This window comes from Ptychodera flava, chromosome 11 (assembly GCF_041260155.1).
Source record: "Ptychodera flava strain L36383 chromosome 11, AS_Pfla_20210202, whole genome shotgun sequence".
Taxonomy (NCBI): Eukaryota; Metazoa; Hemichordata; class Enteropneusta; family Ptychoderidae; genus Ptychodera; species Ptychodera flava.
The window spans coordinates 3,907,680-4,163,115 of record NC_091938.1 but is presented as its reverse complement, the minus strand read 5'-3'; the positions used below and the strand labels follow the sequence as shown (position 1 = coordinate 4,163,115).

The 255,436-nt window shown below is 36.2% G+C and overlaps 13 protein-coding genes across 16 annotated transcripts; 7 read left to right on the top strand and 6 right to left on the bottom strand.

The window, feature by feature from the left end:
* Window positions 1-4,802: 4,802 nt before the first annotated feature.
* Window positions 4,803-10,541, top strand: LOC139143305 (phosphatidylinositol-glycan biosynthesis class F protein-like). The gene is made up of 5 exons (XM_070713532.1): window positions 4,803-5,110; window positions 5,205-5,338; window positions 8,882-8,998; window positions 9,641-9,749; window positions 10,305-10,541. The coding sequence occupies exons 1-5, from the start codon at window positions 4,853-4,855 to the stop codon at window positions 10,428-10,430; spliced, it is 744 nt and encodes a 247-aa protein (XP_070569633.1). The 5' UTR covers window positions 4,803-4,852; the 3' UTR covers window positions 10,431-10,541.
* Window positions 10,542-15,066: 4,525 nt separating this feature from the next.
* LOC139143304 (acyl-CoA 6-desaturase-like) lies at window positions 15,067-38,292 on the bottom strand. 2 transcript variants are annotated; one of them, XR_011554570.1, is made up of 12 exons: window positions 37,712-38,094; window positions 28,664-28,816; window positions 27,587-27,733; window positions 26,995-27,096; window positions 25,700-25,759; window positions 25,180-25,306; window positions 22,537-22,619; window positions 21,405-21,502; window positions 20,428-20,604; window positions 19,872-19,997; window positions 18,123-18,385; window positions 15,067-17,979 (listed from the first exon to the last, which is right to left on the bottom strand). XR_011554570.1 is itself a non-coding variant. In XM_070713531.1 (12 exons), the coding sequence occupies exons 2-12, from the start codon at window positions 37,901-37,903 to the stop codon at window positions 18,319-18,321; spliced, it is 1,332 nt and encodes a 443-aa protein (XP_070569632.1). In that variant the 5' UTR covers window position 37,904; window positions 38,165-38,292; the 3' UTR covers window positions 15,067-18,318. The 2 variants fall into 2 exon arrangements, 1 of the variants encoding a protein (XP_070569632.1); XM_070713531.1 differs by adding an exon at window positions 38,165-38,292 and having other exon boundaries at window positions 15,067-18,385; window positions 37,712-37,904.
* Window positions 38,293-47,048: 8,756 nt separating this feature from the next.
* Window positions 47,049-55,750, bottom strand: LOC139143302 (zinc finger protein Pegasus-like). Its single transcript, XM_070713528.1, has 2 exons — window positions 55,615-55,750; window positions 47,049-52,141 (listed from the first exon to the last, which is right to left on the bottom strand). The coding sequence occupies exon 2, from the start codon at window positions 52,072-52,074 to the stop codon at window positions 50,341-50,343; it is 1,734 nt and encodes a 577-aa protein (XP_070569629.1). The 5' UTR covers window positions 52,075-52,141; window positions 55,615-55,750; the 3' UTR covers window positions 47,049-50,340.
* A 2,682-nt stretch (window positions 55,751-58,432) lies between these two features.
* On the top strand, window positions 58,433-64,635 carry LOC139143301 (acyl-coenzyme A diphosphatase NUDT19-like). Its single transcript, XM_070713527.1, has 3 exons — window positions 58,433-59,255; window positions 61,222-61,432; window positions 62,626-64,635. Exons 1-3 carry the CDS (start codon window positions 58,548-58,550, stop codon window positions 62,844-62,846), a joined length of 1,140 nt encoding a protein of 379 aa, XP_070569628.1. The 5' UTR covers window positions 58,433-58,547; the 3' UTR covers window positions 62,847-64,635.
* Window positions 64,636-65,200: 565 nt separating this feature from the next.
* Window positions 65,201-71,008, top strand: LOC139143297 (acyl-coenzyme A diphosphatase NUDT19-like). Of its 2 annotated transcripts, none has more exons than XM_070713523.1 (3): window positions 65,201-66,054; window positions 67,903-68,110; window positions 69,640-71,008. In XM_070713523.1, exons 1-3 carry the CDS (start codon window positions 65,347-65,349, stop codon window positions 69,858-69,860), a joined length of 1,137 nt encoding a protein of 378 aa, XP_070569624.1. In that variant the 5' UTR covers window positions 65,201-65,346; the 3' UTR covers window positions 69,861-71,008. The 2 variants fall into 2 exon arrangements, with proteins under 2 accessions (XP_070569624.1, XP_070569625.1); XM_070713524.1 differs by lacking the exon at window positions 65,201-66,054 and adding an exon at window positions 67,603-67,737.
* Window positions 71,009-71,120: 112 nt separating this feature from the next.
* On the bottom strand, window positions 71,121-112,107 carry LOC139143295 (DNA ligase 4-like). The gene is made up of 26 exons (XM_070713521.1): window positions 111,685-112,107; window positions 110,960-111,037; window positions 110,722-110,820; window positions 110,194-110,258; window positions 109,295-109,445; window positions 108,614-108,706; window positions 105,708-105,812; window positions 105,046-105,152; window positions 104,653-104,733; window positions 104,133-104,198; window positions 103,936-103,982; window positions 102,768-102,864; window positions 102,264-102,323; window positions 101,425-101,525; window positions 100,813-100,904; window positions 99,820-99,915; window positions 99,177-99,296; window positions 98,472-98,551; window positions 97,903-98,008; window positions 97,190-97,339; window positions 91,557-91,735; window positions 90,799-90,847; window positions 90,079-90,240; window positions 75,814-75,951; window positions 73,419-73,528; window positions 71,121-72,464 (listed from the first exon to the last, which is right to left on the bottom strand). The coding sequence occupies exons 1-26, from the start codon at window positions 111,889-111,891 to the stop codon at window positions 72,320-72,322; spliced, it is 2,784 nt and encodes a 927-aa protein (XP_070569622.1). The 5' UTR covers window positions 111,892-112,107; the 3' UTR covers window positions 71,121-72,319.
* Window positions 112,108-112,324: 217 nt separating this feature from the next.
* On the top strand, window positions 112,325-116,596 carry LOC139143300 (uncharacterized). Its single transcript, XM_070713526.1, has 4 exons — window positions 112,325-112,920; window positions 113,823-114,004; window positions 114,693-114,774; window positions 114,930-116,596. Exons 1-4 carry the CDS (start codon window positions 112,467-112,469, stop codon window positions 115,106-115,108), a joined length of 897 nt encoding a protein of 298 aa, XP_070569627.1. The 5' UTR covers window positions 112,325-112,466; the 3' UTR covers window positions 115,109-116,596.
* Window positions 116,597-117,642: 1,046 nt separating this feature from the next.
* On the bottom strand, window positions 117,643-127,136 carry LOC139143296 (zinc finger CCCH domain-containing protein 15-like). Its single transcript, XM_070713522.1, has 10 exons — window positions 126,767-127,136; window positions 124,892-124,996; window positions 124,141-124,246; window positions 123,425-123,577; window positions 122,990-123,081; window positions 122,002-122,190; window positions 120,766-120,912; window positions 120,257-120,358; window positions 119,448-119,661; window positions 117,643-119,097 (listed from the first exon to the last, which is right to left on the bottom strand). The coding sequence occupies exons 1-10, from the start codon at window positions 126,836-126,838 to the stop codon at window positions 118,886-118,888; spliced, it is 1,392 nt and encodes a 463-aa protein (XP_070569623.1). The 5' UTR covers window positions 126,839-127,136; the 3' UTR covers window positions 117,643-118,885.
* A 512-nt stretch (window positions 127,137-127,648) lies between these two features.
* LOC139143298 (tubulinyl-Tyr carboxypeptidase 1-like) lies at window positions 127,649-135,235 on the top strand. Its single transcript, XM_070713525.1, has 9 exons — window positions 127,649-128,005; window positions 129,459-129,547; window positions 130,170-130,226; window positions 131,102-131,176; window positions 132,117-132,288; window positions 133,218-133,263; window positions 133,496-133,575; window positions 134,073-134,156; window positions 134,326-135,235. Exons 1-9 carry the CDS (start codon window positions 127,793-127,795, stop codon window positions 134,560-134,562), a joined length of 1,053 nt encoding a protein of 350 aa, XP_070569626.1. The 5' UTR covers window positions 127,649-127,792; the 3' UTR covers window positions 134,563-135,235.
* A 6,160-nt stretch (window positions 135,236-141,395) lies between these two features.
* LOC139143294 (zinc finger protein 318-like) lies at window positions 141,396-155,694 on the bottom strand. Its single transcript, XM_070713520.1, has 8 exons — window positions 154,693-155,694; window positions 153,578-153,786; window positions 150,406-153,175; window positions 149,983-150,201; window positions 148,532-148,622; window positions 147,569-147,687; window positions 145,125-146,223; window positions 141,396-142,714 (listed from the first exon to the last, which is right to left on the bottom strand). The coding sequence occupies exons 1-8, from the start codon at window positions 155,581-155,583 to the stop codon at window positions 142,638-142,640; spliced, it is 5,475 nt and encodes a 1,824-aa protein (XP_070569621.1). The 5' UTR covers window positions 155,584-155,694; the 3' UTR covers window positions 141,396-142,637.
* Window positions 155,695-158,102: 2,408 nt separating this feature from the next.
* LOC139143293 (ATP-binding cassette sub-family C member 10-like) lies at window positions 158,103-184,599 on the top strand. Its single transcript, XM_070713519.1, has 18 exons — window positions 158,103-158,240; window positions 161,788-163,419; window positions 165,631-165,858; window positions 166,698-166,854; window positions 167,145-167,434; window positions 167,899-168,150; window positions 168,884-168,982; window positions 169,259-169,448; window positions 169,855-170,136; window positions 172,555-172,735; window positions 178,080-178,248; window positions 178,885-179,100; window positions 179,378-179,505; window positions 180,135-180,304; window positions 180,910-181,070; window positions 181,693-181,946; window positions 182,283-182,526; window positions 183,906-184,599. The coding sequence occupies exons 2-18, from the start codon at window positions 161,851-161,853 to the stop codon at window positions 184,152-184,154; spliced, it is 4,839 nt and encodes a 1,612-aa protein (XP_070569620.1). The 5' UTR covers window positions 158,103-158,240; window positions 161,788-161,850; the 3' UTR covers window positions 184,155-184,599.
* A 4,484-nt stretch (window positions 184,600-189,083) lies between these two features.
* Window positions 189,084-209,417, bottom strand: LOC139143324 (sodium-coupled monocarboxylate transporter 1-like). The gene is made up of 16 exons (XM_070713558.1): window positions 209,133-209,417; window positions 206,187-206,406; window positions 205,460-205,577; window positions 204,349-204,416; window positions 203,108-203,262; window positions 202,599-202,736; window positions 202,119-202,204; window positions 200,844-200,906; window positions 198,863-198,937; window positions 196,846-196,916; window positions 196,117-196,205; window positions 195,041-195,183; window positions 193,873-194,026; window positions 193,118-193,211; window positions 191,830-191,969; window positions 189,084-190,983 (listed from the first exon to the last, which is right to left on the bottom strand). Exons 1-16 carry the CDS (start codon window positions 209,261-209,263, stop codon window positions 190,809-190,811), a joined length of 1,920 nt encoding a protein of 639 aa, XP_070569659.1. The 5' UTR covers window positions 209,264-209,417; the 3' UTR covers window positions 189,084-190,808.
* A 15,521-nt stretch (window positions 209,418-224,938) lies between these two features.
* LOC139143323 (ectoine dioxygenase-like) lies at window positions 224,939-254,399 on the top strand. Of its 2 annotated transcripts, XM_070713557.1 has the most exons (3): window positions 224,976-225,125; window positions 228,934-229,015; window positions 252,130-254,399. In XM_070713557.1, the coding sequence occupies exon 3, from the start codon at window positions 252,154-252,156 to the stop codon at window positions 253,267-253,269; it is 1,116 nt and encodes a 371-aa protein (XP_070569658.1). In that variant the 5' UTR covers window positions 224,976-225,125; window positions 228,934-229,015; window positions 252,130-252,153; the 3' UTR covers window positions 253,270-254,399. The 2 variants fall into 2 exon arrangements, with proteins under 2 accessions (XP_070569657.1, XP_070569658.1); XM_070713556.1 differs by lacking the exon at window positions 228,934-229,015 and having other exon boundaries at window positions 224,939-225,125.
* Window positions 254,400-255,436: the final 1,037 nt, after the last annotated feature.

Here is a 255,436-nt window from a genome sequence, read left to right as displayed (position 1 = left end):
TCCATTTGCACAGTTAGGCTGATGCAGTTTTTTTAAACGCGTTGCCTTCATTCGGATCATCCTTGACTGTACTTCTAACATTATGTAAGCTTAATCGTGTTCCTTGAAAAAAGTGTCATTATTTCATGAAGTAAGAAAATAGCGCTATCTTTGACGGGGGGGGGGGGGGGAGGGTTCTCACCTTTTAGTATTCAGTACATCGGATGGTACTATTGCTACATTTACGGTAATGAGAAAGGCTGCCATTTTATTTTAGCAAATTATTCTGTACATCTATCATATATACAGGTCTCTAGTGGGCAGTCCTTTCGTCCAACAAAAAACTCTGTTTCGATTTTTCCATGAGTGGAAGAGGACGTGCATCAAAGCAAAGTGACACTCCCAACTGGGTTGGAGAAACTGACCATGCCTTTACAAACCATGTCTCAGGTGCAGGAATTCAAAGACATTACCTTAGATATTCTCCTGTAATTGATTATGATAGTATGCTAATACTACAAGGGCCATATGCCCTCTGTTCAATCGAGCACAAAGAGATAACGTTTGAAAATATGACACAAACACTTAGATAACCCCTAAAATCTCAACATCTATAAAGTTTATGCACTTTTGATATTTTATTAGGTGCGCATGTCATGTTCCGTGATGTGCCAGTGACAACCCAATGTCCTGAGTGCCGTTCTAATATTACTACAAGGATAGAGTACAGTGTTGGCATGAGCACGTGGGCAATCGCTGGGATTATTTGCTTGGTTGGGTAAGCCAGAATTGTACCACTCAGTTTTAAAATTTCCAATTTAAGTTTGTTAAACAAATTACGCATGCGCATTAAACAGCTTCATTTTGCAAGCGTCTCTGTGTTGATGATTTGTTAACGATATTATGCGCCTCGAAAGTGAAAGACTTAAACTTTAGTTCAAGCTTTCCTTAAGGAATCTTTCAACCATTCTCTTTCACAATCAAGAATAAAATCGGGGGTCACCGTGCAAATTTTGGTACTAGAGAAACAAATAACCCAATTAATATTTACCGATATTTAAAATTCAAAATGACTGCCATCCCTGTGTTCACTCTATGGAGAAAAATAAGATTTTCGAATTTCGAAAAAGTGAGCCCGAGGCGCGATCTACCTTAACGCTCTTTATTATTATCTTCAACATAGGGGCTGGTTGGGATGTTGTCTCATTCCGTTCTGTGTCAACTCTTGCAAAGACGCCGTGCATCATTGTCCCAATTGTAATGCTGTTCTTGGCAAGCACAATAGAATGTAAGGGAACCAACACCCTATCGGAGGTCACCGCCAGCCATGACTGCACCTGCCATATATCTTCACCTGTCTTCATGACGACAAAAATATTCTGTTCAACTTGTGTAACAGTTTGATGTCAAAGGCCTCAGTCATTTGCATTGGTGCATTTACGAAGAATCATATTATAGGCATGTCTTAGGAGCCAGGTCACAGCGGTTATATATATTTAGGTAACTTTATAGCAGTTGTCGTTATTTTCAAGTTGTTACAAAGCTTCAGCTTTCTTAAAGTTATACGGATCGACCGTCATATCTAGGACGGGTCTCCAAAAAAAAAAAAAATAAACAAAAAGATAACAAAACATTCAGACCTACTACTTTCGGAAAATATTCACAAGACAGGAAGGTGTAAATGATTTGGAGTAACAAAGACAATTTGCATACATACCTAAAATAAAAAATTGCATAGCTTCATACTTACCACCCCTCTCCTAGCATTTAACGGTCCATTCCTTCGAAATGTGAATCATCAGAATATTACTGTCCCCTTGTTCATACCTATTCCCATGAACCAATCAATTAAAGGTATACAGTCACCTGTAATCTAAATATGCCCATATATAGTCAAAGGGGCGTTCTTTGGTATTCAAAATGCCCATGTGAGGGCGCTGTTTTTAAAAAGCGGCCACCCGCTTAAAATCTGTGATTGGTTAGATTTCTCTTTCCATGGTAACTGTGGCAAAATTGGAACAGGTGACAGTATACCTTTAAATGACGAGGTGTTACTGATCAGGTAAAAGTCACGTGCAAGCCGTAAGAATAAATGTAAATGGTGATAAGTGATATGTTAAAGAGTCGTCACAAGAAAAACACTAAAAATGGACTTACACTCATGTTACGTTTAAAATGATCGGACGGTTAAAATAAACATATATTCAGAATATCATATTAATACGTGTGCTGTTCTATCATGTCATTTGACATGATAGAAGACTTTACGAATTTTTCTGGCTGTATTGAACTTGTAGAAATAGTAGAAATAAAGTTGTAGATATGACATCGGACATAGACGTGTTTGCAAATTTAGTTTTCTGATAACTTTATTTCTGATATTTGATGACTTTACGAAAAGGACTCAAATGTTCACAATCTCGGTGCTGTTCAACAAAGATTTAATGATTCATGTCACTTGACGATCTTGTCGATTATCAACACCGGGGGACAATGCATAAATCGCAAAATATATGATAATTTCTCTAAGATAACAAGTACGCAACACAATCATATTTCACGCTTTGTGATATCTTTGAAATTTATTCATACATCTACGAATCTGCAGCTGTACTTACGATCATCATGAAGACGTTGATTGTCTTCGTTATACTCTTCATCGTGCCTTTACTTTGATTAGACTACTACACGCCGCGTGGTGGCGTCGTCAACACGATCAAATGAGTCGTCAGCAAGTATGTCTGTAGGCCTGTCTGTCAATCCCTCTACGGTAGAAGACACAATTTAAGCTGAGTCCCCTTTAACAGATGTTATGAACACAAATTTGAGAAAATACTGCATACTCTCTGAAAAACGTTCTCATCAGCCTGCTGAAAGAACAACATTACCCCCAATTGCACTCACACTTAGAAAGTGACAGGAAAGTCTCTGCCACAACTTGTTTGATTTCGTCTAGTCCGACGTCTTAGTAAGATCTAGTTTCAGTTATTAGTCAGTATACGTTGCACGATTGAAGATTAAAGTGGAACAAACCTCAGAGAGGTACTGGAAAGGTTTCCGGTACTCTACTTATGTACGTATTCAATCGTTAAACTTCAACCTAATACGCCTCTCTGGGTTGCGAGTGATAAATCAGAAACACTACCAGTATCCGATAATCTTCACTATTGCTGTCTTCGTGCCTTTGCTTTGTGATCGAGTTTTTATTGTACTCCAAATAAGCTTATGACTTTATTTTCGTCATTGACGAGGAAGGAAGTGTCGTTCCAGGTAAATAAATGTTGTTGTTTTTTTTCATATTTTCCATTTATGTGAACAACAGATTTATTATCGTATCATCGTGTTGGAAGACCATGCATTTTCAAGCCTTTATCCAAAAGACTCTCATGAAAATGTTGTGCAAACCATTAGTTCTATCATGATTTATCTGTTATACCTACGGACCTTCTCGCCACAGAATCTACTATCCGCCTCAGACAAGCACCACAGTTTTGTCTAAGTATCCAAAAAATATCCCGAGAGGAGTTTAAATACATAACGTGGAAAATAGCAATCCTAGACGTTGCTGACAGCAATTATAAGTGACGATGGAGATCGCTTTGAAATGGTACACTTCTCTGTCTGTAGTCTGGAAATTAATGGCGCCCTCCGCTCATTATTTGTTTTTTGCTGCCTTATTACGCTTTAAAATTGTAAATAGTCGGAAACTGGTTAAATCATGTGAGAAGTTGTACGGGAAGAATGTTTACTCCTGACATTTTCATACGGGGGTGTGCCGTCTAAATTGCAAACATCTAGAGAACCTATTTATATTCCGAAAAAATAACCCGTTGTCAGGAATTTTCTTAATACTTTTGGGGAATTTTATTCATTATTGCATGTTTTCCCTTCGCATTGGGACATTTTCAATGTTATCAACCCTTGTTTAGGTTTTTCCGGATGAAAAGTCGGCTATGCATACATAGGGAAAAGTGAGCCATCGGGCGTATATTTGCGGTGGCGGGGTGCATATTTCAATTTTTTGCAAATGATATAACAAGTGTCACATTTGCTCGTAGAAAAAACAAAAATAAAAACGCAAAAATAATCTGGAAAAAATTGGAATTAATTTCCCTCACCTGTCGGAAACGTAAACGTGATGAATGCAAAACCTACATCGAGCATGGTATAAGCTTATAACTGCAGGGTTATCTAAAATAAGGTGTGTAGGCGACAAAGGGAGACAAAAGGGCCGTCAGCTTGCTGCTGATGGGGAGGGTGGTAGAGGGGAACTTCTCCCTGAGTGAGAATATTTTCGAAAATTCAACATTTTTTAGCAACTTAATGAATTGCTATAAGCTTACCTTGGAAACTGGGTAAGACAACTTTGTTTGCGTAATAGGATGAGCATGGGCGTAGATATACAGGCAATGATGATAAACTTAATAATCTAGATATGAGGTTGTCGAAAAGGGCTGAAGGGATAGAATATAACAGAGAGTTAAATTAAAAAAAAAATCATATGTACGTAAGTCTGACTGTAGTTTGGGGGTTTGCACAACCTGGAAACACCCGCTACATTTTGGATAAGATGTTACGGCGAAATTTACAGCAATGGGAAACGTCCCTTGAAAAATATTTCCCGGCCTCCTAACCCCTCCTCCAACGGACACAAATGTTTGCTTTGCACGCAGAATAACCAGTTGTCAACCATATTTCAACCGATGACACGCTATATGTTAGTAAAATAAAAAATATGACCGCAACTAATGGCCCCAGTTCTACATAATTTGGAGACATCAAAATATAAGACCAATGCCGATCTATACTGAAAGTTCTGTCATGTCATTCTACCTACTTACAATTTTGCATATGTCAAAGGTCATACAGCAACATGGCCGCCTCCGTTGGCATTCTGGCTCACGACGTGCAGCGAGACGATATTCCACCAAAATTACTTATTCTTAACAATATAGGCCAATGCTTGTTCATTCTCTTGTTTCACTTTTTGCCATACTTTGTCACTGACACGTTTATTGTCATTTCTTCGCCAATACGAACCGTAAAATTATTTTGTTTATCATTCGGAATAATTGGTGGTTTGACAAGGTGGTTTGCAAACGGAAGGTTACAACGTACAAAAGTGTTCAAGGTAGGTAGGTTAAATGATTTGATTTACACTGATGCATCGGATACGCCAACTTCTAATCACCATTTACATTTAATTCATCTTCCTTTTATTTCAGACAACAAGTAAGAGAAGCAAATGGCATCATCTGTGTTCTAGGTTTACCCATATCTTCAAATGTGGTTGTGCATTCGGCCTGTCCGTACTTCTCTATCATCTGATCGCAGTACTCTATGGTGCCGCCTTTGTAGAGTAAGTCACATCGTACCACAGGTGTGCTGTGGGCTGGGTAGTTTTAATTGTATAGAGTTTATGCTACGTTCCGACGTTCTCACACGTTGACGCATGAGAACATCTGAACATAGCATAAACTCACAGCTATCAGCCCACAACACGCCTGTCATCGTACCTTCATGAATGAGAAACGAGACCGCCCTCAGTGGTTCACACAGTGACAATGGAGGCAGTACTCCGTTGTCTTATTAGACGTATATCATTCAGGACATAAATTTGTGTCCTAAACCCCAGCGTCGCTCACGTTGATTGGTAGGTCTTATGTCCCTGTGTCCCATCTGCGTTCATTCATTGGCTACCTATATGTCCTCAAGTCTCATTAATATTTACTGTTCCGAATCCAGTTCATTCATTGGCTGGCTTATGCTCTTGTCCCTGTCTCACTTTCGAGTGTTACTTGTCTCGCTCTGCCATGTGCTCATTACTGTAACCTGTAACGCATCTGCGAGCCTAGGCAATCATTACCAGACAGGTAGAGCGTATTCGCAATGTTTGTGAAGACAAATTTGTCTTCACAAACCTTGCGACTACGCTCTAGCTGTCTGGTAATGATTGCCTAGGCTCGCAGATGCCTTACAGTAATGAGCACATGGCAGAAGAGACAAGGAACACCCGAAAGTGAGGCAAGGACAAGAACATATGGCGGCCAATGAATGAGTTGCATTCGGAACAGTAAATATTAATGAGACTTGAGGACATAAAGGCAGCCAATGAATGAACGCAGATGGGACATAGGGACATAAGACCTACCAATCAACCTGAGCGACGCTGGGGTTTAGGACACAAATTTATGTCCTAAATGATATACGTCTATTAGTCCTGTTTCATAAGTCAGGTCCATGACATATGTACCAACATCAGTGATTGGTTCATCTGGTAATTTAAGGTCCATTTGCGTTACGCTGATTGGTGGGACCTCATGTGTTAGGTCTCATTACTATGTATTATTCACTTTACAGCTCCCTGATTGGTTAATGTGTAGGCACAGTCCCTCCATCTATAGAGGGACTGTGGTGTAGGCCAGGTCCTCCAGTGTTCACTGCCTCATTATGCAATGTCCCACGTACTTCCTGGCTTCTGCTGAAGTAATACGTTATTCGTGATGTTCACGGCTCGACCTTATAGACTTGGTTCAAGTCCGTGATTTGTTAATGTTTGAGTGGAGTGAACGCATTGATATGTATTTTGCTTTCATGTGAAACGCACGCGTGAGTGGAGTGGACGCGATGAGTCGGGTGAACTCTATATAGGGGAGTTTCACCCGGAATCCGGCAGAAACTAACTCCTATACTGCGCAGACTCAAAGGTAACGCATTCAATTGCCCTGACAAATACCTCGTTAGCAGCTCATAAGGTAGTAGACGGCTACTACCTTATGGACCTTAGAGAAGCGGATTAACCAATCAGAGCATGCAGGACGTGTAATGTAGGTCATTTTGAAACAGGACCATTTAACCGTGGCAGATAGATCTTTAGGTGCTTGGCTAGCCCTACGAGTATGGCGAGAGTGTTGGACTTTGGCTACAGTATACGCTGCCTCAGAGTCTGTGTAACCAAAGCCGGACACTCGCCATACTCGTAGGGTCAGTGCTTGGCATATTAATGGTTTAAGGTAGTATGCGCCCTGAAAGTGAAACACTTAAACTTAATTTGCTCAAACTTTCCTCAAAGAATATTTCAATCATTCTCTTTCAAAATCAAGAATAAAACTGGGGGGTCATTGTGCAAATTTTGGTAATAAAGTAAGAAACTACTCGGTAACATTTACCAATATTGAAATTCAAAATGGTTGCCATCCATGTTTTAACTCTAGGGGGAAAAAAATAAAATTTTGAAAAACTAAGCCGATGAAAAGTTTTCTTACACCAACTAAGAGCTTTAAAGGGAACCCCCATGAGTGGTATAGCAGAAAAAAATTGTAAAAGTTTTAGAGGCTGAATATCTGTCCCCGAGGCGCATTCTACCACATGAAGGATGTCTGTGACTGCGTGAAGTGCTGCCTCATGTGTCTGGTAGATGAGATTGCTATTGCCATGCTAAGACTTGGTGGGGATGGGGGTTTTGATAGGATGCATGTTTTCATAAATTATCCTTTATGAAAGCATTTCATCTGTGTCCTTGTGTGTAACTCACTTTATGCTTGAAAGGGTGGGATATCATTCGCAAAAACTACCTGACTGAGGTGTAAATAACAGTCATGTATGCATCCCTTCTCCAAAAAGTTTATTTTCCCAACATATGGAATTATACACGGAGTATTCCTATAACAGTGCCCTGCCCCCTGTCAACTGACTGTCCAGGAGAAGCCATACTCCAGAAAGTGTATGCTTAGGATTTTGCAACATTCAGTACGATGAGTGCACCTTTATCTCTGTGCATATAGTGAGTCCTTTCAACAAGCTTTAGTGCCGCTGCGTGTATCGCTCTGCCAGACCTTTTAGTACCTTGCAAAGATTGCCAATGACCTTGTGTCATTATTATGCTCTGAAAATGGTGACATGCCCTGTCATAACTGTAAGTTTAAACCAACTTTCTGAACCTTGGCTGAATGACTTTGTAAATTTGTTTTCTTGTATGATAAAGTATAAACTTATTAGTCGCCTTTTATGTTGAATAAAATCATCCTATGGATATTTTGAATTTTTGCATGCATGGAAATAGCGTAATTGTTTGATACTACTCCTGTGTCTTATAATTTACCATACATGTAGCAATAGGCAAGATTGCTATTGCCACGTGCATTGTAGTTTTATGATGAGTTGGCGAAGGACACAGTGGCTTTTATACCAAGTTTCCAGGCTCCTATGGTTCATGATGTACATCTGTCATGGATTGTAATCTTGAGGAAAATGTTTCTTTCAAAGATTTTTAATTATACGCATGACTGATTAATACTTCAAAGATGTTGATCCTTATTTGTGTTTGGCATACACAGTGGATGTCCCATCAATATCTAGAGTTTTTGTTTTCATTCCTTTTTATGTTTACTCATCACAGAATATAAAAATTGCACAATTACAATGATGGATCAAACAGGAAAACAAAGTCAGTCAGTGAATAAAATTAACTTATTAAACTGCAAAGATCAATGTTTGAAGTTTCAACAATTGAACAAGTGATTGCAATTGCAAAGCAAAAGGGCAATTTAATCAAAATCAGATGTACAGATAAAACGTAGCTATACTCTTGATCATGCCGTGTTGGTGTTGCCTGTCTATGGAGGTGACTAATAGCCTGAAGTACATGTAAGCATTGGTCAAAATATCACTATTTCTAGATCTGATTGTTATCAGATTTGTGAATAAGATGATTTTCTTGTTTCTTCACTTGTAAAATTTACTCATGTCATTTATGCATTATATTTAATGGATTATACCACCTCCTTGCAATATTGATGTTTTGGATTTGCAAAACTGAATTCTGGAATAGTTGAGAAAGTGTCAATGAAACTTTCTATTGCATGTATCATTTATCATCATTTCTTTGTCTCTCTGTCGACAGATTAGTTGAAGAAACATTCATGTTTTCAGTTTTATTGGCAACCCTGTCAACACTGCCGTGTCTCTTAGTTCTTGGTTTGAATGGAGATGCATGGTCTCGTCTTTTCACAAATAATAAGTATGTACTTCATCTTCCTTCATCTTGAGATTATTTGCTCATGTGGTCATTGATTGGTGGTTGTCTGTAAGACTATTAGCTAAAAGGACCAGTAGCTCCAATGTTTGATGATTTTTTTCGCCATTTTTTGTTTCAATGGTGACTAACGGTCTTTGTTAATCTCTCCATGGCCCAAAGATGCAATGTTCATCCTGACAACCACAGTTTATTGTTCTACTCCCCAAAGGATTTTAAGACACACAGTGTTGAGCTTGTCAGCTCAGACTATGCATGTGTAGAGTGCAGTGTAATTGTTGACAAGTGAATTCTGGTCCAGACTAGAATTCAAATGTAGACAGTGACAGTGCATTTTACAGGTATCACAGTCCCTAAGAGGGACTGTGCAGGTATAAACACTGTGTTGGCAAAGCTGAATGTAGATGTTTCAACATGTTTTGGGGAGTAAAACAAGAACTTGCAAAATTCACTTACAAAAACAAACACTGCAAAGGTCTTTGATCAAAGACTGTCTGTATACATTCTGTAGAATCGGTCTTCAAATGTCTCATGGCTGTATAACTCAGAAGCACATTGCAACCTAATGTATGTTGTGATACTGTTGATAATGTACAATATTTTGCATTTCTTCCCTCTGCAAATCAGGCCAATACTTGGACTTGAGAGTTGTTTGCAGCAGACAACAGTAATCACACTGATTGGAGCATGGCTTGGAGCATTTGTTGTTCCGTTGGATTGGGACAGACCCTGGCAGGTATGTTACAATTGCAATAAAGCATGTATCATAGAAATTGCCCAAGTTTTCTCCATTATATTGGTACTACCATGTTTCAGATTTTAATAGAAATGATAATTTTGTGTGAGAAAATGAAAATGTTGCTTTATTCTTCTCCAGCTACATAAATGTGAAAGTGATTGTGTAAAAATGTGTATGTGAGTGAGTGATTGTGTGGAAGTGTGTGTGAGTTAGTGATTGTATGAAAGTGTGTGGGTATGTGTGTGTGTTTGTGAGTGATTATATGGAAGTGTGTGCATGTGAGTGAGTGACTTGCTGTCTATGAACATAATAATTTTAAAGCATTTTATGTGTAAAGCACAATCAAATGTGATTTAAATGGTCGAATATGAGTTTTCTCTCATAATACAATTCCTAAAGAAATACTTTACCTTCTGTAAGTAGTTGACATAAAAAATGTCCACACTTCAAAGGAAGATGAGGCTGTGTTTTGTTAAATATTACTGTGACTGTATACAGAATTCTAGAAAATTGAAATGAATGAAAGATGATTTTGTTTGTTTTTTCTGACAGGAATGGCCAATTTCTTGTTTAATCGGAGCGTCAGCCGGACATTGTTTTGGCCTTGTGATATCATCACTGTATCTCTTCTACAAAACAAAGGATAAAAGAAAAGGAAACAAGTCAAAGAAAGTTTGAATTTATGGTTTCACATTTCTTTCCAACATTTTTGTATATGTAAATATTTTTTATGTCTCTGTGAACAGTGTTTATTTATTATTTTGAAATAAAAATGTTGGAGAAATTAAAGAGTGTCATCAAGTGCAAAGAATGTACTATGTTTTAATGCCCCGTTGCCAACATAAACAACTATTTCCTAACTTGCTCGCTAGCTTTAGCTAGGTTGATTCTATTTGTTGCAAGTAATAAGGAGCAAACATATATTGTGATGGAACCAGGCTGCAGGGAACACTTAATGTAAATAAGTACAATACAAAAATTATACTTTACAATTGTAGAAATTTTTCAAATATATATCAAGTACTGTCTTTACACGTGATAAAAACCTTGCCATATTCCTACGGATGTGTAAAGTGAGGTGAAGAGTTTCTTCAGAAAATGTCCCTCAACAAGAAAGAGGTGAGTACTCGGCCGTGTGAGGGCGCTTTGGGTACTCAAAGAAAAAAGCTCCGCCAGAGCAGACAAAAGTTGTCAAAACAGCCAAATTTTTCTCTCCAAATTTAAAGAACTAATCTTGCCCTGAGATTTAGCCTTCATAGCAGCATATAAATGACCTTTTTTTTGACACTCTGTGACCTAGCAGGTCGACTTTTGAATGAAAAGCCTCAATAGGTAGGTAAGATTTAGTGCAGATTGATACATTCTATCCAGAAGACATTTAGCTGCAAAACGGTCGTGCATCTTCCCAAAATTAATCGCGACAGAAAACAGCAAAGTCTTGCATATCTAAACTCTTTTACTCCAGTGACTTGTAAGGTCAATGACCCTGAGTGACCCCACGTCAATCCAAAGTGCAGAAAAGTGTTTGATTTGTATAATTATGCCCTATCCGAAATTTTTCCAATATCCATGGATCCTTTGTGGATCCTAAATTAGTTTACTGTCATGTGGAGTGCTTTGGTGACCCGTGAAGATAGTCTGTCAAGAAAGTGGCACCTGATTTTGAATTTTCTAACCTGAGCAATCATTGCCTATCTTGAGTTTCAGATTGGAAAGGTTCATGAGAAATCAGTGTTAGCTCCCAATATGTTATTCAACGTCAGTGGAAACTTTGTGGAGATTAGAGAGTTCACTGTCATTCGATGTATTTTGGTTATGCATAGTCGGCAGGGAAAGTACTACCTCAGTTTTAGTTTTCGGACATGCATAAATTCTTGTTGAACTTGAGATTTAGATGTGCAGAGTTTAATAAGCTCTGAATAATCAAGTCTTTGAGGATACTAGCCAGCTTCTGATAGGCTGTGATGTCAGAGGGCTCTGAGATAAAGGACTCTTGAAGTGACCTCTACCCTACCAATAGAGTTATTTCAACTATGTCTGCTTCTGTGTACAAAATATTAACTTGTTAATCATAGCTCCATAAACAGAAGCTGCGAGACTGAGCTTTTAGGAATGGAATCTGGATTTTGATAATTGTAAGACAAAAGGTATCGAAATATGTGTTTTATTAGAAAATTGGAATTAGCGAGTAACGTTTCACCATATCAAACAGCAGCCAGAGGATGCAACAAGTGAGATCGGTGTCTCCAACTGGTGGCAGTGAATCACTCCTGTGACCGATTTTTTGAATAAAATTGCTGTTTCTAAATTTGGGACAACACTAATTTTGTTGAAATCTCTGTTATTGAAAATGTCTAAAATGTAGCTTCATTTCACAATGAATTGGACATTTACTCGACACATGTCTCAGCAACTTACGTGCCATATACTAAATGCAGTATCGTGCAAGTTAATAAAACATAATTATATGCAAAAGAATGTAAATTTATGCAAATTGTCAAGTTTTTCCTAACTGGAGTTGGCCCCAACTGAAGTCTCCGTTCATTATAGACCCTAGGGTCTATCATACAACTGTCTTCCGACCCTTTGATTTGCACTTTGTTTTTTTCCTCCAAATCTCATTTTTCTGATCCATGACACATTCTGAGTATACTATCCGTATTGAAGAGAATAAATGTCACACGTAACATGAAGGGGGCTGACACAATATACAATATTCACAATATTCTTTGTTTTGTCAGAATTCGACAGAAGGTAAACTTTTTCAGAAGACATGACGCTATGGGTAGCTTCCAGAATACAGAAGATGTACAGACAGTTCCGTCATTTGAAAGAACATTCTGTGCTCCCGTTAATTTGTGACATGGGAAGTAGGTTTATTTTCCAGACAATATTCATTTGTGACACCTATGCAGAGCGTAACGCCCTCTACAGGTGAAGGCTAATTAAATGATGAAGATATATCTGAGATTAGTTGTTGTCAACCAGTCTGGAGTGACCATGACTCAATAAGAATTTTCAGAGATATTTTGACAAATGTTTGAAAAATTGGGTAAAAAATATTATAAAATGCACAATTTAACAAGAATAAATGAGGCTGTCCATAACAGAGCATATGAACAAAATTTGAAATCCATTGGACTTGTAGTTAGATTTTTAACACCCTCCCCTCTTAACAGTGTACCTATAAAGCGAGATATGCCTGTTATCTATGCTTAAGTAAAATTGGGGCAAAACGTAGTAGCCCTATGAGGGCGTATCATTAAAGCTGTCTGACCAGCGGTTTTGAAAAAGCAAGCGACCCAACAGTTGACAGAGCTCTGCTGTGTTATGTAGAGAATAACTTTTTGTGACACATGTATTGATGAAGAAGGTGGATATCTTTGATAGCTCATTTCAGGATGGCCTGACCAAGAATGGCAAAATTAGCTGCAAAAATACAAAATTGATGATTTCATCATAATTTCAATATATTACATTAAGATAAAGCCTAGGAACCTGTATACCAAATATCAAAGCTATCAGATGAGTAACTTTTGAGAAACAAATATGTTGACCAAAAATGGCAAAAATTGACCCAAAAATAAAAAAATTGAAGATGCCATCAAATTTCAATATATCACACTAAGACAACCCCTAGGAACCTGTATACCAAATATCAAAGGCATCAGACGAGTAATTTTTGAGAAACACATTTTTTGACCAAAAATGGCAAACATTGCACCAAAAATACAAAATTGCAGATTTCGTCATATATTCAATATATCATATTTAGTTCATCTGTAGGAACCTGTATACCAAATATCAAAGCTGTCAGACGAGCGGTTTTGATGAAATAAAGTTTTGACCAAAAATGACAAAAAAATTCCTTAAAAATACAGATTTGCATATTTCATCACAATTTGAACAAATCTAAGTTGGGTTATCCCTAGGGACCTGTATACCAAATAACAAAGCTGTCTGACAAGCGGATTTGAAGAAGAAGTTTTTACCAAAAACACCTTTTTTGGCGCTAATTTTCAACAATATCAAAAAATTAAAAAAACTAGTTTCTCATAATCTTATTTTTCATCTACACAACAAATATTAAATCAGTAAGTACTGCGGTTCTCAAGATATTTGAGTGGATGGACGCCTCACAAACGGACATACATACATACATACATACATACATACATACAGACATACATACAGACATGACGCCGGACAGATACCATCCCAATAGCTTCTATAGACTATAGTCTATAGTAGCGAACGATTCATGTACTTAGGTAATATTTTGTTATGAACAGAGCAGTAGTGGCAATAATATATTGTCAGTGAAACACATAGGATATGACAGAAATACTCTGATATTCCATGTATATACGTGTTGGATGGCTGTATGTGAAGAAACACCCTACCTGTTGAGGTCAACCTCAATCTGATTAAAATCAGATGTAGAATACGGCGACGTCTACTTATGCTTACGTGGTATTCTCTTGCTGTCGTCTCTCGACAGCAAGAGAATACCGCATATTCATAAGTAGACGTCGCTGTACTCTACATCTGCTTTTAATCAGATCTGCACTTTTCTGTTTCAGAGCATTATGAAAGTGCAAGCCCAAGTCATACCAATAAAAATACCGCAATTATACAGTGTCGCTCAAATTTGATCAGAAATGCTATATAACCAGTATGGGTTACCAGTGATCAACAATAAATGTTGTTTCTATCTGTTCAGTGGAGGAAAATTCTACGTTGATGTTATGACAACAATTTCTGCACAGTACAACCAGAAAAACAACAAGAAATATTTAAATCAGAAAAACAAGAATGACAAAAGTAATTAAGGTCTGAAACTTTAGGTACTGTAGGTCAACTTTAGCAACATGCATAGCAGAAACAAGCCCCTCTTAGTTTGAGTATAAACGGTCTTCCCCCCTCTACTGTCTATGGTTTCAGCAGGTCTGTTAATATGTAACAGTTCATAAACAATGACAGGAAATGACTCAAGATCAGTGGAGTTGGCCTGTTTCTTACTGGCATGCCATCACTCCTGCACATTTGCAGGATTTCACTTTTTCTTACCTCATTTGCATATTTCTGACACTGATGTGTTCATTTGAACAAATTCTCATCTCAACCCCTGCATCTACCTGTAAACAAAATACTGAGATGGTAGCTCTGGCGGTATGGGAGCCTTTGTGTGTGACGGACATACATCCGCACATACATACCCACAAATATACAGACATACAGACGGCACCGACTCATCATATAAGCTCTTTTGGTATTTATATACAAAACCAAATTTGAGCTAAAAACAACAGCATTCATTATCTTCATGTTTATTGTGCCAATAAATTATGGATTACAGTGATCACGGTGCAAAGCAGAGATGGACAATGAATAAATGAGTGACCTACCAATTCACCTTTACAAATGTTATCGAAGAACACTTCAAAACAGATAACATTTCTTTGCAATCCAATATAAAAAGGTGTTTGATCAAATCTCCAAATTTTGCCATGAATTAACAGAGAATATTTCTGAATGATGTTTTCAAAAATGTTATCAAAATATTGCGCCCAACAATGTTTGTGGGTCTTCCATAAACGACACTGATAAGACAAATCCTTACTCTCTCATTATCCTGTCATTTTTTTTATAATTGGAAGTAAAATCCATCAATTGCCATATAAAAGACTGCAACAGCCAAAAAGATGGATACACAAACCAATCTATTTTCTTTTCCAACTTTACTAGACATACATCATCAAATCTTTCAAGGAGATTGAAGTTCCAAAAATTAATGTATCCTGTGTACAGAACTGTTTTCATATTAAAATAGTCAATACTCACATATTACTGGTTATATCCAAATACGCAAACTACATCTTTTGGGAACTTTATTACATTTAGGCATAAAATTTACTTTTTTTCTATACCTTAACACCTGAAATTTGACACTTTTAGTGATACTTACCATATTGAAAAATACATTTCTATCAATGTGAATAAAATTAATTTTGACATTATAAAAGTCACCAAAAATATAGTGGAAATATTATTTAAAAGGCAAATAATTCAAGCAGTTAAATACTCATTACAATTGCCATACACCATGACAGCACCTTGCATTTCAAGCATATTCTATGTGTATAGTAAATTTTGTGATTGGAATGTTCTTAATTTGTATAAACTGGACTGATGTCCTGTTTTAAAACCACCTTATTGAATTCCGTATTTTATCAACCATTGGCATTTTATACACAAAAACGTCATGGAAGATCTTGCAAAGAAATTGGGAAGAACCTGGAAAATATTGGTAGCAACGTTTACATATTTTTATTGTTGTTTTCAAATCAAGCATTCATCCTATGAACCAAAAGGAAAAAAAATAATGAACAGAGAGAAAAGATACAGTGGTCTGTGAAAGTTCTGTAAATGTAGCAATTTTCTACAGCTAATCTTTACTGTAATGTCTTGTAATTTGTTATCAAGCTAAGCTGAACACTACCGGAATAAAATTCATCTGTCATTGTCAAAAGTATAACAAACTTTCAAAAGCAAGAACACTGTAAACCTTAATGACTGGGGTTTTTGCTAAATTTACGAGTGAATGCAGTGAAAGTTGACATTATGAATTACAAAAATTGTCTTTATCTTCAGATTTCCTGCCCATCACATCACTGTTCTATTAATGAAATTCCGTGATTTTGAATTTTTGAATGAATTTATACAGTGATTGTTCATTAGATTTATTTCATCAGTATTAAAAAAACAATTAAATTAAATGAGTTTCTTTTAATTACACCAGGCAATTCCCTTGAAAAATGTGTGAAAATATGGAAATTTGATGAAAGAACAGAAACAGAAATGTCACATTTCCATGGAAACATCTAGGCAAATTCATGCACGTATACATTGGATTGAATTATACCGTGACAATTCACTTTCAGGAGTAGGCAGACAACATTTTGAGTTGCAAGTTTTTTGAAGACGAACAAAACCCAATTTATCAGATGAAATGTATCTTTCGTCATAAAGTTTCATCATTTTGCCACTTGAAAGTAGAAATACAGGGAAATCATTCAAGATGTTTTGCCTTGCTTACTCTCACAGTATAAACAAAAATAACTACTAAGCCGTTCACTAGGTAGTGGACTCATTCAGTAGTTTGTCATCAGAGTTTAAACAATATCACTATCATGGTTTGGCCCGCACCCAAACCTATTGTTATCGATTATGATTGTGGATACGTTAATGAGTTGGAGTGAACAGGCTAGATTGCCAATCATTTTTGAAAATTGTTTCGTACAATAATTTGCAAAGAAATAACGTTGAGTGCAATGTGCACAATATTCAGTGTGATTTTGTGTCAAAGTTTCCAGATTACTTATGTTACTCAAACAACATGAAATATGCTGCATTATACTAGAAGATCAACGTAAGATTTGATGTTGGCAAAACAAATATTTAAAGGGAGGCAGTCCTCGGAACTGTGCGTGCCACTTTATGTTTACAAACAATGTATTTCATGCATGATATCTAGCTGAAAAATTTAAATTTTACGATATTCATTGATAACAAAGATGTTTTAACTTTCGTCAATCACCAACGTACCTTAGATACAATCTTTACATTGGTCATAGGGGTCCCTGGCAAACTTTAAGCAGAGTTCCAATGACAGCCTCCCTTTAAAACATTTGTACATATATTTTTGAGAAAAACAAGTCACTTCCATACATTTGGAAGACTTTACGAGATAACAAGAAATATGCATGCCAGATACTGTTCAAATTAAGTACAACATTCTGTACATCTAATCGTCCATGTCAAGCACTGAATTTGTCAATTGTTTCAAGGAATATGGCTTTTTTTATTACATTAAGGATCTATTTCAGACATGTATCGCAATTTTAATGTACCAGTCTACATTGAATAGTATCACCATTATTTCAGAGTATTCACTTTTCAATTTTTGTTTTCCCACTATAAGTGAAAGTGTAATAAATGGCAGAGCAAGTCATACGACATGTTTAATTTGGCAGGATATTTTGGATGGCTGTAAGATTTAATTTTGATGAAATACTCAAAAAACTCTTCTTACATCATTGTGTTAGAATATGATAATGCACAATGTTTTCATTGAAAATCTGTTCAAGGTATTTGTTATATCTATGCCACTACTTTAATGTGCTTTAATTTTGAATTTTCGCAGATGTTCATCACGAGACCTACCCTAGAGTATATTGGCATAATCATGAATCTATGTAACCCATTCTGAATGAAATAGCTATGTGTAACTGTGCCTATAGTGTATATTACAAAGAAACGCATATGTGCGATATCCTTGCCAGTCTTCCAGGGTAGGCCTGTTGGAACATAAAGTACAACTCCCTATCCAGAAAGTTCCCATTGGCAGCCCCCTCTACCATACTCATTGGTAGTTCTTTCCTTTTTATATTGGCATACATTGTTGAATTTGATCTTTGAAGTCTATAAGTTTCACGCCAGATGTCCGCTCATGTCAATAAAAAGGAAAATGTAAATCAGTTTTGGTAGGATCTTTGGTCGGTGTCTAGTCATACTTCTCTCTGAAGTTGTAGTAGGCATCAAACCACATCTCTCCAGACTTCTCTAAAGACCTGAAACATGATGAATGCAACAGAAAAACCATATCAAACACTGAAAGGTAAAAATTGACTAAAAGTCATCAGCTGAAAGAGGCAATTCTCCCAAGGAAATACACATAGCAGCAGGTACTAATGATCTAAGTTTCTTCTCATATGAGTATTTCTACCAATGTGAACACAACTTTCTAGATTGAAGGTTTTAAAAATTTTCATAGACATGTTCAAATCTAGCTCTTTATGATTACCAAGTTTTTGTGAAGGTCATACAACATAGCTGTACTGTATAATGTTTGGGAAGCTACAAAACATTTTGCTTTTTCAATTTGTTATGAGTAACTTAATGATTGGGGAACACTGGTAAGACACATACAGTATTAGCTTCCAGATGCCCTACACAGGAATAGTGGACAGGTGGGATACTCTTAATTTAAGCGAGAAAGTGTCCTCCATAGAAAGAATCATGTTATTATATTATTATTATTACCTTTATTTCAGGCCATCGGCCCATACCAAGAAAAACATTAAAATGTAGGCGTTACAGCGAAAAATAAATTTTATAAAAGAATAAAAAAACTACTGAAAATACTAATACAATACATTCCTACAATGCTGCCAGAAAGTTGAATTAAAGTAAAAATCAGAATTAACACAACTGTATGTTACATAATTCTTGCTTTCTGTTAATCTTTTGCAAAAGTTCAATAGTAACTTTCGTTGCAATGAAGCAAAATTCAAAATATTTCTTGATACAAAGATTTCGGGAAAACTTTATTTGACCTAAAAGCATGCTCCAGCCAAAGTAGAACTTAATGATCCTAGGGTGCTCTACATTTCAAGGAATATCTATAACTTGTGTAGAAATTCAACCAGACATATGTTGTTTATGAATATGTTCACTTTGTACACCAGTACAGAAGAGTGCAGAAAGAGTGCTGTATTTTCAAAACATGTAAGACAGACATCTCAAAGTCTAAAATTTTGGTCAATGCCAAATGAAAGCACTACAACAACACTATCAAACAAATAAACACATCTTGCTGATAATTCTCCAAGGCAAAAATGTATTGTATGGCAATGGATTTTTGTTGTAAAATAATGGCCTTTAAAAATACTCTGCTGAAAATGTACATATGTCCATACATGGTAAAATAGGTGTGCATGCCATATTTACTTATCAATGTAAGTAGCACATATGGAAAAGGATCAACCAATAGAAATCATTGCTTATTACTATTAACCCTTTGAGTGCTGTAATTTTGCCGCCAAAATTTTAGCGTGACATTTTACCAATTTTTATAATTTTTTTTGTAATGTTTTTATATAATTTTGGACCAAATGGACATCACATTTCATTTGCTACAGATTTTATCAAAATTTGACTGGGGTTTATTTTATAAAGGTCACAGAAATTGACTTTGGCGCTCAAAGGGTCAATAGGGGTAGTAGGTCTGCCATGTTTTGGATTTGGACAATCCCAGACACTGGTGTGTGAACTCACCGTAGGATATCTTTGAAGGCTTCATAAAGAGACACTTCAATGTATGGTATGTTATGCTTCTTGCACAGCTCTTGGACGAAGGGCTTTATCTTGTACAGATTATGACGAGGCATAGTTGGGAACAGGCTGAGAAAACACAAGATATCGAAGACTTGTAACAATTCCTTTGATTGTTTGAATGTGGTCACATGATGTAGTGTTTCTGATCAGCTCAAAGCAGAATAACTACGTAGAATGTCGATAACAGGTACACTGTTGTTTGTGATCTTTTTTCCACTGGTGACTTCAATAAGTTGGAATTTTATCTGGGCCACATCACTGCAAATCATCAACTTTGCATCACAAATATTCATGTGTCTCATTAAGACTGTTGAAAGAACATTGAAGTGGAAATGTTATCCTTAATTGCAACAAATTGAGTACACAATATTTAAGCTTGTTTTAACCCTTTCAACATCATGGTTTAGTCCAAAACCATTGTTATCAATGGTGAGTGTGGACCTGTTTAAAGGGAAATGGGGTGAACAGGTTGAACAGACTTAGGATGAAAACTTACTGGTGTTCAATCTGGAAGTTCAGATGCCCAGTGAACCAATCATTGAAAAAAGATTTCTCAACATTCCTGGTTGCGTGCATTTGGAGTGGGACCCATGGTCTCTCCTGGTCCTCATCTATTTCCATTGGAATATGGTTGGACTGTGATACCCATGTAAACCATGTGCTCTCCACAACCCTGATGGTGATAAAATATAATAATATAGAAGAAATGTTGGTGAAAAAATACTTGGAAGGACTTCCACAGAGATTGTTGGCTATGGCAGACCATATGTAAAACAAACAAAGCTTTTAAGGTTAGTAGCAACTAAGGTTCAAGGTCAATTTTGGTCATTTTATTTTTATTTCAAATTTTGTACCTCTAGGATGTGATTTTTCTTTTGGCAAAAAGTGTTGGCAAACTACCAGCTACACCACGTTTCATTATTTTTACAAATTGACTCATCTATGCAGACATACTCTTGTAGCTAAATACTTTGTACTGCACCGGAGAATAATTTCTGTATGCAGAGCTTCAGCTGCCTCGAATCTGGAATAGGTAACATTTTAAGATCACACATGCACAATGGTGCTAATCAATACCGTCGATAAAGACGGCTAGATACATGTAGTTGTCGAAAGCTCTGGATAGAGAATTCGCCAGTGCATTACAAAGTATTTAGCTACAAGAATGAAGAGATTATGACTCCCTACATAAAGCACATGTGATCATGATACTGGAGCAATAGGCATAAAAGTACAAGTAACGCTTGTAGTATGAATTCATCTCAGGCTGTAAATCTTTTCTCTTTCATACTGCGGTGGCAAGAATGATTAAATATGTTCCTTCTGTCACTAGAAATGTGGCAGAAAAGTTCGAAAAATTTGACAATGACATTAGTTTCATGGTTATACCCTGTGATTGTAAGTGAAAATGCTAAAGACAACTGGCCATCCTGTGTCTCCATGTGGCAAGTGACATATCAAAGTATTGCTCACCTGGTCACTTCATACATGAAGAGTGTACCAAAGACACCGATCATTGGAACATACATGTAGGCAAACCTGATGTAGTAAGACATGAACAGAGCAAATTCCTGAAAGAAAATCAAAGGAAAGTTGATGAACCAACCTACAATGTACTCATACATCCATTAAGAGTTATTTTGGGTTTTCAAAATGACTCCGTCTTCATTATAAGGCTTTATGTACAATCACGGTCCCTCCATCTGTGTACGAACCTTTCTGTATTGTAATTGCCTTACTTATTTCAAAATAAAAGTAGATGCATCGATCAGTTGAACAGAAATTTGACCTAAACCAACAGCCAATAACAGATTTATGATACTTTTCCAACACTTGGAATAAAGGCAACTAACTGACACAGGCTCTTTCCATATCAACACAACCTTACTTCTTGGAATTATACATTTCTTTTCAAACAAAACCTGTCCTAAAATATTCAGCATTTCTGTTCGGTGTTTCAAAACTGAGCCTGTATTTGTCAGTGTCACTGACACAGAAATATGAAGAAAGGGAGTTTGATGGTTTCCTTTGAAAAAAAATGACATTATGGCAAGTTCTCCTTACAGTCAACTAGTCTGAATAATTTTGATGTGTGGACATCGACTCCAGCTCTCCATCTTTAGAAATCCACACAGTGACTGCTTTCAAATTGTCATACTTTTGTTTGAGATTTTGTTGGTTGAAGAGAGAAGACACACAATATTTTCATTCAGTTTTGGAGAGAATTTGAATGGGCACTGGTTTGTTTTCAATTTTCCAATCAATTTTATAAGCCTGTAAATGTGCCAAAAGACACCTGTTTTACAGCTGTATTCTGTCCAATAGGACAAGTCAGAAAGTAATTTTTATCCATACAGGTAAGTTCCAATTCATCATAATTCATATTGGACAGGCATACTCCTATTAAGTCCTACTATGTTCATGGGACTGTCTGAATTTACATTCTCACCAATTTTTTGGAAGGGTCTATTTTCAAACTCAAAATCAGACACTGTCACTAATCGTGTCGGGCTTACATTCCTATACTTGGTATGAGTGTAATTCAAATATGTTCAATGAAAGTCTAGCCTGAAAACGTATAGGAACTATCTATATTGGTTCTTACCCAGAGATGAGTCTTTCTTCTTTGCCAAAAGAAGCGGGCCAGCATAAACTGGAAATAGATGGGGAAAAGTAGGGGTGGTCCAACTGAAAAGTGAAAAACAATGAAATTGAGATTTGGGAAAAAATTTAGCAATTACATTGAAGACAAGAAATTATAAGAAATTGGTTTTTGTTCTCCTCACTGAGAGTAAAACACACAAGTAAAAATTCCTTGCCAAGGGCAGTATCTCTAGAGATTGGGATTTTGATAAAGGATTATGGACAAGTAGGTCACTATGTTAAGTGAACTGTGTAGCTTCCCTTCTGCGGAATAACCTGCTCAGACAGTTATGTGGTATCCAACATTCGATATGTAAAACTGTATGACACCATGTCATTTCCATGTACATCACACTAGGCCATTTAAAGAAAATTCTTTGTGGCCGTCCTTGGATTTCCGGAAACCTACCAGCCAGCAAGGTAAAAAAAAACACGAGACAAAGAGCACAAGTGTATTGACATAAGCTCATTTTTTATTTGGTTTCTTTTGGAAAAATAATATTTTTGTTTGTAATAGTGTTCAAATTGTGTTTGTTTTCTTAATTATCTCTGAAAACCTACTAGCATGTGCACGGCAAACAAAGAATTTTATTCAAAGTGCCCTAGCTATATAACACACTTTAACAAAATGGATATTTTATTACATCATATGATCAAAATAAGCTTCTTGTACTCAATTTGTGTGAGTCTCTGTTGTGTAATTTTAAAGTTGAAACTGTTTTTTCACCACCATGGTTTGGCCCAAACTCATTGTTATCAATGGCGATCGTGGACCTGTTTGCAGGAAACTGGGGCGAACAAAGCTGAAATTATCTATCTACATGAGTCCTTCTCAATGAAGCAGCCAATCACTTACACACTAGCAGTGCCATAGATAACATAAAATTAGATAAGTTTTGTAAGTACTCCGTGTGAAACTTTTCATGCAGTTGATTAGTTTAGTGATACTCTGCCTATCATTTGGGTGAGTCTTGATAACAGCATCTTTCCAGAGACAGTTGTAATGTAGAATTAAACAAACACTGACCATGGTAACATTTTTTAACAGTTTAACAGTTTTTGTGATAAGCAAATAGCAATTAAAATTTCATATCATTTATTGCTAATGATCATATCTGTCTTGTCTACAGTTCTGGTTTACTGTGGGTGTTTGTACATCACTTCAGTTGGAAGATATTTTAGAAAGAGTTAGAATATGCCTGATGTGTATCTTCAAAAATTTAAAACACTGCATGTTTTGACATGTTTTATTAGTCCAATATATTTTATATCAACCTGAATGTACAATGTTGTGTCTCACAGATTTTGAATATTTTAAACCGTATTCAGAAAATTAATGCAATGAAAAGTTAATGAGTATATATTCATTTACGTGTCAGGGACTTTGATTCTGTTCTCCCTTGTAAGATTTATCAACTATTGTTTGAAAATATTTAGATCAGAGTTTTATTGCATGCATGTCAACTGACAGAAAAGAATTTCAAGCAAACAGTTTGTAATACTGACTACAAAATAGAACTTTGATCTGGAAACAATCTGGAACAATTTTGTCTGACACCAACAGAGTGCAAAGCCACAGAAGGGTTATTAACCTCGTGCCAGGATGTGACCTTAGGACTTATGAAATGTTTAATGACCCTCATGAGATCACCTATTCCTTATCTGTGCTCTTTGCTTCCTCCAAGGAGGTTTCCTAACAATACCTTTTATGCAAATCAGCCAGTCCTAACCACAGGCCAAATATCACAGAATACTGTCAGCGTACAACTCCCTCGGCGCAATCCTTACAAAATTATATTACTATAGAGTGATCCTTTTATTGACATAACTATTTCACAGAATTCATGATATTCAAGTTTATTGAACAGAGAAGCTGCACATTCAACATTGGAATCAAAGTAGAAATTTATCTAGAGTATTGAATTACCGATACATGTTAAGCAGACTACTGGCAAAGAACAAATGAAGATGACAATTTCTCTGCAATATTATAGACTAGAATGCTATTTTGTCAGCACCCACCAAAGGCATTCTATGCTATTCACTATAAGTGCAGAATATACATGAAGCAATTTCAGTAACAAGATACTGAGTTCTGGTTTGAGGGTTGTGGGCAGTTTTGCAGTGGTTGACAAGGTGCAACTGTGTTGGGCAATGTTGGGTTATATATGGCAAGGATACATATTGTTAAAATGTAAGTCATCTCCAATTTTTGCAAAATGTTCTGTAGTAGTGATGTGTTGGTAACCATTTTTACATACTGGTAAGTTGCTTTTTTAAACCATCTTATCAGAAAATAATGCAAAAAGATAGACTTAATGGTGCTTTCGGACAATGATACAAAATGTCAGACAATGTTTGGCAATGATAGATATTGACAGGGCAATGACGGACAATGTCCAGCAACTTTTGGTTATGGTAGGAATTGCTGGGTCTTTTGATGAACATGTCATGTGCAAACTTGGACAACGATGGTTAATATCTATCAATGTACAATAATATTGGCGAATTTTCAGCGATTCTAGGCTATCTATAACTGTCTGACGACTGACTTTTATCGCTCATATTGATATCGTGTCATCTGATAGAAGATTCTGTCACTTACTGATTGGGAAATACTTGTGCTGCCAATTGTATGGTAACCAGTAACTTCCTTTCTCTGCCATCTTCAGTGGCATTTTGTTTCCAACGACAAACAGTTTCTCAACCCTGACGTCTGGATCTTTATCCATCTGGTTAGAAAATCAATGACATTTTAATATAAATTTCACTACATGGTCTGTATCTGTGTGCACAGTTGCGTACAGACAGATATAGGAACATTGACAAAGGACTTACATGCATTCTTCATCATGCAATTTCATAAACTAATGCTCATACATCAAAACAGCACACGAGAGGCAAAATGGCAAATGAGAGGCAAAAAATATACCACGGTAGTCAAAGCAACACTTTTAGTCAACTAAACATCTGATATTGGGGAATAGTAAACCCTGAGGCCAAAGCAAAACTTTCAGTTGCTCTACACAACTGACCAGTGGGTTTCACAATGTCCGTGTATTAAACAGGGCAATGTTATCAAAGAATAAAAAATATAAGATGAAGGAAAAGTATTTTGTACTTACACAGTTAGGCTTGGCATGGTGTTGATAATGCATATGCTTCCACCAGGTTGAAGATGCACCCTACGCAAAATAAGACAAAAAATACAAACATCATAAGTTAGTGAAAGACAAAAACACACAAACCACAAAACATGCAAGGCTAATCTGTTTCAAATTTTCTTGCTTTGCAATGGAATTTATCACAAATGTAGGTTTGCTACTAGCTATGTCTGGAAGAGAACAGATAGCAGCTGGTGGAAGAATTATTGATAATTTTGTCTTTTCATCTGTATTTCTCATTGTAGGTCATGATTTGGCATTAGCTAAATGTGATTTTTATATGGTTTTCATCATAACATGGATGCATGGTACCACAGAAACAGCGTTTAGTCTATAAATCTATAAAACATTTGAGACAAACATTTATTTTTGCAGAACTGTAGACTTGCGATATCCTGTTTTCAATCAGCCCTACATTCCTCCTGTGAGCTACTATGATCAAGTCTTGTGAAATGATAGAAGAAAAGGACCTATGCACATATGGAGTGGGTTGGTATGATTTTATCATCATGTTTTGCTGTTATGAATTATACTGTCCTTCAGACGTTATTAATTAGCATATAATAAGGTATATTCAACATGGAATTTAATGCAAAACAAAGATGTGTGAAAATTGAAGCCTTTATGACTATTGTTTAAATATTGTTTGCACGCATTCTGCTGCTTGTTTTGTAGGTGCCAGGATAATTAAACCTTCGGGAGACTACGTTGTCTGAATTTAAATAAGTTACACACAAATCCTGCATGACAGTTATCTTGCCCTCTGACACTGATATTCTGTAACATGCATGATCTTGTTTATATTGTTATACTCACAGAAACACTGCTACTAATTATATCATACCAGTATATCAATGGTGCAATGCAGTGATCTGATTGGTCGAGACGTGAAAAGAACCGTGGTATATTCGCGATATACCATGGTTGGCACACGCATGAAAAATCCTTCTTTGATGTTCCATCCAGAAACTCCAATATACTTTATAATAGCAATAAAGCACACCCAGCGATGGTATAACACTTGATTTTCACCAGTCCACTTCATACCATATGCAATCGCTATTGCTTGTGCATATATGTCGTGAACTGGTCAAAATCTTGTGGTATACCCTCGTTGGGTGTGCTCTATTGCTTAAATAGTCACCATGTTGAAATGACGCTGAATGGAAACTACCTTTGCATGCATATTATACAAAAAACTAGAAATTTTTTGTTAAAGTTTTTTTTGTTCTGTACATTTTATTGAAGATTCTTACCTTGAGGGGACCCATTAGGATCTGATGAACCAGGTTGTTGAGTTTGTTTGATTTGTAAACTGAGAGATGACCAAAGTCATGTTGCAACCAGCCACTCTGTGCCTGTCAATCAAACAGCAAAATGAGTCACATCTCTTGCTATCAAAGACAGAAAACAGTGCAGGAGGCAACTACTTTGCTTTACTATGTCAAGCATACCAACTGGGCAACCCATGACATGTTGCAACCAAGGTAGACTTGGTAACTTTGTTGCCAATAAAAAATATTTACTTTCATAAATTTTGCTTTTATTGGAATTTTCACAGACTTTTTTCAGCAGGTTTTCAAAATTTCATTCTGCAAAGGGGAGGGAGTGGAAACATACAAGTTTTTAAACATTCTGTCTAATGTACAGGCAGTGGGATTCACTCACAATACGTGAATCACTGTTGAGGTAAAGTTTTGTACAAGGAAAGATTGGGAGACAAATACATTTGGATACAAAATGCCAGCATAGGCATCCTGAAATAATACTCGATTGGCATGTAACTACACGAATGTATACAGACTTGAAAATCTGATCTACATTTGGTAGTTAAAAAACAATACTTACCATTCCAGAACCCAGTATGACACCACTCATGAGAATAGTGAACCAATTGACACCAAAATAGAGTAAGTTGAAGTAGCCAGCAAGGTCAAACAAGACGGCAATTACGAGATGGAGATGGAAAAAGAAAAGACTTGGTGTAAAAAGGTCCTGTGATAAAAGACAAGAAAAAATTTATGTTAAGTCTTGTGAGTCTTCCAATATAACTTTCAGGGACTACATTTATGAAATGGACATGGTTAGTCAGTTGAGGCTTTGGTGGAGAAATAAATTTTATAGTAGGCTCAATTACTCATTTTTGTGAAAATCTTGGCATCATTAGCAGGAAATAAAGGACTATGGCATTACAAAACTGAGTATTGGGATTTATTGAGAAACAGTTACTGTAACTTAGGCCATGACTGGAAGACTACGGGCATGTGGATCCTTTTAGTGCCACATCTACCACAGTAACGCTGCAAGACATCCCCACGGTAAATAAGCAGTTACAACACTGATCTGTGTCACAGATTCAACTTCAATGATAAAAAACACCAACAGAGCATCATGAGAATCAGATTACGTCTACATGGTCCAAGTTATACATTTCATTGATTGCTTTTTCCCCCCAACTCAATGTTGCTTTCCTGAAATGATGTGGCATATTTCTCCACTGAGCTATGGCTGGGAGATGGGTGCAACCATAGATGATTGACCAAAGTTCTTCATCTTTATAGGGGTAAATTGGTTTATTGGTTTGCAGATTGAGGCAGCTAATCAATGGTTACTGGTGTAGGATCAAGCAGATGTGGGTTAACTCAGCATTTTCTGTTTTTCAACTTTTGAAAATGAATGATTGATACAGATTGGTGTCACAGTACACTACAAATTTTCAACATGTGCCTGGAAATGGAATGTACCCAACTAGAACAATTAGTCATTCACTGTACCGGGATCTCTGAGTATTCACAGCTACCTATAGGAACAAGATATGACAGTTCATCAGTACCGGTATACTTCCATGTTCAGGCCAAAAAGCACCCCTTCAAAGAACAGGGTTGGACTAAATGTTAAAAGGTTGCATATGAGGGCATGACTCACCATTTTTTCTGCAACTTTTTGAAGATCTCTGAAATCTTTATCGATTTCTTTTTGTTTAACTTCACCTGGTGCCATCCTTCCAATCCTTATCGGCTTCATGTATTTCTTGACCATGTCTCGTGTGTGTTCACGATGAAACGCTGTAAATGCATCCTTCAAATATCAAAACACAAATAAAATACATGTAAGGTTCAGGTTCAACTTGTAGCAGTTCTCTTTGCTACAATTTTGAATACATTTTCCTTCAGTTTTGTTCATGTCCGTAAAATATGGTTTCTTGTTTTACTTCTAAGTGAAGAAACGCCTGGTGATCACTTGGTCGACATTGCATGTATGTGTGATTACATATTGCAGATAATGCATCATGTTTGTAAACATCTAATACTCTGTATATTGGCATACTCTAAGGAGGAAAAGATGTTGTTGTGTCAAATTAAAGTTCTACATCCTTTGGTCATGAATTTTGAACACCACTGCTTTCGATCGAGGACTTTGTAAAATTAAGAACTTCTGAAATGAGGGGGAAAAAGACATTATGAGAGAATTCCTTATCAAGTATTTGTTGATGCTGATGTATTTAAACAGGTTGCATTTCAATACCTGATATAAGCATATATGCCTGACTTTAAACCTTTACCTGCCAGACAGTATCACTTCCCCGTAAGCCAACTCCGTGAAAAGGGGTATTGAGCCAAATCCATAAATATTTCCAGCCATTTGGCTTCATCTGTTCCAAAAGTTTTAGTCTATAAAAATCATGTTACAGTATTTATGATTTCAGGGGCCTTCAAATGTTCAACTTTTTGTTAAAATGCACCAAATGGGACATATTGTGCTTCACTAGTTTTAATGAACTTGACCTGATGGTGAAATATGAACTTGGCAGGAAAAGGGTTAAATTATACTTGTTGGTCTTGCTCTCTCTTCTGAAATTCAATTTCATGTGGTCTGATACAAAAGAAGTAAAATCATCATGTAAAGACCATGACATTTTTGAAATTATTAATCATTATTACTATCAATTCTTTTTGCATTATTAAACAGCATGTCCTGCATGACACCACCTATTAAATTATTAAATAAAGGCACTAGCTTTCATCCTCCTTAAATATACAGAAAATTATAATCTAGTATGTTCCTCGAAAGTGAAAGACTTGAATAAACTTTCGCTCAAACTTTCCTCAAGGAATGTTTCAACCATTCTCTTTCAAAATCAAGAATAACAATCGGGGTAACCATGCAAATTTTGGTACTTAGAGAAACACATTACCTAAGATTTTCTGATGTTTGAAATTCAAAATGGCCACAATCCCTGTGTCAACTCTCTATGGAGAAAAGTAAAATTTTCGATTTTCGAAAAACTAAGACAGTCAAATGTTTTGTGCACCAAGAGCATTAAAGTAAGCCCTCTACAAGAGGTAGATCAGAAAAGAATTGAAAAAATTTTAGAGTCTAAATACCTGTCCCCGAGGCTCATTCTACCATCACATTTAAAAATTAATTGTATACAAATTGGTCAGACCAACATATTCTGATGTTCTTGCATTATTTAATTTCACATCTGCTGAATTTCTGACACAAGAAAAGCTTTGATTCTCCTTCCTTCAAGACAATGATATTTTGAATTTATTTACAATGAGATAAGGAGACTCTACTAGTAAAGTATGTAGTTAGAGGGCCTTGGCAAGAATGACAGGTACTTTTGATATTTGCTGAGTATCAAGTTCCCATTTCTAGGGTTTTGATCTGATATAATCACATTACAAAACACACCATTGTTACGATTCTATATTTCAAACTGAAATTTTTGCATTTTACTATATCTTAAACTGTACTCTTCCAGAAACGGTATAAACTATTAAATGTACAGATTTAAGATAAGTCTGTACAGTCAATCCAGTTATTTTCATAATGTGATAGCATGATGTAAACTATACGACACTTAGTTTTAACCTATCACTCCACAGCTTTCTTTGCTAGAAGATGTAGGGTTATACAAAGAAATTGACTCTGCTTCAGGAAAACGCCGTTGTATATATAATACTTAATTACAAGCAGAACAGATATGTTCTCCTGGTTGGTGTTTTCATTATGGGTGTACTTCATAACTGTCATACTGTGACTAACGGACTTTGCATGTTGGTATATTCTAAACTTTAAGAGATCACTGAAATTGCTCTACTCTATCAAAGGTCAAAAACGTACGGTGAATCTTCATATAAAAGTCAAATAACTAGGCTATCCATGATTGCTTTCTCCTATCACTCTCTTTGTTCCATACACAATGTTGTTTATATTTTATTTTAAAGGGCCGAAAATATTACTTTTTCAGTGACGTACCGTGTGCAACATCAACCAGTTAGTATAAAATAGCGTGGTCTTTTTCCAATATGTAGGTCAAACCTGATCAGTAAAAGATTGTTGTCTATTCATCAATCTTTGTCATGAGAGCTACCTTTGCATATTTGTATTATGCAATCTTTGTGTTATTATCCATCTGTGTATATTAATAGCTGGTATATTACAGACAACGTAAAAACCTGACAATAGTACACAGCAATTTGACAAAATAGCTGCTTGTTGTCAGGATTAATATTAAAATTGTTCCTCATATGAATATTCCTGAAAATGGTGGTCAAAAGTAGATCATCGTACAAGGGCAAGGTTAGAATTACTGAAGCCGTTTGTTTTTGGTGTATCAACTGAAGGAGAATACTTGATACAAATTTTGCCGAGCAATTATGGAATTTAGATCGTACGACATAGACTTTGCCATTTAGTAACAATACTGTAAGTTACAGCTGAGTTTCAATGGGGTCAAAGGTTACAATATGCATGCTGGTATCCGCACGTACATTGGTAGGTTGCATACACTTGCACGTCCATCACATGGTTGTGTGTGCCATCATTTCACATCTGCCGTGTCTGATCATTACTGATTGACAAGCACAACCACTAACTATTTGTTCATTCAAGGTTTCAGCCAACATTATGAAACTTTATTTTACAATCAGAACATGATCAAATAATACATGGATTGAATTCCATGGAAGATTAAGAAGCTGAGAATCAATGAACAATAAGTATTAAAGATATGTCTCCTATTTGTACAGCTTGACGAACTGTCATGAATCATGTCTAACTAGCCAGGCAATTCCTTGGTTTATGTAATTTTTAAATGCCAGAAATATTCACATTTCTCTGTAGACCCTAGAAGTGGGGTGAGTTGTTGCGCATGAGTTGAACAGAGAACTGCACATGCTCAGAAATGTGGCATGATCATGCTACGGACTCTCATCAGATAAACTACTGGTGACTGATATGTATTTCAAAAGCAAGACACACAAAAAGGTAAATCCCCTTGGCATTAAAATTATATCATCTAAAGCTCTGACTGTAAACATGCCTTGAGAATCTGTTCCTTGAAGACCAATCCCTTGTGATTGAGGAAAACTTATTTCAAAAGTCAAATGCTTCAGTTTCTGCATGCATGATGGTTTGTCTGACTTTTACCACACCCCAGCCATGACTAATGCTATATCCTTTTGAGTGCAGAAATTTTTCCTACCGAAATTTCAGTGCAACTTTTTTACTGATTTTACAATTTTTCTGTAATTGTTTTTATGGTATTTGATCAAATTGACAGAATTTTTATACACTCAAGTTTTTAGTGACAATTTTAGGAAAAATCTGAAAAAAATGTTTTGCCCTGTATAACCTGTCTGGATTATATTCTATAAAGACGACAAAAATTGACTATGGCACTCTAAAGGGTTAACATCCCCATTTAATGAACATCAAAACTGTCAAAAATATTTTTACATGTAAAATGATGAGACATAAGCTGTGATCGGACCTAGACATACTGATTACTGATATTGACATAATGACAGAATTTCAAACATTTTATGAACCAATGACAGGCATGAAGAATTATAATTGATTATTAATCTCTATTATGTATCATCAATATCTGGGAAACTATGTTTACAGTAAATAAATATAAACATTTCGTGCAAACATACCAACAAAGTAGGAATCTGTTTAAGTTGCATTCAAGCTTCAAAGTACTACACAAACTGTAACATATTAAAGGCACCATTATGTTACTGTAATTGTAAGATCGTATATATGAGTATATGAGTTCGAAAATTGTAACTTAAAGATTGTATCTATGGGTAAGAAAATTGTAGCGTAAGGATTGTACATATGAGAGTATGAAAATTGTAACTTAAAGATTGTATATATGTATGAGTATGAAAATTGTAACTTAAAAATTATGATACGAGTATGAAAATCTAAACTTAAAAATTCTATAAATGAGTATGAAAATTGTTAGTGTTCTACTGGTGATAGAAAGGGATAAAAGAGATATCATGTAACTTTAATATTTTGATTTTTAATATTTTGATATTAATACAGATGTAATGCTGGTTTCAATGTCAAGTGATGAAAATCGTTTTCCATTTGGATCATAGAATTTCAATTGCACTGAATGGAGAACAAACCATGGCAATTTGCATATTTACAAGCTATTTGAGATATTTCAATTTGTACTGCTTTTCAAATGGAACCATATTTGTATTTGGAAATTTACAAAAAGTACAATAATATATTCTCAGAGTTTCACTCCCAATCCCATGCTTTTATAAAAACACTTTTATCTCTCAGGGTAGCATTTATACTGTAAAATACAATTTTAAAGCACAAATTGTGATCCATACTCTTCAGTTTATGCAACGAAAGGTTATGATGTAACTGTAACCTTGGATGAGTATGATGAAGACTATGATGATATTATTATTATTTTTTTTACTATTATTACAATTATTATTACTGTTGTTGTTGGTGGTGTTATTATTAGACTTGATCTTATTTAAAGAGGGTATTCTGAGTTACAAATGATGTAATTTCTGTCAGAGCCCTGGATGGCGTTGTTGAACGGAAATCCACCTATGTGTTCATGTGAGATGGCCAGATTTGTTAAATAAGCATCGTCTCTTGAATAAATTATAAGAATGCTGATCATGTGACAGTACTACATAACTTGCAGAGTGGGCATCCCCATTTTTTTTTATTTGCTGAAAGAAGTTGCATAAGTTGTAATACAACCCAGATTTGGCCTTGCTTGATACTAAAACAGTCCACACATACCAGCCTTACTACATACTGTTCAAGAGTTAAAATAAATTGTCTGCATCTGCCTCTATGTAGTGTTGCTCAAGACAGTACAAGAGTTGTAATAGTTTGCACTTGATTTTCTTAAGTATTGCATAAGTGTTTTATTACAAAGACCCACTTCTAGCTTTGCACAAAACTGTACAAAAGTTTCAAGATATTAGATTGCACCATAGCGTTCATCAATATTGCAGTTGTGATGGTACCCCACTTGATGTGGTCATACTTGTTGCAGTTCAACAGAGAAGGGAATGCTTCGAATACAGTATATCTATAAATGCTTGACTAAACGGCACAATTCACGTCCATGCATGTCTTTGTGTTTTCCCCATACATCAACTTGTGTTGAAATTTTCACCTATCTGCTTCATTGAACAGTATCAAACCATGTAAAGTAGAAGAGGGTGTGAAATGACAGGTCCTGGGTGCTTTGTTGGGTATCTTTGGACTCATCTACTGGGAAATAGGGGTGGTAAGGTTACATGAATGGTGTACTACACTATCAATTTCAGTTGCACTAGTTTTGTGCTTTTGATTTTTTACCCTCTCACGTTAATTGACTGGCTCTGTAAAAGTTCATTATTTGCACCTGATGGTGTCTTTTGCTGTATTTGCTTTTTCTGTTTGTGTGATAGTTTCTCTTGCTACTCTCAAAATCATATGACAAAATGCCCAGGGATCATCTCATAAATGCAGCCTTTAGGTGTATTCTGTCAAGGTGATTTCATCAACAACTGAATTTTAGTCAAGGCGTGGTTATATCGTGGCCCAGGCTTGACTTCATTTATCAGCACTAACATTGCACACTATACATGATGGTATTGATGCTTGGTTTAAATTTGCTAGGATACTAGTCTGTTTTTCAGCATACTTTAGCAAGGAGGAGAAAACACATTTGTTTTGTTGAACAATAATGATAAAAATATGATCAAAAGTTACAGCTATCGTCTCTTTAACCATAACTAAGAATAACTCGGGTGATTTTTTATGATCAGTCTGATTGGTGTGTACTGGCTGGTATTATAGCCCAAAGAAGTGACTACGTGCCAGAGGGTAGATCGTCCGCTGTTTGGGCTATAATGTATTTATTATTATATGCCTCTCTGATATAGTTTTCAATTCTAATGTTTGAATTCATTTGCAAATGACAATCATAAGTATCCTAGGTGAAAATTGGTCAAAAAAATAGAACAATTTTCATCTTTGAAAGGCACATTGATCTATTTAAATCAACAATATGCAATTTATTGATTTTCCATATGAGGCATAATTTTCTAAAAACGTGATTTCCTTTTATGTAACTTGGTATTTCAATATAATTAAATCCAAAGATTGTTCTGGTTCACTTTCTTTCAAATAATGACTATGTTGCCCATGACGTCATCGACGAGTTACCATTGAATCCTTACGAGAGAGCGATGCTCAATATATGAGGCATATAATAGATGGATACTCTAGCATGTCTATATACATGCCTTTTTTGCTCTTCTAACAGTGCACTGGTCAAGTCCAACAAGGATAAAAAAATCAAAAAAAAAACAAACCTCCCCCCTAAAAATCTAAATGATCCCACTTTTGTCTAAAAATCACTCAATTTGAATCCCAAACTGTCTATGTTAATCATATCTGTAATTTTAAAAATTTTGAACCATCACTTTGTCAATCCCACTCTTTCTTTAGCATAAATTACATTGTAACAATGCACTCCAACAAATACATTTTATTTGTAAAAAGTGCCGTATCCTGTGCAAATACAAAGCAAAGGAGGCACTAAAAAATAAACTTGTGAAACTTCAACTGAAACAAAACTGAAAATACTCATCAACAGAATTATGTGAATGGATTGAAATTTTCACCAAAGAATTATTTGATCAGACATTACAAATTTTGAATGCCATGACAGGGCTCGAAATTAGCGGTAGTCCCGCGTCCACAGACTACCAACTTTTCCCTGGGGCTACCAAAGTCCATGAAATGGTAGCCCACACGGACTACCAAAGCCTGGGACAGGAAATTACTTAGTGGGCGACATGATGTTGATCGCTGACGCCACTACACATGCTATATATACCGACGATCATACAGTCAACCCAGCTGGACACAGAAAGGACATGTCGAATTTGTTGCGACAAACTTTCAATAAAATATCATTTATATCTGAACTGATGTACTTGGATAACAGGCTCGAGAAATGATGGCCAATGAAAATTCATTTTCATATTTATTTAGTCACAATTTATCAATGACAATTGGACACAAAATTATTCAAACTGCAAAGAAAAAGCTGTCAGGCCATCCACACATTTAGCTTTCCGGGGGAAATATAGTCAAAATTGCCACGAAAGTATTAGGAACATGACTGTACCAAGTTGTCATCCTGAAATTCATAGCCAATCTATTTTTAGCCATGTTATGTTTACACGTGTGAGTGAAAAGTCGTTGTCATTGCGAACATCAAAGCTCTGCGTATGTGTGAATAGGTCGTCAAACTTTGAGGCGTCACCGTCGTCCACTACACATGCTATACCGTTCTCCTAAGGCCATGATCAGCAGGTATTGATGTCAAATGACTAGAAAATTCACTCACTGGATAGAATCATGAAAAATAAATCGTTCATTGTCTAGATATAAATAAAATATTCTTTACAAAAAAAACCTCTTCATTCATGCATGGGCTACCAGACCTTGTCGCTGGGCTACCAACTTCAGAAAATGGTAGCCCACTGGGACTACCAGGGTAAAAAGTTAATTTCGAGCCCTGCATGGGTGAATGCCATATTTCTTGGATTGGATGGCTTTTAAATATGTTTGTGTTGCTTTAAAAAATCATGTATCACATATGAGCATGTAACATTACCATAGTTAATCAAAGCAGTAGAAGTTGAAACCATCGATATCGGCACCCCTTGCACGCTGTTGGGTAGCTGCAATACTGTATGTAGCTTGAGATTTTGCCTGGTTATCGGGTTGGAAGGCAAAACCAGCCCAGACAAAACTTCGAGCAACAGTACTGCAGCTATAGCTGTTGGGTACAACACATTCTCTCCACACACAAGGGAGTCTGTGGTTACCATTTACAAATTCCAGCTATGTCTTGTACAATGTCCAAAATTTTTTGATAGCAAGGCTTTTGAAAGACAAATATCGACATGATATTTCAGCGATCTTTTCAGACCGGCCAGTGCGCTATTTTTTATGGAGGATTTATCTTACATTGTAAAGTCTTCAGAGCGAACGACCGTCTGCATGTGATTTTGTGTGCTTACATCACAGCTATCACGATGGAAGGTCATCCTCGATACTAGGCCAACTGATACAAGACAATGAACGGTGCTGTGCGCCGATTTTCTGTAACTTCTAACTCCTTGCGCAACACATTTTCCATCCCCTTGTCCGAACACTAATTTCCTTATAATTTTTATCATCATCTCTAATCTCATTATTACGTCTACTTAACAGTGATGGTTATTAGTTTACTTTAATATAAATATTAGTATTGTCATGAAAAGTCAGTTCTGCTGAAATGCAGAAATATTGAGTAACAGCAATGAAGGATAGACTTACAGTGTATGGAGGTACCTCCATGCTTACACAGCGGGAAAACAACCAAACAATATTTTTTGTCTTTGATTCATGTACATTTTTCAAACTAAAAGCTGAATAAAAGCTATTTCAATTTTTTGCTAAATCAAATAATGACACTGATTTTATTATAAATCTTTATCAGATTATCTTCTTGTGCGAATCTGATTGCGAGTTATTTAATGTAAGTTGACCGGGAAACTGTACTGTTACACGACAACGGATTTTAATATATGTATTTGGGGTTTTTGAGAGAGAATGGGAAAGAATGGTTTATAGGGTACCTACCGTAGCATCTTGCCCAGCATAGTGACTGATTACTTTACTTCCACCGGGGTGTTTTCGGCTCCACCGCGTTATGTCGAACACTTCGTCGTTGATGACCAACCATTTGTCTTCCCTATCGGTGTGTTTCTTAACTTCATCCCAGGTGTAGATTTTGTCCACGCCGTTTGCGACCTTGTTGCCACCTTTTCCCATCCTGGAAGTCAGAAAGGAGTTTCCAAATGTAAGACTAGATCGATTTTCAACGCTGTCTACTGGTTCACAAGGTTACAATGCGCGAGCTTGTTGTCGAGGAGGCGTGACAATATTACAAGTGGGAAAAGTATTCGAAGCTGCTTCGGCAAGGGACAAGACACCAGGGGTGGCGGCGAACGTTGGAGCTGTATGTACCGGCTACGACGTGCTTACTTCAGACTCCTTTTCAGTAAAATTTTAACAAAAACCTTTGATAGTTACCTTTTCCGCGGTGCATGAACTTTGTACCTCCCGGTTCCCAGCCTAGCTACAGGCAGTTCATGCACTCGTCGGCTGCTTGACTGGGGAAAGGGGCCCGGGAAAGTGGATAACGTGTCCACCGAGGCTGAATACAGCCATGTCTAGCGCTCAAAAGATAACTATCCAGATTTCTTATTCATTTCCGCTCATGTTTATTAATCATGAATCGTACCACTCTGTGGTCCAATGGCTCTCGTGTGATCTTGAAAAAGTAATTTATTATAGCCGGCATGTGTGTGTATCAACACATTACATTGCATTCGCATTCCCATCAACTTGTGTCAGCTGAGACGCGTAGACGGGGAACTTTGTTTCACGAAAGTCTAATGAAATAATGCCACTGTGTCGATGCAACCTGTCAGCAGTTATCTCGTTGAGTTGTTTTCAGTGTCTAATGTCGCCAGACGACGTGATTGATACATGTAACAATGTTGCTATGACATTTGCATATAACGGTTGTGAGTTAAGGTTATATTACGTCACTCCGTGTCTGTGATTACGTAAAGATAGAAACCCTATATATTTCAGCGAGCATGCTCTTCGCCCATGCGGCATGCGGGCCGGCAAGGCCATAAATAAGCTTTTATAAATCAGAGAGCATGTACATGAATGTTGCGCTGAATCTGGCCATCGACTTATAATTTCAAGCAAATTTATGCTTTGGTCGTCAAGCAACTTGAACGCACTACACCACAATACTTTTCTATGGCATGCCGCCACCGCCGTTAGCGCTTGATTATTATGTCATAAACATGACCGTAGTTATTCACTATGATTAGGGGTACATCATTTGATATTCGGGGGGGGGGGCTTGGAAGATTTCGGAAAATAAAATTCGAGAGGTGGCCTTTGAAAAAAAACCCAGTCAAGGATATCGATAGCAGAAAAAATAAAAAAAGATATTGTCAGCAGATATGAAGTAAAAAATAATGCACAGACAGTTATTTTAAGTCTTTACATTACATTCTTGGCGAGGCCCCATTTTATAACATTGTTAATTTTCGGCGTGCCCTTCGATATTTTATTATCTTTTAATGTCGGCGCGCTCTTTGACACCATATTTTCGTAATATTTTTCATTTTCCGCGCACCCGTTGTGCCACATATTTTCATAACATCTGAATCCATTACATTGCAGTCAATTAGGCCTAATGCCCTAATTCCTTGATTATTAATAATACCTTAACTCACATTTTTGCCGCTGTTTTACATGTACCCAGTGTTTAAATTTGAAACTTAAGTGGTACTATTCATTTGTGAAATTGTTGTGCTTGTTCTACAGTTTCTCATCCTGACACCTGAAAATGTCTATTGTTGTTCTTTAAAACGAAGTGCCAGACTTATCATAACATGTCAACAAAGTATTTGTTGTACATAAAGAGCTTCCGTCAGTAATCCCAATATTGGATGTTCCTAGAACTATCCCATTTTTTAAATTTCTAGTAACTTTAAGCACAACATTTGCCATGCAATGTGACTAGGGTTTTACAAGAGTGCAAGAATTTGCTGTCAAATAGACCTACTTATGAATGTCTTTATGATATCCTTAAAGATGATTTGTCTTTCAAAGCATGTCATAGGATACACCTGTTAATATCGAAATAGAAGTTCAATTTCAAAATGAATAGCCATACCCTGAATTTGGACAAATGTATCACACAAACTTTTGAAACATTAGAAACCCGAAGCACTTCTGTAGCATATACATATGCAGAAGCTGCATTTTAATTTCTTTGCATTAATTTGTATTTCTTTACAATATTAAGTAATTAAAAAATATATTTTTCTTCTTGGGATATTCACTTGTCTCTCTTGACAAGGTGATAATGGGAAATCATTTTGTGTTTAATATGTTTTGAGCCTTCATGTAAACTCTGATATAAACACTCAAAATGACCATCAAATAATCCCATTTGACATGAAATTCAGAATTTTCTGAATCAGGAGGGGGACACCCTTCCTAATTAGCCCAAGTAATTGGATTAATTGTCTCATTTCAGTATTCAACTACGTCTAATACATTTGCTGTCTTTTAAATCCCTAGTCGCCTTGTGCCACTTGTTAGCCTACTACCTGCAACAAATGTAAGCTTTATGCTGCTATATATGAGTTTTGTTATGTCACATGAAGAAAGGTATCTAAATATTGGTAATCCGCACGAATATGTGCGCGAAAAATTACTCTGACAGGAGAAGTGGAAAAAAGATGCCAGAATTCATACAGTTGACCAAAAATAATTCCAGGTGAAGCATGGAGAAGAAAATAATGCTCCAGAGTCAATGACACGACAGAAAAACCCGATGCACGGCCTGAGGGCTAACAATTATTTCAGCTATTACCAATAGTGACTGAGTGTAGTAGCAATGAGGCCACTTTTCATCGTGCAAGTAGCAGGAATGGTGATGCTTTTGTGATCTCGCCAATGTCAGGGGTGGCCAACAAAGCCGATGATTCGCATCGCAATCGGTTTCAGTTTGGTACGCTCACGACAGCAACACAGGCGTTTCTGGACCAGGTAGTTTGAAAAAGTGTAGTTTATGCTGTGAGTTTATACTAGGTTCCGACGTACTGATACGTAGCCTTACCACAATAACAGAACAGAACACAACAGAACGTCGGATCGTAGCATAAACTCATAGCATAAACTACACTTTTACAAACTACCCGGTCCACATAACGCGTATGGACAGCAAGTCCTTGTGACCAAGAAGTGAGAAAATTCTGGGTCAGAAAGACCTTCTGCGCCGTGTACCTAACCACAAGCGACTAGGCTTTTTTTGTATTACAAACGGCCGACCGGGCGAGACGTGGAACTTTTTTGTGTAATTATCGTTCCTTTTAACTATTTTCACAGCGGGCAACTTGAAAAACTAACCGTGTACAGACATCATCTGGTGCGGGTATGTCTAAGATTAAAAACATTTCATCAATGTTTTTGTTCAACACGATTGGAACTAATTTGGGATAATTGGATTTTCATATTTTTTAAATTTCTCAAGAGTGTTAGGTGCTCTTTAGCTGATTGTTGCGATATTACAAATTACTCATAAAATCAAGTATCAAGGAAAGCAGGTGAGCTTACACATGCAGATCAAACAGACATTACTCCACCATCCAATTATCCCAAATTAGTTCTAATCGTGTTGTTCGTGAATGTTCCTTACGGGCTTTCATATGAATAAACTGATTCTATGTTAGATTTCTTTTGAATTGCACGTATAACCCTACACGCAATTCCTCTCTCGACCTCGCCTACTGCCATGATTTGTATCTGGGAGGTCAATAGCAAATATATTGAATGTTAAAAAATGGCTGGTTGCCAAAAGTCCCATAACTGGTGCTTATAAAAATGAAGAATTTTCAAAATAAATCTAACACAGAATCAGTACGATGCGGGTACATCTATCCGATCGATGATGTCTCCCACGTTGCCCACTTTCTCGAGGGTCTATACTGTACTCACATTGAACACAATTCAATGAAACTGTACTGACTGCATATTATTATAAGTTTAGTTTAATCAAGTTTGTGAAGTGCTTTTATCTCCATCGTACCAGCATCCGATGATGTCTGCACGTTTGTTTTTCAAGTTGCCCACGTAAAGACAGTTTTTACCCCACCCATTGACATAAAAGAGCTGCCTTCTTCGTTCCCCGTCCACTGAACAACGAAATATACCCTCCCGCCCTCGAACCCCCTTGCATGTGGGTTGGGTTGACTGCCCCTGTGACCTCGAATGACCTTGGCCAGTACTTTCAAGTTTCACAGAGGTAGTGCATAGTGTTCTTGTAAATCAATACGGTAATTATGCATGTATTCACAACGACAAGAGTATTTAGGCCTAAACAACGAACTACAGTAAAAAATTATCAACATGAAAACAACCAAGGCATTTTAACATGCCACATGGGTATTCAACGTGTGACGAAGTACACCCCCTCCCCCACCCCCGAGCTGGTTTGCACATCTTAGTTTATGTCCAGTTGAACTGTTTCTTACTTTACAAGAATCTTTGCAGCAATTACATTCTTGTCTTCAGCCTGTCATAAGTATGTGCATTTTCTTACTTGAATTCCGCACTCGTTATGTTGGGATTAAGCACTGGCATGTTATCATTTCTCTGAGAAAGATTGTTTCATCACTTCAGATAAAATGATGACAAGTATCCATTTCAACCTAGTATACAAAAGCAGTCTTGTCGTCATTTTATCTTTAAAAATTGAAATAATAAAATGATGACAAGACTGCTTTTGTATAGGTTGAAATGCATACTTGTGAAATGCATTTCCAAGCTTTATTGGAGGAAAAGATGAAAATCACACAACTTTCTCAGCAAACATGATGGTAATATAAAGTGAAAAGTCTAGCTGATCAATCAAAAGAGAATTGAAAATATTGTCAACATGTCGTTGTGAAAACATGCACCAATGGATCTGTTTGAATTCTATTCATGAGCTGGCCCTTTTGCACACATTAAAAAAAATGTAAAACCGGGTTTTTCTCCATATGAAAAATCATTAATACAAATCAGTTAGTAACTCCACTGTCAGATGAAAATCAGTATGCACGAGCATGTGCCCATACCAAAATGCAGTCACATGGTGGCGCTTCGCTTATAACACGCTGCCTTTAAATTTCTGTCGCTGCGGCACGCGGCACTGACATGATTCCTCCGCCAGCATGGTATTCGGAACTCTGTTATGATTCCGGATACAACTTTATGAATAATGAACAGAAACTTGGCATAGAAACAATAAATGAACTGATTTATAGATAAATGTACACGCATTCTGAAAGCATCAAACTTTGCAGACATTCATCAGCAGTCCATAACGTTTATCCCTGCAAGAAGACTATAAGCTTAGTAAGGAAGCTTATCGACAGCCGTAATTCGGTTTTTGAATTCAACACTTTCCCGTTTATTCAAGATTATTAAAAGAGGCAGCTATATTACAAACGCGACAGCTTAGAAGAAAGCCTCAGCAGAAAACGATAAAATGGTTTAAAACCCAAATATTTGTAACTTTATACAGTATTTATCATTTCACTTTCACACTACGATTGCCCATGTAGATAAACTTACTGTTTGGTATGTATTTCTGGTGTCCAATCCATGCCAAAAATAACTAGTATTTTACTATTCTGAATTTAAATCATATATCTTGACATTTCTGTCAACCTCCTTTATTCAATTTTACGATTCGATTTTCTCTGCCTCTTTCCACAATATTTTTACGTTCTACCACCCAAACCACTTCACAATTTCACGATTTTACTATTCAACGTTGTATTTCACAGTCCAACATTAACGTTCTTAATTTTATCCTTCAAAATTTCATTTTACAATTTTACAATTTAACATAACAAATTCACGTTTTGTTTACGAAATGCGGGCCATGTTACAGTCGCCATCAAGTTTGAAATAATATTAAATACTGAATTGAAAAAAAAAGTCGAGAGACATGTTGAGTTATAAATCGCAACATGGAGTCCAACTTGGGTATTATCGACCTTGACCCGTTTAATTTTTAGAGAACTCACAGACATGTTTATTTAAAGTAAAAGAAGAGGGGTGATCAGGGTTGGGACTTGTAGGATAAAATGGAAAACTGGATTGCAAGTGATAAGTGACTGGATGTTTCTAATCATACAGATTGTGTCACTGAGTTTAACATCTGGATAAGATCTTCACAATTGCATCAAAGCGAAAAACCATTTGAGAGAGGACATGATATACATTGCCTCATTAGCAACTTTTTCTTCTCTTTTACAGAGACTAGTTGTCATTTGAATGTTATGCTCTGACAGATAAAATCTCTGAAAGGGAAGGATTCGAGCTTGATCAGTATATTGAACGAGAAAAGAAACACTTTTGGATAGTAAGACCACATATTTTGCAAATGCTGCCCTCTGTTATCATAAATTGCATACATAGGTATTTATAATCTACCCTCATGTATATATATATATATATATATATATATATATATATATATATATATATATATATATATATATATATATATATATATATATATATATATATAAATATTCACACACAAAGCATTGAGTTGCTCTAACATTCTAACATAAGCAAAGCGATGCAATCTTTGTATATCAGAAAAGCTGCACATTATAATTGCTGACATTATGACCCTGTTAAACAAACGCCCGGTGTTGGTTTCAAAATGTCGCCACCAAAACATATATTATTTATCAAATTTTAACACCACCTACAAATACAATGGTATGTCGCAAACATATAAATGAGAGGGTAGAGGTAAGAATTCTTTCACTTCCATCTGAAGATTGCATGATGCATGAAACTTAAGTCACAGATTTATGCTATTATTCATAACACTCTGCTTTCAGTATCGAGAGCTGTAATTTCCACGAGGGCACACACACACACACACACCACACACACACACACACACATATATATATATATATATATATATATATATGCATCATGTTGTATGTATAAATGCTTCAGCCTCTTTCATCTTCAGCTGTAAATATTGTAAGAGATTAAACCACACTTTTTGAGTACTATTTCTGTGTCTACATTACATTTCATACATGAAAATAACAAATGCCACTCATCATCTACTTCATTGGAATCATTTATAGCCAAGTTTTGCCATGCAATTCATGTGGATGTTGCAGGGCAAGATTGTTTCTAGGAGTGTCTATGCAGAGATGAGAAGCTGTGTACAAAGGATAGACTGTGAGATCCTTTATCCAGAATCTCACAGTGTGTATTCTGCTCAGTGAATCCAAACACACCAATCTTGAAATTTTGTCAGGTATATTAAATTATGATCCTCATACTGCAATTTCCATGTAAAAGAAGAATCACTGAAATTTTAGGTATAAACACCATGGTAACATGTGAAGAAAAGTCATGAATTCCACATGAAATACCTTTAATATGGAACTCAATATTTATTTATTAACAACCAAAGACTTAGACAATTATAACTTTATGTGTCAACAAAGCATTGCCCTGGGTGTTCTTCTTATGAAATTGCCACTAGAAGTTCAAAATCGGAAATGTGTAGCTGTTGACTGTGCCTCCCAGAGGACAAAGACCCTGCAAACTCATTGGCTGTATTCTTGGTAAGGTCATCAAGTCAAAGGTCACTTGCTGTTGGTGCTGAACTTCTACCCAGCTGTCAACAGATTAATATCTGTTCTGAAAATTTGCAAAACTTGTACCAATATAACCAATGTACTGACATTGCTGATCTCTTAGTCAATTACGGAATCCTTAGAAATTCTTTACCAGTTTATGCAGAGAGTAAAATTTACTTGCGTCAAGTATTATTTTTCACAGTCAGTAACATCCATTTTAGCTTTGAGGACAAACTACAAATAGCCATTGGCATTTAATCTATATTGGTTATAAAAATAACTACCCATACATGTATATTCTAAACATAGCACAGAACACATGATGATCAACACCAAGTTTCTTCTGTACTTGCAGTAACCATAGCAACAGTTATGAAGTCTGAAGTATTCTGATGACATGTGACAGGCTAATAAATAGTCGAATTTGCTGTAATAGGGTTTGTCTCTGAGTGGGAAATTTTACCTTGCCTTTGTCAGATATAGTGACAATATCCCTGGACTGAATCTTCATGTCTGGCATGATCAAATAACATCTTGAGAGAATACATCTTGGTGAAATGAAGATATGCTACTTAACACTTTCAACAAAATGGTTTGACCCTATCCCTCTGTTAGCAATCGTAATTGTGGACCTGTGTACAGATAATTAGGGGTGCACAGGGTATTAAAGTCTGTATGGTAGGAAGTGTGCAGCTTATGAAATGTCTGCTATAAAATTGTACACTACAAAGGGGCAGACATTGACAACTTGTGTACTTCATGTCAGAACACATTCATACATCTGTCTTTGAAAAACTAAAATTAATACAATACGGCAGAGACATGCGCTGGCAGATTTTCTGGGATGATGTATTGTCAATCATCGCCTCAGTACATGGTAATATAATCATAAATAGCTAACACAAAGGACTTTCTACTTGATAGTGAGCATATCATCAAATGCTGACCATCCGGCAATTTTCAACATTTTGTCATAATAATTGCAAACTTCATGCCTTGGACATCATCAACAAACATTTCTGCAATAAAAGCCAGTCAAAAAACCACCTCAGCAATGAGTATACTGCATGAATTTGAACAGTTCACGCCATATATGCATAAGCAATAGCAAGTTCATAGTTCATATATGGCGTGAACTGGTCAAAAACAGAGTGGTATACCCATCGTTAGGATGGTTCATCGCAATTATATCATAATAGTGTATTGAAATTACAGTGTGAGGCATCAAAAAGGAAAGTTCCCTCTGGCTGAGAGCATGTATTCAAACCATGTGATATCACAAATATAAGCACAGCTACTTTCATGTCTCGACCAATCAGATTACTGTATTTGTACCACTAATATACTAGTATGATATAATATTGAATATTGACTCCATGACGCAGAGCTCGCTTTACTGAATATGGCAAAATCTCCCCATATTAAGAATTAGATGGTTGGGAAAAAACTGAAATGTGAAAGCTAAGAGAGTTATTCAGATTCACAGAATACTTGTCCAGAATTGCAAAGGAAAGCAGGACGTTGCAATGATTCCTACAGGGGCTGATGTGCAAGAATCTCACAGCTTGTCTCTGATTGGTCAATGTCCGCGAAACCAGACTTAAACCAGGTGTACACCTTCCAAAGTTCTGCACTGAACTGCAATGGTCTGCTTCTATTACTCAATTGGATCTCACTTCAGATTTGATACAACATCATTCTTTCAAGAATTGATACAACATGGTTCTTTATTGTTATCATTATTACCACATACTAATAAACGGAAGGAGTGTAATAAATTATTACAAAATTACAATGAAGTAAAGAATTTAAGATTATATTTGCATATCAAATCACAATATTGATGAACTTTGCTTTTTTATTGTTTAATCAAACCATGGACACTGTACCAACCTAAACCAAATTACATCAGCAACTAAAATATTAAAATACATGTACTCAAATTTAGAGCAAATGATAACGCCACCAATAAAATCTAAAATTACGTAATGCTCGTTTCTACAAAAGGCAACAAGATTGAATTTCGAAGGAATAACATTGAGTACATCACACAGGTACCATAGCAATATCGGTGAACATGGTCGGTCTCAAACGTAAAGCCTTGCATAGCACCCTTTTTTGCCGTTGACAAGCTGAGCAGTGTTGCATAATTCTCTCATATTCTTTAGCGAGGCATGGAAGGTTGAAAGAAATTACATTAGGACAGGAATTCAAGCCACCCTGGCTTTCACTCCTCTACAGAGGAGTGACATGTCAGGAACATCTATACCCATAATACAGCCATACCTTTTCATGTCAGACCAGTAATCTTGCCGTTCTGCCCAGACCGTGAAAAGCTGTTTCGAGCAACAACATATTTTCACCATGCCCTGTTTCACATAAAATATAGCATACTTGAAGTCAACTTGGCAGTTTTAGACCCGAAAAATCTACCAAAACATGGCATATCACTCCACTTGGCTTGCTATTACATAAATACATTACTAAATTTCAGTAATTTGGCAGGATACTGGCTCCTGAATGGCAGCCTCTGGGAGCCTTGAGTATCAATGCAATTTCTACCAACTTTGCAGGATTTGAGTTGATGGGACGAAGCAACTTTTCATATTTCTGTCAATTTTGCATTACATGAGAAATCACTGTCGCTGGTCACAGCCTTGAATCAAGCATGAAAAGAGCGGTCAACAATTGCTTCAAACCACCTACAAAACTTGTGTAAAGAACACTGACACTGAATTTTTGATGTATACCAGATATGTACTCATGGGCAAACAGCTGTTCTCACACACTGTAAAGCTGTTCAATCAAGTATTACTTGACACTTGTACCTTGTGTACAACACTTGGAGGTTATAAACCGCAAGTGAGGGTATTTGGTAGCAGATATACCGGTACATATAATCTCACTGGGGGTAATTAATATATTTGGTGGGAAACAATCACCAAGTGGAAATGCTGATTTCAAAAGAGGTCTTATAGGTGCTACCGATACCAAAGTGCGCTGTTTATAACCTCTATGCAGTAAAAGTTAGTTGCGTTTTGAAAAGTGCTGCGTTGGATTGATACATCATGGGTGTTCATGGGCCTATGTTCTAGAATATGTCAGCAAGTATCGTATGCACCCGAGCAAACACTCTACTGCTCACCGATGCACTGACCACTCACTAGCAATGTTATTTACTCATTGAAGGACTATGTTCTATTGCTATATCACTACTTACACGAGCTCTTCGTTGGTGTCGCCATCGAACTATTCAAGCGAATACTGATCAAAATTTACCAGAGGCTGTCAGCATTGATCACTCAAAATGTCAAAATCAATGAGTTTACTAACATCAGGCAGAAGACATTTTCTCAGACCATAATTTAAAATTTGCTTATAGGTTTCTAGTTTTAGTTTATTATTCACCATCCAGGCCCCAAGGCTTAAGCCAATTATGACTGGATTCAGAAAAGGTGTATCATAACGTATAGTGTATCGGTTCTTCTGCGCATGCATTTCTCTCATTGGCAAAACACCACAAAACTGTGACTCTGTACTTATGATACAAATTGTAGGGGTGAGGTAGTCTGTGAAATAGAAGCATTACAAGACAGAGAGTCCCACAGTATTTCTCATAAATATAATAATGAGGGCTCAATCACTTGAACTCACAATGTGGTAAAGACAATTTATACCAGCCTCTGGCTACAACTGTGTTGCAAATGACACACTGCAAAAGCCATGAGAGTTGAAGTGTCTTAACTACAATTTACCCATTACAAACTGCAAAACTTGACTATAATACCTACACTTGACCATTTGTGGGAAGATTGTAATAGTGCTTGAAAGATACTAACATTAAATCCATAAAATGCAAAGTTTTTTTCATAAAACTGACAATTCTTTGGAGTTGAAACTCTGGATTGTAAAACATCTTTCCAGGACAGGAATGACAAACTGATTGAATAAATAGAACCCCCTACAATGTACTTTTTTATGCTTAAGTGAGTCTACTACTACCAAGATAGCACTTTGTGAATATGATATCGACACTGTTGGGATTGTGTTTGAAAAACAGAGTATTTTAGGGTGGGCGAATCCAGTGGTCTGAGGTCCAGGCCTATTAATTTTTGTCCAGGACCTCACTTTGCTGATACTGATCTCACAGACAAGTAGACGAAACTTTGATTGAGAAACTGACAGTCGCAGGACCACTTGAATTATTTTGATATCGCTCCTTGGACTAGTGTTCTCCCCAGAGTAATTATAGAGTGGTGGCATCCACTCTTTACGTTTTGGTAAACAACAGAAACTCATTACCATAACAATTACATTTATTGTTATGCAAATTTGCCACCACTCTACCAGAAAATCCTGGGGAGAACAACTGTTGGACCATATGTTTTCAAATGAATTTGACCACCTCTGTAAGCCTTCTAGCAATATAAAGCATTTCATCTGTTCTAGAAATGTTGACAGTGGAGGGACTATGTGAATGACAAGGTTTATTATCACTCAGCTGGGTCCACATGTCAAACAGAGGATTTATGTATTGGGATTTCATTTGAAAGGGATTCTCCAATATAACAATCTCAATCCAATGCTGGCTTGATTAGTCATAACAAATGACATAGATAGAACCGTCTATGGTCCTAAGTGATGCACAATTTTCATTGGGCCAATATTAATTTAAGAAGCAAATGAACTTACTATTCCTGGAAATATCTAAATTTTTGTTTGTTCAAAAAATGTTAACAAAACATCAAGAAAGATTTCAAATAAATAAAACACAAATATTGCTGTTCTACTGAAACAAAACATGCTAAAACTTCATGGTGCAAATGTTAAAATTTTCTTCTGCATGGATCATTCCAAAAGTTCGGCTTCTAAATATTCCAAAGTTTATGGTAATGGCAGAGTTGTTTTACTTGATCTCCTTGCATAGCAAATTTTTGTCATCACCTTGGAACTGATCAGATCTTTTCAGCAGCTCATTCAGTAGAGGTATCATAATGATTTCTAGGGCATACAACTATGAGAGTGAGATGCGAATTCATACCTATCCCCGCAATCATACCCGCATACATTGCACTGGAATGGTTTCTCATAACCATGGAAGCCTCTATGAATTGTGAAGAGGACATTATCAGGGAAAATAATATCACAGTGCTGGCACTGAAAGGCCCTCTTCTTGTTAGCAACTGTGCTCATGTCGTGTAAGACCAGCAGGGTCTGTGTCCCTATTGATGTCCCAGAGGATGAGGATATTGAATCCACGTGCCGATGTTCTGACCGATGGTTGACAACAATGCGTTGGTTGCCTGAATGGAGGGAGACAGGAAACACAGCCTTGCTTGGAGTCTCAGTGGCGTGGTATGCTTGAGTACCACCGTCTTGTTCCTTATTCTTTGGGTATGCAGCTGGCAGTGATTTCCCTGTGTACAGCACTTCTGAGTTGTCTGTTGGACTGGAATCTTCACCTGGTACTTCAACCACGCAGGGGGGATCAGAGCTTGTGTCCTGTCTGGTCTGATTCAGCAAACTATTGAAGTCAGCAAAGTAATCGCTTACCGACGCTGTGGCACTGGCTCCCCTGAAATTGCTTTCATTGTTTGGAGTGCTGGTCATTTGAATGTTCTGGTGGTTGGCACTCATACCTGCCATGGTGTACGTTGCTGGCACGTTTGAAATGGCATATGGACTTCTGCCGATACTGGCCTCTGTTACAGCTGCATCCGCCTGAGTTACATTGGGATCGATGACTGCAGCTGTGTCTGCATGGAAATCTCTCAAATGTTTCATGAAGACCTCTTCTAGAACACACTGAAACGGACACAGAGTACAGTGGTACTTTTCAAAGGCTTGCGAATGCTTCTGTCTCATGTGCGTCTTCAGTGTGGTGGACTGAGTTGCCGCATAGTCACAATATTTGCACATGTATGGCTTCTTGCCGAGGTGGCGCCGCTCATGAATTAGACGGTTTGTGGCAAACTTTGTTGTGTACTCACAGTATCTACATCTATACAGCTTTGGAGGTTTTGGCCCCTTGGACGGGGACTCTCCATCATTGAAATAAATTACTGGTCTCCCTACACCTCGCTCGGGAGAAACATTTTCCATCGGAGCTGTGCTTTTACTGTGAGATTCTTCTTGATTACTTTCCTGGCCAGGCTCATTACCTTGTCCGTCACCGGTTTCACCATCCACTGTCTGAACTGAGTTTTCTTCACCTTGTGGTTCAGCGCTAGTTTCCATTTTTATTTCAGAGACATCTGCATTCTTATCTGGTGCAGGGTAATTTGAGTTGTCCGCCTGAGAAGGCCCACCCTGTGGATTCATGTCAGATTCATACACAGGGTAGTGATGGGCAGTAGTGATTTGACTTAAATTTCTTGTAAACATCTCTGTATGGTGCTTGGTCAGGTGCTTGCTGTATCGTTTCTCATCATCACAAGAAAACTTACACTGTATACATTTGTATGTACACATTTCACTGTGATGGACAGCCACATGTTTGTGTAGCGTTGATGACTGCACAGTTGCGTAGGTGCAGTATTTGCATTTGTAAGGCTTCTTGTTCAAGTGCATTCGCCTCTCATGCACGATACGATTACCGCAGTATTTGGTAGTGTAGTTGCAGAACCGACATTGGAAGAGTTTCTCCCCTCTGTGGCTCTCTAGGTGACTTTCTAAAAATGGCATACTTGTTGCTGTATATTGGCAGAAACTGCATTTCAGTTCAGACTCTGTCATAGTGGTCGACTTGAGTCCACAGTCTTCTCCAATGATGCGCAAGCTACCTTTTCGAACATGACATATTCTGAAAAAGAAAATAAGAGAGAATTTGTTTAAGAACAAATGCAAAAAAGTGACCTTCATTAGATAAAGAAAAGATCTGAAGAGGTAGAGAAGTGAATGACAAAATATCAGTGAATTTGCTAGTTCCACATTTACGTAAAACATACATCCCCACATACATACATACATCCATACATACACACAGACATACAGACGCCACCGACTCGCCATATAAGCTCTTTTTTGTATTTATATACATACCAAATATGAGCTAAATATTGCTAAATTGTCATGATGCAGCTCAGTTGAGCAAACTTAGCGTTTATTATACCATCTTCATTGTTGATGATGAGGTTGTCAAACAAAGGGAACTTTGCATGAAAAGATTAACATCACTATTCTGTTGAAAATTTGCCATTACTTTGCTGTGTAGATGGGACTGTAAGCTATAGATATGCTGACAGACTGAATGACTAGTAACAGTATGATGCATGTTAGAAGCTGCAAGAATGACGATTAGAATCTTGTTAGATGATGAAAAGAGTGAAAGGCTACAGAATGTTTGGGGTATTATATCAACACAGGAAAATTGTGACTAAGATACTATTTTTATATGAATAAGACTTTTTGTTCTATATGGTGTCCAATCCATGCCAAAATTACTACTTTATATCTTACTATTCTGAATTAATTTATTATACAATTCAACATATCTCTCTACTTTCGGTATTACTACTCTGCACTGTGTATATTCAATTCTACAACTCTACATTCTATTTTACATTCTACTACTCAACCTGGTACTTCATCATTTCACAGTTTCACAATTCAACATTTTATATCACAGTTCAACATTATTACTCTCACTTTTTTCTTCTAAATTCAATTTTAAAATTTAACATAACAAATTCATATTTTGCTTTCCTAAAAAACCATGGTACACTTGCCCTGAAGGTTGAACCTGACTGGAGTTGATTACATTGTAGAAAGAGAAAGAGAAAATACAGTTGTAAAATTGAATATACAATAGAAATACAGATAGTTGATAGACATGTTGAGTTGTAAAATTGAATTCAGAATACAAAGTAGAAAGAAACCTAGAAAGTGGAGTTGTAAAATTGAATATAGAATAGATAAGAAAGTCAAAATGTTGAGTTGTAAATTAAATTCAGAATGCAATGTGGAAAGGGACAACACAGAAGTCGAGTTGTAAAATTGAATATAGAATACAGAAAGCTGAGAGAAATATTGAGTTGTAAAATGAATTCTGAATAGTAGAATTGAAAGCAGTAATTTTGACACAGATTGGACACCATATAATCATTTTACAGGCTGATCAACTCTAAACTTTGGTTACTCATTTTGAAACAAAATTAATTCTTATTCACCAAGTCAAATTTTGTTGAAATTCTCTTCTGAGAAGATAACATCTTTCAAAATATGAGAAATTAAATTCCAAAGCTTTCACTAAAAGTACAAATAATTTTGATATTTCAAAAATAAATGGCCGCACTAAGAGTATTAATTGGTATTCAACAGATGACATATAAAAAGCAATATTGAATTTGTTGAATATAATTTGATTTGCAGGTTCATTGATAATTGGGTATACTTTCAACTAAATTTGGTCTGGTCACAGTGAATTGTAACCTTACTCTAGGAAAAAATTGGTTAACTGTTCTGAGCAGTAAGACCAAACAACTCTACATAAAATATGGTATACCAAACAACCCTTCATAAAATAGACTCTGTATCAGTTTATGGGCTTTAACTATTACGTCCATTCTGTTCCTGTTTGTAATTGTTTGCCCTGAGAATATTTTGGCTCATGTTGCTTTAGTCTAGAAGTTTAAGTTAAAAAGTGCTGGCTCTGGGATCCAAAATAGGTCAAACTAACATTCCATCTGCCAGTTGGTCATCCATCCTTTTCTAAAAACGACCAATGTTGATGATAAATCTGTCATACTGAAGAGACAAATCAACCACAAAGAATTTGATGTGACAATTATACAGTGAACTACACAAACTCTGATGTGATAATCAGTAAAATATATAGTTTGAACTACTGGTAATGCATAAATGCAAATCAGATGTACAGACCTAGGGAGTGAGGAACACAATTTCCTGATGTGCCTTTGATAAATTAAAATCATAGACAGTAGATTCTAAAATAGATTCTGGTTTCACAATGTCCAAAAAGGGAATTGGCCGCAATCCTTCTAAGTATCAAAAATGCCGCACAATATTATATCATAGCAATTTACGTAACTCCTATCAAAAGTTGCAACTTCCGACCAAATAGTTCATGGCTAGAAGGAAAATAAAAATAAATTATCACCATTAATTAAATACATGTATAGTTGTGAAGTCTCATGTTTCAAAATACCACAGCAGGTTATATTTTAGTAAAATTTAATGACAGTGCTTCAACATTAAGTTGTAAAAACACCAGAGTGCTAAAATTTTTCTAATAGAGGCACATACTGTCATTAATAGGAGGCTATGGTAGTTGAGCCATTCACAGATACTGTACCACTCATGATGTGAAAATAATTTTTGTGGAAAATGGGAAGCAAAAATTTATTAATATGCTGGTAAATTTTCCATTCTGCTGCTTAAATAAAAATAATGAAATACACTCACAAACTCTAATATTGACTTTTATTTATAGGTATGCACTTTAAATGTTTTAGGTAGAAAAACAGCCGGGTACCACGGTATCAATACTATATAATGTACAATGTCCGTCCTGCTGCATGAAATCATGGAGTTAGGAAGATGAAGTCTAGTACATTTAACTGTCTTCACATGATTTCGCTCAACCAGAACACCACTCCACTTTTCGTGTCTCGAAGTCCTATTCTTCTTCTTAATTTCTGGTCAATATTCAAAGACAGTGAGTGAGCCCGAAGCCGTATTTTGTTTTTGTTGGCATGCAATCAAAATGTTTTTACATTGCTGAGAATGAAACAGGGTCATACAAATATAAACCATATTTTGATTGGTCAAACATTATAGGTTTCACGCCTGCGATCATACCCCAACGCATGTTAAACAATAAAGCCTATAAAGACATACACATCAAGGGCCAATCCGTGTCTCCAACGTTCTCATCGGGTATCCTACATTTAGCTTCATACTCCGATTCGTTGTCGGCTGTTATTGCTATTTTTAGACAAAAAAGCCAATTTTTTCCTCCATTGTTTGAATACGAGGTAAATTCATGTGTACATGGCACATACCATGTTAATACTGTTTTTTTCTACCTGTCAATATTTTCTGCGGAGATGACACTCATATGGCCTAGAAAATCGTACACCCTAAGCGAAATATGATCGCAAAGATGAATGAATAGGACGCATGCAAACATCTCTATCGTCTCGCTCCCTCTCCTCGTAGTTACAGCGCATTTATAACTAGTTTTCCGATGGATTGCACTCATTGTGGCGTTCAAAGTTAAACATGATTCGTGCAATTTGAGAAAGTACATCTTACCATTCACTGTCGAGCATCGAATAGAGGAGAGAAGGCAATTGTCGGTTGAATGGATTGGACCGTGAGTAGACAAGTGCACCGTTGGTGCGAGCACGAAGAACAAAAGCCAAAGAAGAGGAGTAATGATGGAGCAAACAATCAATCGCAGGCTCAATGGAAGGCTCTCGATCATGAGCCGCGTGGGGGCTCTTTTTGCCTCAGAGGCTGTTGCAAGTTGGTAGATGTACCGTCTGTGGAGGGACCGTGGTAAATGGTACTGTAGGTTGAGTTACTGAATCGTCGTTATGACATTAACTACGGACTTTAACAGAGGAAAATATTTGCAAAAGTCAGGGAAATATAATAACACAGATGCAAGAAAAAATTAAGACAGAGCATGCAACACTTCTAAATTCTATGCATGGAAACTCATCATTTAGGCCTCGGTCAAGGCCTACGGTATCCTACTAAATCTCGCCTTCAAAAACGATGGTGTCAAAACAAAATCGTTGTACATACGTTATTGAAAAGAAATTATTGAAAAGAAATGGGAATGAAGTGAAAAGTCTGATTCGTCAAAAGTGGACACAAATCCTTACTCTCACTGGCACCTTCTACAAACTTTTCTATTCGATCGCTATAAGCTTACTTGCAACAGAGAAAATGGGCTAATCCTAGACCCTGGAGCGAGAACTGATTTGGAAGATATTCCACTAATGCCTGATCACAGGAAACATTGACTAAACTGTTAATCTACCATTAGAAACGTAACATTTTTGGCAAAGAGGAAACCTTTGCACAGTCTTAAGTTTGAGTACAAATAGGCTTATGAAATGTGGCAAATGTTCATTTCTTTGTTTGAATTAGAAAATTAAACGAAATTTCAACTACAACAGCAACGACACTATAAAATTAGCGCTATAAAACTTATTTCGGGCATTCACGTCCATATAAGCCATATGATGGGAAACTATTTCATCTAGAAGAATGACTACTTTATTCCGTTACCAAAATTTTGTTTATGATTTTGTTGGAGAATCTTAAAGCCTGATGGAACTTTAATGTAGAGGATGCACTTTGCATCCTTAATTATGTTACTATTTTTCATTTTCTTTCTCTCTCACTTTCTACTTTCACATTGTGAATATGTGTATTTTTCCTTTTATTATTATTTACATGAAATTGTACGATTTTTTTCATGTTGGCAGTCCTATCTTCTGGTGCCATGAAAGATCCATTTCACGAATAAACATTCATTAGCTTTTAAATCAAACACTTACCGACTGTTCCCATCTAATCCATTCGATCTGTGGATTCCGACGACTGATTACAAAGAGCTCAAGATTCGACTTTATTAGTGTGTTGTTGCTTTTATCGATATGATCGTTCCCCATGGTTCTATTTCCTCTGATCATTTCACATACTTTGTTCTTCTCTATAATATGCGATTGAGAAAGATCCTTTTCACTATGTTTCTGCGAACATTTTTCTTCTCTATGTATGCTTACCGTAAAGTTTGTGTAGCACATGTGTCTTTTTTCTCCATCGTCGATGAAAATAAAAAAAATCGTTGATCGAGTTCAAATAAGAGAATTATTTCACGTGCCACAAATTTGGTTCTGTCAAAAGTTTGAACGTCTGTTAAGCGTCATATCCGAAACTTCTTCCAAGAGTAGGATATGAAAGACAATAATGATGTATTTTCCTGAGGAAAGCGTTCCACTTTGGCAAAAAAAACCCGTACCATTCTATCATAAGCAGCCAAGAAAGGGTTTTATTTTTTCTAATGTGTTTCTGTCAATTAATATATTTCAGTGAACATTGTTTACTACTTTCTGTTTTGTTGTGGCTGGTATATCCTCTGTTGCAGTGACAGCGCTGTCTGCATTGATGTAAAGTTCTTGACCCTTGTTGACTAATATACATGGTACAAATGAAATTGTCCTCGTCTAAGTTAAATTTCTATCTAAACGAACCCAAATAAAATCTTCCGAACGACTTTTCGTCTATGATACCAACACTATCTAGAGCGAGCCTTTACATGTGCTTTTTGGATCTAACTGAATGAAAATAAAAATTTAATATTGGAATCAATTCTAGTTTTTGTCTCCTCTAAACTTAGACAGTCATATTTTTCCAAAGAAGTTAAAAATTTTCTATCTCTAATTTTCTGTTCTAAGTTAGCATAAATATTCCATGTAGTAAATTTTAGTGTAATTCTCGCAGTAGAACAAACCATCTGAAAAGTTCAAAGGTACCGTCATGTCAGTGTATTGTGACACAAAGATACCATACTCAAGGTCCTCACGTCTTTGAAGTGAACATCTATAAAGTGTCATCAATCGTTGAGAAAGTTCAGTATTTTTTGTCAAAAACCGTTTGATAGGCAACTTTCCTTTGCTCTTGCTAAGTGCTATTGTCACTATGAATAGTCACAGACTTGTCTGTGATAGCGTGAAGCGTACGAAGCGCCCTAGACTTGGTTCAAGTCTGTGATTTGTGAATGTTTGAGTGGAGTGAACACAATGATTTGTATTTTGCTTTCATGTGAAACGCGCGCGTGAGTGGAGTGGACGCGATGAGCCGGGTGAATACTACACAGGGGAGTTTACCAGGTGAATCCGGCAGAAACTAACTCACTATACTGCGCAGACTCAAAGGTAACGCATTCAATCAATTCAATGGGAAAACTTGGCCTACGCTACCAAATTCCGAGTAGGTTTGTACGAAATAGGAGAACACAAGAGAAACTATTATAAATGATTTTATTTTTTAAAAATTCTAGAAGCGCCCCCGCCTGCCACACAATGAACAAATGCTGAACTTTCACATGTAAACAATGCAAAGTTTCCCGAGTGTGTCACTTTGGAGTGTACCTTGGACTGAACGCTGCACACAAGAATACGACATAAGGTCCGTGGCTCATAGATTATGTTTTCATTGCTTGAGCGAGCATGGAAGAATCTGCGGCACCAAAACCTTGGAAAGATGCAGCTACGGTTATCGTGGCCGCCTCAACTGACGACTTAGACCCGTCAGGTTCAGGAGCAAGCCGACGAGAGTCAAACTTTAATTATAACATTCTCATGTTGAAGAGACATTCGAAAAGTAGTGTTTTTCCTGATGCGTATGTGTTTCCTGGTGGTTCTCTCGACGATAGCGATCTGTCTTACAAATGGATGGAACTTTTTACGCGATCGAGGGACGCCGAAGGCATAAAATCTCTTCAAGATATCGAGGGAAAACGACCAATACTATTTCATCCAAGAAAGGAGTCGCAGGTTCCTCGCGAGCTTGCTTTACGAATTTGTGCAATACGAGAGGCGTTCGAGGAGTGTGGACTTCTCATTGTCAAACCTAGTCAGTCATCGTACAATAACAGCATTGCCAGGTGGTCAGACATGAGAAAATGTTCAAAAAAGATTGGCCGGGAACGTATGATCGAGTGGAGAAAACGAGTTCAGGCCGACGCTTCAAAGTTCCTTGACCTCTGTCAATCGCTCGAGTGCATCCCGAATGTGATGGCGCTGTCGGAATGGACCAACTGGTTGACACCAACGCTTGAAAGAAAACGATACAATACTGCATTTTTTATGTGTTGTATGGATGTGATTCCAGGGCCAGATATGACACCAGATTACCAGGAAATCGTAAAATCAGAGGTCAACAAATTCCATCAATCTTTTAAAAAGTCGGGGTTTCCATGGACGGGGTGGCAAATTCTTCTTGCATTATTTCTTTCGAAATCACAGAGCTCCCTCCTCCTCTCTCTCTCTCTCTCTCTCTCTCTCTCTCTCTCTCTCTCTCTCTAAGCTAATTTGCTCAGAGAACCCTGAAATAAATATTATATATTTTGTATAGAAATCTATGCATTGCCAACTAGAATCAAACTAATTGTAAAAAAAAAGAAAAAAAAAACGGAACAGATTTTTCTATCACTATGAGTGTCGAAGAAAAAGTAGAAAACATGAAAAAGATTATGGAACAGAGTTTTCTGAACCTTGCTATATTCATATGGAATTCTGGTGTTTGCTGACCCCTCCAGTAGCTACCTACAGCTAGCTGTTTACAGTCAGAGTTAGGGCCCATATGTGTACTTCAATTCAAGTCAATTTACTTTGATTTTAATATCGGTTTGATGGTGTTCTTTCATCTGAAATGTACCGTACCACACTCTCTGTCAGTGTGTGTTGGGTAATAAAAGATTGATTGTATGTAACCAATATACTGGTCCCTGCACATGTGTGCACATTGTGACTAATATGACAACACATTTTAATAGCGTATAGAGTATACAAGCCTGAGTAACATATTAGTTTCATAATTCCCAATCATTAATTACTTATTATGAGACTGTTGATATTGAAACCTCAAATAAATATATTTTAATACCTGTCATATCTGAAAAGGTCTTCCACCATGAACTAAACAATCAATCAATCTTCATTATATTCAAGTGCTCAACTCACACTATAGCAGAGATCAGTTTTCTTCAAGAATATAGCAAGATCTAGAAAATTATACTCCATAACCCTTTTTTGGGCCTTTTCCTTTTGTGAAACACTGGAACAAGTGCAGTAATCTACTCCACTTTCCTGGAATAATAAAACTTGTTCATGAATTGAAGATAACATTTGTGTTAAAAGTGTCAAATGTTTTGTGCCGTGTCAGGGGTGCCAGGCTCAGCCATGTCAGATTGATGCACACTTCCCAAATTTTTAATAAAAAGGCTATTGATGATAAAACTTCGATTAAGTATAGTGCAATAAATGTATAATATCTGATATACATCTTACTTTGATACAAATCAACCATGGAGTAAAAATAATTTGTGTCAAATATCATGTGTTTTGAGTTATACGGGCCCATATATAGGTGTAAAGTTAAGCCATTTCTCTTATAGGCAAAGACTTCCAACTTTATATTAGAAAGCTGTTGATGTTGAAACTTCAAATAAATATAGTATAATAAATGTATCATCTGAACTTCAATCTTACTTAGAATGCAGATCCACCACGGAGTGAAAGTAATTTGTGTCAAGTGTTGTTTTGCATCATTATGTGATAGCATGCCTCATAGCTTGCACTTATGACTTGCTTACCTTCAGCCAAAGCATGCGGGGAACCTGTCCTTCCTATGTGGCTGGTTAAAGCTGTTGTAAGATAAGTTTATAAGCTTTGCCAAGGCAATAAGTTCATAAAACAGAAAGTACATTTGTATTCAGACCATAGTGTAGAGATTTCAGAGAATGAAAACACACTGTGAATTACTTTCTGGAATATTTTTGTACACTACAACAAGACTTTTTAACAGGATCAACACTTTTGTAAAATCGAGTGAACTCCCCCTCTGTGCTGTGTGAAAAAACATACATCTGAGTCCTTTGCATTTTTGCATTTCATGTACTTCCATGGATTTTTCCAGCCAATCCCCAGCCACAACAACTAAAGACTCCTGAATGGATGCTATTTGTGAAGCACAATGAGGGTTTATCACCGATTTCATGCTTATGCTGTAGATTTTAACCACTATTCTATCAAAACTTACAATGGATATGGATCTTCATGGTATAAATTATTACAACAAGATTAATAGGATCTTACTCATCCCATGTTTTCTCCATTGCAGTGGTTGAGTATACCAAAAATTGTGGAGTTTGGTGTGAGCAGAAAGATTTTACTTGGAGGTCCACAGAAGTATGAACTTGGTCGTATCTTCAATTTCAAGAAATTTTCAGACCTCTCTAACTTTGCTCAAGTGAGAGGAAAGAAGGGCATGGAGTGTTTCTTTCCAGTTACAATGAAAACTAAAGATAATGGCATCATGTCGATACTTCCAGGTTAGTTGTATGCAGAACTGCACACACATTTGTACTTTATATAAAAACATGACACACTTCAAATGTTAGCAGCTAGCAGCTACATTTATCTGAATCAAAGTATTAGACTTTCATGGCCTCCATGCATGTTATATTGCTGTGATGATAAAACAGAGTACACTGGTATCAACAAGTTTTACTTGAACTTCACCTACATGGCACCTAAAATCAAACATGGAAATAACTGAAACAGGTATATCTCTTGACAAAAAATACAAAATATGCAAAGTTTACGCTAATTTGAACAAATATCATAAACTTAATTCACTTGCCAACGACATATAACTTTTGTTCCACCTCCCTCCCTCACAGATTTTCTAAACGAATGATTTGTGGAAACATTACATTTCAATGAAGAGACTAATACTCTTTGATCCTATGAAGGGGACTAGTATATGTAATTTTGATGATTTTTTATACTTCTTTTGCCTTTGAATGTCAATAGCAACTTCTAGTTCTACTCCCCAAAGCACAGTTACTGTTTAGCACTATTTAGCTAGTCAATACAGCATCTACATGTAGTAAAAGAGTGTTATCGTTTACTTTTGAATTCTACTGTTGACCAGAATTCACTTGTCAACAATGACAATATAGCCTATACATGTACAGGCTTAGTTTACAAGCTCAACATTGTGTATCTCAAGATGCTGTTGGGAGTACAACAAGAAACACTTAGTTGACATACAAAACAAAAGTGGTGAAAAAGTCACAAAAATTTTACAGCTACTGGCCGTTGAAAGTAGGATGCTTCTTGGGGACAGATATTACGACTTTCAAATTTTTACAATGCTTTTCTAATCTGCCACTTGTAGGGCCTTATTTCAAAGCTCTTGGAAAAAGAAAAGTTTTCAATGTCGTGGTTTTTTGATTAATCAAGGAAATTTTGAGCAAAAGTTGATCCAGAGCATGCATGGTCAAACTGTTAAATTTCAACTCTTCTTTACACACTGTCACACATGAAAATATATCCATGATATGAAGAATTTCAGTTCTGTGGGGGATTGTCATTTGATTTTATTTCATTGAAATTTATCTGTTCCCATACAATATTCATTGACATTTTTATATGCTTTCTCAAATCATAAATCAATACAAATGCTATACCAATATCCTGCGCTCATGTTATTCCCACCTTTGTCTTTGCTTCTTTATAGGAGACAGCTTGTATCCTGAAAATCCAGACCTTGTCAGTATCGACATGGAAACAGTTGATGCCACCAGTGATGAAAGTACCAGGCAGTGTGCACATCTGAATCGGTTTACCTATAAATCCTCAGAAGTAGGATTCATTTTCAAAATACACTGTAATATCCAACCAAAATATGGGCATGTGGCGCCAATAGACTTGTTTCCCATGATGAGAGGGAAACTGTAATTACTGTGAATATGAATATCGATAATAATATGAATCCTGACTGATCTAAATGGATGTCATACTAGTATCAGCGTCAATGGCTCCAACTGAGCCAATTGACTCATGATTACAAACAATACATTTTCTTTCTTACAGATGACTTGGAATTGGGGTAGAAACATGTGAAGTCTTGCATGTTTGTTTTCCTATGGGCCAAAGCTGAGCACTTCTGAAAGTGCTTCTTTCTTCATGAATTGAATTTCCACAGCTTTTGGATATGATTTGCATATCAGCTGACACAAGTTCATTAAAATTTTGACAGAAAATATTAATTATCAAAATTATCTGATCCTATATGGTGTCACAACACTCTTAGAGAGGAGGGGTTTTACAGTCTACGTGCATTGGACACATTATGCAGAACATATCCAGACATCCCTCGCATAAATATATCCACATTTTTAAAATGACGTACCTGGCAGCTGTACCAATATTATACTCAGTGCATGTGATAATCTGGCTGTTAACAAATAACGTCAGCCTTCCCTCACTTATATAGAAATCAAATATTTGTGTGCAAATTTTGAGAACATTTTTTGAAATTACAGAAGAAGTAAATAATGAAGATCTCGCAACTCTATAGGCAATTTCAAATGTTACAATTAACACTAGAAAAATATATCAATGACTCAGACAACAAGCTGCAACAACAGCCACACATGCTACAATGACAAATTTTGCTTGACCCCCCTAAAATAATGTAACACATGTAAATGTCAACAAGAATGAATGACAGAAGGTAGAGAAAAAATGCAACAACATTGAATAATCTGGGAACAAGATTTGAATGTGAACATTAAACAAGCAGTGTCAGAAAAGTTAATTTGGCCAAATTGAGAACAAATCTAAATTAGGTCATCCTTAACTATAAGCTAAATTTTAGAACTGTTGGACATGTGTTTCAGGGTTGTCGCTTTGACAAGGAGTGCGAAAACTGGCAAGGAACTGCCAATCTACATGCTGTTTTCATTACAATTTGGAGAAACTTTAAAGACATAGCTTCCTGAAAACCGAAATATGAAAACTAGCTACCAGACGAGTAGTTTGAGGGAATTTATTGACCAAACAAAAAGGGATTGCGCAAGGAATTGACATGTGTAAGTTTTACCACCAATTGAAATATTCTAAATTAAGTCTGTCTGAAGGTACCGGTAGCTACAAAGAGTATCATAAAGCTATCAGACAATGCATTATTGAGAACTATTTTGACCAGAAGTGATATGAAAGTGGCCATGAAATTTTACATTGTGGAAATATCATTATTATTTGAACAAATCTGAATGGTGACAGATAGCTTTTTAGAGATTTTTGACCAAAAGTGAGAAGAATTGGCCCTACAAATTCACCTATACAAATTTCATCATCACGTGAAAATATGTTAATGTATTTTCCAAGGACTAGTACTGGTATACCACATAGCAAAGATTTACGATTCAGAGAATTTTAAATTTGGCAGAAAGGTGGAATCATGACAGGGAATCAAAGTTTTGGAGCTCTGTGATACTGATAACATAACACATACAGGTACCATAAGTCTCGCTTAAACAACAGACCTTGGCAAGTTTATATATGAACTGATGCAAGCAGTGAAACAATGCATGAGCTTGCATTTTGCCAATGTTTTCAAACCAGTTGCTTTGTATCTTTGCAATTTTGCTCGTTTGCTCAACACATTCAAAGTTATGTTGATTTTATTTGATTTGTCATTTTTGTTGGAATAAATTTATCTTTAATAGAAGGAAAGAAAAAAGTTTGTTTGTTAAAAATCTACTTTTATGGAAGCTTTATGGTACACAAACAGTGTAAACTTGAAAAAAGTATTTTTATTTCATTATTTACATATGGAAAGCTAACTGTTAAATACACAATGAAATACAGAAAAGGGCCATATACAAACATGTACGTATTACATAACACATGTTATACATACACATAAACAGACTAGACGATAAATCAAGACTGACCCCCATAGTTCCATTCATTTTGTACATATAGGAAATCATAGCTGAAAATTTTATACTGGTAATTTGCAGATTAAAAATTGAATATTTGTCTTGCTGCATGATGCTTGCAGTATAACAAAAGTTCAAAGGTAATATCAGTGTATTGTGACACAAAGATACCATACTCAAGGTCCTAACATGTCTTTGAAGTGAACATCTATAATAATGTGTCATCAATCGTTGATAAAGTTCAGTATTTGTGTCAAAAACTGTTTGATAGGCAACTTTCCTTTACTGTTGCTATTGGCACTGTGAACAGTCACAGGCTTGTCTGTGATAGCGTGAAGCGCCCCCACCTGCCGCACAATGAACAAATGCTGAACTTTTTACATTATGTAAACTGTGCAAAGTTTCCCGAGTGTGTCACTTTGGAGTGTACCGTGAACTGGACGCTGCACACAAGAATACAACATAGGGTCCGTGGCTCATAGATTACGTGTTCATTTGCTTGAGCGAGCATGGAAGAATCTACAGTACCAAAACCTTGGAAAGATGCAGCTACGGTCATCGTGGCCGCTTCAACTGACGACTTTGACCCGTCAGGTTCAGGAGCAAGCCGACGAGAGTCAAACTTCAATTATAACATTCTCATGTTGAAGAGAAATTCGAAAAGTAGTTTTTTTCCTGACGCGTATGTGTTTCCTGGCGGTTCTCTCGACGATAGCGATCTGTCTAACGAATGGATGGAACTTTTTACGCGATCGGGGGACGCCGAAGGCATAAAATCTCTTCAAGATATCGAGGGAAAACGACCAATACTATTTCATCCAAGAAAGGAGTCGCAGGTTCCTCGTGAGCTTGCTTTACGAATTTGTGCAATACGAGAGGCGTTCGAGGAGTGTGGACTTCTCATTGTCAAACCTAGTCAGTCATCGTACAACAACAGCATTGCCAGGTGGTCAGACATGAGAAAATGTTCAAAAAAGATTGGCCGGGAACGTATGATCGAGTGGAGAAAACGAGTTCAGGCCGACGCTTCAAAGTTCCTTGACCTCTGTCAATCGCTCGAGTGCATCCCGAATGTGATGGCGCTGTCGGAATGGACCAACTGGTTGACACCAACGCTTGAAAGAAAACGATACAATACCGCATTTTTTATGTGTTGTATGGATGTGATTCCAGGGCCAGATATGACACCAGATCACCAGGAAATCGTAAAATCTGAGGTCAACAAATTTTATCATTCTTTATATATTCGAAGTTATCATTGACGGGGGATGAGCTGGCAAATTCTTCTTGCATCATTTTTGTCCAAATTACAGAGCTCCCCTCCCCATATATTATATATATAATATATATATATATATAATATATATATATATATATATATATATATATATATATATATATAAAATTTGCTCAGTGAGCCCAAAAATAAATATTATATATTTTGTATAGAATTCAACGCAACTGGACTTAAATTAATTGTAACCAATATACTGGTCACTACCCTGCACATGTGTGCACATGGTATTTACTAATATGACAGTATATTTTAATTACGTATAGAGTATACAAACCCGTGTAACATATTAGTTTCATGGTTCCCAATTACTAATTATTCATTATTAAACTGTTGATATTGAAACCTCAATAAATAAATATATTTTAATACCTGGATGCAGTCATATCTGAAAAGGTCTTCCACCATGAACTAAACAATCAATCAATCAATCTCTAATATACTCAACTGCGCAACTCACACTAGCAGAGATCAGTGTTCTTCAAGAATATAGCAAGATCTAGAAAATAATACTCCATAACCCTTTTCTGGGCCATTTCCTTTTGTGCAACACTGGAACAAAGGTAAAGACATAGACAACAATGTTTTATGCAATGTTTGGTTTTGTTCTTGCTATACCGCACTTTCGGGCTTTCCAAAGTGTGTTGTTATGCAATAAAGTGATTCCGGTAAAGTGATTAAAGTAATCTACTCCACTTTCCTTGAATTAAAAACTTGTTCTTGAAGTAACGATAATATTTGTGTAAAGTTTCAAATGTTTTGTGATGTTCGAGAACATGCCAGACTCAGCCATGTCAGATAGTTGAACACTTCCCAAATTTTTAAAAGAAGAATATTGATGATAAAAGTTCAATTAAGTATATTGCAATAAATGTAAGATCTGATACATATCTAATATCTGATATATATCTTACTTTGATACAAATTAACCATGGAGTAAAAATAATTTGTGTCAAATATCATGTGTTTGAGTTATACGGGCCCATATATAGGTGTAAAGTTAAGCCATTTCTGTCTTATAGGCAAAGACTTCCAACTTTACATTAGAAAGCTGTTGATGTTGAAACTTCAAATAAATATAGTATAATAAATGTATCATCTGAACTTCAATCTTACTTAGAATGCAGATCCACCACGGAGTGAAAGTAATTTGTGTCAAGTGTTGTTTTGCATCATTATGTGATAGCATGCCTCATAGCTTGCACCTATGACTTGCTTACCTTCAGCCAGAGCATGCGGGGAACCTGTCCTTCCTATGCGGCTGGTTAAAGCTGTTGTAAGACAAGCCTATAAACTTCGTCATGGCAATAAATTCATAAAACAGAAAGTACATTTGTATTCAGACCATAGTGTAGAGATTTCAGAGAATGAAAACACACTGTGAATTACATTTTCTAGAGTATTTTTTACACTGAAACAAGATTTTATAACAGGATCAACTCTTTTGTAAAATCAAGTGAACTCCCCCTCTGTGTTGTGTGAAAAAAACATAATCCCTATCCTTTGCATTTTTGCATTTCATGTACTCCCTGGATTTTTCCAGCCAATGCCCAGCCACAATAACTAAAGACTCCTGAAGTGATGCTATTTGTGAAGCACAATGAGGGTATAATATCACCTACTTCTAATATAGCTATACTGTAGACTGACTCTAAACTACTCTTCTAGTAGAAGTTCTTTCTGAAATTACAATGGATTTGAATTTTTGTGCTATAAATTATTACAACAACATTATTAGTATCTTACTCTTCCCATGTTTTCTCCTTTGCAGTGGTTGAGTATGCCAAAAATTATAGAGTTTGGCGTGAGCAGAAAGATTCTACTTGGACCTCCACAGAAGTATGAACTTGGTCGTATCTTCAATTTCAAGAAATTTTCAGACCTTTCTGAATTTGTTCAAGTGAGAGGAAAGAAAGGCATGGAGTGTTTATTTCCAGTTGCAATGAAAACTAAAGATGGCATCATTTCGTTACTTCCAGGTTAGTTGTGTACATCGCTGCACACACATTTGCACTTTATAATAGTACACAACATGACACACTTCAACTATTAGTAGCTAGCTGCTAGATATATGTGAATCAAAGTTACATGAATTCCTGTAGGACTTTCATGGCCTCCATGTTATTTGGCTATGATGATAAAAAAGAATACAATAGTATCAACAAGTTTTCCTTGAACTTCACCTATATAGCACCTAAAATCAAGCATGGAAATAACTGAAACAGGTATATCTCTTGGCAAAAAATACAAATGGATTGACAGACTTATAGACTGACAGAGCTATGGCATTGGCAGTATCCTAGTGTGCCTTCAGCACATTGGGGAAAAAATGATACAGTACTTCAAAGTTATGTACAGCTACTTATTACACCATAATACTGGTACCTGTTGCTGCCATATTGAATAAAGTTTCCATGAACTTAATTTCACTTGTCAACTACATATATCTTTTGCTCCACCTCCCTCCCTCACAGATTTCCTAAACGTATGATTTGTGGAAACATTGCATTTCAATGAAGAGACTAAATACTCAACAGCATATCTTTGATCATATAAAAGGGGCTAGTAACTCTATTTTTTATGATTTTTCTATACTTCATTTGCCTTTGAATGTCAATAGCAACTTCTCGTTCTACTCCCCAAAGCACAATTACTGGTTAGCTCTATTTAGCTAGTCAATACAGAAAAAACTGTTATTGTTTACTTTTGAATTTACTGTTGACAAGAATCCACTAGTCAACAATGACAATATAGCCTATACATGTACAGGCTTAGTTTACAAGCTCAACATTGTGTATCTCAAGATGCTGTTGGGAGTATAACAAGAAACTCTTAGTTGACATACAAACCAAAAGTGGTGAAAAAGTCACAAAAAATTTACAGCTACTGGCCCTTGAAAGTAGGATGCTTCTTGGGGACAGATATTATGACTTTCAAATTTTGACAATGCTTTTCTAATCTACCACTTGTAGGGCCTCATTTCAAAGCTCTTGGAGAAAGAAAAGTTGTCAATGTCATGATTTTTAAAAATAAAAAATGTTATTTTTCCCCCTGGAGTTAACACTGAGGTGGTAGCCATTTTGAATTTAAATACCAGTAAATGTTACGCTAAGGTAATTTGTTTCTCTAGTACCAATATTTGCACAGTGACCCCTGATTTTCATTCTTGATTTGGTAAGAGAATGGTTGAAAGTTTAATTTAGGAAATTCTGAGCAAACGTTAGTCCAGAGCATGCATGGTCAAACTTGTAAATTGCCACTTATCTTTACACGCCGTCACACATGAAAATATATCCATGATATGAAGAATTTCAGTTCTGTAGGGATTGTTATTTGATTTTATTTCATGGAAATTTATCTGTTCCTCTCCCTTAAATCATACAATATTTAATGTATTGAGTTATATTAGTGACATTTTTTATACTCTCTCAAATCATAAATCAATACAAATGCTATACCAATATCCTACACTCATGTTATTCCCACCTTTGTCTTTGCCTATTTATAGGAGACAGCTTGTATCCTGAAAATCCAGACCTTGTCAATATCGACGCGGAAACAGTTGATGCCACAGGTGATGAAAGTACCAGGCAGTGTGCACATCTGAATCGGTTTACCTATATATCCAAAGAAGTAGGATCCATTGTCAAAATACACTGTAATATCCAACCAAACTACGGGCATGTGGCGCCAGTAGACTTGTTTGTTGAGACAGGAGCGAAGCTGTAATTACTGTGAATATGAATATCGATAATAATATGAATCCCGACTGATCTAATTGAATGTCATACTAGTATCAGCAACAATGACTTTTGTCAACTTTTCTAGCAGCAGTGTCCTATGTCATGTGTGTGCAGCTTTATTTAGTAACAAACTTAAGCTGTTCTATGTCAACAAGCCTGAATGACAGAAGGTACAGAAAAAAATGTGCAAGATAACATATAATAATCTGTGAACAAGATTTGAATGTGAACAAGCAAGCAGTGTCAGAAAAGTTAATTTGGCCAAAAATGAGAACAAATCTAAATTAGGTCATCCCCTGGAACCTATACAATACATTTTAAAACTGTTGGACAAGTGTTTGAGGGAAGTCGCTTTGACAAGGCGTGAGAAAACTGGCCAGGAACTGTCAATCTAAATGCTGTTTTCATTACAATTTGGAGAAAATTTGAAGGCACATCTTCCTGAAAACCGAAATTTTAAAACTATAGCTATCAGATTAGTAGTTTGAGGGAATTTATTGACCAAATAAAAAGGGATTGCCCTAGGAATTGACATGTGAAAGTTTTACCATCAATTGAAATATTCTAAATAAAGTCTTTGTGAAGATTAGCTACAAAAAGTGTCATAAAGCTATCAGACAATACATTACTGAGATGTTTTGACGAGAAGTGATATGGAACTGGCCATTAAATTTGCATTATGGAAATATCATTACTATTTGAACAAATCTGAATGGTGACAGATAACTTCAGAGATTTTTGACCAAAAGGAGAATTGGCCGTACAAATTCACCTATACAAATTTCATCATCATGAGGAAAAATCTTAATGTATTTATCAAGGACTGGTACTGGTATACCACATACCAAAGATTTATGATGGGCTGTTTCAGAGAATTTTAAATTTGGCAGACAGGTGAGATGATGACAGGGAATCAACCTCTTGGATATTAAGCTCTGTGGTACTGACAATCTAACACATACAGGTACCATTAGTCTTGCTCAAAGCACAGACCTTGGCAAGTTTATATATGAACTAATGCAAACTTTCATGGAACAATGCATGGGTTTGCATACGGCCAATTTTTCAAACCAGTTGCTTTGTATCTTTGTAATTTTGTTTGTTTGCTCAACACAATTAAAGTTATATTGATTTAATTTGATTTGCCATTTTTGTTGGAATAAATTTATATTCAAAAGGAAAAAAAGTTTGTTTGTTAAAAATCTAGCTTATGGAAGCTTGACATGGTACACAAACAGTGTAAACTTGAAAAAAGTATCTTTATTTCATTATTCACATGAGGAAAGCTAAAATATAAAACACTGACTGTTAAATACACAATGAAGTACAAAAAAGGGCCATATACATGTACGTATTACAAAACACATGCTATACAAACACATAAACAGACTAGACGATTAATCAAGACTGATCCCCATAGTTCCATTCATTTTGTACGTATAGGAAATCACAGCTGAAAATTTCATACTGGTAATTTGCAGATTTAAAAATTGAATATTTGTCTTACTGCATGGCATTTTCCAATTCCCTAGTTCTCTTGTCTCTTTAATAGTGTTGGGAGTAATTATTGAAACCTAATAGTTCAATAATTTGCACGCTTCAGAATGTAATTGTTAGAATTTGATGTAAGATTGCCTTTTCATTCAAAGATTAATGTAATAGGATCTAAAAGAAATACAGAGAAGTACAATTTAACAAAGTTATCAAGAACCGGTAAAACTCCATAAAAATTAATCAAGAACATTTAAACAGTCAAAACTACTTCTGTTTCAGGTGGTGTTGCACAGGATACAGTGTATTTATCCAAAATCACTTATTTGCAGAGATTCATTCAGTTTTCATAAAATAGTACATGTGTTCACCTTTTAGCATGACAAGCAGTAGTAAGTTGGGTGAGAAAAGAAGTGTGAATTTATGCAAATCACCCGATTTCAACATTTCAAAAAACTTTAACTCCACTCTGGCTGGGTCTAATTTTGTGAAATATTCACATAATGTTCTGGAAATACTATATAACAGAACAATAATTTTGTTTGGCAATAAAGTTCTTCCATTTTTAACACGAGTCATTTCAATTTCGCTTATCATGATATGAATCACCTTTTTTGAATACGAATCTTTCAATCCCTGCTGGATGCCATTTAAAATGAGGATAGATGATGTATTATAAAGCACAATAAAACACTGGTTGCAATACTTCACTTGAATCATATGTACACTGTTGCCAAAATGTGCTTTGACTTCTGTGTACAGCTCAACTCCTCCACTCGATTTCCAATGTTTGTAATTTCAAAGTTATGAAACAAAGACTTTCTGGCCATAACTGCACTTTGAGTACTTTGGACTGCAAAGAATAACTAAGTTGGTTAGTTGGAGAAATATTGTTGTTCCAATGTTTTTAATGTCAGTAACCACGATATCATGATCAACTGACACTTCATTGGTTTAGACTATTTTTGGTTCATATGGAAGTTCTCTTCGGACGCTACCAGCCTCCATACAGTCATAAACCCATTTTTCGGTAACAGTGTGGAATTTCTTAAGTCGCCCTCTGTTGATGATATTGAGATCTTTGATTCGACTCAAGTCTCTGAAAACAAACAAAAACATGTATTCCACAGATGTTTTAACTGAGATAAAAATATTACAACCATTGGTATGCACAATATTTCATGAACTCTTTGAGGAAATTACAAAAATTCCTCGTAGTTTCCATGTGTTAGCCTTGTTCCATTGCATGTGATAGAACATTCATGAGTTGACAGAACAGAGATTTTGCTTTGTATGCAATGCTGATGACCATATTGTGTGGTACATGTAGGTTACCCTTACAAAGCAAAATTGGCCAGATTTGAGAATTATCAGTTCATGCTATGCTGTTTTACAAAATGTACAGAAAGGTAACATTCAAAATTATCTTTTAGAGTATGTTTCACCTTTTTATTTATCATGGAAGGCATCAATCACATCTGCCTCAATAGTATGTCTTCCACAGAATGTTTGATATGAATGTGTTTGTTTTTTAGTATGCATATATTGAAAACATCATACACATAACACAGACCATAGTCTTGTCTTTTCAGCAAATACTCCAGGTGATTCCAGCTCAATTTATATCTTAAAGGGGAAGTTCACAAGGGCTAATTTTTACATATGCGTTAGCTTTGGGGTTGCTTTCGGAAAAGCCATTTTCACCACTTATAACTCATGTGAATTTTTACAAAAACAGACAAAACTAGTGGCGGAAGTTGCAGTTTAGGGCTTCATCAACTTAATGTATTTTGAGACATGGGAAAAAGCACCATGCTTGGTGCTTTCATCACCAATGCAACATGAACATGCATAGTGCAGTGTCCACCAAAGTATTTCAAACGCTGGAGTGATATCTCACTTCAGGGGTCAGATATACATTTAAGTATTGCAGATGTAATACTTTATCCTAAATTTCCTCCACAGAAGTCCTAAAAGGTTACAAACAAATTGAGTTGTGGCATCACTTTGGTTAAAATCTGGAAACCATTGTACTCGAGAATGAAAAACTTACTTGCTGTCACAGACAACATGAGTAACACCATCGTGTAGTTCAGCAGCAATTGCAGCACCATAAAATCGTAATTCTAAACTGACCAAATCAAGGGGACTATCCTTGATACCCTGAAACAAACGGAAAATTTATTGCTTTATTAGAACAGAGAATTTCTGACTTTATGTCACCTATAGGCTAGTTCCAAAATTAAGGGGCTAGTAGCTGTAACTTTTGTAGTCTGAGTCATGAATTTGTGTGACCTTTAGTATCCTTTGCAACATTGCAGGTTTTATTTTCATTGTTCTTGCGGAAAATGCAGACAAATATTTATTTTTGCATATTAATAAAAGAAGAATGATGTCATTTGTGATTAGCACTATTGCATGTTCATCCTCATAACACTATACAATCAAACGAGGAAACACCATATGAAGCATGTCACAGTACAATACACTGCGGGACGAACGTATGCCTGAATATTTCGTATTCCGCGAAGCATATATTCTACCTGAGAGCGCTTTCGGCCGGTTGCTAGTGATGACAGCGAACATTGTATCAATTTATTTTCAATAGAATATCGATCGAAATCTGGGCTCATGTGTCGAGGTCAAATCATTAATATGTCTACACAACCCGTATATATTGACTAAGATAGCATAAAATGAACGTATCGGTTGGTTTCTAGTACTTAGATTGAATCGTCGACACTTTTTTACAGTTTTGGCGATGCGTTCATGTTTCAGCACATTTTGGCGCTCTTTGCAAGTTTGGCGCCATTGTGAGCTGGGAATGACCTGCCAGTGAGCACGACAACATAGTATCAATTTTCGATAAAAGAATATCGATCGATAACGTTCACTGCACGATTACAGCGGAGAGTCTGCGCCCGTTCGCCTCCGTTCTGTGTTATTTTTCAAATTTACTGGAATTTTCATCGTTGATTTTCGCCAAAATTTGGTATAAATTACAACAACATGACATGCATTTGGTCTGTACACCTTACGAGACGCATACTGGTTAAAATGCGTCAATTTAAGGCCTGTGTTCTGCATGTGTAAACGCCGTCAGCTCACCAAATTATTGACGGCAACAGTATATTTCAGTGATCAGAATAAATAAAATTCAAATAAAACAATTTTCGTGAAGAAATTCAAAAATCTAAAACGATAGGAATTTTGTATATTAATCAAAGGATCACGATGTCAATTTTCATCATTATTCGTTCAAAATTGAGGAATTTGAACCGACGAGAAGTGTGCAATCTGTTCGGTATATTAGACGCCATTGTTTTCCATGGGAAATCGAGCTTATTCGCCGCGTCGTAAAATGAAAAATATATCTGAAAATACCCGTTTGTTTAACTTTTTCATTTTGCTGTAATTTCTTATGATATTTGACATAGCACATCTTAACAGGTTAACTAAAACTCTATCATTTCACTTTTTAGAGTTTCCCTCTTATTTTTATGAAATGATAAGTTAACGATCGTTTGGCTGTTGACTGTGTTTTCACCTATTTTTTCATATGAATAATTATCGGATATGTATTTTCATAATTCCTTCATGAAATTACTGCCAAAATATCATAATGAAAAGGTCAACATATGAGGAAATTGAATCTACAACTCTTCCATCAATATTAAGCTGTGTAGCGTGGAAATTCAGGGAAATTTAATACATAGCATCAAAGGCGGATTTGACTCACTGTACGCGTACACGACGTATGTGTGGCGAAAAAGTGACACGCTAATACGAAACAAAATGGAGGGCCATTGGGCCCGCAGTGATAAATTACCCACAATGCTCTTTGATTTGTATCCTTGGTGAAGGTTACTTTTCTTATAACTTTTTCATTTCTGCATATAAACAATAATATGCAGCATCATAATAATTTTTAAATAATATTTAGTAAAAGTACGTTTAAATATTTAGGTGAAAGTTTTCAAATAACCATTAAACAACCATAAAAGTAACATTCTGTAGGTACAACAAATGCCATGCTTTTAGGCAGCAAGTTATGATGAACTGAAGAGGTCATTCTCTGAGAAAACTTAGAATGAGAATTTCTTTTGTCATTTCCAGTCGAAAAAATCAATATCTTTTTGTTTCAAAAAACAGGTGCAACTAGTCTCCCTACTTTCCATCACATTATTCTGTATGGCTGAAGACACAATCAGTGAAAACTTTTATGCTATCTCCTCTCTCAATCTTGCATAATTTTCCAAATCATTTAAAATAAAAATTGAGAAGAATGGTGTTCTTAAAAGTATGTTTTCAGAATTTTTACAATTAGTCTATGAATTTGTCTACGCATGGGAGACCTGGTAGACTTCTCTGGGGAATCTCCGAGGATACAAATAATAATGAATTATGGGAAATTTACAGTGCTGTGCAAGTTATTAAACACAACTTACAGTTTCTTGTTGATTGACGACTTCATTGGAATCCATATACACAGTACACAGTCTGAATATGCCAAGTGGTGATTCACTGGGGAAATACTTGTATTCTATTTCAGCGATGTCCTCTGATGTCATTCTAGCTATGTTATCCTGCATATGGATGAAAACACATGAAAGCTATATACAATAAAGTTGTATGTTTGTGGAAAAGTCAAATCATTCATTGTTCTCTCTCTTGAGTTTATGTTTCACAATCTATCAGTTGAATACAGCCATATCCTCTTCTGCAGGGACATTACAGCCCATAAGCTGTATCTTTTTGCATTTTTAGCTCACATTTGATATATACCAAACAGAGCTTGTATGGTAAGTCGGTGGCCTCTGTATGTGTATGTATGTACATGTATTAATGTAACGCACTCGTTTGATTATAAGGAGTATAATACTCAAGTATAAGACCCTCCACCACTTTTAAAGGATTTTGCTATATATCCCTGTATAAGACTCCTCCCTGGTAAGTTTAAAAGGCCAAAAAATCACACAACTCGAAAATTGATGATAGTATGACTTCAAAGATTACATAATTAGTTGCTAACTGACCAACTAAAGATTTCCAAGAGCCTTAACTTGCACATTAATCGAACCACGGTAGTTGTATCAGATTTCCAATTGACACGCTCAAGGTTGTGTGGTCTGGTCTGTGTTTTAGCCTATGAAGAGCTGTAATGGAAATACTACTAGTTGTGCAGGGTGTGTAAGCATGAGCATGGTGTTTAAATTATTTAATGGTTGAAATTTCCTTTTTGACCATTGAAGAAAATCACTAAAGATGCTCAATAATTTGAGATTGACATTCCTATAATGGACAACAGGCAAAACTTATTTTTTTTCCATACGGTACTTTTATTTCTGTAACCTTCCGTTGGTAACCTTCTGTGGCCCCTGCTCCAAATAATAGAATAGTCCAATGGCTACCCAACTGGGCTGCATGCTGATCCAAATGTGTGCTGCCATTTTATCCAAGGGATTATTGTTTGAAGCTAACAGTTTTTCACTGTGGATGAATTCTTACCGTTGACAACCAAGAAATTCATTGCCAAGTAATTTTTTTACCTGACACTGACTTAGATTCACAGAAAGGTTGGTTGTTTTTACTTGCAGCAAATGCATGTATACACCATGTTAACTTATGCCAATCAGGTAATACATGATCGACTTTCTGTTTTGAATTTTCTCCGACTTTCAAGGATTGTTTCAAGCTTTAATTTCACCACATCATCATTTGGTTAGCCAGAGATTATTTCAGCAGTAGACTTTTGAAAAGCGATAAAGAGGGCATCTCAGTTAGGTTGGGAAATCATCGCTAGATCGCTTTGATTTTTTTATCTCTGTAGGAATGGTTGCCTGTCAATGTACATGTATTCAATCACATGTATGTTTGACTTTTGTGAGTTTTCGAGAATAGTTCATCAGATCTTGCCCAGGTAAGCTTTTGTACATTCTGACAAAGAGTATGTGAAGGTCGAGAGTTATGCTGAATTGACATGAATAAATTAGCATAAATTGGTGGAAAACATGGGGTGGCTCGATTATAAGACCCCTTAATTATAAGACCTCTATTTATTATGTTGCTGATCTTGGGTTTTACAATCGGACGAATACGGTACGTATGTATGTATGTATGTATGTATGTATGTATGTGTATGCAGATGTATGTCTGTCCACATCGTGGTTTAAAGGTTTCACCCCCAGTTCCCTGTATACAGGTCCAACTTTACCATAGAAAACAATGGATTTGGGACAAACCATGGTGGTGAAAGGGTTAAAGGTCTGGTGAAATCAACCTGTACTGCTGAGCTATTTAGCTTCCGGGTGACAATATTGCTACACTCGCAACAAAATTTCTACATAAAAGTATGCGCGAGTGCTATTTTTTCATATTTCTATGCGCAGGGTCGATTCGGGGTCAATTCGCTAAACTTAGGCCACGCCCTTAGTTTGGTCATGGTTGGTACACTCTGACGTCACAACGCTGATCATTTACATCAAATAGCAGTCCCAACGCCACCCTTATCTTTCCTTTTTTAGCTCACATTGGTTTATGTATATACCGGTATACCAAAGAGTGCTTACCTTATTTGGTAAATCAGTCTCATTTGCATCTCTTTTGTATGTCTGTGTGTATGTATGTATGTATGTATGTATGAATGTATATCCAGATCAAAAACTCTAAAACTACAGCACCTATAATCTTGGTATTTGGTATACAGGTGCACACAGGGGTGGAGATGTTTGTTCACATGAACATGTTAATGTCAAAAGTATGGAAATGCGGTAAAAAAAGGGAAAATCCAGCAAATTGCTAAACCTCTGTAACCATAGGCCAGATTTGGTTGAAACTTGGTATTCAGGTTCTTTATGGTGACTTTATTTAGATTTGTTTAAATTGTGGTGAAATTTTCATAGTTGTATTTTTGGGCCCCATGCTGGGTGGACATGACTTAAGACATTCAAGGTAGGGTAAGTGGTTATACAAGGGGGTTTGAGGTACTGCTTTCTGCTCATTACCACTGCAGTAGCAATGATGCACACTCAAACCCGTATTCGCTTAACACCAATGTGGGCACCGCCAGCGATCATCTGGAACATCGTTGCAGCAAGGAAAGGTGAAAAGAAGCCAGCAGCAATGCGGCTTATTATAGAAGCTGTCCAGTATGTGGAAAGAGTGGTAAGTAAGGTCGATGAAGAAGACCGTTTGACTTTAAAATGAATCCTGCAGAGATGAAACTTGCGATGTCAGCAACATTGAGGACAAACCTATTCTGCACACAACCAACAGCCAATTTACCTTCACTAAGTTACATAAGCAGATGGAGCAGAGCTCGACACAAGGTCAAATCATCCACTTGCCCGAAGGACTGGTAGCAGTTCATTTTTAGTAGTCCTAAATGAAATCTACTAGTCCTGCTCAAGCAAAGCCAAATGTTGTGTATATGACCTTACATCCTCCTACTTTTTGTCGCAAAGGTTTTTGAACCCAGTAAGGGGCCGTCGATAATAAAAGCTGACGCACAAGAAACGTAATTCCTTCGTTTTACTTGAAACCCCCTCCCTCCCCCCTCAAAACGAAAGTTCTTATGCGTAATCAATTTCGTATTATGATGCCGTTTCTGACAAACCCACACGCATCTCTCCGATCCCCACGCCCATGAAAAGATACACGGTAGGGCACATTTAATAACCCTCCACTTAATGCGTTTCACTTTTTAAGACAGAACATTTTAATGTATTTCACACGTAGGAAAATGTGTTTCACATACATGTTTCACGTTGAAAAAAACATAGTTTTTATTTCACATTCATGTCTTTTCGTTGTCTTTTCTGTCTCTGTATTTTGTGATCATTGTTCTCGATGAACGCGAAGGTAGTTTTGTGTTCTCGCTGGAAAATCACACCTTGAAATCAATAGAAAATCCTTATGCGATTTTTGACGCACACAAAACGAAATGAGCTTTTACCCCCTCCCCCCTCCTCCTCCCAGCGCAACTGGATTTAAAATATGACTCTAACAAATGAACATCGCACAAGGAAGCTGCCATCTTTATAAGTAGCGTAATAATGACAGACAGTTATATGTAAACGATCATCTTGTTGACGGCAGCAGTAGATTTTTTTGTGCTCCAGGGAATGAGCGCCAAACCATTCTTTTGACACTTACCTGCATGAGGTGTGACACATATTTGCATAATGAATTTGTACACCTCCTGTCATCCTGTCAATTGTACTTCAGTTTGTGAAACCCTGAGCAGGTACAAATTAGAAGATGAAATCGTCTGAACACTGCTGTATTTCTTGTCGTTGTTCACTTTCAGGATCAAGAAGCTAATAAGTGTACTGTGTGGACTCTTCAGGGAGTGTTGAAACCTATAGCTGAATCCACTGTGTAAAGTGTTAAATATTTTGGTAAGTATTCAAACCACTTTGTTTCTTTACCTTAAAGCCCCTGTAGCTGTAACTCTTGAAATTTGTCAACCTGAAAAAGGCTTTCTATTTTCTCTGGTTTTCTTTAAATTCTAAAGATTTAAAGGATATAGCGGGACAAGTAAATTTAAATTTTAAGCGTTATTTTGATTTTCCGCCATTTTTAAAAATTGGTAATATTACAAAGAAAACAGCATATGGTATCCCAGTGGAAAACATTTAGCACTATGCATTATATTGGACTACTCTGTTGTTTCTGTGAAGATTCCAATGCATATGTGCACTGCGTACTGTGTTTTTGCTTTATTTGCATGAGGGCGCCATTTTATGTTTGGGCAAACATTTATTATTTATCTTGCTCAAAATTGCACATGTAGTCCCAGTGGACAGTTTATTCTACCTGTATAAACACCCCTCAATGAGTACATTCCCATGAACTTGTTTTAGTTTGGAAGTAAAATCACAAAAATAATGCTAAAAGATACAGCTATCGGGCCTTTAAATTGCATTATGTTTGCCTCTTAACCTTAACCCTTTTCCTGCCAAGTTCATGTTTCACCATAGTATTGACTAAAAGTTTTGCCTGTGTGATATGTTAGTGAATGTTACGTATGGTGAAAAGTGTTGACCTTTGGTAAGTATTCAAAGCACTGTTTTCAACTAACGCAACCATATCTGTCACTTTGCTCGTAACTACTGCTATGGTTTGTAAATCCTTTGAGTAATACATGTATAATCTTTATACAAAAGTTGAGTAAATTAGGCCTCTTCCCCACCGTCCCGAGAAGATTATTGGAGAAAAAAATATGCAAAAACAGAAGGTAAGGCCGCGTTCAAAAAAAATGGTTAGGGGGGGCTGGAGGAATCGCGATTGAAATCTTATTTTTTTTCAGATCCCCCCTCGATACCCTCAAAAATTTTCAAGTCCCCCCCCTCAATACCCTCAAAAATTTTCAAGTCCCCCCCCCCAAAAAAAAATTACCATGTAGCCGCATATTTATTAGGAATGCACGCAGAGTAAAAAAAACATGTAATGTGTCGTTCTGCACGCAAATGTTCAACATATACCTAGGGCAAGTTCTTAAATTGATTCATTTTTAAATGCATCAGTGAACTTTTTGGATTTCTCAGTCTAAGCCCACTTGAGTTTATCCAACTCTGGCCAGTTCAATGGCACCAGCTGAAAAGCACACAAAATGACAATCATGAGAGAGTATGAAAATTGTGTATTCCTAGCTACGTTTAACCAAATTGTGAAAAAATGAGCACAGTGACCTACCGAAAATTTTTTTCTCAAAAGTACAAGACATATACAACTTAGATGCCACTTATAAAATGTTTTACAAAATTGACAATACTGGAGGGTTAAAATATTCCATGAAATTAAGGTTTTAATCTCAGAAATTTTGGGTGTAATAATGGCAAATTTGATAAAAAATAAAAGATTCCATTTAGTCACACATTTTTCCATTTAAATTAGAGTCTTTACTGTTCAAAGTTTTACTTTTGTGTTATTGGTACAATGAGATGTGAAAATTTCATTCACTGCATGAACTTGAAATGAATGGTTTATATATTGATTTTAAGTGATTTTAGAAAAACTGACTTTTCATCGTACATTTGTATAAGATCAAGTATGGTGACCCCATCTTTTTCTCTAATATTTGCCTGATTGTTCTCATATGCCAGAATTCAAAAATCCATGGTAACTGTTAGTCCCCTAGTCTTCTATGTGTTGCTGTCTGGCTGGATCTTGTGTACAAGTAGATGTATGTTTCACTGTCAATTGAGTGTCCTATGACCGAAACTCTTCTTAAACTACATCAGAGTCAGAGCTACATGTATCACTGTCACTGCCAGTTTGTAGTAGCAGGGCAGTAGTTGTATTAGCTTTTTATTTTGACAATATTTTTGTTCAGTTTATACAATTGTGTTCTTGTTCTACTCCCTACAGAATGTTGAGCTATCCAGTATTCAGCTTGCCAACACAGCCTACGTGTACCGTGCATTTGCATCATTCAATTATCACCAATATTTAGACAAACAGGCTTTGTTGACAAACTGAATATTGTGTTTTTCATCAGCATGCTGTAGAGAGACACCAAGAAACTGTGTTTGATACATTGCATAGAAATATTGAAAAATTATCAACAGTTGTAGCTCCTGCCCCATTACAAGGCAAACTTGTTCTACGAAAATTTAATGGCATTTTTACATTTTTAGACTTTTTCGAGATTAAAGACATAAAATATGACAAAACGGTTCTAGATTTTGTTTAATTGTTACTAACATTAGAACCATTGGATGACATCAAAATGTTGGGAGTCAAAATATTTTCAGGTCCCCCCCCCTATAGGCAGAGCAAAACTTTCAAGTCCCCCCCCTCGACTACCCCAAAAAATTTCGAATCCCCCCCTGAATTCCTCCAGCCCCCCCCCTCACCACTTTTTTTGAATGCGGCATAAGCCATGCCATGATGGAGAGAAACTTGCAAAAGCAGAATTAGACCGATTAAAGCAGACTATCAAAGACCTAGAAGAAGAAAATGAGGTGTTGAAAAAGCCAATAGCGACATTGCCACCCTATTTGATGAGTCAACACACGGATTCCATGCAGAAATACACGTGTGTGTGTATACTCCTTACTTCAAAATCATGTGCCCGCCAAACATGTCGGCGCCGTTATCGAAGCCTGCCTGAAACTTGTTGGCAAAACACCAAACCAAACTCCATCACCATCAACTGTCAACAAGCGGAATATAGAACGGACACTCATTGCATATCAGCAATTAGCCCAAGACTTCAGCACAAAATCACACACTACATTACATACAGATGAATCCTCCAAATATGGAAAACAGTATGGTGCATATGCAGCTCGCAATGACCAGGGAATTTACCATGTACTCGACCTACGGGACCTTGCCACCAAGTCAGCACAACACACACTCCACACCCTCAAACTCATCCTTGACGATATAGACCAGGTAGCCAATTCAACAGCCAGTACCACATCACAGCAAATTCTCTGCAACATCCAAAACACCATGAGTGACCGTGTCTCAACAGAAACAAAATTCAACCAACTTCTTGAAGATTATCAGTGTTACCAAATGTCATTCCCAACTATGAAAACCTTGATGAAGCAAGCCAATCTGCAGTAAACAAATTAAATAACTTTTTCTATGGTCTCCACACATTGGTGCACATGGCAGACGTCAGCCAGAAAGCGTTCCTTCAAGCGGAAAAGGGTCATTTCAACAACAACATCCCAACAGCTATCACACAGTACCATCATCCGAATGAACCTGGCACACTCAGATTAATCCGCACATCCTGCAAAGCCTTTGCCAGGAGAGGAGATGATAAAATGTGAAAGCAATGCCAATACCGGGTGCCAATATCATTCATGAGCGTGATGTTTGCAAACTTACTTCCTCACTTCAACGCTAACTACAAGATGACATCGGCTGCATGCCGCACAGTGTGGTACATCTTGTTTTGCTTTCCATGCATGACTTCCTACAAGACAATCAGATGCATTCTCTTCCACTTTCCCCGTTCCGAGGAAACCGGTTCAATATACTGTTTGCAAATGTTGGACACATCTTCTTCCTCAAGACCAAGATGAGAGAATATTTGGACAAAGCAGGCACAGAAGGAAATAGACTGTTAGTTTCAGTTCACCATGACCTCAACACACCATTCTTTATCGCCACCACTTTGGCACACCATCGAAGATTCACACATTGCCATTTCTGAAGTTGACACATACTATACTCAGCTTTACTTTTATTTGTGGGAAATTTCCACAGATTTAGAAGAATTCATCCAAGGTAAACGTCAACTGTTCAACACTGTCCTAGTCAAGGATGATGCAATTCTGCACAGCCTCCTTCAGCCATCTGAGTATGATACACAAGCCACAGTTATACTCACCATCATCATACCAGCCCTAGCCAATCTTGTTAAGCGTCATTTCAAAGATTTCCTTCCACTTGGCAAGTATACCGACATGTCCGAAAGCATGGCTACAGCAATGAAAAGCGTCGACAAACATAACAAAGAACCAGAACGGATGTTTGCCTACTTCGACCATCTCTTATCAGTGAAACCAAACATAACCACACTTGCATCTGAATCGTATCTCATGTTTACAATAAATTGCACAGACCAATGGCTACAAAATAAAAGTCCGAAAGACTTGGAAGAAATAGTCATCAAGGCCAGGCGAGGAGTTAAAGAGGAATGGCAAAAATTTCATGAAAGAGAAAATGAGATCCACACAATCCGTACAGCCGGACAACAGGAACTCTTTCAGAAACGTCAACAAGCTGAACACAACCACTTACAAGCTATGGAAAAACAGACCCAGGATATAGTTTATTATGACCTCTGGCAAACACCACAGCAAGTAGACGTCCACCTATCATCGCTGCCAAATAAATCTACCAAAGTAGAAGCCATAAAAGCTCAACTGAGATTCCAAAAGAACATGCTAAAACAATCATCAAAGACCCCCAAGATATACAATTTCAGAAAACAAGCACCTACATGTACTCAACCAAATAAATGAATCAATCTGACTATTGAAGAACTTGCGACAAACCTCACAATCCTGATTGAAGAAGCAGGTATAACAGCAACACCACCTGATGGCTCAGACATCCTGGTAGGAAAGCGAGTTAAACATAGGTTTAAAAGATGAGCTAGATGTACATACATGGTACACTGGAAAAGTGTGTTGTTCTGTACGTGGTCTAATCATTTTGGTAAAATGATTATAAAACAGTGATATAAGTTGTATACTAAATGTGACATGCAATAACCCATAAATCATGTAATAAAGGTAAGTAACACATGCACATAATGACACATTTCACACATTTTTTCTTCCCATTATGTGTATTGCACACATATACATGTAATACAGCAGCACTTAAAATTACACGGTAATCATTTCACCCAATTTGTAAAGGCAGACTTGCTGTAACTTTGAGTGAATGTAATAAACATTTTTGTTCTGTGTATTAACACGACATTGATTTTTGAGGCCATAAAACTGCAAGATACTGCATTTGCCAGGTATTAGATACAGGCTGTCTTGACAAACTGAAGACATTTTGAAATCTTTAGGTAGACGGCAACAATGTGTGATTGATACACAGAACATAAATATTGATGTCATAATCCAAAGATAAAACTTCTGTCATTTGAAAATCATTGTGTGTTGTAGGAAAGTGTGTGTGTGTGTGTGTTTGGATGATACTATAATCACTATCTTTTTTCTTTCAGGTGCCTTCATACAAAGTGTGGTACAACATTACATATGACAATGACAAGTCTGAAGATGGATCAGCCATAGTTTACACTTACAAACTGTAGGACGATCTTGCTGAAGGTGATCTTGAAATAATTGTTTAGGTAAGAAACATGGTATAATTATGTTAAACTAATACAGGGAAACCTTTGTAACCCAAACACATCCCTGATTGTGATAATGAGATTCTGCAATGAACTTACCTATATGCTGCATTTTGTGAGTCTTTTTTTGGAAAGGTGCCGTTTTAAAAACACCTCAAATTTGTATCAAAAATCTAATTGTGTCACAAATCCATTGTTTTTTCCAAAAAAATTAGGTTTTTCCGTTTTTTTTCTAAATTTTATCAATTATGGGGCTGTGAAATGTTAATTTCCTAATTTTCTTAGTCATTTAGTATCACATTTGCAAATTTTTTGTACAATTGGTTCTCCCAGGTGTTATGATTATTTAGCACTATACATGTTTTTTGTAACTAATTTGCATATCAATAGGCGGCCATTTTGGAAAGTTGGCAGAATGTCCCTCCCAAAAGTACATATCACTGTACACCGGCCATTTTGACTCTAACTCGTTACTTTTTCCATAGGTCTTTCTACTTTCACAACCAAGGAGAAATTTTGGTCAAAAACCTCTGTGTAGATTTCAAGTATTTTACCTACTAGTGGGCAAGCGCTTATGTCGAGCCCTGTGGAGAACAACATCGGGGGATGTGTTTTGCTATATGATGAAATTTCTGCATTGTATGATCAGCTTGAGCACCGGTCTGGTGGATCCCAGTGTGATAGGAAAATTTCCTCAGCCTCAACAGAAGGCACAGTTGGAACCGATTCGGCAAAGCAAGCGGAAGAGACCCATTGAATTATACAGATATGTTTTGTTGTTTTTTGAATACTAAGCTAACAGGGCTTGAGACAAGTGTATGTCATTTTAATCACATACAAATGAGTACATTTACAGGTAGTTTGCCTCATAAGAAGTGTAACAGAACAGCATTTCATTGTGTCATTCTGTCTATTTCATTTCATTGTGTCATTCTGTCTATTTCAGGATTCCTGCAGCCCACCATAGCCATCACCATGCTCAATGTCGACAACTTCAATGGGCTTAATGACCGGCATTTAGGCAATACATGTCCTAAGCAGCAGAAAACCCACTTCAACGAACTTAAGCCACCATCGGAAGACTTAGGCGACATACTATTGAAAATATGACGAGGGCATGAGGGACCTAAGACATACACTATAAGCAAAGACGCAAAAGAGTTGTTTATCCAGTTTAACGACAGCATTGAGGATAGGATGGAAGAAGTAATTATTCATTGTAAAATACTGAGTGTGTTTTCATCATATACAATTTGTCTTAGGCAACAAAAACTAGTTGGAACAGTAGATGATAATATTTATTTCTCATAATGCTCTGCAGTGTTATGGATGGTTTACATTCATACTTCTACAGCTGCAGTAGCAATGATGCACACTCAATCCCATATTTGCCTAACACCAATGTGGGCACCGCCAGCCATCATCAGCAAGGAAAGGTGAAAGGAAGTCAGCAGCAATGAGGCTTATTATAGAAGCTGTCCAGCATGTCGAAAGAGTGGTAAGCAAGGTCGATGAAGAAGACCGTTTGACTCTAAAATGAATCCAGCAGAGAGGAAACTTGTGATGTCAGCAACATTGAGGACAAACCTATTCTGCACACAACCAACAGCCAATTTACCTTCACTATAAAGTTACATAAGCAGACCGAGAACAACAACCGGGATGTGTTTTGCTGTATGATGAAATCGCTGCATTGTACGATCAGCTTGAGCACCAGTCTGGCGGATCCCGTTGTGATAGGAAAATTTTCCTCAGCCTAAACGGAGGGCACAGTTGGAACCGATCCAGCAAAGCAAGCAGAAGCTCCACAATGGAACAGACCTATTTGAATTATACAGGTATGTTGTATTTTTGAATACTAATCTAACAGGGCTTGAGACAGGTGTATGTCATTTTAATCACGTACGAATGAGTACAATAGCTATTTATGGGTAGTTTGCCTCATAAGAAGTGTAACAGAACAGCATTTCATTGTGTCATTCTGTCTATTTCAGGATTCCTGCAGCACACCATAGTCATCGCTATGCTCAATGTCAATGACTTCGACGGGTTTAATGACCGGCATTTAGGCATTATATGTTCTAAGCGGCAAAAAAAACTTCAATGAACTTCAACTCTCACAGGAAGACCTGCTTAACTTAGGAGACATACTATTGAAAAAATGACAAGACATGAGGAACCAAAGACCTTCCAGACCTTCACTTAAGAAGCAAAAGAGTTGTTTATCCATTTTTACGACAGCATCAAGGATAGGATGAAAGAGGTAATTATTCATTGTAAAATACTGAGTGTGTTTTCATTGTATACAGTCTAAGGCAACAAAAACTAGTTGGAACAGTAGACAATATCATTTATTTCTCATAATGCTCTGCAGTGCTATGGATGGTTGACATTCATACTTCTTACATATACCGCAATATGTCGGCATGTTTTTCTTGTTATGAAAATGTGTCAGGAACTTTGTAGGTACCTATGTTAAAAGCAAATAAAATGCACCAAGTGTCTTCACAAAATATGCAAATACTTAGCCAGTGTTAGGCAAAAAAATATGCATGACGTCATTAAAAGCCAGAACAACTACCAATTCTAACAATCCGGATCCAGGCCATTCCCCACATGGCACATTGTGACCATTGCCCTTACTTGTCCTATGCACGCACTGCTTGTTTATTCTTACCATCACATACTAACGCAATATGCACACCTTGCACGACATTCAATATTGAGATCTGCTTGTATCGCTGTTATCAGTTATAGGTGACATGACCCACCTTTCAAAGGTCACTTGCTGCCCTTTCAAGCCCCTGTGATTTATCAAAACCATTTCTTTGTGTTTTTAGGCGTTACAGTGGCACATTTTTGTGACAATTCTCAGTGAACAAGAAAATGTGTTTATTACATATTTAAGCAATAAAGCACATCCAGCGATGGTATACCATGAGATTTTGACCAGTTCACAACATATATGCAAGAACGACAGCGAGTGCATATATGAAGTGAACTGGTCAAAATCGAATGGTATACCGTCGCTGGGTGTGATTTATTGCTATTATATCATAACAGTATATTGAAATTCTTGCATAGAACGTCCAAAATGGATTTTTGCTCTTGCCGAGAGCTCGCGCGTGTGCCAGCCGTGGTATATTGACAATATACCATGGTTCTTTTCGCGTCTTGACCAATGGATCGCTGCAGTTGCGCCATCAATATACTGGTATGATATAATACACAATTTATCTCCTGTTACAGAAAGATATTTTGTCAATTCATAAAATGTTTACACATCTACAGCAATAGCTGCGATAATTGTAGTCCATGGGCCATGCGCCGGCTTTTTCTGTCGTGTTGGCTGTGTAGTGCTGGGCATGCTACAATTATAGCAGTTACTATAATCAGCATAACTGTGTTGTGTCTTTATTGTGCAGGACACGATTCAAATAACCAATTTCTGATAGTGAAACGGTGAACTGCAGGTGATAAATACAGAAAGAATAATCTATTTCACAAAGGATATATCAAATTGCATGTCCTTCTCACTTGGTGGCATATGGGTTGTACTATAAGAAAAAGATCCTACTTGCTTCTGTTGGATCTCTTTCTTAATTTTACAGATTCATAACAGTACATAAAGAATTCGATGGAGGACTGAACCTGAAGCTGAAAACATAAACGTATAAACGAGCAACCTCAGCATTTAGCTTGATGACTGATGTCACAAATAACTTACGATAATTTTTATTTCACTTTGAAGTGGATATCTCATGTGTCTGATACACCAGGCTGTGAAGAGGGTTATGTATCCATTGACGGCAATGAGAAATTATCCTGGCTGATGTGTTCTACTCCCAAACTGAGCATCAAGTGTACTGCATTCATGCCGAATGTACTACAGTGTTGTGTTATGTCACCAGTGACCGGTGGTAAATATCAACACGCATCTAAGTATTGCAAGATGCATGACAGCATTTGAACACGAACAAGAAAGGAGGAAGACATCAGAGGATGAAACAGCTCAGCCAGCAGACAAAGATGACACTCCCCAAACCCCAATAGTACTCAAAATATCAATGGAGTTCATGTGTGTATCAAACACTGTCACTGAATATGCAGGGAATCTGCCAGATAATGATGCACATGATATATTTGTTGGATGTAAAAGGAAATCAAACATAGACAGATTCTACAACCAAAATGCTGGTATTTTGGTGATCGTTCGTCCTTGTGGGATAATATTGATTTTTTTGTTAAAACATACGAAATTTTCATATCTTCAATGAAGTACATGATGAACAATTTCACAGGGATGTTCTGTACGCTATAAATGTAAGTAAAAGTTATCTTCTTTTCTTGTTGGAAAATAATGAGAGCATGGCAAGATAGCATAACTAGCTCTGTGCCATTTTATAATCCTAATTCTTGACACAATATTCACAGGAAAGAGATTGATACCGCTAAAAGGTAAAAGTTCAATGATGAACCATACCTAGGATTATGATAAGCATGAAACCATATGTCTCTATGTGAGAAGTGTTGAAAGGCGAGGTAAAACTAGTATTACAGAGAAATCACCTCACGTTTTCACAAGTAAGGCCATTTAAATAAAATTCTTTGTTTGCCATCCTTGGATTTTTGAAAACCCTACGAGCCAGCCAGGGAAAAAACAAACACAGACAAAAAATACAAGTGCATCAACATAAACTCAATTTTTATTTGTTTTCTTTTGGAAAAATAATATTTTTATTTTAATAGTGTTAGTGTTGTGTTTGTTTTCTTAATTTTCTCTGAAAACCTACCAGCACGTGGACGGCAAACAAAGAATTTTATTTAAAGCGCCTAATATCTTGATTCATAATACATTTAATGGAAAACACACCTGTTCTTCAACCTTCTGAAATATCTCTGTAAGTTTTGGTATGGTGACATCTTCTGTGTAACTGTCACCATGGCGATCATACTCCAGTGCAAACTCTTCAGCCGTGTCAGGTGATAGATGTATCATATGAGATGGTAACCATGGCAAGAAACGACCTTTTTCCTGTGAATAGGATAATGAAAGTAAACGTTTGAGTACCCCATTTCAGGCAGTTATTGGTTGAAGAAGCAAACCAATGAGTTTATGTATCTTTATAAATGGCTGATGGTGAGTTTAATATCTTTTTCGGTCATAAAAAATATGGTATTATATATAACAAAGTGTTACGGCACGGTCCACAGTTCACAGGATGCTGCTTTTCTGTTCATGTTATCATGGTATTCTGTTTGTTATTATGATACTAGTATCTTCTTGAACAAACAAAAATCACTGTATTAAAAAGACTGGTAGATTTTTTGATCTTCAAACATTCTTGCATCTATTTGTTGACCAAAATTTTGATTCAGACATTTTCCTCGCGCTCATATTCAACTCAATTTTTTCCAAAAATAGAAGATAATACTATCAGTTCCAATCTTCCTGACAATATTGAAACTTGTCTATGTGTTCAAATTTAGCCACATTTTCAAACCATACAACAGATGGCGAATTCTGCAATGCAATCTTTGGTACAGTGGACTGATGGCATAAGTGATGAAGAAAAGGATAAATAATACTTACCAGACAGTCTAGTAACCAGGTAACCTTGACAACATCATACTCATTACATCTGTAACCAAATGATAATGCAGAATTTACATCCTGTGACAAAGTCTATGCTTTTTAAGTTTACTGAACCACTTCAAGATATGATCCTTTTTTGAGCAAAATTTCACATTATTCTGTTGCTTTTAAGAACAATCTTTATTGGAATAGGTAGTTATTGACTAAACCAAAATATGATTCAAAAGTTTACACTTGAAATTCAGCAATTTGAAAAAGAAAGATTTAGAATTTTGATAAGTCTAACATATCGTTACAGTCAAGAAATACTAGGAGCAGATGGGAGATATGAGATGGGGCAGGAATCTTTTATTACTTGTCCAGCAGCAGTTGTCCAGTAAGAAATTGTGAATAGTCCTGGCAAGGCAACTGTCTTATTGGCCATTTGGTGCACATTTTATGAACAATTAACAAACAATTATGTATTTAATATCCGACACACATTTGTCCTCTCACAAAAAACAACACATTTTTTTCCGGCAACAAAATTTCTTTTTTGGATGGTTGGCATATTTTTATGCATTATCGGTTTAGTATTTAACATGGTCCATGGAGGGACCATGTTATCACGCATCTGATACATTTTTGTTGAGTCTGACAGTCAGTCGTAACTAATCATGACAAGAATGCCATTCAGTTTTGTGTCAACAACCGATACATCTCAATAACCAACACATCCATAGAATGCATGATGATCTCAGTGGCAGTCACTGTACCTGATGATATTTTGGACTCTAACAGCAACTCTATCAGCCAGGACACAGTATGTCTCTGACCCTGGATTCTGTACAATCTCCCCGCCATGCTCTACGATCTTCTTTTCAAGAGTGCTTTTGGAGTGACCTGGTGGACCGTTTACCACACACAGCTCTCTACCTTCAAACATTTTGGAAACCTGTTGAAAAGAAAGCACAAGATGACTTGAATCCATGATGCTTCTCACAAAAAACTTCATCTGATTTCTCCTGAACTTATATTTATGATAAGGATGGTTTTCATCAATATACCATGTGTGATATAATTTCCCTTTCTGGTTATACCTGAAAGTTTTATCCTGGATCCAATAAATTTGCGATTGAAATATCAAAACAGATCTGAAATGAGAAGATTCAAGGTTATTCCTCTGTAGAGCGCAGAGAAAATAGTATCACATATCAATCATTGTTTGAAACCATTTTCTGCTTATTTGTCACCTATTGTCCTATTTACCAATTGGTCATTTGGAACATTAATTTGATGAATGATTGACAAATGATAACTTATTTGACATCAGACACTGTTTTCATGTAAAAAATTTGAATACCGTCAATGACGCTGTACCTTCTCTAATGTGTGGCCAGGTCAGGTAATTGGTTGTTGGCATGGAGTTGTTGGTAAATAGTTGACAATGTAGGGGCATGAGGTGGGATATGGACCCAAAGAACCCAAAAGATGATTAAATACATCAATCAAAAAAATTCTAAGCTACAGTATAAACTGCCTAAAGATAGTTCAATGTGGAAAAAAAGTTAAATAATTCAGAAATAAGAATTAACAGTCCAAAATAGTAATGACGCACTTCCCTACTGACCTGAGTGCATGTGAAATACACAACCTGGCATCTGTAACCAAGTGATCATTTTAAGTCACTTTTAACTGTTTTTAATGGATTTTCCAAAGAGTCATGTGGAAATGATGAAAAACGCTTATCTGGTCTTGTGTTTGTATAACCTCATGGCTGATAATTGTCATAGTGTTGAAAATAATTGAAAGTGAAGAAATTACTGTTTTTGATAGGCATATTTTCCTTGAAATACATGACCGCGTAAAGAATACCGTACTCGTCCGAGTATAAGCCCTGTTCGTGTATAAGCCCCCTACTGATTTCAGAGGATTTTAGAAAATGCATTACATCCGTGTATAAGCCCCTACCCTAGTGTAACTCAAATACAGAAAGGTTAGGAGAGTATATTTGGTCATTTAACTTTTTAAAAATACTTTTAGATAATAAAGAAACTATTAAAAGATGTTAAAACAATGGGAAACTGGAGTTCCCTTGACAGCATCGTAAGGAAAATGACACGTTTTTCCAGTACTATCTTGATTCTTTGACCCTGCTCACCCCCGTCGCCTAAATAGAAAAGTCCCACTCACGTCTGCCATTGTTTATTTTCATTCACGGCCACGATGTTTTCATGCTCAAACATCTCGAAACATGCAGTTTCTTTTGTTTGAAGCAATTATCCTTTCATTTGTGAAGACATTTCCTGGTGACTATTACAATTTTCACTGCTATGTTGTTGTTTTCACAAGATGTAGACAGTTTGATACTGGAATATTGAGTTGCCTTTCCGTGTAGGCAATGCATGCCTGTTCACATTACTGTTGATCAGCTGCATACACATTGTCTTTGTTTCAAGTTTGGGTTTTTTTTCGACGCTGAAATTTCACCAAAATGTCACTTCTGTATTCAGAGATTGTACAATCAATTTCTTTGGATGTGTAAGTCGATTTGAAAGCGATAGAAAGATCGAGTGGTGTTGAAAAAAATCGTGCATAAAATTAGCATAAATTAAGCGTCCATGCCAGATAACATGGGGTTGCTCGAGTATAAGCCCCTCCCCTAGTTTTGCCGTCGTTTTGTGTTGCCGAACTGGGGGCTTATACTTGGACGAGTACGGTATATGCTAAAAGTGTTAAAGAGTAAATTTCTTTTCAAAAAATAATTTGATCTGTGACCAAAGGATTTTTATGCTTTGAGTTTACAAATTCAAACATTGCAATTTGTTCAATCATCTTGTGCAGTGCAAAATTTATAAAATGACTGAAAAACAAAAAAAATAGTGACAATGTCACTGGTCGCTCCCATATAGTTATCAAAACAAGCTAAAATCAAGCTAAAAGATTTTATCACAAATAGAAACAAATCCCCCAATAAAATAAAATTATGCAAATTTCACCAGAATTTGATCAAATCTTACTGACGTCACCCGTAAAAACCTCTATACTAAGTTTCAACTCAATCGGACGTGTGGTTTCAGAGTTAAAAAAAAATTTTTGATCAAAAATGAAAAAAATAGCCAAACAATGCAAATATGCAAAGTTCACCACGATTTGCCCAGATTTGGGAAAGGTCACTCCTATGCACTTCCATACCAAGTTTCAAATCAATCAGACTTGTGGTTTCAGAGAAGAAGATTTTTTGACCAAAAATGGGAGAAAATTACAAAAAAATTCATGAAAAATAGCAAGTCCAAGATACTGACCCAAGATGTGCACAATCATTTCAGGTCAGCCCAAAGTGCTTACATGCTAATTTTTCATCTAATCTGCTCAGTGGCTATTGAGATTTTCAATAAAATGTAAACTTGTAAACATATATACATATGGCTATGGGAGCTAACAAGCGACCCAATGGTCGACAGAGCTCTGCTGTGTTATGTAGAGAGCAACGTTTTGTGACATATGTATTGATGAAGAAGGTTGAGATCTTTGATAGCTCATTTCAGGATGGCCTGACCTAAAATGGCAAAATTAGCTGCAAAAATACAAAATGATGATTTCCTCATAATTATGTATAAAAATGTATACCAAATATCAAAGCTATCACATGAGTAACTTTTGAGAAACAAATATTTTGACCAAAAACGGCAAAAACTGACCAAAAAATACAAAAATTGAAGATTTCATCAAATTTCACTATATCACACTAAGAGAACCCCCAGGAACCTGTATACCAAATATCAAAGGCATCAGACAAGTAGTTTTTGAGAAACACATTTTTTGACCAAAAATGGCAAAAATTGCACCAAAAATATAAAATTGCAGATTTCATCATATATTCTGTATATCATATTTAGTTTATCTGTAGGAACCTGTATACCAAATATCAAAGCTGTCAGACGAGCGGTTTTGATGAAATAAATTTTTGACCAAAAATGACAAAAAAATTCCTTAAAAATACAGATTTGCTTATTTCATCACAATTTGAACAAATCCAAGTTGGGTTATCCCTAGGGACCTGTATACCAAATATCAAAGCTGTCAGACGAGCGGTTTTGATGAAATAAATTTTTGACCAAAAATGACAAAAAATTCCTTAAAAATACAGATTTGCTTATTTCATTACAATTTGAACAAATCCAAGTTGGGTTATCCCTAGGGACCTGTATACCAAATATCAAAGCTGTCAGACAAGTGGTTTTGATGAAATAAATTTTTGACCAAAATGACAAAAAAATTCCTTAAAAATACAGATTTGTTTATTTCATTACAATTTGAACAAATCCAAGTTGGGTTATCCCTAGGGACCTGTATACCAAATATCAAAGCTGTCAGACAAGCGGTTTTGATGAAATAAATTTTTGACCAAAAATGACAAAAAAATTCCTTAAAAATACAGATTTGCTTATTTCATTACAATTTGAACAAATCCAAGTTGGGTTATCCCTAGGGACCTGTATACCAAATATCAAAGCTGTCAGACAAGCGGTTTTGATGAAATAAATTTTTGACCAAAAATGACAAAAAAATTCCTTAAAAATACAGATTTGCATATTTCATCACAATTTGAACAAATCCAAGTTGGGTTATCCCTAGGGACCTGTATACCAAATATCAAAGCTGTCTGACCAGCGGTTATGAAGAAGAAGATTTTTTACCCAAAACGCCTTTTTTGGCACTAATTTGCATATTTTTGGCAATGACAACTTCATTTGAACAAAATCTCATCTACAGCCCATCATCCATGTACACACCAAATATCAAGATGAAATGTGCAGCGGTTTTGGAGTTTTTGATGTTGACGGACAGACATACAGACATACAGACATACAGACACACAGACATACAGACATACAGACATACATACATACAGACATTTCCCTAGCCTATAAGAATAGCTTCCATTGCCATATATACATATGGCTATGGGAGCTAAAAATTGGCAGAATTACAGTCTTTGTGATGTAAAATTATGGGTTGACATCACGATAATTGTTAATCTGTTCGAAGTACTACTATACTATAATTTATAAAAAAAAAGTTCACGATAACATATTGTCAGCAATGTAGTGTTAATTTGACTTTACATCAAAATATGCCTTTGCTGGATACCAAATATATAGGGCGAAATATTAAAATCAGCCATGTTCAGCAAAATCCACACAACAGCATTGATCCTTTTCTAATTTGATTTGATTTGCTTATGTTATCCTTGTATGACAGTCAGTACAATATGGAACTTGAACACAACACAGTGAATAAGTATGCTGTAAATGAAATGGTGTGGCTGCATCCACATGCAGCAATAGGAGTGCCTTTGTCTCTCACCCCTCATTTCCAACCTGTCCCATCCCTGAAAAATAGTTTTGTCTAATATTTATGATGTTAATAATTTCTGTATTTGTTAAATGTGCGCATCTCAAAAACTTTTGATCATAAACATTTTCATTGTTTTTATAGCTGACCAGTCAGTTAACCTGTTTATTTTGAATATTTGCGCATTTTTTCTCAGTATTTGACATTTTCAGAATACCTTCTTATTCAGTTTGTCATTTTCTAAAAGTTTAAATGCTCCATTGTGTGGTCAAGCTTTCCACAAGCATCAAATGTGGTACTTCATATAGGAAGGTCTGCCTCTAGAGGGCGGGCATCATGAAAAGTGTTTGTTGGTTATTTTCTCCACATAAACTTCTGATTGTACTGTAAACATTGAACATGGCCAACGTCCGATTTTCCTGTCTAAAATTTTCACTCATTTTCGTTCATATGACTCTGAAACTCCAGGAAACGATTGGGAAGAAAGGGTTATCTTGAAATATTGAGGTACTCGCTGATATTTTGCAAAATTAAATGAGAAAAAATGCAAGGAAAATGCCGACAGGCTTACACAATGACAGTTTTCAGACTCGGAGGCATATGATCATCTCTGCAGATTATGCAACAGGCCCATATCACGTGAGGCCATGAGGGGATATCCACGCAACTCAGTACCAAACACTAGTGCTAACAGAGTGAGCAAACACAAAGTGAGTACCCCTAACGTCAGCTCAGTAGTCTGTAATAGATCGTAGTCAACTAAGAAACCTTGGAGAAAGGCTTAACACTGTGGCTATGCCGCTAAGTCCCTTTTGATTTTTGTCACAGCTCAAAATCGTACTCCCACACCTCAACCTGAGCCATGAACACCCCCACCAGTTTATGATATGACCCATCACAATAGCATGACGTCAACGGATCTTGACAGACGGAAGTCTTGACAGACGGAAGTAGTTGACAGCAGCAAACTGGTTTTAACTCTAATACCTTCTCTGTCTATAAATAGACATGAGAAGGTAAAAATTGAATACTTTTTTAAACAATAATTTACCTGTTTGACATTAGACACATCTGCAGCTTTGAACTGCGATGCAATACCGATTACTTTCTGTGGTCTGGTCATAACACGAGTTTTCTTTTTCTTAGGTTCACTGGTTTCATCTAGGTCCATTTGACGCTTGGCAAGCTTTCCACCTCCAAGCTTGGAAAATAATCCAAAGAATTTAAGTAAACAAACTTTCTGAGTTGATTTAAACAAAACACACATCTTTGCCATATACACAGAGACATACGTACATACTGACTCAAATATCAACACTGGAATTGTTGAGTGTTTGATAAAATGCCAACTGGTGGTAGGAACAATACACAAAGACACTGATATTTGACAATTGTTATGGCACCTCAAATGTGAATTTTGTATGCTACAGCAAATACCCAATGCAAAAACTCTAGTGAGGAACATACATAAAATTCATCATAGCAATTTGTTCATACAAAATCGTAAAAAAGGAAACCATAAATTATGAAACACTGCCTTTTCCAAAAAAATCTGTCAAATTAGGAGTTACTGACACTTTTGTCATAAATGATAATCTTTGAATTGAAGAAATGCCATACATTACATTTATTAAAATAGTGAGTTCAGAAATATTGACAAATGAGTAAAAATGGAAGTTTTTTGCACAAAGATTCATGCAGGCAATAAAAATTTGACTGTACCTAAAGTAATACAACTCTTACAATGTGTATTTGACATATTACCTCTCTCAATTTTTCCATTTCTTCCACTGTCATACACTGATGCCATTCCTTGTCATCACGCACTTTCTCCAAACGTGGAAACCTCAAAGTACATCCTGTTTTGAATCTGCAGTAATGGAAGACAACAGAGTACAAACAATGAAATTCACAATTTGGCAACTAGATGAGTTGCTAGCATAGCAACATGATTTCAGGTCATTAAACTGGCCCTTGTTTAGTGAAATCATCACTCTGACAACTGTCAATAAATCAGTTTTACAAGCCTAAAGCCTGCATCTTTCACAGCTACATGTATGAGACAAAAATATATTAGATTGGTCAAAATTACATGTAGATCCTATAAGTCTCAAGACATTGAACCTCATGATATAATATGAGCTAAAAATGAGACTATTACATGACAACTGGTAAAGCCTAAAATAATTGTGAATAACATTTCTTTTTCCTGTTACACACCTGATACTTTTGTTGAGGCAACACAGTTGCACCTACTTGTGTGAGGACCAAAAATAAAGTGGGTTTTTGCATTTTTTTAACTTTCATTGTTTTAAATATTTCATTGTACTTACTGCTTTGACTTTGTAATTTCTGCTGCTTTGATTTGAACCACAAATGATTTGGATGGTTCAATCCATAAGTCAGGTTTTTCCTGAAGGAAAAAAAAAAAGATTTCTGTTTAGATTGGTGGAAATTTTCAGCACCCATAATTCCCTTCAGGCAATCACTATCAAATTGAGAGGAGGGTACTTATTACAGCTACTATGGGTGATTATGAGTAACAAAGTATGAACTGACAGAGTGACCATACCAATTCCACAATCCAAAAGCACCATTTTATAATCGATGTGAAACTACTCCTCAATAAATAACATCAAGAAGTTCCAGTAAATAAAGCAAAAGACTTTAAGTTTGTACCCCATGTTGTCTACCAGAGACTATGCTTCTTCGTCTTTTCATGGATGATCTTTCATATACTTTTTCCTTTGATACAAAGCAAATTTTTTAACAATCACAACAAAACCACTGATACCTGGAAATAATTAACGATGGAAAGTAAGACACAAGAAATCATCGTTCTATCTGATCTCTAATTGGCAAATTCATTGATAACATCAAATTATCAGTGTCTTCACATAAGTGAATCAATGTGCATCTCATTGTTCAAGAAATGTCATGTAATTTGATTGGTTAATCAATGAATCAGCCAACAAGACTGAAATTAGAATACATATCTTATATGCAAACTGAACATGTCATAGAGGGTCTAACATTACCTTGTTTCCAGATGCCAAAACAATGTGTCTTGGAGGTTTCCTTTCATCAAATTTCTTCAGAAATGGAGACAACTTACGATTGAAATCGTGTAACTCTTTCAAAGTGTACCCGGATCCAACCTAATAATTCAAATATTGATGCAATGAGACTGGCCTGTTTACGATCATTTTGTCATTTGGAACCTTGAATTGAGTTCATGGTTATAAATCGATATTTCAAGATTTCCTGTCATACTGACTTTACAAAAATTACAGACATCTGTTCATTATTTACTAACGGATTAACTTTTTTATCTACATACTCATCAACTTCTTACAAATGAAAAAAAAGGAAATATTCACTAGAAAAATAGACTAATTTCAAAAATCTTGGCATTACATAATATATTGACTTTAGCATGTACAAAAAAGTTCAAAAGTTGAACACTGTCATTGTAAACGTCTTAGTCACAAGTTTCTTCATTATATCATTCACAAAATCTTGACGTATGCCGTGTTGGTGTAATAGAATAAACATGAGTGTTACATGTATAATATGCTGACATGTATAATAGTTGTAAGTGAAAACTTTTCCAAATTCATCAAACACAGAAGGTTAAATAGCTTGTTCCTGAATTTCTATATGTACAGAGGGATGGCTTACCCGACAAAATGAGTGAAAAGTGGACGGTTTATCACCAGGCTCATCTGGAGATACTGCCAATGCGAGGAGAAACTGCGACACCATTTGACGACGACTCTGAAATTTCAAGACAGACACAAGTTAACTAAGTTCACATCTGGCTTATAGTGTTTCCGCATAAAAACACAACAATATAGTTCTAAAACCATTCTCTGGATTTGAAGGATGACAATTTACAGTATTGTCTTGCATTCTCTCTTTTGAAGAGTCACTTGACCAACAGGGATAAAGTGAAATGGAAGAATGTAATGGCAGCCACCAATTACAAGGTTATAGAAACTGTGTACAAGATGTCATAATGGATGACCTAGTAATATATTTACCAATGTGTATCATGAGACAGAACATGTCATACGCAAGTACAGCCAATGACAGCAGTTAAAGATTTGACTTGCAGTGCTGAGTAGAGTCAGTATAGGCTATGGTGCCAACCCCAAACCACTACTATGTTTATTGTAATTGAGAATAAATGGCCAAATGCATGGCAACCATGGAGGAGAATGAGAGGACTTTAGAAGCAAGAACAAGAGCAGAAATGTGGATAGGGAAATGACGGAGAATGACATCAGTGTATGACAGTGGAAGAAATGAAAAAAGACAGGAATATGAGATGACTCCAGATCAAGAAGGTGAGAAAGTCAGTGTTCATATGGCCAGGTGAAGCCAAAGCTATGATGCCAAAGGTCATGAAAGAGAGAAAGTCAAAGGTCATGCAGTAGAGTGAAGCTGGTGACTGTAAAAACTGATGTAAGCATGAATGAGTGAATGAAGGAAGACACCTTATTTTCAGTATTAATTCTGATGATAAATTAAGGTCATAATCTTGATAATATAGCCTTTATTCAGAGGCAACAAATATGAAGCTGCAATTTATGCAGATAACTATTGCCTGAATCATATTTTACACGATTATGGTACTTCTATTATTAATAGGAGTTTGAAAAGATTACTTACTCCTTGGCCATAGTATGCACCAACTATCAGCAAATCCAGTTCATCCATTAAATCATTAACATATTCTGGTTTGACCTTCAGCCACCCACTTCCTGTGAACACAGATGATGACAGTGAAAACATTATGGTACAAAGGAATTATGAAATATTTTAATCTTTGTTGAACTGAATTTTAACAGCAGTGAAGCATTCATAAACACCTTATGAAAATAAAATGATGAAATTTAGCTGTAAAAGGCTCTCAGTACAAAAGTTAGTCATTTGTTTATCAATTCTTACGCAATCACATTGTATTCTGGGGAAAAGCTAGACTTCAGCTAAGGAAAGCTGGGAAAAATAGTTGAACTTGATAAGTAAATGTTGATGATGTACACTTGATCTGATACAGCACTGTTCAATATAGGTGAATATCATTACACAAGTTTAGCACACATGTTTGATAACTGTATTGCGCCTAGAGAATCTGATCTTGTTTCTGGCGCATAAGTAAATCAAGGTTTCATTATGTTTTTAACTGCCTCTGTATCAGACACCAGTGACAGGTCACTTGACAGATATGACATATACATGCCATAATCACAAAAGTAAAAGTTTCCTTTTAACTTCACTCACCTTTCCGTTTGTCAGGTTTATACGGAGCTGTAGGCTGTTTGATAACTATGCCTTCTTCTCTCCGTTCAATTGCATCATTCAATGCCTGAATAACATCTTCTCTGAAATCAGTCAGGTACACATACAGTCAGTATAAAACAAAATTCCAGTCTTTGCAAAATCTCACCAGAGTTCAATATTCAATGTACCAGTTGGTTACAAACCACATGCAATAAAGTCGAGCCTTGCATGGCTGAGGTATCTGTGCTGCAATAGCAAATTTAATAACTCGCATAAAGATCTCAAAACTGTAGATGGACACATTATTTTTTTTCTGTATTGGTAATGTTTGTCCTTTAATTACTATCATCATGCAAGATATCATAAAGTCGTGTATTGTGCGGAAAATTGTGCAGTACTATTGTTGTCCATATGCATCTGTATGTAAGAAACTATTCACCCCTCTCTAGTCACATGGATTAACTGATTTACTTTTGGTCGGGGAGTGTGGAGGGGGGGGGGGGGGGGGGTTGAGCCTGAAATGATGTCTCAGTATTAGTATGCCCTCTACACCAATATGACATACTGGGCTCAAGAGACTTCTCTATGACTGTAGAAAATTGTACATCAAACAGATGTACAGATATTGGGGTAGGGGAGTTTAACTCACAAAAATGTTAACAATTTCCAAATTTGAGTCTAAGAGGTCAGGGATTTGTATATTAGACTGCTCTACAAAGGATTGATTTGTATGCTATTGTCAAAATTTTCTTCTCAGAATTGAATAAAAGCAGAACTTTTCATATAATGATGTTCAAACTTTTAATTATGACAAAATAACTTGGCAGATGTTGTCCTACCTTGTTGATGCATCCTTTCTTGGAACAAGATACAGCCTGCCAGGGACTGGATCAAAAACTCTGAAAAGATGAAACAAAATGTATCTTTACTGGAGAAAAATGTCTGCAGACATTATTTATATTTGAATGGGAGTCATAAATATTGGAGTCATGAATGACTAACAGTGAACAAACTGAAATTATTGTATCTCATGAAATGTGCAAATTTTTGTGAATAATGATAATGATGATGATGACTAGTACAAAGTCATTACTCATACCGGTATAATGACAGGTTTAGTTGTTTCATTTGTACTTTGAAAATTCAAATAATGAGGGAAACTTACAGTGGATGTTGTCAATAGCTTACTACTACTGTTTTACCAGTAACATCCTGAACACAGTGTTAGTGCAGGGAACAGGATGACATTACCAAGAATAATTGTGGAATGTTGATGGGTTGTACACTATATTGATAGGTTTACATCAACTGTTCTAACAATGCTTGCCTTTTCACAACCTTACCTCTGTAAGTACTGTAATCTTTCATGAAGTGGATAGTTTGCCAGATTCTTATCATTGAACAGTAGGCAGTCAAATACACAAAAACAGGTTTGCAGAGCTGAAATGTAAGTCAAATCATATAAATTGATCTTTGATCAGGATATAAACTTCACATAATATGGATTGACATGACAAAAATCTACAATATTTTATAACTTGAAGCCTGCTGTATCAGTCAATAGTACTGCAAATGATCATGGTCTAAGTCTCTGTACAAGGCATTGAAAAATTGAAGTTTTTTATCATCTCAAGAAATTTATCTTTTATTGCATGTTTTGTTACTCCTTTCCATTTGATCAAAATTAGCTTTTTTCTTGAATTTTTTGTTGAGAAATGAACGCTACAGTGGATTCTTTGACAATATTGAAGCTATCACGTGACCTAGCAAATCTTGGAAATAATATTTGAATTTTACTCAAGTTTATGAAATAATATTGGATAGTTTTTCAAGGGCGTAAATATTGTATGAAAGAGACAAAATTGTTGTTTCAGTAATTGTTATATAGACAAAAAGTAAAATACATTGTTACTGTAAAACCAACCCAAACAGATGTTGGCTCATGATATGACAGTAAACTTTTACATTTTCACCCCTGATTCTCTTTAAACAGGTCTACAATCATATTTCTAGAAATTCCTAAATTTACTCAAGGAGATTGTGAGTAAAAGGGAACTCTGTACATTCGGTTATGTTTTTGATACGTATCAGCACCTTGTTTTGCTAGGTTTTTCTGTGAGCTTGACGGACCTGTTTTGTGAACTACAATTTCAACACATTTCAATCAATAGTGCAAATAGCAACTGTAGATTTCTACTCAACATAGCAAGTGCATGTAGCAGTTCCCTCAACAAATTTGTCTTTGTGAATCTGTCTTTATTATTTGATCGGATTCATTCATGTGTGATCTTTATGGTTTAAATTGCAACCTGGGTGGTAACACAGTACCAATGTCCCTATTCCTGTAAGAGTTATTTCACGAAGTCTTGTCAAAATCTTTGGACAAATATCTTGTGTTGCGCATTGATCACAAAACCTTGATTTCATAAGAAATGAGCCCTTTATGTCTGACCTAAATCAATGAAAAGACGACAAAAATAATGTCATCTACACTTTACTAAATTCACTCACTCTCATCTTCTTTCAATGCCTTGATGTCAAGATTTTCACCCTTGGTCCTGAAAAGAAAAGGAAATATTTTTCTTGTTCACACTGTCTAATCATGATAAACATGTGTTGTTGAATGCACAGACAATTCATGTCTACCGGCACTATAGTGTAACACCTAAGGTATTATTTATTTCACAGCAAGATTACCAACAACTTACATGAAACACTCTGCTTCTGGGTTATATGCCACCATTTCACCATCCAGTATGCATCTTTTGATATCTCTTTGTGAGGGCAAAGAACAAAAACAGATGATGTGTTATGATTACTTTGGAAGAAAATAATTGTGTCTACACTTCTAAGAAACATCAAAATATGATTATGACCTTGTACATTTCCCCAAATACCAGCCATGTATGTGAACATTTTAACTTTGCGTGAGATGATGAACAGTGATAAACTATGAAGAAAACAAGACTTTTTTGGGATTTTTGGAGTTGTTCTGATCTCTTAGAGCAGTGGTTTTACCTTCAAGCAATCCTACAATTCACATGGTAATATAATAGTGGAAAATAACATTTTGTATTATTTTCCCAAAATAACGTCCAAGTTGCAGAGATTATGAAGTAAACTAAATGTCCAGGTCACACAGATGTGGCTTCACAGTGTGCTGCCATATTAACTGTTTCTTGAAGTGTGCTGGGTATTTACCCTGATGACAACTCAATAAAGACTGACCTCTTGAATGCTTTGCCTATGTGTGGCATAAGTGATCCATCCAATGGTGTCGCACCAAATATGTGAGTGTATTCATGTGATCTGTGAAAACACACAATTTATTAGAACATGAAATACATGCAGTAATAACAGGGATCAAATATAGCAAGATGTAACCGCCACTGAAAAGCAACATTTCTCAAATTTCACAAATTTTTCTGTTTTAGCTCTCTCTCTAAATGGCAAATTACATTTGCATATTACAAAATGTTACAAATTTCATCAGTCTAATTCTGTAATTGACTCAAATTTCTGATAAAGTTTGAAATTTGCCATACACAGATGTGGCATTGTAAACAACTCACTGTGAAAATAAATGAAACCAGTGTATCACATAGGAAATGTTGAACCAACCTTCTTGAGAAGAATTTATAGTTGTCACCATCTTTGTGTAGTTGCATTCTCTCTCCATCTAGTTTGGTCTCAATGTAGAAACTTTTATGTCCCATGGTTTTCACAACCTAACATACAAAATGTGATTTCACATTTAACTGAAACTTTATCTATAGCCTTCATGGCTAATAACACAGATCACAGTTTACACAATCAGAAGGTTACCATAGACTGGATACTGATCTTTTCTCTTCCACTCTTTGGTTTTGAATCAATTTTAAAAAAAATATACAGTAAAAGATGGACATTTGACATGCATGAAGAGGGGAAAACCCCCAAATGACATACAGACCATGCATCCCTATGCATACCACACAATAGAATGTAGTTCTTTCTTTCCCTATATGGCGATCATATTTAGGCATTGTCACCAAATTCACTGTCTTGCAAATTTTACAAACACACATCTAAAGTTGTGATGACACTATCAATGACTCTATCATCACTTAACCCTGTCACCATGATGGTTTGGCCCAAACCCATTGTTATCAATGGTGAATATGGACCTGATTACAGGGAATTAGGGTGGACAGGTTAAACTTTTGCACTTGAATGACAACCACTGTACACATATGTACATGTATGCTCACACATTCAGAAAGAGAATTGATTACTGCATTTACCTCATCAATATCTGCTCTTTCTCCTAACATAGGACTGAACGGTGAGAACATACTGATAGCAATCTCATTGAGTCGTACCTTGGGATCTCTCAGATCACTACACACCTGTAAAAGTAACCTTCAGTGCTTAGTCTGAATGTAAAATCGTAGGTGTCCTGAGACATAAGGAATAGATTTGATCATGACACGAACATATCACAATTCTAGCTGACTGTTTTACTTTGTCTCATACATATGTGCATTTTACCCTTGAGAAGCATCTAGCAGTGTGGCATGGAATTGAGCAGCACAAAGTATTACTGTATTTTTGTCAACACAAGCGACCTAGCGGCCAATATAGCTCCGCTGTGTTTATGTAGAGAATAACTATTTTTGACACATGTTGATGAAGAAGGTGGAAATCTTTGATAGCTCAATGCAGTGGCCAGAAAAAAGTAGCTAAAATAGCTGCAAAAATACACAATCGAAGATTTCATCATACTTTGAATATATCAAATCGGATCATCCCTAAGAACATGTCAACCAAAGCTATCTGATGAGTAGTTTTTTGGAGAATAAAATTTTTTGACCAAAAATGGCAACAACTGCCCCCCAAAATAAAATTTGCAGATTTCATCATAATTTCAAAAGATCAAATTTAGTTCATCTATAGAAACCTGTATACCAAATTTCAAAGCTGTTAGAGCAGTTATGTTATGCTATGTTATATCTATTTATTAAAGTGTCATGTGTGGTCTTAAACAGCTTGGTTGCCTCACCCAGCCCCAAGGGCTTACAAGACACGAAAACAGTATATTTTGAGAAACACATTTCTTAACCAAAAATGGAAAAATTGACCCAAAAATTCAAAATTGCAGATTTCATCATAATTTCAATAAATATTATTTAGTTCATCTATAGAAACCTGCATACCAAATTTCAAAGCTATCAGATGAGTAGTTTTGGAAATACACATTTTTTGACCAAATATGGCAAAAATTGCCCCAAAAATACAAAATTACAGATTTCATCAGAAATTCCATATATATTACTAAGCTCATCTGTAGAAACCTGTATACCAAATTGCAAAGCTATCAGACCAGTACTTTATGAGAAACACATTTTTTGACCAAAAATGGCAAAAATTGCCCCAAAATTACAAAATTGCAGATTTCATCATAATTTCCACAAATATCATTAAGGTGATATGTAGAAACCTGTATACCAAATTGCAAAGCTATCAGATGAACAGTTTTGGAAATACACATTTTTTGACCAAAAGTGGCAAAAATTGCCCCAAAAATACAAAATTGCAGATTTCATCATAATTTCTACAAATATCATTTAGTTTATCTGTAGGAACCTGTATACCAAGTTTCAAAGCTATCAGATGAGTACTTTTGGAAATACACATTTTTTGACGAAAAATGGCAAAAATTGCCCCAAAAATACAAAATTACAGATTTCATCAGAAATTCCATATATATTACTAAGTTCCTCTATAGAAACCTGTATACCAAATTTCAAAACTATCAGACCAGTAATTTTAGATAAATACATTTTTTGACCAAAAATGGCAAAAATTGCCTTAAAAATGCAAATTTGCATATTTCTGCACAATTTGAACAAATCTGAAATAGATCATCCCTAGAGACATATGTACCAAATATCAAAGCTATCTGACTGGTAGTTTTGAAGAAGGAGATTTTTAAAGATTTTTTTACCAAAAATAACAAAAATTGCCTTAAATACAAATATGCAAATTTCACCACGATTTGAACAAACCTGACTGAAGTCACCCTAAGTAAACTGCATATCAAATTTCAAAGCAATCGGACAAGCGGTTCCAGAGAAGAAGATTTTTTTACCAAAAACACCAAAAAATGCCCCAAAAATACAAATATGCAAATTTCACCACAATTTGAAGAAACTTAAGTGAGGTCACCCCAAGTGAGCTGCATATAAAATTTCAAAGCAATTGGACTTGCGGTTTCAGAGGAGAAGGCAATTGTTGACGGATGACGACGGACGACGGCGGAAAATCAACCTATTTGATAAGCTCCGCGTCGCTGACAGCGGAGCTAAAAATGTGAGCAACAGTCTCAAAACACAGACCATATGTTGGTAGAGAATATTAATGAGGCTTGTATTGAATTTTTGATATATGTGCAGTCAGTGCTGTGGCGATTACATTTGAAATTTCAGACCAAAACCAAAATATGCTATTTTGATTGCATCTTCTACTCTTCTCAAATTGCGTAAAACATGCCAATTGATGCACTTTACATAAAAACTAATGTTGAATCTACAGAAGTAAAATTGTGTCAATGTAAAACACATTCCCTTAATATTTGTAAATATACATAAAGACTGGACATAAGGTAAAGAGGACCATTGTTTTATAAAATATTGCACAAAAAGCAAAGCCAAGCTGTATTTCATTGTATGTGCAATAGCGTATATATATATGACAATAAAATTATTATTATTATTATTATTATTATTATTATTATTATTATTAAAAGAGAAACATCATCTTGCCCCTAAAAAATAAATGGCTCTCCGCTCCAGAATTTTATTTATTATTTCTGAAATGCTATAAAGACTGAGTACAAAATAACAGAACTATTAGTCATAAAGCTACTTGTGGACTTCATTTCAACAGACAATTGTAGTAATTGTGTGAAAATCTCTGCTACTCTATTGTAAGACCCTTTGGGCTGAAACATGAACAACTATAGCATCTAACATCATTGATATTGTGTTGATGAATGGAAAATGTCAACAGAAGATAAAATCTTTATGGAAAATATCTGATTGTCTTAATAGCTCAACCAAAATGAATGTCTGTGCTAATGATACAGAAAGCACTGAAATGATTGACAGATACAGCGTCTTTGTTACAGTGAAACAAAATGGAGACTAACCTTTGCCAAATTGTTTGTCACATTGAAGAATTCCTCACCATCTTGGTGAAATGTACTCAGAATAGACGACTGACTCAAACCAACTTTCAATTCCTGCAGAAAAAGAATTCTCTTAATTACACAAACATCTCATTCAATAGACCTAAAATTTAATGGCATCACTTTTAATCAGTCAATCAAATTAATCAATTAAAATTTAACTCACTAAATTCAATAAGCCATTTCAATCTCATTGGGGCTGTTAACTCAGTGTACATAATGACTTGAAGCTGTTCACAGTGGATGCTTGTCAAATGTCACATTGTAAGGAATAATTTACTGCAAAGTCAGGGAGTAACAGATTAAAAAGCTCTTCCTCCACATGTTGTCAGTCTATACTGATATAATATGCATAACTGAATTTTTGATTCAGAGCAGAATATGAGACAAGGTTTGTAGGGTTTAGGAAGATCTTGAATGTAGACTGGAGCTTGGCAATTGAAAGCTTTGCATGTTAGCAGTAGAATTTTGTAGTCAAGTTTGTTACTGATAGTCAGTGAAGGTTCTTTGAACTAGTTTGTTGTATTTTCAGCTATATGTTACAAGTTTTACAATTTGTCTGCACCAAAGTATCTTGAAATCATAGAAGATAGAAAACTAAAGAGTATAAAACAAAATCTTTGATACACGAAGGCACACTACCTTCATAATCATCCTGATCAGCCATTTCTGTTCCTTTGCCGTTGTGTTTCGCAGCAATTTTAGAACACTCTTCTTCACCTCATCTTTCTTCTTTGCAGCATTGTTGGTTGCTATGGAATCTAGGCAGTCATTCACATCCTTTATTGTTAAGCTGTCCATTGGTATCAACAAGAAAATGAGAAGAAAAGATTCAGTCTTTTGCAAACAAATACTCCTCAGCTGATAACGTTGTACAAGTATATCAACACTAAGTTGATGACTTTGAAAGATTGCACTGATTGTTCTGAGGCTCTGATAGTTGATGTTAATTCACAACTTTTCCTTAGCTGTCTAAATTTTTTACAGATTTTCTCCTTTTCTAGCTGTTTGCAGAAGAAGAGCTTCACATCTACAGCACGTAAACAGAGAAAAGACTGCAGTTCATCGTAAAACTTTGGGACTTGGAATAAAAAAACAATGGGATTCTTCCATCAAAGTAAAAACCTCTACAAGAAAAATTTCAAGAACGTAGAAATCAAAGAAATACAACTTCCCAACAAGAAAAACCAAATCTCTTGCCGAAATTTACTTTCTTTAATGGAAAATTAAGCGTTCAGAGAAGATTGAACAACAGCATGCTTCAATATGAAAAGCAACATTCAATAGCATGAAGCAGAGTGGTGCTAGAAAGATCAACAAAAGAAATAAATCTTGAGACTTTTAAATTTATCAACTCTTAATCTGGTAGACACTATTGATGAAAACATCATAGCTGTATCACCTCTCTTTTTGAACCTCTTTTCTCATCCTGTGGTATTCAATCTTTGGTCTCATTTGAGTTGACTATTTACAACTTAGACATTGGTAATTAATGAAATAAAATACAACATGAAACAGGGACTTCAGAACTTAAAACTTACGTTCCCTTGTCTGGACATCTGTTCTGCAACACAAAGTATGCAACACTGGCAAAATCACCGGCTTCCTGGAATTAGAAAAGGTTATTTTGAACTTTAGTTATTTGAACATTGCGCTGTTGATGGAAGTAATATTAGCGGTGTGGTAGCACAGTAGTACCTCTAGGGGCAGCAGTAGTAGGAGCAAACTCTAAACTGACGTAGGACTCGAGATAGGTTCACACATCTGCCACAGGTGAAAATGATCTATCTAACAGCAAACGGTGGAAGAATCATGATGTGACTTAATAAACAACAAACGTGGATCATTATTCCTGCCTCATGTCTCTGTGTTAAGTTATTGAACAATATCATTCTTTATTACTTTCAAGAATATGGTAAATCACCATACATATAGACGCAAATTGTTGTGGTGGTGTACAGACAACTTATCTGCAGAGCGCCACCACAGTTTGGAATGCGTTACATGCCAATGTGACTTTGAGGCTTAAAAAATCAGTCTCTCCAATTAGATGCCACTTGGTAGCCTACCTGCTTGGCTGTTGGTGCTTTATAATTGAGGAGTTTTCTGGCATCTGGACTGTCTTTTCCCAATCCAAGGATTTCGATGTACAGCTTGGCTAGAGTGTGCTGTGAATGAAAAATTCAACTGAGAATTTTACATGTACTTGATAAAAACGAAACAAAAATCAATAGAATTAATTTTCAAAGGAACTAGTACAATAAGCTTGATAAAGTCACACTTCTAGTGGAGATGGAGGGATCTTACCTCTTTGATACCATATGCTAATCTTTCTCTTTCTAACTGTGGTAACAAAAGTCTCATCGCAGGGTAGAAAGAATCAGTCTGAAATGGACAAATGTTTAAGCAGTAAATTAGAATCTTCTTGTCCACTCACAGTCAAAAAGTTCAGCCAAAATGAAGAATAAGCAAATGATAAGCTCAGTATGAGTCATTGTTATCCTGGGGAGTATTGCTTGTATTTACTAGTAATGAATGTAACTCTCACAAACACACAAACATGATTATATATTGGCTATTACTGTGATAACATATATTTTATAAGCACTGAAATTTCCCACGAGGACACGTACACTTTGATATATATATATATATATATATATATATATATATATATATATATATATATATATATATATATATATATATTTTCTTTGCCAAGACTTCCTTGAGATGCAGTCACCCCCTCCCCACTCCTACCTGAAGTTAAAATGACCTGAAACACAAAGAGTTACAGATTATTAAAGAGGCCATGGCGAATCTCAGAAAAGACACTTACTTTAGCTGCAAAATTGTAGCTCTACGGTGGGCGGTCGGTGAGTTTTGGTGTTTGCGACCTCGCTCACCAGCTCGGCGAGTTTTAGGTTTTGCGACCTCGCTCACCAGCTACTGTACTGGTGAGAGAGGTCGCAAAAACCAAAACTAACCGACCGCCTCACCGTAGAGCTACAATTTTGCAGCTGGACACTTACTGTATTTGGACTATTCTTGTGCAAATCATTATGTGCATCCCTCCACTTGTCAAGGAACTCACGAAACAGTTTCTTTTTTAAGTCCGTGCCATGCTTTTTGTGAACCCTGTCGAGAAATCCACATAACTCAAAAAACGGAATTTTAGACGCCACAGTCACCGAGTCAGCGGCGGTTGTAACGCCATCATCTGCCGAATTCGAACTCATATTCACTCGGTACTATCAACACAGAGACAACGTTCGCTAATCCTGGATGAGGACGAATTGCTTACACTGTACGTGAAAACGAATATAATATACAAGCCAACACTTTAGGTCCAATTCGGAAGAATAGACAGAATTCGCAGTGTCAGCAAGTATGTTTGCATTCAACCACGCACAATATTTGGCGCAACAACATGTCATTCTGATCTGACCTGACATGACCTATAGATCTGTCGTAAAACAGTAAAAATTTAACTGCGTGCATCGTGCTGAGTTGTAGTCAGGCTCCTCTAGAACTTTTTGTGTATAAAATTATATTGTCGTACGTTTATCTGCTGTTGTAAGAGAAGTAAACTCTGCTTTATCAGATAATAATGAAATGTAATGATTTCTACAACAATTAGCACTTTGGTGTGGAGTTTTACGTTAGGTCAAAGGTTAACGCGTTTATACCAGGCCAACTTTGCCTTGTGTTGCATGCTCATGCTGAAGCGCTGGTGGGCCTAGATAGGACCACCCGATCTCGTGAAATTGATATTCCATTGAAGTCGACTAACTGTTTTCTACGAACCTCCAGGATGGCTAATATTGCAGAGAAGATGTTTCGTTTGTGGCCATCAACGTTTTGCAGACATAGCGGAAAATCTGTGTTGTATTACGTCAAAAGCCATCACTCAATAGCCCGACAACAATGTTTTACGGCAATGTTTAATAGCATGAGTTGCAACCGGCCAAGGTCGGTAAAACCATTTTCCTGGGCACGCGTAAATTATTTTAGGTTAAAATCTGGACAGCCTGGTTCAAATGTACCGGAGGAAGATGTCTCATTGCCAGACGAGATTGAAGAGATATTGCAATCAGCTGAAGTACAAAAGGATGACGAATTGAAAAAACTCGTCAAAGAAATTGCCTCGGACTTTAGGGATGAAGATAGTGAAAGTGTTTCTGAAAGTGAGCCGGAGAAAGCCGTCAATAATTTATCAGTTACAGAAAAGGAAGCAAGCTGGACTCTTGAGTCAATTGCTAAAGATGGTGAGCAAAAGAATGAAATGATTTAGAGTTTGTAATATATTTTGTCAACATTATCTAAGATTTTAAAAAACTCCTTGAGAAACGATACCTTTTGTCACAGACCCCGTAACAAAATATGAAGGTAATAATATATGATAAAATTAATTGCGCTTATTCCAGGGAATTTTTTTTAAATGCAAAAGAACTAAAAAGGGTACATCACAATGGCACGTTATGGTAATCGTGCCACCAGCAGCTTGCTGATTTGTAGTGAGACAATAATTGTGAGTGATGAGAATAGTATACCTTTGCAATTTTTTCCAAATTTAAACTGCATTGTAAAGCACATTTGTTAATTGCTTAAACTTAAATGAGGAGACTTTTTTAACCTTGCGGTTAGAGCAGAGGTCTGTAGTTGTTGTGGAGGATGGTGAGAAGACTCAGAGTTTAAATTCTTATATCCGTTTCTTGATCTATTCTTGAGAAAAGGGCAAGAGATGATTTTCACATATGAATATGTGCAACAATGATGGGCAGGGGGGATTGATAAAATGAGGAATCACTATGAGATGGGGAAGAGCGTAGGTCCATAGCCCACCATTTGCTCAGTTGTTTTGTGGGGTCCAATATCCAATACAATACAATCAAGAGAGTGGTATAGGGCTACAGATAGCAGATAGACTTTCAACCATTCTATCATTAGATTCATTCTAGTACTGTCTGTTCCATTTCTTACATAATGTATAAACCAAAGTTTTGTCCCAAAGTTTTTTGTGCCTGGCAGAATGGATACATACAAAATCTTAAGTCACATAAGCTGATCCTATTTTCAAACTTTGAACTGGTAACCAATATTTTACTACAGAAATAAGAGTGAGTATTTAATTTTCAATTTCATCTGTTTACCCTTTTGTTTTGTGTAGACAAAACCATTGGTGGTGTATTTAAGATTGATGAACTAGTGGAAGTGCTGAAAGAAGAAAATGCCAAGGACATTTGTGTCATCAAAGTACCCAAAGAAAAGCAATATGTTGATTATTTTGTTATTGTGAGTTGTCGATCTACAAGGCATATGCAAGCAATGACTCAGTATATTATACAGTTGGTAAGTCTAACCTCAGAAATCTATGAGGTCATGTGCTTTATTGATTCTGCCAACTTGATTATCACATCTCAGAATGTCAAAATTCTACTTTATTGAAAAGTTTGAGTTATTGATATATGTTATTTCATTACTTTCATAAAGGGCGATCTGTTCATAGGTTGTGAATGTGACTGGTGTTTATCATTGATTCATAGCTGCGGAGTTTCCATTGGAATGCCAAGGTAGTCTCTTTCAGGGATCAATGGCAAACGTCACTTAGCTATCAGCATGGTACCCCTGGATGGCTACCATTAGGACGTTCAGTCAACTGGTTGGGGCTGGGTTAGTATCCGTTGGGTAAAAATAAGAAAGTTATTGTAATAAAATTGTTACTCTGCTTTCTCCAACCCTGGTAAAGCAGGAGTCCCATTCATTACTGGTGCATCTAGCATTGAATTGAACATTGTTAAATGGTCAATGAAATGGTCTTTTCCCCCTGTTATACTTATATATGCATTTGCAAAATTTTATTGCCAGTATTCACAATGGTATTGTGACTAAAAAGTTTACCTTCAAAATCCTTGATATACTGATGACACTTCAGATTGACATTTGTGTGTAAAACCATTTCATGGGCCCTACACCATGTAACAAATGATTTAGATTGGATGCTCTTTGAGAAATACAGAATTTGATTTTCCTCCCTCAGTTTAAACAGAAAAGGCGTTCAGCAGATCCATTTGTCAGATTGGAAGGTAAACACACAGAAGACTGGATGTGCATAGATTTTGGTAAGCAAAATGTACTTTATCTAATTTTGGTTTGGTAAAAAGATGCATGTATTTTATTGTGCACATCAAAGCTTTCTTTTGTTTTCACTGAAAAAAATTTGATGAGAGTTTCTATTTTATTTGAAACTAATATTTTGGATATTATAATTTTGCAGGTGAAATAGTAGTTCATTTTTTCCTGCCAGCAACGAGAGAGGCATATGAGTTAGAAAAGCTGTGGACCCTTGGAGCTAAATATGATGATCAGTTGAGACACTTGGCTGAGCAGGCTGCTATGTTAGATCTTGACATTGAAGCTTACACAACAGAAGATAATGAAGATATATCAAGATGATGCAGATGACACTTCTATGAGATCATCTTTGAAAGATGGAGAACAAGATAAATGGACTACAAAGTCAGCATATGAAATTAAAAAAAATGTCTTCCAATTCCCATTGTATCTTTCACATCATAATGCTGTATAATGCTGTGTAATGCTGCATTGCGCCCTACCGACATGCGAACTGCATGGCCAACACATGTCCACCGTGTCCAGCACTTAGGATGGTCTCATCTCACTGGCTAGCAGTTTATTTTGAAGATCTATCTACATTGCCTACTTACACTGATGACGGAAGTTGACTAGGCATTGACTGTATCATTAGGAACAACGTCTTGTCATACAGTAGTGATGATACTGACTATAGGAATCTATAACTGTAGACAATAGTTCAGTTCATGTGGACGGTATACTGAATTAATCACTGAACATGTTTTATACCAGTATGTAGCATTTGTGATATGCTAGCAATAGGAATTTTTATGTACATGTATGTTGTTTAACATTTATTTTCAAATGTACACACCATATCTTGACTCCAGGAACACATTCCTTAGTTCAGTTGTGTGGTTCTGCAGCCTGTTGGATAGCATGCCTCCCAATCTATTCAAAGCCTCTCGTAGAAGGATGACTTACATTTAACTCCATCAGATAAACATAATTCTGGTCTTGCCAGTGAGTTTAAAAACTGGTAAAAACAAAACGTATGAAATGTGTGCACCATGTTTAATATTTGTTGTCTACATTTATGAAGTATGACAATAATTAGTTGCTGTGTACAGCTGTTTCAAAGTTGGACTTCCATTTATGTCTGCATAGTGCAAGGTATAGCAGCATTTTCTTCATGACTGAAAATTGAAGGCTCTTCAAAAATCTACTAAAACTGATCAGTAATTTCTTGATTTAAAACTGGCACTGTTCAGGTTAATCCTCAATAAACACTGACAACAAAATCATGTTATTCAGACTTTGATGCCTCAGTTACTTTTAATTTTGCAAGAGAGCAAGCAGTAGTCCATGTATTCTTTTCCAGTAGAAGTTCGACCGTCAACAGTCCCTTGTGCCTTCTCTGTCACATATCGTAGGATCTTGCACATACGACGACGGTGGAGGAAGCAAAAGCATATATTGACTCGGATTGCCAAGTTCGCACCTTATGCCACGCTTGTGATTTCCCCTCCACCATCGTACGTGCCAGAGACTACACCAATAAGAGACAGAAAAAGCGCAAGAGACTGTTGACAGTTAATGTAGAAGTATAATTTCCTATTCTTGTGATATTACAGTAAAACCTTTTCATTGATTTGGTTTTATACACAATTATGTACATGATTCGTGGTGCTCCTGAGGATTGAATCTTTTGTTAAATCAGATTTTCCTTTTCATATCTATAGTTCATATCAAAATGTTAGCCATTTTTTCCCTTCCATTTGATTCATATAGACAGGAAATTAAATCATGTAACATAAAATTGATTCTGAAATAAAACTTTGATGCAAAGTACTTCATATTTTGTTTTGAAATATTACCTTCCTAATTATTACTACTCATCTCCTTCTTTATGATACATTATCCATGACCTTTGAAATTGTGAAGCATTTTGTTCATGAGACCACCCACGAAATAAGTCATGAAATGCCAGAAAATTGTTCTAAATTTTGTTTAATTGACTAACATTAGAACCATTCAATGACACCAAAATGTTATTAATTTTTCACTTAATTACCTATCAAACTATGGAATCTGAAAATTTGAAAAAAATAGGGAACCAAGTTTTTTCAGATCCCCCTTTACACGCAGGGCAAAACCTTGAAGCCACCCCCTCCCCTCAGTATTTGTGAATGCAGCCTTATGACTGTGTTTGCATGTCAGATCAATACACATGGAGGTAGAAGAAAGTACCGGTATCTTGTAAAAGCTATGAACTCTACATAATAATCAATAAGCTTTCTGTTGAGCGTAAATAGCCTGTTGTAAACAACCACTTTTCCTGTAAGGGACATCAGTCTATATCAGGTTGAGTTGCATTTTAGTACAACGTATCCTATTAGATCCATTTTCTGTAGACCCCTAAAATCATACCAACCATGATTTCACTGACCTTGCACACTGTCATATATGAACATGATCAAGATTTATATCTGATGGAGTCATTCTGAGTGTATCAAATGTCTGGATGATTAATTATGCAGATAAATTAGCATTGGTTGTGCAAATCATGCTTTATACCAAAAAATTAATCAGTTCATGCCATTTCCAAAATCAAAATCTGATCAAATTGGCCATTTTTGATGACACAGACCAGCACAAACACAGACACTGACAAATCAGTATGACATTGACACTCATGTGTGAACATAGGGACTAAAAATGTAAAGCTCAACCTTGCAAACTGCTATTCGCAACATATTCATGTTCCTGAGTGGTGACAGGAAAAATCATTTGGTAATGAATTTTATGGATGTAAGATTTTAATTGAAAAAAGACAAAGAGGCCTTGAATTATTATGGATGTAGGATTTTAACAAACGACAATGAGGCCAGAAATTGTTATGGATGTAAGATTTTAATAGACAAAATAGCCAGAAATGCTCAGTCACAACATTTTTGTTTCGTGTTACATACAACCTAGCTATTATGCATGATTGTTTGTGTCACATTAACGAGTGAAGTTGTGCCTGCCACTGTGATCCAATATGGCTGCCTGTAAATTTGTTGAAAAGAAAACTGTCCATCATGGATGTGTGTGAACTATTATGTGGTACATGGATACTCAGATGTTTGGACGTTGGAAGCACATACAAAAATTCCATATTCTGATGATGACGTGGTGTAAACTTTTTGATATCCTCAAACATTAAATCTTTTATCTTTGGAAACAAGTGAAGCCAAACACACTTGATCCTTGTTATTTTCTTCCCTTCTCATTTTCTCTACTGATATTCTGTATTCTTTCTAGAGAGCCACAAACATATGTTATTCAAATCAAAAAATAACTCTACAGTGAACCATTCTAAATATGATATCATTCCAAATGCTTTAAAGGCTGTTTGTTGCTCTCCGGTTTAGATTGGCATCTTGATCAAATGACATCCTTTCTCTTTCAATTACAAAATTCTTTCAAAGTTGAAAACCATCAATTTTAACGACATGATTAAATAGTAAAGAACAAAAATGCAACGTCATAAGGTAAATATGAAGATTCTAGGTGTATTTCATAAGAATTTCTTCAGTATATTTTGCTGTGAATTCTCTTCACAAAAATTTATTAATCACATATGTTGAATTGGTCATGTTGAGTATTATCAGCTTGATCTAATTGTGTCTGTTGGTTATAACAAGCCATTCATGGTGCAATGAGTAGATATATAAAACTGTGTCTTGGCTTTTTCGAGCAGAAAATTTCATTTGAACAATGTACAAAAAGTAACATATCTGAGATTGGTTACACCTTCCTACAACAAACTTCAATTCATAATCTTTCTTAACCACAAATGCAGAAGCAAATGACCCTGAACAAGGGAACAGATAATATCAATTTCTACAATTTACAAATTGGTCAAAGTATAGAGTTATTGATTGAACCTTCAGTAGTGCTGATTGAGCTGTTAATTTTACCAAAATTGTCCTCTCAAGTATCTGAAAGGCATTACTATATGGCAAAAAATAATTTGACAGCCATTTTGGATTTCTTGACAGTAGCCATATCGGATTTGATCGTGGCAGCCATATTGGTTCTCATTTAAGCTGAGTTTCTTTATAATCTATCTATTCTATGGTCTCTTCTGTATCAATCATGCAAATCCAATGTATCTAAATCTTCATCTAAGCCCTCAAGCTCAGCATCAAATAATTGTTCATCCACCGGAACGTCGTCTGTAAATAATTGTTCATCAATTTGCACCCCCGTTTCATCCAGTAAGGCAGCTTCAGCTGCAGCTATTGCTGCCGCGGTTTCATCAACTGGCAATGCTGCAGCTTGATCTAATTTATTGGTTTCATCTGAAAGGAAGGAAAATAGAAATTAAAGCTACAACTCTTTAACAAAAATTTACACACACATTGTGTTGGTTAATAATTGCCTGAATTCAGCACTTGGGAACTATATGCTTGATGCCAATACATTTGCACAGCAATACATTGTGTTCTTTTAGCGTATGTAATGTGGTGGCACTTTGTTATGCTATCTTTATAATATTATCACATTATTCTATAATTGTACCTTGCTGATTTCATATCCATAGTTACTTTCTTTACAGTAAAATTTCTTACATTCAGCTGGGACAGCAGCCAGAATTTAGTTCTAATAAACTTTGAGTTTAGATTGAGGTTTGAAATCTTGTGCAACCCACCTGAAATATTTTGAAGTGGGCCGTTTGTTTCTGGAATATTTTTATCGGTGTCACTAGGATTATCTTTTTGTAGATGATTTGTTAAATCTTTTGGTTTTGTTGTACTGATGTTGTTTGTATCTTTTGCTGTTGCTACTGTGGCACATCCTTTGTCGGCTGTTGTAGCCGATGCTGCCAAAGCTTCCAGTGTTAGCTCGGTAGCTTCCACTTTTTCCTGAAAGATAAATTAAAAAACTTGTGTAAGAAAGAGCTGATCAGTTATCAATAACACCTGAGATATGGATGAGTTGTACCACAGCTGGATGTATGCTACTAAGGTGTGCAAAGTCTTGGCATAATTGGCATTTTTTACTGAATGCCTTGAGGTCAGCCATTGTCTCTGGAAGCTCACAGTTTTACACATCATCTTTCCTAAGATCATGAAACTAGGGCAATAAGATTAGAGTTCATCCACAAAGCAACTTACGGCATGGGCTACAGAGTTAGCTAGTAACAAATAAACACAAAATATTTGAAATTTGAAGATCTAATTCTAATGCATTCCACAGTTAGAGAGCAAATTTAAGAGAAATAATGTAGCAATAACATAATTTCTTCATTTGCATGATCAAAACAATATACTGTCTTTACAGGCTCCATTCATAACTGGTGAATGTAACACAAACTTCCCACACTTCCAAACATTTCATTTTTTGCAGAAACACCTTACATGATTTCCTGATCCATTCCATCACTGTTACAGCCTGTATGCATGGCAGCTATTCTAATGCTAGACTCTGATCACAAGAGTGACCATGACAGATACTTACTTCCTCTTCTCCTTCTTCCCTCACATACTTGGTATCATCAGCACCCTCGTCATCATCGTCTGCTAACTCAGGTTTAAATTCAAACACTTCTCTGCCACTTATCTGGATTTATGAGAAAAACAAAATGTGAATATTCTCATAACTTATTATGTTCCCAGGACAGTAACCATGACACTACTTTTTTCAATAATTGAAGAAATTCCATGACAGACTATGGACTGTTTTGTAGAAATGAAACTGGAAATAAAGAATTGACACACTGAATCTCTGCAATATTTTATGAACTATTCAATAAAGCTACGTTTGACCAGTCAGACACAGATGGCACACATTGCATAGGATAATCTTACTTAGTGTCACTGTTTCTTGAAATTTACAAGACTTCACAGGCACAAATTTTCTTACGCTGCACAATCAAGTGCCTGCCCTTGTCACCATAATAAATCTGGTGTTGCAAAAAGTGGTTATAATTCTGCAAACCACATGAACAGTTGTAATTTTAAACTTACACCAAGAGATCTGCCTTGTTTGAAGTCCTCTTTCCTCTTCTTTGTGTCTGCTTCAAGCTTCTTCTTTTTTTCTCTTATCTTAGTTTGTTTCCATGCCAGGAAAGATTCTAATGTGATTTTAGGGTGATTACTGCCAAGTTTAGCTCTCTGAAGTGAGAAAGTAAGGAGAGCAAAAGTGTCTCAGAAAAAATTCCAATATGATTCTTCACAAAATGATTAGGTTATTTTGAAAGTATTTATGTAAAAGTGTTTATGTGAAAGAAATAATATATAGTTACTACATATATTCACCATTCACCATTTAGCCCCAACATGGGACAATGTGCCTGAGGGCAGATGACCATTTTCCCTTACTGCAAGAGGGCAAATGGGTTCCTGCCTGAAGGGTACATTGTCCCCTGTTGGAGCTGTAAAGTTTTTATTACATAAAAACTTTTCACACCAACTTTCTGGTTTGATCTGCCGATAACAATCATATCTTTGATTCTTATGATAAATGAAATCAATAAAAATAAAAACAATTTTCATCACTGAACAGTGCATACTTATACTTAAATCACTTTTACGCCATTCAAAAATAGATTCAGTCAGTTTCAGTCAAATGATGACTATGCAGCCTGATATGTTATCAACAAGTTACCATTGAATAATATTATATATTATAGCCTGAATATATGGGTTTAGGTGCCCGAGAGCAGGTGACAATTTGCCCGAAGCCAGGAGGGCAAATTGTCTCTTGCTGCGAGGGCACATAAACCCATGTATTCAGGCAATAATATTTTTATCACATGCCTCTTCACAGTTAATGCTATATGACATTTAGTTACAAGCAGGGCATTTTCAAACAATTTTACCATCATCAACCAGCATCAAACGGATTTTAACGAAAGTCAAAATAGCAGTGCGCGCAAGGATATTTTTCATCTGAGCGTTAAGCGTCTACTTTGACATCGAAAACCTTGAAAGGCTTCACTGGCCCGTGTAACCATGGAAACCGGTCAGTACATCGTTCACCGGCCCACTAACATCCCAGATGTTCCTATTAAAATCAATGCATTGATTTGCATTCACCTCGAGGCACGTAATAAAGGACATGTTACATTTAATATATGGGGTATATCATGAAATATCAATTCCTTAAAACAGATTTACATAATATCCTAACAGTTACACACATTACATGATCATATCATTAGGAACATAGCGTAATCAAGATGATCCTTAATCATAGCATACCTCTTCCTCTATAAGTTCTTCCATCGTAATGGTATCTTCTTGGCTTACATCATCTTTCTTTTTATTCTTCTTCAGTACAAAGCCAGGAGGCAGGGCATGTCTGTACATACATTTATCTCCGCCGTTTGGACAGATCCAAAACCAACCATACTTGCACTCCTCAATTGCTTGTAGAAAATACTTGCATACCTTGGAAGATGACAAAGACAGTCAACGAGAACTTAACCAGTGTGCAGCATAACAAGTATCAACATCAGGAGAGTTGATCCTGACAGTGTCAATATCTTGCATGTGTCTACTTCACGTACTGATTTGGAAAGATGCAAACTCACTAAACTTTACAACAAGGGTAAGATTTAGTCTTGGTTGGATTCTTCTAATCGCCACATTTTGGTCAGTACTAATATGAAATGTAAACACAGTCAGCAACGAATGATTGACAGTCCTATTGCTGTGATAGGAAGGGAAAGTTGCGGTGACAAGTTGTGTGTTTAATGTACACTCCTTTTATAGTCACTGTAATTTTAGTGGAGTCAAACCATGTCATACAGTTTTGTAGATGTTAATGCAACATTCAAACATTAGTTGTTGTCTTTCACCCCGTACAACAACAGGTATTTGAGGTAGCAGTATTTTAAATAAGTGAATAAATCAGTAAGTGAGTGTAAATCAATTAGTGTATGAATGAACAAATGAATGAATGAATGAAAGGATGTAGGCCCTTTACTGTTTCATTTTCATTCTCAAACAGCTTTATCAAGTTATGTGCACTGCTTTTGATTAGCTTTCTCAAAACGAATGTTTGGTTCAATCTCACTCGTTGTGACTATGGACTTCTGTACAGTGAGATGTAGTGAATCAGTCGATGATTGAGACAATGGTCTCTGCGGCCATGCTACACACGTGACCAGCAGACTGTAAAACACAGCAGATATGGCACCCAGAAATTCACTGTATATTGATTTTTCTGAAATGATCTTATACTTACAATTTCTGTGGATGTTTGTTTCTTATTCTGATCTCCATGTTTCTTGGCAACTACTTCAGCTAACTTAGCTTCATCCCAGTCTTCCATGTTGTCTGTAAATTACATTGAATGTAAACAAATTATCTCAGCACTGTGCAGTCTATGAACACTCACCATCAGTATGATCATCAGTGTTTGTACACTTAAAACAACCCATTTTGCTCACCTTTAGTGAACATAGAATTTAAAGGCAAAATTGAGAACACTCTTGTGTCCACGGCTGTGGAAAGCTAACAAACTCTGCTTTGTAATCTACATACCACAGATCTGCTCCAAAATTATTAGGCCGATGGAACATAAAATGGCCATGACAACATCAGCCTTCCACTATCCCACCTACAGCTAACGGGCATGAGTATTTAAAAGTTGCAAATCAAGTCTTGGGGAAAGACTCACCTTTTTTAAGTTCATCATCTCTGGTATCCACATACAAGCTCCTCTTCTCAGCCTTCCTCTCCATTGTCAGATCATGAGAAAATTTACATTTGTCACCTTTGGTGCAGGCGCCTTGCTTGTAGAATGCACATACTATTGACTTTGGATCAGCACCTATCATAGTTGGGAAATTGTATACTTTTTTTACTGAATATCTCTACTTGGTTATCTTAATCACCAAACAAAAGTTTCTTAAATATGTTGAACTAGAACTTCAGTAAGTCCTTGGGTTGAACTTAGATTAGGTGTAGAAAGCAAAGACTATCTGCATGACCCATAGGCAGCATCCACCTACTGAGTATGAAGACATTGTTGTCTTGTCTACACAAACATTACATTCCAGATTTTGTTGGATCATTCAACATGCACATTCTGAAATTTATAATTCTCCTTTTTTCAACAAATTGATTTTACTAAGGGTAAGGATGGTAGTAACCATTCCATGCATACAGCCCTGTGATTTAGCACCAAAGAAAAAATGATACAATAATAATGGAGACATATAATGCATCCTGCATTGTGTTGTAATAGTTTATGTAGGTTAGAATGACCAACTCAAATGTCTACAATATAGCAAATAGCATTGCCACTATCAACACACATAGCCAATCCCCCTTGGCTGTCAGTGAGCTCACGATTCATTCCCTTTATACAGAATTCATGTACACTTATATTACCTTTGGATACTTTTTGCACGGGTTTAAATAACGCGTTTAATTCATCCTGCTCCTTTTTCTTGGTATCTTTTTTCTTTAATTTTGCTTCTTCTTGTTCCTTTTGAAGCTATATTGAAGGAGTGACAAATGGTGGAAAGAAATACCATCACAATTCATCCACTTTGTATAAACAGCCCCAAGAAGGTGATATCAATAGTATACTGCACATATGGCTGCATCCAGATGAGGATAGAGAAACAACAGTAGCCTCATGATAAATGATTTTTCCAATCCAATGCTTTTCAGCAGCCTTTCAATTAAAATGACTTTGTGACACGGAATAATGGTTCAATAATTTGTTTTATCTAACAGAACAACACCCATGGAGTGCCAATAAACGTGCAAAGCAGAGTTGATGGTCAAAAGTGACTTCAGTTACATGTCTTCAACAATGGTGACCTTCATATTTTGAAATGGATTTTGATAATACTACATAAAAAGGATTTCAAATGAAAAATGCAAATGAATGATAAAATTTTCAACTTTACTGATCATGCAAATTTCAAGACATGTCCATGGAGTTTTATATGACTGTATGAAAAATAATTTTCATGTGTTGTTTATAATATCATTCACTTTCATAAAATGCTCCACATCATCATACTTTCAATATAATCAGCTCTACATTCCCTCACAGTTAGTTTACTGGAACTTAGAAGAGCCCATGGTGTTGAGAGTTTTCTTTTCACACTGAGGTAAATCAATAAATTACCTGTCTTGCACTTTTTTGACCACCACTTTTCACTTGCTGAGTAACTTGCTTGATAAATTGCTGCTGTTTGGCTCCTTTCTTGTTCTTCAAACCAAAGGTTTTATCCTGAAATTAATTCACAGAATCACAATGCATGATTTAGTCACTGACACGAGTTACATGAACACCTATATCAGAAAAAAATACTGTATATATACATGATGATACCTACAGTATTATGACAGGTATCCTAAAATCTACACTGATTGTTGACATACATGACTGATATGCTGGAAAGATTCACATTTCACAAAGCCAATTTTAAACTATTTGGAGTTTTGTGAAATAATCATTCCTTTTCAAAAAGCTATTAAAAGATTTTCCATCATCAGATTAGCAATTACTAAAGAATGTGATAAGAATTGCAACTATTTTTTTCTCATCAAAGGTGATGACAGTTTAAGTCTGTTATTGCAATCTCGGAACTAAACATTAAATTAAATTTCAACTCTAGATGAAACGAGCTTGTAGATTTCTGTGATCCTTTCCTGAGCTTAAAAAGTGTTGAAGTTTAAGCTGCAACATGTTTACATGTAACTCCTGTCAAGTTCATATTTCGCCATCAGGTAAAGTCAGATAAAACTAGTGATGCACTACATGTGATGCATTTTAACAAACATTGAACATTTGAAAGCCCCTGAAAACATACATACTGTAAATACTTTTACGGACAAAAGCTGCTGTAACAACAAACCAAGCAAAGTTGGTCAAAATACATATTATGTAGGCTCAATAACGCTTTTTCTCACTTGGCTGATGGGGAAGTGATACTGTCTGGCTGGGAAAGGGTTAAATTACATCAAAACCTTTCAGTCACTTTGTAAAAGCTCCTGGGCTATTAAAATTGTGATATGATATTTATTCTCTGATGGCATGCGCACCTCAGGAAAAAGCAAAAGTGTTGCATACACACTTGATCGACATGTTATCGAAAAGTTTGACAATTCAAAATGGTTGTAGCCACATAGTCACAGTCATACGGTGTGTTGACAGCTGACATACCAATGCACTTGGGTTGGCAAAAGCTGACCATGATACCACTTGAGATTTTGGTCGGGAGAGAACATAATCATGAATTCCTTTCATAGTGAACATTTTATTTGAATGGAAATCAAATTTTACAGGACATGCCTGCTATCGCTATAATATTTTCAATAAATTATTGAGGGAAAGAGTACAGATAAGTGAACACAGAAAGCATTACACATTAATAACTAATGACCTAAGGAGTCAATGGAGTTAGAGTAAGGGATGGAGTACCAGCCAGAGGCCCCTAGAAAAACTGTTTTAATATCCATATCCAAAAATGTTAGCATCCACTTGTCACTGACCATTACGGCATTGATGCCAAAAAGAGACTTTGGAGATTATGTTAATTAAATATAAAGGTAATTGTCCAAAGAAGTGTCAAACAGTGACAACAACATGGCAAAGTTTTGTTTACTTCCGTCTATTAAGCAAAGCTCCCATCAAAAATCAGAGATTCGCAAACTCCCTTAAATCATTAAATGAAACATCCAATTCATTTCAGACGCCTATGGCTTCACTATAAACGAGTCCAGCAGTATTTGAACAATGTGATGTGTGCCACGTTTATCCCATACAGAGGTAACCGTACATGCAATATAGTCATTTAATCCTAGCATAGGTAGCATCCATCTTACAAATTCAACATTTAACTTCAAATTATCGCAAAACTGTTAAAAATTATGATCATCAAGTGAATGGTTTCACGTGGTTGTGCAAGTGGACAGGCTTTTACACCCGATCGGATGCAGGCAAGGTTCGTGAAAAAAGTTTAACTAAATATATTGACATTACAGCCATATGATTTACCTCGATTATTCTCTCTTTCTTCTTCTGTTCCGTTTTTTTACTAGCTCCCTGTGCTTGCTTTTTCGGCGGCATTTTGGAAGCCTTCGTCAAAATATTGACATACTTCAACACGATCGTATGGAGAGAGGTTCTCAGAGAAGTACTAATGGCGGTACTGAAGTATGATGGGTAACCTCGCCAGAAAGCCTGATACAATATAAAGTTAGATTAACGTTCCTTGAAGACACACTTGTTACAATTTTGATGAAAGCTATCTTAAAACCGATAAAACATTATAATCCTACGTAAAAACTGAAGAAATAAAAAATCACCACGCTGTAAAAAGCATAAAATAAAATATGCTTGTGATTGAGCCTAATCGATGATGAGTAAAGCAGTTTTCGGAATGTCATTCTAAAAGAGTGTTGTCTGAATTAAGGGAATAACCATTCAAAATCTGCCGGAGGAGGTGGAGGATTTTGGAGAAAAAAATGTCTGCAGGTGAAAGAGAAATAAATTATAAGATCCTTTGCTGGCTTGAGGAAGATAGCTCCAGATGATTTGCATCACTTCTGCATACGAATAAAATTATTTGGTGCAGGACAGACAGAAAAAAATTCAGTTTCAGTGACCGAATACTCATTCCCTCTGACCCTTGAAATAAAATGTTTGTCCCCTAAAAGAAGAGACGCATACAGTCCCCGATTCGTTACAAGTAGCCAAACAATAAATTGTGATTGATTTATTCGGGGAAATGTAATAAAATTCTATATATTATAAAAATTAGATAATAGCTTAAAATTATGCAATGTTACTTGCACTTAAATGACAATAGTATAAAATTTCAATGTCAGAAATGAGCGAATGATCTCAGTCATTCTGCTAGAATCCGAAAGAATATTACTCTCAAGCCGCTTGCAATGTTGGCTTCGCAACGTAAACATTGATCTGTCAATATACCGGTATAATCTGTTCAAAGACAACTTCTGACAGTTGTGTCTCGCAATTTTCCGTTCGCACGATTAGTCGACGCTGTAATGAATATAAATGTCAGACATAAAGAAAGGTGACGACACAGGACGCCGAAAAGGAGACGATGGCGATTTCCAGGAAGAAAACGGGGTGTTGTTTTATGTCAACAAAGATGGTTTCCCAATCAACAGAAAAACCTGGGATCGAATGTGGAATCATGTTGCCAAAATTCATCCTGAGGGAGACAAGATGGTGGCAAGGGTTAAGGATAATAAAGATCTACCAAAGGTAAGAAAAACAGCCTCTCATAGTTTGGCTGCACGCTGACAAAACATTAGCTCCTTTGTATTATTAGTAATTTCAGGAAGTGGTCTAGTTATTTGGATGGGGGAGGGGTGTTAGAGTTTGTATCTGAGAGTGAGAGTCTAACATCCACAATTTGATCCAGGTTCAGTGCTATCAAAGTTAAGTTAGACTTTCAAGAAGAAAATAACTTTTGAAAAGGTCAACTGAGGGAGATACGGTAAGAGTTCCTATAGCCCCATATTGAATTCTATTTGAATTTTATTCATTTATTTACTTACACACTCTAACCCAGGGATAGAGTACCGTGATTTATTTTATTTTTTGTATGGGCAGTTTCTCTCCAGAGAAAAATACATCAAATCCACCTATAGAGGTATTTAGAGTTATGGTTAGTAATAGTTTAATGGTTAGCAATAATCAAGAACATATCCTACATAAAAGGAAAGGTCGGAAAGGGTTGGTTGGGAGGGGCCTGCAGAAGACTAAAATCAAGCAGAAATCTTTCTGATTGATGATTGCTTACCACCAGTGATGGCACTTTACTTGTAATCCTCCATTCAATAAGACACTTAAGGTTCCTAGACAAGAAATTTGACCTTTTTAATCTAACAATTCTCTAACAGTTAATAAGCTCAAAACCCCCATAAAGTATACATTTTCTGAAAGCCTAGTTATACAGGAACATTTTGATAACCACAGTGTAATCATTGTTTACATAACTATCACGTGACAAGGTAATTTGCATAACCTTTCAAAAATCGGTTTTCCCTATGTTTTGTCTCAATACTTCAAAATATCTTACTCAAACTTGCTGGAATGCAAGCTGTCACAATGCTCTTCCAAAAAGTGTCTCAGATTTTTTATATCTTGCTTAGTTTTTTTGGAGCACAATTTTAAAGAAATCAACTACGGTAAAATTCACTGCCCTGGAAGTTTTTCCGGCATAAAAACTGTTTAAGAAGGTTTAAAAAAATTCTGAGACACACTTTTGAAGACCCTTAGGACAGCTTGCACTCACATAAATTTCAGTCACATATCTCAAAGCATTGAAACAAAACATAGGGAAAACCGATTTTTGAAAGGTTATGCAAATTACCTGTCACGTGATAGTTATGTAAACAGTGGTGACACTATGGTAACCAAAATGTACCCCTATATCTAAGCTTTCCGAAAATATACAATTTACAGGGGTTCTGAGCTTATTAATCATTACAGAATTGTTAGTTTAAAATGGTCAATTTCTTGTCTTGGAACCTTAATGATAATACCTTTCAGAAATGGTATTTTGCATACATTTAATTATAAATGGAATTTATGAAAAGGACTGTTCTGTGGTATTTGTAAATCTGTAAACAGTCTTCTTTGACTTGAACTTACCTCAGTTCCACCAAGTAGTTGACTATTAAATCAAAACTATGCTTTTCTTTCCTGGTAGGTGGTTATACCAAGTGTACCAGTATTGCATGGTGGGATGACAGTAGCAGATAAACTAGAGGCAGTCCAGAACTTCATGTGTGAATTACAGTATCCTCTGTCAAAACGCAAATGAAGTAAACATCTACTTCCCTTGCAATGGTGATCTGAGCACCTACTGATGTAATCAGTACCTATGGTACAAAAGTTTGCTTTTCTCTGTCAACTGAGTAATACAACCCATTGCACTTCAAATATAATAGTAGATCTAGAACAATGTCCAGGAGACATCCTCCATCACTCACAATGTGACATGAAAGTGTTGTTTTTCTCACGCAAAACAAATTGCAGTTTGTCTGAAAAAATTCTACCATACTGTTGTCCACATTCCAATATATTCGTAGGCTTAATACTGTAGTTGTAATTTTACTTCCATTATTGTTGCAAGTGATATATTAATGTTACTGTCGGTAAATCTTATATGATTTGTTTTATGGTCCTATGATGTGTTTATTCCAAACGAATATCAACAAAATTTTGACAACAGTATATTGAATTTTGTGTGTGTAGCATAAAAATGTGGTGGTAGGACAACTCTATTCAAATTATTATCCAGCTTCTCAACTCATGGCGATATTAATGTAAATTTACATGCAAAATTGTGATCTTGTCTTCCTGTCCCATTGCCATGAAATGATTGATGAATAAATATATCCTTAACAGTTTGCTTAAGATATAACCATACAGGAACTCAATTCTTTGAAATCAAGAAAAACAGACCTCTAACAGGGTAAGTGTAAGCACGGTCTCTCCACAAACCATTTGTGGAGGGACCGTGGTTTAAGTAACTCTCAAATGAGGCATTTCAAAGAGTGGCATCTTTTGCTTATTCTTGTTTTTCTTTTTGCTGTTTGTCAATGTTCCAAATTTTTTTCTCGTGTTATTTTTTTTCTCCAGTTATTTTAGGAATAAATATACCTATAGTTTCATCCTTGCATCCACATTCGTACATCGGAAGTTACCCTAGTGCTAAAATTATTTTAATTTATAATACCAGTAATTTCTAGTTCTGGCATGCACTGAAGTCTTTTACAAATACTTAATATCAGTTTTGAGACTGAATAGTTACCGGTAAATATATAGTGCTATCACTCTCATAATAATAGAACTTATTCAATATTTGTATTGCTACTATATCTTGTAATTTTTGAAACCCTAATCCAGCCAAATGTTTAGTTGACACTATCAATTTAAGTTGGTTGAAACCATTGAACCAGAGTTCCATACGTTGCATTTTATCAAACTTGAACATTTGAAGGCGTCTGAAAACAGAGATGATGTAAACATAGTTATTGCGGAGTAAACCTGCTGTAACGTATCATGTCAAGATTATTATTGATATATCATGCTGTGTTGGTGTATGTTTTGTTCAGTGCCGCTTTTTAGTGACTCTGCAAATGGGTAAGTGACAGGCATAGCAGGACAAGGGTCAGAGGTAACACAAATTGGAGAGGGTGTTATGGGGTAGTGCACTATTGTGCACACTTTTTGCTTTTGTAACTTAGTATGTTTACCAAAGGTATAACTGTGAATTTTGTCATTTTGTGCAAAGTTGCTTGTTTGTATTAAACAAAACTGACCAATGTAAATGTTTTCCTCACACAGGTTGGTTGACTCTGCTAAAGAAATGATCAGGGAATCGTTGCCCATCAAGTGTCTGGAAGCAGTTATCCTTGCTATGTATCCTCTATTCTGTCAGGAGACATCTACCTCAACATTGACATTGGCACTCATCTTTAAATCATTCAGAAAATCTCAAACATTCTGTCTTGAAGGCAGCTGACTTTCCAAGCAAACAAACAGATTATCTTGTAATGTGCCTTGTAATGTGCCCCTAGACTTAACCAATCTTTATTTCACCGCATAATCTGCTGGCAGGAAAGTAAGGCCCATACATTCTCATTAACAATCACAAGAAATTTTCATATAACATACCATCTGATAATTCAGAAATGTTGAACCAAGTCACAGGCTGTCTTTACTGAATTTCTCGCATATATGATTTAATAATATTTCCATCTCCTATAATGTTGATTAAATGTGAATATTTTATAATTTAGATTACAGACCAAATATATACTTTAATTTTTACATAACAATTGCATTTATACTAAACAACCAACAAAGTGTTTGATTTGGGGCACCTTTGCCTTTTCTGCCATGAAGTTTGAACATTTCATTGTCAGAGTAAAATTTGATAACCTTTAAAGGGCCATGAGCTGTAACTTTTGATGATTTCTTCGCCATATTTGTCTTAAATATCAACTACAGTTTCTTGCTCTACTCTCCAAAGCATGTTGAGATACACAGTATTCAGCTTATCAACTCAGTCTGTACATGTGTTGACTGCATTATTATTGTTGACAAATGAATTCTGGTCCAGGCTAGAATTCACATGTAAACAATAACAGTGCATTTTATATGTATAGACATTGTGTTGACTAGTTAAATACTAGGTGTTTTAACATGCTTTTTGGAGAAGAACAAGAAAGTATAGTTGATACCAAAAACAAAAATATGAAAAAATCATCAGAAGTTATACCTACTGGCCCCTTTAATATGGGTATGTTGACAGTCAGACATATGTATTTAGTGGTTTAGAACCTTAACTGATCAACAGTCATCTTACCAATGGAATATCTGGTCTGGAAAGGTTTCCTATCAGTTTTAAGACTCAATTCCTTGGAAACTACCACAGACATGTTGTACTTGGTGTGTACTATGCTGGCAAGTACGGAGCATTGGGAATGAGTCGTAGAGATGACCTCATGTACAAATCATTGTCATTCAAGGTATTTCAAAAGATATTGTCCTTCTTCATGATTAGTAGTTTATGGCAAATTTCAGCATATATACAGATTTAATGACAGATAGATAGCATACATAATCACCTTCTACATCATACACTTTGTTTCAATATGTCTTGAATATGCTTGAAATATTTCTTGCTAGGGACTCATTTTCATAGACAAGAATAACAAATACGACCAGTACATGAATTTTTTGTTAACTAATAAACCTTTGCTATTGTTTAAACATTTGTAGTCATCCTATGGCATTAGTGCATAATTAATTATTACATGAAGCAATTGTCATGGTGATAGACTGATACAATTGTGGCACTTTGCAGACTGCATGTGCCCGTTCTTCATTCGGAATCTGCAACAGACAATGTTTGAAAGAATGTAAATGTGTTTGTAAATATTCTTCATAATTAGTGGTTCAGTTTAGGTTATTTACATTTCATCAAAGTTAAGCTGAAATTTTCTGTAATGTTGTGTTTGATTCGTCAGTTTGGACCTTCCTAGATTCTTTACACTGTAATTAGCAAAAATATTCCTCAGTCATAGATATAGCCAAAACTTTATCTATAATAGGCAATTAAAAGGTAATTTTCTTTCTTTCTGTATAAAATTGCAAAAGCATTCACCATTTTCAAAACCCCATACCCTGCGAACCATTGACTACTGTGATTGATTCTTTTCTTTCACAATTATGAGTCAAAGAGGTATCTTAGTATAGTGTTGTTTTCTGTGGCCTCCCAACAATGATGAAACTTATTGCTTTCATTTACCCGGTATGTGTAACTGTTACTGGATAAAGGATGATATCTCAGTAGTTGAAATAAAACAGACCACTGTAACCAACCCAGAAATCATTATAATGTCTGACAGATAAAGCATTCATATGCGTTACTTATTTTGAATTGTTTCATTTACAGAGTTTGACTGATGTTGTCATAGATTTTGAAGATTCCTATCAAAGGTGTAAGTAATGTACATGTATTTATTGTTATATAGTGTGTGACAGTGTCGATTATTCAGTATGAGAGAGAGAGAGAGAGAGAGAGAGAGAGAGAGAGAGAGAGAGAACTGTGACATTTCCAAGTTTCTGATAATGTTCTAGATAATGTTTAAGCCTTAGACCCTTGTTTAATAGAGATTACACTCAAGCAACAGCTGTGTTCTTGAAAACGGTACTTTTCACTCTTTTTAATAGACTGGCATTCAGTAAAGAAAGTGAAGATTGGATTACCAGTTTCTCATGATCCACACAGTTATGAAACCATCAACTGGAAGGTAAGAATGTGATGAGGGCATTGCTATTAGCGATATTCAGAATTATCCAAAATTAAGGCAGTATAATTGTTTACTCAGTTTATGGAAGGAGTTATGTTTTTCAGTTTTGGCAAGAAAGATAGCAAAACTCGTGAGCCTCAAGATCAGTATGCCAACATCATTTCAAGTTGAATATAAACTTAGTCAAAGCTATGTGTGTATGATGACAAGTCAGATAAATAGTATTTGAAACTTTCATCATTAGCCCCAATTTGTTGTTTTGTTTGTATTTAGGTCCATCCACTGTAAAAACTTGAGAATCTTTGTATGTGAGCTGTCTCCATGGTATTTTGTATTTAGCCGCACATGGGATTTTCTTCAACATGTTTGACAAAATTCAAAAGCATGCATATTAGATTGAACTGAAACTCAAAAATACAAACCCAGGAATTATTTGTCAGATAGTATTTGAAGTGTAGAATTTAACATTTTTCACAGATATTAATGTTTTATTACAGTATCTGTCTCTCAATATGAGACGTCTTTCAAGAGATGAACTCAGAAAAGAAGTAGAGAGACATGCCAAGGACATGAGGAGCAGAGTAAGTGACAAGGTTTCTTTCGATTATTGATGTGTATGGAGCCACAATTACAAACTTTTAAACTTTATCTTTGCTAAGTCATTATGCAGTGTAACATGCTGCTTTTGTATTTTTGGTAAATTGCGCAACGTTTTGTAACATGTTGCTAATTTTCCTTAATTTTTCCCAGTTCAAGCAGTCATCTCCAGTGAAGGAAAGCAAGTCATCCATGGTAGGAGTATCACCACGGAAAGACTCCATGATTGGGAGAACACCAAGGAAAGATGGCATCCATACTGTGAGGAAAGAATCCACCCACAAAGACATTACGGGACTATCTCCACTGGACAGTGATAATTCAGATGATGACAAGAGTCCAAATGTAACCAGGAAACATTTAAATCCAGATTATCAAATCAGAGTTTGAGTAATTACTTTGATGAGGTATATTTCATCAACTGTTCCAATCACCAGACATGTGTTGACATCAGCAGTATTGGGACCATGGAAGAGTTTGAAGGCATTAATGGATGTCATGTTTACGTCCTCTAACCATGTCCAGCCAGATCCATTTGCAAATTGAACGTTCTCAAAATTCAAACAATGGAACAAAATCATGCAGCCATGTTGTAGAGTCGAATAATGGAAGAAACATGATACCAAATGAGAATAGATGTATGATCAGGGACTCAAAAATAGAATTTGAATATCATGATCATTACCTGAAGAAGAATACCTCTTCAATTTGGTTTACCAAGACTTTAAACATTCCAAGCTTTATTGGTTGTAAGTGACTTTTGAAATAGTAATTTACCATTGTGAGGTAATATTACCCTGGAGATTTTGCAGACGCATTTCTTGATTTTTTACTTTTTATGAAAACTTGCAGAGTACAGGAAGTGTTTTGTTTATGTTACATCATTTTACTGAATTGTACATATCAAATGAAATTCTTGACATATTTATGAATCACTGAGTGCAACATTTGTAGTTTAGGTGTTCCGTCCATTTGTTAATACCTTTACTTATTTTCGATTCACTCCAGAGACAAATAAAAATCATCAGAATTCTCATATGTTGGGAACTTTTCTGTTAAGAAATTGTGTCCTCTTTGCAGTTTTCAGTAGCCATTTTTCCGACAGACATTCACACATTTTGATGACATGCTTACCAGTACAGTAGAACCTGTCTAAACCATTCAGGGACTAAGAAAATTGTTCGGTTTGCAGAGGTGTTTTGTTTATAGAGGTCCTTTATTTAACATAGAGCTTTATTGGAATGGGAATGGAAAAAGGGTTCAGTTTAGATAGGTTTCCAGTTCAGAAAGGGTTTGGGTTAGACAAGTTTCACTGTATATACTAGAAATTGTGTTATTGAAGTACACACATTGCCATTTGCAGTATGCTCGGAACATGAGAGTTGTAAATAAAAGAATATAACAAAGCCATTGTTTTTGTTAGCATCACTTTCAATACGAAACAAACCACAGGAAAGTCTGAAGATCCTGATTTTGTCTGCTGCATATACATTTGGAAAATTACATCATGTCAAAGTGGGAAGACACCATCTTCATACTCTCAGGTACTTTTTGCATACATTCTATATATAGCCTATGCTTCTAGATTTTACCCTAGATACCAAAGTTCCTAGTTTGTCATTTGCTATCAAACTAAAATATTGAAGATAAGCTGTGCCTGCCTTGTGGTAAAATGACGACACAAACAAAGTTTTCTGTTAATAATTAATTTTATTAAAAAAATATAATCTTACTTCAACAATAATTTATTCAGATAAGCCACAAATTGTTCTGATATTGAGGGAAGCTTTTTGCAAATTCTCACCATATCTTAAAAGTGTTTTCAAATTTTAAATCATCTAATTTCAATCAAAATATTTTTAATATAATTTACAACTGTTAATAGTAAAATTTTACAGATTCCAAAGTCTAAAATGCCTAAAGCATCATCCTAAATGTGTCTATATACTTTGAAAAACTTCAGCTATGACAACACAAAATGATTGTGTATGATTGATTCATTTCAATATGACGTCTGATGTAAGGCTTGTCTATTGTAATGATTCTTGGCGGCTCAACATTCAGTTGCTTATCGTACTACAGCAACAGATACAGGTATCAATGGCTCTTGATGTGACAGTGAAACACATAATGACTCTACCAGCACTTTAAAAACTAGTTCTGCTATGTTCGGTGTTTCATTGAATTCAGGATGCAAATGCAATGCCTCATCAGGGGTGCACCATATTCTGAGGGGTGGGATGCACTTGGAAGATTTTTGGGAACTCTAACATCGGGGGACATCTTTTAGAAAGACGTTCAGCCAACATTGGCAAGAAGATAAGAGCTTTAGTAAAGCTTTAAAATATCAAACACAAACACTACTTTAAACAAAATTCTGTAACAACAAAGCCCTTTCTACACCCCCATCCTGAACAGTAATGCTCTAACCCTTTCATACTCACATACCACATAACTGCCAGTTCAAGTTATATCATTATAGGAATGAGAGGAACTCTCACATTGTGCAAGTCAAAGAAGTTCCTTAAACTGGAAAAAGAAAACTCAAAAGTTTCAAGTAGCATTGCCTTTTAATAATTTTTTAAATACATCTTGGATACCAACTGTCAATATTTGACCCTAAAGTTGATGGATTGCACAAACTTGCGGTGGAAAATGATGGGTACCGGGTGTGGTTTTCACAAACAGACACATGACCATTTCTGATTAGAGTAGATGTAGTCCTTCCATCAGTTGTTCAAATGTACTGTAGAGAGTCACATGTATGCCGTGAACTGACTCTCTTTAGACTGCCTAGGTTACCAGAGCGCAAACAACAAATGTTTCAACCTGGAAACTAAAAAGTCACTGGGTCGTCGAAATGCAAATTAGCAATCCCAAAACTAGGTTTTTTATCACTTTTATGAAATCTTAATCATATGATTACAATAAACCATTCTCCTTTTACAAAGTTGAAATTAAGTTACTGAGCAGACAACGTTTTGTGAGATCAAGAGCATCTCATTTTTATTTATGTCAATAAAAAGCTACAATTGTGGCTTGAATGTCAAACAGTACACGATGAAAAATGCCTGGCCAGATGTGTTTGTATGAAGTACTGACTGTGCAGTTAATTAGCACAAGATATTCTCTCTCAAAAGACATGTTGCTGTATCAACATCATGAGAACGTTTTTACTGTTAGAATGCAACTTTGTTGGTATTAAAAAATGACTGATCAGAATGAACAACATTTATAAGAAAAGCAAAAATTATATTCATGCATGTTGATCGACTACCTGCGATCACTGGAATGGTTGCCAGCGAAACTTCGTTCGGTCCCAAAACTGTCAATTTCATGATACAATTATTGTAAATGCTTAAGAATACAGGAAAAAAAATGCAAAATAATAAGATTAGAAAACATGCAATAAAATATTCAATGTTTCCTGTCGAGTAAATGTTGATCTAAACACACCAGTTTTTGTCACTGAAATTTTTGGTTGCAACACTACAACCTTCATCAACTGAAAATTTCAGTGACAAAAACGAGTGTGTTGAGGTGAGTTTAACTGACAGTAATCAGCTACCAACACAGATGAATTTTCATGCTCAAAAAACTGAAATGCATTAATTTGTTGTCGCTAGCGCTCTGCATGCAATTGACCCCAAACTATTTCAATCTGGAAATGATTATACTCGATCATGGTAGCAGATCAGAAATTATCAATTTTACATCATATTTGTCGTGCAAGTGTACAATACTTACCCTCAACCGATGAGTTGACGACGACGGGTAATCCTCTTGAAACTTTCAAACTAGGGTATTTGCATTTTTCTATGCCGCATGAATATTTACCGGACAGCAACAATTATTTGTGTTGCCTTGTATTATTCATTCATAAAAAATGAAAAAAAATTCCCCATTTTCATGGGCCGGATTGCACAATGCCCCTGGCAACCATTGCTTAGCAACTTGAAATCCTTCAGTGTTTTTGTGACTTTGAACACAGTGTAAATCAAGGTTTTTAGCGCATACTGGGATATTCCCTCAGAGGAGCTTGAATCATACTAAATATTCAACCATGCTATGCATGTAAACAATTTGGGTGACTCTCATTAATAACTTAGGGCCATGTTACTGATCATCAAGTAATTAAGCAATAAAGCACACACAGCGATGGTATACCACAAGACTTTGACCAGTTCACGACATATATGAATGAGCAATAGCACATGTGGAGTGAACTGGTCAAAATCGAGTGGTATACCCCTTGCTGAGGTGGTTTATTGCTGTTACTGGTATAATCATAATATTTAATTGAAATTTTGTTGTGAAACGTCAAAAAAGGAATTTTTCTCTAGCAGTGAGTTTGTGCCTGTTCCAACAGTGTTAGATTGCGAATATAGCACGGTTATAAGTCTTGACCAATGTTATAATACTTAATATACAGTGTGAATATTAAAAGCCCATGAACATTTTTAACAATTAAACATACATGTATATTCACATTTTCAAAATATGATCTGGAGCATAAATTTGCATTCATTTAATCTTCTACTGAACTAATTTGAGTCACTGAAATCATTTTTTCAAAGAGTGCTGGACTCAAAAAGTTTCATCACATTGAATGTGCTGAAGACACTGATCCGTGACTCTTTACTGAAGCAAAGCAGGGTGCTTTCACTACGGTGTGTATTGACTATTTGGCAAACTATTTTGTCCCAATTTTAACAAATTTGAGAAGAGTGATCAAGCTGAAGATAACTATGCATTTCATTGGCTACTACCGGTACATTGTTCTGTACATTTTACTTCTACTTGTACGCAGCGAATCCATCTCCATCACACAAAATTCCATCTCCATCACACAAAATTTTCATAAAACATTGGGATTTTCTTTGTTGGTGTTTGATACAAATAACAGCAACAATGCTGACCATTGATGCTATCTGTGGTCTTGGGAGATGGAAAAATAGACCTTGCCAATCATTTTTTTTGTTTTTCTCACCAACTGATAAACACTGATTGTCAGCATGTTGCCTTTTATTCTTTCATCAGCATGCACGTTTTGGATTTTGGTTTTCCTTACTGAAATCTTGTGTAGGAATGTCTTTTACTTTCAGATACTAGAGACAGCCATTTCTACATCAGATTCAAACTGCAGTGAATTTGTAATGTGTGAAAAATCTCATGAACAAATCATCTCATCTAGATTTTGATCACATAAGGCTACATTGATGACAAAATTTGCCATGGTTACATCATAAACTTTGATATTAATTTCGGCCAAGAAACGATTTGATGAAAACATGTCATGAATAATAGAAGGGCCCACTGCCACAATGCAGCTTATTTCATGCACTCATGACTCGCACTCATGACCCAATGATGACACGTTTTGTTGACAAAGATTGAGGGAGTACTCTAAGAGATATGAGAGTGTCATCTTGAAGACAATGCCTTTGCATTGAATACTGGTAAATCACAAGTGTTCTGTTAACTTTTTTATTTTTGTCACATTTGTTAAAATTGTGTACTGGTGTGGTTGATGTTTGGGTAAGTTCGACCCTTTTTGAGAGAAACTGTTCACAGAACAAGCGACCTAGCGGCCGATATAGCTCCGCTGTGTTTATGTAGAGAATAACTATTTTTGACACATGTTGATGAAGAAGGTGGAAAATCTTTGATAGCTCAATGCAGTGGCCAGAGAAAAGTGGCTAAAATAAGCTGCAAAAATACATATTGAAGATTTCATCATACTTTGAATATATCACATTGGATCATCCCTAAGAACATGTCAACCAAAGCTATCTGATGAGTAGATTTGTGAGAATAAAATTTTCTGACCAAAAATGGCAACAATTGTCCCCAAAAATAAAAATTGCAGATTTCATCATAATTTTAAAAGATCAAATTTAGTTCATCTATAGAAACCTGTATACCAAATTTCAAAGCTGTTACACCAGTACTTTTTGAGAAACACATTTTTTGACCAAAAATGGGAAAAATTACCACAAAAATTCAAAATTGCAGATTTCACCATTATTTCAATAAATATCATTTAGTTCATCTATAGAATCATGTATACCAAATTTCAAAGCTATGAGATAAGTAGTTTTGGAAATACACATATTTTGACCAAAAATGGCAAACATTGCCCCAAAATACAAAATTACAGATTTCATCAGAAATTCAATATATATTTCTTAGCTCATCTGTAGAAACCTGTATACCAAATTTCAAAGCTATCAGATCAGTACTTTTTGATAAACACATTTTTTTGACAAAAAATGGAAAAAATTGCCCCGAAAATACAAAATTGCAGATTTCATCATAATTTCAATAAATATCATTTAGTTCATCTGTAGGAACCTGTATACCAAATTTCAAAGCTATCAGATGAGTAGTTTTGGAAATACACATTTTTTGACCAAAAATGGCAAAAATTGCCCCAAAAATACAAAATTACATCAGAAATTCAATATATATTACTTAGTTCATCTATAGAAACCTGTATACCAAATTTCAAAACAATCAGACCAGTACTTTTTGAGAAATACATTTTTTGACCAAAAATGGCAAAAATTGCCTAAAAAATGCAAATTTACATATTTCTGCACAATTTGAACAAATCTGATATAGATCATCCCTAGGGACATATGTACCAAATATCAAAGCTATCTGATTGGTAGTTTTAAAGAAGAAGATTTTTAAAGATTTTTTTACCAAAAATGACAAAAATTGCCTGAAAAATACAAATATGTAAATTTCACCATGATTTGAACAAATCTGACTGCAGTCACCCTAAGTAAACTGCATATCGAATTTCAAAGCAATCGGACACGCGGTTTGAGAGGAGAAGATTTTTTCACCAAAAACACCAAAAAATGCCCAAAAAATACAAATATGCAAATTTCACCACGATTTGAACAAACTTAAGTGAGGTCACCCTAGGTGAACTGCATATCAAATTTCAAAGCAATCAGACTTGCGGTTTCAGAGAAGAAGGCAATTGTTGACAGACGACGGACGACGACGGACGACGACGACGGAGAATCAGCCTATTTGATAAGCTCCGCGTCGCTGACAGCGGAGCTAATAAAACTTGATCTGCAGGAGCATAATTCTGATTTGCATCAGAACATGCCTGCCTTATAAATTTTGGAAAATTTATAAATTTCTGTTACAGTATCAATGCAACCATACTGTATCTCATACAAAATGTGACACAACTTAGAGAATTACCAGACTAGCACAACTTTATTGACATTGGCAGTACATTCAATTTCTTGAAAAACGAAAAAAAAAAAAAAGGACAAGTTTAAAACACAACACATTCATGCTGTTGGAGTGCAAGATGAGTTGGAGAGAAAAAAATTTTCTCATGCTTGTTTAAAACACGTCATGAGTCAAAATGATAATGTGAAAGTTGTTGACATAAAATAACACTATTGTAGAAGGACAAATATTGACTATATATGATCCACTCTGGTAAAATGTCAAATATTGTGAAAGTATTTTGAAAAAGAAGAAAATCTTCATGTATGAATCTTGTACAAGTCTTCAATTACATTGGAGATTGTGAATGTGTGTATATACGATTTTACTGGTACAATATAATTTTTGTGATTTTCGATTTTATGCATTTTCCATGGCAAACATTTATTGACATTAAAAAAATATGTATCCAACAATCATACACAACTACTTGTAAAAAATTATTGAACATTCTAAACTGTGGAAATTTCAATTTTTCTAATTATCACTCTCCGTTGATGTACTTAGTCATTCAAATCTTTTAGTCTTCTTTTAATATTCTTTCTCTCACTTGGCAAGTTTTTCCCAATGATTACAGCAGTGTGAAGAATTCTTTTCAAGATGGTGACCTGTGTACACCCTGTCTTAGTCTGTCAATAAAACACAGTTATTTTGAGGGGCAATACAGGATAATATTGGACCAAAAAAACATTAAAATGTAAATCCAATTCCCTTTCCACTCTGGTGTTGAAACGGGTACCTTCCCCTTAAGTATTTTCCCCAGAACATTTGAAGTTAAATTTCCTTACAATCAACAATAGAAAATGCCTTTACTGGGAATACATTCTTTGAAAACAAGAAATTTTCAATGACATAGAGAGATCTGTCTCTACCCTAAAAAATAAAAGTTCTGCTAGATCTAAAGATTACATGAAAATTCTAAGAATGACTACTGTGCACATTTCATGTGATTTCCCAATGCACTTGCTTGAATGATCAAACTCACAGTCTTCTTGTCAGGTTTTCACCAGCACTTTTTGACCTGTTCACCCTAATTCAAAGTAAACAGGTCCACACTCACCATTGATTACAATGGGTTTGGGCCAAACCATTGGTGGTGTGAGGGATAATGTCCCTTTTAGTTCATCATTTTTTGTGACAAATCTTGCTGTCAGGCACAAGAGTAGTTATTTTTGTCATTGTGTCACTCTTGGAGAATAGCCACCTCACGCCTCATCTAGGACCTCCATATCACTGCCCAATGTGATACTGATTCCACTTGCAATGCTGTCATTGTCAGAATCTGTCAATGAAAAAGACCACAATTTTGATACATATAATATTAATGACACTAGAATAATAATGTAAGTCTGTAAGCTAATAAAGTACAAGTTTTCTGCACTTTACATCTATCATCAAATTCTTCGTTGTCACGATTACACTTAAATCGGTGTGCGTGATACAATAACATTGCTGTGGTCAGAGTATAGCCTATATAACCTAAAACACAAACTAGAAAACTGTTGGTCTTGTCCAGTGATGATGTGATGTCACATTTTAGACAGTCACCAAAAATAGTAGACACAGTTTGGGTATCTGAACTCCTGAGAATTCCCATGCAAAGATTACAACCTAAAGTCCAACAGAATATTTGCATATTGTGTGAAGGGAATATGGATTCCTGAAATCTGTATACTGGGCGTACGTCTTCTATGCTAACATACTGTCTGTTGGTTGGGAAGTCTATGTTGATTGTCTATAATCAACAGAGAACGTATTTCAAAAGAGAAATTACTGAAAGTTTTAATCATGCAGAAAAAACAAAGGTCTGCCTAAAACTGTACCCATTTTCCTGCCAGACACTCCTCCCCATCTGCCAAGTCAGTAAATAGCAGTACGTGTTAAGCCAAAACTATATCGTATATGGCTTGGTTTATTATAGCAGCTGTTGTCCGTAAAAATCATGTTTACAGTATTCATGTTTTAAGGGGCCTTTAAATGTTCAATATCTTGTTAACATGTGCCATATGGGACATATTGTGCTTCACTAGTTTTAACCAACTTGACCCGATGGTGAAATATGAACTTGGCAGGATAAGGGATACATAAAGGTCTTAATTGTACGACCTTTCCTTTGCTTTATTTGCAAGCAAGAAACTGTAGCTTTAATGTAAATGTAATGTATGAGCTGTTAGTACACTAATATAATTGTAAAAATCTAAAATGGTTAGGCTACTAGATAAGAATCAGCCCCTCTAAGCACTTCCAATCAACAATTCAATCTCTGTAGTGGGACTTTCTTTCTAGTTTTAAAGAAATTTTTGCATCAATTCTTCATCAACAAATAATTTACAACACAAACAATAAAGCATTGATACACATTCTATTTACAACACCTCTATGTCTTGTAGTGTTTTCACAGAGAGTGGCAAAAACTATCTTTGTGAACTTTTTTATTTTGATTTGTAGTCTGACAAATGTCATGTAAACAGAGGCATTGAATGATCATTGATCAGTTTCAAAATATCCGCGCTTCTATGGCAACAGTGGATGTGTTTGATCATTGTTAGAATTCTACGATTGAAGGGCTTGTTTCTTTCCTGTAAACCTTAAACTTGATTACTAATTTGTGTAACAGTATGACTTGATAAAATTACAACAATGTTAGTTTCAATAAAAGAGAATGGGAAAAAAATACAAAACACAACATCAAAATTACAGTAGTGGGACTTTCTTTCTAGTTTTAAAGAAATTTTTGCATCAATTCTTCATCAACAAATAATTTACAACACAAACAATAAAGCATTGATACACATTCTATTTACAACACCTCTATGTCTTGTAGTGTTTTCACAGAGAGTGGCAAAAACTATCTTTGTGAACTTTTTTATTTTGATTTGTAGTCTGACAAATGTCATGTAAACAGAGGCATTGAATGATCATTGATCAGTTTCAAAATATCCGCGCTTCTATGGCAACAGTGGATGTGTTTGATCATTGTTAGAATTCTACGATTGAAGGGCTTGTTTCTTTCCTGTAAACCTTAAACTTGATTACTAATTTGTGTAACAGTATGACTTGATAAAATTACAACAATGTTAGTTTCAATAAAAGAGAATGGGAAAAAAATACAAAACACAACATCAAAATTACAGAAAGCAACTCTGAATCTGTTTTTTTTTTCTAAATAATAACAAAATAAAACCAAACTTAAATTGACCTTAGATGACATTCTGCAACTACTGTTTCACTGTCATATGGAGGGTTTCTTATACACTTTCCCTGTGATCTTTTTGTTCACCTTTTGATCTGATCAAGGGAGAGATTGCTGATTATTAGATGGTGTTCATAATGCCAGCAGTAAAGTTAATTGGTGGAAATTACTGCCGTTGGGAAAACACCTCAACTCCATTGGGCCATTCTGTGTGTGTGTGTGTGTGTGCAATGCTTTCATTAATGGCATTACAGGGCAACATGAATCATAATTATGAATCATATATATTTGGTGTTTTTTTTGAGATATTTCAAAATAGTGATGAAAGCATGTTACAATTGAGAAGAGATGATTCAACAGAAATGTACACACTAATGGACACAATGGCTCAATAAACATGATAAACATTTACATGCATATTTTGTATCAGCAGTTTTAAGACAGTCAAAAAAGAGATGAAACCGGCATCAGATCATACAACACAAGTAACAGTACTCACCTCCAAAGATACCATCATCATCTTTTTGAGCACCACTGCTATTTTTGCCATCTTTTCCGTCAGATTTGTTACTGAAGAATATTCCGTACAGGTCTTTGGCAGTAGATGATGCAAATGACTGACCGGGACCGGCACGGCTGCCTTCCTTAGAAACAGGAGGTGGTGGCTTTGGTTTTGGGAGAGTAGATTTGACAGGGGAAATGCTCTCAACACCTGGGATATCAACCATTTCAGATGAGGTTGCTGTTACATTTGCAGCTTTACCGGCGACCATTGGTATTGTTTGAAGTGATGTTTTCAAGGCAGGCCTAGCCACACTTCCTGGTACATTCTTTGTAGCTGTGTTTTGCTCTGATTTCTTGCCTGTTTCATCAGTTTTCTTGACCGATGCATCAGAAGTGAAACCAGAAAAGGCTTTTGCTATGTCTTCTTTGCTTGGTCCCTCTGACACTACAGGGACAGTCTTGCCTTTCTGTCCCGTGCTGATTTCAAGGAATGTTTTCAACGGCGCTGGTTTCTCTCCCGGTCTCTTCCTGAGAGGAAAGGGATCCTTTTGGTTTGAAGTTGACTGGGAGAATGGAACCCAGGGTGAAGCATGAGGAATTGGAGTTTTCCCACTCAGCTTAATGGTAATCCCGGATTTCTCAGTTTTTAAAGCTGAGGCTGAGCTTGCTGAAGTTCCATGGACTTGACTCTCACTAGTTGATGACATGGAAGCTGTTGATCCACCCCATTTGAATACTCCAAATCCAGGGGCGCTGTCTGGAGTGGTGGATTTTCTTTCTCCCAACAATGTCAGTTTTATTCCTGGTTTTTCACTGCCACTCTTGGTGCTGCCTGTATCTTGTGGTTTTGTGGACACACTTGCGCCATCTGCATCTAACTCTTGAACGTTCTGTTTCATTTCTGATTCGATCAGTTTAGCTTTCTTTTCATCAAGCTCTTTTTTCCGCAGCTCCATCTTCTTCTTTTTCTCTGCCTCCATCACTTCTTCTTCTTGACGCCGACGTTTCCTCTCTGCTGAGTACATCAATGCTGCAGAGGCGGCTCTGTCCAGTGATTTATGCTTTTCGTAAAAAGGGTTATCCTCGAGAAATTTCTTAAAGACAAAAAAATCAAGATTAGTAACACAGTACTAGTATTATAAATGAATAAGGCATCTCGAATAAGGTGGGCTGCTTTAACAGATGCAGATTCATTAATCTGAATAAATACCCATAAAATCATGGCCACAAATTATGTATGAAAAAAAACAACATTTTTCTTGAGCAGTTACAGATCACACTAGCAAGTAACAAGATTTGATTTGGTTGAAAAGTACATGAGTGCCAAATTTTACATAAATTTGAAAACAGACTCCATCTTCAAGAAGTTTCATTTGATTTCATGTCATGTTCTGTGCCTAGCAATATTCTAAATATGGCAGTTACCTTTGAATTATCAAAATTGTGCGTACTTTAAGAGGATGTTTTGAAATTGAATTTCTCAGGTCTCAAGCACTAGATCAGAAGGGGAAGGGGAATGAACTTGTAAAAGCAAGTAAAAGGCACAGAGTAAAGTTTTCAATTGTATTTGTCAACCCCAATGAAAAGTGTGTCAAAATTTTGTACAAGTTGGACACAAAGACAAGTGCTGGCAACTGTCCGAGGGCAAGTGGATGGATGGTTAAGGTAATCTACTAATACAAAGAAAACTTATCCATGGGAAAGGAACAATGTCAACTTCATTCCCAAGTGAGAGAATGGCAATGATGTTATTCCATGGAATAGATCAGATCCATTCAACCATCTCCATTCTGTATTGTTATATCACTCGAATGGATCAGTACATTTACTGCACAGTTACGTGGTTTACTCAAACTATCTTACTGAAGAAAGAATTGGAAACCAACATTGGTGAACATTTCACATTAATAATTGGTAAACTGGGGAGCCATTAGGGTAAAGGATAATAGGGTTTATAGCTACAGGTCCCCCTAGGAAAACCTGTCAATTGATATCCAATTGTTTTTGGTTTTACTCATACCTGTGTTATAGTTTGTAAACTTAATTTAGATTACATAACTTTGACCTGCTTGGACCACAAGCTTAGAATGTCTCCCTTCTCTGTTACTACTACCCTGTAATAAATTTTTTATCAGATTTCATGCATTTTGATCATTCATAAGCAAACATCAGCCCCAGTAAAAATTATCCATGAGAAGATATAAAGAGGCAACTGTTATAAAAATAAATCAAAATTTGAATCAAAATTTGTAGCGATGGTTCCTTGTGAAATTTTCGTCAAATAGTAAAATGGGTGTGAAATCATGTTTGGCTTCAGTTATATCGATAATCTGGAACTTTTGGTGTTGTCACCATTTTAAAGTTTTAATAAAAAAAAGAAATGTACCATACAGGTAACCTTAGGAAGCATATGATTTGAAAAATCCAACAGTACTTTACCTGATAGCTCTTGTTATGTTTTTCAGTTTTAAGATGTGCGATAGCATCTTCTTTGTCACCCATGAACGCCGAGCACAAAGAACAATACAGCGAATGCACAGGCATAACAAATTCTGATCCTGAAATAGAGGACATGATACCATTTTCACATCTACTTTACAATTGTGATTTTTTAAATAAATGTACTAACTAGGGCACAGTGCTTTAATGTGGATTGTTTGAATATGCAAATGAACTTGCAATGAAGAAAGTTCATTGGCTGTAAATTATGCACTATACGGCACTTGAAGTTTAAAGATTCAAAACAGCAGGACACAATCATAATATTATCAATGTGACATGCTACACGGAAGAATGATCTGTGCTCTTCTTTGAGAATTTTTTCAAATCATCTTTAATTATGCTGCTGAGCTTTTATGCATTTGTGGATGACCTATTATGAAAAAAAAAACATTTTTGCTGATATCTATAGCTGCCACCATCAAACATTCTTGTGCATCATGCGTTTTATCTTCACTTGTATCTCGTCTGTAAATGAATGATCAATTTGAAACAACTTTCAGAGTAATGAAAAACAAAGCCATGTTGTGAGCCTGTTTACGTCTTGTATCTTAGCTGTGTCACCTGTATGAAATTAGAAAAACTAAGTGACTGTTTCACTCATGACTGTGTAAATTACACTTAAAAGATAAAAATACATTGGTATAAAGCAGATGATATGGCTGTATGAAACTGTAATGTGGACTTTCTACTGTCATCTGACCTTTGTACATTGAAACAAAATGTATTTACCTTTTCACCATTTCAATTTTACATCAATATTATAATCTTAAAAGATATCATGCTTTGGATGGTCCATATATTATGAAAATAATTGTGAAAAGATTAAGATTTTCCTTATCACTGCTAAAATCAGCAAATCTCAGTCCTGCATTCATCACAACTCTAAAACCATCATCTTACCTTTCAAGGCTGTTGCTAATCTCCTACCCAGGACTTCCTGTTTTACCGGAGGATTCACAGCTTTCCATGGTTTATCCGTTAGATCCATCCTCTACGGAAAGGTATAGCACATGTAGACATTTCCATAAAAACACATAAGATCTGAAAGTTTTGATACCTTGAACAACAAAGGTGACTATATGCACTTCTAAAACTCGCACCATCCACGGAAAGTACTGATCCTTCTTGGTAATTTCTACATCAGTGGTACATGTACAGGTGTTTGAAGTACAAAAGGACAAAAAGTCTCTGACTTGAGATTCAAACACTTAAATTTATACTATTTGTAGTTCTATACAGTGTGTTTTGGCACATATGGAACACAGCCGACAGTGTATTAAGGTCGTCATGACCATTTTGTTTGGATAGGTTATATATCCCTTGACAGATTTCTGAGCATCTTAGGAAAATAAGTGAGAAGTTTTCTTCTAGTGTAGAGCATATTTGCAAATGTGAGTGCCTTTGTGAATATATACACACTGGGGCTGCAAACACAGGACCACAACTAGGCCAAAATAATGTATACCAAATAGCAACTACATTTCACGGCACAGACAGACTCATGCATACGGTATATCAAAGGGAAACTTCCAGTAAGCACAAGATGGGTATGCTGGTCTGCATAGGCCTGGTTGCAAAGCCACATGGAAGTAGCTCAACAAGGAAAAGTGGGTTACAATTGACTCGAACAGCTTCAGCAGTACTGTAGCGTGTAGGTATATGTGCTCTTATTTACACCCTCAACAATGTCAATATCTGTGACTGAAAGTATTGAGTTACCAACATGTTTGTGATACTGCAAAAGACATCACTGAGCTACTTACGAACATTTGCATCAAGTTTTTGGTTGTGTGTATGTATGTCTTGTTTTGGCTTTAACAATATGACCAATTGCATTAAGGGTTTTGTGTATTCCTGAAACATGAAACTATTCTTTTCTGAGACACCTCTCATATTTTGATGTGAATATATCAGACATAAATCAACATACCATGCAGGTACAATTGTACAGGTTACGCTATGAATATCTGAACTTTACTTGAAATTGGGAGAATCTATGCAGTGTTCAGCATTATTTTTGACAAGAAAAGTGAATTCAAGGGTCTTGTTAACTGCATTGATAGACTTCACAATGTTTCTGCAAAATATATCAAGTGCCATTCACTTATTTTGTGTGCCCAGTGAAATAGCACATTGTCTTGTTCAAGTAGTATTGGTAGTATTGGGCCTTACAGTCGGTCACTAGATTTTGCTCACACTTGGATGGGAGAAAATCTCAGCAAGAATTGCATAACATGCTACGCGTATCAATGAAATATTTGAGAGTTCAAACATTTCATGGTTTATGAGACAATTTTGTGACTATACTTTACAAGAGGTTTATGAGAAATGAATTCTCATGTTATATATACCTTAATGTGACTTTTGGTGAGCAGATGGTCAATCCATGAGTCTAACTGGTCAAAAATGAGGTTGCACGTTCGACACCAATGATCGCCTTGATCTACGTACGTAAACTGAAATTTTGGTAACTTCGACAGATCTTTTTCAGGTTCTACCTTGACAGTTTTCACTTGTTGCTGTACTAATGTAGTATCCTCTTTTGTGTCAGCCTTGTTGCTACTGGTAACCTACAAAAGAAGTTGATTTGTTCTTTACAGTTTATGACAGAGAAAACTGACAAAATATACATATTTGTAATTCATAACAACATAGTTCTAAGTTATTCAAATTTACAAAATCATATTTGCATAATGAAATAAATTGAAAACAATTCACCATTATATCACCTAAGATGAACAAACTTATAAAAACAAACTGATAGGTTTACTTACCTTCTTTACATCAGCTGTTTTAGACTTCTCTTTACCTGAACTTTCTTCTTCCTGTTTAATTTTTGGCGGTGGAGGTTCTCTGCCATCCAGTGCGGCATCAGTCTTCTCTGTTTCTTCCTGGACTTCTGACACTTTCCGTCTCAGCATAGAGATCTGCTTCCCAATCTCATCTTGAAGTTTACTATTTTCAAGAAGTAGCGGATCTTTATGCCCATCTTTTTGTCTCTGTTTCTTTCTCATCAGCTCTCCTTGCTGTTTTCGAAGTTTTTCGAGCTCCTTTTCCAGATATTCCATCCTTCCCATATAAACTTGTTTGTTTTTCTGTAACTCTTGAAGCCTGTTCAGTTGTCTTTCCCTTTCTAATTCAGCCTGTTTCTTCTTTTCCATGGCTTGCAGTTGCTTCTTTTTCTCCTCTTCTCTTCTCTTCTCATATTCTTTCCGGAAGGCCAGCTCTTCTTGTTCTTTCTTTTTCCTTAATTCCTCCTCCCTATGTTTTTGTTCCTGAAGTGCCTGGACTTCTCTCTTTGGAGGAAGAACGGTTCGCTTTGATTGGCTGGTAGAGGGCGCTCCTCTGTCCAATTTGAGATCCTTCTGGATTGGTATTGAGACAAGATTGGAGCCCCTCACTGTAGGTTCCACTGTAACCTGTGATTCCTTGAAAGCTGCAGCTGGAGGTTCATAGCTTTCCGGCCAGTAGTCTCCCTGGGAATACCCAGTATAAGGTTTCCCTTCAGAATACACATTTCTGTTGTCATAGTGATAGTCATGTGACTGCGTGGTCTGCCCATAGTATGGATGAACATTACCCGCATAGGAGCCTGCCGCACTACTGGTAAAGGTGTTGTCATACCCTGCCCCGTAGGAAGAGGGAGTTTGTTGGTATGGCTGACTGTGAGTGCTTTGAGTCCCAGATGGTATACTTTGAGGTGATGGTCTCTCTGTGGTGGCTGTGCTCTGTTGCATCACAGGTTCTTTGGTCGCAGGTTTCACTGATGTGGCCGGCTTCTGGTCTTGTACCTTGGTTCTTTCTTTGGAAAGAGTTTCCTGCATCTTGTTGGACTTTTCAAAATCAAATCCAATGGCTGACAGGATGTTGACAATCTGCTGATTGGTGAAATCAGTGTTGGGCTCTGAAGGCTGTATTTGTGATTGACTTGGAGTAGGGTCACTTGCTTGTGTTACAGGATCAGATTTTTGAGAAAGGACTGGTTCAGACGGGTCATATTCTCTTGGCCTATCATCTCTGTATCCTTCATCATACAGAGACTCTCTCTTAGGCATCTGACCTCCGTGTCTACTGAACTCGCCTAACCTGGAGTCAAGATCACGTTTAGGTGATAAATATGGCTTGTCATACTGCTCATAAGGTGATCTGTCTCTTACTCTGTCAGCATGTCCTTGGCTGTACCTCTGTTCATTACCAGCCCTGCGCTGGTCTCCATGCAAATCCCTACTCATCTGATAGTCCTCTTCAACACTAACTCTCATTTTTTCACCACTATAATGACTGCTACGCTCTATGGAATCTCTTCTGCTCCTGCTCTCTCTTGGGCTATAGCTACTATGGCCTTCAAAACGATCATGATCTCTGGATGTGTCTGATTTTCTATGAGTTTTAGGTGGCTGTGTTTCTTCAAGCTCATCACCATACAAAAACCGATCTTCATCCTCCACAGTTGCAAACCCAGTTCCTCTGTCATCATAATCATCAGAGAGACCCGGAATCTTCATATCGGAATTCTGACTTAAAAATCCAAACAGCCCAACATCAGATTCTTCCTTCCTGTACACAGAGTCTTCCTTTTGTGAATAGGAAGTCTGTGATCGACTGTCTTCATTGCTGTATAAGCTTCTCTCCCTCTTTCTTGATCTATCATACCCTGGATCATCATCACTGTACCTTGTGTCTTCAAGGCCATCATCATGGTAGGGCACAAGTCTGTTTTCTATACTTTGGGCTCTTTGAACTCCTGGAGGATCAAAGTCATCATGGAGATATCTTGAAACGTACGGACCTCTTTCAAAATCTTCTTGCATTGGTTTTTGAATGCCCATATTCTGCCTGTCAATGCTGGGTGGATCCTTTGAAGAAAAGTACTCCTTATTTCTACTTCTGTCTTCCAGTATATCCCGATCACTCTCTTTCCAAGGCTTTTTTTGCCTTTGTTTTTCCCGACTAGTACCACTGGATCTGCTGCTACTACTACTGCTGTAGCTGCCACTTGAACTATCACTATCAGAGCTCCGTTCACTATCACTTGACGAATACCGACTCCTTTTACGACCTTTGTATTTCTCTCTATCCCAACTTCTGCTGCGGTGTTGTCGTCTCTCCCTGCTCCTGCTGCGATGTTCTCGTCTCTCCCTGCTCCTGCTGCGATGTTCTCGTCTTTCTCGAGAATAACTTCTTTCATGGCGTCTGTATTTTTCCTTCTCACGGCTTCTGTGTCTATCTCTATCTCGACTTCTATCTCTGTCTCGACTTCTATATCTATCACGACTTCTATCTTTATCCCGACTTCTATCTCTATCCCGACTTCTTTCTCGATCTCTGCTTCTATCTTTGTCATATTCCTGATGCTTTTTATCATATTCTTTGCTTTTTTCCTTTCTTTTATTTACACCTTTTCCTTTCTCTCTACTTTCATCTCTGTCTCTATCATTGTCTTTATCCCAGTCTTTTCCTGCATCTGTGTACTTCTTCTTACCACCATCTTTGTATTTCCTTTCAAGTGAGCTCCTCTTGTCTTTCTTGTCCTTGCTTTCATCCCTGGGGTAAATTTGAGACAATAACAGTGTCAATTTAGTCTTGATTGATCCAATCCCACGGTTACGTGTGTAGAATGCCACTTTTGTAAGTATTCTTGGTTTTTTTGCTAAAATGAATTATGAAGTGACACCAGTTGCTTTTAGACAGCCATGGATTTGGATGTCGACAAAGGTAATATTTCATCCATGCAACTTTGTGTTCATTGTCGAAAATCCATATTTACATAAGAAATGAATGCACACAGTTAACACCTATTGAACTCTTGATTAACAAATTCACACATGAAATTTTGACGTGCATTTTTTAATCAGGGTTTTTTACTGCATTGCAATTATCTACACATGCATGTACAGTGGATAGAAAACTTACCTCCCTAACACTTTCACCTGTAACATAACTTACCTCGGTAGTGAATCTCTACCCCTTTGTGGTGAAGAATCTTTGGAATCTCTTGTCTGGGAACTTGACCCTTTTTTTTTGTCAACAGGAGGACCTAACCTTCCCATGGCAGATTCTTTTTCTGGGGTCACCTCCCGGAGAAATTTCTCATTCCCAACTGTTATCCTGATGGATTCATTCTCATCCAATGCAAAGTGAAATGGTGCTGGCGGCTGCCAAGATAAAAAGTAATATTAAAATTGCAGCCACTCTTGCTGTTTCGGCAATTTTACTTTACTGAAGGCTACGCAGTCTCATTTGAGGAAAACAGATTTTGGAGATCACATATTGTAAGCATTGTACTCTGTATGATTTACTCTCTTTTGCCTCAGAATCTCCACAGACTTGCATGAAGTCACAGTCAAAAGAACTCAACTCAGTCATTGTATTGGAAAGCAATGAAGTAATTTTTCGAACCACCTAGGCATTTTTTGAGACGGGTTGGATCAACAAAAGTGTGAACAGACTTATTAAACTGGATAAGGTAGGGCGCAAGTCAATATATTTAGAGATACACACTGTTTGTGGTTTACAAGTACTTTGACAATCCGTGCTAATCCTCTTGTGCCTGAATCTGCATTGTGCATTGTTTGCAGTCATAGACGTCTTGTTCATTGAATGTTTCACCATAGAACATGCTGCATACGGCTATGACAATGAATATTGCCATGTGAAATTTCAATCTGTCATCCGTAGTGACAAATCATAACTGCATCGCATGAGTTCCTGCACCAAGCCTTTATAATATGTATGGTGCTTATTTATTGAACTACTTGGTGATTTTCAGGTGTTTTTTATTTTTCATTGACAGGTGAAGTAGCACCTGAAACATGACAACACGTGTCATTTCTAAGAGATACAGCAATGAGAAAAGCTTGAGAATACTATCCAGATCTACAACGAAGCAAACAAGAAAATTAGCAATGAATAATGTATATAAATGAAAATATAATGAAAATCACAGAAATGTCCAATGGACAAAATTCACCCGAATGGAAAATCTCACTTTTCTGAGTTATGGTCAAAATTTCATTCAGAAGAGTGTGGAAAATTTGACCAAAGACATCCACAAAACTCACCTCCCGCTGTGGTCCAAGTCTCTCATGTACAGGTCGCCTGTCTATGTCAGATAAAGCTTTCTCTGGTGAGGTTGATCTGTCCCTTGCACCAAAGGGAACCCCGGGATTTCTGACATCGCCAGACAGACGGGGTTCTTTATCGTAACTCGACTCTTTATATGATTTAGTATCAATGACTGGATCTGGAAGAAGGGGAGGGCGTCGCTTTTTTGAGACAGGCGCACCATCTGGTTTATAGGAAACAACGATTCCGGACTCTAAGGTGAAAGTCTGTGTTGATGATGGTTTACCTTCAGCACGGTGATCGCCACGATCACGGCTTGATGAACTGTGGGAGCTCTTGTGTTCCTTATCTCTCCCCTTGCCCCTTGTTTCAGGACTTCGCCCGTCCTTATAAAACCGGTCGAGTGGATCGTCGTCTCCGTATTTTTTAGAGGAAGTATTTCCCGTCTCCCTAGTTGTCTCTTGATCGGGTGCTTCATTAGTGGGACTGCGAGGCAATGGCTTCTTTTCCCTCTCGGGTGACCGTGACGGTGAACGTGACGACGGCGGTGTGCGTCTACTTTTATCAGTTTTCTTGTGATGATAGTGTCTCTCTCTGCTGTGACGATCTCGCTCGTCGCCCGAATGTGACCGCGACCGAGATCTATATCTACCTTTGTCACCAGGGCCACCCCCTCGACCACGAAATGGCCGACCTCGAGCTCGAAATCCTCTAACTCGGCCACGCGACCGATCGCCTCGTCCTCTCCCACGAAATATAAATCCACCACGATCACCCCTACCCCGCGCCCGACCTCTTATAAAGCCTCCTCGATCACCTCTACCCCTACCCCGATACTCCCCTCTCCCTCTATATTTCCCTCTCCCAGTTTCTGGCTTATCTGACATATCTGTAACAAAGTGGACGACTTTTTACCGCTAGATTCCGCGTTTTGTAGACTTCGGCATGCTCGCTGAAAAAGCAAGATGGCTGAATGTCACTTTGCATCTCTCAGAATGAAAGGACCAGTTGTCGTAAAGCGTATACCACCATTTTTACTTAAATGTTAAATAAAGAAAAGTTTCAATCATTTAAGAGTCTCACTGTAAGTTTTTTCTACTTGTGTGGTCATACTTTTGTATTTTTTTTGCAACAGTCACGGAATAGAACGTGTTTCAATTATAATTTGCGACATATACATGTCGTTAAAGAGTATATTCGAACAACTTGTCATCGCTCTCTCTCTTGTAAGTGATACAGGCATCGGAATCAGATTTAGTGTTAGTCCGAACTTGCATGCCTGGCACTTGCTGCGGATCCGTAGCCCTACCATGCCACTCCCTTTGCTGGTTACGTTGCGGATAACCAGCAAAGGGATTTAGGGATACGGATCCGCAGCAAGCCTGGCACATGGGTGGTGTTTGTCTGCCAGTGTCTGGCTTGTCTGTTAGTTGAGGGAGGTCCTGATCCGAATAGAGACAGCTATATAGAGATAGACAATAATATCTTGGGATAGATTTTTCGGATTTAAGACATGTGTATTTAACGTTTAAAGTTTTTAAAATTACCTATTTTCGAGCAATACAGACTTCTGCACCGGTGCGTTTGCTTCCGTGAATTTTTTGTGTGAGAAGCAAAGCTAAAAAAATAAAGCATATGCACTTGTTCGCATGTTGCCAATTTACATGATTTTGAAAGTTTTTAAACAAAGCTGAAAAACTAGACAAGTTGATTGATTGATTGATTGATTGATTGATTGATTGATCCATGGAGGTAGCAGAGACCTCCATGATTGATCGATCTTCTACAACTATGACAGAAGTAAGGTTGACAGCAAGGGATTTGCAAAGAATGCTGTAAATCAATCGATCGAATGATCGATCATCAATCAATCAATCAATTACTTTACTATTCAACAACACACCAAGGAAGTGCGGTATGGCAAAAATGACAAAGCTTTACATTTGCAAAGTTGTAAAAACTGCTGTTGGGGAGGTAGTAGGCTAAAGTTTTCATCATAGAAATATATTTCACAAAAGGTAGTTTCTCCTTCTCAGTATAGATGCAGACGGTTTTCTCTCGACTGCAAAATTGCGCAAATTGCAAATTTCGAGCCATTTTCTGTTCCCCAAAAATTACTGACAGCGCGAAAATCCCGCACAAATCACAGCCAGCAAATACGCCCATATGATGGTGACCAAATTGCATCGTGTAGTGACTTGTGAAGTTGCTGTAGTCTCCGCCCCTATAATGTCAAGTCTGCCCTCTTGATGAATTGGGCAAAAATTGCCCCCTCAGTGAACATGCAGAGAAAACACTGAAGATGTGAATGAACTCCCCTTTTTATTCAAAACATCGCAACTAGATAGAGTCGAACAAATTTTGCTGAAGAAAGAATGTCTCAGTGAGTGTGCAATTCATCCTAAACTACTGTAAAACTATCGTCCATACTTCGGCCAAGACCAAGCTGTTTTGATGGTCGATCCCTAAAGGAAGGCTCACTGAAATGAGAATTCTTTAACAAATCACACCATGATTAGACAAAACTATTTCAAGGTTTGGGTTTGATTATTATTGTTCTCCTACAAGGCAATAAAATGAATGAATGAATGAATGAATAAATAAATATATAAATATTGAGGATTTGCATTTACATTCCATTAGGAAATAGGGTAGGTTGGTCAACCAGGAACTTTTATTTCATTTTTTATTTGGATATGACCACTTAAAAACAGCAAAATTTCTCAAAGGCATTGCTTTTTTAAATGACAAGAAAAAATGTAGGGTTTTTAATGGGACACTGGGCTAGGTTACCCGAAAAACACATTTTTGGCATATCCACGATGAAAGATGATGGGGGGGGGGGGGGGGGGGAGGGCGAGAAAGCTGTCCCCTGGAATTTTCAATACTTTCAATATGTAAATTTACGTAATACCAAAATCCTAGCTATCTACGTTGCACTACCATAGCATTTTGGTCAGTTAAAGATTAATATAACCAGAGACAACCTCATTAAAATGTAGTTTGACTTTCGTTTATTCAGGGCACTTTTGTCCAATATTTACTCTTTGCAGTATTCTTTATTAATTCAATACGCTAGGCAAATCATCAGAAAGTGAAGGTATACTATAGTTAAATATATATAAAAACATTACGCTTTACGAAGATCTGAATGGAGCGCCTACATACAAAAGCATGTGTTTTTAATTTTTCACTTTTTACTTAATTCAGTGAACTTTATATAGCAACATTCTGCTTTGGAACTTTCGAGCCAGATTATATAAAATGAAAACTCAACACTCCGTCAAAACGCCTTATCATTTTAGAGAATTTCGAATCAGGATCAAGCGTTGCCGGCGGCAGCGGCTGGCCGGCGGCTGAACCTATTTAAACAGCGCCCCCAGCGACAGGAGTTACAGAGCTGGGTCAACTCGATAAGGCAAGCAAAGTTCACAGCTGACTGAGTGCGGGCTCGGAACGCCACCTATGTGCTTCTAGTTGTTGTTCTTCAACTTCTTGTATCAGGAAAGTCCATGTTACACAATGTGGGATATTTGAATTGAAGGTGCGTATCAAAATTCGACCCAAAATTCAGACACAAAACTTGAAGGTACAATATAGGAAATACTGGAATGTTTGCAATATGTTCTGATGACATCACAGTGCTGTAGCATGTACCGCCTGGTTGTAGTTCAGTGAGACTCGTTGTATGTTGTTTACATTGCCAATAAAATTGAATAAGGCTGCGTTCACAAAAAACGGTTAGGGGGGGGGGGGCTGGAGGAATTCAGGGGGGGGATTCGAAAATTTTTGGGTAGTAGAGGGGGGACTTGAAAATTTGCTCTACCTATAGGGGGGGGGGACTTGAAAATTTTTTGTTCCCTTTTGTGTTTTACATTTGCCAATTCCAAGCTTTTGTAGATAATTCAATGAAAAATGAATACCATTTTTAATGTCATCAAAATGTTTTAATGTTAGAAATAATTTAACAAAATTTAGAACCATTTTGTCACATTTCATGACTTTTATCTCGAAAAAATCTAAATGTGTGATTTGTGTTAAAAAAACAAACTTGAGCCTCGTAACAGGGAAGAAGTTGCAACTGTTAATGGTTTCTGCAATATTCCTATGCAATATAACAACTACAGTTTCTTGCTATCTCCCTACAGCATGCTCAAACATACAATATTTAGTTTGTCGACAAAGCCTGTATATATAAATATAAATATGTATTTAGTGATAATTTAATTGGAGTCCAGACTGACAGTCAGTTGTCAGTGATACAAATGCATGGTACACATAAATAGGCTGTGATAGCAAGCTGAATACTGGACATTTCAACAGGCTGTAGGGAGTAGAACTAGAACAAATTTGTAAAACTGAACAAAAATATTGCCAAAATTATCAAAGTTAATACAGCTACTGCCTACAGATAGTGTCACTATCATTAAAGCTCTGCTCCTGCAGTTTCACTGTCACTGCATACCTGATCAGTGACAGAGATAGCTCTGACTCTGATGTACATGGTAGTTGAAGAAGAATTTGGGTCAAATGATGCTCATGACAGTGAAACATAATTGTACACAAGATCAGGCCAGAGAGCAACACATGCAAGAACACATAGTAATGTTTGAATTCTAGCATATAAGAATAATCAAATATTACAGAAAAAAGATAGGGTCACCATGCTTGGTTTTCTAAATTTTCATATTCTTGTTATAAAATGATACAGATGTAAAACTTTGAACAGTAAAGACTAAAAGTAAAAATATTTGACCAAATGGAATTATTTATTTTTTAACCAAATTTGAAATTATTACACCCAAAATTTCAGAGATTAAAACATTTATTTGGTGGAACATTTTAACCTTCCAGTATTGTCAATTTAGAGTAGCATCTAATTCATAGATGTCTTGTAGTTTTGGAAAATGTTTGGTAGGTCACAGTGCAATATGGCAATTAGCCAGAATTCACAATTTGCCTACTCTCTCATGATTGTCATTTTGTGTGCTCCTCAGCAGGAGCAATTGACCTGGCCAGAGTTGGATTAACTCAAGTTGGCTTTTAGACCAATAAATCTAAAAAAATCACTGATGCATTTAAAGAACTTGCTTGAGAATATGACTATAGAAAGTGCTAATACAGGTAGTGTTGAACACCTGTGAGCGGAACGGCGCATATGTTTATTTTTTCTGCGCTCACATCCTTTACAAATATGCGGGCCTGTGATAGTTGGGGGGGGGGGGACTTGAAAATTTTGACCATATAGAGGGGGGGCATTTGAAATTTTTTTGGGGTACTTAGGGGGGGGGGGATCTTAAAAAAAATAAGATTTCAATCGAAATCCTCCAGCCCCCCCTAATCGTTATTTGTGAACGCAGCCTAACAGTATTTTTTGTTGTTGTTGAAATCGCATTGCTGTCACCATAATAAGCTGTAAGGTACCTTGGAGTCCAGAGGGGACTGGCCGAAAGTTACTCTCCTTTCTATGAGTGAGAGCCAAGTAACACTCAACCATTTAGGTCCATGATTCAACCTGGCTCATAGATCTCACACAAAATAATGGTAATGTTATATTTTGGGCTCCAACACAAACGGTCGCCCAACTACAACATGAACATGTATTTGGGCGACCGTGTGTTGGAGCCAAAAATATAACAGTAATATCATGGCCACAGTCCCTCCCTTTAGGGACTGTCTCAAAGCTCAGCAAAATCATGGTGGTGTTCTTTGCTTGTACTTGCAATGACAACAATGTGATTGAAACAACAACAACAACAATTGTAAACAAAATGACTACGGTTAAGTTCCAGAGGTCATACAGACACTTGTTTGTTTTTGATAAACAACCATAGTGTTTATATATGCACAACACAACAGCAGTATTAACAGTCGCACTTTGTTTTTGCAGTTTCCTCCTACGTGTAGGACTTGATACTTACAGGAGTCTGGACTCAAACTGATTTTGGTACAATTAACCAAGAAGAACTGATAGAACGCACCTCGGTGACGGACATACGGACTATCAAACTTTTACAATTCTCTTCTGATATACAACATGTGGGGGTTCATTTTAAAGCTCTTGGTGAAAAAAAAATTTTCATCGGCTTAGATTTTCGAAATTCGAAAATTTTTATTTTTCTCCATAGAGTTAACACAGGGATGGCGGCCATTTTGAATTTCTAATATCGGTAAATCTTGGGTAATTTGTTTCTCTAGTACAAAAATTTGCATGGTGACCCCCTATTTTTATTCTTGATTTTGAAAGAGAATGATTGAAAGATCCCTTGAGGAAAGTTTGAGCAAAAGTTTAAGTCTTTCACTTTCGAGGTGCATACTACCTTAACTGATCAATTAGTGTTGCAGTTCAGTGTAATTGTCAGCTTGACTCCTGTACCATAATGCATAAAAAGGGCAATGGCATTGAGTGACTGTTCCTGAGTAAAGATATTTAAAGTGGACACAAAAACTGTACACAAACTGAAACAGGTTTCTAAGGGGTGTCTTGCCACGTACTGGTATATCCTATCCCCAACTCTAATCGTATCGACTCAATACATCAACATTAGTTCTGTGTCCATCAATCTTTTACTCATACAGATTATATATCTGTATGAAACAATACAATACCATACTATTACTATTAGACTGTACTTAAGTAAGTTCAGTTTTTACTGATTGTAGGAAGATGTGGCCATATTATCATTTAGATGTGCCAAAGTTGCAACTTATTCGGCCTGGGACATGTATTGGCACACTTCAACTTGATGTCAATTTCACAGAACTTTTATGAAATTGTTTAGAATTCTTTAACTCTGTTATTCTGTTTCCATCCAGTCAACAGTTCAGCATTTGCATGAAAAATTCAGAAATTTTGGTTGCAAAATGCGATAACAACTAGAAAAGGTTGCATTACCAATACTATAAGGAGATCATTGTAAGGTCAATGCTGGTATGATCATAGACCTTTTAGGGTCGAAGTATAGTATTGCTTAATGTATACGACTAGATTTAAGGTCTTAAACACAAAGAATATGCCACTTGTAATTATGCTTTTAGAGTATTATGCTTTAATATTTACATTGAAAAATCTCTCTTTTTCTATATTGCAGGATTGTCCACTGCAATGGAACTACACACATTAATCTAGTTCATCGATAAGAACTTTGGCAAACATGAGTTTTATGAGAGGACTTTGTGGAAATGAGACCAAAGTATGGAATGACAAGGATTTCAGTCAGTGCTTTACGGATCTGGTGTTCATTTGCATCACCCATGTTCTCTTTGCTATCTGCAGTGCCTATCACCTAGGAAACCGTGTCAGACAGATTTCAAGAATTCGTCCCAGTAGAAGATACCTTGCTGTCTTGATTTGCAGAATTGCAGTTTCCCTGTCCATAGCCTTGGTGTCTATCCTTGACATTGTACTAGAGTTGCTGGTAAAAAATAAGCCAAAGCTTGAAATCATAGACTATGTTACCAATTCAGTTGTATTTGTAACATGGATACTTCATGCCGTTGCCATCTGGTCATTTAGATTTCAACTGATTAACAAAGGCAGAGGTCCAATATCACTGATATTGACTTGGTTTTTAACAAATATCGGCACTGCTGTGCAATTAAGAACTGTTATCTTGCATTTCAAAAATGGTTCAACAGCAACTGATCATCATTATGATGTTAAAACTGGCACAATTCTTGCCAGTGGATGTCTCCAGATAGTTTATCTTATTTCATTGTTGCCACCGGTGAAGGCTCCATTGAGTGAGATCAGGTTGTTAGATCCTGCCAGTGTACGCAGTATTAATGAAGAGAGTCAGGAAATATCAACATCACCACTGCTTCAGACTTCATCAGCCGATTCACAACCACTTGGAGTTGCTGAAGATGGGTCAAGCTGTCTGTCTAAGATGTGCTATTATTGGGTTCAACCATTGATGCTGAAAGGCTCCAAAGGTCACCTCAGGTCATACCATGATTTGTTTCACTTGCCAAGGACACTACGAACAGACTACGTGTCTGGTATGTTTATCAAAGTTGTGAATAAACATAAAAAGAAGAGGATAAACCGCCAAGAAAGTGTTCCGGATAGTGTTCAAAAGGAAAACCAAAGTGATGACACAGAAGTCAGATATTATGAAACAGACAGCAAAGATGATAAAGACGTGACTCTTTTACGTGCATTACACAAAACATTTGGTTTGAAGTTTTATTCTCTTGGATTCCTAAAACTGTTCTCAGACAGTCTCACATTTGCAGGACCTATATTTCTAAATGCCCTGGTGTCTTTTATGGAAAATCAGACTGAGCCTATCGCCCATGGATACTACTATGCAGGGGGTCTGTTCCTGAGCACGCTCATTTCATCTTTGTCTTCGGTACATTTCAATTACTTGATCAACAAATTAAGTCTTCAAGCCAGAGCAGCTTTGGTGACGTCCATTTATCAAAAGACTCTGTCTGTCGGAGCGACCACACTCTCAAAATTTTCAACTGGTGAAATTGTCAATTTCATGAGTACAGATGTTGACCGAGTGAGGAATTTTGGTGTGAGTTTCCATGCTTTCTGGAGTCTTCCGTTTCAAGTTGGTATTGCATTTTACCTGCTTCATAGACAGATTGGATTGTCATTTCTTGTTGGTATTGGTGTAATGGTCGTACTGGTTCCTATCAATTACTGTCTGGCAATGAAAATTGGAAGTCTTAACCAGGGTATGATGTCAGCCAAAGACTCCAGGGTCAAGGTAAATATCTACTAAACGGCCAGTAGCTGAAACGTCTGATGATTTTTTCACTATTTCTGTTGTTAATGTCAACCACAGTTTCTTGTTCTACTCCGCAATGCAGGTGAGATACACAGTATTTTGCTTGTCAACACAGGCTGTACATGTACAGATGGCATTGTTATTGTTGACAAGTGAATTCTGGGTTGGACAGTAATGTAACAATAGCACTGCATATTTTACATCTATAGACAGACACTGGGTTTGTATGCTTAATAGTGGGTGTTTCAACATGCTTGGAAAGAAGGACAAGAATTTGTAATTGACATACACAGTGGAAATACCGGGTAGCAAAAAAATCATTAAAAGTCACACCTACGGGCCCTTTAAGTTTAACCTATAATATTCCCCTGCTAGTTTGTTTCAAGATAAGTTAGTTAGAAACAGGATTCAAATGTAGGTCAGAGCTGTCAGAAAATTCAATATGGCTGTTCAATATATTTGTTTCTTTGCATTTTTACGCTACCAAACTTCTTGCAATGCAGTTATATCGAGAGATTATAATATCACTATCTTCACAAAAATTTTGTTGTATTTCCCACAATACCTTAAGATTCCACAATACATGTACTTCAAGAAGTAAGCTGGGTTATCTTTGAAATCCACTGTCTCAACGCCTTGAATGATGCCAGTGCCAAATTTCATTGAACAGGGAAAGACACTTATTTTTTTATCCACTTGCCCTTCGGGCAAATGGGGGGTCAAGTTCACTTGCCCGAATTGGAAAACCACTTGCCCAGTAAAATTATGTGGTTCGAAAAGCAAAATCATTGATTTTTTATTTCACACACTTTATTTGCAACCTTTATCATGTTATTCATCAAACTTCATGATGACTAGTGAAAAATGTCAGTCACTCTCTCACTATTCTCTCCAGACTTCCAAGAGTGCTGGAAAGCTCATTAATATTCATCTTCATTAATATTCATGAAAAAAAATTATATTTAAATGCTTGTATGTTTACTTTCTTAGGGCTATAATAATGTACAAATAATAACAGCCACTTCCACTGTACCTTCAAGGTATTTTTTCAGTTTTAACTGAACTATACAGAAAGAAAAAATCTTTAGAAGTTATAAAGCCTGTTTTGAAGCTTCTGAAAAATAATGTACTTCTTTGTCATGTTTTTACACTACCTATATCATCCCTCACCAGCATGGCACCATGAAGTTTTCATTACATTGCACTATACATGTTTTTCTGATGACCTAGGTCGTCTTTCAATGGTCATGTGCAGATTAAGTAAACTTTTGATCAACAACTTAGGGTGTCAGCGAGTTCACGATGTGATGCATGCTGAATTTCTCGATATGAAATTCGGTCCGATTGCTTCTTGACAGTAATTTTAGAATGGGCAAATTCACAAACAGAGAGGTTGGTTGCCCCTGACAAGTAACTTTTGGCTAATTGACCTGAGAAATAAGTCAGTGTTCATTGAAAATTCAAAGACTGGACCCGTTGACACCAAAGCTTGCTTGTGACCATGCATGCTGTCATCTTTGCATGCAGTCTTTCCACAATGACCCCAGGAATGCCAGCCACTGAACTGAACATTGCATTGTAGAGTATGTTTTAGTAAAACTACTATTTTTGGTGCTAATTTTCGCTACCTAATTTTATTTTTATAGAGTTGTAAACATTCATACAAAACAAAAAAAAACTTTGTATGTCTTTTTGATCGTACAGACATGTGACACCATAACCTTGTCTTGTGAGGGCAAGGAACTTTGTGGACATACGCTAAACCAGCGTACGGTAATTAACCGATGGTATTGTTTATTGAAAATGATCATACAATATTGTGAAAAACTTTATCCTAGTTCTCACAATGAAGTAAAATGATTATTATTTGTTGTTTAAGTCGATGTTCCCACATCAGAAAATCGATCTCATGGATTTGATTCTAGGTAATTATTTTTTCACTTGTCCCTTCGGGCAAGTGGCATCGCTGTTTCACTTGCCCGAATGCGACTTTCACTTGCCCCGGGCAATCGGGCAACCCTTTGTGTCTTTCCCTGTTGAATATCTGAGAGTTTAATGTAGTCTGTATTACCAGTCATTTATGCCATCACCTATGGAAATTCAGCTTTGTTGTATTGACATGTCAAAATTAAGAAAAGTTGCAAAAACATAACCAGGAATGTATGAAGTTTTATTTTTAATTTTTTGCAGATGATAAGTGAATCATTATTTGGAATCCGAGTCATCAAGTTTTTTGCCTGGGAGAGACATTTTGCCGACAAGATTTCTTCTCTGAGATCTGAAGAACTGAAAAAACTGAAAGGCATCAAGTACTTGGATGCATTCTGTGTTTATTTCTGGGCAACTACTCCCATCTTGATATCACTCTTTACTTTTATGACATATTCATCTCTTGGCAACCAGTTAACAGCGGCAAAGGTAAGTACAAATTTTGATTGTGGATTTGTCTGGTTGTTATCTGTCCATGCAGTAACTTCTTGTCAAATACAAAAAAATTCATATGCATATTTCTTTCAAAGACAGATGTGAAAGTTCCCATCTTTTTAACTTTAACATTTAATCATTATATTTCTGTTTTTGGAAACTGGAGTATATGTTTAGTTGAGCATTATTGTTGTCAAGCTGGTTTAAGAGGTTAAAAGATGGACTTTTACAATTTTTTGTGTCTTTAGTAAAACAAATCTTCTGTTGGCTGAATCAGTTAGTTAGAAAGTCTTGAGAGTTTCAATTGGATCAGATGATTGCATCAGGTTTTTCTCTGTCATTTAATCATCCAATTAAGATAGAATAAATTCAATACTTGCAAACTGAACACTGTTATTCTCCAGTGTGTATAAATGGCTATCACTGACATTAGTTTTCAGCATTTGTGGATGCGAAAAAGTCAACTTTGTGACAAGTTTCAAATTCTCTCTTACATCTTAGACAATTTACAAAACCTTGTGAACAAATGCCTGCACTAAATAATAAATCAATTTACTCATTCAATCCTTAGTTTTATAGGAGACAGTTACCCCCTGGATATCTAACCCTTAGAGAATTCCTACCCTCCAGTTGTGGCTAAGGTTTAGAGCTTAGGTTAGGGTAGGAGTCCAGCATGTCAGTATCCAGGGGGTGACTGTCCTAGAACTATTAGTTACATTGTATAACTGATGATTTTAAAATGTAACAACATGAATATTGGACTGGGAAATATTAATTAATAAGTTATCATTGACGTGCATTGATTTATTCACTACAATATTTTTCCCTGACAGGTGTTTACGTGTGTAGCACTGTTCAACATATTGGTGGTGCCCCTCAATGCTTTTCCATGGGTGTTGAACGGCTTAATGGAAGCATGGGTTTCCTTGAAAAGATTACAAAAGTTTCATGAACTCAAAGAATTGGATCTAAAGCAGTACTACAGTCAAGGTAACAGTGTTATTGCCATACTAGTATCAGCAAACATTCTACCTTGCTACTCACTTCTAGAAGTTTATTGTCCCCTCTGTTTTGCAGTTCCTACATTCTTATGATTGTGAATTTTCTGAGTCAAAAATCAATCTACCTTAGTATCCTTTCCAGATAGACATTAACAATATGTTTACATTCAATATATCATATGAATATATCAAAGTATTAGAAGTGTTAGTTTTACCACTGCTAGATATGTTCATACATTGCATTTATAAAAATATATAATAATCCTCCTTTTTCTGCAGATCCACCTTCAGATGACAGCAACCATGACTTGTCCATCAACAATGGCTGTTTCCAATGGGAATGGTTAAGCAGAGATGATCCTGGCATCACTAAAGAGGACAGTCTGGATAGTCGTAATGAGATTCAGAATCGTGGTAGTGTTGATGGAGATGACAGTGATGATGAGTTGATACTGTGTCACTCAGATGATAGTGATGACAGCGCTCTTGGTAATGACAATGATGATAGCCAAAGTCAACAACCACGCGGTGTCTTAAGGTTGAAAAATATCGATTGCCAAGTGACAAAGGTGAGATTGTCACTTTAAATTCAAATTGAATGAGAATCAAAAAGCATTTCAAAAGTCAGATATTTTATAAAGTGAACTGCCAAGCAAGCCATTATGATATTGGAAAATAACCTCATGCATCATGCATCATGGAAATGAAAAAGTTGAGGGAAAAGTAGGTACAGTAGCAACAACAATGAAACAACTGTACAAATGCGAGTCCTTTGATTTTTAATGACATTGAGTGTCGGGACCGTGTATTTCAAATATTAAATACAAATACTAAGGAAAAACTAGCAAATTTACTGGTTTATAAAATATACAAACAATTTTTCTAGCCATAAAGATGTGTAGTTTTGTAGATGGACGATATTATCTAGATTTTTACCATTGTTGAAAAAATGTTAAAATTAAAATTTTTTAGGAATCAGAAAATGTGTGCAGACTTATTATAATAACCTTAAAATATGCTTTTATTATGACAGGGAGAGTTGGTTGGTGTAATTGGTTATGTTGGATCTGGCAAGAGTTCACTGCTGTCAGCCATCACAGCAGAAATGATCAAAGAAAAGGGTTGCATCTGGGTTGATGACTTAGATCAAGGATTCGGCTTGTTCACCCAAGATCCATGGATTCAACAAGCCTCTGTCAAAGACAATATTTTGTTTGGAATGCCCTACAATCAAGAAAAGTATGGAGCTGTTTTAGATGCGTGTGCCCTTAGAGAAGATCTGAAAGTGAGTAGTAGATGTCTAAATATGCTTGTAATGGCAAGTTTGGATGAGCAAGTTCACCCAGTGGTTGCATCTTTGTCGTTGTTATCATGATTTTAGTTTGAACCTTAAGTTTAGGTCAGCAAACAGGGATGCAGAAAATAGCCGGCAGCTGGCAAAAACAACTCACTGTCAGCTAGAATTTGCCAGTGTGAAAATTTAGTTTTAGTAAAAAATCAGGACATTTTGCACAAACTTTATGTGCACATACACTACTTTTAACCATCATACAATTATTTTTGCCACCTGTAGCCAAAATTTTCTACATTGTGAATACCAAGGGGTCTGCTTATCATATTAAATGTTGTATTATTTTCATCAGTCATGAATATGGTATCCAAAATTTTTACATGAAACCACTTACATCACAATGTCATGTTCTATTGAGCTGAAAGTTCACTTTGCTATTGATAACTTCAAACTATGTGCATTAGTTTTCTATATGAAGTTTGTGAAAACCAAAAGGAAGTAGGGATGATTTACAAGTAACACATTCTCGTAAAGACAGACAAAGAAATTTCAGTGTAATAATAATTTAATTTACTAATAATGATACGGAAAAATATTTTACAAATGTGAGGATGCTTTCTTCTGTAGCATTATATTGACATGCTCATTCAGTATATTATTACTTGTTATCATGTCATGAATATCATACAGTTGATTTTTTGTTGTTTCTATGGTTTCCTAACAACAGATATTACCAGCCGGTGATTTTACTGAAATTGGTGAGAATGGTGTGACACTGAGTGGTGGTCAGAAAGCCAGAGTTGCCTTAGCCAGAGCTGTGTACCAGGTAATTTTGTACTCATTTACCATTCAAAACATGGTCAGGCCAATGGAATGTTTCTTCAGTGAATACACCTTGAATAGGTTTTTTTCTGAAAACAATAATGTGATTGTTTCTTTCTCACAGATTGTGGTTTATATTCATTGACATTGAAGTCTATGTTGTACAAATTTTTAGGAAATCACTGTTTTTTTCTGCCGGCAGTGTTGCTCATTGAAATACAAAACCAAAATATAATTAATGTTTAAGTTGTCCCTTTTCTCACATTCCTTTTGAAACCAGGATAAACACATTTATTTACTTGATGATCCATTGGCTGCTGTGGATGCCCATGTAGCGGCTCATCTCTTTACCCAATGCATCATGGGATTGCTGGCTAACAAGACCAGGATCCTTTGCACGCATCACACCAAATATTTGAAAGAAGCTGATCGGATCATTGTGATGAGTGAAGGTAGAATTGTCAATTCAGGTAAAGTAGATGTAAGGTTTAAAATATTTTACTTGTATAAAAATTTCATAACTAGTGAACTACATTTGGTACAAAAGATCTGATTAGATGGGGCAGGTAGATGCACAGCTCTAAAAAAGATCTTGACTAACTTGTTGTGTCAGAAGTTTTGCAAAGCCTAGCTCTGAGTACAGTTGAAAAAAATAGGACACCTGTTTTCCGATGTTATATTTACTGTTCTTTCTGCTTTATTTCTCAAACTTATCTATATTCAACAAATATTACTGGTACTATTAAAATACAATATATGCAAAAACAAAATTTGGAATTACAGGAAACAAGTAAAGTCTTTTGAAAAATAAGTTGATACAATAAACAAAAAGAGAAATAACTGTGATATACTTATGATAAGACATATCACTTGCAGGACTTCCAGAAGCAGTGTTAAGGAGTACAGATCTTCCTGTTGCCATGGCAACAAGTGACAGCAAGGATGAAACACCAAGAGCTGTGAATGAGAAAAGTCTGGATGATGAGGAAGTGCATCAAGAAGCAAGACCTCAAGATGGAGTTGAAGAAAATGGAAATTTAATTGAAGAAGAAACAAAGGAAGTTGGAGTCGTCAAAGTACATGTATATTGGTCTTACTGGAAAGCTGTTGGAATGTGTTTGGCTCCATCGATTCTGTTATCTTTATTTCTCATGCAAGGTACGGAATGAACTATTGATGAGCTTACTTTCCCTGTTGATATAACTGCAGCAAAGTTTTCATAGATTGTACCGCTTAGCTTCAAATCTTACAGGATTCAATAAAATCTGCATGTGATATAAATGTATAACCAAAGGAATTCTGAATGATGAGATTTTATAATATTTGTGGAATATTTTCAAAGGTTTGAAAGTCAATTCAAAATCTGCATGTGATATAAATGTATAACCAAGGAAATTCTGAATGATGAGATTTTATAATATTTGTGGAATATTTTCAAAGGTTGGAATGTCAATTCATAATTCTTAAATCATGGACCATATTTAATAAAATAGAAACTCAATTAATTTTTTAGTTGCTGAACAATATTGACTAGCAAGAGGCACCATACATTTGAAAATAGGCACAAATATGCAACATGCAAGCCCTTCTTTATTATCAGATTTACCATGTAGGAAATCTATTTGGTTGATAAAAGCTTCGTATACTTCATGCAAGTATAACTTCAGTGAACTAAATTTCGGTTTGCTGTTACCAAAAGTGTACATATTTAAAGAATTTCATTCTCTCCTGTCAATTTTTTTTTGTATCATGATACTAAGGCCAGAAAAAAAAATTTTGTTCATTGGATTTTTTGGAGCGCAAGCAAAAGTTTTTTAATTTTTTTTTTAGGCCAAAGGTAACCGCGGTCCCTCAGACTTTTTTGACGGGATGCAGACAAGGCAAAATAATTTTTTCCCTTTTAGGCTAACCAGAAATATGTCAGACAAGATACACTGATACTGGTTAAAATTCAACTCTATATTTCAGACGTCACAACAACATGTTGACAGAGCTCAGTGCAGGCATGTCGAAGTTTCAATCAGAATCCCACATGCCACATGAAAACCGGACAAAGTGTAGAGCGCCGCCAGTGGCAGTAAAAAAGTATTTTGCAATGCAGAAGTATGAATTTGCCAAAACAAAAAATACTCCAAATCGGGCAGAGTAGAAGCAGCGATTCCAATGAACGATTTATTTTTTTTCTTGCCTAAGTACAGTGTTATCCCTTTTCCTGCCAAGTCAATATTTCACCACCAGGTCAAGATGGTTAAAATTAATGAAACACAACGTATTCCATATGATGTATTTTAACATAATACTGGACATTCGAAGGCTGTTGAAAACATAATACTGTAAAGTTGATTTTTTTTGGACAAAAGACGCTATAACATACCAAGCCAAGTGGGTGAAAATACGTCATATTTGGCTCAATACCACTTTTTACTGACTTGGCTGATGGGGAAGTGATACAGTTATTACTGTCTGGCAGGAAAAGGGTATATATGAAAATACTGACAATGAGTACCGTGATAACTTGTAAATTAGGGTAGATAACTTTGGTTAAGGTGGTTGGAAAGGCTAGAGCGTCAGTTATAAATTTCAACAAAACTATTAAAATATAAAAGTAGTCAACATTCTCTGTGGAATAAAAAAAATAGACATTTGGGCACAAAGGCATTGCAGAGTTATAGCCTGTTAAAACTTCTGAAAAACTGACCAAATAAGAAGAAGTTGGGGAGTCCTTAGTGTATTAACTATGGTAGAGGTCCCCTAGCTTTTAATAAAATGTTTGAAAGGGAAAGTCATTATTTGCTGTTTTTCAGGAAAGTTTGACAAGGCGGTGCTGGCATTCAGAGTGAGTGACTGCTATTGTAAATGCATTTTTAGATTCTTTGAGTATCAAAGAGGTGTCAAAAGTGAGATTAACCAAAAAAACTCCTCTATGACTTCAAAAGCGGGGTGCAAATATGGCTTGTTTTCAACATTTTTGACAGAATAACAGTTTTCCTACATAATTGTATACCAATTTAATCCAACTTTGAAATGAGATATGGACATGGAATTTTTACAGCCTATTAACAAGGTTACAGATAAGATTTGTACGGCACAATTTTCCTGTATTTGAAGTACTTTTTAAAAATCACATTTTGAAATTTGAAAGAATTTTTAATATTTTTTGATATATAAACCCATGTAAAATCATAAAAAACAAATTTTATTTACAAATCCTGCCGTACAAATCTTACAATAAATAGTGTCAACATATTTATAACTAATTTGGTAATATTAATACTATCCAATTATTATTAAATTCAAATATGTAGAAAAAAATATGAAAAATTAAATTTTAATATTTACTGGTGTCATATTTCAAAATCATGGCTGCAAATATACAATTTTTATATTCTTTGGAGAAAATATTAACTAAGGGAGTTATCCTGAAAATTTGAATTAAATATCTTGATTCCAACACTTGAAACTTGACATTAACTCTGAGAAAAGAATTGGTGCAAAATAGCCTTTCCAGCCACCTTAAACAGTCAGTGTGTATCTTGAGATGAACCACTTATGTAAGTTATGACCATTTCTCTACAGCATCCAGAAATGTTAGTGACTGGTGGCTGTCATACTGGGTGACACATTCTGAACATACAAACACTAGCAAGAATAATCTGACTGTGTTTACACCTGTGGACAATAATTACCAGCCTATTGTACGCATACCAGCATCATTCGTATGGTCTTCTGTGGGTTACGTATACCATCAAATATCAAGGTAAAATAAACAAAATTTCCTAATTTTTTTCACTCTCAAACTTTGTTGTCTCTCCTGTGTTTGTGGCAATTTAAAAATTTGGACACATAACAATGTCTTTGCTGGAGCTAAGATAAAGCATTCAACCCTAGAGGGCGCTTCTGGTGAATGTTACCATGGCAACTATTACAGTATGAAGGATGAGAGAATCTTACATTTCAGTGATTTATCCAGGATGCCCAGCACAGCATTTGCAAATCAACCTGCCTTCTTCTATTTCAAAAAAACTTTTCTCATCCCCAATGACAATAGACCTAATCTTGAGTTCACCATTGTGTGAGTCATGAATGCAATGATAAAACCCATTCATTGAATTACAGTAGTGAATCTTCCAGAAGTGCCCGTCATTAAAAGCATCAAAATTAAGGTATTTAACAAAAAAATAAAATGTTAATGAAGGCATTTTAAAATTTACTTATCACATGCATCGCTGCTGATAGTTGTCCAACCATCAACGGGCAAATGTGTGTGCATCACTGCTGATTAGGAAAGGCATGCTTTCCTCCCCGTGTCTTTAATGGTAGTGATCAGAAAAGAGCAAGCTGTCCTCCCTACGTGCATAATGCATCCTCCTTCATTGTCTGACATTTAGCGTATGACTTGCCAAATCATGCAATTGTGTAGCCTTAAAGGCATGGTTCAGGCGTCTGATTGTCTTTCCCGCAAATTTACTTACTAGATTACAATTTCAATGGAAAACGAAAGGCTATGACATCTTCATAATCCTCTTACAGGCTAGAACAACCACGATCCCATACCTTTTTTGAAATACTGCACTTGCCAAAATTGGGAAAAAAATGAAAGAAATGAAAAAACAGGATATGAAGGTTTGATTTGAAAAAAAAGAGTCATTGAAAGTCTACCCAGTATAGTCACTTTTACCATGAGCAAGTTAAGCTTGGAGCCATTTGAAATGGTAATCCTCTTTACTCTTTCTCGTAAATTTTCATATCCTCACGTTTTATTGCTGAATTTTTTTTTACACTTACATGTTTTATACAAGCTGCAGCTCAGCTGTATCAGACTATTGTGAGACAGCTATTCCATTTCCATCATTGATAAAAAAATTAATAAGCGTTACGAGATTAATCATCATAAAGCTGAACAAATTGTATCAATTTGTCATTGTGTCACTGATGTATTCTCTGAAGATATGATAGAAACAGCCCTTATTCATTATATTTCATCTTGTCGCCGCCAAACTCTGGTACATTCCATTTTTGCAGCAGGGTTGATAGAGCTAGACACAGGGAAGTGGGGTGAGGAGGTTGACCTATTGATACAGTTTCTGCTTCTACTAGTTGTATCTTCAAGTACATGTACAAATCATGGCAAAACGAATGGCATTACATAGCTAAACTTAATAAAACTAAAATGATATGATTCATGTTTGTAAGGCTATCATGTCAACTTTGATAACAATATTTCACAAAGTGCATGTATGTTTTACTCCTTTAGTTCAATATTATAATCCTCTGTTTTGTCATGAGGACTTGTTAAAATCATAAACAATTGTGAAAGAGACAACACTGCGCTTTGATTTTCTGGACTTTCAAATCATTTCGGCTGTTAGTCAGCCCCAGTCAAAATTAGGAAATCAAAAAGATCCCAAAAGAATTATGATTAATTTTTTTCAGGTTAAAAATTTACTGTTCCTTTTAGTAAGATACTCAAAGCTTGAAATCCTTTTTTAAGACAAAGAACATATTTGCCATTCCTTTGATAATGTAACATTTCCATGATATGAGCCGTTCAATGTAAATTGTATACAGACTCAGTGTTACTAAGAGCCAGGAGAATTTATCATCCAATTGGACTATACCATTTATGAAGGATTCTAGTGGACCATTCCATTATTGACATTGCACATGACCTATCATATGTGACATTGAGCAAGATTACATCTGATTGTCCATGTACGTTTATGTTTAAGACTGAACAAAATGTATAAAATGGGCTCAGAGGAAAATGTATTTTGAAGGAGATATTCTTTCGCTATTCAAAACCAGGACAAACATACCATGGAATAAAATTTCAATTCTTTCAGTAGGCGTCTGATCTGAAACAACAATTACCATTTTCTGGTGGATCTTGCGAATGAGTGTAGGTACTTTGTGGTTTTTAGACACATTTTGTGAATTCAAGTGAATTGGTAATCATGTGAAAATACTATAGGCAGTAAATTAAACATGAACAGTTACTGCCTCTAGTATCATTGCATACGTGAACCCTGCACAGAATAACTCATAACTATTGTGTTTATTCTATGAAAATAAAACTAGCTCTGGATATCTGTACGCTAATTAAAGTTTTCAATGGTAAATTCAAGAAGTAAATTTCAATTATCTGAGTCAGATGCATTTTCATTCATTTATTTTTTTTAAAATTGAAGGAGAATTGTCAATGAGGAATATCAGAGAGTAAACACTGATGTTATTCTTCACAACAGAAATAATTTAAATGTACATCTGTTATTGTGATATGTGGTATATCAGATCAAGATTCAGTTGAAAAATTTTATGCTTTCAATAATTGTGTAATATTTTAAAAATCTACATTAAATCATAATAAACTTTTATTTTTTTCCTGAGAAAGTCTCTTTCATTGTGAGTATAAAAAAAAACAATATCCTTTTTGAAGATTTTACCTGTAGCATTGAAAAATAAGAGCAAGAAAAAAAGTGCAATTAGAATTGCAGTTTTAAGAATAAGATACTGTAAATTTACTTTTTTGTTTCATGGTGATCTTGATCAGTGTTTTTTAACTGTGATTGTTTCCCAGATATTTGCACATTTTTGACATTTTGAAAAATATAGGAACAAAGGCCATAGAATGTCAGTCAACTAACAATTCCATACATTATAACGTCTGCAAAAACAATTACTGTGCCTTCAAGTATACAAGTCCAGCCTTTGCACACATCTCTACATAGATTGATCCATGGTAAGTTACGTTGTTACCATCAAACGTACGCAAGAGACTGCTGTAAGGGGTTTCAGGAAGTCTAGTAGAGTGTTGCTGCCCCTTCCGTGTAGCTTTCTGTACTTTGGTGACCCTGTAATGACCCAGTTGTCCTCTAAATGTCCTCGAAGTCACCTTGACCAAGCAGCGTTTCACCTTGCATGACCTCTTTGTGCTCTGTGAGTTTCCAAACAACCTTTTATTGTCTCAATGGCACACGCTGTCAGCTCGTAGATGTCAGCTGAACTCTAAATTTGGACTCTTCCATTTACAATACAGGTAGGAGATGGTGTGTATAGTGAAAATACTCAAATTAAGAGAACAGCCATGATATTAAAATAGAGATCGACTGTGAGGAGCAGTAAGACTGTGTGTTCTGTCAATTTATGTCCTTGTTTACAATGGATATATGCCATATGATGTTATTTGACATCGTTCTGGGTATCAAAGTGGAATTGACCAGACAGAACATCCCATTTTCATCAGTTCAATCTTAGCAATATTTCACTGTGGACTGTACCATTTTACCCAAATTTAAATCTTGAAAGGATGGTGTCTATCTCAATTTTTATTGAAGTCATATTATCTATGCAGATTACTCTAAATTTGTTCTCTCTCACTTTGAATTAAATCCATGACACAAGAATTTACCTGATGTACAAAAATTTTTATACTGCTATTTGTTTGACTTACATTTGTCCTTTAGGCGTGCGTAGGCTGTAAATTTGATGAAGTGTTATATTTTCAAGCGTAGGCTTGCAATGCAATCTTTCAAAGGTGGATCACCTACCCATGTACAGAATTGAAAACAAAATTTCAATTCTTTGGCAGAATTTTATACTCAAATATACTGAACTAGGGAGAATTATTTACTTATCTATGTACTGTAACTGGGTGATTCACTTCGAACTTTGGTTTCATATTTTTGAAAGTTTTTTGTTTTAAGGTAAGCTTATTCAGTCAGAAATCATAAATCATCGTTATTTGATTCTGCTCAGACATTTAATCTAACGATTGAAAACTTGATGTGCACTAGTCAAAATATCCCCAGTGTACTACCAAAACTATTACATTACTTACTCATTGCACATAAAATAGGAAATGAGATACACTTCAATTAACATCAAAACATAAAACTACAAGAGACAATTTTTTTATGAAATTGCAGGCAAACATGAACTGCAATAAATTTTTGTTTCACTGTTAGCATATTGAGAGATTTTATAATCTGAATAATAACATGGAGAAAGTCTGTTTTCATAACACAAAGTAAGAAATACCTAGAAATCTAGAAATATATACTGTTACCATGAGTATAGTACATTACTGTATAAGTAACTTTAAACATATTTCTGTATGACACATTTTTTGCTATGACTTTCACTGTACAGCAAGTAACAGAATATTGTTGTTGATTCTTTTAGCATATACAACCTGTGAAAATTGGCAAAGGCTCAAGGTATTATTTTCTCTACAGTCCTATCTGAATTTCTTCAACAACACCTTATCAAAACAATGTGTTCCCGTTGTTCTAACCCAAAAATGTTTCATATTTTTTTCAGCCAATACTCATTTCTGTTGCATAACTTGTCTGAAAAATTTGAAATCTAGGGTCAGTGTGACCTAATTCTGAGAGTACTGCAAACAGTAGGTCTATTAATAAAATAGCTTGATATGTCATATATGTAAATTTAAGTAGGAAATTGTTGCGAGGGAGAATGTTATTCAGTTGTCTGAATTTTTTTGCTTTGCCAGAGAATGACTGATGAAAATGATTTACTTTTTCAATGGTTGCATATTAAATGAACTAATTGTTGCCCAGTCCAGGACAATGTACCAGTTATGGGTCAAAGGTTGAGTCACGGTCCGTGGTTGAGTGTAGAGTTACAGATAAGGCTGTGCAGGGAGCCATATAATTCATAAACATGAACGGGTGACTGTGTAACTTTAATAGGAAATAAAGTTTGTGTGTAAATTACAAGACAGATTTATTTACAAAACTTTCATCAAGTTACACTCATTGAAATGTCTCATGATATTGTAGAAATGTTTTGTTAAATGATATGAAAAAAATTTATATTGTAAAATGATACCTGGAAAACGGTGTTTGGCCCTTAAAAAGTCCTTGAAAATTGCTGAAAAAGCTTTGAAAGTCCTTGAATTTATAGTGACTTTGAGTGCATTGAGTTTGAATGTTCTCAGGATGTGGTAAAATTGGATTTGTTCCAGAATTGCTGCACTTAGTGACCCCTTCACCCCTCAGTTTTTATCCAGCAATTCCACAGCCTAGATTAAACACTGCTTCTCTGTCCATTCACAATTATTTGCAATTTCTAATTTGCAGAAATGGTTCTGCCTCCGACACCAGTGATGTATCGTTCTATCTGACTGTCTATGGAAGTCTAGCGGCTGCTAATTCAATCTTTACATTCTTCCGCGCATTTCTCTTTGCCTATGGTGGTATCTGTGCAGCTAGAATCCTCCATAAGAGACTTCTTACAAGTATTTTGAAGGTAAAATATTCATCAGAAATTGAGAAATACATGTAAGTTTTTAAAATTAACACTGTCATGGTACACATTTTCAGCACAATGAAGCCTTCAAATTTCTATCAATCACAATATTGTATTTCACAATATTATTTTTATTTATATTGTTTTCTTGGCATTTTTGTTGACATTCTATCAATATAGCGGTAAATGCATGTCATTCAACCAAAGCAATATACCACTTTCATGGTATCACAAAAATTTACTTGTTATGATAAACATTTGGTAGATGTTTCAATTCCATAGACACATCTTCTTTCAATTAAAAGAGACCCATTATGTTGCTAGATGAAATGTAATAGGATAACAAAGAAAATTTATATTTTTCCGTTTCCCCATCAGTGTTTGTCAGTGGCATTATATCACATGTAAAGTGCTGAATATTGAAGGTATATAGCAAATATATGAACGTTGCTGACCTTAATTTGGATATATTACATTTTACAAATATAAAACTTCCTACCACTGTTCAAAGGCATGTTATAACCTGTACACCCCTAATTCCCTATGAACAGGTCCAAACTCACCATTGATAACAATGATTTCAGGTCAAACCATGTTGATGAAAGGGTTAATGAACTTTTGCTCTGTTAATGCTAGGCACCTATATCATTCTTTGATGTGACTCCAATTGGTCGCATCATCAATCGTTTTTCATCGGACATGTATGAAATTGACGACTCTCTACCATTTGTGATGAACATACTCATGGCTCAATTATACGGTCTGATTGGTGGAATTGTAGTCACATGCTACGGAATCCCATGGTTCACCTTGCTTCTACTACCACTGGGTATACTCTACTACTTCATACAGGTATTATGAACATCTATGAATTTTAAATATGGTCGCTTTCACTTCACTACATTTTTGTGAATATTAGAAAACATGTTTGTAGAAAGTGAGGAAATAAAAACACTTAAAATGAACTCAACAAGACAAGACAAGATAAATTTGTTCCAAAGCTGTGATTATTAGGCATATTGTACAATTATATTGATCATAAAGTCAGTGCAATTCTTCACTTCGTTTGCCAATTTGGCGAGTAAAGATCAAAAAGATTATTAATTAAGTTTGTGTTTATTTATTACAGCGTTATTATCGTTGGACATCAAGAGAGTTGAAGAGAATAAGCAGTGTGACATTATCACCAATTTATGCACATTTCTCAGAAACTCTGACAGGACTTGTCACCATACGAGCACTGAGAGCCTCAAACAGGTAAGTCATAGCGGCTTTGAATGACATAACAGAAGACCTCTTTCATTACAAAGATAAAACATTTTAAAACATACCATGGTCTGTGTGTACCTACATTTAATCTTTATAATGTAAAATTTTCATTTATCCATTCATGCATATTTGACTCTTGCTGACCTGCGTGTAACTCTGTCTGACCTTTAATTGATCTCTCAGCCAATGCTTTTGCCTGCAATTATATTCAACTCAAGATCTATAGTAACATCTCATTCTTAGGGCATTGATATGAAAAATGTTGAATGCTCTGCAGATCAGAAAACTTGACATTCATTGAAATTTGTGCGTGGCAGTTCTTGAGTCAGAGTGAGGTGTTTTTGTATTTATGGTATTTATGCAATTCCCATTTGTGCAAAGTCATCAACACAAGAATCAGATATGTAAAATTAAAAAATTGTAATTGTTATGGAAGTCAAAATATCAAATAGATAATGTGATGCTAATTACGTAAAACCTTTTGGAACTTCACTTTTCTCAATCCTGTTTGGCATATTGTAGGTCATATTGCAACCGTAGGCAAATTCAGTGTTTAAGGTATGCTTTAGACAAAAATTCAGTAAAATGATCATGACATGTGAAAGGATATTCTTTAGATTTCAGAGTGAAAATAAAGACAGACTAGAAATCAACCAGCGAGCACAGTTTTGTACCATGGTAGCCGGCCAGTGGTTAGGAATCAGACTTCAGATGCTGGGTGTTGCTATGGTTACTGGAGTGGCTTTCATTGCTGTCTTGGAGCACCATTTTCAGACAGTTAATCCAGGTAATAATGAAATAGTTGATATTTTTCTCATTTATTATTGAAAAGTTACTTGGTACAGCTTAAGCTATGTTTTGTGATCTGATAATTTGTGTATTATTTGTGTTTCCTTTCTCATTGTTTTATACATGTTATTTGTAAGATTGAGGACACATTCTACTCTTCAGGCACTTCAAATATGACTTTCAGTTCTTTATCGAAAGTGAACAGGATCTGACATTTGTACCAAAGTGTGACATACAATCCTCTTCCTTCTATGTTCATCTGTTGTTGTCAGGTCAAGAACCATTAAAGTAAAATAACCTATGTACTGTATTTTAACAGATTTTGATGACCCCAAATCATACTCTTGTGTGTCAGCATTGTCTGTCACTCTGATATTCTGGGTACCTTGACTTTTCTGTTGATATTGAGTGATAATATGGACTGAACAGGGTAACTCCACAAGATTTTCACTGTCAAGATACAAGTCAGACTGCATATTAACAAAATGATAAATAAAAGAAGCATTTTTAAGTTGCACAGCATTTTCTTTCTTCAAGTATCTTACCTCGTGAGATCAGCTTTAATGATCTTAGCTTGGTTTTGTCTTCCATGGTATATGACAGGTCTGGTTGGTTTGGCTATCTCCTATGCATTGTCCATCACTAGTTTGCTGTCTGGTGTAGTGTCAATGTTCACTGAGACTGAGAAAGAGATGGTTAGTGTTGAGAGAACAGTTCAGTATATTGAAGACACACCCGATGAAAAAGATCATGCTATATTGCAGGTATAATATAGTCTCTTCTCAAAATCTTTGGAAATTTCGTCTGGAAAATCATCCAAATTTGTCTGATTTACCACAGACTTGCCCTCCCAAATTGAAAACATTGAACAAAGACTATGTTCATTGAGTGCCTGTGAGGTGAGTGAGGTGAGTCAGCACCAGTTTACCTATGCATTGGCAGCACATCATTGCCACCTTGCCAGGTGCTGTCATTGAGGGTGTTGAATCAAAGGACTTGGCAGACTACAAAGAGCTGTGAAGAAACCAAGTAAGGAAGTGTACCTCCAATGCTAATCTGAAATGTCTCTAACTCAAGAGTGTTCCTCTTGACTCAAGAAATTTTGCTCGTAATATAATATTTGTTAGAACATTGCATATATTGTAAACAATGCAGTATGTCAACAACGTTAATATGATGTATGTCAACAAACTTTAGGGAGAAAAGTAACATGATTTCTGTGACAAAAGTATGAAAATATTATAAAAAATTACAGCTATTAATCGTTTACATTGATACAATTTCTTCAATTATATGAACGTTTCTGTGGAAAATTAACTTTCATAAAAACAAGACTATACAAGCATTAACATAGATATTTTATTTACAATTTCTTTGATGATACAGTCTTCCATGTCGTGGCCGGACTCCGGATGCATCTCTTTCAACAATGTGTACATGGCATACAGACCAGGCCTTCCCAATGCTTTGAATGGAGTGTCATTTTCCACAAAACCAGGAGAGAAAATAGGAATTGTTGGAAGGACAGGGTCTGGAAAATCTAGTCTGCTTCTTGTGTTGTTCCGGATGGTTTTGATACGAAGTGGGAATGTTGTCATCGATGGAGTTGATATCTCACACATATCACTCCATGAACTCAGGTGTGACTTGATACAATATTTTAATCCAATTTTCAAATTTTAAGCACCCCATTTATAAGTGTCGGGGCAACGACACTGTGGAAAGCAATAGGATAAAATCATTGTTTAGTAGAGAAGATATATAAACCATGGTTGTGTAGAGAAAATAATTTCAAGATTTATATTTTGCCTTTATATTAATTGATAACACCAACTTTACAGATGAACCAGCAATCTATTCACACACACATACAGTATACACATACACCATCATAAAGTGGTGCTTCTCTTGTAAAATTTTTTGTCTGTTTTATGTATTCACAGATCAGGAATAACAATTATTATTCCTCCTTACAGGTCAAGACTGGTAATCATACCCCAAGATTCATTTCTCTTCAGTGGAACTGTGCGGGAAAATCTAGATCCCATTGGTGAGCACCCAGACACTGCACTATGGAGTGTCCTGTATCGTTGTCATCTGACTACAGCAGTTCAAGCTCTAGGAGGACTTGAAGCTGATGTTGCAGAAAGAGGAAAACATTTCTCTGTTGGACAGAAGCAGTTGATGTGTCTGGCGAGAGCTCTTCTGACAAACGCAAAGGTCAGCAACTTTGTTGTGCTAACAGAAAGTTAACAGGAATTTTACAGATATCTATGCTTCAGTGATAATGTGCCATTTTTAAGTGAATACTGGTATAAGCCTGTTTATTATATACTGTATGAGGGTGTCATAATTTTTCCCAAAACAAAGATCTAAAATCTTACTCACCCCAAAATGTGTTGTTTAAAGACAAATGAATGACAAGAATGTAAAAAAGGTGTATAGAAACAGAAAAAATGATATGTCTGTAAGCAAGCAAGCAAGAAATGATTGAATTGTGGAATTAGTAAAAAATACCATCAATTGTAGACTAGAGACTTTTTGAAAACTACACATACTACGCATATCTGTTCTGGACATTTTAAAGAACAAAACTAGACACACTGGTTGAAGTCAATCAATGGGGTCAATCTCAAAAGTATGCCCAGTGTTAAAATGATGCTAAATTTCCTTTGTGTTAGTGATTTGTATCATTTAAAAGTGAATAACAGGTTTCAGCCATATGAAAACTGTACTTAAATTCAGTGTTTCACATTTAGAGAGCCTCATATCATTTGATGTTGATGTATCAGGGAATGTCAGTCAGACATTTTGACAGTTTAAAAAGTGGATGAACTCAATTTAATTAGTCAGATGCAGACAAAGTATAAATTGATGTTGTCCAATACAATGTACTTTACATGTTTTTTGAGTTCAGTAAAGGATACTGTTCCCGCCCCCAGTGGCAAAAGTCTGAAATTCTTTCTTTCTTTAAACTTCAATGAAATATCGCATAGTATGGGTGGTTTGCCGGATGACTCTTGAAAGATAATCTTTGAAGTTTTGTGTTTTCATTATGCTACATGTTGTAAATGACTTCATTTCTCCTAAAAGAAAGGAGAGCAGCAAGTATACAACATATTGTATTTCCTTTGATACTTCGCCAAATTACCTACCAAGGTATTAAACTTGGTTGTTCATACAGCTATGTTTTTTGAGTTGCTTAAACACATTTGATAGCTTGTGCATATACTTTGTTGTTTAAATTCTGTGATTATGCGGGTGTTGTGGTGTATCGATCGTGCTCAGGTCAAGCGTCATTGCAACAAGGTCTGTGATGATGACCCTTGACCTGAGTGCAATCGATACGTCGCAGCACCACTACGTATAACAGCTATATTCAAGGATGAGTTTTCGGAAGAAGATAAATTGTTTAGAGTTTATTGTTACCTGTTTACGATATCTCATATGTAAAATCAACTTTCTTTCTTGGATTTACAGGGCTGTCAACATTCTGGTTTTGATTTGTCATCTTGAGACATTTGTTGCAAACAGATCAAGTTCTCATCATCTCCTTTGCTATTCTTAAATTTTAACTTTTTCTCATGATTTTCCCCCAGATACTTTGCATTGATGAAGCCACAGCCAGTGTTGATCAAGAGACAGATCAACTAATACAAAAAGCCATCAGAGAGGAATTCACAGACCGTACTGTACTCACTATCGCACACCGTATCAACACAATTCTTGACAGTGATAGGGTGTTAGTGATGCATGATGGGAAAGTTGCAGAGTTTGCACCACCTGCCTTGTTACTTAACGATAGAAACTCTATGTTTTATGGTCTTGTCAACAAACAGACCAAGTGAACAAGAAGTTCCACAACTCAAAAGTGTGCAATCAATATAACTGTCTCACTTGCAGACCAGTACAAAGTAATATAAATTATACACTTTTCACTTTCATTCATGTTCAGTAAATATTGAATTCTCAGAAGAGATTGATCACAAATGTGATACTCTATAATGAACAAAGATGTAACTTTGCGTTGACAGATACATAAAAAAAAATAATTGAAATTCTGGGACAAATGTTTATTTTGCATATTAATGAGAAAACTATGTCATTTGCGAAAAGCCCCATTCAGAAATCCTTTGTGAAACAAAATCATGATCTTCTAAATATTTGGAAATGTCATTTTATTTCATTTGGGTTGACAGAATACATACATTTGATTGGCAATATGCTGTATGTAATTGGAAAATAAAAGCAAGAAATACTTTTATGAAGAATAAAACATATATTTTAAATCTTGATATTGTCTGTGTTGAATGATCCTTGATATTGCTATGCAATGGGACCTTGCTCTATTGGGAAGGTGCGCAATATCTACTGCTCAATTCATAGACCCAGACTAATACATTCTACGAGCACTAGTACTTGTACTATACCGGTATGTTTAGAACTATGTGCCATGCTCGCAGCATAAATAATAATTTACATATCACATGCGTTAATGTGGGTATTCCATGCCACTCAGTACTTCCATCAATTTGTCAATCACAGTTTTTCTTCAAAGTTTAATTATCTTAACAATTTGACTACAAGAAATCCAAACCATATGTTCCATCAACCTTACCTGTGATTTTTGGTAACAATCTAAGGGAAATAATAAAAGCAAACATATGTACCATAGTCTTGCAAAGATAATCAATGTAAACTATTGTCAATTTCACTCGTTTTCAATTTTTCACGTATTTCTTCTGTCGGTAGTTTACTAAAATTAAGCATGGAAATTTTGACAAAAGAAAAATATTTCCAGGATTGCTTTGAAAACTCACAACATATAGCATCCAGTCCTGGCAGAGAATGAACAGACAGAACCACTCGGCCAAATCCCGGTTAAAAAAATAGTGGTTCAATAACCGTGCTAAGTTGTTACATTTTTCTGACTGTGACCCCTGCGCACATTGTAGAGTTCATGAAGCACTCACTCTCGTACGCTCATGTGATCACTTTTTCACATCACACACAAACTGAAATTCAGTTTACAGGTCCCCTCACATTCTCACACAGTGTCTGCATGGTATATGAAAACCACAATGAAATGATCATGAGCAGTATTTTAAATGTGGGCATATTTTTTTCAATTTTGGTAAAGTCTTAATTCAGGAATCACTCGTAATAATCTGAAATTTATTCATATTCAGTCAAATGATGTTGACATTTTGACTGTCATGAATTTTGAGTACACAAACTGAACTTTTGCGAAACATTTGACATGATAAAATATGTTTAGAGTCAAATTTGGGTAAAATTTTCATAAAGAAAACCATACCACAGATGATTTGTACAATTTTGTTTGCTTTCAAAGATTTTCTGATTTTGTGATTTTGGCAATTCCCTGTAGAACCAAGGTCGTGTAGTTTACATACTTCTATTTTCCACTGTCTGGCGTTTTTATATACCTCTTTTGTAACATGACCAAGCCCATCATGTCATTTAATCTGAAAATCGCTCAGTAGCAGGACTTCAGGTAAATACTGCAAGTTAATAGGTCCAGGGATTGGAATTGTGCCAAAATCTACAAGGTTCAGAAAAATAACAGGGACGTTGGTTTTAATTTTTGTCTACACATAGATTGCAGTGTGAATGCAGTGTGAGATTGGAGGAAGTGTGGCACAGACTGACAGTTTTCAGTTGGCTCTTGTTTGGCTACATACTAGGAAGGCATGCAATGTAGGAGAGGTTTAACATTTAGCTGCCTACTCACTACATGCTTGGTATTTACAACCATCCAGTTTGTATGGTGTTCCTTTACATGAGCCTGCAGGGACATCAATGTGATTCAAACATCAGCAATAGTGCTCTTCCATTTTATCAGCAGATGTCTAGGTTCCCAGTGTGGTCATGACGACGTGCCTACTCTGTGAATTAAGGAAGTCCAATGTACCTCGGAAAATGAAAGCCTTTACTTTTTCTTAAATTTTCCTCAAACAATTAACTTTTAATCATTCTCTTTCAAAATCAAGAATAAAATTGTTGGTCACCATGCAAATTTTTGTACTACAGAAACAAATGACCCAACATTTACAAATATTTGAAATTCAATATGGCAACCATCCCTGTTTTATCTCTATTTGGACAAATAATATTCCCTGTTCTCATAAAATTACGCTAGTGCAAACTGTATTTACTCCATAAGCTTCAAGATGAGCCTCGACAAGCAAGTGGAAGGCCAAAAGAATATTGTAAAAGTCTTGAGTCTGAATATCTGTCCCTGAGGCACATTCTACATCAAATACAAATACTTTGTGACAAATCATTCTGTATTCCCAATCTACACTGCAATAATGTTTTATTACAGCTTGTAAAGCCCTATAACTCTGACGGAAGCACTGTTAAACTTGCAGAATTTGGATTTGCTGTTTTCATATATGGCTCCTAGGTCAGCATGAAGTGGGAAGGTCAACACTGACACAGCCCACAGTACTGGAGATATCCCATGATTCACTATGATTTGTACCCTAAGAGATTACTCAGTGAAGTCTGGCATGCCTTCCATGTGTAGATAAATTTATAGACTAATTTTTAAAATATGCAAACGTGCTTTTAAGCTCACCATTGTTCTCAATTCCCATTTCATATAAATTGAAAGAATATGTTTGATTGAGAGAGGAGATAGAAGTTTGATCAAATTTTTCAAACGCTGTGTCCTCAAACAATAAAGAATTGTGTAAATAAGGGAGACTAGTTGCACCTGTTTTGTCAAACAAAAAGATATTTTTCCAAAGGATATTAACAAAAGAAATTTACTTGTTAGCTTTTCTTAGAGAATGACCAATGTAGTTGTTTGGTATTTGTAGTACCTGCAGACCCAATCTGATTAAAATCAGATGTAGAGTACGGCGACGTCTCTGTACTTGCGCGGTTTTCTCTTTGCTGTAGTGAGAGGCGACAGCAAGAGAAAACCGCTCAAGTACAGAGACGTCGCTGTACTACATCTGATTTTAATCAGATTGCTGCAGACCATGACATTTTTGTTTTGACAGTGATTTTAAAATCTGTACCATAATATGAATTTGAATAATTATTAGGATGCTTCTCGTTATTGCTAATATGTAGAAAAGGAAAGCTATTAAACTGGTAACCTTCAAGATTACAGATCAAAGAGAATTGTGGGTAATTTGTAGTAGCACCACTACTGTCCACCCTATACTGCGAAATAGATGTGATTAAGAGCCACTGAGAATAAAATGAGTCATCTTGTGAAAGACTGAAATGCATATAGATGGATAGTTAGTCATTTGGCATGGAAGGAAAAATGTGGTTGGTTACATACAGACTACTTGTCGGTGTCTTTGTTCTTGAACCCCAAAACCAAGCTTTGCTTCAACTGATACCAACATCTATAGAAAACATTATTGTGACCCCCAGGAAGGATCTGGGAGAGTCCTTCATTTCAATCCAAAATGATACAACAGAACAAGTTTTTTTTTTCTATTACAAAACATCCAGTTTATTGCTACAAATGTTCAATTATAATATACTCCATGCATTTGGATAAACTATGAACACAAGTCACCTATATATATCTTTAACAGAGCTTTGCAAAATACACAACACATGCAGGTTCGTTGACACACTGAACTTCTTGAAGTGTGCCCTCAGCAAACTAGCCACATAATCTTTTGTTTTTAATCACAAGCATTCTGCTTGTCAATGAGTAAATCCCTGATTGACTCATTTTTTTGAGCAAACATGGTAAAGAGTTGAGTTGGCCAAAATGCAGATGAGGAATGTATAATCTTGGTTTTGTATCAAATGTACAGAAACAAGCTACATTAACCACAAAATAACGTGAAATACAAAGTTCTGTACATCAATACACACGGAAATGGCAACATACACACTGAAGCGGTATTGTTTTTCACATCTTTTGAACCTATTATTGAAGTACCAGTGGCCAATATTTGACCATTAAATTATTTGTGACCTTAATTTATCGATAACATAATTGTAAAACGTTTTCACATAAATTTGTAATTCACTTGCCTGGTGAATTTCAAGTTTCGTCAGCGGCATTTTTTCAAACTGATCTAGGACATGCTAGAAAACTACTGAGTGTGCGGCATGCTGTAGTGTATTGGTGCGCCTTGGTTCTGATTGGCTCCTCAGAAGAGTATCGATCAGAACAAGAACAAGCTTTAGAGTGCATCTGCTCAAAATCAGGGTCAAAGATTTCATGGTAAATCTGATGAATTGACTGCTCTTTTTCAGTTCTTTAAACCTCAGTTTGATATCTACAGCCATAAATTTCAAACATTAAAGCAATCTCCTGAGGCTTTAGAGAGTCAAATCTCTTCACAAGGTGTGTGCATGTGACATCGCACATCAGAATTCATTTGACTATGCCTTTGACTGTGCCGTCAGGATCTCACAGCCAAGTAATTGTATAAATTTCTTATCGGATATTTTTCCCAATCATATCAAATGACAATACAAATAAATAAAGACACAATGTAAACTTAGTTGGTACAATACTTATACCAAATTCATCTGCTGTACACACTAAATACCACACTCACTAAAGCAATTCTCATTGTTGGTGCTATCTAATATCTTTTACTTTCTGAATACAATTACATTTTACATATCACCACAGATGGAAGAAGTTTCCACCCGTCCATGATCTCACAACTATTAGGTTTTATGGCAACTTTGCCTGATGTAATTGTGTCAGTATTGCCCCCAAACAGTGTGTGTGCAAGTACTACCCCATTCATGCTGATTAAAATTAAAAAGCAACTGAATATGAAGACTGTTCTTGAAGAAAGAAGGTTCATTTGCAAACACAAAATATAGAATCCAAATGTAAATTACCTCTTGGCAACATTTTGACAAAAAAATGATATGTTGCCATGCAATGCATTATGAAATCGCATGAAAGTTCAAATCATAAATGACTTTTGTAAGGTGGCATGCAGGTATGCTGTCTTACATTTTTTAAGCAAACATTCATACATGAGTTTACATAAAATCTCCAATATTTATCAAATATAAATAGTAAAAATACTCATTCAAAGACGAGTTACTGTTTTGCACTTCATGATTATGAAAGACAAACATTGGTCCTTGAAAAAATGTTTTGCGAAACAATTTTTTTGGTGCAAATTGCAGACAAGTTTTGAAATCTTTGTGTAAAAGTTCCCTAAAAAGAGAATTTGGAAATTTACAATACACATAAATAGAATAAACAAAACATTCCTCAGGGTTTTCATCTCTATAAATTAAACATGAGATGAATATATGTGCTCTTTGAAGACCTCTAACAGGAGTCGTAGGATCCAACAAGTTAGAAGGATAATCATTTGATGCCTTGCATTGCTGTTCAGTCATTACAAATGAAGAAAAAAATCAAGAAATATTCACAACAAACAACTCTACAACAATCATTAATGGGATGCTATCTATTTTTTCAATAATCTCAAATTATTACCTGGCAGTTTTGATCACAACAGTTAATATTAAAATCAAACAGAGGGATGTAGATTTCCTAAATTGCAATGTTTGTTGGTCTTGGATACCCCCATCCTGACAGACACTTGGACTCCACTGTGCCAATCTTGTTATTTGTGAGTACTAAATATCTGTAGTAAAATGTCTTTGAACCAAACTGTAGAGGGCACCCTTAATGAAAAGACTTGAAATTGAATTCTGAGACCTGGGCGAGGGTGTTTGTATATATTGTTGATAATTTGGACCCATAAATTGAAAAGAATAGACAGAGAACACCCTTAGGTTAGAATAGAATTGCTTCAGTTTTGGAACATTTGTGTAAAACAAACCCCCAAAATGGAGTATCTGGTATTGAAAAGACATAAATAGAAGGACATAAAACATTTTTCAAGGTTTTTATCTTCATATATTCAAGATGAGATGAATAAATATGTTCCTTTGACATGAATAGCTAATGATCAGATAAATTTAGAAGGATAATAGCATCCATTGATGCCTTGCATTGCTGTTCACAGTCATGCCAAATAGAAAATTCAAGAACAATTTACAACAAACAACTCAACCACATTCACTAAAGGAAAATTATATATTTTTTCAACAATCTGAAACTATTACCTGACAATTTTTGACACAGTGGTCACTATTAAAACCAAACTGAGGGAAATTTAAGTGTTTTTGTATCTTGGTTGATACCCTATTGTGAAAGACTTGGACACCATTGAGGCAATATTGTTATTCGTTGTATACTAAAAATCTGTAGTAAAATGTCATGGAATACAACTATAGAGGGCACTCTTCATGAAAAAACTTTGATTTCAATTCTGAGACCTGAGCAAGGGTGTTTATATATATGTTTGATAATTTTGACAAAAAGAGTTGAAAGAATAGAAAGACAACACCCTTAGGTTAGAATAAATAATGCCAATAAAAGTATGAATGAACACCTGCATTTTTTCAAAAACACAAAATCAAAATAATTGTTGAGTTTGACGTTTCAAACACTGCTAGAGTAGATATTCTTGTGCCGTCTTCTTTTCAGCTACAGCGTCATCGTGATGTGGATCATCATAATCTTCATCTTCTTTAAGTGCATGATGACCATTGGGAATTTTCATTTGTTCAAGTTTAATTGTCTCTTCCTCTTCAGATTCATTAACATTCTCAACAGCATTTTTTGGTCTAAAAAAAAAAATAAAAAAAAAAAAAGAATTTGCCAGTGAGTTCATATCCTTCATCCATGCATTTGATTGATAAATCAAAGTATACATATTACAGTTGATATGGCATCTGCGTGCACTCTCGTCTTGATGTTGTAGCTTTTAATGATTTAGTGAAACATGCAAACTTTTCTAGGACTTGCAAAAATAATCAATAACTCTGTCATTAAATTTACAAATGATAATCTTCAATAGTTTGGCCAGAATCTATGAACCAAGCCGTGAATGACAAAAAGCAAATTACAACAAAATTGGCCACCGAGGGCGCTGTTCTGTTTAACACCCAATGGCTTTTATATCGAAGTTCAGTGTGAATCATAAATAATTGTATAATAGTAATAAAATAATAGTATCATTGAAAGATAACTTTAAATAATGTAGATAGATCTATAAAGATATGAAAATAATCTACACAAGAAATTTTGTAAGAATTAACTGAGTGCAGTTTGCGTTTATCATGGCAAATCTTTCCTCCGCACATCTCACATACATACTACACATACTCAGATACAACACCAGCAACTACCACAGAATTACTGATAAGAACACAAGTAAAATTGGCCAAAGACAATAAAGATTGATGTGTATGTGTTTGTGCATGTGTGTGTAGAGTCGTTCGAACTGTAACTACACGCCTTATTGTCTCTTGCAATCTATGTTGTCTTTGGCAAATTTTATTGGAACTGAAAATTGCAATATCATTGGCAGATTAGTTTGCTTTGTCAAGCACCAAGGAACCATAAACTCCTTAGTGCTTATTTGATTATTTTGGAGTCACTTTGCTGCAAAATTCAAATGAAAAACTTACCTGAGGAAAGTTGCCAACAAAAGTGGATTTATTTCTTGGTCTCTTATTTCTGGTCTGAAGTATCTGTAAATTTCACTTACTATGGCGCCAAGGATGACAGTGATCAACCAGGAGAATGTACAGTACCACATGAAAGACAACTGAGCAAAATACAGAACAGGAAAGTGTTTGATCAAAATAGAGAAGTGATATCTATACATATAAATGGTGCCAACTGGATCTAACATGCATCATTCATGTTTCTATGGCAAAGTTCATTCTCAACAAGATTTAAATCAGGGGGCAGTGATGCATTATGGGTAGATTCCAACTGATTATGGATAACACAATGCCCTTCCTACTCTGCAACTGCAAAACAAAGAGGTGAAACGAACAGGATGTAAAGTTTATTCAATTTCAGCTAGCTAGGCACATGACATCTAATAAACAAATCTGAGTCATATACTTTTATCGAGATTTGGGCATCAGTGCTGCTAAAAAATTCACACATTACTTTGGCTGATGTATTTCAAAGGAAAGCCTTTGTACACTGGTTGGAAAACCATGGTAACGTTTACTGGCTTATGACCTATGACAAAAAACATTGAGTTAGAGATAATCATGTGGGAAATCCTAATACTACATAACAGCCATGAATTCTTGAAATGTATGCATGAAAGACTAAACATTGTATTTGAGGAAAAGGAGGTTTAGTGGTATTTCAATCAACATAAACAAATTTCTACTGACTATACGTCATGGTGATGCCATGGAAACCAAAGATACCCATGATACTCAATCACACTGCCATTTGTATTGCAATGTCTATAAGTAGGTCTACAGTCAAACAACCTATTTCAACAAGTCATCATGTTGGGGGACAGAAATCTTAATTTTGTTGTCAGATTTTCATTCTTCCAAATGTTTGCCAAGGAAAGAAGGGAGGGGGTTTGAGGTCAAACCAAGTGATCTTTGTTTGTCGTGAGTATTTTAACCCTTTTCCTGCCAAGTCCATATTTCATCACCAGGTCAAAATGGTTAAAATTAATGAAACACAACATATTCCATATTGGGTATTTTAACATAGTACTGTACATTTGAAGGCTGTTGAAAACAGAGATACTAAAAAGTTGATTTTTTTGGACTAAAGATGCTATAACAGACCAAGCCAAGTGGGTGAAAATACTTCATGTTTTGGTTCAATACCGCTTTTTACTGACTTGGCTGATGGGGAAGTGATACTGTCTAGCAGGAAAACGGTTAACTATCAATATTTCCTATACTTATTGAATGAGATGTGTTGACCTACCTTGTAAATTTCCAGAGCATCTTTGTTGATGATAGCACCGGCACTCACCCACAGACCACATACAAAGCCAACGATCATACCAACTAATGCACCACTGTGGAAAAGACAAGAGTTAAACAATCCATGAATGGATACACAAACTCCACTTCATTACTTGCAAAACAACAGAAAAATTTAGCATTCCTCATGGTGATGGAGTCCAGGGTCAATACAGTGAATGCCACTTAAAACTTTAAGACTATCAAGGCTTTTTGAGGTCCAAAATATAATTTATATATCATTTCATATATCATTTTCAAAGAGGTACTGATATTCAAGGACTTTTGGAGAGTGTACGTACTCAAATCTGTACACAATACAATGTACCAGATAATCAATACAGGTAACTGACAACAAATTTCAAATCAATCATGTCTATTTCATTTCATTAACCAGCCTACTCAAATGTTAATATGATATCACATCTAATTAACAGAATTAGGAAGATAGGAAAATAAACATAGTATATATCCCCATAAAAAATGGATCAGAGAAAGTATTTTTGGTCCGAGAAACTGATTTATGGTTTAATCTGCGCTTCCCCAATGCTCTATAAACCGGCCCATAATCACCATTTACAACAATCGATTTGGGCCAAACTACGGTGGTAACAGTTTGATATAGGATAGACCACATTTAGAAAAATACTAAAGGAAATGATTTTGTTGATTTTTGAACCACCAACTTTACAAGAAGCATTAGATCTACCTACTCACCAAGCATTGGAGCGTTTCCAGAACATACCAAGCGAGAACACACCTAGTAACGGACCTCCAGATGTTCCAAAGATTGTATTACTGATAACAACGAAGGGACCCATGTACTGAGCAACAAATGCCAAAGCCAGTGTCAATAAACCATATGCAATTGCTGAAATGGAAAACAGAAAATCCTTTTAAAAATTTTTCACATCCTATATGCACCTAGAAATTGAAAAATTTCACTGTTAATTTTTTTCTCATTTTTTCCATGAGGAAACTTTAAACGCATTCCCTTTCAAATAAAGAGTAAATATCAGGGATCACTTTTCAAAGTTTAATACTAGAGAAACAATTTGCCCAACATTTACAGAGATTTGTAATGCAAAATGGCGGCCATTCCAGTGCTACTTTATGGTAAAAAATAAATTTTTGATTTTCACAAAATCGAGCAAGTGAAAGCTTTTATTCTCCATAAATTTTACAATGAGTTCCAACAAGTAGTAGAATAAACAAATTATGTAAAATTTTTAGAGTCAGAATATCCATCTATATGGTGCATTCCACCGAGAAGTAGTAGTTCACGATCCCTGTTCTCAAATCAGACCTTGTTGATATTCTCTATTCACAAGGTATTAGTTCTTTGTTCTCCTTTGAAAGTGCTATCAAGTTGATTGGTTTATTTTCAGATAAAGGTGGTGAACAACCTGTAATATTTTGCACTTTGTTCAACGGGTAAATGTTGTTACAATATTTCTCACCAAATGTTTAAATTCAGGGTCTTTTATTTGATTTTTATCCGATGATTGTCAGTCATCAAGTGCTAAAATTCACTCTCTTGATAGCGAACATTTCCACACATTTTTTAAACTCAGTAACTTGTAACTTTTCAAGAATTTTCTGGTATTTTAATCCTGACTATGACACTTAAATAGAGCTGCTTGTCCTACTCAAACAACTAATTTTTCCCATAGGATAAATAAACAGCCTTTTTGAATTTCCTATACAGGTAAATTCCAGATAATTTAGTTCTCCGGGACCAAAACTTGCACGGCAACCTCTGATTTTAATTACTTGTAGGAAATATGAGTTACACGTTAGAGCCATCCTGTTTCAAGGCACATCCGTACTTTCACATGTAAATCTCATATTTGAATAAATTATGACTTTTTTACAGTCTGCTTACTTAGAACTTTTGAGATTAATGTATCCCTGGCATCATTGACATAGATCTCAGAAGCAGTCCTTTTAGCTACCCACTTCCTCCACTGTCTGACCATGTCTTGAAGAGTGACAGCAATCAGCGCATTCAGCCCTGACGACATGGTACTGTAGTGTATAAACACAAACAAGATTAATTAAAGCACAAATTGTGGATGATGGAGAAGAGTAATATTTAAACAAACGTATGATATGTAAATGATGTTTGTTGTACTTTTGAAAGCACAACAAGAATGCTGTATAAATAAATACCACTACTCAAACCAAATGACGCAAAATGCCTAAGACGGGAATCCTTTAACAAAATTATACCGTAACAACTGGAAGAAAAACACTGGATAATGTCAGTTCACACTTGAGCATCCTCACTGTCCAAGTCCTTTCTTGCCATGTTCATCTATTACCATGAGGTCAATGTTGTCGAAGATTGTATCATTAACGGCCAGGGACTTGATCCCCAGGATCAAGTTTGTTTTAGTCTATAAGAGGATTATGGAGTGTCAAAGCCTTTTGTTTTCCATTGAAATTGTAATCTAGTGAGTAGATTTCACTGCGAGACAATCTGATGCTGGCACAGGCCTTTAAGTACAACATGCAATATGTAATGAGTTATAGAAACCTAGTTGGGGACCTGAGTTAACCTTTTGACTTTATGTAATTGGATAATCAGATATCTGAATTCAGATTTCAGAATTTATCATTGTCTTTTAGTTGTCAGTGTATTTTGGCTAATAAGGCATCCAATGAAGACTCCTTAAAGGCACTGTTCGCGATGGGTGGGATCGGCTTTGTTCTAGTCTGTAAGAAGACCATGGAGGTGTTATAGCCTTTTGTTTTCCATTGAAATCTGGTGGGTAAATCTTCTGATGAGATGATCTGGTGCCAACTCATGCCTTTACAAAATATGCATCAACATGATATTTGAAGGACACAAATAAACATGGTGATTTTGAATAAGTGGAACAGATAGTGACAGTTTCAATACCCCATTGCTGTGTGTCACATGTATCCATGTATCAACATGTAGAAATTTTGTCTCACCTCAAAGTTCCGGCAAAGATACACGCAACAAAGAGACCCTGCATTCCCGGTATCCTTCCAAATTGTGAACTTACAAAATAAACCATGATCTGATGAGGAAAGAAAACAAGACAACCAAAAGCAGTAAGATCATTTGTAGATATAACGGCATAATTTCTTGATTCAATGGGTAAAACACCTCTGCATAAACAACATGACAGTAAAATCTATAGATTTTAGTATTATAGATTTTACTTTCAGTCATTTGACAATGGAAACCTCCTGGTAATGATAAACAACAAATTTACTGATTACGTCCTTTAAGGCCATCAATAATTTCTGAATATCTTGTGAGGCTCATTCTAATGGACTGTATCATTTCACAATAGTTATTACTGAAATAGTATCTATCAAAATGACAGAATTCAGCTTCAATAATGCTAACAGCATAGATCAAGTGAAACCCTATTAGTCTAAGTCAAAATAGCAAAGGACATACAGTGAACTCTTTGGCAATTATTTATTTTCACACAACTTTCAAGTTATTTATTTTTCACAAAGTTAACTTTTATAAAAATGTTAGTCTTTTGATCATGATATCTCAAAAAATATCAAAAATCCATGTTCATTTCAAACCCCCTCAGACTTTGGGGGATGGTTTTGAACTGTAATTTCACCAAGCACTGGATTTCAACTAAATCTGACCTCTGCACAGCCTCTCAGTAGAAACGGCAATTAATATGTTCTTACTTGATCTGCTGATGAGTAATCTGGAACATATCTTGCTTCAACACCATCAGGTATCGTTGCCGCACTAATATCTGAGTCAAACAGAACATGAATATAAAAATTTTTTTCCATTTGGTGTCTTTTTTGACAAACATTTGGAAAAAATCTGAAAATCCAAGTGTGTTTGCTGATACACCCAATCTAATATCACATGGCTATCCTATCAGTCTTATAAAATGATAAACTAAAACTATTTACATCTCAAAATGGCACACTATAAATGAAATGTGTACTTTGCACTGAAGTTTCAAATTTTTTGCTATCTTACGTTTCATTTCTTAAAGCGCAGTGGTCGTCGCGCTGCGCGTGCGTGATTTTTTTGTTGATAAACATAAATTTTTGTAAACATAAGTCTTCTCAACTTCAATAGGAGTGAGATGGGAGCAGTCCCCCACTTTGTTAAGGCCTTTGTAAGACTCAACATCATGCAATAGTAAAATATTAAGATCGGAAACGAACTTCAGTGGTGTATTTCTATCTATAAACTCGTGTAGAGCTACGAACATTGGGACACTACACTCAGCACATTATGTCGCTGAGTTTACTGCACGCATACACAGTGAACAAAAAGGTTTGATCGCGCGCGATCACGCTGGTTGTACACAATGCTATGTACAGTACAGTGAAAATACATAACTAAAATGATCAACAGTGCCTATATATGTAGACCAGCAACAAGCACAATGCCTAACACAAAAGTTACACTCAAGACCATGATCGGCAAGGCAGAGCAGGACACGGGAGATGTTGTTGGGAGACGGTCACCGCGTTGACGTACACGGATATAGAGAATCCGGTCCCACAACGTACCGGCCCGCGACGACTTGGCCCACAACCAACTGTTGATCACCATGTCTTCTCCTAGTATTACGTGGTAAGAAATAGTAAAATGACAGGAAACAGTAGACAAACGAGCGGGTTTTCGCGGCATTTGGCAGGAAAATTGCACGGCTACACCGTGCATAGACGTATCGAGAGATCCTGTGCCCCGGTCCTGTGCACGGTCATGGCAGTGATCCAACCGCTAGCTGGTGTAGGCCTACCGGTGCTGGGCAAACTTCGTTGTTGTACCTCCTGATTGCCGGGTAGGTCTGAATCCTCTTTCAAGTGAGATAACCCCCACATAACAAGAAGACCTATGAAAGGTCCTTCGCTTGACTTGATACCTGTACTCGGAATTCTCGTTTGCACCCCCAAACGGGGTAAACTTTGTAGTTGAGTTGGATTCTCCACAGCCGAGTGTAGCGCGCCATATACCCGGTTTGACACGGACGTTCATACAGACCACGGAACGGAACAGATGCAGAGATGCTTCTTGCTGCAGCGGGCATTGCTCTGCGAGCTGTAGATTTCTGTAGTTTGGGTTGTTGTCTTTGTACTCCTGTCGGGCCTCTTGAAATGAAAGCTCTCGTCCTTGCTAGCGATGTCGCTAGCGATGTCGAAAACTAGAGCCCGGTCGTTGATAGTCTGTTGGCGTATACATGCGTACACATGCGTACGTCTAGCTCTATGGCTCGAGCGATAACAGTAGCCGAGCCCCATTCAACTGATTCAAGAAAATCATGAGCAAATGTGATCTCAATCCAGCGTGCAATTATTGTTCAATATTCAGCAGATATTTAACTTAGATTAATTGACCTTTTATTGCGTGTTACATTTGGTTAGTTGGTATGCTTGTGACAGATCAGCCGCCATTTTAACAAGCGGCAATATCGCAAACATTACAATCAACCCGTAACATGTGCGGCGTTCTTGGATTTGTTTACAACAGAGGGGGACCCCCTCAGGAGGATGCGCAGCGCGACGACCACTGCGCTTTAAATAAACTTATGCATATATGCAAAGTATGTTCATAAATATTGTTTGAGTATGCAAATTAAACTGTTAATGAGTTGATTACTACTCAGTGGAGTGCATTGGTTTGCCTAAAATTGTACAAAATCTCTTTTTTCTGGTTGACAGTAGAGTTTATACTTACTACCAGACAGCAAAGTAAAATTTGAAAGAGTTGACTGAGACGGAGTGTAGTAGCCAGCAAGGCTGCTGCTAAAATCTGAAATATGAAAACAACAAGCACAATTAGGACTTGACATTTATAAAATTTGCAAACTCCATACCTGTTTAAAATATATTTGATCTACAGCATGGCCATGGCAGACACAATCTTAGCCACTACATAGGTATCAAACATCAGTAAGATTGAATAAAAATTTTCAAACTCCAAAAGTACACCTACTACCATTTCTCAAAATAATTTTAAATACTGCCTCAAAACACTGGAATTCTCTTGGGAACCACGTAATAAATATACAAGAAGGTAATAAAAATAAAAATTGAAGAAATGTTAGTTTGTTTATAGTAAAACTCTGGTCTTACAATTTTTCTTAGATGAAGTTAGTTTCAAGCAGGCTTTGCTTTAACTATTTATTAACTCAGTACTTGAAGTTATTTGTTGTGATTCCTGATGGTGTGTTTTTCCCATTCTGTATTGTTAACTTGAAGACTTTGGTAATGTACAGCATGTATTTGTCTTTCATTAATGTTTTGTGTCTTGCGCTTAATGAAGAGGTTATCAAATCCTATGAAGTTATCAAGATTATTAAATAAAAATCAATGAATGTATGACCTCTCACTGGTTGTTTTGCTGAATTTATTTTATTATTTTCACTTGCCTACTTGAACTGTTTTTCTTTGCTGCTGTCCTAAACATATCCTTTCATTCATTTTATTGGTTTTGTATTCACTAATTGATTTATTGTCTAATTTGTTGATTTAATGCAATTTTCTATTATTATATTGCTAAGAAAATAGACTAGAGTAGGTTTATACAATTACTTCTATGATTCCAATTAGAATTGTAGTACATCATATTTTTTGTTTCTCTTCACAACCATGATTTTGTTTTACTTTCTGTTGTTGAATTTTCAGTGTTTTCTTTATCACTTTTTTCAATATTTTGTGTTTTTTTTATGCAATAAAGGTCTCTTCACTAGTCAACAATCCATGTGAATTAAAAAGAGATTACTAATCATGGCCTAGAAAACAGGGCACATGGCCAGATTACATGCTGCAGTCTTTGTAGCGGATGCTTGGAAGAACAGCTATGTACGCCCATGTCAGAAAAAGGATTACATTCATTCTGAAACTATGGCACCAGCAAAAATTTGTAATAATTAATGAAGAGATACACCGTGAATCTTTACAAAATCTATTATTATTTCCGCCCGAGTTTTCAGGAGTATGAATAAATGATAAAGTTTTGACTTCATGAGACAAAGAATATGCTGAACTATAAATAACACAAAACTGCAGACATTTTTTCAATTGCCATGCAAATCTTCCAAAGATCCTTGTCAACAGATCCTGGTTACATTAGATCCTGGTAAGTTTACAAGCTACAGGGCGCCCTCACAGTCCTTTCTGGGGCAACTGACATGTTCTCATTAATCTCTGAGAATCGCGGTCATGTTCCTGTCTGTGTTAACATTACATAATCATTGGTAGTATGAGATTTCGAGGAAAATGCAAGAAAGATGAAGTAACTAGAGCCCACAAACTTTTGGGAGGATGTAAATGAATGTGATACCCTGGTGTGTGCAAGTGTTGGTGAGCATATATTTGAGTGTGTGGCAAAGGTATGTACATGTATGTTGTTGGAAATGTAGATGAGCATTATTTCGCATGTATGTAAGTGTCAGAGGTTTATGACCATGTCGTGTGAGTGTGTGTGTGTGTGGATGTATGTGATTGTCTGTGTACATTATGCGTGTATATATTCCTCTGATCAGTCACAACATATATAAACTTGAAAAGTGGCTACATATTTACTGTCATGAGGAATAAACGCCTGTATGGTTGAGTACAAGTTCAAACCTGGAAGACCAGCAGAGTACAGGCTGATGAAACATGGCAGAGGAACCTTTGACCAGTGTGTAGTTTAGACTCCTTTGTATACTTACTGGTTTCATGTGTATAATTCAATAGGGTATTATTCAATGGTGGCATCAGTGGAGTCATGTAATCTGAAACAAACATACAATGGTAGCATTGTCATCAATGATGAGGTTTCTTCAAACAAATCAGACTGAATTTTTCTCAGGAGAGTGATATTCCCTATCGAGTTTGGAATATCTTTCTGAGTAAATACTTAAAGAGGAATAAAAATCAATTTTCATGCATTACGAATCATTCTTGACACTGAGCTAACAGATTTATAATAAGCACTTAACACATTTTTGTGATACAAATATTTTGATGGACTAAAATTCACAGATCAAGTCCTTCAGATTGAGTCTGACAGAAATGTTGAGACTTTTCAAATTGTTTTGAACGTCGCTATCTTGAAAAATAAGCGACGTTAAAAATAACTTGAAAAGTCTCAAAATTTCTGTCAGACTCAATCAGAATGACTGAGATATAATATGTAGAATCTGTCTTCAATCAACATTGGTAAAAACGAGGGGAAAATACACCATATGACTGAAATCAGTTCCAATACTTGAGGCAGAATTGCAATCAAAAAGGAGATTTAGAACACAGCATAACTGAATAATAATTTCATGTCATCTGATATTCCACTTTGAATTTGGATGCTGGTATACTAAATTAATCATTTGACAGAGATTGTTTCCATAATTTCATATCCAGCTAGAGATCAATTTTTTTCATGTAATATACACCATGCTTCAAATACCCATCCACAAACATATCACACTGATTGAGGTAGTGAAAGTGAAAGATTTAAAACTTTTGTCAAACTTTCCTGAATGAAACTGTCAACCATTCTCTTACCACATCAACAATAAAAATAGGGGGTCACCGTGCAAAGTTTGGAAATAGTGAAACAAATTACCCAAAATTTTGCGATTTTCGAAATTCAAAATGGCAGCCATTCAAGTGTTAACTCTGTGGTGGAAAATTAAATTTTGGATGTTCAAAAAAACTAAGCTGGTGAAAGTTCATCTTTCTTGAGGTTCAAAATGAGCCCCCATGGTGGTAGATCAGAAAAGAATTGTAGAAATTTGAGTCTGACTATCTGTCCATGAGGCACGTTCTACCTTAAAGTCACATGCAGTAGTTGAGGTGAGGAAAAATGTGATCATGGAAATAGTTGATGGCTTTGATGTGTCAGCTTGTAGAGTCAAAGGTCAACTGCTGATGACGTGTCAAAGGTCAACTGCTGATGAGGTTCATGGGATGAGAATGAGACTAGGACACAAAATGACAAAACTTACTATTGTAGAATGCATACAAAACTAGACCAGTGAAGTACACCATTGGCAACATTATGAGCTGAAATGGCATATTCAAAAACACAGCTCTGAAAAATTAGAAAAATTATTATTTATGTTATGATGTAAACAATCAGTTACCCTTATTTAACAAACAATTCAACACAATTAACTTTGGTAACATGAATTTGAAATATCATGTATAAATTATTCTTACAGAAAAAGTTAACAACATTAGCACTTTGACTTGTCTACATGACCTTTGTCATGGCTGATATGGTGAATTTTACCATTTACTTTTTTGATAAAGACAAGAGACAAGTCACACACCCTTCCGGTTCTTTATGAATTCGCAAAAAATGAAAATGATTCAAATTCAGCTAGCCAGAATTTATGTGCTGGATTATTATCACAAGTACATTTTAAAATCATTCCTGATTCATTAAAATTATATATTATGAAATGATTTTGGGAGCTACTTACAACTTGGCTTGTCTCAGAGTCTTGGAAGCAGCATATCTCTGTACTGCAGTCTGACTGATGTAGAGCGGAAATGTATTCATACCGCCACCAACGGCCAGTGCCACAGCAGACAGCCGAGTTGTCACACCAAATGGGGTCCTGAAAAGTGCCAAACCAACATGTCATTACAAAGAAGTCAACACAAACAGAATCATTGTAACTTAGGTTCAAATAACTCAAACAAAAATATAGTGATTCAACTGTAAGGAGAAAAATTCCATTTCTTTACAATCACGAGAGTAAAGATGCTATAACAGACTAAGCCGAGTGGGTGAAAATACATATGGTTTTGGCGCAATACTGCTTTTTACTGATTTGGCAAATGGGGAAGTGATACTGTCTGGCATGAAAAGGGTTAATAACAAAAACACCAAGCCAAAGAATAGTGTTGTAAGGGTTGAAGTGCATAGAAAGTTGACATGAATTGACAACAACGACAAAAAGCTCAGTTAATGGTTGCATATTCTTACTCCATGAAGTTGAGTCTTCCGTTGTCTTTGTTGAACTCCATCACATGGACGATACCTCCAGCCTTGATTACTCCCAGAATAATGATGGTGACAAAAGAACCAACAATGACAAAGAATTGAAACACGTCTGTCCAGATGACTGCCCTCATACCTCCCTACAGAGAGAAGATTTATGAATAATGGTTTGAGCACACAGGATTGTAAAAATATCTACTTCAAAGAGATTATCATGTTATTTTACACTGTAAATCATGAATTTACACAAGGATTTAATATCACTATCTCGATGTTTGAGACATTTTCACTGGGATTTTAATTCACAGATTTGTCAGTAAAGCAATAAAAATTCATTATTATTTTTAATTTTTGCTGCAATTTAATTTAAAGGATTTCATCATTTAGCGACAGCAGCAAAATAAAATCCCAGTGAATAGCCTTAAAAGCACTTTTACAGAAAATACAAATTTTATCAGCAGAATCTTGCAAATGCCCATAAATTTTCAAAGTTTTCAATAAAAATACACTTGTACAGATTTTGAAACAGTGTGTTCACTCCAGTGAAAGATGCTGGTGCCTTCTGAATGAACTAATTGCTGGTTCAAATATTACTGGTAGGCATAAAAGATCATTTGAACTTTGTGTATTTGGACAACAATACATGAAAGACTAATTTGAACCATGATTATCACGGGTTACAGTTTAAGTGATGAATTTCACTCACAAATGGTACAATGCATAAAAATACAATTTCTGTGAGAAGTAAGGTTCACAAAGTGATATAGAAAGTCAGAAAATGGTACTTTTTCACTAAAAATTTTTGCTAGCACTGTATTTACATCCTGATGGTTCTTCAAGAAAGAAAAAAATACTCAGAGTAAGAACCAAAGAAGATCAAAGACTTGAAAGAAATGTGAGGCAGACTTTGTGACAACTTGTATTACAATCACTTTTCCTGTTCCTTGTTGATTACAATTTCTGGTGAAAATTAAAATTTTTTGATAAATATCAAATCGAGTAGATATGATGTTATCCTCACCACCAGTGAGTTTTGTAATGCACAGTGTCACCTTTGGCAAAAACGATCTGGGATCCAAATTGCATGTGCAAAAGTTTTTTCAGGTCCAGGAAAGTTGATTAAACAAATAAGTAACAGTATAAAATTGCTAAAAATGGAAACATCATTGAAATATATAAGTGAAAACAACTTAAAAAGCCAACAATAAGCAGAAGCAAATACTTACAATTGTTGTATAAAATGTGCAAATTACAGCTGTGATGACGACTGTTTTCCATACATCGAACCCAAGAACTATAAAAAATAAATACAGAATATTAAGGTTATTTGCACTTTCTTTCAACAATTTTAAGATTTTCACTTTTCACACAATATCCGTCAAACCATGGCTGCTATTTCCACAGAATGTGTTTCTATGGATATGGCAATTAATATTTAGAGGAATGTTATGCTGTACAACAGTATACACATATTGACTGGCCACGAGGGCAACAGCATACGTCTGTACCCCGAGGGACTGTGAGTCACCCCCAAAAACAGACTGTTTCCCTCGGCCTATGGCCTCGGGAAACAGTCTGTTTTTGGGGGTGACTCACAGGCCCGAGGGGTTAAAGACGTATGCTGTTGCCCTTATGGCCAGTCAATATGTGTTTTGTAACACATCTCATCCGCAGCCATGCATAAGAACGTCCCATACACAAAACTTGTCTCATGTAGGCCTAGTATGATGTAATATGTTGGAGTGGTTCAGTAAGAAAACTTTTTTCCTAACAGGATCGCATTGCTTCTGCAAAACATTCAATGCACCTTTGATTATAGTTTTCGTCCGTTTCGAGTCCTTATTGGAAACCAAAGCATTCTTCTTCAGAAAGTAGGATTAACCAAAAAATTCTCGACTATCGTTTCGATCGGCCGCAGACGACATCTTTGTTTACATTCCGGTCTGCGCACAGCGTCAATGTCGTTTTTGACGTCATGACGTCAGCGGGCATCATTTTTCGGAACTGATACCTTGCAGGCAACAGTTCCAACAAATGATGCCTGATGACGTCGTTTACGTGGATCAGCACAAAAAGAATGCATCCCACGTGACTATCAACTGGCGAATTAGAATACAGACTGCGGATGAGGTGTGTTACAGTTTTTCATGATTTTACCTGTTCACCCCCACTCCTTGAAGACTGGTCCATTGCCACTTATTGATGACAATGAGTTTGGGCCAAACCATGGTGGTGAAAGGGGTCAATCGTTGTAAGTATCCTTATTTATTATCATTGCTTATCATTCATCCTTTCATTGTGACATACGTGTAGTGTTTTCTGAGAAGTGAATCTCACCTGCTTCAAGGGCTAGTGCTGGACCGATCAATGTCACTGCCATGTAAAACGATGTTTGAACAATAAATAACACTGATGAAATAATTCGTAGACTGAAATGAAACCGCAGGCTCATGTACTGAAAGAAGAAAAAAGGCCAAGTTATCATCATCATGGTTTTGAATAATAACACGTTAGTGATTGTTCCTTTTCTTGAAACTTAGAAATAAAGGAAGCATTTTCACATATATTCGTGTCAGCTGGGTCTGTGACGATATAAAAGTTCATTTTCAGTGATGTTTTACATCATGTTGACAAATTTGATATGATTGAAATGATTGCCTTGTCAGTCAATCGGGTTTTCCTCACCACATTTTGCTTAGTTGCCCTGAATTCAGGATTTTTGACGATTTTATAAGGGTATGAAATTCCTGATATAAAATCAGAATTACGTGAAGGAGGACAGAGTGAGACAGAACAGATGTTCATTTTGGACAGACTAAGTCCAGTAAACTAGAAGTTTGGGGAAAAACCAGTATTTTTTATATTCACACGCAGTTGTAAGTCACAATCAAAATGTAAGTAGATAATCGCCTTTTCTTGAATTTATTAAAAATCACTTGGGGAATCAGGTTTCCGTTATCTTATGCTACAGGAAATGTTCTAAGCCATCACAAAACTGTGGTTGCAAAATCAGCTGAGAATAAGTACAAGGAATATAGTAATTATAATGTGAAACAAAGTTTACCTCATAAGCACTGGTTAACTTCAAACCATGGAAGACAGGAACAAGGATAAGTGCCACCACTGGAAAAACCCAGAATAAACACAAGACATAGAGGGAATACTGGGCTCCATTGGCAAAGGTCTCTGCAGGCATTCCCAGAATTGTGATTGGTGATAGAAAGGACACCACTAATGACATTGCAATTGGAATACCGTTCATTTCCCGATTCGCAACAAGGAACCTGCAGAAATCAGAAAATTGACATTTTTCTAAAATTGAAGAGAAAACATTCAAACCCACTCATTTTACTTATCTGTTGAAATCATAAATCTAAAAATTACATTTGTTCAGTTTACTTGATCATGAAATACAAAAGCAATACTATTTATGTACTTCTGTGTTATGTAACAGGGGAACTGCCTGCCGGATGTATTTATGTAAATGAATACAAATAACTATGACATTGTATCAGCATCAGAATCAGATTTTCTTCAGTATAGGATTTCAATTTGGATGATAAAATTTAGCAGAGATACCATAGTTCTCAAGCAAACGACATGGGCATTCAGTTTTGGTTTGCAAAAGTGTTTGTCAGATTGGAGCATACTGTGAGCAAATAAATCACTGCCACGCAGATAAACAGTGGAGAGTTAACTGACCCTTTCCATGGTGTAACTTTCTTCATCTTTCAAAAAGTGTTTGGGTAAAATTGATGATTCATAGGTTCCTGTCATTTTTATGAATTGCCTTTTGTAAATAAACAGTCTTGGTTTCAATACCTTAGATGCTTCACAGACAGTTGAAAATATAATAGATAATTCTTTAGTTTGTCATCCACAATATGTACAATTAGTTGAGCACCACTTTGTAAAACGACGAAAAACAAACCCAGTGATTAAGGTATTAATAATCTAAATCCCTCTTTTCTTTATCCTGCCCAAGAAATACAGTAAAAAAATAGTGTATGTATTAAAATAAAATTGTTTCACTTTAAGTGTTAGTTTTTTTTTTATAGGAGGGTAGGTTTGAGGAAAATTTGAGGACACAAAAGACTTTTATTAAATGTGCCTCACAACACTTTGACAAGCCTTATTGTACATAATATTACCAGTACCCTATATTATGCCATGGTTTCTCTTCTAGTGCATCATAAAATTTCAATTATTACTGGGAGTTCATGTCTGTAATTATATGCCCATAGTCCGATCATGAATTGTTTTTGTTACTGCTGGTACCTGGCAAATTTTACAAGAGTTCTCATGTTACCAGGGTTACCATATCGACTCACATGGTATGCAATCATATTCTGGAGATAACAGAAACATTACACTGGGACCATAAACCTTACCAAAAATAGTTCTTTTATAACAGAAACATTACACTTTGACCATAAAATATAGCAAAAACATTTTTTTTTTATAACAGAAACATTATACTATGACCATAAACCTTAGCAAAAACACGTTTTTGTCTTTATTGTTAGCAAAGACGCATGTAACACTGTGAATATACAAACTTGAAAGAAATATTTTTATTCTGTACCGAAATGACGACATATTAATTTCAGACAAATAATATCTTCATTTTGTTAGAGAAATTACACAGCTCTTAATTCTGTTATGCAGTTATGTTGATGAAATAGAAATTTGCTGGTACAGTGAAAACATGTTCAAACCTTAAGAGACTAATTACCTCGTAACTATTCCATAGAAAGGAAATGTCTTTTCCATCAATCGTTAATAAAGCATTTCTGCTGTTATTGTGTACTCACTGTAATTTCTTTGGAGTCTATACATACTGGTATTTGTAAATGATGATGACAGCTGAGATAATAGTATTTGGTAGATGTACAATAGCAAAATGTAAATGGAGGGCAATAATTAAAATAATAATTCACTTGTAAAGAGATGGTTCCATGTATTGATTTTTCACTCCTTTCACCTTTGACCTTAAGGGACAACGTGTTCTGTGATGCAGCTGTAAACGACAATGAAATGTTTTACATTGTGACCAGAACAAGCAGACACATTTTGTTATATTGACAACTGAGGGATCAAAACAAAGTGGCTGTTTCAAATCTCTCTCTCTCTCTCATCATTGCCATACTTGTTAATCAATGCAAAACCTGTGCATTCAAAGTGACCGGACCTTGACTGCATGATTATACTTCAGGTCAAAATGTGTATCTTTTATCAGCTGACTATATAACATAATATTCAGTGATTACAACAAATCTACCACTGAAATCAAGAACAATTGTGATCCAAATATCTGTATAATTTGAATATAGATCGCTAATTTCACCTCTTCAAACCATCTACATTTTATAATTTGAAACTCATATGTGTTAAAAATAGTACTTTGGATCGGTGAGGTTTTGAAAGTTTTCCAACTTTTGACCTGTAGTTCACTATATGATCAACCTCTGTTCGATGAAATTTTGATCTTTAGACCCTGCTGTTATCATCATGTTATAAAGAATTATTAATGTTTCAAATGATCAAACAAACCATTGATAATCAGTACGGTATGTGTATACACACACGTGCTTGGACACAGTGAAAACTACCACAGTATTTTGGCTATTTTCTATGTTCAATCTTTTTTTAGTTCCATGGTTCGATGAATGGTGTATGTGGTTTTCATATTTCGAATGAAAAGTTACTGTATGAAAATACAATATATTAGTACATTAGTTTGAACATGCAGTTTCTCTATTGAGAGCTTAAATGTTAAATTCCGGGGAGTTCAACTGGCTGACTCGTCAAAGTTCAAGTTCAGCCAAACTTCAAAACATTCAGGACTGCTGTAAAACAGGTCAAGAAGGGCTGCAACAAAGGCGACAATTCATGTTACGTGTGTACATAAAAAATGTGAACGAACACGTGTGATCACAACGATAGCATCATTTAAATTTCAAAGAACTGTCGTAGTAGTACTGTAGTAGTATTCCAATAAATTACTCACTGGCTCGTAGTTCGTTGACCTCCCTTCGCGAACGCATGGTATATGCCGGTAAGAGCGGAGATCGCTAACATGGACGAAAATACGAGGTAGTCGACGACACCAAACGCATTTACTTGCCCTGAAGCCGACATACTAATGTATTAGGGGGGCTCGATCGACCTGGACCGATGGTGGATGTGAACTGTGTTCTCAAAATCACGCCGGCTTATATACTGGTGACACACAGCGTGACTCCACGCTTTTGTGCGCGATCATGCGATCTCAGCTCAGGAAATGCTGACGAAGTAACTCGTATTCAGATTGGGATTCAGATTCAAATTAGGGCCGTCATACGACCTTGTAGCTTGTATAGCAAATGACAAATAACAAATATTTTCAGCGTCAGCGTTTCGCATACATTGAAAAGAGGCTTACATCAGGCACATTTCAGACATTTGCTATTGGTTAGGTACAGGCTTGATGAAGTACAACAGCTTGAGTTTTATTCTCGCGAGCCAGAGCATAATTTCCGCTCCGCTGACCTACGCAGAAATAAAGCTTGACGGGTAGCGCTAAGCTGGTGCACAGTCGCTTGGTGGGCTATTCAGCTCTGGGACTATTCCATCCATAGACGAGTGTACAGAAGCGAGGGGTGTTTCTCGCTTCTGTACACTCGTCTATGGGTGGAATAGTCCCAGAGCTGAATAGCTGGCCCACCAAGCGACTACGGCTGGTGCCGTAAAGAGGCGCGTGGTTTACGACAATGCTCGAGTTTTTGCCTATGGCCGGTTCTGCCGTCAAAACCAGAACCCCATGCCAAACCTCTCGCAACTGTACGCAGCAAGGTATAGGCCAATAGCTGAGACCCTGACTGAAAAGTGTTTACCGAGTCACACGGGCTGTACCAAACTGTAACACAGAAGTCAGTCTCCGACATTGTTTTGATGAAATTTTGTTCAATGCTATACATGTATATCATTGATATAGGAAATATACCAGTGTATCCAGAAATACCAAGTGTACAAATATAGTGTGAAATAAATTTGGCATACTTGAATTTTTAGGGGTGCCCAGAAATAAATATTAAATAAACATTATTTATTGCTTGGTATTCTTTTCACAAAACTGATGCAGAATCTCTAAATGAATGAATGAAAGTCAAGGTGACATTTTAGTATGATTACGTGTAGCTGTGAATACCATGTTGTCCCACTGGGCTACAGTTTGAAATAAGATAACCAAGGTGAAAATCACCAAGCCGTAGATCTATTATTGACCCTATTTGAAACCGTCCCTCAGCTACAACATCATGTATTCACCTGGAGATTCAAGAATCTCACCCACCTAAATCTAACGGTACCCTTCTAACCACAAGTTGTCTGAGCTCCACCAATGACTGAAGAGACACAATGAACACAAGATGCCAGAGAATCATAATTTTATTTATTTGATCATTTCTTCCCGACCTTCCTTATTTTCATTTTCGGACAAATGATAGTATAATGGGGAAGGGATTGAGAGATATAATCCCCAACTCTTTCTGTATATTACAAATAACTAATAACTGAAAAAACATGGAGAGGCTTAATCACGTCATGGTCTCCAAACCGATTCTGTAAAATAGTTTACCCTAATTGCCTTTTTGGGAATGTGCAACTTTGTAATCAACTTGCTGTGTGTATTTCAGGTGAGATAAACACTTGCGAGTGTAAAATTGGCGTCATCCTCATACTCACTTCAGCTTCACAAGGCAGGTATGGATTTTGAGTGTGAGATGCTGCGGTGTCATTTCTTCACTAGACTGACGACGGTCAGATCTGACTATTCCCGACAGTACAAGCATCATATCATGCATTTCCAGTTATCTCTTTCACAAACATTCATCTAGTAGGGTTTTGCGAAGCATCTTGTTTTTTAAATTAAATACATAAGCCACAGTCGCTCGCGTGAGCTATTCAGCTCTGGGACTATTCGCCCCATAGACGAGTGTACATAAGCGAGAACAAACCCTCGCTTATGTACACTCGCGTCTATGGGGCGATTAGTCCCAGAGCTGAATAGCTCACGAGCGACTGTGCATAAGCTTACATTGAGAGTAAATGATAATATAGCTTGAACATGAAGATGTTTGGTTTTTTTTTTGAAATAAAACGAGTGCTCAGCTTTTCAACACGTCAATCAGTATACATGAGATAGCAATGCTGTTTACCTGGCGGTTTTTATGAAAACAAGTAATGCCAAATTTCATTCACTTATGAAACATGGTTTGCATGTTTCTTTGTACATCCTCATGCTTTCATTAACTTAGCTAGAGTATGTTTTTGAGAATAATTTTGTTAATACATTGTATTTATTTGTCAGGAACAATGCGAGAAAAATAGTCACAGTTGTTATCACAACGTATACACTATGAATTCAGACCAAAAATATGTTCTTTCAAAACCTGAACATTCCAAATATTTAACTACAAAAGTAAGTGGGTGGCTGCATGCAAACAGCTTTGAGTACAAATCGCCCTTTTTAAATGTCAAATAATACGAGTCCTTAGCACTTATCCTTTTGAATAAAATGCTTCGTTAGCTGTAACTTTAAAGGCTCTTTACTCTGAATTCTGTGTATCGACTACTTTTTAGCAGACTTCCAATAGAGCTGATCTCTATGTCAGGTTTGTTACTAAATATAGGTGCACGCACGACATTGGACATCACTGCCTGAAATTTAGACAAATTTCGTTGTTGCATGTGCGGTTGTTGTTGCAGTTTGTAGTATGAGCCATAAATTCATATGAATTAGTGTGACTTTCTGTATGCATTACAAGCTTCAAAAGCAAAAAAGATGCAGTGGTATCCTACATTAAACACCTTGAACAGTTCAAACTGATGAAAAACAAGAGACAAAACATGTGGGACAGATGGCAAAGTGTATATCAATTATCAAATGTCTATAAATGAAAAGATATTGTTAGTTTTATGTTTTATATTGGCAAACAATTGATCATAGTTCTCTCATATACTACCTGTTATAGTAAATCAACATTTCGGTGAAATTCCAAAATCTAATTTTGTGCACACTTTTCCATTTGCAACCACCCAAGTCGAATTAAGAATATAAATATGAATAATCAAGAGTACATAAATAACCAGATTTACCTATTTTTTATTGGAAAAAATATTCATAGTTTCATCATAGACTACGTACACTTAATCAACATTTCTGTGAAATTTCAAAATCCAATTTCTTGCACACACAGCAATTCCTGACCCCCTTAGTCTAATCAAACACATTAATATGAATAATCGAGTGTACATAAATACACAGATTTACCTATTTTTGTATTGGAAAAAATATTCATAGTTTCCTACCATTATAGCGAATCAACATTTCTGTGAAATTCCAAAATCCAATGCATTGCACACACAGCCATTTCTAAGCCCCTTAGGCTAATAAATAAAGTAGCTTTGTAACTGTCAGTGAGAGTAAGACTTAGCCCATTTTTGTCCAATTTGACCTTTGACTTCATGCCATTTCTTATCAACTAATTTCCAATAAAGTGACTTGCTTTTGACATAACTTTTTGTCGGACCATAATTCTCTAAGTGTAAAATGTCATAGCTTTCTTCATTTTGGATGTTTGAACTGATGATTTGTTTCAAAGAATCTGGAATTGAAGGTAAGGTAATTTCAGGAGTATATCATACTCTGTCTGAGCTTTCTTTTCAGGTTTCCGACGGGCGAAATGAAAGCGCCCTCTAGAGACATAAATTGTTTCAACGTATGTTTTTTAAACTACAGCCCATCCCGATGAAATGTCGCTTGTCTGAAGGTGACACAGAATGAGATTTATAGGTACTTTCGCCACTAAAGTTAACACTATGTCAGTATCAACTTTTCAAATTAAATTACTCAATATTATTCACGAGCATCCATCTATTAATTTGGCTCATCAAGGCTGCCCTGCAGAGAAAAAATAATTGAATAGTGGGGAACAACAGAAGCTTATACTGTGTAGGGGATGAATATTATTTTTTTCTTTTGAATTAGGTTTCAGCTCGTCTTATGAAAAACTGACAACGCGTATGAAAACGCATGTCTCTGAAGTAAGGCTCCCTTAAGTCATTTAGTTGGCTGTAATTGATAAGTACATAGGTCAACGTTGACGACAACGATTGAACAATACCGCATAATAAAAGCTATGGCCGTAATAAGGAGATATTTCAAAATCCGTCGATTCATTCCTTCCGTGCACGTCTAATAAGGGCGTCGTATCGGACCAAGCCAGGGAGCGGATTTAGACAGCCGTGGTATTAACTTCACAACTACAAAGTTTAAAGAAAGTTAGATAAAGTTACTAAGGTGTCATCGATCATAAAATCTGACACTCTAGAAACGTCAACATAATTCCTTATGATTTGGTGTCTGCCCCCTACCCCGTCAAAACGAAACTCCGCAATGCGAACTTGGTTTCAGGAAAACTGTGTTTATTACTTTGTATGGAGAATACCAACATGAATTGTCCTAAAAGCAACGTGCAAAATCTACACATGAATATTGGTAACAAACTTTACGTTTACATTTTTTCAACGTTCGAAGTAGTCTATATTCTTGTACCAGACATTATGCTTTGATTAGTTTTTTAGGTTGACGTAATTTGTGTCCAATTTAACACGATGAACGCGGAGATCGTAGTGCGTTGGTGCAGTATGAGTCTACATTTCTGTATTATCATTCTTTCTCTTCCGTCATGGTTTCATAGTCTAATTGTTTTTAGCTTATTTCATTTCTTGTTAATGTTAACAGCAGAATCCTTCTTTCAATTTGACTCTCGCAAACTGAATTACCTCCTCCCCCAAAAGTAAGAAATTGCGTTTCCGGTGCATTAGCTTTTAAGATCGTCTGCCCCTAAAGCAACATGGACAATTTTAATTTTTATCCACCTTTATCAGTTAAAGGTATACAGTCACCTGTAATCCAAAATTTGTCCATATACGATCAAAGGGGCGTTCCTTGGTATTCAAAATGCCATTGTGAGGACGCTGTTTTTAGATTTTCTCTTTCCACGGTAACTGTGTCAAAATTGGAACAGGTGACAGTATACCTTTATTAAGTCTTTCATTTGAATACTTCGCCATGTCCTGCCTTTACACGCGGCTATTATATAGCGGAAATTGTTTCAATGGGGATACCATTAACAATTAGAGAGACCTTAAATTGCCATTAGTTCTTGAACAATGACGCATATATAGAGATTAAAAATAAATCAAATGTAATTAGAATAACAAAAAGCAGAAACAATCACCCTTGTCTTTCCCTGTATCACGCGCGCACGACCAATAGAAACTCATACGTGGGCGTTTGTCAGAAACTGCGGCCTTCTGGCAAAGGAAAATAATGACGTTTTGATAAATTTAGCACATTCTGAATGTTTTGTGGTTATTATTCATGATTGATATTTAATTATTAATCTCTAAAATAGGTTTTGGAAACCTTTTTTCACGAAAGTCTAAGCGAACATGTATCAAGGACAAATAAAAAAACATAACCATTCTTTAAATCGACAATAAAGACTAGAATAACACACAAATGAAATTAAGACGATTACTTAAAGTATTGAGTTAGATATATAATTAAAACATGCCTTCTTAAAACTATAAACTCTTTCTGTTTTCTAAAATACAAAGGTAAGCTTTCAAAATCACTGGTTCCTGTTACCTAAAACTACCTTTTTAAAAACTCGGGTTTTTTTGCTCTTGGAATTTCTAAAAAGTGCTAATATAGGTAACAGTAGGGAGGAACGTCAGAAAGTTTCATTTGTGTTTGGTGGGCATTCTCTCTAAAACTTTGCTTGCCTGTAGACCACGGCAATAATAGAGTTGTTTGACATAGTAGGATATTTTCATGTCCAGCATAGTATAGGGGCTGTAATCTGACGGATACCTCAGCGGCCTGGTCGCTATCCGGAGGGGTTACTGTTTTGGACACGGCATATTACGGCTAGTCTTTGTCTGAGTAGCAAAATAGTGAACCTGTCATTTGCACCATTGTCACAAGAAGCTCTCATGGTCATGTTTGTACTCACGCAAATCTCTTCCACGGCTCTCAGAACCATTCATGTCTAGAAGTTAAGAATGTAATCAACTGTGTCCAAAAATGCCATTTCTCAAGCTTTCTCAGCTTTATGTTGATACAATTGCTGCTAAAAAGCAACTGCAATAGTTGTTGTGGCGGGTCTCTCGGATACTGACGATGTCAGCAACCTATTCCCATCCGTAAATGCAAGAACCATCGTTAACCAATGCAGCTCTGATCTGCATACCGGTCACAGCTAACCTTGCACGTTTGACAGTGAATTCACGCTTACTTTTAAGAAATTCACACGATTTTCTGTCCGGATTTTAGAAATCATTTGACTTTTCTTCTTTTTTGTTGCAAACCAATCGAAGTCTCGCATAACAAATTCACAAATACTGTAACACACGAAAATCCGGGCTTGTTAAACTTTCGATTGCAATCGGCCATCTTGGTGTCATGGTCACATACAATTCACCTAGACTGGTAAAGTACGTCAAGGCAATAGCAGAAAGTACTCATTTAATGTAATTTCGACATCGATGTTTTCAAATAAAACAAAATAAAATAGATGATGGTCCCAAGAATTTGTGAGATTGAGCCATGAGGATGTGAATCATGTGTTTAAATCAATAAATCAATCGACCAATCAGTAAATTTTATCATAATCAACTCACACTACCAGAGATTGTGATATGGCTGTGGTACATTCCGAAATTGGACAAAACACAGTTAAATCTAAACACTTTTAAAAGGACTACAAAGTATCCAAGTTGTTGAATAAGCAAACTTTTAACAGTAAGAAGGCTAGGGGGTTCAGCACTAATCAGTGTTCTTCAAGAATATAGCAAGATCTAAAAAGTATACTCCACAACCATTTTATTAGTAAAGGTCTTTTCCTTTTATGTAACACTGGAACAAGTGGAGTACTCCACTTTCCTAAACAAATAAAACTCGTTCGGTGATAGACTTTTTACATGAGAATAACAAACGAAACTCCTCATCTATTTTGTTGCTATCACATCTGAGACAAAGTCTATCATTCAAAGGCAATTTTGGCTTAATTTTCCAACCACATTCAATACTTAAAACTATGATCACATAATCTAAATTTTGATAGAGCTCTACAAAGTGCATGACGGTATATTGACTTGTAGAAGGTGTAGTTGTAAGTGGGTAGGTCGCAAAAACTGTCAAACACCGAGCAACACATTTCACATTTCCGACTACAACGGGCCTGCGCTACACAGCCAACACGACAGAAGAAGCCGTGTGCTGGAACTATAGCAGTTAGGGCCGCAGTGCAATAGTTGCAGCACATGCCAAAATGTACGTATAGTACGCACCGACGCGCGACGGGAATATTTGCACTTGGCTTCGACAGAGTGTTACCATAGAACGCCTATAGTGTTCGACATTTTATTCCGGAGTAGGTCAATAGTATTGTCAATTTTTGTTGAACTAATGACTACGATTACAGACTTGTTTAGCTTCAAGTATAGTTGAAGAGACCGCTATCTCTCAAACCTTTATCAATCAATGCAAACAGTTTCAAAAAAGGTGAAGCTGCTAATACAGCTGCGTTTCAAGCAAAAAGAACCCCAAAACTCCCAAAAAACAAAACGAAATAAATAAATAAATAAATAAATAAATAAATAAAATAAAATAAAAACGAAAAAGATAATCTTAACAAGGTGTAGCACCCACAAATGTGATTGAGAATGATGGGTTTAACATACAGCGTATTTGTTAAGGGCCACTACCAAATACTCCTGAATTCTTCATCTATCGCTGTTTTAATTCGAGAATATTTTGACCAGTTATAAATAGTCGTATCATCAGCAAATATAGCGGACAGATAGATTGAATTATAACACACCACGCGCTCATTCCATGTCGCGATTCGCCAGAATACGTCACGTGACGAGAAAAATAGATACGTCTAGTCCCCATCGGATCGACAAAAGTGACGTCAGAGGGTATTTTTTGAAAGGCTATTTCCCTAGGGAAATAGTTCTGACCAAATTTGGAAAAGTGCCCGGTCACGTGACCGTATTGTCGTCTGCAGCTTTGCAACAATGGCGGGTGACTAAAACGTGATGTGCGTCCGGGATAGGTGACGACACATTCTCTGAAACAGATTTTCCAACATTTTCCAACATTCCAACAGCGTAGGAACTTGAACAGCTCATCGACGGAAAAGATTAAAGTGCAACTAAGGATGTCGCTAGGTATGCTTAGAATATTTTTTGAAAGATAGTGGTACCATGTACGTACAACTGAAACCACTGTGGAAACATCGCCCGGTAAACTTGTCACAATGGATTGTTGTGTGGCAAAATATCAATAATTACCGTGGCCGAAAACGACACAGACCCTCTTCAGTTTGTAATTGCGTCGTTCTGTTTGAGCTGCGTCGTTCTGTTTTGACCTGCGCTCTTCAGTTTGTAATTGCGTCGTTCTGTTTGAGCTGCGTCGTTCTGTTTCGACCTGCGCTCTTCAGTTTGTAATTGCGTCGTCCTGTTTGAGCTGCGTCGTTCTGTTTTGACCTGCGCTCTTCAGTTTGTAATTGCGTCGTTCTGATAGAGCTGCGTCGTTCTGTTTTGACCTGCGCTCTTCAGTTTGTAATTGCGTCGTTCTGTTTGAGCTGCGTCGTTCTGTTTTGACCTGCGCTCTTCAGTTTGTAATTGCGTCGTTCTGTTAGACCTGCGTCGTTCTGTTTGAACTGCATCGTTCTGTTTGATCTGTGCTCTTCAGTTTGTTTTCAGCATAACACGGAAGTACTGGAGTAAACATTTTGTAACAAACATTGTACGGTCACTTGGAGAATACCATTGCAACTTGGCATGGGTGCCCGTGGAGTCATAGGTTGTAGAGGGAGAGCAACTCCACACATCGTTCACATATTGGTTGTTTGCGTTTAATGTATGGTGGTGTGTATTTTTTGTTTCACTGTCTTGTGTACAGAACAAAATAGGTACGGCGAGACAGCTGAATATGAATGTCAGTGCAGTCTGTACTGTAATTGTATATTTCTGCCACGATTTAAATAAATAGAACGGAAGAATTTTCTTTTTTTGTCTACACTTTTAGACAAGAACTGTTTCCCTAAGATAATGTGCACAGTAACAACATGTTTTTACTGTAATTTAAATAGCAGGGAGAGAGGTTATGCCTCCACTGTTACCCTTGGACGAGGCTAGTCGAGGTCGTCATCATCACTTGCCACACGTGGTAGACCGGTAGAGCAGACAGTTTACATCCTGAGCATTTTTGAGCAATTTTATAAGAAGGAAAGTGAGGGCAACTTCACACATCGTTTCTACCTTTGTTAAATGATGCGGTACATTGAGTCGATTAATGTGTGTATATACAATCTCTCTTACTACCTAACCATAGTGCGTCACTCTTTTCCTTATTGATCTTCTGGCCGGGGATGTTGCCGAATGAGTCAACTATTCTGAGAAATTCTTCGGCAGATTTCACATCTGATAACATTCGAGTGGTGTCATCTGCATATTGTGCAATTTTAACTCATTTTGTTCGATTTGAATGCCCTTAATTGTTTAATTTATTGTGATGAATGGCAATGGACAAAATTTCTAAACTAAAAACAAGTAAGGTGAAAGAGTATCACCTTGTCTTGAACCGCTGCTAACTTAAAATTGTGGTGACACATTATTAATGACTAGAAATATCGCAGTATAAAACTTTGACCCATAGAATAAAAGATTCACCAAAATTAAATTTCTTTAAAGCAAAGTAAAGGAAAGGCCACTCGATAGAGTCAAATGCCTTGGCAAAATCAATACAAAGTAGAATACCACGAATATCGTTTTCTTTTGTAAAGTGTATTGAGTCTAAAATCTTGCAAACAGCGTCACCGATGTAGCGACCTTTCACATATTAACCAGCTTGATTTGGGTAAATTATTTCCGATAAAACTTTGAAATTCGAATTAAAAGGGCCTTGGTAACAATTTTTATAATAAAAGTTTAAAAGAGAAATAGGTCCCCAACTTTTCAGCTACAGACGATCTTTTTCTTTTTTATCAATCAAAGTAATGGTTGCTTGTCTTTGGGAAACTGACACTGACAACTCTCCATATGGACGTGTACATATAGTTGAAACTCAGTACAATTAAATTACCATACAAGGCCCAGAAACGCCATTCCCCGGGCTTTTATTACTGGACATGTTTTTCGAAGCTTGGTAGCACTCTTCGAGACTCAAATAACCCTCACAAATATTTGTTCTGTAATTCTGACAGTAAAGGAATATGCAAATCGCCAGTGAACTCTTCTGGTTTTCTTCAGGAAAACAATGTGTAGTCTGGTAGAATTTCGATAAAATTCTTTCTGCGTGTTTAAAATTTCATTTAAATCTGTAGATGCTTGAAGTTTACGAATGTGATTTTTGTAATGATTTCTCTTTTCAAGCTTCAAAAAATAAGTATTGCTTTTATCACCAACAGCTCATGTCATCTTACTCTAGCACGTTGTAAATATCATCTTAAGCTCTCTGAACTTCATCAATGTCTTTTCATGTTTTTTTATTTCACTTTCGTGATTTCGCGAGGTCCTTTTTTGTTGCTCCAGCTTTTTTTCCTTGTGTCTTGACACTTAGCCCTTTTTTGCTGTATTTTATACAAAAGTCCATGATTTTATACTATTTAAGCCTTAGATCAAGAACGTCAGTGAAATCTTGTCCGAAATATTTTTTTAATGCTGCAAACCTTCGAGCAACAAATAATCGCATACAGAAGGAACAGAAGTATGCGATACACTTACAAATGCCAGACTTCACAAAAGATACAATAGCTTGCACTCCGATTCACATGAGCATACACAAACACAACAAGACCAAACCGTAGACATAGCTTCCGTAATTGAACAACAAACTTCAGTGGAACAACATATTAACACATAAAATCAATCAATCATTCAACATGTCTCACCAATCAAAAATGAATTTTAAGTGACTGATGAAGAAATCTCTGTTTTCGAAACGTAGCTTCAAAGGATCGCAGTGTAACGCTAGTCTCTCCGCTCCAATGTGGGTTAACAGCAAGACACGTAAATTACGGGTACGTTTCGCCATGGCTAATCAACCCTTTACATAAAACAGCTAAACATTATATACACACACACAGAATCATACAGAAAACGCAAAGAATTCACATATGAACGATGTGAGGAGTTGCTTTCCCTTTATTACATTCGCCATGGCTAACCAATACTCACATAAAACAATGATACACACAAACATGATACACACTCACAATATACACAATATCATACACAAATGCGAACAACTCAGATATGAACGATGAACGATGAACGATATATGAACGATGTGTGGAGTTGCTTTCCCTTTATTACAACAAAACAAACTGAAGAGCGACGATCAAACAGAACGATGCAGTTCAAACAGTACGACACAATTACAAACTGAAGAGCGCAGGTCAAAACAGAACGACGCAGCTCAAACAGAACGACGCAATTACAAACTGAAGAGCGCAGGTCAAAACAGAACGACGCAGCTCAAACAGAACGACGCAATTACAAACTGAAGAGCGCAGGTCAAAACAGAACGACGCAGCTCAAACAGAACGCCGCAATTACAAACTGAAGAGCGCAGGTCAAAACAGAACGACGCAGCTCAAACAGAACGCCGCAATTACAAACTGAAGAGCGCAGGTCAAAACAGAACGACGCAGCTCTAACAGAACGACGCAATTACAAACTGAAGGTGGTCTGTGTCGTTTTCGGCCACGGTAAAACATATTAAAAACTATATATACAACATGAGCATGTGGTGTGTTATAAAACACCTATCGCCTGGTCTTTATTCGGGCTATAGCGCTCGTCTGTTACCCCTCGTGGCCGTGTGTTACCAGAAACACATCGCTATACCCCTCGGCCTACGGCCTCGGGGAATAGCGATGTGTTTCTGGTAACACACGGTCCCTCGGGGTAATAGACGGGCGCTATAGCCCTCATGACCAGGCAATAGGTGTTCACAATGGTACAATTTTATGAACATATGGTACAATCTGATACATATGAATATTAAGTATGTTGACTATTATTACCAAATGAGTAATTTTTCAGTATTTCCAGATAAAAAAAATGGTACGCTTGCCCGATCAAGCATGAAAAACATCTACTTTCCATTCTATAGGGCACTGATTATTTTGGAGAATGTGTAAAGAAAACTAATTCTACAAAGTACACAAAACATTGGACTGCCTCGATGACAAATCTATTTTTTATTGCAAGAAAATAATTTGTCATAGTCCAAAATACCCGTTATTATCACAGAAATACTTATTGTAATTGCCCATTTTTGACATTTAACAATACCCATTCAAATTAATGTCTATTTTTTGTTGGGACATTTTGTTGGTTTCCGCCACCATTAAAAATTTCAACCGTTATAGGGGAAACTGATGATAATCCACCAGAGTAAACTATGATTTGAACGGTTTTACAGAGTTCATTGACTTTGACGTCAATTCTGCATAAAGGTTAATTATCAGGTTCAGACTTGTTAATTATGTGCGATGGCTTTACTTTTTGTGAGAAATCTAGCAAGTACATACTGTTCTGGTTTTTATGGTGTTGGCCATTGATACATGTAGGTACCTTGGCACCAAATACGTCAGGGAGAGACGTTGCATTTCATTTGTATGTAAATAAAGAATATACAAGGTGTCTTTACGAACACAAGCTCAGACGAAGGGACAACATCTTGAGAGAAGGAACTATCTGGCAATATGTAGCATTCATTTATAAGAACTAAACGGTGTTATCTTTGAAGACTTGGAGTCTCTACGCTGTTTCTGTATCCCGACATCCTCTCGCATGGCGATTCCCCGAGGAATATAATTGTCAATGGTAATACGGTTTTTACTATTGAGCGCAAATTATACAATTGCATGTAATTAATTAATTTTCCCAACATGGTGATGGAAAGTCAGTCAAAATTTCTGTGTCAGAGAGCCTGGGGTACTCGAACTTATCATGGTTGGTGGGGGGGGGGTATTCGAAATTTCGGAGTTTCTAAAGTAATTACTCCGACCCCTAGGCCGTGAATAATGACGGCTCCCTTCGAACAGTGGTCTTTGTACCTGACATATTGTTCCTGACACGTCAACTAACAGGGGAAGTTCACCAGTGCTAACTTTTTCATGTGTGCTAGCTTTTGGGGTCGCTTATTCCGGAAAAGCAATTTTTTGCCATTCATAATTAACCTGCGCAAATTTTTACAAAAAACGGACAAAAATAGAGGTGGGAGTTGCAGCTTAGGACTTCATCAACTTAATGTATTTTTAACTTCTGATGGGTATGGCATGTATGGCAATAGTTATGCAAATAAGCACAGCCTAGTGTCAACGTGAATGTCAATGACATACCCACTTGGTTCTTGCCAACATTGAACCCAAGGTCGACAAAATGATAGTTTTCATCAAAAACAATGATCATATCCATGCACAAATTAATATGAATCATTCTAATTAAACATTGTTTAATATTTTTATTTGCAGTTTCAGAGTAGCATGGTTCTCAGGGGTCCATTTTATATCATAGACGCTCGAGAAAAGTTTTCCTCGAGGGTCTATGAGTTTATGGGTCATTACACATATTTCAAGAAATGGTGACTTTGCATTATGTAACTTCTTGTCAATAAGCTTACGTTTTATTCAAACCTCCTGCGTGTAATTACCTTTGTCTTGTTTTTAAAGCATTTGAAATCTGTATTTCAATTGTTTTTACATTATTATGTTCTTTGAACCATTGTCTCGTCAATGTGACCATATATTTGCTTACAACTTCATTAATGTCTACAAAACCTTCGCAGAAACAACTTAATCATGATTGAAATCACCCAAATATATCCCAGAAATTTTTTATCCGGTACGATACAAACTTGCTTGCATTCTTCCTCGTTGCACAGGCTTGTTGAAATATTGCAGGCAAATATGATGATAATGGATAAAGATGTCAATTTATTTGTTCCTAGAAATATGAAAGAACACGAAAAGACAAGTATTTGGTAGACTGGAGTATGATTTGTCAAAATTGCCAAAACTTATCATGAACAGGGGCTATAGAGAAAGATAAGATCATATGTTAATATAAAAAATGCAAATAAAAATGTATATGTTTCACTGTTACTGTTTAACTGGATAATATATATTACGTCACAATCCTGACTCAGCTGTAAATTAAAACCAACAGTGCATTGTCACATTGTGACCGAAAATATTTGAAACGCTTAACATGCAAATAATTCATGTACTTGGGAAGATTACAAACGTTTACGTAACAAGGTCACAGAGTCGATTTCGCGGGACAGGAGTGGTTATTACAATAATTTGACTTCTGAGAAGTCGAACAATCCGTCAAAATTTTGGTCAATCATCAGAATGCTTGTTAACAGTAACTCCTCGCTACGAATTAACACTTTAAAAGTTGGTTCAACTACCATTGACATTGAAAATAGTTGTAATCGTTTCTTTACCTCCATTGAAAATTTGCTGGCAAGGAAATTTAGTGATTCATAAAATTTAAACATTGCTTACTTGTCATGTTACGACAACACACAAACTAATTTCTCATTCGTGAACATATCCATTGAGTTTGTTCGAAATCGGTTATGCATCTTTCAAACAAATGAATTATCAGCCTTGGATAAATTCATACCAGATTGTTCAAAGTGGGTACCAGTGTGTTAGCTCATAGAAAGTTAAGCTGAACCACTGGCTATGTTGTTCAATTTTCGACGAATTTCTTAACTGCAATGTACTTTTGTCATGGTTGAACAAAGATATTTTTGCACGTCTCAGTATATTACGTGGTATCAGACAGAATATCGACACTTAAACGTGCACTTTGATGTACACCTCCTTGATTCAACCTTTGTGATTATTGTGATATTATTTGGGACGGGGCTAACAAAACTGATATCGACAGGTTAAAGTCACTTAATCATAGAGCAGCCCGTATTATTCTGAACGATTTTAGTAGAAATAGGCATCATTCTATTAAAGCTGGGCCGAAGTAACTGGCTATTTAGGCTGGATTATGATTGAATGGAGACGTCGATGCCATATGTGTCACATGATATTCAATTATTAAAAATCTAATCAAGGGATAATGTCCCGCCATATTTAGAAATCATCTTCGATTGTCATAAACCAACACATCAATACTAGGAAAGAAATTCTCAAAGATTTATTCTACCCTCATACAGGACAACTAAGGCATGTAATTCCTTAATTTATCATCAAGAAATTAACTTTTTCAATAATTTACTTGTTGTTTTTCACGAGATCACCTCTTTCTGGCAATTTAAACAAATGCTTAAAAAATATCCTCATATGTATGTGGTTTTTGTGTAGGTTTTTGCAGTGTTGATTTTTTGGTGTATGTCTCGCCTTTTGTTTGCCACGTGATTTTATTTTAATATCATGTTTTGTATTTTGCCTTTTATTCCCTTTAATATACTTTGAGTTTTATTTATTACAATACACTGATCCTCCCTTGAAATCAGTACATTTTGACCGAGGGAGTTAACCGGTATAAATACGAATAAACAAACAAATAAATAAATAAAAAAATGAATAAATAAATAAGTGTATATTTCTCAAATAGGAACTTGTATTGTCAACAATGAGAATTTATGTTTTAAGCTTCATCAATCGCCAACGTACCCTAGAATATTTACCCTAGAATATTTACCTTTAACTTCTTTAGGCTAGGGGGTCTTTTGTGCGATTAGATGACCAATCAGCAACGTGATTCATATGATTGTACTTGCCCGTAAAGCGTTGAGCAGTAAAGAGACGAGTAGTGTACCTCGAAAGTCTTCACCTAATTGATATCTGTATGGTATCCTGTTCGCTGAGGAGCCGAAGAACTTCTTATTAACCATCTAAATACGGTAAATATAGGTTTTTGTAATTTTGGTAAAGGCATGGGATCTTCGTGTCTGCCGCTGCGCTTGTGGGACCCTTAGAATGGGTCTGTAGCTATGCACAGCACACAGGCTCTAGAGTCACTGCAGGCGAACCGCTAGCCGCCACTGATACAATTAAAGTGGCGGCTAGCGGTTCGCCTGCATTGACTCTAGAGCCTGTGGCACAGCATATCCCGTGCGCATATATACATTTTAATTTTTCGGCGGAACCGCAAACTCATGATCGCAGCCAAAGCAGCTTTGCATGAAAGAAGTGAAGTATTTGATTAGAAAGCACCAAAAATGGTGAACTATGAACATCCGTGCTTTATTTTCTGCGCATTTGAACGACACTCATCGCCAATTTTTGGGGCAGAAGAAATGCATATCAACAAGAGTGTTGCACAGCCGCTGATGGAACACCCCCTGTTAACTATGAACACGCATCAAAAGCTGAATTTCCTCAACATATGAATATCATTCATCGCCTATTTCTTGGAAGAGCAATTGTTTAAAAAGGAAGTCGCGCAGCCGAAGACAGGACAGCCCTCTCCCTTTAAAGGGAGTTGTTGTCCCGTCTGCTGCTCCGCGTATCGGACCCACACAACGGGTCTGTTGCCATGCACAGCATACCAAAAATCCCTTGTGCATTTCCAGAATTACAAAAATTACGGCTGTTCTGAAGAAACTACTGACCGTGGTCGAAGCAGCTTAACTTAAACAAAGAGACGCAACCAAAAATTTATATTTGGCAACCAGAAGTCTTGTAATGTTTATTTTATCATACATATTTTTAGCTGTGAGTAATATATGCTGTTTATTTTTGACTTGCCAGGGTGTCGAAAGCGTTTCGTCATATCTTTTACAATTTCCATTGTTTAAAATTCAAGTCAATGTCAACATGTGTGACAGAAGACTGGAGTTAATGCAATTACATGTGTGCAATTAATATCACAAAAAATAGTTACTGACATTTTAGTTGATGCTGAAAAGTTTGCGTCATCAAATATACGACATATATGTCATTGGCATTAACAGTTGCAATAAAAACGGTTCAAGAGACAACGTTAAACTTTAACATAGATATTATACATATGAAACTTAAATTTGACAAACATTGACAATGCATTATCTGACGCTTAGCAGTAATGCATTTGTAAACAACTTCAAAATAACCAGAATAAAAGCACACATCCTTGCATACGCAGGTTTCTGCTTGTATATTTACACTAACCCATCATACCATATATTCTATGCAGGAATTAATTATCAAACAATCTATGAAACCTTGGCCAGAATTTCTCGCCGTAGGCGACAGTTCCATGGAGTACTACGATCTGCTGTCTGAGGGTACATGACAACAAATTGATATCCTCCCTTGAGGCTATCTGTTCCCCTGTCCACTAAGCAGACAATTTGTTTCCTATTAATTGCCAGCAACATCTTCAAAAAGATCCTCCAGCCCCCCCCTCCGAAATCAAAAGAACCAAATAATTTAACTTTGAGAACTGTTGTGATGTAAATTCGCAGTGCCTGGACATATGACTGCTTTCACAAATAATAGTGAGAGCGGGAGGGGCTGCAGGAATCGTTATTTAAGTCATTGTTTTTCAGACCCCCCTTCGATACCCTCAAAAATTTCGAATCCCCCTCTATATGATCAAAATTTTTCACATAGCGGCATGGTTATAAGGGATGTAGGCACAGAAAAAATATTGGACAGTTCTGTTCACAGATGTTCGACACTTTTTAGACGCACACATGAATATTCTGTACATTGTTTAGAAATGTCAGCAATTTTAGAGCCATATTCCTATAGGGGAAGTTCTTAATTTGATTGCTTTTTAAATGCCTCAGTAGACTTTTTGGATTTATCAGTCTAAGCCGACTTGATTTGATCCAAATCAGGTCTGGTAAATGGGAACAACTGCAGAGCATCCAAAATAACGATCATGAGAGAGTATGCAAATTGTGAATTCCTGGCTACACTTTGCCCAATAGCGAAAAACTGAACAGAATGGCATACTGAAGAAATATTTTTTAGAAAATGTACAAGATATATACGACCTAGATGATACTTCAAAAGTTTTACAAAACTGACAATACTGGAAGGTTTAAATATTCCATCAATTAAAACTCTGAAATTTTGGGTGCAATAATGGCAAATTTGGTGAAATAAAAGATTCCGTTTATTCATGTATTTTTTCATTTAAATTAGAATCTTTACTGTTCAAAATTTTACTTTTGTGTTATTGTACGATGATAATGTGAACATTTCATTCACTGCATGAACTTGAAATGAATGGTTCAATATAATTTGATTTTCGTGCAAAACTGTGACTCTCATCGTGCGTTTGTAGAAAATCAAGCATGATGACCCCATCTTTTTTCTTTATTCTAATATGCTGGAATTCGAAAATTCCTAATTTTCTGACCACACACCCTTAAGCAAACAATATTACAAACATAATATTTTGATACTTCTAGTAGTTTTTCTTCTTGTGTTAACTCCAATCTCTTGTTTTACATCTTATGATGTTGAAGTATTCAGTATTCAGCCTATCAACACAATCTACATATGTGTTATGTACGATTATATCGCTGTCAATTGCATTTCATATTCTAGTAAGACTGCATATTAATAGTCAGGCTGTGTGAATAAGTTTAAAGCATTTCAACATGATCTAAAAAAATATCTACAAAAAATGATGTTGATTATTCACATTATTGTTGCACTCTATGGACTACGTATTCATTATAAAATAACAAATATAGGTAGCCATATAGGAATAGAAATAAACTGTTCAATTACATTCAAGGAGATGCAGTCTTTTTGTGTACCATAGGGCAACAGATTACTATCGTCCCTTATGGCCATTCTCTATTGATAACAGTCAAGTCATCTGGTCTTCCATGTGTTGCTCTCCGGCCTGATCTTCTTTACAAACATATTTCACTGTCATGAGTGTCATACAACCCAAACTCTTTTTCAACTACATGTACATTGGAGTCAGAGTTATCTCTGTCTGACTACCGGTATGCAATGACAGTGACACTGCCCGTAGGCAGTAGTGGGGTTCAGTTCATACAACTGGTTTTTTTTGTTCTACTTCCTACAGCATGTTGAACTGTCTAGTAGTATTCAGCTGTGCCACACAGCCTGTGTATGTGTACTGAGTATTCGTTATCACCAATAGTGTTTACATACACAGGCTTTTTGACTGACTATAGTGTTTTTCAGCATAGGGAAACAGAAACAAACTGCATTTGAAGCATTGCATAGAAATATTGAAAAAAAAATTCAACTGTTGCAGCTTCTGCCTGGTAACAAGGGCTACTTGGTGTTTTTCGTATGGAAATTGAACGGCATTCACACATTTTAAGATTTCTTTGATATAAAATACATGAAATGCAACAAACTGGTTCCAGACTTTGTTTCATTATAGCTAACATTGGGACCTTTGAATAACATAAATATGTTATTCATTCTGTGTTGAATTTCCAACCAAACTATGGAGTCTGAAAATATAAAAAATAAGCGGGAACCAAAATATTTGCAGATCCCAATCCTCATACGCAGAGCAAAACTTTCAAGTCCACCCTCTACTCCTCCATAAAATTTGCGATTCCCCCTGAATTCTTCCAGCCCCCCCTCATCAGTACTTGTGACTGCAGCCTAACGAGTGAAAAAGTAAATTTACTATTGAGTTCGTTTCGCTCGTTGCGTAACTTTGTGCAACGCATTCCTTTCTTTCACTGGTTCATTGGCTTTCATCGTCACCACTTTTTTCAGTTGCTCGATAGTGCTCAGATCGACACGGCGTCTGGCTCGACTTATCGACATTGTACATACAAGGATTTGTTGCTGCTATTCGGTAAGTCATTCCAGTGAAACACGCTATGAATTTACGAAAAGCGATCAACTTTGTAAAGGCTTTAGTGAGGTCTCATCCGGGGGTCTTATCGACCAAGGTCCCTCCACGAAAGGCCTTACACAGGCTAGGGCATGTCTGCACGCCTCTAGCTGACTTTGTGTCTGGCGTTATTGTTAGTATACATAAAAAAGTATTGTTGCTGCTATCCGGTAAGTCATTCCACTGAAAAGCACTATGAATTGCGAAAAGCGATCAGCTTTGTAGAGGCTTTAGTGAGGTCTCATCGACAAGGTCCCTCCACAAAAGGCCTTATCCAGGCCAAGAGTTTTGCCGTCCGACTCAAATACCTACGGTGGCCCCTACACGCCACGAAACTCTACTACTTTTGAATATAAACTCTACTTTTTCTTGACAATATCTTTAATATTTGTAAGAGATTTTATTTCTCCACGGCAAACTTTTAATTTTGTACGGGCAACTTTATCTTAACATTATCTTAACTTTAACTTCTCGAAAGTAGTTTTAGTTTTAACAATAAAGAAAATATGTTTCTCAAAAGTATTTTTTATTTTGTAAAACAAACGTAAAATTTTTCAAGATAACAGACTCCCCTACACGTCATGGAAATTTATTACTTTTGAACATAAACTCATATTTCTGGGCAATATATTTAATATTTGTAAGAAATTTTATTTCTCCACAGCAACCTTTTATTTCTGAACGGGGAAACTTCATTTTTGGGGTAAACTATTTTTAAAAACTTTTAACAAAAACACTTAAACTTTTAAAAAATAACTTTGAACAAAATATCTGTTTCTCAAAAACGTTTTTTATTTCGAAAAGAAGTAAAAATTGTTCACAGCAAGAGTTGAAGATTTTTGCTGTGCGCGAACTGAGTTACTTAAATGACATAACCTTATGTTTTTAGAGCAGAAAACTTAAATTCGTAAAAAAAAGTTTTATTTTTCCAAGAGTAAAATAAATTTCTTTATGGAAAAAAGATTTTCTCAGAGCAGCAAATTGAAATATAGTGAATAAAACTTTTTTCTCAATGGAGAGAAATTATTTTCTGAAGACAACAAAACTAATTCCTTCAAGATATATTTTCTACATATGAGTGTGGTTTAGGAATTTGGTAAAACTGAACTGGGAAAGAACGAAAAAGGAAGGATGAAAAAGTCAAACTTACTTTTCTTCAGAGCGAAATTTATTTCTGAGAGGAGAAATATTTCGTGTGAGGGCGCAATTACCTATAATGCATAGCAAACTCTTTCTAGCGAGAGTAAACATATTTTTGGGAAGAGTAAAACATTTTTCCGACGTGCAAAACTATTTTTACGGCGGCGGAAGTTAGAGTATCCCACCATGCAACACCCAAGTTTGATGACCCAGAGTCTCCGAGTTGGCAGCCGGTATCAGACAGTTCGTGTTCGTGTCGGCTACATGGACGATCTGCTCTCCGAGACAACCATGACTGACTTCATCGGCAATACGGGTACGCCAGCCCGGCCCTACCCTGCCTGCGTACGATGCTGTGTGTTGGGGCCGTATAAGGCCGGGAACTCACAACATCGTACACAGGGCTACGGGCACGCGGGTCAGTTGCCACTTGTCTGAGTCCCCGTTTGAGTGATTCGTCCTGACGGCAGACGGTGTGCGACGGGACCGCATTGGGGTTCTTCATTAGCTCTGCATGGCATAGCCCTGCGTACAGGTCTGTGTGTTCCCAGCGTTATACGCCGGGAACACACAGACCTGTACGCAGGGCTATGCATGGCAGGGCTGTACAGTCTCCCACCACGTAACACTGGTAACACACAGCCAATGTGTGTGATATTCATCTTTTCTAAGAGGAGAAGCCAGATTCGTAATTTACAGAAACTGAAACTGAACCGAGCCCGCCAGATTTGACCACAGTCGCGGACTGGTTTTGACTTTCACGTGTGGTTTGCGGGGTCAAAAACGTGAAAGTCGACCAGCCCGTAAAAGGCATATCCCGTCCGAAAACACCACAGCTGTGGACCCACACTACTCAGTCTACTGTATTGAACCACGCTCGACTGTGGTCAAATCTGGCGGGCCAGGTTCAGTTTCAGTCGAAGACTCTATCAATTACGAATCTGGCTTATAGAAAAGATGGCTATCACACAACATAACATTAACAACACAGCAACTGATGAAGGAATAGCTCTGCATGGCCGGGCTGTGTGTTACCGGCGTTATGTGTGGGAGGCTGTATAACGCCGGTAACACACAGCCCATGCAGAGCTACTGAAGTAACCCAATGCGGTCCATCCTGTCGCACAACGTCTGCAGTCAGGACGAATCACTCAAACACAAAACCGTTCTTCTGGGACTCAGACAAGTGGCAACTGTTGTCACTCGTTTGTGTGCCCGTGCCCATAGCCCTGCGTACGATGCTGTGTGTTCCCGGCGTTATACGGCCCCAACACACAGCATCGTACACAGGCAGGGTTGGGCCGGGCTAGCTGCAGTACAGTACGGCAAACCGTCCGACCCAAATACCCAGGTAAAACCTCGAGCTACTGTACAGCAGCTTGGGCCGGGCTAGCGTGCCTGTATCGCCGATGAAGTCAGTCATGGTTGTCTCGGAGACTCTGGGTCATCAAACTTGGGTGTCGCATGGTGGGATACTTTAACTTCTGCCGCTGTTAAAATAAAGTTTTGCACGTCGGAAAAATGTTTTACTCTTCCCCAAAATATGTTTACTCTCGCTAGAAAGAGTTTGCTATGCATTATAGGTAATTGCGCCCTCACATGAAATATTTCTCCTCTCAGAAATAAATTTCGCTCTGAAGAAAAGTAAGTTTGACTTTTTCATCCTTCATTTTTCGTTCTTTCTCAGTTCAGTTTTACCAAATTCTTAAACCACACTCAAATGTAGAAAATATGTCTTGAAAGAATTGGTTTTGTTGTCTTCAGAAAATAATTTCTCGCCATTGAGAAAAAAAGTTTTATTCTCTGCATTTCAATTTGCTGCTCTGAGAAAATCTTTTTGCCATAAAGAAATTTATTTTACTCTTGGAAAAATAAAATTTTTCTTTAAGAATTTAAGTTTTCTGCTCTAAAGACATGGTTATGTCATTTAAGTAACTCAGTTCGCGCTCAGCAAAAATCTTCAACTCTTGCTGTGAACAATTTTTACTTCTTTTCGAATAAAAAACGCTTTTGAGAAACAAATATTTTGTTTAAAGTTAAAGTTATTTTTGTTAAAAGTTTTTAAAAACAGTTTACCCCAAAAATAAAGTTTCCCCGTTCAGAAATAAAAGTTTGCTGTGGAGAAATGAAATTTCTTACAAACATTAAATATATTGCCCAGAAATATGAGTTTATGTTCAAAAGTAATAAATTTCCATGACGTGTAGGAGAGTCTGTTATCTTGAAAAATTTTTACTTTTGTTTTACAAAATAAAAATACTTTTGAGAAACATATTTTGTTTATGGTTAAAACTAAAAATACTTTCGAGAAGTTAAAGTTAAGATAATGTTAAGATAAAGTTGCCCGTACAAAATTAAAAGTTTGCCGTGGAGAAATAAAATCTCTTACAAATATTAAAGATATTGTCAAGAAAAATTAGAGTTTATATTCAAAAGTAATAGAGTTCCGTGGCGTGTAGGGGCCACCGTAAATACCCAGACAAAACCTCGAGCTACTGTACTGCAGCTGTGCACATATGTGTGCGTCTAGCTCGACCTTTGTCTGGCATTATTGGTAATATACATACAACAATTTGTTGCTGCTATCCGGTAAGTCACTCCACTCAAACACACTATGAATTTTACAAATAACAATTAGGGGTGGGGGCTTATTTTTGGCTACTATAGACTATAGTGCATAGAAGCTATTGGGATGGGTAGGCGTCCGGCGTATGTATGTATGTATGTATGTATGTATGTATGTATGTATGTATGTATGTTACAGACGTGACATTTGTTGTGTAGATGCAATATATTATTATGACAAACTATCTGTTCTTCGTTTTTTGATATTGTTGAAATATGTTAATTAGCTCAAAAAGCCATTTTTGGTAAAAAATCTTCTTCATAACCGCTGGTCAGACACCTTTGATATTTGGTATCCAGGTCCCTAGGGATGATGTTACTTAGATTTGTTCAAATTGTGTAGAAATATGCAAAATTTGTTTTTTAAGGCAATTTTTATCATTTTTGTCAATTTTTCTTTCACAAAAAATACTCTTCTTATAGCTTTGATATTTGGTATACAGCTCTAAGGGATGATCAAAATGTGATGTATTCAAATTATGATGAAATCTACAAATTTGTATTTTTGGTAAAAAAAAATTGTTTCTCAAAAACTCCTTGTCTGATACATTTGATATTTAGGTATACATATTCCTAGGGGTTCTCTTAGCATGATGTATTGAAATTGTGATAAAATCTTTTTGTACTTTTGGGTCAATTTTTGCCATATTTGGTCAAAACCTTTGTTTCTCATAAGTTACTCATCTGATAACTGTTAGACTTGGTATACAGGTTCTTAGGATTAATCTTAATGTGATATATTAAAATTATAATGAAATTCTTCAATTTTGTATTTTTGCAGCTAATTTTGCGATTTTTGGTCAGGCCATCATAAAATGAGCTATCAAAGATATCCACCTTCTTCATCAGCACATGTCACAAACAGTTATTCTCTACATAACACAGTGGAACTATATTGCTGTTAGGTCGCTTATTTCTTCAAAACTGCTGGTCAGACAGCTTTGATATTTGGTATACAGGTCCCTTAGCATAACCTTAGTGAGATAATTTCACACACTCAGGAAATATTTAATTTTGTCTCCACGTCTATAGTAATTTCAGGGATATTGGCCCTATGTTTGATTATTCTCATATGCCAGAATTCAAAAATTCCTGATAACTTTCAAGTCTCCTGGTCTTCCATGCGTTGCTTTCTGGCCTGATCTTGTGTACAAGTATGTTTTACTGTCATGAGCGTCACATGACCCGGACTCTTCTTCAGCTACTTAATAGTCAGAGCTATCTCTGTCACTGATAGTATGCAGTGACACCGCCCGTAGGCAGTAGCAGGGCAGTAGCTGTATTAACTTTGATAATTTTGACAATATATTTGTTCAGTTTATACAACTGCGTTCTTGTTCTACTCCCTACATAGGCGAGCGGCAGACTCACCTATTTTTCACACTAAATGTACCCACCTTACATACGGCCACATCATACATCATTTGAAAGCTTATTATCTCTACTTCAAGAAAATTGACGATGTGGAGCTGCCAAGTAGGGCCATAGCCCCCTAATTTGCATAATTAACACGGGTACCAAATTTGCATAAATGCGATATAAAATTAGAAATTTCATTGTTAACTACTCTAAACATAATTTTAAACTATCGAGTGATATATCAAATGAAAGGTATTTGTATGTAAAATACAACATGGATATCCAAAAAGATATTTCAATTGATTTAACTGAAATATTTCCATATTTATTGTGAAAAAATTATTTTCCCCTTTTGAATAACAATATTTTAAAAATTTTAACACATGCAGCCACATCATACAGCCACATCATACGTCATTTGAAAGCTTATTATCTCTACTTTATGAAAATGGACAATTTTGCGCTGTCAAGTAGGGCCATAGCCCCCGATTTGCATAATTTACACGGCTACCCAATTTACATAAATGAGATGTAAAATCAGAAATTTACTGTTAACTATTCTAAACATACTTTTTAACTATCGAGTGATATATCAAATGAAAGGTATTTGCATGTAGAATACAACTTTGATATCCAAAGAGATAATTAAATTGATTATACTGAAATACTTTCATATCTATATTGAAAAAATATTTTCCCCTTTTGAATAACAATATTTTAAAACTTTTAATACATACAGCCACATCATACAGCCACATTATACGTCATTTGAAAGCTTTTTGTCTGTACCTCAAGAAAATTGACAATGTTGAGCTGTCAAGTAGGGCCGTAGCTCCAATTTGCATAATTCACATGGGTACGCAAATTACAGAAATGTGATATAAAATTAGGAATTTATTAACTACTCTAAGCATACTTTAAACAATCGAGTGATATATCAAATGAAAGGTATTTGCATGTAGAATACAAAATAGATACCCAAAGAAATATTAAAATGATTTTATTGAATTTTTTCATAATTATATCGAAAAAAATACATTTCCCCTTTTGAATATCGATATTTTAATGATTTTAACACATAAAACTACATCATACAGCCACATTATACGTCACTTGAAAGCCTATTACCTCTGCTTCACGAAAATTGACGATATGCAGCTGCAAAATAGAGCCGTAATTCTCTAATTTGCATAATGCACACGGTTACCTAATTTGCATGAGTGCGATATAAAATTATAAAAATCCAATGCTATGTACTCTTCACTTGCTTTTAAACTATCGAGTGATATATCAAATGAAAGGTATGGGCATGTAGAATAGAACTATGAATTCCTAACACGTATCTAAAATATTCTTATCGAATATTTTTATTTAAATCGCGAATATCTTGACTCATTTTTAATATTCATAAAATTGTGTAGTAAACACGAATAATGCCCACATTATGCAAAATAAGAATAAAATATATACAAAATAAGAATAATTCAGCAACACACAGAACAAATATCGCTCTGACTGAGATTCAGAGACAATGGATGGTTTTCATTGGAACCCCACACGATCTTAATACATTTATATCAAACATAAAAGATGCATCCTACTCTGAAATTTTCGAAAACTCTTCTCAAAAAATCACATCTTTAGACCTCATTGTCTGTGAAGGTCATCGATGCAACAAATTAACATTTTCGAAGAACACACACACAACCAACAGATACCAGATTCCAGTTCATGCAATCAAACGGCAACATTCAAGGATTTGTTAAAGGCGAAACATTACGATACCTTAGAACAATTATGCCACAACAATACGATACAAAATACAGGATTTTTTCGAGATAAAATAATAAATTAAAAATAAAAAGTAAAAGTAATTCTAGATCTTGTTTGATTATTACTAACTTTAGAACAATCGGATCACATTTAATTGTTATTCGATTTTAATTGAATTGCCTTCGAAACCTTGGAATCGCAAAAAGTAAAAAGGAACCAAAACATTTTCAAGTCCCCTATAGGCACATCAAAACTTTCAAATGCTCCTCTACTACCCTCAAAATTTCGAGTCCACCCCGAATTCCTCCGTCCCTCACCACCATTATTTGTGAACGTAGTCTAATCACATACATATGAAACAGAAATATAAGCGTTACACCTATGCCAAACAACACCTACAACAGCTCTATCTCCGATTCATATAAGCATACTGTTACGTGCAGAGAAAACGAACAAAAAGGGTGAACTCAGCAGTTAACGTTTAAACAAAATTTATTACGAAAATAAACTAATTGCTAAGTCAGGGATAGAGTACAAGCTTTAAAAGTGTACAGACTACTTATCTCAGCTGGGACGGCAAAGCTCCAGTCTCAGAGTTGTAACAGTCAGTTGGATGAATGAACAGTCCTTTGGCTTGCAGGCTTGAAACTGCACAAAGTCCACAGTATAAATCCAGCGTTGGCAGTGAAGGTCTTGAAAGGTCTTGAGAATGACTACTGCTGGAGTTTAGTAACACACAAGAGACACGATCCCAAAAGTCTGACTGGAAGCTGTGCACGTCCCTTTTATAAAGGCATATAAGAACAATCTAGAACTTTTATTGACATGCTAATTACTGTTCTAAAATTATCTCCCTTACACAACTAATCAACTTTCCAGAACATTCCAAACATGACTAATTGAATTCAAGGTTGTGAGGTCATCAAGGGCAGTGACCTTGAGAATGTTCTAGACTAATTGAACTCAGGTCATGATGAGTGTGGGGGAAATGACCTACATAACACACCCCCTCTTCAAAAAAGAAAATTTTTCAAAGAAAAATCTTTCTTTTACAAATGTAATCTTGAAAAGGATTTAAGTACTCAAATTTTGTTTTACTCTAAAGTAAAATTTCTTGAAAGTGAACAACAATAAAATTTCTTGAAAGTGAACAACAATAAACTCTAAATACGAGAGAGACAGTCTGCAATTAAATTGTCTCTGCCTTTGATATGTCTAATGTCAAGATTAAACTCCTGTAACATTAAACTCCATCTTAGCAATCTCTGATTTTTGCCTTTAAATTTCTGCAGAAAAACAAGAGGGTTGTGATCAATATAAACCACTATTGGCTGATTTGAAGAAGTAACATAAACTTCAAAATGCTGTAAAGCTAATATCAAAGATAAACACTCTTTTTCAATTGTAGAGTAGTTTCTCTGGGATTTGTTAAATTTGCGTGAAAAATAGCAAACAGGATGATCTATACCATGACTATCCTCTTGCAATAAAACAGCACCAGCAGCCGTATCACTAGCATCTACAGCTAATTTGAATGGCAAAGTGAAATCTGGTGCAGACAACACTGGGGCACTTTGCAGTATAGCTTTAAGTGTGTCAAATGCCTGTTGGCATTGCTCTGACCAAACAAACTTTACTTTCTTTTTAAGTAAGTTAGTCAAAGGCTCAGTAATTGTGAGAAAATTTGGACAGAATTTTCTGTAGTAACCAGCCATACCGAGAAAGCGCATCAGTTGTCGTTTGCAGTTTGGTATGGGAAAACTTGAAATGGCACTGATTTTGGCATCAACAGGTTTTTACCTCACCCTGTCCTACAGTATGTCCGAGGTAAGTTACCCTTGCCCAACCAAACTCAGATTTGGCAAGGTTGACAGTCAACATGGCTTTACTCAGTCTCTCAAAGAACTTCCGCATGAGCTTGATGTGTTCCTCCCAGGTGTCACTATACAGGACGACGTCGTCAACGTAGGCTGCACACCCGTCTAGCCCGGATATGACGTCGTTGATCATCCGTTGGAACGTTGCCGGAGAGTTCTTCATCCGAATGGCATCACCTTGTACTGGAACAATCCGTCTGGTGTAACAAAGGCGGATATTTCACGAGCACGATCCGTCAGAGGGACTTGCCAAAATCCCTTCAGTAGGTCAAATTTTGTCACATACTTGGCTTTTCCCACTCGGTCGATGCAGTCATCAATCCTCGGGATTGGGAAAGTGTCTGTCTTTGTTAAAGTGTTGACCTTCCTAAAGTCCGTGCACATACGATAACTGTGGTCTGATTTGGGAACAAGTATGCACGGCGAACTCCAGTTACTTTTACTGGGTTCAATAAAGTCATTGTCCAGCAGGTATTTGACTTCTTCCTGGAGATATTTCGCTTTTGTTGGATTCAGTCTGTATGGATGTTGTTTTACAGGCTTACTGTCCCCAACATCAACGTCGTGATAGATGACGTTTGTCCTCGTTGGAACATCTTGAAACAGGTGTTTATATTCGTGGAGCAGTTCTTTCACCTGTTGTTGTTGTTCTGGCTGGAGGTGTGCCAACTTTGTAGACTCCAGCTTCTCCAGGATTTCTGAGTTCTGAAGCTTGACCGAGCCCAGCTTTGAGTTTAGAGTATTTTCACTCAAGTCAGTTTCAGTATCACTATCTTCATAATGGTTTGAACTGACTGCACTGACAGGCTGAGTTATAGTAGGATATCCCTATCCAAATATGGCTTAAGCATATTTATGTGACATAGCTGTTTTTGTTTTCGCCTGTCAGGTGTTATTATGATGTAATTTAAATCACTCAATTTCTTATCAATTAGGTATGGCCCAAAGTAACGAGCATGGAGTGGTTTGCCAGGAATTGGAAGTAGAACAAGAACTTTTTGACCTGGTTTAAACTTCCGTTTTGAGGTGCTTTTATCATATTTGGTTTTCATTGACTGCTGAGATGACTCAAGATTTTCTCTGGCTAATTCACATGCTTTAGAGAGTTTTGTACGAAAATCTGACACATATTGCAAAATATTCAGACAATCATCATCGTCTGATAGGAATTTCTCTTTAACGAGCTTAAGTGGGCCACGGACTGTATGTCCAAATACAAGCTCAAATGGGCTAAAACCAAGAGACTCTTGAATTGACTCTCTAACAGCAAAGAGCAGAAAATGAATTCCTTCATCCCACTGCTTCTCTGTGTCAAAACAGTAGGTCCTAATCATGTTTTTCAAAGTTTGATGAAATCGCTCAAGAGCACCCTGACTTTCTGGATGATAGGCGGATGACCTATACTGTTTAATGCCTAGCTGATCCATTACTTGTTGAAAAATTCCAGACATAAAGTTGGAGCCTTGATCGGACTGGACACATTTAGGGAGGCCAAATAAAGTGAAAAATTTGACTAAAGCTCTCACTATAGTCTTTGTCTTTATATTTCTCAGTGGTATGGCTTCTGGGAACCGAGTTGATGTACACATTATTGTCAGCATGTACTCATTTCCTGATCTTGTTTTTGGTAAGGGCCCAACACAGTCTATTAGAATCCTACTAAATGGTTCTTGAAATGCAGGAATTGGCTGTAAAGGGGCCTTTGGAATGGTCTGATTCGGCTTTCCTACCATCTGACATGTGTGACAAGTTTTACAGAAATGTGCTACATCCTGCCTGAGATTAGGCCAATAAAAGTGACTGAGAATTTTATGATAAGTTTTCCTTACTCCCAAATGACCAGCCCAGGGCGTTTCATGGGCCAGGCGCAATATTTCAGCACGGTAGGGTTTTGGAACCACAATTTGATGTTTTATAGCCCAATCGTCATCAACCAAAACGTCTGGAGGTCTCCATTTACGCATGAGAATACCAGATTTTGTATAATAGGAAACAGAGCTATCTGAAGTTTTATCTTCATCATCTACCCTGTCAAACAAAGACAAAATATCTGGGTCTTTGTGTTGTTCTGCAATGAGATTTGATCTAGAAAATGTCTGACTTTGGTCAGCAGAAGTTTTACTGGAAGTTTCAAATCCACGAGGGATAACGGAATGCTCCGTGTCAAACACCTGACTGAGAAAGGTGTCATTTAAGTCAACATCTGTGACATTATTTTGAGAGTATTTTGATTCTCAGAAGTTTTCTTTGACATGGCTCGAGTAATGGCACATGATGGGAAAAGGCCGGGAATTTCTTCCTCAATTGGCTCTGGATCCTGATCTAAACTAGGATTATCAGTCATAAGTGGATTAGTAATGACCTTGTCCCCAGCAAGGTCGTTTCCAAGAAGAAGGTGAATCCCTTCAAAAGGCAAAAAAGGCCTAATACCTAAAGTCACAGGTCCAGAAACAAAGTCCGAAGACAAATAGACATTATGGAGAGGAACAGGAATGTAGTCATTACAATCTACCCCCTTAATAAGAACTTTAGAACCTGAAAATGACTTTTCAGAAAACGGCAGGGTATCTGCCAACAAAAGAGACTGGGACGCCCCGGTATCTCTTAAAATTTTGACAGGGGTAGCGGAAGAGAAATCACTAGAAAGTGATATAAAACCATCATGAATAAATGGTTCGAAAATACCCATAATGCTATCTTGAGAAGAATTGACCTTGACCTCATTAATTGGGGATAAGAGGGGTTTAACCTCAGAAAATGTGTTGCACACATTATTAGACTCTAATTGAGTTGATGAAGAAATAAAGCCGGTTGGCTTAGATCCACTTTGACCACTTTGACCTTCACGTTTTCTTTTCAATTTGAAACACTCTGACATTAAATGGCCGTCTTTCTTACAATAATTACAAGAAAGTGTACCAAACTGTTTGTCAGAAGGAGATTGAGACTTGGGATCTGATGATGTGGGAGTGTTACTTGAACTCTGTGAACTGTTGTCATTTGATTTTCTACTCTTCTTTGAAAAATTCTTGGATGAAAAGGAGGAGTTAAATTTACCTGCATTGTTTCTGTAGGAAAAGGACTGGGATGGTTTGCTGAGAAATGAAGATTTGTGGGTCAATGAATAATCATCGGCCAAACGTGCAGCAACCTCTAATGTATCTGCCTTTTGTTCATTGATAAACGTCTTGATGTCACTCCGGATGCACCTTTTAAATTCCTCAATCAAAACAAGTTGTCGTAATTTGTCATAATTCTGACTGACCTTTTCCGAAGAACACCAACGATCAAACAGTTGTTCTTTTGTTCGAGCAAATTCAACATAAGTTTGATCCTTCACCTTCTCACAATCCCTAAATTTCTGACGGTAAGCTTCAGGCACCAACTCATAGCCCTTGAGAATTAATTCCTTCACAGAATCATAATCTGAAGCCTGCTCTACTGACAACTGAATGTAAATTTCTCTGGCTTTACCCACCAAAGCACTCTGCAAAAGCATAGACCAGGACTCCTTAGGCCAATCCAGACTCTGAGCAATTTTCTCAAAATGAAGGAAATATTTATCAACACCTTTTCTTGGAAAGGGGGAACTAACCTGAAATGCTTAGTGATGTCAAATTGTCTGAAGGGAAGAATTTTCCTGACTTTCCAAGCTCTAAACGTCTCATTTCTAACTGCAGTCGGTGTTCAGCTAATTCTCTTTCCTTTTCTTTTTCCTCTCTTTCTTTCTCCCTTTGTCTTTCTTCCATTTGCAATTCTTTTTCTTTCATTTCCAATTCCCTCTCTTTCTGTCTTTCTTCCATTTCTAATCTTTCCTGCCTTTCTTTTTCTTTCTGTCTTTCTTCCATTTGCAATTCTTTTTCTTTCATTTGTAATTGCATTTGTATTTTTTCTTTTTCTAATGCCAATTTTTTAAGCTCCAAATCTGCCTGAATTTCTAATTCTAATTTTCTTAGTTCAAAGGCAGACTCGGGCTCATAATCTTTCAAGGTGGATTCCTCAAATTGGCCTAAATTAACTAAATGTTTTGCAATGTGGTACTGTATTTCCCGCTTGCGCATAGATCTTTTGACATCTACTTTAAGGAAATTTGCCAGTGCAATGAGGTTGTCCTTTTTGAGGGAATCAAATGCGTCCTGATCAAGGTCATCCATAAATTCGTCTGGCTTGAATTCCGCCATGATTGAATTTCGCTGAGTTCACAGTATACAGTAGTTTTGAAAAGGCAGGCAAAATGTTGTCAAACGGCTCAAAATATTCGTATCCCGGACGAGCCCCCAATTTTGTTACGTGCAGAGAAAACGAACAAAAGGGTGAACTCAGCAGTTAACGTTTAAACAAAATTTATTACGAAAATAAAACTAATTGCTAAGTCAGGGATAGAGTACAAGCTTTAAAAGTGTACAGACTACTTATCTCAGCTGGGACGGCAAAGCTCCAGTCTCAGAGTTGTAACAGTCAGTTGGATGAATGAACAGTCCTTTGGCTTGCAGGCTTGAAAGCTGCACAAAGTCCACAGTATAAATCCAGCGTTGGCAGTGAAGGTCTTGAAAGGTCTTGAGAATGACTACTGCTGGAGTTTAGTAACACACAAGAGACACGATCCCAAAGTCTGACTGGAAGCTGTGCACGTCCCTTTTATAAAGGCATATAAGAACAATCTAGAACTTTTATTGACATGCTAATTACTGTTCTAAAATTATCTCCCTTACACAACTAATCAACTTTCCAGACATTCCAAACATGACTAATTGAATTCAAGGTTGTGAGGTCATCAAGGGCAGTGACCTTGAGAATGTTCTAGACTAATTGAACTCAGGTCATGATGAGTGTGGGGGAAATGACCTACATAACAATACACAAACACAACCAGGCCGAAACGGTTGACATTATAGCTTCCTTACTTGAACAAGCTTCAGTGAAACAACGTGGTCAAGTAGTGCACACGTTTCACCAACCGAAAATGAATTTTAAGCGACTTATGAAGACAACTCTATTCTCGAAAGGTAGCATCAAAGGATCGCAGTGTCACAGTAGTCTTTCAACTCCAGTGTGTGTTCAGGGCAGGATACGTAGCCTAGATTAGGGGTACGTCACGCCATGGCAAATCAACACTTTACACAAAACAGCCAAACATAACATACACAAAATTCAAACAACTATAAGATGTGAACGATGTGTGGAGTTTGCTTCCTCTAATACATGTCACCAGTTGTGTCTGCTGTCAAATTAATCTTCCATACACAAGGCAGCTATAACTGTGTCAACCCTTTTACTCATGACAAAACTGTTTAAGAAGAGGATGATGAATTTGTAGAATTACTAGATGTACTGGAAATGCATGACACTGTATCACCATGAATGACTTGGATCATGAATCATGCCATAACTTTGACTACAGCTTACTCTCACACATTGTTTCGGCTACATAGTTACTTTTCAACAGCTACAATAGTGTCGTTAATGGGGATCTTTCTTTATGTTTGGACTTAATAGTAATTGGTGATATTTTCCCAACAAATCTTTACGAAAAAATGTCGGCGTTCTAATCATTAACCATATATGTTGAATATATATATATATATATATATATATATATATATATATATATATATATATATATATATATATATATATATATATTTATATATATAGTGCCGTTGCCTTGGTTACAACATTACAAGAACATGTTGGTATACTTGAGTAACATTAAAAGATTTTCATATGCTGTGAATGGGTATATTATACCCCATACAAAGGGCATGTTTGGAGAAACACTCTCTTACCTATAAAATCTAGACATCGGTATCGGATAATAATGCAGACAAGAAGAGCTATTAATATGTTTTGAAACATACATTAAACGAACAAAATATTCATTCCCAGACCTCATTTCAGCTGTTTGTTCTCCGTGTCCTATTCACTTTTGCACACCATAATGCATGTGGTTGCATTGATACTGCTGTTAAAAAATACCGTTATTCAAAAGGGGAAAATAACTTTTTTCACTACAAATATGAAAATATTTCAGTAAAACCACTTTGTATATCTCTTTGGATGTAAATTTTGTTTTTTACATGCAAATACTTTTCATATCACTCGATAGTTTAGAAGTATGTTTAGAATAGTTAATGAATTTTCTAATTTATATTGCATTTATGCAAATTGTTTACCTGTGTAAATTATGCAAATTTAGGGATATGGCCTTAATAGTTCAACATTGTCAATTTTCTTGAATTAGAGATAATAAGCTTTAAAATGACGTATGATGTGGCTGTATGATGTGGCTGTATGTGATGGGATATTTTTAATATTGTTATTCAAAAGGGGAAAATATTTTTTCAATATAAATATGAAAATATTTCGGTGAAACCAATTGAAATATCTCTTTCGATATCCATTTCGTATTTCACATGCAAATTCCTTTCATTTGATATATCAGTCGATAGTTTAAAAGTATGTTTAGAGTAGTGAGCAATGAATTTGTAATTTTATATTGCATTTATGCAAACTGGACATCATTCTAAATTATGCAAATTAGGGGTGATGGCCCTACTTGACAGTTCAACGTTGTCAATTTTCTTGCAGTAGAGATAATAAGCTTTCAAATTATGTATGATGTACCTGTATGTTGTAGCTGTATGTCTTAAAATTTTTAAAATATTGTTATTCAAGAGAGGAAAATATTATTTTCAATATAAATATGAAAATACTTCAGTGAAATCAATTTAAATATGTCTTTGGATATCAAAGTTGTATTTTGCATGCAAATACCTTTCATTTGATAGATCACTCGATAGTTTAAAAGTATGTTTACAGTAGTTAACATTGAATTTTCTAATTTTATATCGCACTTATGCAAATTGGGTACCCGTGTGAATTATGCAAATTAGGGGGGTATGGCCCTAATTTGCTGCTCCCCATCGTCAATATTCTTAAAGTAGAGATAATAAGCTTTCAAATGACGTATGATGTGGCCGTATGTAAGGTGGGTACATTAAACTCCTAAAATAAGGCCATTTTTGTGGATTCGCCGCTCGCCTAACAGCATATTGGACTGTCAAGTATACATCCTGCCAAGACAGCCTGTGTATGTGTACCGTACATTTGTATCATTGACGAATGACTTTCAGTCTGGACTCTAATTAAATTATCACCCAATATCCATATATGCAGGCTTTTGTCTACAAACAGAATACTGTGTGTTTCAGCATTTGATATATTGCATAGAAATATAGAAAAATCAACAATGTTATCAACAGTTGCAGCTTCTACCACGTTAGTAAGTCTACTTGTTTGTTTTTTTTACGAAAATTCATACATTTTTATTTTTTTGAGATAAAGTAATGAAATGCGACAAAACCGTTCCAGATCTTGTTTAGTTATTCCTAATATCAGAACAATTGGAGGACGTTAAAATGTTATTCAACTTACTTACCAAACCTTGGAATCGTAAAAAGTAAAAGGGAACAAAAAATTTTTCAGGTCCCCCCATAGGCAGAGCAAAATGTTATGTTCTCCCTCTACTGCTAAAAAAATGTTCGAATTCCCTGAATCCCCCAGCCACTATCATTTTTGGTGAACGCAGCCTTAGTGAGTTTTCATAGACATGGTATTAAACTCCAGAAAGGGCCTTTAAAGGTTTACTGTCTCTTGTTCCAATTTTGCCACAGTTACCATGGAAAGAGAAAATCTAACCAATCACAGATTTTAAGCGAGTGGCCGCTTTTTTAACACAGCGCCCTCACATAGGCATTTTGAATACCAACGAACGCCCCTTTGACCATATATGGGCACATTTAGATTACGGGTGACTGTATACCTTTAAGGGCAGGGCATGTGCGCACTTAACGTTGGAACCCCGGTTTTGCACAGACATGACTAAAAGTATCCTGATGTACCCTGCTAATTATCATCGGTTATCTCATAACGGTTAAAAAGGAGAAACCAACAAAATGAAATTCAAAGTCACAACAAAATATAGATATAAAGGCTCATGCTATAACCAGTATCCAACCAGAAAGTATTGTTTAATTTGGATGGGTATCATGATAGGGTTTTCAATGGGATATCTGACAGGGCAGAATTTGAAAGTACATGGGGAGAACACGCAAGAGGCTGAGGAGGAAAGAAAAGAAATTGATGTATGCAATGGTGTAGTCTAGTGCAATCTAAGAGGTGTTTTCAGTGTGTCTTTTTACTGAGTAAAACTGTTGGAACACCCAAAAGGGAAGAGCACGAGAGGGGGTGTCCCTCTCGCATCAAACAAATTTTGAGAAGTTGATGTGTGCAATGGTGCAATCTGAGAGATGTGTCAATATATTTTGCACCAAAAATTGAGTAACCCCCTCCTTTCACTTCACATTTTGAGCAACCCCTCTTGTAGCGTTCAATTTTTTGAGTGACCCCCCCCCTAGCTTTATCCGACCCCGGGCCATAAATAATGACGGCTCCCTTATTTTGTTGGTTCTACCAATCAAAAATTCCTTCCCCTCAAGTTGATTTTACGACTATATTATCAACGTCAATGAATGAAAACCCTCGCAACGCACACTGTGTGATTTTTTTACCTCTCGCATAAAGAAAAAAATGTACTGCCGTGGTCCCGGGGGGGGGGAGGTACTTGCTCTGAGAAGTAGAAGGGGTGTGCAGCCGCATGTAAAAAACCCGGGGCCCATTTTAGACCTAAAATCTCGTTATTTTAGAGCCCATTTTAGACCTTATGACCTTTGACCCAGGTCAAAAGTCATAGTGTCAAAATTTGCAAAAACGTACTCGGGTATAAAGCAAGCATTTGCTCGACCGAGTTACCGGTAGAGCATACCACTATACTGCATGTACGGCTATGTTGTTGCTTGCCAAGCCATGATTTCCGAAAAATGTTTTTGGAAATACTAAAAAAAATTGAGTGAAAGAAACTATCTTTCACCCTCACCAAAGTTTTGTCCAGCTTCTGAAATTATTAGTTATCTGCATTTACAGTCTGACTGGTGATTTTTAAAATTCCAAACTACAAGAAGCCTCACCGTTCGTCCTTAGGGCACTGCTAGTTTTCCCATGGTCGACCTGCTATGATAGTAGTAGTAGAGCCAATTTGTTCCGATATATTCTATTGGGCAAAATTCTTCCATACGTGGAGCTCTGACCAATTAGTGGTAGTGTTTTAAAACAAAGTCTATATTTATACCGTACTTTAGCTAAAGCCAGGGGGTCTCTTTAATGGTTCCTCTGCCACACTAAAAGATATCCATACTTATTGAGTGCAGCTCAAAACCCTGCGAGGAAGACGGGAACTGACAGTTGGAATTTGTTCTTGTGTGGCACTCAAAAGTCGACCCCGTTTTAGACCCTGTTTTACTGTGAATTGATACCTCCATTTTAGACCAAGTTGCTGAAATACCCACCCCATTAGGCGGCAAGTATACATATTGGCAAATAATGGAAGTACCCCCCTCCGGGGCCGTGGTATGTAAACTTGACCTACCTGAGTGAAAACGATTCCCTTGTCGAACTAGATACTACCTTCTCGATACTACAATATTTATTCCGTATATTTATGAGACATCATCTATGTATACATAAATTTAAGTCACGCTCCTAACTTCTGATGTGAGTGGACAAGCCTTCTCACACAAGTCACTGGTTACTGGGTTAGCTGGTAGCCAGTAGTTTGCAATATCACTGATGACAGCTATTAGCGGTTTAAGGTAGATCGCACCTCGGGGACAAATATTTGGACTCTAAAACTTTTACAAATGTTTTCTGATATACCACTTTTGGGTGTTCATTTTAAAGCTCTCGGTGTAAGAAAACTTTTAACCACCTTAGTTTTTTCGAAATTCGAAAATTTAATTTTTCTCCATAAAGTTAAGACAGGGATGGCGCCCATTTTGAATTTTTGGTATTTCTTGGGTTATTTTTATTCTAGTGCCAAAATTTGCACGGTGAAGCCTGATTTTTATTCTTGATTTTGAAAGAGAATGGTTGAAAGGCAAAGTTGAACCAAATTTTAAGCCTTTCACTTTCGAAGTGCATACTACCTTAAAAGCGGCTAATAGTTTGAAGCAGACTAGCCCACAAGTCGCTTTGTGTGTTGTTTTCAATTTGTCGTTTAAATAAAGATTATCACCTTATTCAGTCATTCTCTCTCCTCTATTGCTGTGTTTATCTACGTTCCGGATGTGGCTTTGGCCAGGTCACGTGATCGAGGGGGGCTTTGCCTTCGTGTAGTTTGTGCTCGCCAAGCATAGCGATCACACTGCCATTACGCGATCACACCACGCACGTAAAATTAAATGTAGACAAACACGTGAAATGTATTTATTATATTTCTTACGACATAATTGACATTAAGCCCACAGACTTGGCGCAAGTCTAGTTGAATAGCTGACTCGCCAGGCCTTCCCAGAAGTCGATAATGGTCAGCTTGTAGCCAGTTAATAGTCAGCTAAAAAGGCTACTAGCGGCTAAAACGGCCAATATTAAAAAGCTGGCTAGCTAGGCCTTCTAAAATGTCGCAACTGGTTAGCTGGTAGCCAGCTATTAGGTAGCTAAAAGGGCCAACAGCGGCTATAAACGGCTAATAGCTTGAGTAGCTGACTATCCAGGCCTTCTGAGAAATCACCACTGGTTAGTTGATAGCTACTTCATAGTGACGAATAGTGGCTAGTAACGTCATGTGGAAATTCAGAATAGCTTGAATAGCCAAAAAGAGCTAAAAGTAAGTCATTCATATGGCCAGCCTAGCTATTACCCTCCTTGCTATTAAGGGGATATTCAGCAATCCAGCAGTACAACACATTACTCCGAGTGGGGTCACTCACTTCTGGGTTTCCATATGGAGATGTGTACCTTCGTCGAGGTACCCTGACACTTTCGAAATTTCGATCTTGACGTTTATTTTGACAAAATTAACCCGCGAAGCTACCTTCAAGACGTTGAATCTCCGTATTTTAGTTTAAATCAGAACCCGAGAACCGGAATCCGTTTTGACGGAAGAAACGGATCCTGGTATGTACACTTACTGTCGGTACTGCAACTCGTCCATAGGCGAACAATCTGTAAACATGCATATGATGCCGAGACAAGTCTGTTGTTTGTCCGTTGTCATCTATCGTATGATTTGTGTCATTGAATAGTACACCGGGCTGACTTCATGAATATAAAACTGAATTGAACTACTGCACTATCAATTCACTTCTATTAGACAACTGCAGTGTCATTCATATGTAATTAGGCCTACTATTTGACGACAATCACTATAAACTACGCGAATTTATTGCAGTAGTTTGTACTTAATGCTATAACATATTGAATTGATCACACTACACATACAAGATATTGTCTTTCTGTATCTAGTACTATTATGAGAGTCTGAAGAAAAGGAACTGAGAGGGATCAGTATAGCACTTTCCAGATTGGTTAGCTCAGAATGAACTTCATAGCTTCGCCGTCAACGACTCGATGTGTGGTGGCGTCCGGCGTCTGTCGTCCGGCGCCCCTCAACTTTTTACATTCCAAGCTTCTCCTTCAAAACCGCCAGTGTGATTCCTTTAGTATTTGAAGTACAGGTCACCAGGGATGATCTGAATCACATTTGTTCAAATTGTAATGAAATATGAAAAACTTTCATTTTTGAGGCTAATTTTGCTATTTTTAGGCAAAAATCTTCTCCAGAATGGCTTGTCAAACAGGTTTCATGTTTGGGATATAGGTCCTACGAACCCTAGGGATGACCTATTTCATATTTGTTCAAATTGTGCAGAAATATGCAAATCCTTTTTTGAGGACATTTTTGTCATTTTTGGTCCAAAATTTATTTTACCAAGACCGCTTGTCTGACAGCTTTGATATTTGGTATGCAGCTTCATAGGGATGATCAAAATGTGATATATTCAAATTATGATGAAAGTTTGTATTTTGGGTCAATTTTTACGATATCGGGTATAAACATTGGTTCCTCAAAAACTGCTCGTCTGATAGCTTTGATATTTGGTATACAGGTTCGTAGGGGTTATCTTATTTAGGAGATATTTAAATTAAGATGAAATCTGAAATTTTGTATTTTTGGGGCGATTTGTTTGCCGTTTTTGGTCAAAAAATTTGTTTCTCAAAAAGAAGTCGTCTGATAGCTTTGCTTGACATGTTTTTAGGGATGATCTTAATGTGATGAGTTCAAATAATCATTAAATCTTAAATAGTGCATTTTTGCAGCTATTTTTGCTATTTTTTGTCAAGCCATCCTGAAATGAGCTATCAAAGATTTCCACCTCCTGCATCAACACATGTGTCACATGTGTTATTCACTACATAACACAGCAGTACTGTATCGGCCGTTGGGTCGTTTGTTACTAATTGTCTCTTGCAAAAAAATTTAAATCGCAGAAGCATGGTATCGTAAATTGCTATTTATTGCTACTCACACATAACTCTACAAGTTATCTATAGGTACAGGTTTGAACCAGTGACATGTAGGTAGAATTTTGAAACGCATATTGGTTTTTGAAGGATGTATGCTCCGATGGGAATCAAACATTTGCCGTTTCCCGAGTGTGACCAGTCAATCTCAAACTTCATCCACTCTTCTCACCGAACTATTAATAGGTTCCTCTTCAATCACTCATCTGTGTCACAAACGACACCACCAAGTTCTTATGGGGAGTACACAAAGATGCATCAGTCACCCAGTCAACATTAACTGTTGTTCTGAACTGCTTGACAGTCTTGAAAACTGTTAACCGGAATTTTTATGTCAGCACCAAAATGATACATACCATTTCACGTAAATCAACAAATCACGACAGAGAGTTTTGACATGATGTGCCACAGTTTGCCCATTTTGTCTAGCTATAAAGTATTCCCCCGCGCTGACATCTGACATGCTTTTTATGACATTTTGCCGGCCAGAGTAGAGCTGTTTCACCTAGTTGTTTCGAATGTTGCTTATATTTGTCTTTATGCTACTTGGTAATTTTATTTCGTCGTGTCATTTGGATTAATGGATTTGTTTTAACGTCATATTGAGTCTGGTATTCGGTATATCGTTATTATGGTGGGGATCGATCATCGCATCTAAACAAAGTTGTCTCCCCCTCCCAAAATTTCAAGGGCAGAAAAATGAATGAAATTGCTCTACAATGTGATAAATTTTCAAACATTGTCTGTCTCAGGGAGCGCACTGATGGGCGCCAATCTCCCGCCATCGTTACCCCCGGGACTAGGAAGCTGTATAGTCTTGCTTTTCCGTTTTCATCATTCTTTATAATATAAAGAATCCTAAACTAAAATACATAGCTAGATATAGATTGTGCGTACAGTCGTGTACATCTTTTTCGACAAGTGAGGGGAAGTCACATAGTTTCAAATATCATTTTGTGTTTTTCCTAGAAAAAAAAAGGAGCCATGTGAAAGGAAATTTAAACGTGTAGTCGTCTCTGTGCAGTCGTCTCTGAAGACTGACGAAATCGTTAATATTTGGAGGAATTTCAAAATCTTTTTTAGTTTCAATGAAACGAAACTTCTTAACTGAATCAGATAATTTTTTTATTCTTCTACCCTCCTTCAGATTTTTTGTTAACACAATCTTAGTCGAATTTTCAACATATTAAACGCATTGCGCAAATTGATCTGTCGTCGTTATGATCACAGAGTACAAATGCATGTTCAATTAATTGCCAATTGGTATTATTCGGAATGTTGAAAGATTATATCTTGCCTCCCATTGACAGGCAGATTATTCGGCATAGGGGAGAGTCACTTGTTCTTGATGAGAGAAAACGGAGAGAGTCAGCATTTTTTAAGCAATCATCAAGGAGAGTGTCGATGTATTTCTTGCTTTCCAACTTTTTGAAGAACTCGAACACTTGTGCACTCCCTCCTATTAATTCCGTTCCGGCCCTACAGGCAGGATGGATTTGTCTTCAGTAGTGGATATACTTATTTTTCGGGGTGAACATTTTCAGGGAAACTTGCTAATCAGAAATTTGGTTCACTATTTTGCCCATACAAAGATTTGCCTCCACTCGAAAAAGAAATCTAAATATTTCGTTTCTTTGACCTCAATCTCACCATTCACATATGATTCTTTTCTAATAACCATACCCAGCCACTTATAGGGTAATAATCATCGTGATTATACGGTGTATATAGTCCGTAATATCCAAACCTCTTCACATTCTTCCTTTCAGACGAATTTGAAAGTAGTCCCAACTTATTTTGAACTAATGTGTAGTTTCACCGTAGATATTGAGTTATGGCTTCCTTGTCACTCATTAAATAATTAATCTTTTCTTATCGTTGCAGGACATTACCTCAGAAGAAAAGAAGATGTCATTCATTATTAAAGGTCGCAACTGTTTGGCACCATTTCACCGTTATTTAACATCGACCCGTCAGTTTGCGAGAGCCAGTGTCAAGTTATATGGTCAAGGTCAAGGGCATGGTAGAATAAGACAACTTAGTACTGCAGCAACAGCTGAAGGAGTCGAAGACCTTTATCCATCTCGAGCGGGCATTTGTGAAGTGTTACCGCGGAAGGATCCAGTGATATGGACCCACAAGGGCATTTCAGCGGCTGGACCTTTGACCAATGAGGAGCTGAACCACTACAACCAACGAGGTTTCCTGGTCCTCCACGACATTTTTACGACTGAAGAAATGAAACCCGTACAAGACGAAATCAACCTGTTCAAAACGAATGCAGAGCACAACATTTCCGAAGACGAAGATCCGACCCTCACCGCAGACAGCAACTTCCTCACTGAGCCAAATACTAAGAAACTGCGGGGAATTTTTGCCCCGCATATGCACCTACCATCAGTAAACAGATTGACCAGAAGCGTCAAACTGATTTCCCGAGCTAAGCAGATCCTGGCGGATGATGTCTACATTCATCAGAGCAGAGTAAACATGCACCAAGCTTTGGTCGGCAATGGCCATCATTGGCATACTGATTTTGAAATCTTCCATTCCGAGGATGGCATGCCAAGAATGCGAGGCCTAACGATGGTTGTAATGCTCAACATTAACACTCCCCAGCAGGGCTCTCTAATAGTGGTTCCAGAATCCCACAAGATTTTCATTCCGACAGCAAAATCAACAAGTTTGGACAGTCTCGAGACAAATTCCAAGTTCAAAATTCAGTATGGGGCCCCCGATGAAGCCATACTCAGTGAGCTTGTTGATCAACATGGAATCGAATACTGCAATGGGGATCCGGGATCGGTCATTATATTTGATCTCAACTTGGTCCATGCCAACCAAAACAACCTGTCAACGTTGGACCGAACCAATCTCTTTGTGGTCTATAACAGTATGGAGAACAAGTTAGTAAAACCGTTCAATGCTCCATGGGACAGGAGACCAGAACATATGGCTGCAAGAGATAAGAAATGGGTGCAACCTCTCCAACCAATAGAAAACCTGCTAAGCGAAGAGAATTAAGACTATTGGATGAGAAAATAGAAGCGATGGCATTCTTATGTAACACGTCAAATCTATTATGTAAGAGTGGAATGCTAAGAAAATATTCAAGGGCAAGATTTTTTCAAATATAGCTATTTTTCTCCACTTTAAAACTGAAATACTACAACGAATAATCATAAGGAAGATGAATGAAATGAAATACATTTTTCTTCACAACAAAATTGAAATTATATAACAATATTCTGAGTTAAGAAAATTAGTACTGCAGTAGAAGAACTTATAATTATAATATTTGCAATATTTCACAACATACAAAGCCATTTAAAAATTATGGCAAATTCGATGGGTTCATTATTTAGGACTGTAGAGTGCGTACATATGATCCTGCAGATATTAAGATTTTCTGCCGTATCCAAGAACACTGTTGTTTTGTAAGGCTTAATTCCCACATGAGCGTGGAAAAATAGGCTGGTCAATAGATCGAGATGCGCAAGTATGAAAAACAAACCTTTCCCCGTCTGACATCAGTGGTTTCCGATAATCTTCGTATGCTTCACTACATGACTGAATAGTTTGATAGCGAAAGGATAAAATAAATTGAAAATTCCATATTTGTTATGTGATTAATGTATAATGCAAATTATCATTAGAATTTGGCTTGAAGTTTCATATCATCAGCCTAGATTTAGTGATTAAGCGCCCACAAGAATTATTTTTATGTAATACGTTCAAGGAAAACCTAATAACGGCTGCAAGAATAATATAGTATCCTATTGATATGACATGCATTATGGATCAAAAAATATTGTCGCAATGTTTCATCAATGGCTAAAGGCCGCTATACTTTCATGCATTTGGAAAGCTTTCCTCTTAAAAGTAAAAAAATGTTGTTCATCCTACTCCTTGCTCAGAATATTAGTGTAAATGGTCGTTTGGAGTAGAAGTGCATGTCCTGCTTGAAAAAAAGGCGCTTAATTAATATTGATATCCTACAAACTTATATGGATTATAATATTAATTATTATATTCTTAATATGGTCTTTCTTGAGTAGAGTACGGCAGATCTAAGAGCTGGGATTGAGAGTTAGAAGTTGAGTCTTCACCGTTAGTGTTAAGTAATAAAGATCTAAAGTGGTTCTTACAACGGATATCTTAGTGTGTCAGATTCATTTACTAAAATGAACACAATCACAGACCGGTACCTCAACTCATAGATCGTAAAGAAAGAAGACGTAGAAGTGCGGTCACATTGATTCAACAAAGTACCTTTACAAGCGACCGTATACGAAGTCTCAAAGTTTCCGGTAAAAAGAAGACAAAATGTCCTTAAGGTAGAACGCACCTCGGGGACAGACATTCAGACTCGCAAACTTTTACAATTCTCTTCTGATATACCACATGTGGGGGTTCATTTTAAAGCTCTTGGTGAAAGAAAACTTTTTACTGGCTTAGTTTTTCGAAATTCGAAAAGTTTTATTTTTCTCCATAGAGTTAACACAGGGATGGCGGCCATTTTGAATTTCTAACATCGGTAAATCTTGGGTAATTTGTTTCTCTAGTATCAAAATTTGCACGGTGGCCCCCTTTTTTATTCTTGATTTTGAAAGAGAATGATTGAAAGATTCTTTGGGGAAAGTTAGAGCAAAAGTTTAAGTCTTTCACTTTCGAGGCGCATACAACCTTAAACACGTTTGTTTCATCACATTTTTCAACCCTGCTCAATTAAGTGTACAGCCTTTATAAATTGGTCCAGGGATTTCTTTAAAAATAAAAAATGCCAAAACATCTAAAAGGTATAAATTAATATCATATTGTGTGGATCATTATCATAACGTCATATGAGACCTTTAATAGAGTGAAGTTTGACACAGAAGATGCAGTTTGGAAATGAAGTTATTTAATTTTAAAGAAACCAATTCACATAATTAATTTGGGGCTAGATCATTAAAAGATCATGAACACTTTGATGTACCCAAAAGGAATGAAAGTGATTGCATAACGCTCCATTCACAAATAAACTGTGAGGTGTGTGTTTTGTGTGTGTGTGTGTGTGTGTTGGGGGGGATTTTTTGTCAAGCCTTCTCTGGCTGAACTTTTTATTGACATTTGCTGGAAATCTTACTTTCGAAAATCTTCCAGACCCTCTCAGGATTTCAAATGGTCAACCCCTTAATGCCAAAATGCC

Bases quoted from the DNA above. Each gene is read 5' to 3' on its own strand.
- LOC139143305 (XM_070713532.1), top strand. From the start codon at position 4,853: ATGGCCGCCTCCGTTGGCATTCTGGCTCACGACGTGCAGCGAGACGAT. The intron at 5,111-5,204 runs GTAGGTAGGTTA...CTTTTATTTCAG, and splicing joins AACGTACAAAAGTGTTCAAG to ACAACAAGTAAGAGAAGCAA. The intron at 8,999-9,640 runs GTATGTACTTCA...TCTGCAAATCAG, and splicing joins CGTCTTTTCACAAATAATAA to GCCAATACTTGGACTTGAGA.
- LOC139143304 (XM_070713531.1), bottom strand. From the start codon at position 37,903: ATGGGAAAAGGTGGCAACAAGGTCGCAAACGGCGTGGACAAAATCTAC. The intron at 28,817-37,711 runs GTAGGTACCCTA...TGATATTTGAAG, and splicing joins ATGCTGGGCAAGATGCTACG to GATGCATTTACAGCGTTTCA. The intron at 19,998-20,427 runs GTAAGTTTTCAT...GTGTTTTCTCAG, and splicing joins AACTTCCAGATTGAACACCA to CCTGTTCCCAACTATGCCTC.
- LOC139143302 (XM_070713528.1), bottom strand. From the start codon at position 52,074: ATGACAGAGTCTGAACTGAAATGCAGTTTCTGCCAATATACAGCAACA.
- LOC139143301 (XM_070713527.1), top strand. From the start codon at position 58,548: ATGGAAGAATCTGCGGCACCAAAACCTTGGAAAGATGCAGCTACGGTT. The intron at 59,256-61,221 runs GTCAACAAATTC...TCTCCATTGCAG, and splicing joins AGGAAATCGTAAAATCAGAG to TGGTTGAGTATACCAAAAAT. The intron at 61,433-62,625 runs GTTAGTTGTATG...GCTTCTTTATAG, and splicing joins CATCATGTCGATACTTCCAG to GAGACAGCTTGTATCCTGAA.
- LOC139143297 (XM_070713523.1), top strand. From the start codon at position 65,347: ATGGAAGAATCTACAGTACCAAAACCTTGGAAAGATGCAGCTACGGTC. The intron at 66,055-67,902 runs GTCAACAAATTT...TCTCCTTTGCAG, and splicing joins AGGAAATCGTAAAATCTGAG to TGGTTGAGTATGCCAAAAAT. The intron at 68,111-69,639 runs GTTAGTTGTGTA...GCCTATTTATAG, and splicing joins CATCATTTCGTTACTTCCAG to GAGACAGCTTGTATCCTGAA.
- LOC139143295 (XM_070713521.1), bottom strand. From the start codon at position 111,891: ATGAGTTCGAATTCGGCAGATGATGGCGTTACAACCGCCGCTGACTCG. The intron at 104,734-105,045 runs GTTGGTTCAACA...GTGTTTTCACAG, and splicing joins TATAAATTCTTCTCAAGAAG to ATCACATGAATACACTCACA. The intron at 91,736-97,189 runs GTAAATTATTGT...TCTTTTCAACAG, and splicing joins ATGTGTCTAATGTCAAACAG to GTTTCCAAAATGTTTGAAGG.
- LOC139143300 (XM_070713526.1), top strand. From the start codon at position 112,467: ATGGCTAATATTGCAGAGAAGATGTTTCGTTTGTGGCCATCAACGTTT. The intron at 112,921-113,822 runs GTGAGCAAAAGA...TGTTTTGTGTAG, and splicing joins TGAGTCAATTGCTAAAGATG to ACAAAACCATTGGTGGTGTA. The intron at 114,005-114,692 runs GTAAGTCTAACC...TTCCTCCCTCAG, and splicing joins CTCAGTATATTATACAGTTG to TTTAAACAGAAAAGGCGTTC.
- LOC139143296 (XM_070713522.1), bottom strand. From the start codon at position 126,838: ATGCCGCCGAAAAAGCAAGCACAGGGAGCTAGTAAAAAAACGGAACAG. The intron at 124,247-124,891 runs GTAATTTATTGA...CCTTCAATATAG, and splicing joins GTCAAAAAAGTGCAAGACAG to CTTCAAAAGGAACAAGAAGA. The intron at 119,662-120,256 runs GTAAGTATCTGT...TTTATCTTTCAG, and splicing joins GGGAAGAAGGAGAAGAGGAA to GAAAAAGTGGAAGCTACCGA.
- LOC139143298 (XM_070713525.1), top strand. From the start codon at position 127,793: ATGTCAGACATAAAGAAAGGTGACGACACAGGACGCCGAAAAGGAGAC. The intron at 128,006-129,458 runs GTAAGAAAAACA...CTTTCCTGGTAG, and splicing joins ATAATAAAGATCTACCAAAG to GTGGTTATACCAAGTGTACC. The intron at 130,227-131,101 runs GTAAGTGTAAGC...TTCCTCACACAG, and splicing joins AAAAACAGACCTCTAACAGG to GTTGGTTGACTCTGCTAAAG.
- LOC139143294 (XM_070713520.1), bottom strand. From the start codon at position 155,583: ATGTCAGATAAGCCAGAAACTGGGAGAGGGAAATATAGAGGGAGAGGG. The intron at 153,787-154,692 runs GTGAGTTTTGTG...TTATCTTGGCAG, and splicing joins GACTTGGACCACAGCGGGAG to CCGCCAGCACCATTTCACTT. The intron at 148,623-149,982 runs GTATATATAACA...ACCTTTCCGTAG, and splicing joins TCACCAAAAGTCACATTAAG to AGGATGGATCTAACGGATAA.
- LOC139143293 (XM_070713519.1), top strand. From the start codon at position 161,851: ATGAGTTTTATGAGAGGACTTTGTGGAAATGAGACCAAAGTATGGAAT. The intron at 169,449-169,854 runs GTAAAGTAGATG...TATCACTTGCAG, and splicing joins AGGTAGAATTGTCAATTCAG to GACTTCCAGAAGCAGTGTTA. The intron at 181,947-182,282 runs GTGTGACTTGAT...TCCTCCTTACAG, and splicing joins ATATCACTCCATGAACTCAG to GTCAAGACTGGTAATCATAC.
- LOC139143324 (XM_070713558.1), bottom strand. From the start codon at position 209,263: ATGTCGGCTTCAGGGCAAGTAAATGCGTTTGGTGTCGTCGACTACCTC. The intron at 193,212-193,872 runs GTGAGTAGGTAG...TCTTTTCCACAG, and splicing joins TGGAAACGCTCCAATGCTTG to TGGTGCATTAGTTGGTATGA. The intron at 191,970-193,117 runs GTAGGTCAACAC...TATTTTGCTCAG, and splicing joins ATGCTCTGGAAATTTACAAG to TTGTCTTTCATGTGGTACTG.
- LOC139143323 (XM_070713556.1), top strand. From the start codon at position 252,154: ATGTCATTCATTATTAAAGGTCGCAACTGTTTGGCACCATTTCACCGT.